At 38.7% G+C, this 234,481-nt stretch overlaps 1 protein-coding gene and 1 long non-coding RNA gene across 4 annotated transcripts; both read left to right on the forward strand.

The window, feature by feature from the left end:
- The first annotated feature begins 982 nt into the window (after positions 1-982).
- PRKCA (protein kinase C alpha) lies at positions 983-192,791 on the forward strand. 3 transcript variants are annotated; one of them, XM_087956096.1, is made up of 18 exons: positions 983-1,401; positions 13,819-13,850; positions 99,850-99,932; positions 128,939-129,050; positions 135,155-135,283; positions 155,409-155,565; positions 155,659-155,793; positions 156,358-156,454; positions 166,275-166,298; positions 170,683-170,826; positions 176,135-176,308; positions 177,595-177,686; positions 178,633-178,695; positions 179,759-179,897; positions 182,858-182,938; positions 184,276-184,383; positions 185,251-185,413; positions 186,101-186,196. In XM_087956096.1, exons 1-17 carry the CDS (start codon positions 1,229-1,231, stop codon positions 185,395-185,397), a joined length of 1,890 nt encoding a protein of 629 aa, XP_087812222.1. In that variant the 5' UTR covers positions 983-1,228; the 3' UTR covers positions 185,398-185,413; positions 186,101-186,196. The 3 variants fall into 3 exon arrangements, with proteins under 3 accessions (XP_087812222.1, XP_087812220.1, XP_026534569.1); XM_087956094.1 differs by lacking the exon at positions 185,251-185,413 and adding an exon at positions 189,446-192,791 and having other exon boundaries at positions 986-1,401; positions 186,101-186,241; XM_026678784.2 differs by lacking the exons at positions 166,275-166,298; positions 185,251-185,413 and adding an exon at positions 189,446-192,791 and having other exon boundaries at positions 987-1,401; positions 186,101-186,241.
- Positions 192,792-194,081: 1,290 nt separating this feature from the next.
- LOC148132227 (uncharacterized) lies at positions 194,082-198,174 on the forward strand. Its single transcript, XR_015747739.1, has 2 exons — positions 194,082-196,922; positions 197,064-198,174. It is a non-coding gene; the product is annotated as an uncharacterized LOC148132227 (long non-coding RNA).
- Positions 198,175-234,481: the final 36,307 nt, after the last annotated feature.

Genomic DNA, 234,481 nt, shown 5'->3' on the forward strand with positions numbered 1-234,481 from the left:
GAAGAGGAAGAACTCTGGAGTGAGCAACAGGTTCATGTAGAGCTGTTTACATTGGGGAGAGGTTGCATTGGGCAACCTGTTTGCTGTGGGTGTGAGAAAAAGCTTTCAAACTTTTGGGTGTTATTGGCACCGGGCGGCACAAGTGGGTTTACTACATTCTGGCTGCATGAGTAAGAAGGGCAGTCCGCAGGCTCCTGCTTGTGCTCTGGCTACAGGTGACTTCCTGGAAAGAAAAGCTTCTCAGGTCCACTGGTCTTTTGCAGCCGGGGTGACCTGCAAAGTGGCTGGCAACCACCTGAACCCCACAGGGCACAAGGGGTTGGACGAAGGAAGCCACCTCGGCCTCCTCCGAAACTGCCAGGAGCCCAATTTACTTGCAAACCACACCCAGCCCCGGGCCTCTCTCTATTTAATCCCCAACTCCCTCATCCCTCAGAAGCGCTGGGCACTGCTCATCCCATGAAGGGGGACCTCCCCTGAAGAGAGGGGTCGAGCCCCGGGGCTGAGCTTACTCCGGTTCCGCGCGGGTGACTTCCCCCGTGCGCGCATCTGAGCATTTCAAGGCCTCGGCGGTGCGTTTTGTGCGCATGTGGCAAAAGTATCTGTTGCGTGTGTCGGCCGCCCTCTTCTCACGCCCGTTGCGAACCTCCAGCGAGTCCGGGCTTTTGATTGACGGCGGCGGGGCGGGTCTCCCCGCGCATCGAATGCCACAGGTGATGTCCCCGGCCCTTCTGTAGGGCGGGGAGCATTGCAAACGCCTGTTGGGGGACACCCCCCTCCCGCGGGGGGCGTGGGTCTCCCGGCCGGCCTGCCCGTTGCCCTTAGAGACGGGCTTCCCCGGCTCGCGCTCTTCCTCCTTCCCGCGGCAGGGCGCCCAGGAGCGCGCCAGCAGGCGGGCGGGAGGTAGGGTGGGCGGACGGACGGGCGGGCAAGCGGGCGGAGCCGTCGGGTCTGGCCCGGGGCTGTGGGATCCTCCTCCCGCCTCCCTGCCGCGCGTGGCTCAGACGTCAGGAGGAGCCCAAAGCGGGCAGGAGGCAGCGCCCATCCACACAGCTGCCAGAAGTGTCGGACGCGGCAGCCGGACGGGGCAGAGCCGGTGGCTTGAAAGCTGCTTCCTGCTTTTAGGGCGAAGTCGAAGGCAAAGCAGGAAGGAGCGAGAGGCGGTGCGGAGGGCCGTGGGGGGGAAAGGGGAGGCTCTCTCGGGGACGGCGGGGGGGGCGCGCGCGCCATGGCCGACGTCTTCCAAGCCTCCGAACCCGGTTCGGGTCCCGACGTGGCTCGGCGGTTCGCCCGGAAAGGGGCCCTTCGGCAGAAAAACGTGCACGAAGTGAGGGACCATAAATTCATCGCGCGGTTCTTCAAGCAGCCCACCTTCTGCAGCCACTGCACCGACTTCATTTGGTAAGGAGAGCCGCCGATCCTATCTCCTCCGACCGCCTCTTCTCCCCCGGTTGCCCCCGGTGCAAGCAAGCCCCCTTCCCCTCCGCAGTGCCGGCGCCTCCCCTCAGTCTCTCCTTCCTCCCGCTTCATCTGGCTTCACCCCGCTAGCCTTCCCCCCCTGCGAAAGGCAGCCCGACTCTTCGCGCCGCCGCCCCCGAGCTGCCTCTGCTCCCCGTCTTTCCTCCTTGAACTCCTCCGCAGATTTCCCCGGGGGAGTAACTGTCTGGGTGCAGGAAGAGAGAGCCCGCGGTCGGTCCTTTCAACTAGGTGCGAAGGATTTCCACTGGGAGTTAACTCCTGGAAAGGCGAGAAAGAGAGCCCCGAGAGCCAGCCAGTGAGAGAGCGGCTGTTCCTCTCCGCTCTCTTCCTTTCCTGAGCTTGTCAGAACTTTGGCAGTTTTCCCCAATCTGGTACCTTCCAAGATGTATTGGACGCCAATGTAGGTTCCTTCTCTGGAAACGATGGGAGGCGATGCCTCGCACCGTCTGGAGGACAACAGTTTGAGGAAAGCACTTTCTGAGTAGGTGTGTGTGTTGCTGAGCGTGAGGGAATCTGCCAGCACACCATTGCTTGCATACCTGTGGGGATAGATATTCATCTTTACTTCCATTGAGAAAGCTTTTGGGCGCTCCTCCAGCTTGCCAGAAAGGCATCCTTGTTGCCTGGTCGCTCTGGAGAGATAATTAAGCAGTATTTCACCGTTCTCAAAGGCACTTCCTCCATTGAAATCTTCCTTCTGTGTCAACTCTGCCACTCCCACTGACCACAAGCTATTCCTGAACCACTTCTGCACTAGAGAAACATACACATTCAGGTCGATCCTTTGCACAAGCTTTATCAGTACGAATTGACTCCCCCCACTTGGCTGTAAAAGACATTTTTCCTCTTCCTTCTTTCTGAGAAAGGGACCTTTGTGTGATAACCCTTGAAAGAGAGCACCTTTCTAACATTGTTGCCAGTGTGTTTGGATAAATAGATAGACAGGATAGATAGATAGACAGACAGATAGGTTACATGATAGAGATTAAGTAGGTAGGTAAATAGACAGACAGAGAGACACAGACAGACATAACATACAAATGATAGAGATGAGAGATAAACAGACAGACATGATAGAGATGAGAGATGAATAGATAGACAAATGATAGAGATGAGAGATGGATAGACAGACAGGCAGACAAATGATAGAGATGAGAGATAAACAAACATGATAGAGATGAGAGATGGACAGACAAATAATAGAGATGAGAGATGGATAGACAGACAGACAGACAAATGATAGAGATGAGAGATAAACAGACAAATGATAGAGATGAGAGATGGATAGACAGACAGACAGACAAATGATAGAGATGAGAGATGGATGGATGCCAACTACAGTATATCCCAGGAAAGAAGCTGTTGTGTCTATATTCCCACTTGCTGCTTTGCTGACCCAGTAATGTGTATGACCTAGCACGTGCCCTCCAAAGGAGATGTGTGTATGTTGCGTTGACTTATTAGCCTTTAAATAAGTATTTCTCAATCTTGGCAACTTAAAAGTGCACACATCTTTTACTTGCCAAGGTTGGGAAACAAATGATTTGGGCCCCTCCCTTCTATGTAACACCTCCTTTCCTTAGAAGAAATGGGAAACCCGAAGCTCTTCATATATTGCTGAACCACACCCCTCTGCATCCCTTATCACTATATCATGGTTAGAATTGCTGGGAAGCCATTGTAGGAGAAGACCAGATGTGGAATACATACTTTTCTACATCTGGAAAATTGTAGGTTCCTCATCTTGCTTCTAACTCATGTACTGGCTGACATGCTAAAATGAAGAAACCGACATCTGCTCTCTACTCTTAAAAAAATCCGTTGCCCACGATTATCTTGTTCATCCATTGAGCTGAGTTTATTTCACAAGGGGTTGATAAGCATTATTCCCTTTATCTGCCTCTTCCTGGTATGGAATACTGATTGCTAACAACTGTTCAGCAGCGACTTCCTAAATTAATAAGAAAATTGTATTGAGTCCCTGACATCACATCAGAAACCGACACAAATTAATTTGTTCTTCCAACACAGGGATTATACTAATATGTCCAAAAGGTTCATCTAGGCTGAAAAAAAATAAAGGTAATAATACCATTATATATGTCTTCTATGAATAATAGCAGATATTCAAATTAAGGGCATCACTACATTCCAAAATACAGTGGGAACATGGAAACGAAAACCTTGCAAATCATTTCTTAAGTCTTTTTCCTGACAATTTCTTCCTTAGACCCAGATTTTTTTGGGGAAAACACTTCTGCCTGACGTAGCCTTTCTGGCCATGTTCACATGACATATTTCCTACTGATTAATCCACAGTTTACTTTATATATTGTGATGGACAGAACACTGCATCATGAGCTAACCATGGGCTACACATGAATGTGATTGCTTGTTTATGTAAAGGATAACTTATTTATACAAAACTTATCCAACTACTGTGTACTGGCTAGAGACGCTTCCGGCTGTAGTTTTGTAAAAGAGATTCTTTTTTCTCCCCAAATTCTGGAGCTCTTTCATGCTCTACTTGAATTCTGTATTGATTGTCTATCATTCATCTGCTTTATTACTGGCCTTTAGAGACGTTCCTTCCCCTTCTTCTTTCTGATCTATCTTGCTCTTTAATGAAAAGCTTTCAGTTCTCACTAGCTACAGTATTGACATAGCATGCTAACAGTTTACGCTCAAGTCTTCGTCATGGAACTTGCAAGGTAATGCTGGGACCACCAGACACTGTCCAACTAACCCTAGGATAGTTGTTACAACCTTAGGGGAGATCCACACATATGTTGCCTTGAATCCCCCTGAGAAAAAAATGGGATGTAAATAAATAAAAGCATATAGCTATAAACTAACTAAACACGACAAGTATGAATTTAAAGGGCGTGCAACATGACTTGCTATCTCATTTTCTTGTTCTAACAAGGCTCAGTCTAAAAGCAAGACCTATAATCATTTTTTTAAAGTAAAAAATAGCTGTAGTTATTTGTGAATTAGATCAGAACAGTAAACGTGTTGGGGGGAATGTTAAAATCTCTCCCACTTCCACCCCAGAAGTCACTTGAAAACAACAGGCCAAACCTGTCTTTTAATTGAAAGGGCAAAAATACAGTATCTGTATTTCCCTGGAAAACCAATTTGCAACACTCTGTGTGTTGATAACTTGTAAAAATGACATGGTGAAAAAAATTGATTCCCTTGCTCCTGTTTCAATTAAATTCCAAGTCCTTCAGCTCTGTTTTTAAACAAAGACAAAAATAGCAGATTTATCAGTTCACGCCTAGTTTGCATCTAATTTATCAGTTGTCATTTGGCTTTTACTCTTCGTCATGTTCATTTACAGAGTTCTTAACTAATTAATAGTTATTGGAGATCAGGTCTTCATATTCTAACAATGAAACCAAGGGTTAATTTCTTTTTAATGTCAGTATAAGTTAATAACTTAGCATTCTGTATTTAACAGTAGAACAGAATTAAGGTTTCTTAATTTTAATTCTGGTTTATTATCATTACACAAAATTGGTGGATACATAGGATAACAGTCACTTTGCTTTTTAGGCTAGGGAGAGCACTCAGATAAATCACATTTTTATTCATGATTTGTTGCTCTTAAAGAAGCCAGAATCTGGAAACTGTTCCGTCTTGCTTCTTTTGAGAACAGTAAGCCAGGAATCCTATTAAGATAGTTATGCTAAACAGGCTATATAGAAAGAGGTTTCCTGGTTTGTTTGGCTATGTATACCGAGCAGAGATGCCAAAGGTTTCCCATGCTCTAATAGCCATTGTAGGAGAAGACCTGTGCTAGTCTGGGTGGAAAGATATTTTATTAAAACTCATAAGCTTAAAAGATGCATAGTGTGTCTAGACAGATGTAGGAGTTAATTTTGAGTGATGGGGGGGAAGAAAGGAGAACGCGGCGTGGGGAGAAAGGAGAAGACAGAGTAGTTATGCAAACACAGATTATATATCAGACAGATTACAAGTATTTTACCAATTACAATATGTTAAAAATACATTGCGTGTCCTGTGCTGGCATGCCCTGGAAAATGAAAATGATCTGATTTTTATGCTGTCCTTGTTTTGAATCCTCATGTCAAAGTTGTGTCCATTAATTTTTTTTCTGCAAACTTTTCTCCCCATTTGACCTACATAGACTCCAGAGGGGCATTGCTGACAGATGATAGCATATTTCATATTAGAAGAAGAGCATGTGAAGGTGCCTCTGACCGTGTGTGTGTCTGTATGCATGTGGGGGCCTAGGATAGTGCTGTTGATGTAGGAGTTTTTATTTTATGCCGCCCGTCTTACTAATATAGCAACTCTGAGAAGTTTACAATGTAATAAAATGTAAAAAAAAAAAAAAGACACGGCAATTAAAAGTAAGAGGGTTTAATAGAACAGGTAAAAAGCAAGATAATGTTGGGGCTCTTCTCTATTCCATCAGCCACCCCCAATGTAAGAGATCCATGTCATATCTCCAAGTGAGGTGGCAGAGCCAAGTTTTCAGGGTCTTCTGAAAGACCAGGAGCATGGGGACAGATTTCGCCTCTAGTGGGAGAATATTCCAAAGGGTGGGAGACACAGTAGCAATAGCAATAGCATTTAGACTTATATGCTGCTTTACAGTGCTTCACAGACCTCTCTCAGCAGCTTACAGAGTCAGCCTATTGGCTCCCCAATACTGGGTCCTCATTTTACCAACCTTGGAAGGATGGAAGGCTGAGTCAACCTTGAGCCAGTGAATGCTTGGAGTGAACAGTGAGTTAGCCTGCAATACTGCATTCTAACCACTGCGCCACCACAGCTTCAGTAGAGAAGGCTCTGCTCTTGGAACCCACCCCCCAACTGAAGTTATTTGGTAGGTGGGATATATAAGTAGGCTGTTCTGCTGGAATGAGTGGGTGAGCTAGTCTCATTCGGGTGAAACAGCTCCTTAGATGCTGGGCCCCCACATGCTATTTTTTGATGCATTGTATGGCAAACCTCAATGTGAAGGGTGTGTGTGTGTGTGTGTGTTACCACTGCATTTTCTCGCTGTCTAGTTGTTTTCTCTCTCTCCCCCTTAAGTTGAGCTCACCTCAACTTCTGATAAGTACATGAATGCATGTAAAGTTTTTTGGCAACAGTTCAGAATAGTTTGCTATTGCTTTCCTACAGGGTGCCTTTTCACTCCTGAAATTCCCTGGGGGTTATGTCTATGTACATCCACATGTACACACTGCTTATTATGGAGAAAAAAATGTGTGGTATATTTAGGACCTTCATCAAATTCATTCTGAAGTGTATATAATGTCAAATGATTTGGCAATTGCCAAACAAGCAGGGTGGCCTTTTCTTCTCTTTATTAATAAAGTCAGTAAAGAACTACACTAGGTTTCTGTTACTGCACTCACTTTTGATGGAAGGAGGACTTAAAATACTTTCAGTATTTTTCATACGTATTCAGTATTGTACATGTGTATTGGGGGAGAAGGAATTCTTAAGGTTTATTATGGTCTTAAAGTACAAATGAGACAAAATTCTCCACATAGCAAACCTCAAGCCAGGTAATAAATTCCACTGGGAAGTCAGAAAATAATATTTCTTGATTAAATCCCAAGTTTTTATCATGTAAACTAGGTAAAGCTATGCGGTTAAACGTGTTTATATATATTGTTGTATTTTAGTTGATTAACCATGGAATGCATCCAGACTAAATTAGTTTAACTAATAGCCACCAAAAGCAGTGATGCACCTTGTACAGTACTCTATATGGTTTTATAGAGTGTGAAATTTAGTCCAGATTCAATCATGTAAGTGACCCAGCATACTTCTCCTTTATGCTCATCTTGCTAGCAAAACATGACTAAGTATTCATGTGTCGCAACAATTTACATTCAATTCATCTTGCTTTTACAGTACTTGCATGTGGTGGTTTGTTTATCTAAGGGCGGGTTCAATACACAAACATTGCAAGATGATTGAAAAGTAGAGTTTCCAGGATGTAGCCCTGTTTAAACTAACTTAAGGCATCTTACATTGAACACAGTGGTACTCTCTGAATGGTTTCTTTGAAGACATTTCAAATTTAGGAAATAGTAGTAGAAAACAGAGTGGTCCTTGTTTCATTGTGCATGAGCATCCAAAAAATAGCTGTGTTTGCATGCTTAATCGTGGTTTGTTTGTTTGTTTGTTTACTAGATTTATATTGCTACTTATTTTCACATGGTGACTCAAGGCAGCTTACAAGAATATTAAAAAATCATATAAAAACAATAAAACTAATGAAAGAGAGAATCATAGATAATAAAATACCCCCCCTGGCCCCCACCTTGACGACAACACATCACACAGGCCATTTAATGGGCTCCATCCCACGCTGGGTTCCCCAGGCCCGCTGGCAGAACCAGGTCTTCAGCGCCTTCCAGAAGAGTGGGGGTCCCAACAGGTGTATCTCCCTAGGGCAGGGATCTTCAAACTTTACAGATTTAAGACTTGTGGACTTCAACTCCCAGAATTCCTCCTCCAGTCATGTTAGCTCAGGAATTCTGGGAGTTGAAGTCCACAAGTCTGAAACTTGCCAAATTTGAAGAGCCTTGCCCTAGGGGATAGGACCTGCAACATTCCTTGCGGGTCCCATTCGCTCTGGCGGGTTGGGTAGATGTGACCGGCAAGAGACAGTTGTTCAGATAACCTGGTTTAACCATCGTTTATGGAATTACCCAAATTTTCTGATTTCACATAACATGTTGAATAGTAAATATAGGCAAGGTTTGCTAAGACATTAAGATAAAATATGATTCTCTAGGTTGTTGTTCCCTTCAAAACCAGGTACTTTGGTCTGAACGAATTGGAATATATATATATTTTAAAGATGATAAAAACAGGAGTAGATTGGATTTTCTCACATATATAGTATATTCAAGGAAACGAGTACTTTGTATCCTAGAGATTTGTAACTCTTGTCTAGTAGAATCAGAATACAAAATATCCTGGGCAGAGTGTCTGAACGTCCTGAATTAAGGTATAATCTGTCCCTTAGGGGAAAGCCTGCAAGCACCACGGAGAGTAACACCACTGGATACAACAGATTTGAAAGAGAGAAGAGGTTACGCTATTATTGGCTTTGTGTTTTTTCTCCTCTGTATACTTGTTGAAAATACCCTGTGTGGGCAGTGGGAAGAAACTAAAGAAAGAAAATAGGAAAAAGGGAAAATGTCCCTATTTTACATACATGGATTTAAAAAAAAGTCACAAAGGATAAAATATGACCAGTGATTTGAGACCACCTGGGAACAGAAGGGTTATGCAGAAGTTAAATTATCCATTGGCTGTATTTTCAAGTACAGAGGGATAATTAACGCATTTTAAAAGCTACAGTACTTTGAAATTCCTCTTGTACAACTTGTTAAATTTGTACTCCAGCTTTACTCCATAAGCTCAAAGTAGTACTTATATTAGCTCTGCCCTTCTTCTTAGAGCAAATGGGTTAAATGGGGAGACAGCGAAAGAGAATGAGAGACAGAAACAATATGCTGAGTTCAAAATTGGTGAGTTTCATGGTTGAAGCAGGTTACTTTAGCCCTTATTTCCCTCTCTTTGACTTGTGTTTCTGTGTTAGCAGTAAAGGAGTTATATGTATATTCTTCAAAGCTTTTTTTATAGTTTATAGGAGAAAAATATCTGCCCATTGAATTACAAGATCTTATCTCAGAAGACATTTAATTACAACCATTTATCAAAGATGCTAGCAATCATTATGTAAACAGTGTGTTAGAGTTAATCAGTAGTACAGGTCATCCTCAATTTACAACCATTCATTTAGTGACCATTTGAAATTACAACGGCACTGGAAAAAAACCTTATGACTGTTTTTTACATTAATTATTGCAGCATCCCCGTGGTCACATGATCAGAATTCAGATGCCTGACAACTAACTCATATTTATGATGGTTGCAGGGTCCCGGGCTCATGTGAACCCCTTTCGTGACCTTCTGACAAGCAAAGTTAACAGAGAAACCAGATTCACTTAACAACATGTTACTAACCTAACAACTGAAGTGATTCACTTAACTGTGGCAAGAAAGGTTGTAAAATGTTGGCAAATTTCATTTAACAACTGTCTCGCTTAGCAACAAAAATTTTGGGCTTAATTGTGGTTGTAAGTTGAGGATTACCTGTCTTTATCAAATATGTTGTTATTGAACTAAAAGAAGAGCATCTGTGATTTTAATAGGTTATGCTGGCTATTTTTTCCTGTGTAATTCTTACATGATGAGTATTTTTAAATTTATTTTTAGATAGGTATTCAATGAATATTTTTTTTATTTGTTTGAATTGTTTGTGCAATTTGTGCAAATATGCAGAATGCAGAAATGGTAATAAGCACAAATTATTATTTTTTTAATTTAAGTTTTCTGTCTTGAGGCAGCGGGTAGAAATCATGTTTTAGAACTTAAAACCTTAAGTTCGACCCTGTGGTAAGGGGCTAACAGCTGTTTTTAACAACATCATTTTGGATATTTTTGTAGCGTTATTGTTTGCGCCTTCAGAGCTTGCTAATGTTTGCAGAAGTAAGGACTTTTTTTTTTGAAGTGGCCCAAAAGAATATTGAAGTCAAACATTTATGTCCTGGTTACTGATAGGTAATAGACACTGTTAATCTATATTTAAACTCCTACAGTGTGCTCATAGAAATAAAGCAGACAAACAAGCCTCTTGCCCATATGAAATCTCCACCTTATTATGGAAACATAATTGTTTACCATTCTGTGGTCTCTGAAAAATTCTTCCTTGCAGCTGGATTTAACGAAGTTAAATATCTCAGTGGGATTGCATCTGTTTTACTTGGACATAGGATTGCTCTTCCACTGGGACCTTTTCTCTCTCCCATGACCCATGCGTTGTTAGTTGCTGTCAAGACAATGTCAACTCCTCGCGACCCAGTGAATGGTTGCCCTGAACTGTGCTCAGTTTTAGATGGCTGATCCTTGCTAGGATGGCACCAGGGGCTGCTGCTGTTGTACCAACCCTTCACCCTGCCAGTCGTTCTCTTTCGTATTTTCTTTCAACCCGACTAAGCATGAGATTTTTCTCTAATTATCTGTCTCTTTGCCTGAAGTGTCCATAGCTTGATGGCTGGTCTTGTCACTCGAGCTTTTGTGGAAAGTTTAGCTTTGATTTCCTCAATATTGACTGGTCTGTTTATCAGGCAATCCTTGATATCTGCAGTATATGGGTTCCCCCCCATCTTGTGCCTTTACTATCCAACTTGCCCATCCATATTATGTTCTTGAAAATATCGTGGTCCAAACAAATCAGATCTTGGTACATATGGAAATTTTTCTGTACTTAAAGAACTTTGGCCTTACATAACCATTTTTCCAACAGTATTTCATCATTTGGGTGCTTGTGGTTTCATTGCTTATCCAAGCCAATTGAAATTGTCAGCTATATATATTTCCCCTCAGTCAAAGATGAAATTACAGATATTACCAGTTGTTAGAATCTTGCTCCTCTTTCATTAAAGTGCAGGCCAATTTTGAGACTATAGTCCTTGATCTTGATAAGCAGATAGTTCAGCACATTTTCATGTACAGCCAATAATTTAGTATCATAAATACAATAACTTTCAGCATGCATAATCCTTATGTCTTTTATAAGCTATGAAATTCCATTTTTGAAGGTTGGGAAATCATTTAGCGCAATCTGTGAATGGGACTATTGCCCTTTTCCATCTGAATCAGTTGAAGTTGGTCATCACTTCTCACCTCTTTATTTTCATAAAAGTTTCAGTAGGGAAACCTGATTTTCAGGCCACAGATAGAAACGTGGAAGTCAAAGGTTAGCTCCAGAGAACTCTTAGACTGAAAAAATGAAAGTCAATGTTGGCTTAAAAAGACAGGAAAAACAGGCCCAAATGGGAAAATGGAATTGATATAGGGCAGTTTTTCTGTGTGCCACTATAGAGAAATTTTCCTGATAGTGAGAACAATTAATCAGGGGAAGGGCTTGCATTCAGAAGTTGTGGGTGCTTCATCACTGGAGGTCTTCAAGAAGAGATTGGACAGCCATTTGCCAGAATGGTATAGGTCAGGATCTCCTGTTCGAGCAGCGGGATGGACTAGAAAACCTCCAAGGTCCCTTCTAACTCTGTTATTCTATATTCTGTTGTAGATATCTTTGTTAACCAAATTTTGAGTGGAATGTGGAACTAAGAGAAAGTTTTACCGGTATTCCTAGAAGCCGCTCTTCTGACCATATACATATAGTATACCCTTATATTTCATATGGTCCAATGAGATGCAGGAACCCAGAATCTGATAGCCTGTGGTTATAAAAATGTTTAAATTTAATACATTTTCGTTTCAGATGATAAAGAGTTTCTCTACTAGAGAAGTAGGTTTGTGCATAAAGTGACTCTTAAGTAATTATGAAGCATACACCTCAGATATTTATAATGATCATTGAGCTATCAAGTAATATTATTTTTGAGACAGGTTAAGGACAACATTTATGTACTTCAGTTATTTTATGAGACTGCTCACTCATCAATGACTTCAGGTGTTTTACAGAATCATGAGAGTATATGTCATATGTCATGACATATGTCACCATATATCATGCACACACGTTTGCACATAATAAGAAATCAGAAGGTGTAGAGCAGCAATTATTGAACCCAAGTAACGTAAATGGTTACTTTTAATTAAACTTAAATATAGAATGCTGGGACCCATGATTCCTGTGAGAATGAAATTCATGGAAATTGTAGCTAGTTACCTCAGCATCTCCATGCCTTCCAACTACACTTCCCAGAAACCTATAGGTTGGGTGGCACAAGGGAAGATGGGAGGCCCATATCTTTGCCCTCTTTCCTGCCTCCCTCTGACCCTTGTTAGGTCTGACAGGTAAGGGGCTGCTTTGAAAATGAGGCTAAAATTTGAAATCTCTTAATGGCAGTGGGTGGCGAGAGAAGGATGAGGCAGTAGGTGGCAAAATAGGTCTATCTGGGGGGCACTAGGTCTAGCTGGTAGTGGGTGGGTGAATCCTCTTCCCCCCTGGGGGAGGGGGCTCTTGGGGACATATCAGGATGAGGAGCAGGGTATTATAATTTTCCTTATGATCCATGGCTCCCTTTGTTCCCCTTCTTCCTGGCAAAATGGCACGCAGTTTTGTGTGTCAGCCAAGAAGGAATGATTTCTGGTGCTCCGTGCAAGCTTCCCACAAACACAATCAGTGGGAAAGCTGGTAGGAAGTCATTCTGCTGCTCTTGTTTAGTAAGGAAATACATCTGAAATGATGACTTAATAGATGACTGGTGGCTTCTGTATGTGCGTGTACCTCAGATTATAATTCTCTTAGTAATATATGAAACGTCAATTTACAAAGGCAACTGCTGATCAAATGTGAGTGTCTACAAGAATGCTTTTTGTATTTTGGAATATGTAGTCAGTCTAGACCAGGGGTGTCCAACCTTGGCAACTTTAAGACTTGTGGACTTCAACTCCCAGCTTTGCTGGCTGAGGAATTCTGGGAGTTGAAGTCCACAAGTCTTAAAGTTGCCAAGGTTGGACACCCCTGGTCTAGTATGAAAAATAATGTCTTCCTGAGGAGAGGTGGACTAGACTATAGGAAAACTCCCAATAATTGAATATCTTGGCTTGTGGATCTCATATTCAGCTTTCATAGAAAAGCTGTCCACTGTCTTCCATATATATTGATCTACAGCCCCATAATTCTGAACAAGGAACAGATGCTAGGGGAATTGGAGGCTAATTTATCTAGAGAATGCCAGGTTATCAGGGTTTGAATTAGACACATTATCATTCAATAGCCAAATATGAGACTTTGGACTTCAGAAGCTGCAAAGATAGTTTAATCATTAATTATCATACCATCAAAAGGAATCATAATAGAGTGATATGAATCATTACATTGTCAAAATAATATTACTTTTTTTTTAAATCAAGAAGTGCCTTCCAAAGAAATTTGGATTTCATTTGAATAAACTGTAGCCCATTTTTTCTCGTGTGGCAGAATTTAGTAGAGAAAATGTTAAGCTACTGGTACATACAGTATCAAATAGAAGATAGCCTGCATTATTTCTCATATTAAGTGTACCACATCACAATATTTCCACATTACATTGATATATTACATCATTGTGCAATAGTCCACAAATTTTCTTCAAAACTGAATATAGGAATTTGGGGGGGGGAAACCTGTTTTTAGTTGAAAGTAAGAGATCTTAACAGCTTCATTTTGCTCTGACAATAAGTTTAAACATATTGTAGATCAGTATTAATTTAATATCAAAATATATTTCTAAGTCTTTTCTTTTTTTCTCCTCCTTACAGGGGGTTTGGAAAACAAGGATTTCAGTGCCAAGGTAAGATATAAATGATTTTATAATGGTTTCTATTTCTGTTTTAATAATTAAATCTAGTAATGTATGAACCTCAAGAAGGAATTAAGCGTGTTAAAAGGAGGATATTAAATTATCTAAAAGGATGTGTATTGTTTAATCATTTATCTCATGAATGGAATCATGCACAAAAGAGTTTCATTTCAGCAGAGTTTCCTAAAATTAAATGTCATGTAATCTGCATATAGAGAACTCTTTAATTTTTCATGAAAATAATCTTTGTGGTTTATTTTGGTAGAGAACATTTCTCTTGTCGGGAGCTGCTGTCTCTGTGTGGGTGTTTTGAAAAGTGGTTTCACTCTCTGTTGGGTTTCCTTTAATACTCCCTTCTACCTTTTCCCTCCATTATTAATTGGCCTTAGTTTTATATTCATCTGGACCTTTGGTCATTGACTTTAATTGGTTTATTTTGTGGCATGGTGTAAGAGAAGACAAACTATCTCAAAGCAGTGTTTGTTGCTTGCAGTGAAGTCTTTTAAGTCTTGGGACGGAGAAGAAATCCATTTCTGTAAACTGCATTAACAGTAATACGAATCATATTATGTACTCAACAAAGGTGAACCATATGCTTTGAATGTGAACAGAAGAACTGTGTTGCCATACATCAGACTATAAATTCATCTACCCCAGTATGATCTATGCCAGACCTCAGTAGCCCTCAAAGGACTTGGGCAGAAGACTTACTTCATTTTCTCTTCCCTGGAGATTTTATGGATCAAAACTAGAAATTTGAAATATGTGCCTTGGCCTCTTTCCTGATGCCTGTAATTTTATCATGGGTATCCTTTCCCTGAGATGGCTATGGAGCATTAATATGCTATTAATATCTCTAAGCTATATTCTTCCTGTTTACACTTTAATATTGTTATTGAGTGTTGATTGTATAAGTTAGTGTTTTACCATGGAAACCATTTGTATTAGCTAGATGAATGAAGCAGCATTTAGTCGGATAATTTCATCCTGTCAGAGAGCAAATGATGGTAGCAGCTGAAAATTGTGATACGTGATATCTACAAGTTTTTATTTTTATTTTTTGGAAAGCCTTTGCCCTGGGATTGTCTGATCCGATTATCGACTTGATAAATATTGTTGGCATGAACCTTTGCTGGGGTCATAACCACCATACCACAAAACCTATATTTAACGGTTTTGAAATTTGAACCAGGAGATTTGAACTCTGATTTTAAAGAGATACTGAAAAGGAAAAGAGCATTAAATTACAGTCTCTTACAGCTGATAGCTAGCAATATATTGTTGAATCTTGTCACACTAACAAAGGAGATGGTTTTCCTTGTATTAAACGTTCAGAAGTTAGAAAAATGTAGTGCCACTTTGTGAGAACTGGAATGTTCCCAGTTCAAATAGTTCCTTTGCAGCCTTAAATAACCTCCTGGTCATATTACCATATCTAAGAAGGAGATGCGAGTAGTCCTCAACTTAAAACATTCATTAAGTGACTGCTCAAAGTTACAGTGGCACTGAAAAAGTGATTTACTCTATTAGTCACGTATAAGTTTTTCACACTTATGACCATTGCAGCGTCTCCGTAGTCATGTAATCAAATTTCATTTAGTGACCATTTGAAGTTACAACAGTGCTGAAAAAAGTGACTTATGACCATTTTCTCACACTTACAACCTTTGCGGCACCCCCATGGTTAGGTGATCAAAATTCAGATGCTTGGCAACTGACTCATGTTTATGATGATTGCAGTGTCCTGAGCTCATGTGATTATCTTTTGTGACCATTCTAACAAGCAAAGCCAATAGGGAAGCCAGATTCACTTAACGATGTGTCGCTAACCTAACAACTGCAATGATTCACTTAACAACTGTGGCAAGAAAGGTTGTAAAATGGGGCAAAATTCATTTAACAATTGTCTTGCTTAGCAACAGAAATTTTGGGCTCAGTTGTGGTAGTAAGTTGAGGTCTACTATACATTCTCTTGTCCCAAAGGTGCTTTTTTTCAGGAGGCAACTGGACTTCTTTGTTCTTTCTTTTGAAGACGTTTCTCTTCTCATCCAAGAAGCTTCTTCAGCTCTGACTGGATAGTGGGGAATGGAAGGCTTTATATTCCTTGCAGACAGCTGGTCATTTGCATCCTTTTAGAGCAGGGCTGTCAAACTCACATCATCATATCATTGTCACATGATGTATCATGACTTTCCCCCCCCTTCGCTAAACTGGGTCTGGGTGTGGCCAGCACATGATGCATCCGGCCTGGGGTCGTGAGTTTGGCAGACCTGTTTTAGAGGGTTGGTGAAGCACTTGGAGGTTTATCTGTGTCCTCAGGGTCAACTGAAGCTTCTTGGATGAGAAGCAAAATGTCTTCAAAAGAAAAAACAAGGAAGTCCAGTTGCCACCTGAAAAAAGCACCTTTGGGACAACCATGATCTGGATGGCTGAGAATCTCTTCAGACTTTTATACATTCTCTTTGGAGCAGTTTGTCAGAATTGGTATGAATTCATTTCAAGTGCTATACCAGTGCTAGGTTTTACACCTTGTTCTGAGTACAGATATTCATGAACCATGGGAGAGTTAATGTTATACAATAGTTCAGCTGCTGAATTAGGAGCAGGAAGGTCCAAGTTTTGATCCACCTCTAACCATGGAGACTCACTGGTTCTCTCTGAGCTAGTTATACTTTCTCAGTTCAGTGTTGTTTCTGTGGTAAGAAAAAAAGGATATGTTCACATGTATGCAAGTATGGCTCTTGAGGACTTTGAATGAAACATGGGACATAAATTTAATAAACTAAATAAGTAAAATGATTTCCAAGAGGGAGATTCTTCCACACAAACTTTCTAATGAAAGCATGCAGTTGGGCAGGTCTATTAATTTCTTTATTGTCATGCCACTTCAGCCACTTTGAACATTTGGATTGTAAATAATACATTTGTAAACGTGGCCTTTAAACTCTGGAGGCATCTGATCTCAAACACAGGAAGCAACTCAATTGGAGTCTGTGCTTCAGGAAGTTATTGGTGAAATATAAGCAAACATCCAGCATGATCCAGTTACCATAGGGATTTATTGTCTTTATACTTGCTCCTTTTCCTGCTCCTAATAGTTCTGGATTAATTTATTTGAAAGAGGCTGGGATTTTTTTCTGAGAAAGCCAGATGTATTGGAGAATTTGCAGAAGTCTAAGGCCAATTTGATCAACAGCTGTGTTCAATCTGAGGCTGTATTCTGCTGAAAGGATTGACAACAACTGCTCTAATTTTGCATCATAGTGTTTAGATTTAGATTACTTTATTGTCAATGCACCTCGTACAACGAAATCAAACACCATCTTCAGTGCACATCATGACCATGACCATGAAAATAAACACAAACACACATCCTTCACCCTTCACACATTGAACCGACCGCCCACACCACACCACACCAACACTGCACTATACAGCAGAATTCAAAAGAGTTATTGCCCTGGGGTAGAAGCTGTTTTTCAGCCTATTTGTCCTTGTTTTTATTATTCTGTACAGTCTGCCAGATGGTAATAGTTCAAAAAAAAAAAAAAAAAGGATTCCCAGGATGAGATGGATCTTTGAGAATGTTTTGAACTTTCTTAAGGCAGCGGGAGCTATAAAGCTCTTCCAAAGAGGGGAGAGGGCAACCAATGATCTTCTGGGCAATGACGTTAACCCTCTGGAGTGCTTCCTATCTGCCACTGTGCAATTGGCAAACCATACAGAGGTGTCCCTTGTCTCAAGATTTTCTCCCCCCACCCCCAGCAACACAGTCCTCTTTCTGGAACAGTTTTTGACAATCTGGTGGGGTTTTTTTTGGATAGGTTGGGCTTTAAATCCCTTGATTCTCTTAGCAAGTTTTGGCATTAAAGATATCTGGAGGGCCATAAGTAGAAAAATGGTGCTAGAGGCTGTAGTACTAGCATTCTGTACTTGGATAACCAGTTAAGGTAAAACTTAATTTAATTATACAACTGCCAATTGACTAAATTGCTCTGGCAATTGGTTTGATATTCAACTGAAAGACAAACATACTGTCAATCATACACAAATGTGGAACTTTCAAATTTTCAACATATAACCTACTTTTCCATGGATTATTTTATTGATACCACTGGCAAATTTGGGAAGGTGGGCACGTGTAGTTTAAAATGTTGGTGCTTTGATTTATGCCATGCATTCTTTTATTATATATACTTAACTAATGTGCACTGGGGACGGGAATAGAGTCATTATAGGTGATTTGTGTATTTAGTTATAAGGAATGTTATGAATGTCTTCGCTTGGAATGTAAATTATAAGCAAAACTCTGCTAATGGGATATTTCCTTCGCAAGTAGGGAAGAGTGGCTTGTTTATGAATACTCTTCCTGTAGTGTTAGAAGATCTTCAGGAAAGGATTTTATGCTCTAACTGAGCCATGCTGTGAATGTAAGGAATCCATTTATTTATAAAACGGCAACAAGGATCCAGAATCTTAAGTGTAATTTTCCGCATAAATTGCCATTTCTTGCCATATTTCGGCAGCTCCAAGAGATTTCCAAGCAAAAGTAAATATTTTCAAATGAAAATCCTATTTATTGAAATCACACACCATTTAAAGGACATAAGTCAAAAGAAATTCATGAGGTGATTATGTGGCACTGACTGTTAATAGAGAGAAGGGGGAGGGGAAGATATGTGGCCTGAGAAACAGAGAAATTAAATTGAATGCATGGAAGATTGTCCATGAAAAAATCCAGCCATCATATCCTCCTCGGTCCAAATTTGCTTGTACTGTACCTGAAAAATTACTGGCTTTCATTACATGTAATGGTCACTGACAAGTTTTTTCCTTGTTGTCAAATTATCCAGAAGGTTTCCTTCTTGGAAACATACGTAGACTTGCAGCTGTAGAGAAGGCAGCATGAAATGGTAAGATAAGGTCAGTGTGAAGTGATATTACTTGAAATAGCAACAAGCAAGAGATAGTTGACTTACAAAACCAAGCATATCAAACATTTATCCGGCACTTGCAGTGTCCAAAGCATTTCAGTTATATCATTTCTGTACCCTTTACAGCAGTGAGGGAAGTTATCATTTGCTATCATAGAGATAGAGGGATGAGGACTGAAAGAGAAATTGTGTAAAATGTATTGAGCTATTAAAAAAATGTCCACAGTACTTGAAGACATTCCAGTCCACAGTACTGGAATGGACAAGCTAGCATTTTCTAAAACGTTTGGGACTACAGGCCCAGGCAGTGCATTGTAGGAATTGTAGTCTTAACACATTTGAAAGACATTGTGCATATTGCGGATTCCTATGGCAGAGCCTTGTAAATGTAAAAATGCTTTGGATAGAAGGGTAATCAATCAACTTTTCCTAGAGAAAACAGAATTTTGTTACTGTACTTTGCGATTTAGGATAGAGAAAAAATGATTTGAAGCTATTTTTAGAAATGGAATTGAAGTACAGTTTTCAAGTTCCCTAAAAATTCCGTAAACGTGAGAAATTTAGAAGTAGGTGTTAAATAATTCAGAGTTATTGAAGCTATGGATAATCCTAGCCCTCTCCTTGATCCATAGAGGAGTTTCAAGGAATGATCCATTCACCAATTCTTCTTTTCGTCATAGCTGTTGAATCTGTTCTTCCATCTTCAATCTGCCTCTGTTTCCCAGAAGTCCCAATAATATGCTCTGTTTATGAATGACTTTCCTCATAATGACTTGAGAAGTAAATATCTGCTTTGGTATTACAGAATATGGTCAAATCATTATTCCCAAGTTTTAAATGAAATTTAATCTTTAAAATAATCAGAATTATTTTAGAAAAAGAATTATAATTCTGAGAAAGGAGGACATGTGTATTTTCTCTGAATGAGTAGTTAAATAAAATATACCTAATGGAAATTTAAGTGATGAAAATTACATCTTTCCCAGGAGAGGTTTAAATCAAATCTGTGCGGTGGCTACATAATTTCCTTGCTTATTTTGAGATCTTTTGTCCAATGAGACCTCTGTTCTCTTTGGCTGATTAAGACAGAGTTGTTTTCCATCTGTTTGGAAAATGGAGATGGTAGAAGGGCTGAGGCTGTGTGAAGGGCAGTTGAGCAAGAAAGCAGCATATATTAGCCTGTCTGGATAGTGTCAGAATGGGATAGCTACCCTGGATACATGTTAAAGTAACGGGGAAATTGAAGTTGACCCTGTGTACTGAAGGACTACTACTGGGGCTGCAAAATGCTTCTTCCCCTTCTTCTTTTTCTTTCATATTTTATTTGTATGAACAGCCAGCCTTTAGATGTGATTGAGTTGCAATGCTATGAATTTCTCTGAAGCACTGTAGCAAAAAGGGCAAGGTTCTTGAAGTGATATCTTCATAAAAATCACTCTGGACATGTGAGTGGATGATTCTGAAGATTCGAAATATTGTCAGCTTGGAAGGACTCACGTAAGTATATAATCACTTTCCATCATGTCCTGGGCCTTTTCTTTACATTTCTAAATTTGAACATTGCAAGAATCAGTTTCACTTGATCACTGTCTTCTCCATTTCCGTCATTGCTTGCATTATCGCTGTGCATCAAAGGCCTGATTTAAAGGCAAGGTATATTTCAGCACACTGGAACTATGCTGCTGGGTTTGAAAATCTGTAAGTGAATGCAGTTGTTTTAATCTTTCTAAAAGAAGCTTAATTTTTTTTCTGTTGGAGAAGATTTAAATAATAGGAATGATTGTGCAGGTCTTGTAAATTGTAAATTGCAAATATTTTGAAGAGCTCAATCCTCATGTAGTCTCAAAGGCTGGAATCCAAAGGACCAGCTCTGGAATTATTATTATCTTTTTGTCTGCAACCAAGAATCCAATTTTGGAGAATGTAGGGGACTCCTCTGAGTAGAGGATGTTAGAAGATATAGTTAGGCCTTTAGATCAGGGGTCCCCAAACTTGGCAACTTTAGGACTTGTGGACTTCAACTCCCAGAATTCTCCAGCCAGCTATTCTGGGAGTTGAAGTCCACAAGTCTTAAAGTTGCCAAGTTTGGAGATCTCTGCTTTAGATCTTGGCCATAACTCTATTTTTTGCTTCTCACCACAATAAGACCATTTTAGTGGCTTCTTATTTTCAGTTTTGACTGGATATATTATATATCATTAAGCATTTCTGTTTTGCATTGCACGATATAACTTGGTAAAACCCTAGAAGCCTTTTATCCCATGTAAAACAGTGACATTTATGTCTGCTTGCTGTTAGGAATTTTGATATTCTGGAAGCTGTATTTTCTGAAGCAACCCTTTTGGCCTTGTACTACCTAGTTTAACCCACATCTTGACAGCTTGTTTTACAGATCAAACAGGAGAACAAAGTGATTGTGAGATTAATGACATGTATTTAAGTACAAATTATATGAAGCATGACAAAGAAATTACTGGGAATTAGTAAAATTAAATGTGTATTCACTCTTTTTCATTAAAAGAACATGAATACTTTGTGTGCTATAAAAATAAATTAATAATAAGCACGGTGCTTTGCTTCCTTTTACTGTATCTTTATATATATATAATTTCTCCTGGCTTCTTTTTGGAGGAGAGCAGTAGAATTCATTGGAGAATTGAGAAGCATTCATAGGATTAGCTTCTCTGCCTCCAACCTAACCAGGAGTATTCATATAATAATGGCTGGAGCACTGTTCAACTCCAATAATGTGAATTGCTATGATTTACAACAGTGGTTCCCAAACTTTTTCAGTCCACTGCCCCTTGGTGCTACAAACTCATCCTCAATGCCCCCCCCCCCACCCAGGGGCGGGATTCAAATTTCTGTGGGCATGGCCTAATTTGAGGGTGTGGCTTGCTGGTCACATGACTGGGTGAGTGTGGTTTGCTGGTCACATGACTGGTGGTGTGGCTTGCTGGTCATGTGACTGGGTGAGTGTGGTTTGGTGACTGGCAAACCAAATATAAGTGGTCCTCACTTAATGGTCGGTTGCTTAGCAAGTGTTCTAATTTATGACTGGTCTCCCCAGAACTACTTGACCTGTTTTTGGAGTTTTGACAGCCATGCACACACATATACACATACTCCCTTCCAACCCTGCTGGAGCTGGTCATTGGACTAGAATCAGCAAAGCATCTCTGATTAGATTCTAGTAGTGAATAAAATTTAATCAGAGATGATTTGCCAATTCTTGTTGATTTGTTTTATTTGTATTTCTTTATTTTATGTTGCTGAATTGCGTTGACATGTGTGTCCCTTCTTGTGCACAACCCAGAAGCTTTTGTGATTCTTTGCAGCAAAAATTACCGACCTCTGGCTTTGCTCTACTTTTCAAACGTGCTGGCACTGCCGCGTTCTAGGTACCAGCCCCGCAGGTCCACCCCATTGAGCCTGCTGCACTGGAGGGACCTGCCCAAGCAAGTCCGAGCGGAGCGGTGCACCAAATCAGTGGGGTGAGCCTGGGAGAGGGAAAGAGAGAGAGAGAAAAGAGAGAAGGAAGCAAAGAAAGAGAAAAGGGAAAGAAAGAAAAAGGGACAAAGAAGGGGGGGATGGAGGAGAGAGAGAGAGAGAGAGAGAGAGAGAGCGCTGATGCATCAGATTGAAATGAGGCCTAGTTTAGAGGCCCTTTTCTACATTGAAACATCTTTGCCAGCATATTTGCCAGCACATTGAAACATCTTTGGCTTCTATTAATTAAAGGTTTTGTGGACGAAACATGGCCAAGACTATCAGGAAGCTCTCACATTTTGTTGAGGCTTTAAACAGGATCCATTGGACCAGTTCTCCACCCTAAAAAATTACTTTTCCCCAATGTATTACAGTGCCAATTCTGAAGAAGGCAAAACCAAAACGTACTGGTAAATTACAAGGAGAACACACACACACACACACACACACACACACACACACACACTCCCTTCTAACCCTGCTGGAGCAGGTGATTGGACTAGAATAGATATCTCATTATCTTTCTCTTCCCTCCTTCCCTCCTTCTTTATTTCTTTTTCTTTCTGTCCCTTCCTTCCATCCCCCCTCTTTCTTTGTCCCTTTTACTTTCTTTCCCCTTTCTCTTTCTCTTCTTCCTTCTCTCTTTCTCTCTCTCTCTCTCTTTCCTCTCTCTTTCCCTCTCTCAGGCTCACCCCATTGACTTCGTGCACCGCTCCGTTCGGACTTGCTTGGGCAAGTGCCTCCGGTGCAAGGGGGTGGAATATGGCGGAGGGAGGATGTTTGAAAAGGAGAGCAAAGCCACTCTGGCTTCGCTCTTCTTTCCCAACACTGCGTTCAGGGCGCCGCCCCGCCACCCCGAACACGGCGGTGGGATGTTTGAAAAGACTTTACTCTCCTATTCCCAACGCTGCGTTCGGGGCGCTGTCCCGCTGCCCCGAACTCAGTGGCAGGATATTTGAAAAGGAGAGCAAAGCCACTCTGGCTTTGCTCTCCTTTCCCAACGCTGTGTTCGTGGGTGGAGCTCCTTGCACCAGAGCGTGCAAGTCAATGGGATGATCCTGCGGGGCCTTGCCTCGAACGCGGCGGCATTTTTTCTCACCCCTGAATTGTGCCCTGCCGCTCACCTCCAGTGCCCCCCTGCCGCCTCTTAGCACCCCCTGCTGGCCCCCTTGCCTCTCAGTGCCCCCTATGGCATCCTACCGCCCCCCAGGGGGTGGTACCGCCCACTTTGGGAACCACTGGTTTTCAATATATTAAAAATATTCTTGGATATATTGGAGTGGCTAAGAAGGCGGTTTATTTTTAAAAAAAAATAGTGCCAGGAAAACTGGAATAATTATCAAATACAAAGTGAAAGAGTATATTTGTTTGCTTTAGAGAGGGTTTACAGACATTCCCTTAAAGGCTTATCAGTATTTTTTCAAACTGAATAGAGGTTCATTCTGAGCTGGCCAGGTGATGCTTGTTCCAGTGTCTGGGGGCTGAAGAGGTCTGGACAGGGAAGAGCAGGCTTAACCTTAGCAAGATTAGGTATCTGCAGGTTTGTGGCCCTTCTGATCCCAGAACTGGCGGTTATCCACCATTGGCTTTAGGGCAGGGGTTGCATTTCCCAACTTATAACTTGTATGTAATTTGGAGTTCTCCTGAACTTATGGTTTTTGCTTTTGGAGCAAGTGGCAACTGGAGAGCCTTTGCACAACTCCAGCTTATGTGCCATTTGTAGTTTCTAGATTGGGAGGGCCTACTTCTGGTCATGCCTTAGTCACCTCCTCCTGGATGTTGCAATATGCTCTTCATGAAGCTGTCCTTGAAGACCATCCAGAATCTGTAATTGGTCTAGAATCCAATGGAGCCAGAGGTGGTATTCAGCAGGTTCTCATCAGTTCTGGAGAACTGGTAGCGGAAATTTTGAGTAGTTCAGAGAACTGGCAAATACCACCTCTGACTGGGCAGGGCTATTATCTGGCTGGCCATCTATTCTCTGCCTCCAAGTCCCAGCTGATCGGCTGGGTCTTCTTTTGTTGCCTTGTACAGGAGAACAGAGCAGGAAAGCAGGTTAGTGGGGTGGGGAGAGAATGGAGATTTTGCAGTATCCTTCCCCTTACCATGCCCACCAAGCCACAGAAACAGTAGTAAAAAAATTCGAATCCCACCATTGAATGGAGCCTGGAATAATTGGGCACACTTTTACCAATAATATAGTCAATTCGATTTCTACATACAGGTAGGCCTCAACTTCTAACAGTTCATTTAGTGGCCGTTCAAAATTACAACAGCACTGACTGTTTTTCACGCTTACGACCATTGCAGCATCCTCATGATCAAATTTCAGACTCTTGGTAACCAACTCATATTTATGATGAGTTCAGTGTCCTGGGATCATCTGATCCCATTTTTGCGACCTTCTGACAAGTCAATGGCGAAACCAAATTCACTTAACAACCATGTCACTAACTTAACAACTGCAGCCATTCACTTAACAACTCTGGCAAAAAAGGTCATAAAATGGGGCAAAAATCACTTAACAACTGTCTCACTTAGCAACATATGTTCTGGGCTCAATTGTGGCTGTAATCCTATGTGTATTCCTTCTGGTGATATCCATCTATAGAGGTTTTGGTTGCTTGAAGATGGTGTTAGCCATGAAGAAACCACTGGGTACGTTGGTCTCCCGCTCCTAAGCCATACACTCCAACTACATTTTCCTTTCATTTTTTTCAACTTCGGCATCCCTGACTCCAATCACAAGCAGCACCTTTTGCTCGCATTGTTCTCTCGATTTCAAATTAATCACAACCCTAAAACTCACCAATCTGCTCTTTTTCAGCATCAGTGGTTGGAGAACAAAAGTGAATGATCGTCATATTAAACGGCTGTCCATGAAGTTTAATGGTATCATTTGGTCGCTGATTGCATTGTAGCCAAGTACTGTCTTTGCTGTAACCTTCCTAACTATGACAGCAATGCTGGCCTTTCTTTGCTTTTCATGTCCTGAGTAATAAACAGTGTGATCTCCTGACTCAAATTGTACAGTCTCAATCTGATCCAATTTGCTGATGCTTAAAATGTCAATTTGCAGTTGTTTCATCTGCGATGAGCTGTGTTGATGCTTCTTACATTTCATGTTCCTATCGTCTTTACAGCTTCAGATTTTCTTTTCTTGTATGGCAACATTAGCAACTAGATATCCTGAAAGTTTTAATCTGGCCACTTTATATACACCATTTATATTCTGATAGGTCAGAGGTCTCCAAACTTGGCAACGTTAAGACTTGTGGACTTCAACTCCTAGAATTGTATTAATAAAGGGTTGAAACATTTTTTATGCCTGAGTGCTAAATAATGTTTTACAGACTGAAATAGTTTAGAGAATTTTTGTCTAACTCTGTTAATTAGTATTAGAAACTGCTTTTTTATGTTAGGGTTTCCCTAGCAGCAACCATTGGCTATATACTAAGGAAAAGTTAATTATGTTTGAATTGTAGACTCATGGACATTCCTTGAACAAACCCAGGGCTTTATCAGGTGAGTCCATGAGGCTAGCTTTTTAGTTGCACTGAGTGGCTTCAAAATTCATCATTACTATGTGTTTGGCTTTAATTTCTAGTCTGATGTCTACAGTAGTGGCATATTCATGCTCCTTTTCTGAAGAATCAAAGTGATTCAGTTTGCAGCAATGCCCAAACAGAGATGTAGAATTCAAGGAAGTTTTAAAGCAATGGGGGGGAGGGGGGGAATTGATGTTTTAAAGGGAAAGAATCAACTATTTATTTATTTAGTCGAAAGCTTACAATACAATAGAAATAAGAATAAACATAGGTTTAAATATAAGAAATAGGAAGAATAATTGGGGACAATAGGACAGGGACGGTAGGCACGATTTCTCTTTTATAAAGCAACAATGGTATTAAATTAGTAAAGGGTGTTAGTACAATTTGGCTTGTTGATAAAAGAATGTTTATAATACTGACAGGCATTGTTTTATAGTCAGTTAGGAAGACGTTGTTTTGACTCTTTAAAAATAGTTTAAATTATTGCTACAGGTGGAGCTGCGTATACTAAAGGATGTAGTAACTTTTCACCTTTGCCAGGTCAGGAAGAAAAGGCAGGTGCAAAAACAGTCATGAAAGAGGAACAAATAAGAAGTTAGGTATCTTGGACTTTGTCCTCCACTGTACCTGAATACACAGATTGTCTCTGGTTTGTTATGAGGTGAGCATACCTTTGCTGGGTATATACATTATTCACGGTTAAGTCCGGTGGTAGAGATACATCCAAATTGTCGAGATCATGTTTGAAACTGAATAGTGCCTAGTTAAAAGTGCCCTTTCATTGAAAGTGCCCTTTCATTGCTTTGTTCAAGAGGGAATGCAATGTTATTAATTTCCCCAACCAAATTATATTTGAGGGAAATTTAGATCCGGGTGATTATCACAAGAGCTCTCTGAGCTAATGTAACCACAGGTGCCTCCTTTTGCACACAAATATCTACCTGCCTTCTTAAACTCAGTGTTCTTTTGTTTAAATAGCAGCAGTAAATGGGATACTGCCATTCTGCAACCAAAGTGCCAGCATCAATTTATTTATTACACTTAGAAAATAAAATGGTGAATAGCAATAACTCATGACTTTATCTGGAAGTGTGCCATCAACTCAGGCAGAAAGAAGAGATAAGCTGACTTCTGGCTGATTCCGGATAAGAATAGTTTACTTTCTGGTTAGTTGGAATTTTGTAACTGGTCTTGGCCGCAATTTTTAGATGGTGATTATATTGCAAGAACATGGGGATGTGTTCCCAAGTGTTCAAATGAGCTTCCTGTGTTTCTTCCTGAACAATGAGGGATCTCTGAAGAGATCATAGCTAGCATCCCACAACACAAAAGGCAGAGGCCACATATTGTGCTAGTTTATGGTTTATTGACTGAGTTCATGAAATCCAACCCAACCCAACCCTATTGTAAGTTAGTACAGTGTTTGAACTTACTTTATTATATGGTATATGTCTGTGGAATTATTTTATTTCAGGATAGACAGTGCCCACTTTCCCAGAACAATACTCCCCCCCCCCCCCGCAATATCTGTATATGCTTCTCTGCAATTCTATTTAAAATGTCTTTGAAAATTGGTGTTGTCTCCAAGCCATGGATTTTATGATAGTTGGAATGTTTGTTCTTCTGGATGTGCATTGTTCTTTTCTTCTTTTGGTTCTGGCTGTTTCTAATGTCCTGCCCTGCCTATGGAGTTGGATGGCTTTCTAAATGTGATTAAATAAATGAATAAATGTGCCATGTATTTGATGGACATAGTCGTAACTTTAGAAATCAGCCCCATTGTAGCAGTTCAGTTTTTGTCTCTTTAAGTTTTTAAAATATCATTGAAATGTAGGTAGTCCTCATCTTATGACCACAATTGAGCCCCAAATTTCCATTGTTAGGCAAAACCGTTGAATGGTTTTTGCTCCATTTTGCAATCTTTCTTGCCATATTTGTTAAGTGAATTCCTCTAGTTGTTCAGTGAATCTGGCATTCCCCATAAACTTTGCTTGTAAGAAGGCTGCAAAAGGTGATCACATAATTCTGGGGCGCTACAGCAATCATAAATACATGCCAGTTGCCAGTGTTTAAATTTTGATCACGTAACCATGGGGATGCTGCAACAATTGTAAGTGTGAGAAACGGTCATAAGTCACTTTTTTCAGTGCTGTTGTAACTGTGAATTGTCACTAAACAAATGGTTGTAAGAAGGGAATTTAAGAGCCAGCCAGCAGTGAAGCTGATGCAATTGAAGATGAATCAGCATTGGTATTGCCCCTTTAAGACTGGGGATGGGTTCTACCCTTTTAAGAGTAGTTTATATAAAGGCAGCCATTAGAGGGAGTGTTCTCTCTCCTTGTATTCATTGCAGAGTTCTCCATCTAGAGTTAAGAAGAAAGATTGCTTGTCAGGTATTTTGCCTACCACGTATATTTCTGTATATGTCTTGTATATAAAGCACGGTTAAATGCCTAAGTCTCTGTGTGCTGGGTTTTGCTCCTGGGTTGTCTCATAATAGCAGTCATGCTGCAAATGCTCTGACACTGTATGATGTGGAGGAGCTAAATAAGCTGAATTTATTACTGCCTCCAAATCTAATTTCTCAAAATATCTGCAGCCCTTGTTTCTCTTGGAGCTACAATATCATTAAAGGATTTTTCCCTGATTGGCTTAGGAAAGACCTGTGTTTGTAGGAACCAAAGCTTTCTGTCCCACATAATATGCCACCTGGAGGAAACATATGCCAATCCTCAATTTCCTTTCCATTACAATTTAAAGGGATTGCAGTCAAACAAAAGAGTACTGATCTCATCTTTCTGTTCTGCCTTAATCTGTTTTAGTCTCCCTGCCTTCCTTCCCAGATTGCTAGGCTGCCTCGCTTATTAGAAATAGAAGGAACACGTACCAAAATGGAAACAGAAAAAGAACACTTATGGAATTAGACCTCACATGCCCCTTCCCTTTGAGCTGACATTGTACATATTAGCCGAAACCTATGAAATGTTGAAATCCACTGCGGTGAATGACTTGAAGGAACAGGAAATTATGAAATTTTAAAAAAATAGATGTTGCTCATATTTAATAGTTCAAGAATTCAGGTGAATTTAAATAGATAGTATAAGAAATGATTACAGCAAAATCGCTTTTGATTTCCAGAGACATGTAACTTGCTCTTAATATTAGGATCTAGTCATATTTTATCAGAATTTTGGAGTTTGAAGAATTTAACCTTCGTAATGAAGAAACTCTTAGACCAGGGGTAGGTAACTATTTCTCTGGACTTACTGTTGGAAAATCTTCATAATTTTGGGAGCACTAATAAGCTTAGTAACTACAGTTATGGTCTTTAGTTTCAAGGACATCAGATGCTTCTAGTCAATTTGCTGTGAAGAGTAGTACCATCTACTTCACTGTTTCTCCACTGTTTCTGGGAGAGATTCAGGGGTGGGCTGCTATGCGTTTACCCGGGCTCTGGAGAACCGATAGCTAACATTATGGCTGGTTCGGAGAACTGCCAAATCCCACCCCTGGCTGGCCCTGCTCAACCCACCCTGCCCCCCCTCCTCTCCCAGGTGTCTCCACACGGCCTGTTTTAGATGCAAGGTAAGTGCAGAGCCCGCATGGAGGCTCAGGGAGGGTGAAAAATGGGCCTCCCAGAAGTTCAGGAAAGCCTCTGGAGCCCGGGGAGGGTGAAAATGCCCCCCCCATTGTGGTGCAGGAGGTCGACTAGGCCATGCCCACCATGGCCACGCCCACCAGCAACTGGGCAAAAAAACCATTGCTGAAATTTTTGAAGCCCATCCCTGGAGAGATTCCTTCTGTGACCCTTAGAATGTCACTCACTGTGATGGTACCTTATATAAAGGCTTTTTGCTGCTTATGATGATGTCATGTCTCAGGTGGCAAGAGGGTCCTCGTCTTGTACAAGAGAGCTCCGTCCCTCTTCTTTGCTTGCTGCCATATTCCTTTGTCTCCAGTGGTTAAAAAGTTGTCCCATTTGTTCTGCAGTCCAGTGAAGAATCCATTTTGCTGATGATGATGTTTATTTTATTTATTTATTTATTTATTTATTTATTTATTTATTTATTTTGTCAAACAATTATTAGATAACAGGTATAAGTATAAACATGGTTATAAATACATGAAATGGATACGAATAAGAAAAACAAACAAACAATAAGACAGGGACGGTAGGCACGTTTTGGTGCGCTTATGCACATCCCCTACAGACCTCTTAGGAAAGGGGTGAGGTCAATAGTAGAGAGTCTAATGTTGAAGATTTTGAGGTTTGCGGAAGAAATCAAAGAGTCAGATAGAGTATTCCAGACATTGACCACTCTGTTGCTGAAGTCGTATTTCCTGCAATCAAGTTTGGTGTGGTTTATCTTTAGTTTGTATCTATTTTGTGCTCTTGTATTGTTTTGGTTGAAGCTGAAGTATTCATTGATAGGTAGGACATTGCAATATATAATTTTATGTACTATGCTTAGATCGAACCTAAGGCGGCATAGTTCTAGGTTGTCTAGGTCTAAAATTTCAAGTCTGGTGGCATAAGGTATTCTGCTATGAGTAGAGGAGTGGAGAACTCTTCTTGTGAAATATTTCTGGACTTTCTCAATTGTATTAATATCAAATCTGTAATGTGGGTTCCAGACTGATGAGCTATATTTAAGTATTGGTCTAGCAAATGTTTTACATGTTCTAGTTAGTAGAGTGATATTACCGGAGAAGAAGCTATGTAGGATTAGATTGACAACTCTTAACGCCTTTTTGGCTATGTAGTTACAGTGGGCTCTAGCACTTAGATCATTTGAGATGAGTTTATCAGGGGAAGCTAATGGCTGGATGTGTGAATATAGTGAATGTACAACAGGAGTGTCAAACTCAAGGCCTGGGGGCTGTATCCAGCCCATAGGGTGATTAAATATGGTCCACCGGGACATCCTCGAAACAGCAAAGGACCGGCCTGCAGTGCTTCTGCCAGTGAAAATGGAGCTCGGGAGGGTCCTCCCAAGCTCCGTTTTTGCTGGCAGAAAGTTGCAGGAGGCCATCGCAGCCGAAAACGGAGCTCGGGAGCCCATTTTTGCTGGCGGATCGCTCAGGCCACCACAGGCAGCCCTGACAGGAGTGACATTGAGCTGGCCACGTTCCCCCGCCCCCCAAGGTCAAACACAACCCTAATGCAGCCCTCAATGAAATCAAGTTTGACACCTCTGATCTATAACCTAACTATATGAGCATTTTGGCTCCTGAAGTGTCTGGCCATGTGGTAGTCTTGGCACCATTAGATGGCACCACAAATTATTCTTAGACTTACAAATGGAGAACCCCAAAGGCATCTTTGGCACCTGTGACGTTGCACCACATTGCATTAAGATGCCTGCTGCCTAAAAAGGTTGATGTTCCTTTGTTTGACGTCTGTTTGTTGCCTGATAAGCCTATGGCCCCCGAAAAACTTCAGCGGCACAAAACAGTTCACCAAATTGTACCTAAAATGTATTTTACGGGCAGTGGCACAATAGATCTTGATGTGGAAAGCGTAGTTTCAAATGTAACCACTAATTGGGTGAAGGAAACCTCAAATATTTTTCAGGGTCACGGTGAAGATAAGATTACAGTAATGGCATTGTTTTGCTTATGATAAGACAAGATACCCATGTGATAAAACTGTGTATTTACTTTGAAAAGGGAAGCTTGTGAGTAGCTGGAGAAACAAGAGGCAATTATGGGAGCATAACAGAAAGGATGATGCCCTACTTTGTTTTATATTAGCGAATTTAAGGTTGTTTGTATTCAACCAACATCTACCATGATTCTTAATGCAATTCTTCTTAAGAAATAACACTGCATAAGTGAATAATGCCAAGCATTATTGTAATATTGAAAGACACTATTTCAAAGAAATTTACTGCCCACTTTTTCAATAATTCCTTTCTGCTTTAGACTTTACTGCCAGAGGTGTGGTTTATACAAAGCTTGTAAGGCATACACATATTATATGAAGCCAACTTTATCATATCTTGATGACAAAAATTAAGAAAATCTTATAAAAGCTCTAATAAATATTAACACTCCTCATTGAATAAAATTTTAGGCATATCCTACTTTTCACCAAATATTTCCATCGGTGAAATATCAGTGTTTCATTATTGTTTCTAAATGTAGCCATTTCCTTGTCTAAAATTCACCCACATGCTAGTAGAAATAGAATTGTGTATTTTAACTTTAGTTCCTGAATCCACAGGCATTGCATTCATTACTTGAATTAAAAGGCGTTGCTGTTCATAAAAGCCCATTGCTATTAGGAATTGAGTGTTGTGATTAAAATGTAATGTGAGATTTGTAGAGAACCGAGCTTATTTTGACCAGGAAATTAACCAGCTCTGTTTGTGTGATGCTTGCTTTATAATGATAAGGAACAGTATCATATAAGCAGTAGAACCAGAAGTCCATACAGTACAGCTCAACAGACTCTCAGAGTTTGGTCCTCAGCAAATAAGACAAAAAATGGGGGGACATTTTTTGCATTTGTTGTATAATTTTAGTGGGATATTGTGGTAAAGTCATTGAACTAAAATGGACAGTCCATATTTTGGTCCATCCTCAGCCATGAAAATGTACGAATGATCTGGAGCCAATCACACCCACCCAGTCCAGCCTAGCTCAGTGAGTTATTGTCAGCATAAATTGAGAGAATAGGCCCTCTTCAGCTCATGGAGCAAAGAAAGGATATAAATCAAACAAGTAAAATAGGTTTATTAAGCTGTGTAATTACTTAAAGCATCCATTTCTCTCCTCAAAGAAAAAAAAGCTGGAAAAGTTCTTAGAGGCTTTATTCACTGCCTCAATCTTGCTAGCCACTGAAAATTATTCTGCGGTGTATCCAACTCACCTTGATATCAGATGGATCTTAACAAATGTGCATGTGAATTTCACCTCTTGTGGAGCAGTAATTAGGGACTACTGCTCCTGTTGTGCTTTTCCTCCAGCATTAGCATTTTTTTCCTTTGCAAAGAATAGAAAAGTTTATATGGATCTTCCAGACCATTTGGGGTTCAGTTTGTAGCCACTTATATTTTTACAGCTTTTAAAAGCAGTCAGATTCATGGAGGACCAGAGTATCGTTGGGTACAAGTCCTCGTGGCTTCATACTCTCTTCAGAGTCACAGGAGGCCTTTTTTTAGATGCCAGTGAATGCTACTTTGAGAACACCAGTAAAACCTCACAAACACAGAGAAAGGGAGCAGTAATACTGACTGAAAGATAAACATCAACCAGACATCAAAGTTATGAGTGGACATTAAAGCAAGGAACATCTGTGCCTCAATAAATAAGTCTTTCTAGCAGCCAGGAAATGGAATTTGTCTTATAAACAATCACAACTACCCACATCTATCCCAAAATAGGATAATTTTATTTGGTGACAAAGCCTTAACCAGTTCTTGTTGGAATGTTAAATAATCACTACACATGTGAAATTCTGTTTTTAAAAACAGCCTTTTTTTAGGTTTATATGTAGAACAAGCCCACAAGCAGATGTTTTGTTTGTCAGATGAAACGAAACTGATATTTTTATACTTCAGTTTGGAGTTTTCTACAGTTAGCCTTAAAAAGCTATTTGGTAAAACTATTTTGGGGAAGTAATCTGAATAATGTGATAGAGTAATGTGAAATAATTCAAAACAAGTTTTACCCATTCATCTCCTGTTGTGTGTTATGGTATGTTTGATGCTGTCTTCTGAGCAGCATTGTGGGATCATCCATGTTACAAATATCTCACCAAATTGACTGCATTCCCTTGGGAACAGTCAGATAAGGCTTCGAGGATTCAGGAGGAAGCCAGGCTGATGTTGCTTCCTGCAGAGAAAGGACGCTAAACTCAACCTCCTCTTAACACCTCCCTCCAATATAGCTGGAGATTTTTTCATTACACTACCATTCATAATCTGCTAGGAAGAGAGTTGGACGAGAGTTGGACGATAAAATCCTATGGTATCTCTGGACAACTGAATAACTGGATAGCTGGAACCCTCATTACGTATCTGATATTAGCACAATCGAGAAAGTCCAGAAATATTTCACAAGGAGAGTTCTCCACTCTTCTACTCGTTGTAGAATACCTTATGCCACCAGACTTCAACCATAACAACACAAGAGCACACAATAGATACAAACTCAAAGTAAACCGCACCAAACTTGATTGCAGGAAATACGACTTCAGCAACAGAGTGGTCAACGTCTGGAATACTCTACCCGACTCTGTAGTCTCTTCCCCAAACCCCAAAAACTTTAACCTTAGACTGTCTACTATTGACCTCACCCCCTTCCTAAGAGGTCTGTAGGGCGTGCATAAAGCGCACCAACGTGCCTACCGTCCCTGTCCTATTGTTTCTCTTATTCTTTTATTTTTCTTATATGTACCCATTTCATGTATTCACAACTATGTATACGCTTATACTTATTATCTTGTAAACAATTGGCAAATCAAATCAAATCAAATCAAATAAATAAATAAATAAATTAAATAGATGTTTCAATGGCTGAAGTCCTTCTTTTCAGCTGCGTTTCCCCCAGGAAAGAAAGAGGGAGGGGGCCATTTTGCCATTGATCAGTTTTGAATTTCTCCATCAAACACTCTCCTGTATCTTATATAAAGGAAGTTTGGTGGGAGTTTCTTGGTTTCTGGATTGAGGTGCTTGGCTCCTACTGACTAGCAGTAGACTGGATTTCTAATTATCCCAAATTTCAGCATGGCTAGAAAGTCCAGTGGAGAACTGATCTCATTGTGGATCAACTGTGGAATTTAAACTCTTTTTATACTCCACAAAAAAGTGTATATAGAAATAACTGTTACTTTCCTTAACACGCCTTTCTCCTCCTTAAATAGAATGGACTCCACTCTATATAACGTCATATTTAAAGTAGATAACATTTTAAGTTTTTCTGAATATTATAAGTATTCTTCCTTCTTGGAGCACTTCCATTTCTATCGTTAAAATTAACAATATGTAAATTAATAATGGAGAAAAGTGCTTCATTATGGGGGAGTTGCATCATTAATATAATTTCTAAATTAGAAAATATAATTCTTCAGCTTTCAAATAACTTTATTTCAGGCTTGCCTAAAGGCTAAGCAATCCTGCACACAATGTGCTTATATTATTACACTTTCTTCATTGCCTCAGGTAAGAATTGCACTCTTTTGAAATGCGACTGATTTTAAAGAGTATGAGTAAGACAAAGCTTTGCACTATATTGTATATAATTTGATAATCACAGGGGAAAAGTATTCTCATTCTCTTTAATGTAAGATGCTTACACATAATAATATTTGTTTCACTCTAACTCCAGTGCACATAAGACCAACTAGATCTACCATAATGTTTCAAAAAAAATGTTTTTTTGTCTAATAGTTAGAACTATTTAGAACATTCTGGCTGGATTTTTTGGACGGATGTGAATTTGTACACAAACATTACATGTTAAATACAATCCTTCTATTTGTGATAGACCTACTGCACTCTGCATAATTCATGGCTCTAATCGTCTAGCAAAGCTATTTGTTGGAACTGAGAACCAGATTAACAAATGTACAGCTGCTGATCTTAAGAAAAAACAAACACAACCCAGCAAGAAAACAGTGGAAACCTTGAAGGCTGAGAATCTTTTGCTTGCTGGAAACTTTTCACCATTGTTGTACGCAGAAAGGCAAACAGTGTTCACATTGCTTTGTTGATTATCTGACTATCCCCAAGTGTGATGTCAATGATAGAGGAGAAGGAAAGCAGCATATTTCAATCTTAGGGTTATTCACTCAGCCATCTGTTTCCAATAAATAACCAATACATCCTCACATTCCTAGCTTGATACAGTGTACCTAATTTATTATGAATGAAAGCTAATTGGTTAGTTAATGCAGGATACCAGCCAACAGTTTTATATGGCTACTGCCTTCAATTAAGTATTTGTTTCAGTAATTAAGATTTCAGGACTCCTGTTGAGTGAGAAATGTAATCTCATGTATTTTAAATAGAGTAGATACCCTGATCAATTTTTCATGTCTGTTGGTGTATTATGTAGATATAAGCTATAATATTTTATTAAATAGATATAAAGTTATAACAGGACTTTAGCTTTTGTTTCTTTCCCGTCTCTTTCTTCTTGAATTATAGTTTGTTTTCTATTTTTTCTTTATCCAGTTTTAAATGTAACTAGTAACTAGCAATTTATGATACAAATATTTCATGTGCTGTGAATCTTTCCATTGGTTTAAGATGCTCTGATGTTTATCTAATAAGTTCCTCTTTAAAGGTAAATCTGTAGAGAGTATATATGTATCCCACTTGAGTCAAGAGTAATATTTAATCACCTAAAAAGTCTTTATATTCTTTCATTCTCAGAGGTTCATCTTAAATGACTGTTGGTTTCAGGTGTGGTGGAAAATGTGCCAATCTGTATCTGTTTCAACTTCTTACAACATAATTTGAAAAATGGGCCATATCTCTGTAAATGTATATTCCCTTGCTTTTTGTCTGACTTAACAATCTGTCTTCAGCTGCTGCTGTATATTGCTCAGCATGAAGCCACATCTGTTTATCTTCTATGGTTGGGCAGATGCCAGTTAATAGAAAATAGTTTGCATTTGCCCTGTTATAGATCATATATAAACCACTATCATGATGTAGTGGCCAAACAATTGCTGTAATGATCATATTAAGAGCAATTGCGTTCTTTTCGCTGATGATGTAAAGCTGTTCAATACCACAGACAATACTGCTACCCTACAAAAAGATCTTGACTATGTATCAGAATGGTCAAACAAATGGCAACTTCAAATCTCAACAAATAAATGCTCTGTCTTACATATTGGCAAAAAAAATCAGAAAATAAAATACAAGCTGAATAGTCAAGATCTTGTTGATGACCCAAGCTCTGTAAAGGACCTTGGACTACTCACCTCTAATGATCTAAGTGCTAGAGCCCACTGCAACTACATAGCCAAAAAGGCATTAAGAGTTGTTAACCTAATCCTACGTAGCTTTTTCTCTGGTAATATCACACTACTAACCAGAGCATACAAAACATTTTCTAGACCAATACTCGAATACAGTTCATCAGTCTGGAACCCACATTACGTATCTGATATTAGCACAATTGAGAAAGTCCAGAAATATTTCACAAGAAGAGTTCTCCACTCCTCTACTCGTTGTAGAATACCTTATGCCACCAGACTTGAAATTCTAGAACTAGAAAACCTTGAATTACGCCGTCTTCGGTCTGACTTAAGCATGGTATATAAAATCATACATTGCAATGTCCTACCTGTCAATGAATACTTCAGCTTCAACCATAACAACACAAGAGCACACAATAGATACAAACTCAAAGTTAACCGCACCAAACTTGATTGCAGGAAATACGACTTCAGCAATAGAGTGGTCAATGTCTGGAATACTCTACCCGACTCTGTAGTTTCTTCCCCAAACCCCAAAAACTTTAACCTTAGACTGTCTACTATTGACCTCACCCCTTTCCTAAGAGGTCTGTAGGGGGCGTGCATAAGCGCACCATCGTGCCTACCGTCCCTGTCCTATTGTTTCTCTTATTCTTCTTTTATTTTTCTTATATGTACCCATTTCATGTATTCACAACTATGTATACACTTATACTTATTATCTTGTAAGCAATTGGCAAATCAAATAAATAAATAAATAAATAAATAAATAATAAACCAGTTTGACACCCCTGCTCTAATATCTCTGGAAACAACCATGTCAGAACTTTATGGAAAGTTAAAAAAAAAAACTTTTTACCCTTTTCCCCATGCCAAATTGAATTTAAGGGGAAACTCGACAGTAAAAGTTGGGGAAAACATGCTAATATGAAAAAAATTGGATGGAAACGAAGAGTTTGGATCAACTGATAGATGAAAGATCTAAGGGAGTACCTTTCATCCTGGGTGTCGGATTGTATTATTATAGTAATTTACATAAGATATATAATAGATTCAACGTTATGCTTAGAATGCAGGCTAGATTTTTTTTCTCTCATAAATTTAAATATTTAAATTTGTCTAATTTTTCCAATTACCAAAGCAAATTGAACTATAGAAAGTTATAGGATAATAATATATGTTTCTGCCAAGACAAAAAACAATGTTATTGGCTGTACTTAGCTGTAAAAGAAAGGATTTTCTTCATTTGGAAGACTGGCTCTGCCTCTTTTTCAACCTAGCATTTTCCAAGCATACTGAGTTACATCTGTCTCTCTTAATACAATCTCTAATGAAGTCAGGCAATATTTTTGAAGGATACTGTATTGGCTCTACACTTGTTTTCCTCAATCTTCAAAATTGGGAAAGGTATTTTTTTTAATGTTTCTTTAATTTTCCTTAACAGAATGCTTGGCATCTCCAGCACTGATTCATTTGTGATATTAACATGTCACATTTCAATGTAGTTTTAATTTGTATACATTATTAAAAATGATTTCTAATAAGTAAGCTGAGATTGGTCAACCGATACATGATATTGTAATTGACTGTGTCTAACTACAACAGGGATATTCTCGATTCCAGCCTATTATTTTGAATCTATTAAGTGTTTGAAATTTTAAGAACATATTCAAGGAACTTGCACACAATGGTTTTTAAGGTTGTTTTGTCTGTAACAAACATTTGTTAAGTGAATTTTGCCCCATTTTATGATGTTCCTTGCCACAGTTGTTAAGTGAACTGCTGCAGTTCATAAGTTAGTAACCCAGTTGTTAAGTGAATCTGGCTTCCCCATTGACTTTGCTTGTCAGAAGTTTATAAAAGATGATCACATGACCTTGGGACAAATAAGAACCAGTTGCCAAGCACCTGAATTTTGGCCATATGATCCATGGGCATGCTTCAAATGTTGTAACTATGAAAAATGTTCATAAGTCACATATTCCAGTGCTGTTGTAACTTTGAACAGTCACTAAATGAACTGTTGTAAGTCAAGGACTACCTGTAATTTGGTGAATGCCTGCCAAGTGAGATCTGTGCAAGGGCATTAGTACTCCTACTCCTGTGTTGCAGGCTTCAGATACAACAATAGCAACCTCTTATTTAGATATTATGAGAACTGGGTAAAACTCTTTGCTATATAAACATATCGCCAAGTTCTGTGGAAATTACATATAATTCTACAACTTTTTTTTTTTTTTAATGAAAGAAACAGGAAGGTTGTGAAAGTAAACATTAACGCAGTTGACAAATAATGAACTGATGACTTCTGATAGTACAATTTTATGTCTGGTTCGGCAGAATTACTTCTGTTCATAGGTAAATTTGCTGATCATTTGGGTAGTTTGATTTCCTGGAAGCAAAACTGCATGTGCCTTTAATAAACAGCTGATATTAATCACATTTTGGTTTCTCCTCCTCCTCTTGGTTTCTTCCATGTGTTTTTACTAGTATATATTGCAATAACTAATGTGTGGTAAAACCTATTCAATTATTAGCAAATGTCCTACTGCATATATGAGTATTTCAAAGCTTCCTCCCCTCCCCTCACAACCCCTCTCAGTGGTTTGGATAGTAGCTGGGAACTAGAAAAGATGGTATCAGAAATCATTTGCCCTGGCAAGGGCATCAAAGGCAGATACCACAACAAAATTTATGAGATACGGAGGCCCTCCTTTCCCCAAAGGATATTATTTATATTTAAATAAATGATTTAAGGTCTTTCCGTTATAGCAGGGATGTCAAACTTGATTTCATTGAGTGCCGCATCCAAGTTGTGTTTGACCTCGGGGGGCTGGAGTGGGTGTGGCCAGGGTGGGCATGGCCAGCTCGACGTCACTTGTTTCAGGGGTGCCTGTGGTGGCCCGAGTGCTCTGCCAGCAAAAATGGGTTCCTGAGCTCCGTTTTCAGCTGCCACGGCCTTTGACCTCCCGAGTTCATTTTAGCTGGCAGAAGCACCATAGGCCAGTCCTTCAATGTTTCCAGGGCAGCCCCACAAGCCAGATGTAAGTACCCCACAGGGTGGATCTGGCCCCTGGGCCTTGAGTTGGATACCCCTGCATTATAGCATTGAGGCTAAACAGGCCAACCAAACAATCCTTCCCTGTAGCAGCCGAAAAAGTTGTGGAGCATGTATAAAGATGAAAGCAAGCAGTGAGAGCCACAATCATGTCACTTATTCTTGCCTTATATTGCTGAGTGGCAATGGAGTTCTGCAAGGCAAGAATTGGGCAGCTGATGTTGGGAGCAATTGGAAATGGTGAATTTGCAGCCCAGTTCCCATACAGTGATTGAAGGTTTCCTTTAGACCTGTGATGGTGAACCTATGGCATGCATGCCAGAAGTGGCATGCAGAGCCACTTCTGCCGGCACGCGAGAGATCGCCCAGAAGAGCCCCACTGTGCATGCATGTGCACTGCCCGCCCAATAGCTGATTTTCCTACCGTACCAAGTTTCTAGACAATAGCTTTATTCATGTTGGCATGAGAATTCAAATTAAGTTTTCTTTAAGGGAAAAGTTTTCTGTACTTTGTTGTGTGAGAGCCAACCTGAAAAAATAGTGAGTTACAGTTTAGAGACAAAGAAATATATATAACTTTAGGCTGACTTTCTGTTCCACAAGTTATTCCATTATTGGTAATCTATAATATTCCCAATGCAAAACTTCACAAGATAAATATTTCACACAATAAAGGCTATGAAAGAAGAGACTTCAGTTCTCATCTGGGATCAGAATTGCCATTCTCTTAATTCAGTTCATTGTCCTTTGTTTGGCCAACGTGATGATTTTTACCATTTAAATTAGCTTTTTACAATCTGGTATTTTCAAGATGATGAGACTCTGAATCCTAAAATTCTGAGCTAGTGTGGTACTGTAGGCAGCCCTTTGACCAAAGCCAGCTTAAATGATATGATTTGTTAATCCAAATCATAATGGAGTACATTAAAAGCAATTAGGTTCTATTCTTGCATGGAAAAAGAAAACTCTATTAATTGTTACAAAGAAGATATTCAGTGAATGCTTGGCATGTTAAATAAATGGGATACACGGGATTTCCTCTTCAAATTTTGTATCTTTTTTGTACCTTGCCTCTCCACTGTTTTCAGATCTATTGTGTATTTTTTGTGTCTGCATGATGCATTTCAGTAATCTTATAATCTTATGATAAACTGCTTAGTCTGATAAAGAATACCATGCATCAGCAAAGCATACTATGATGGCACTAAAGTGAGTATTATTTTTTAACATCCTTTCAAAGGATCTACAATGGCATCTGTGTCGCTGTCATTACATTAACCTAATCAACTCCCTTTTGAAGGGGGGCCATGTCCTGGATTAACATTTTCAAAACCTTGCTATTATCAGTGATGCCACTGGGTCTGTGCATTTGAAAGGATTTTAATCATTTTACATCTCTTTATATTCAATAATGTTTCTCATTTATGTAATTGCTTTTTTGTTTTATCATATCTTTCTCTCCCTCCCTCCTTCAGAAAGAGAGTGGGAAAAGGGCTTGGATTTGGCTTTCATTTCTCACTTCTGTGTCTTGATGCTCAAATACTTTACCTTTTATTGGAAAAATTATATATGAAAAAGGGTTGGTCTTGCCTGCTAATTATGAAATTTTCATTACATTTTTTTTCTTATAAGAGAACCTAGTTCCTGGTTAAAAGTGGAGTCCATGAGAAAACATAGATTGGTGCTCTTTTAATTAACTTTATTTTTAATCAAGCCCTTTCTTATTAAAGAAATTGCCATTTAAAAAATATTATTTCTCTCATGCTTTAGGGCCAGGATGTTAGTGGAGCCCAGTTTGTGTTTCATCTTTTGTTAACCAAGAAGTTGAGTATTTTGCTTGGCATCTTTATTATTGTTGTTGATTTTGTTATTTTTATGGGGTTTTTTTGCCCAAAAGTTTTAGATTAAGATGGGTGGCCTAGTAAATTTGCAGAATAAATAAATATTTCTTTGTTAAACTTATTTTGGAGGTACATTGTTGATTTTACCCATGTTTTAAAAAGTTTTGCAATTTCATAACACAGGTAGTTCTCGACTTACAAACATTCATTTAGTGACCGTTCAAAGTTACAACAGCATTGGAAAAAAACCACATTTTTCACACTTATCATTTTTGTAACATCCCCATGCTGATCAAAATTCAGATGCTTGGCTACTAGATTATATTTATGATGGGCGCAGTATCCTAGGATCATGTGGTCACTTTTTTGCGGCCTTCTGATAAGCAGTCAATTGGGGAAGCCAGATTCACTAAACAACTGTCTTACTAACTTAATACTTTCAGTGATTCACTTACTGTGGGTAGAAAGGCTGTAAAATTGGACACCTTAGTCAGATATCTTAGGCAGATAGTTTGGCTTGATTCTGACAGAATATTCTGTTTCATAGCTGCCATTCTATCATTTCCTATGGATCCTTTATTACAATAAAGGATATTAGGCAACTGAGGGGTGATTCCTAAACAGAGGATCTGCATATATATAAAGACTTCATTTGCACCCAATGTTTCTTCCCTGTCCTTCTCAGTCTTCATATATAGAGGGAAAGTGCTCCTAGCTAGTCTCATTTGAACACAAATGAAAAGTCCCTCTCAAAACTCCCTGCTGTGTGTAGTAAGATCAGAAATGAAGGGGATGCGGCCAGCACAAGCCGTGTATTTATCTAGACTGGTTTTCCCTTTTATAAAGTTACACTGTCCTGCATTTTGCCAATAGTTATTTAACTCCTAGTTAAACATTAACGTCTTCAGAAGTCCCAGTTTACTCTAGAAGAGGATGTTAAAATGAATATGTGACTGAAGTACAAACCCCAACTATTTTAAACGTCCTTGACCCAGGACTCCTGAAGAAATTAATCATACAACAATTTGTGCAGGGATACTTTTAAAAAGGTTAGGCATTTTAATTTACCGCCATTATTTTTCCTCAGATCAGAGCTCTGCTGTGTAATACGATAGTAACATCCAGTGTTACAATTCTACTTATTCTCACTTTTTGCAGGTTTTGCAAGATTGCCATTTCAACATACTATAGAACAATAACGCATGGGTAACTCTAACTGAACTAGTTAAGGTAGAAAGCAAAGCAATACGTTAAATAAGGAACATTTGGGGTAGAGGCCTTGAATATATAAAAATAGCATCAGGAAGACTGTAGGTCAGGGGTGTCAAACTCAAGGACCTGACCCATGGCGTGCTTAGATCAGGCCCGCGGGGTTGACCTGGAAACAGCAAAGGACCAGCCCAAGGTGTCTTTGCCAGTGAAAACGGAGCTCGCCCCCCTCCCCCGTTTTTTCTGGCAGAGGGCTGCAGTAGGCAGTCATGGCCGAAAACCCTGGTAGAGGGCTATCAAACAAACTAAAAACAAAACAAAAGGATAAATGTTCTCCCATTTGCATTTGAATATGCAAGAAGGGACAGAAAAGGAGAAAGGGAAAGAGGAAAGACAAAGGGAAAGATGGGAAGAGAGCAAGGAAGGAAAAATAAGGAAAGAGGGGAAGGAAGAAGAAAGGAGAATGAAGAGGAAAGGAAAAAGAAGAGAAGGAAAGGAAGGAAGGAAGGAAGGAAGGAAGGAAGGAAGGAAGGAAGGAAGGAAGGAAGGAAGGAAGGAAGGAAATTATAATGAGAATGAGGGAGGGTGTCAAGGAAGTCCTGCCTTCTGCCTTAGCACTTGACCACCACAAGTGCCCCCAACACAAGTCCTGTGTCATGGCCATCATGGCCATGCCCATCCTCTGGCCATGCCCCACCCCCGCCCTCTGAGGTCAAATACAACCCTCATGCTGCCCTCAATGAAATCGAATTTGAGACTCCTGATGTAGGTGAAGCATTTGGAACATAGCAAACTCGGTCATGTCCTACATTTTTTGGCAGAGAACCTGCCATGTTTTCAGCAAGGAGTTCCAGAGTCCCCATAGATTTTACTGCTATGTTTGGATTCATTTTTCTTTTCATCTGTCTAAGCAATGCTTTGCCTGATACCAGTTGCAACAGCAGTGATACAATGAAACAAATTGCGGAATCATAGAGTACCACAGGAAAAAATACCTTGGAGATCAGCTAGTTCACTAGTACAATATCCCTGATGGATCACCATCCACCCAAGCATTTTGTTCCATTATTCAGCACTTACTATTAAAATAACTTTCTGAAGTTCAATGTTTTATGTGTTTAAATCTTCTCTTCCTCTGCCCATGCTCTGCTTGAAATCACCAAGCGTTAAGCCCTGTTAACTCCAGTGTTTATAAGCACGATGTCTTTTGCTTTTCGTTCTCCTAGTTTTCAAGCGTCCTCTGTCAAGCATCGTCTCAGCCTGGAAGTCTGGCTTCTTTCTCAGTTTTCTTCAGCCATCCGCTTTTCTCTTCTTCCAGTCATCAGCCTTCCTAGCCAGACCTTTGGGTCCCTTGTTCACTTTGTTTTACCAACTAATTAGTGATTGTTCTTGGACCTAACTATCACCAAAGCTCATTACCCTTTGACTGATCAGAATTGTGCTTCATTTTCTCTGTAATCCAAGACAGCGTCTCTCAGAAAACAGCCATTGTAAAACAAAACCTAAGTTCCAAAGGAAACATTTTCTTCAAATATTTTCACTACATTTTGGCTACATGTAGTGGGTTCCACAAGCTTAGACAGTTATGCAATATCCAGTTTGCACAAATTTCTGAAATGGAATAGGAAATAGTCTGTTCCTCCTCTCTTTCTCTGCTTTAAATTCAACTGTTTTTGCACCACAGCTGGTAGAAGATGCAACGCTTAGCCTTGAAAGAACTGAAGAAAAATATGATTCCTAGAATTGCAGCAGAGCTCCTTTCAAGCCCCGGTCAATATCAAAATTGGGAACCATATCCAATATAGCAATTACAACAAACCTGCACCAGTGTTAATTTTGCCTTTCTAAGTGGTTGAAAGTGGAGGTAGCAGAAGCATAACCATATTGGGCTGAACCGACTGCAAGAAATGGGCAAAAACTAGTCCATTTGTTAGGTTGATCAGTGCTCAAGCTTAAACAGATTGCTGAAGTTCATAAAGCTGATAACTTTAAGCAACAGCTCACATACTGTGCAGAGTAAATGTATTATCTATATCTGTATTAGGAACTAGCTAAATAGAATGAAAGGATTTTCCTCTGTGATGTAATAATGCTTTCTGTCTCCAAGAGGAAAACCCCAATTGTTTCTGATATGACTGGGTTTGCAAGTCACAGAAAAAAGATTTGATTAAGCACTTGGAACAATACACGGGACTACATTCTCAGTAACATATTCATATTTTGTAAGCAATGCATTTGTTGCTGGTCCTCTAAAGCAGGATCAGGGCCTCAAACTAAGAACAGCATGAGGTGATTCTTCCAAGCTGAGTTCTTCATTGCTTCACACCTGTAGGCAAAAATCTTCCCAGATTGAGGACACTATCTGCGTCTACAATACAGGTAGTCCTCAACTTATAACCACAATTGAGCCCAAAATGTATGTTGCAAAGTGAGGCATTTAAATGATTTGCCCCATTTTATGACTTTTCTTGCCATTGTTGTTAAGTGAATCACTGAAGCTGTTAAGTTAATAACAATGGTTGTTAAGTGAATCTGGCTACCCCATTGACTTTACTTATCAGAAGGTCGCAAAAGGTGATCACAGGATCACGGGACACTGAAATTGTCATAAATATGAACCAGTTGCCAAGTGTACGAATTTTGATCTTGTGACCATGGGGCTGCTGAAATAGTCATAAGTGTGAAAAAATGATCATGTCATTTTTTTCAGTGCCGTTGTAACTTTGAACAATTATTAAATGAACTGTTGTAAATTGAGGACTATTCTTATACTCTATAAGTATAAACTATCAAGGAGGTGCTGCCTTCACTCTGATTCTCTCACACATAACATCTGGACCGAGTTGCCTCTTGCTCCTCTGGAATGTAGCCCCTCCCTTTACCTCCTTAACTACACCCATCACAAGTAAGTTCCTTTCTTTCATTGTCTGATTCAACTATATGCCTATATAGTTCAAGAACTATATTTTTGAAACAATGAGAAAAAGGATATGAATTCAATAAGATAAACTGAAATAATGGATTTGGTTTGATCTGACCTCAGTTTTGTGAAATAATAAATTTTCTTATCAATATCACTTGGGCAACCTGATGGAATCTCTTTTTATTATTTCAGTATTGTAATTAAGTTACCTTACAGATCAGGTTGTTGGGTTATTGGTTTTTGTTTTTTTTGACACACTGACTAATTGTAGAACGATGTATATCTTAACCTCTATGCATGCCTTAAAATAATAAATCGGATCTGGGCCTAAAATAGGGATAATCTGGAAGATGTTTATGAGAAACACACATTGAAATGCATATTTATTTTCCTTTCCAACTATCCTCCCTTGTATTTCTTTCTATTTCATTTTGACTACTGTCTGACTCTACGGGTCACATAATATATGGCATAGAGGTCTTTTGTTTGTACTGATTACACTTCCATTATAACAGTGTTCTTAATGCTGCTTAAATTCATGCATTACAAAGGGCAAAATAAGAACAATCTGATTCTATTGGTCTTGCATTTGTAAATATAGGTGAATCATACATAATATAATATGTTGGTGAGACAAAGTAACTTATTTGAAATGCTTCTGCTAGAATAATGTGGGTTAAAATATTTTTTCCTCATAAAAAAGCCCAATGGTACATTTATTTTCTCAAAGTTTACACTACTTAAATATGGAGACACTCTAGGCATATTCTGTCAACACAGAACACAGAATCCTAGAGTTGGAAAGGACTTGGTTGGTCTTCTAGACCAACCACCTGCTCAGGGCAGGAACCTTATCCCAGTCAAGTGGGATAATCCCAGTCCAGTCTATTTTTGAAAACCTCCAGTGATGGAGCACCCACAGCTCTATGAGGCAAGATTTTCCATTAATTAATTGTTCTCGCTGTCAGAAAATTTGTCCTTCTAGGTTGGATCTCTCCTTAATAAACTTTGATCTATTACTTCTTGTCCCGCCCTCTGGTGCCTCAGAGAATAAATCAATCCTCTCTTCTGTGTGCAGTTAAAAAGTATGTAACAAATACCACTGATAGTAAAGCTTTCATAAAGACATTATTGAGGTATAAAAAGCAGTTATCAGAGACTATAAAACTTGCATGATAATATGTGTCTTTGATGTAGTAAAGGTTGCCAGAGAGATTGCCATTTGGAACTTGCAGCAAGCTTCTAATTAATAGTTTTTTAGTAACATGATTTGACCTCCTATATTGATCTGGAAAAAAAATATATGCTTAAAGTTAAATTTTGCACTTCATTTCTAAAAGTATCTTATTGTCTGGAGCTACACCTGAAAGTAAACAGGGGTAGCCATGGGGTAGCCATAGGGGTAGTATATGTTTTAGAGACTCCAGTTTCTACCCTCTGTAGTATTAAATATTAATATGTATTCTAAACTGAAAGATGTCAATGGTTCCACTTCTTTTATTTATCAAGAATTGCTGATAAAGTACTTGAAGTCACTTAAGTATAATATAGTTGGTTCTATGATTTCTATGCATTTTTTTCTATCTTTAATCAAATTTCCTTAGATATTTTGAAATCTCGAATTAATCTCGAATAAAGCAAAACAGGCACTGTAGTCAAGGAAATAATGGCTTCAGTGTGTTAAGCTTGTTTTTCCAGTGAATAGAGGCTAAAGAGGTCATAGCTTATTTATAGACATTGACTCCAATTTGTATCTTTTTGTTGCAGTGAGATTATTCACTGCACCAAAGATGATACCTACATTCTGATAGTGAAAAAAGCCTTACCAATTTTGTCATGTATCCGTACCAGACCAGAAATGTAGGGTTTTTTTCTACTAAAATTTGGATAATATATAAATGTCGCAAATATGAATGGATTATTTGCTTGTAGGGTTCTATCTTCAGTTGAGATTTTTTTTTTAAATTAGTGTTTACAATTTTGAAAAAAAATTCAAATCAGAATAGAGGATAGACGGGTCAGAGGTCTGACTTAGTCAAAGTGAATTTCAGTGGTACAAATACCGCAGCTAACAGGCATTTCAAATATCAATTGGTGCATATATTGAACTTTGCATTTCTGAACAAGTGCCAGGTGTACAAGGAAAACATGACTCTGGAATGCTTGCAAATGATTATAAATATGACCCTCCCAACAAGGAATTTGATCTAATTTGGTTAAGGCATCAGACTAGAAACTGAGAGATGGTGAGTTCTAGTTCCACCTTAGGCATGAAAACTGGCTGGGTGGCTTTAGACCAGTCATTCTCTCTCAGCCCAACCCACCTCATGGGTTGTTATTGTGAGGAAAATAGGAAGAGGAAGGAGTATTAGGTGTGTTCGCTGCCTTGAGTTATTTATATAAATGTGGGAAGTAAATAAATAAATAAATAATCACATAGCTGTAGGTGTGCGTGCATGCATGTACCATTTAGAACAACTAGGGGTGCTTTGTACATACATACATACATACATACATACATACATACATACATACATACACTCAGTTCAAGGTGTTGGTACTTAATGTTACAGCCCTGACAGCCAGCAGTTTAGTACTGCATTAACCAAAGGAACATGTTTTTTTTTCAGAGCGGCTTGCCTGTGTTTTAAATTAATAAGACTGGTCTTCAAGTAACATTGATATATTTTCAAAGAAGGACAATATTCTCTGTTTATTAAGTGTTTTGCTTGAGCAACATCCACCCCATAGGAGTGAGATTGCCACAATAGCTAGGATTGAAGAGTGATTAATCTGTCGGACTAGAACAGGAACACCTTTGGCTATGGAACCTCAGTAGGTGATTTTGGGATGGTCATCATCAATTCTCTCTCTCTCTCTCTCTCTTTCTCTCTCATCTATCTATATCCATCCATCCATTTCCTGCCCATCTCATGGTTCAAAGAAAAGCAAGGGAAGGGCATGACATAAACCTATAATACATTATATACACCTATATCTCTACAGGCAACCATAAAACATTTAAACATATTGCCTAAACTGCAACTTACCAAATTTACACTGTTTGCAGTCCTGCCAATTATAGCAGACTTTCAATTGCTAAAATAAGTTATATAATGAACAGGTTTCCAGTTGGTTTCTACATAAAATTTGGCCACTCTAAGAAATCTCACTCGGGGGATACTATATAACTATGTCTTCGCCACTCTAATTTTATTAACATATTCTTAATGAAATATTTAAATATCTCACTTCTCATGAGATGGGCAGCTATATAAATTTGATCAATCCATCAATGAAGTGCATGATGTAATTAAATTGTGCAGATATTCCTCTGATATAAATTTGATGGAGTAAATATAGATCTAAATGTTGCTGGCTGAGAGAATGTGATGAATACCTTCTCCACAAGGAAGAAATTTTTCTTAATTATCTAGAGCAGGAAATGAACACCATTAAAAAAGTACAAAGGAGGACAATGCCATCCATTGCTCATTTTGGGCTGTTGGTTGAAGTCCAGTTTAAGCAAAAAATTGGATTAAAAATGTTTTCTGGAATAGATCTCTTACATGCGTCAGGCTCTGCTTGTATTTCTCTGTTAAAAGGAGCAATGCAACATGTTCCACTGACTCAGTCTTTTTCCTCATGCTCATATGTGACTTTCAAGTATCTGCTCACTAAAAGTACCAGTCACATAACATTAAATCTGTCCAAAGTGAAAACTCTCCTCTGTCCTGTTTAGTAATGTGAAGCAAATAAATCAGTACTTAAAAATTGCTCTTAATATCAATAAATTATTGGCTAAAGCTAACTTTTTCGCCCATTGAACTTATCCCACTAATTCTGCAAAACACTTTCACAAATAGTAGGAGAGTGTCATTGGAAATAAGCAATTAGACAAGTATTGAATGAAAATACGTAAATCCAATATTATACATCCAGAGAAAATGATAAAGCAACATATTAAAGCCAGAAATATTTTTGTTAAGTATATTACCAGAAAACCATGACAAAGGGGTTGTATATTTAATATGGCGTGTTGACAGCAGGAAGAATTGTATTTGTATAATATTGGAAAAACATGAAAATTCCTACAGTTGAAAACATAATTTAAAAATATTAGACTGTGTGGAAACAGATTGGTTAACATTAAAGATAAAGGATAAAGAAGACACAGAATATTTTTAACATGGGATTTGTTTTACCAATGGTTAGACAATAAAGGTAGAAATTAGAAGTTGGAAGAATATATACAAGTAAATGTTGTTATTCTTATTGATGTTATGTATAAGTAAATTGACCCAGACAATACACTGTTTATTAAGCACTCATGTATGTTAAAGGAAAATGTACAAATAAAATTTATTTTAAAAAAGGAAATAAGCAATTTTTAAAGTCTTGTTCTAAATGCATATTGGCAGTAGGCACACATTTTTGCATGGTTTCATGGAAAGAATTTCAATTGAATAGTCTCTAATTGAAGAATTATAGCAGCCACTTTATCTTCCTGACTTCAAAATCTTTAAAGACCTGAGGACCAATTGAGTTGTGCCAGTCACCATCTGTCACAAAAGTTGATTTCTCCAACTTATGAAGAAAGCTGAGTAAACTGCTTTATTTCTTGAAATAAAAATGGACTGTAGGCCTCACAAATAAATAAATCTTAAAGACCAGGCTGAAATATGTTTTCTAGGCACTTCAATTTTTTATTGGAATCAATTTTATATTTATAAACTGTATAGCCCTGATTATATTGCTCTTGTTTATTTCCTTCCTTTCTATTCCATTACAATGAGAGCTATAAATTTTAATTTATTTATTTATACACACGTATTTATCTCTAGGGCTATAAAGCTAAGAAAATGTACAAATAAAGGTAGTTCTCTACTTACAACAGTTCATTTAGTGACTGCTCAAAGTTACAAGGGCACTGAGAAAAATAATTTATGACCATTTTTTCACACTTACAACCATTGTATCATCCCCATGGTCATGTAATCAACATTCGGACATTTGGCCTGACTCATATTTATGACAGTTGCAGTGTCCCAGGTTCATGTGATCACTTTTTGTAACCTTACAGATTAACAGAGTTGGAAGGGACCTTGCAGGTCATCTAGTCCAAGCAGGAGACCCTACACCATTTCTGACAGATGGCAGTCCAGTCTCTTCTTGAAAGCTTCCAGTGATGAAGCTCCCACAACTTTTGAAGGCAACTTCTGTTGCATTGGTTAATTGTTCTCACTGTCAGAAAATTTATCCTTATTTCCATGTTGAATCTCCTTCTTACAAGCAAGTCATTGGGGAAGCCAGATTCATTTAACAACCAGGTTACTAACTTCACACTGTGACAAGACAGGTCATAAAATGGGCCAAAACTCACTGAACAAATATCTCGCTTAGCAACATAAATTTTGGGCTCAATTGTCGTAAATTGAGGACTACCTGTACACACACACACACACTTTTATAAATATACAGTATTTTTAAAAGTTGTAACACAATCAACACATTCTGGGCTACGATGATGTGAATGTAATGCTATCTCATAAGTAACTTTTCAGATTTCAGATTTGTATCTCATGAACTCATAATATTTTTCAAGAGTTGAAAAGGATGGCATCAGGGTTTTGTCAATAGCCAAGAGATTCCAATCTTCTATGTTGTACACACTTAGTTATTTTAGCTGGTTGGCTCTGGGCATTTTACAATTGTTAAATGCATTTAAACGCAAAGAACAGTACAAAAATGGCACACGACACAAGGTTAACAATAGCATATTTTTCTTTTTATATTATGCATTCTTTTAAAATTGTAAACTTCCCTGAGTTTTGACAGCCTAAAAATATAATAAATAAATAGCCATAAATATATACCAAGGATAGTCAATCTGATTGCTTTGGAGTTCAATTCCCACGAGGTACAGATAGCATCACCAGTGCAAGGCATCACTGGAATTTCAGTCCAAAACACATGAAAATCACTGAATGGTCTGCTGTTAATGTGTAACCTATTGAGTTTGGGTTATGAAGCAGAATCTTAAAAGAAAGCAGATATGTTTGAAGGAACAAATCAGATGGTATGATTTGCTTTGGTTTTTCTTGGCATGAATTTAAAACCATATTTATTTAGGTATTTAGAATGCGTAAAGATCGTATGATTTGACAAGTGAGGTTGATATTGCAGCCTCTTTGTGTGTGTATTTTGAATGCTGTCTGATAATGGTAAGCAAGTAACAACAGAACAGTATTCTCCAATCTGATGAGTTGGAACTGTAGCATAGATTGTGTAGGTAGTTGAATTTTGGGGAAAGTTACAGTGTTTTATTTTTATGTTTAAGTGTTATGTTATGTGCATCAGGCACCACAGGGCTATACCAGCAATTACAGTGAATAGGATCATTATCTTATCAGACACCAACAAAAATCTTCCACAAGAGAGACAGTGCATCGAAGTTTTCCATAAAAAGCAAAATATAAGGGTAATAGTATTGGACAATCTTATTTCCTAGTTAAATCTGCAATTTTTAAAGCAATTCTTATAAGACATTTCGACTGAATTTGAGCAGAAGGCTAGGGATACCACATGATTTCCTTGGCAGTTTCTAGCAAGAATTCCCTCCTTCCCACACTCTTTGCTTTGATTCAATGCTTTGAGGTTGTTGTTTTTTTAAAGTAAAAACATTTTCTATTTCTTAAAGTGACATTTTGCTTTCATGTATCTTTGGAAGTTTTAATTCAGATTAACTCTTTTTTTTTTCTGATATAGGAATATAACTTTTAGTCACTTGCCTTCTTACATTTTATCTGTATTTTAATGTTATTGAGCCCTATACCAACCATGAAGGGACGTTTAGGCATAGCCTCAAATGGGAGAAGATATATTAAGTAGTCCTGAAATTACTGATTTATGCCATCCAAACATATTTTACATTTTTGGAAATTTCTAGGTTGCAACTTCAGACTAATACACGTGTGAATTACTGCCTCACTCCTGTAATCTTCAAGATCAGTAGACATGTAGCTCACCCAAATCTTTGGAACAGATTGGTTAGCTGGTGATGTATTGGGGAAGCCTGTTTGTTTGAGGCAGCCTGGGCCATTAGCATTGAATTAAAGGTGGGTGAAATAAACCTAGAAAGTGTGGCCCCCTCCTCCCCTCTTCCTTCCAGTTATGGGGCCAGAAATCATTGTGATGATCTTGCTTCTTAACATAAACCTTCAATGTAAGAATATGAAACAGTATGGTACACTGTTAAGCTTCAGTAGTAGACATACAGAGCATATTAAAAAAAAAGGTTTAATTGCAAATTACTAGTTTTGATATAAATGTTTTTACTAGAATTTAGCAGACATGGTAAATGTGTGTGTGAAAGAGAGGGAGGGAGGGAGAGAGAGGGTGGGGGAGCATGAGAGACAATCAACCAGACATCATGACAGCAGATAAGGACCTGAAGACAGTGGTCATAATAGATGTAGTGGTGCCAAACGATAGCAACTTCAGAGATACAGATCAGAGATACAGATAATCAGAGTTGGAAGGGACCTTGTAGGTCATCTAGTCCAACCCCCTGCCCAAGCGGGAGACCCTACACAATTTCTGGCAAACGGCAGTCCAATCTCTTCTTGAAAATCTCAACTGATGGCGCTCCCACAACTTCCGAGGGCAACTTCTGTTCCATTGGTTGATTGTTCTCACTGTCAGAAAGTTTCTCTTTATTTCCAGGTTAAATCTCTCCTTGTTCAGTTTCCATCCATTATTCCTTGTCTGGCCAACAGGCGCTTTAGAAAATAGCTTGACCCCTTCCTCTCTGTGGCAGCCCCTCAAATATTGGAAGACCGCTATCATGTCTCCCCTGGTCCTTCTCTTTACTAGCCAAGCCCAGTTCCTGTAACCGTTCTTCATATGTTTTAGTCTCCAGTCCCCCTAATCATCTTGGTTGCTCTTCTCTGCACTTTTTCAGAAAGGAATAAAGAAGTACCAGGGCCTGAAGGAGGAACTGGAAAAGATATGGAAAGTAAAGGCCAAAGTGGTCCCAGTGGTGGTAGAACCACTTGGGGTTGTGACACCCAAGCTGGAGAATAGTTCCAACAGATCCAAGAAACACCATCAGAACTCTGTCCAGAAGAGTGTAGAGTTAGGAACAGCTAAGAGACTCTACAGAACCCTCAAACTCTCAGGAGTCTGATAGAGGAACCCAGATCGAGGAAGACACATCCATCCATAAGCGTGAGAAGAGATTTTTTTTTAATTTCATGTGTGCCCAGTTTATAGGTGAACATGGCAAATCCAGGAACCAATGAAAATAATTAATGTTGGCTTCCAGGTAGGAGAGACAGGAATGTGTGCAAAAATGCAACGTGTTTTAGTAAGTTCCACACAGAAAATTGAGCTATAGCTGAGGCAGGCAATTCTGATTGGCCTAGACTTCCAAACTTCAGTATGCCAATAGGGTTATTGAAGAAAATTTATTGAGGGATTTAAGAGAACAAAAATACTAGGAGGCCAAAAAGATTAGTAAATGTTATGTACAAAATGGAACTCTGCTGGGTGAGATAGGATGCAGAATAGAATGGAACAGCAGGATAATATCACATATTATTTATTTATTACATAATACCATGCAGGAGAATAGTTCACTATATGAAGCACAGGCCATGAATCTTTAAATGTGCCACATGTCCTATCTATAACTGAAAATTGGCAATACGGGCAGAAAATATTAATCAAGATAAAAGGCCTGTCCTCTGACAGCTTAATAAAGCTTAATAAGACAACCTAAACAGGTTTTGTAGAGATTTGTGAAATAAATTAGACACATTTCTGAATAGACCAAGCTCAGCAGTTGATGGCTGTCTGCAGGTGAAGATGGCTTTCTAGGCATCCTTCCTTGTTCAGAGGAGCTGAAAAGAGAGAAGTGTTGAGTAGTCTCGCAGCAGCATAGGGACTAACCAGTTTGTAGTTCATGGCATTTTGTATTTTCAACCCACCTTCTGTCCACCTGGCGAAACTGACTAAATCTACACAATTTTATCTAAAGATAAACCTACAAATCTTCCCCCTCCCCACCAAAATCCTTCTGTTTTTCTCTCCATTGTGACATTGTGGCTTCTCTCTTGCAAAGATGTGCTGATCGTGATTGCTGATGGGACCAGAAAGATAATCTGTGTTAGCAAAACTTCGAAGGGCATTTTGTTGGCTCATTGAGCTAGGGCAGGGCTGACTGAAGAATTCTAGGAATTGAAGTCCACAAGTCTTTAAAGTTGCCAAGTTTGGAGACCTCTGAGCTAGGGGATTGTGGGAATTCAGAGCACTGTAATCTTTACTGTTTCAAATTATAGAATAAATTTTAATAGATCTGAGACCTCAGCTTATTGATGTCCTATTCTAGGGTTAAGTAACATGGTTTCATTCATTTCAAGTACCAATACTGAGAAAGTGTTTAAGATGATTAATAGTGCAATCCTGTGCATGACTTCACCCAAGCCAGTCTCCGGGCACTTAACTCAGATAAATAATTTTAAACTTCTTTTATTTCTACAAGTACTTCTCAATATACAGATTTCTATTGCTAGCATTTATAGAGCACCCCTAACTAGATATATACTTCCTCTGTTCCTTCAGAATACTAGATGTTGCCATCTGGTTTGTTTGTATAAGTGCAAAAAATAATTGGGCTCAGAATGAATGGGCACTTTGATTTATTTCTGCATAATGACAGTATAAATTGAAAATGAAAGTGACTTGTTTCTACATGCCCAATCCAATGCCAGCCAATATCTTGGAAACTGAATAAAATAAAATTTTAGGGGTTTCTTTCTCTACATATTTTTGAATATAGAATAATTTTCCACTGGCTTTCTAAAATTGGGAATATACAGTAACAATTGCTAATGGATCCTTTTTATTGCATAAAGTTACCTTTGATGGGATAGTTTAAAACAAATGTAACTTGCCAAATGAGATTTTTTTATTTTAAAAAATAAAATAAAAGCAGGGAGAAAATTGAATAATAGAATTACTAGATATGTTTAACTGATACAGTGGTAGGCATTTGGAGAGACTTTTGAAAGGTTGAAAATAAGCATTGAAGGATTATGAATTAATGTGAAATGTATGCACTGAGAGATATGATTGATATTATTAATTTTGCCTATACTAAAATGTATGATATATTGATGCCACACTATTAATGTATTGTTGTGCATATGCAGATTGAAATAATTTTTTTTTTGAAAAAGAAACAAATGTAACAACCAACCTTTTCATGCAGTAGTAATATTTTTAATGGGTTTTGTCAGGAATGACAAAATCATGTCAAGTATGATTGGAATATTAAGATAAGGCTTCCTCTTAAGCATTTAAATGTAATTTTGATTTCCTGAAACTCCTATTGAAGTATCTATAGCAGAATCTAAGGCTTGGACACCAATCTCAGGAGGATTTCTGAGCAATTAATGGTCTTCGTTTTCAGATTTGGACACTAGATCTTACTTTGATCTCTAATGATAAGGGTGACTTGAAAATAGCTTAAGTGGATTTCCTGCTTAATGGTATTAGCTACTGGCTTAGTTGAGCTTTAATGCCTTTCCTGGTTATGAGGCTACAATTAAAAGAGATTCTAAGTACAGTAATATGTACAGTGGAACTAAATGTTTGTTTACAATAAAAACTTGAAGTTCTGTAACTCCATTCTTATGAATAGTATTTTAGTAGGTATGTCTGCCTCACTCATCTTCGTTTAGTCCTTCAGTTAAAAAATGGAAAACGGATGCAAGTTTCCAAATGTCAGCTTCTAACAAAACATGGTTATTTTGTTGCTGGTAAAGAGCTCTTAGGCAACATAAATATGAACCATACTGTACTTGTAACTAATTTCACTTCCTGTTAGAAATAGAACTTCTGTTTAAATCCTTTGCATTTCAGCTCCTGCTTGGCAATTAAGAAGCAAGTATCCATAGAAATGAGCATCTGATCACAGGGACGAAGTCTAAAGTATGTTTTCACTAATGGAAAAAGTATTTAGATGATTATTCGAGTCCCAGTACATATAGTACTAGAACATTGAATAACCACTTATCTTTTCCCCTGACCATGGGAACATTAAAGGTACTTCAGAAGTCTCCTTTATTTTTACATTTCTATTTTTTAAAAGAAAACCTTCCCCAGCTTGATGACAGCTACTTGTGTTGACCAATTTATACAACTCTCTGAATATAGCATAGCATAGCTACCCAAATTATGGAAGCTGAAGTCTAATATGTGGAAGTCACCAACTTGATGAAGATGATTCTGTGATACCTGTGCTGCTTTGGGTCTTCATAACACAACTTTAATGAGTAAGTGAATGGGTAGGTAATGAGTATAAGCCTGTATGTTAACCATGTGGTGTAGGCCAGGGGTCCCCAACCACCGGGCCCCAGACCGGGACCGGTCCGTGGATCATTTTTTACCGGGCCGCAAAGAATGAAAGTAAAGTAGGGCCTACTTTGCTTGGGCGCCGCCATCTTGTTTTGATGGCACTTGAGAAAGTGCTTCCGGGTGAGCTTGTCGGTCGTTGGTTGTTGAAAAGCGGCGTTTGGGTGCTGAAGGAATCCTCGCGCCTTAGTTTCGTTGAAGGGGGGGCGGGTTCGAACGAAGAGCCGTCCTGATGGCGGTGGAGTCTCGCATTACTCAGGAGGAGATTAAGAAAGAGCCTGAAAAGCCCATCGACCGCAAGAAGGTACAAAGGAGGAGTTGAAGGTGGCGGGGAGAAGTGGGGGGCGGCTGGCTGGCCAGTCGTTCGGCTCACCTTGCCTTGGTCGTGCGTGCTGATGCCGGTACCGGTCCGTGGATCATTTTCAAGATTATTCATTCATTTTGTACCGGGCCGCAAAGAATGAATAATCGTGAAACTGGTCCCTGGTACAAAAAAGGTTGGGGACCACTGGTGTAGGCAATTCTAGCTCAAAGGTATTTATCAGACCAGAAGGAAGAAGAACTATACGAAAGGAACTGTGAATACCCCAGGATGGGATACAAAATAAACACAGTCACAGTCACAAAAACAGGTGAACCCCTTTTATTCCTTCACTTTGCTTCAAAGCTCCAAATATCCTTGACTGGAGACAAAAAAAACTCCCCCACAAGCAGTTACTACTAAAAATGCCCATAAATTATAAAGAGTAAAAACAACACAAACCACACTGAAGCAGTTAAGGAAACCAGGCAAGATAAGGGTTTGAAGATGTCCACAGATATCGGAACTCAGAGAGGAATGACAGACTAGAGATATTTCCACGCTTTGTTTCCAGCACTGGCCCATACACATGTCCGTCCTTATAACCAGTTCTCACAGCTGCAGCCCATGAAGAGGATCAAGGCCCTTTCCTCCCCTGTAGACCATGCCATTCATGTCTCTCCTTTATCCTCTCTTCCCTTCGTGCCCTAGGATGGAGAGGAGATGAGCCTGGGTCTTCCTCTGACTGCCCAGCCTCCTCCATAACCTCCGGAGCCACACTTCCACTCCCTGTCGGCTGTTCCTCCTCTCAGACTCCAACAGGGGCATGACAGCAATGGATTAACATGCCATGGTCTGTCTCTTGCTCCAAACTCATTGTATATGAAAGTGTCACCAGAACAATCCATTCAGAGGAACGTTCCAAATTGAGGCATGCATATATTTGAGAATAAGCCATGCCAAATAAATATGACATCTTTGTTAACTAAACCTTCATAGGACTTGGCTTTTCTGCGGTAGGAGACTCATCAGCAAGTTGGGAAACCTGCTCAAAGCAGTGTCCTGCTGTGTGGCCCCTTTTGTGCAAGCATTGTGACAGAGCATGCCTGTATGAAAGGGACTGAGTTTGAAGAGACAATGCTGTTTTCATTCTTTGGATGAGAGGAACAAGGTTGTGTGAAACACCCATTGGTGCATGAATGGCCTGAGTGAAACCTTGTCAGTTGAAGTATGTGTTATGTGTCATCTTTGTAGAAGCATGCCCCGATTTAAAAAAAAAAATACTGCTGGCTTTTCAACAGCCATTTTTTAAATCTTTGTCTCTTGGAATATTGCCTTGTCGCTCTTCTTTGTAACTTGGAAGCTGCTGAGGGACTGCAGTGCAATGCTGTGCTAGGAACATATTGCAAAGAGAGCTCAACCCAGCTGCTCCTTTTCTCAGGCATCTGGGTCCTTTATATCTGTATCTGTTGACATTTCGATTGAGACCATTCATTGCTGCCTTGACTATCTTTCACCCTTTATGCCCTTCCTGGTCTCAGGCTGTTTAGGAAACAGAACATGGGATGGGAAGCAGTCAAACTTTTTCTTTAAAGTGGTTTGCTGTAAGTTAGAACTATAAATATGACCCAAAGGCTAGGGACCATACATGACCCTGCGGCATCCATTTTGTGGCTTCCAGATTACCTCTTAATTTTGTTTTGCTTTGGGTTGGGTTGGGATTTGTATGTGTGCCTTTTTTTAAAGGATTTGGAGGATATTAAGGGGCAAAATTATTGCATTAAGTCTTATAAATGCTTAAGACGGCCATTTCACTCCTTAATATTCCCAAAGCATTTCCCAGAATAGGAATCCATCCATTTTTGGAGTGTAGCTTTCCGCATGCTTGGGGCTCTTGGAAGTTTTGGACCTCTGGTGTAAGTGATGGAAGCAGGGCTTGTTCCCTCAATCTGCAAGAGAGTGTTTTCTGGGCTAAGAGACACTGTAGCTCTACTGATGCTGCAGTATAATGGATAATCGCATTAGGCTCTTTGAATGCAGTTAATTACTTCTCTCTGTTAGTGACTCACCAAAAATTTAGAAAGGTCATGCAAAGGTTGGAGAGTATATTTTTAGGCCTTATTCTGCACTGTGTTTTAGGACAAAAATGCTGCTGCTACAGATACACCCCCCTCCTTCATACAGATGGAAATCCTGCCCTTGCCCTAAACCTTAATAAATCACGTTTATGTTGACATGTACTCCTCTGAAATTAATTGTATGCATTGTGAAAATTGAAGGCATAGGGCAGTGTGAATTTGTTAGCTTGTCTTGAAAGTCATATTTTGTTGCTTTGACAAATTTGCACTTCTTAATGTCTTTTGGGTAGGGGAATCTGGTTCCGGGTAATGCAAGCTGTCCTAATATAATCCTGAACTCTTTTTCATTTAGCTATCATTGTTCTTGCAGTTTCAGATATCACGATTTGACATTGAGGATGTGCTGTGAGTTGATTTCTCCCTGACATGTAGTTTGGTCAAACAACATGGTTGCTGGTAGACATCATGTTCATTTAGACTAACTTTTAACCCACGTGTTTAAGTGGTTCAACTACTAAACCAAATTTTGTGTGTGTGTGTGTGTGTGTGTGTGTGTGTGTGTGTGTGTGTTTAAATTTCTGGGAAGGATGCCTTTTAACCATCTGATTAAGGCATCTTGAAAAATAACTAGAATTAAAGTTCAAAGTGACATCAATAGCAAACCCAAATAAGTTGTATTCCTTTCCAACTGGAATCCTATAGAATAAATCAATTCTGTTTGGGAGAATATTAAGCAGGTACAGGAAACTGCTTTGGACACGGAATCCTTGCCCCTGATTTGAGAATTAGATCATTTCCCTGAACAGAAAAACCCGGTTTCATTTGATTATGTCCGGTCATGAGGTAGGGCTATTATAAAAAGTCCTGTATGTTCTCATTGGAAAAGTCATTGAAGTCAAAGAACTCAGGAGCCAGGATAAGTTCAAAAGCACTACGGGTTTATTTCATGCTACTGTATGCAAGAATCAGAACTACTAAGGGTCAAGGCAAATTGCCACCAGATTGGTCTTCAAGGGGGAATGGACTTAGGTCTCTTATGGGGGCGTGATGACTCCAAACTGATTCGTGTGTTTGACCCCTCCCCACAAGCTCAGCCTGGTTATCTCCTTCGGTCATAGGCAGCTACATTATGCTCTCCAAGTGTGTTGGCCAAAGTCTGTGCTATTGAGGAATATTGAGAGCTGCAGTTCCAACGAAGCTGGAAAGTTATAAGCTGGGGAAGTTTGCCATGAGGTGCAAGCCTAAATGTTAATCCCCCCACCAAAGACTATATTGGTATAATTGTTAAATTGTCTATATATGTTCCTGACTTAATTCTACAAAACTGTGTAAACTACATAAACTACTACCTGTTCATTAAGGCAATACTGAAGTCTCAGATCCTACAGGCTACATTATTTCATTTTCCCCCCCGTCCCTCCTGGTGATTCATCTGTCCCTCATCCTTTTAGCTTTTTTTGGTAAGGCCATCTAAATCAGCTTTTTACCAGGCACTGGGATAGAATGAAGATATCTGGAGCAGGTTGTGGAGCATCCCAAGCAGGGCTGTCTTAACAGCATTATGGGCCTGATGGGCACTTGCCAGTGGGCCCCATGAGCATAGGGGCCCCAAACTAATGTGTGTATGTTAACCCTTCAGTGCACCTTGTATCATATAAATACAGCAACATATTTGTTACAGTTTACTGCATTTTTAATTAATACTAAAATGCAAATAAATGTTTAATTTTATCGACCATTTACATTTTTATTCCTGGGAGTAGTTGTCATAGGGGCCCCAGTACAGTGCCTGGGGCCCACAAAGCTGTTAAGACGGCCCTGATCCCAAGAAGTTGAGTAACACACTGGGTTTTGATTTTATGATTCTGTGGTTATAGCTTAAGGGTTTTTGATTTTATAGCTTTGGATTTTATTGTTATTGTGCACTGCCCAGAGTTGTGCTTAACATTGGCAGCTATACAAATATTTTGAATGAATGAATGAATGCTGCACTTCTGATACAAATAAACTTTCACTGAGATAATATTAGAGATGTGATATTCAAACAGAGAATGAGAAGAGGGGACATTTAATCCAGTCAGGTTACATTGAACTGTCAGTCAGAGTACAAGATCTCTCTCCCGCTTGACTCCTCACCTATTCCATCAAAGGGTGTTGTGCACCTGTCACTTTATTGTTCCCTTGGCATATTTTCTCTGTGGGAAAGAAATAGGACAAGCGTAGAATTGTTACCAGTGAAAAAGCAGGTGGTCCGTTGTGGACGTCCCCCTCATAAAATCTTGTGTTTGATGCAGGATGATTGCATTGTAAAAACCTCATCTGCCACATAGATAGAATAGAGTAGAATTCTTTATTGGTGAAGAATTGTGATTTGACATATAAGGAATTTGTCTTTGGTGCATAAGCCCTCAGTGTACATAAAAATACATTCATCAAGTATTATAAGATACAACACTTAGTAATAGGATACTAAATAAGCAGTCAAAATCATACTAGGAAACTAGTTATTCTGGCGTGCAGTGCCCTATAGTGTCATTTTGAGGGCAGAAGTTGAAACAATTTATGTCCAGGATATGAGTGGTTTCACAGCCCTCTGTTTGACTCGTGAAGTAGATAGGTCCTCAGTGGAAGGCAGGGTGGTAGCAATTGTTTTTTTCTGCAGTTCTAATTATCCGTTGAAGTCTGTGTCTGTCTTGTTTGGTTGCAGAGCCAAACCAGACATTTATAGAGGTGCAGATGACAGACTCAATAATCTGGAAATTCCCTGAAAGTCTCTGCTAGGGAGATAATAGTCAGAATGATCCAAACATACCTGGAAAATTAAAGGAACTGCTAATAAACAAGTTCCCAGTGCTTAGCTTTCATATAAAAATAGATAAGCCTAGTTCATATTAAAACTTGGTCTTATTGTTAAGACAGTGTTGATTTTAGTTAAGTCAAGGCTTTAAACATTTAACATGCACCAGGGAAATATTTTTAAAGCAAGGAGATATGTGAAACGCATCCTTTCATGAGCTTTAGGATTAAGGGACTTAAGCAGCTTTTGGAAATGGTATCAAAGGGACATTACTCTGCCAGCAGGTATTAAAAGCAAAAAGGTCCTAGTAGATTTAGCAGATTTAAATTTGGATTCATTTCACTGATGACTTTTCTGCTAATGATTTTTAAACATGTAATCATTTGAAATTTTAGATGGCTTCCTGATTTCTTGAGATTAATATATATTTGACGATATGGAAACCCATGTGCCCATTCAATCAAAAATTAATCCATTGATGCCAGCCCAGAATTGTGAAGTGATTACAATGCATAAAATGAGATTTGAAACAAATGCTCTCACTGATGGCTTTAATTTAGCTGATTGAGGTCTTCTTTTTTTAAATGGAAATATAAAGGAAAAACAAGCTATGCGTTTACATATTTAATATGGATAGATGTAGCTAAATACTTCATTGACTGTCTATTTTAATTTATGAAGGTGAGGCACTTTTATATCCTTTTTAAAAAGGATGCTTAAACTGGCATTACATTTTTCAGTGTATATGTCATGCATTAAGCTAGTGCTTCAACTGTGCTTCTGAACATGAACTATAGCTTATTGAACAAATCATTAGTAAGACATTGACAGATGGGGAGCCTTTCTACTTATCATGTGCAATTGGACCTCTCATTCCTGGCTATGGGCTATGCTGCCTGTGGAAAACGCATGAGTTGTTTTGCATTAACTCTTTCCGTACATTCCCGCTTGAGCTGTAGTTAAAGATACTCTCTCATTTCAACCAAAAGATACAGCCGTTTCTAGTTATTCGTTATCCTAGGTTAGCAGCAAGCAATCCTATATGTGGTACAGAACAGCAAGCCCCACATTCCTTTTTGGGGCAAGTTAAGCTCAGAAAGATGCATTTGGTGGTCTTCCCAATTTTTGCCCTTAGCACTTGATGTTTGGAAACATACTCTAAACATGGAGGCTCTCGGCTTTTCCCAATCGGATGCCATCGAGATAGATACGAACCGCTATCTTCCAGAATGGATAGTCTATCTGCCTTTCCAGGTTATGCTTTACTGGTCAGATCTGGGATATTGCAGCTGTAAACCAACTGTAACAGTGTTTTCTTAGCAGATCAGTGAGTTGATGCCTTCAGATGCTACTGTTGGGGACAGAAATATGGTGAGACAACTGCTTTGGCAAAAGGCCTGTCCCTCTTCAGAATGCATTGCAGCCTCCTTAGCTATGCATCCCCAAGGCAGCCTTCAGCCTCAGCTTGCTAACTGATTTGGAGAGCTTTCTCCTTTTCACCATATCCTCTTAACTTTTTATGGCTTTATTACTGTTGCTTTGTGGACGATAGTTGTTTTTATCCTTCCTGATAACGTTTCTGCCTCTTTCTACGCGACCGTGGACATTTTAAATTTGTTTACATTCTATATGAACTATGAAGAGCCACTTTGATTGCAATGGAGTGGAAATGTGTTAATAAATAAATAAATAAATAAATAAATAAATAAATAAATAAATAAATAAATAAATACATACATACATACATACATACATACATACATACATACATAAATACATAAATACATAAATACATAAATAAATAAAGTATTGTACAGGTGGTCCAAAATTTCTGATTTTGACAGTAGTTAAGTCAGTTTTGCTCCATATTATTATTATTATTATTATTATTATTATTATTATTATTATTATTATTATTATTATTATTATTATTATTTTTAAAACTCTGTAGTGTGATTGTGATGTGGTGTTTGGAACACTGTGCTGGAGTAGCTTTCAAATTTCACTGTATTCAAATGCAGTGACAATAAAGGTATTCTATTATTCTATTCTATTCTATTAATGACCTTTCTTGCCATAGTTAAGTGAATCACTGCAGTTGTTAAGTTAGCAATGTGGTTGTTAAGTGAATCTGTCTTCCCCATTGACTTAGCTTGTGAAAAGGTTGCAAAAGGGGATCACATTGACTCGGGGACACTGTAACCATCATAAATATGAGCCAGTTGCCAGGCATCTGAATTTTGATCATGTGACCATGGGGATGCTGCAGCATTCGTAAATATGGAAAATGGTCGTAAGTCTCTTTTTTCAGTGCCATTGTAACTTGGAATGGTTACTAAACAAATGGTTGTAAGTTCAGGACTACCTGTACTGTAAATTGATGTTCACCAGCTTGTTGTTGCGTTCCTTTCTGTTAGAGTGAGTCTGTCAACTCTTCAGCTTGCTGCCAGTGCTGTCTTCTCAAGAAAGGGGATTGTTGATGGATCCTCCAGAATAAGAGGCTTAGGCTTGTTCCCTGGATCAGAGTTTAATTGTACTGTTGCAGTTTGTTCCATGTGTATCTTGGTAACATTGAAAGTTGCTGCACTGGTATTTTAAATTTTATTCTCGAAGGTAGAGAAGAAGAATAACCGTGGGAACACTGTTCCCTTCTCCAGGACGTTGTGTAAATTGTCTCTTGTGGAGGTTGTATTCTTTGTAATTAAGAGCATTCCATTTCAATTCCTGCAATCTTGAATAGAAATAAAGAATTGGCACCTCATGGTGTTCATCTAAAGCTATAATTCCTTTAAGAGGCCAAATAATTACTAAATGGTATATCAACCCTTAATGCCCATGCCTTTTTAAAGCAAAGCAGTAGCACTGATGATGTTTGGATAATGAAACATCTGCAAAAAAGCATCCAAGCTCAAAGAGCACCAAGGATTCCTCTTTCTGAAGTAGCTTCTTAGATGGACAGGTCCCTGTCCATTACTTAGAGCAGGGATATCAAATTTGCGTCATTACGGCATCATCATGTGACATATCGTGAACTTTTCCCTCCTTCATTAAACTGGGCGTGGGCATGGCCAGCATGTCATGCACCCGGCCCGTGGGCCACAAGTTTGACACCCCTGGCTTAGAGCAATGCCAATGGGATCACATCTTAATATCATACTGTTCAACATTTTAGTCTGGGCCAATCATGGTTATCATAATTATACCTTTCTGAAGGATGCGTGTAAGCAACCCATTTTCTAAACTCCTATGTATCAGCTTTTTTTCTTTGCAATTAAAGTTTATTTAACTGTTGCACACCTTTCTTCCCAAGCTTTTCATTTTAATGTTTCCAGTGTAAGAAGACTGCAGCCTTATTTTCTGCAAAGTATTCCTTGGCTTTCCTGGCCTTTAATTACTACTTTCAGTGAACTTTTGACATGGTGGTTCAATCTGTTTTGCTTTTGTGTAGTACAAATCCATTAGAGCAAGCATTTTGAGGTGTATTTTGCATACTGTTACTAGGGTAAATTCAGAAAGAGCATGTTAAAAATGAAGCAAAAGAAAGCAGAGTTTTATAATAGTGTAGGAATTGTTAGGAAACTCTCCTTAAAATTCTAGTTGTCCTTTTAGGATTTAAAGAAAACTCGACATATTCAGCCCAGTACAATGAGGTATCAGCAGCATTTGTGTGAAAAATCTAGAAGGTTTAAATCTTGCTTTAAAAAGCAGTTTTCCAACACTTATCATTTTACATTTTGATAAAATGTTAATTTGATAGACATGCTTTATATTTTTATTTGTCTTAATTCTGCATTGTCACTGCTACCAGTAGAAAATGAACAAGAAATATTGAATAAACAAAAATGTTTGATATGATTTTGTATAACACATAAAATAGCTAATTCCAGATAAAAAGGATGTTGCCAGAGTGGATTCACTTTGTTCTGAATGTTAAGTGCAGTGATTCCTCAGATTAGTGTTACATGACAAATAGACCTTGTAAATGACAGAAATTGCAAAGCAGTGGACATAAAATAAATGCACCAAGATAATTATTTTCCTAGAACATTTTTTCCATCTATCACTTTATTTGATAAAAAGTGGACACCTTAGTATTTTCTGTCTAATTTTGGATTTCTTAGAATTAGGTTGCATCCATTTCTCATGCCAGACTTAATTCTCTTTCCGAGTATGGATCTACTTCTGCCAAATTCCTTTGCTGTCAGATATGTATACCAGAGCCTGCCCAGCCTATCCTCCAAATGGCCATAATTCAGATCAGAATTTTCTTTCTCTAGAGTGATTACCTTTTTAAATTTTATTTTATTTATATTCCACCATGATTATTTTGTTTTACAAAACACACCAGGTGGTAAATATACTTAATACTCCTTCCTCCTCCTATTTTCTGTATGAAAACAACCCTGCTCTGAGGTGTGTTAGGCTGTGAGAGAGGGACTGGCCCAAAGTTGTTAGCCAGCTGGCTTTCATGCCTAAGGTGGGACTAGAACTGCTTTGTAACCTGATGCCTTAACCACTAAATCAAAGTGATTACTTCTCCCACTTTCCCTTCTTTGAATAGAACTTTTTAAAAAGTGTGTATGTATGTGTGTGTGTGTGTGTGTGTGTGTGTGTATATACAGGTAGTTCTCGACTTATGACCACAATTGAGCCCAGACTTTCTGTTAAATGAGACATTTGTTAAGTGAGTTTTGTCCCATTGTACAACCTTTCTTGCCCATAGTTGTTAATTGAATCACTGCAGTTGATCAGTTTGTAACATGGCTGTAAAGCAAATCTGGCTTCCCCATTGACTTTGCTCATCAGAAGTTCATAAAAATGGATCACATGACCTTGGGACACATCAACGGTCATAAATATGAACCAGTTGCCAAGCACCTGAATTTTGATCACATGATCATGGAGATGCTGCAACAGTCATAACTGTCAAAAATGGTCCCTAAATGAACCATTATAAGTCAAGGACAAACAAGAAGGAAGAAACAGGGGAAAAAATAGAAATAGGATCAGGTAAATAGCAAGCAGTTTAAAAGCATTGTGAAGTTATGTTTTTTTCTTTATTTATAAGTGATAAAGACATCTGAATGGTTTTGATCTCCCAAATCAGTATTAAAGTCTATACAGAATACAAATAACAATAATAGCATATAATACCATATATATTTTATATTTCATAATTTTGTAAAATTATAAAATTTTAAATTCCAATGAATTTCTGTTAAAATAATAAACACTGTGTGGTACTATAAATATAATTTATCATAATGCATGTTTCATGTAGTCTTTAAACTATGTGGAATATAATTTTTGGGAAGTCAGTAATGCTGGATACAATGGCTTCCATTTTAAAAAAAGTTAATTTTGGCAATTTCTTCTGATACCCAAAGGCGCTTTTTTCAAGAAGAAACTACTGGATTTTCTGGTTTTTCTTTGAAGACGTTTTGCTTCCCACCCAAGAGCCTCCTTCAGCTCACCCAAGAAGCTTCTTGAATGAGAAGTGAAACGTCTTCAAAGAAAAACGAGAAAGCACCTTTGGGAAAACCATGACCTGGATGACTGAGAATCATCATAGACATTTGTCCTGATACATTGCAGCAGTTTTTAACTGAAAAAGAGCAGCTTTCAATATAACATAAAGATATGTTACTGCAATAAATGGCAATATCATTGCCTGACTGTGTATTCTCTCCTATTTTGCAGTGGCAGATCAGGATGTCTAAATTTTTTGGCATAGGGATCTCCAAGTGATAGAATGAGAAATGTATTAAAACACATTTGGAGTTAAATATTAACTATATTTAATTTTAATTGCATGCTCAATGAAATTGATAGCTCCATTAACTACCTTTTAAAAAGTTTTCTCCCCCCCCCCAAATGGGAGCTTTTGGCCTGGGAAAAATATAAATTCTTAAATCAGGGGTATGTCTGTTTAGGTGTGACATCAATTGCTTATACTTTCTATGTCTGAGGTGCACTTATACACTTTCGATGTATGCAAAACTTCAATAATTTTTCCTGGACAGTGATTTAAAGCTTTGGTTCATCTGCTGTTTAAATCTTGCATCTGAGATCCAGAAAGGAGTCCTAGGTTCAATTATAGGTCTCTCATAGTTATTGCCAAAATTTTGTAGAGATCAGCAAGTAAGCTAGTGCCTTGCTGGATGGCTGGAAGTTTAAAGAATAATAGACAATAGCCCCTCAACTCCATGGCTCAGAAGCGTGAGAAAGTCTTCCCTGAGACACTTGTTTATATTTATACTCTCCAATTAAGCTATAGTTTAAACCCAAGCCTGCCCCATGATATTTACAAATGAAGCAATCTAATTTGTAGGAAAAAGCAGTTACTTTCTGAAAGATGTTTTTGCATGTGAAAGGAAGGGTGTTCTGCTCACTGTGTATGTAGTCCCATTTGATGGTTGCTTATTCACTGTTGATTTAACAGTATCCTTCCTCTTACAGAATTCTATACATGTCTGTAGGCATTTGGCTTTCCCAGTGTATATTGTTTTTGCCATTAATCAAATACCATATTCGCTTTTGTGCTTCTTGACGTCCCTATGCCAAGATTTAATGAAACCAATGTGCTTTGCTGTGTTTGAAAGTGTATAATAATTAATCTAGAAGGTATTTGAAGCACAGTTGTTGAATATCTAAATATAGAAATAATTTAAAAGAAGTAATCTTCCTGTATTTATTTTTCTCTAATAGTTTTCAGTGTGTCAAGTAATAAAAGACAGTCCATTGTTTGTGCAGTTTGTTTAATGTTTCCAGCATTGTACAAGTCATTCAGTGTATTTTAACCTTGGCTGTTTTTGTGAATTCATATTTCTCATTTTTTTTTCCATCTAAGCTCCAGGCAAGGGAGAAATAGCAGAAAAATTAGTTTTGCTTTAAGGTAAAGTATATTAAAATGTGTTCCTTAGAGAAGTAACTGAATGCACATGATAGTTTAATACTATATTGCTACTAACAAAATTATATTCTTAAACTTCCTTCTGGATATAGAAAACAACTTCCCATGGTAAAAATATGATTACAATGTTGTTTCTGTACAATACTATAAAATCTATTTTTCACTGTACACGCCAAATAGTAGAATTCCATCTTGGAAACCATCCTGGGCTAAGCCCTATTTCAGGAATCTTAAGTGGTAAAGAAAACCAGAAGTACTGTTTATTATCCTGGGCTAGTAATCTATTTTTTATCCCTGTATAGCATCTTATGCATTGCTATTATTTAGAATTTAAATGTTACCTGTCGGTCTATATTCCAGCATGTTAACTGAAATACTATTTTCAATGCAGTCTTTCCCAAATTGGTATTTTACAGATGTGCTGTGTTGGGCTGTAATCCCCAAATTTGCAGGTAGCAAACTTACCTGGAAAATGTCAAATAAGAGAAGGAAGTTTTAGATATCAATTTTTGAATTAATTTGTTCATTCAGTTTGTTTCAAGGTCCAACTAAAAGTGCAGGATATAAACCTGTAAATGTCTTAAATAATTATCTTAAGGGTTAATTTCTCTCTTACATGCTATACAATATTTTATACCTATTAATTACTAGGATACTTTAAACATGCTCCTTGGATATCCTAATTATAGAAGAGTTACAGGGGAGGACTATTAGTGTCAAAGGCTGTTTTTGGCAAAGAATGCAAAAGGATTTGCTTCCAGTCCAGTACAGATGTGAAGATCCTAGGCAAAAGGGGAAAAAATGAAATTAGTGCTTCTGGTCTGATGTAACTTGTATTTGATTCTGAATTTAATAAATACGATTTATGGGTTTTTTGTAGCATATAGGATAAAAATTGCTGTTTTATACTTTAATATCTAACTCTGCTTGTTATTTATGTTTCTATTATGGATTTTAAAAATCTCTTAGCTGTCTTTCATAGCCCTTTTTCAGACAAAAGAGAGGTGTAAATGATTCACGAGTGATCATGTTGGGAATTATAAATATGTCTGGAATTTAAGAATTACAATCTGGAGGTGTATGAAAGTCTACAGTGCATGTATTTGGAAGAATATGTGTGGGTTGAGATGAGTGGGAGATAGCTTTCGATTTTGGGATATGTGTGTAGGAGAGGGGAAAAATACCTATTATGAGTAGAGGTGATTCCTCAGATCATACTTCTACAGTAGCCTATAAGAAAAGAAATGCTTCCAGTAGTCAAAAAATAAAACTTTTTTCAGCCAACATAATGAGATGTAGAAATAAAGGCTTAACTGCCTAATAAAAAGTATTCCTTCTAGGTTAAAGATGCTATGACTTGGATTTTGGTGAAAAGATATAATAGTGTTCATTTAGAAAATATCTGCAGAGAAGTTGTATCTATATCTATATAGTTCTTGAATGTAAAATAGATTTCCACAGCCAAGGAATGCAAACAGTTTGTCAGAAATTCCGGTTAAATGCATTTAAGAAATGCATTTTTCTTTATGATTGGTCCCTACTTTAAGCAGCCTAAGGGCAGCAGCAGATGGACAATGGAGGCATAAATCAGAAATATGCATCTATTACATGCCACCCCTATGCCTACAAATAGATTATGGAGGGTGCTGTGTGATTGGCAGGATAGTAATTGAATTGGGCTACCAGTCAAGTCGATTTTTATATGAGAAAAATCAGAGATAGCAGAAGGAAAAAGGAGACAGGTACCCTAAGGCCTGAAACTACCCATAATAGTTTTAATGGGTCCTCTGGCTTCAAAGGCTTACTTTTGCATATATGTAGCATACTTGTAATTGTTATTATTATTGTTGTGGTTCATCACACAATCAGTCAGATGCTTAGACTGGAATTGGCATTTTTGTCCATCTATTAGTATCTGGGATAGGCAGATGTTGTTTGATTATGTTAAAAGTATCATCATAGGATGTAAGCTGTTCCAAGTAAAGCTGCCTTTTGCAGTTGATTTATGGTGATTTTGTCAATGCTGATTATTATGATTCATTACAAAGCCAGATGTTCAGATTGGATTTGGCATTTTTATCCACCCATAGAGTCCTTCCCAAGGACTTGATATTATTTTTTTTAAATGTTAGAATTTGACAGAATGGGCATTGAACGCCCTTTCTATCTATGCTGCGAGAGAGCCCAGGATGGGTTGACTCCTTCCTATGACATCATTTAGCTGAGTCTGTACTAAGATATAAAAGCCAGCCCCCGGGAGAGACCCCAGCTTTGGCGAAGATACTTGACAGACTGAAAGGTGTCTCTGAAAGCCCAAAATAAATACAGAAATATCTCTTACCCTCTCCGGATGAATCAAGGGAGGGGCTGGGCTCTCTCGCAGCATAGACAGAAAGAGCGTTCACGGTAACTTCTACCAACGCCCATTCTCCTCCATGCTGCATCGAGAGCCCAGGATGGGACATACCAAAGCTTGCATGTCCACGGGCAGGTCCTCGTCTGGCTCATCACACCAACTGTGGAACCACTCGTTGAAGCACCCGTCAGCCGAAGGCTGCAGTCGCCGAGGCAAAAGCATCCAGACGGTAGTATCTGATGAAAGGAGACGGGGATGTCTACATGGCCGCACAACAAATCTCCTCCAAGGATGCTTGGGTCGCCTAGGCAGCAGAAGTGGCCGCGCTTCTGGTAGAGTGCGCCATCAGACCTCGGGAACCGGAAGGGCCGCAGCTTTGTAGGCCTACTCAATGCAAGACCTGACCCACCTGCTAATAGTAGGAGAAGAGGCCTTGTGCCCCAAGTGAGAAGGGAAAAAGGAAACAAACATGGCTTCCGACTTCCTGAAGGAGGAAGTGCGCTTAATGTATATTCTAAGAGCCCTTCTTACGTCTTGCCGCTCTAAGTCATGGTGCGGGAGAGGACAGAAGTCAGGCAAAACAATGTCCTGGGACCTGTGAAACCAGGTGTTAACCTTTGGAATAAATGAGGGGTCCAGACGAAGAACAACCCTATCATCGTGAAAGGAACAAAGGTCCTGTCTGATGGAAAGAGCAGCGAGCTCGGAAACCCTCCTGGCAGAAGTGATGGCAACAAGGAACACTACCTTCAGAGTCAGGAAACGGAGAGACACTGTTCTAAGGGGTTTAAAGGGAGGCTTTGTAAGGGCATTAAGGACCAAATGAAGGTCCCAGGAAGGATACCTGTGAACCCCCGGAGGGTGCAGGTTGGAAGCCCCTTTCAAAAACCTCCTGACTGAAGGGTGATGGGATAAGGAAGGAAGCAAACCCCATGAAAGAACCGAGGAGAGGGCCGCAACCTGCCTGCGTAAGGTGTTGGGGGCCAAACCTTTCTCCAGCCCATGCTGAAGGAAGCTAAGAACTTCTGCCAACTGGGCTGAAGCAGGAGAAAGACCCTCCCTGAGGCACCATCGGGAAAAAGCCTTCCAGGTGGCATCATAGATGCACCTTGTAGAAGGTTTGCGAGATGCCAGGATAGTGAGGATGACCCTTTCTGGAAGATCAGCCTCCTCTAGCCGCTGCCGCTCAAGTGCCACACGGTCAGCTTGAACCACTGGGGCTCTGGGTGGAGCAGGGCCCCCTGGTGAAGGGAGATTAGATGGGCAGGGATCCTCCAAGGAGAAGCCACCAATAGGTTGACCAGGTCCGCAAACCAGGGCCTCCTTGGCCAATAGGGTGCCAGGAGGAGGAGCTCCGCACATTCCTCCAACATCTTCTGAATTACTGCCGGAATGATAGGAAGCGGGGGAAAGGTATAGAGGAGACCCTTGGGCCATCTGTACCGAAGATCATTGGTCCCCTCCGCTCCCTGGCAAGGAAACCTGGTGAAGAATCTGGTGACTTGGGCGTTTTGAGGAGTGGAGAAAAGATCCACCTCTGGTGTTCCGAATCTGAGGGAAAGATCCCTGAATAGAGATGGAGGAATGGACCATTCTGCCTGGTCGACTAGGCTCCTCCTCGGTCTGGGAGTTGTTGACCCCGGAGATGTGGTCCGCCGAGATCGATAACAGGTGTTTCTCTGCCCATAACCCCAACCGTAGAGCCTCTCTCATGAGGGCTTTGGACCTCGTCCCCCCTTGCCGGTTGACATGAGCCTTTGTGGCCATGTTGTCCGTGAGGACTAGAATATGAGAGCCGGTCACTGATTGCCTGAAATGCTTGAGAGCCAGAAAAATGGCTCTGAGCTCTAGCCAATTTATGGGAAGGGTCTGTTCGGATCTGTACCAAACGCCTTGAGCGATCTGGCCCTGCATATGGGAACCCCAACCCAGGAGGCTGGCATCGGTGGTTATCACTAGCCTGTCTGGGTCCCTGAACAGGAGTCCCCTCCAGATAGATGGGGAATGCCACCAATTGAGAGATCTCTGGATTTGTGGTGGGAGTGGCTGGTTCCTGCTCGTTGGTAGGGAAGCAGGAACCATTGGAGGGCTCGGGAGTGGAGCCAAGCCCACGGGACGATGCCAATACAGGAAACCATCTTCCCCAGAAGTTTGGACAGCAGCGACAGGGGGACAATTTGATGTTGCTGGATCTGGCTGATGATCTCTGCAAGGCTCTTTCCACGAGCTGGGGACAGGAAAACCTGGCAAGACATGGTATCGATGACTGCTCCCAAGTGTTGCAATTTGGTTGTGGGAGAGAGCTGGCTCTCTTTGGTGTTGATGGAAAATCCGTGGCTCTGGAGACATGACAGGGTAATTTGCAGATCCCGATGGGCCGCAAGGATGGAAGAGGAAAGAATCAAAATGTCGTCCAAGTAGCATTGGATCCTCACTGGAATAGAACACAGAGATGCCACCAATGCTGCCAGAACCTTTGTGAAGACCCTTGGAGCCGATGAGAGGTCGAAGGGAAGTGCTTGATACTGGTAATGGGTATTCTGATAACAGAAACAGAGAAACTGGAGATGATGAAGCCAAATTGGGATGTGGAGGTAAGCCTCAGTGAGATCAGTGGAAGAGAGGAGGTCGCCCTCCCGAACGTTCTCTAAAATAGAATACAGAGTCTGCATTTTAAATCGCCTGTATTTTACAAATTGGTTGAGAAATTTTAGATCAAGGATGGCTCGCCACCCCCCTGAGGCTTTGGGAACAATGAAAAGGTGAGAGTAAAGCCCACGTCCCCATTGAGACGGGGGGACAGGTTGAATAGCCCTGATTTCAAGAAGGTGTTGAATGGCCTGATTCATGAGGGCTTGCCTGGAAATGTCCTCAGACACAGGACAGAGCAAAAAATTTTGGGGGGTTGGGGTTAGGAAGTCCAATTGTAACCCTGACCTAATAGTGCTGAGCACCCAGGCGTCCATCGTTGACTCCTCCCATTTGGAGGCAAAGAAGGCTAGGCGGGTGGGTGGGGAGAACGAGGGATGGATGGGGAGAACGAGGGATTACTTAGAGCAACAGAAGGAATGACCCCCTCCCCCCTGAAAGGGCCATTTACCAGTAAAAGGTTGTTGCCTGCCAGATGTTTCCGCCCGTTGGTCTTGGCGTTGGGAGTATGGCCTGTGAGAGCGGGGGAAGTGAGATGAGGTCTCCACTCGGAAGGCAGGAGGATGATAAGGAGCAGGGCAATAGTCAGCTTTCTTCCCAGAGGAAGAGAGAATTTTACGTTTATCTCTGGTTTCGATGAGATAAGGTTCCAGAGCATCGCCAAAAAGCTTATCGCCTGCGAAAGGAACTGAAGCCAGCTTCCATTTTCGGCGTGACTCCACCTGCCAATTTCGGAGCCATAACAGTCTTCTTGCTGCTACAGAAGATGCCATGGCCTTGGATGCAAATTCGACGGAATTGAGAGTGGCATCCGCAGTGAATTCCACCGCTGCAATAATCTTATTAAGGTCTTGGTGAGACCGAAGGTCAGAAGCAGGAAATCTATTCTGGAGTTCTGAACAGCCCAAGCAGCAGCCTGGTGATTGCGCCTGAGGGTCTGTTCAGAACGTTTATCATCCAGTTTCAGGATATCTTCTGGCTCCGTGGGAGTGCCAGAAGATGAGAATGAGGCCAGAACCGGAATGTCAACAGAAGGCACTGCCAGGGTATTGTCCAGAGCTGCGCTGACATTGTAGAAACGCTTATCTAGAGAAGATGGGAGAGGACCTGCCAAAGGAGAAGCGCACTGTTACTTGACCATGTCCAGGAACAAAATGGGAGAAGGCAAAACCTCTGCATGCACTACAGGCTTGGAGAAGAGCGAATCCCCTTGGCTAGAGGGATTTCCTTGTGGCTCGGGAGCCACTTCATCTGGCGACAGCTTGGCAGTGACCAAGGCCTTGCTGAGTAATGGTCTGAAGAGAGTAGGTTTGAAGACCAATGCAGAGGATGTCTGTTCTGGGCGAGAATCCTCTTCCTCTGAAAGATTTTGGTCAAAAATCTCACCCTCTTCACACTCTGAATGAGAAGAGCAACTGTGTTCAGATGGCGAAGCCTCCTCATCAACCTCCTTCCATTCTGGTAGAGAAGAATGGACCCTGAGGTCCTGAGGCCTGTGTAAATCAGGATGATGAGGCAAGGAACTTATAGATTGAGAAGGGAGAAGAGCCTGAACCCTTTCCAGAGGTTGAAGAATTTGCTTGAAGCCTTCAGCCAATCCCTGCCTAATGGCTAATGAGACTACATCTTGGATATCCCTTGGTCTATGCTCAAAGGTAGAGGCAGAAGGCCGAAGGCCTGCTGCTGTGGGAGTGAAGGTGGCTTCAGGCCTAGATTGAGGAGAGGTTCGAGGCCTGGAGGGAGGGGGAGGAGCATAGGGCACAGAAGACTGTTGGAAATAAGGCCCAGATCTGCTTAAATCCTGAGGATCTGACTGTACAACAAGAGCCTCAGGAGACCAGGATGGAGGATGGAAAGGCTCATAGATAACCTCCTCCCCTGGGAGGGCTTGGTTGGGGTCCACGAGTATCACCTGAAACATGCTGTAGTTGCACTCCCTTCTGTTGAATAGTTCTGTTGAACTGCCTCTCTAAAGCTTCATGTCTGTGCTTCTCTGCCCTCAATTCAGCCTGAGTTGCCTTCTTAGGGGCTAGAGCCTTAGCTTTGATTTTAGCAGCCACCTCCCTCTGGACTGATTGGGTGCGTTGCCTATGTCTTTTTCTCCTGTTAGGCTTAAGAGACTGTTCCACTGGGGGGGAAAGCTCTGCCTGAGCCTTATCTTACTCCATTTGTAAAATAAAGGCTCTTGCGTTGGAAAGAAGCTGTTTAGAAATTTTTCTATTAAGCCCCTTAGGGTATAAATGGCTTACAAAATGGCCGCTCACCTCGTGGTGGAAGGCTTGATCCAAGATGGTCACTGACTACAGGAAAACAGGATCCAAGATTGAAGAATCGCTCCTTAGGCTATACAGAGCCCCGAGCGAAGTCAGCAAGAGAAAAACACAGCAACCAGCTATACGATCAGCTGGCTTGAGCTCTTATCAGTTTGCCGATCGTGTTTATGATCGCTCCAAACTGCAGGTGTGGGGGAGGTCTGCAGACGCTGCCCAGCTTGCCTGCACAGAGCTCTGTAACGCTGCTCCCAACGTTGCAGGAGAGAGAGCCCTGCTCTCCTGGAAGAGCAGCTGCCCAGATCCCTGGGAGCTGCTTGAAGAGAGGAAAAAAGTACTGAAGATCGCTGATGATTGCTGTCTAACAGAACGCTTTCAGAGACATAGCTACTGACTGAAAGGAGCTGAGTCAAAAGCTGGGGTCTCTCCCGGGGGCTGGCCTTTATATCTTAGTACAGACTCAGCTATGACATCATAGGAACGAGTCAACCCATCCTGGGCTCTCAATGCAGCACGGAGGAGAAGTGTTCTATTAAAGCAGTGCTTCTCAAGCTTGGCAACTTTAAAAAGTGTGGATTTCAATTCCCATAACTTGGTTCTTTATTATGATTATTTCACAAATTGAAAATATGTGTCTATATGAGATTTTTTTTAATATGCATTCTAGAAATAACATGTCAGTATTTATGTAAAGATAAATTAGCAAATCTCCCTACTATGATACTCTTAAAGAGCCACTGAGATAAATATTAATTAAATGTTTCGTTCATACTAGATTTGGTGGTTGGGGAAATGCTATAAGAAGAGGCTTGCTGATTGCTTTAACATAGTTCATAGTGGGCAAACAATAACTAGCCTTTTTTTTAATTGCCTAGTGATAACTATGGCAGTACATGGAAATTTACCATAAATAGGACACATTCTTTGATGTCTGACTCATTACTTTCAGCCTTTCTTATGAGAGTTGCACAGTGGATATTTTAGTCAACAAGATGTGAAGGATGTTTTCTGTGTAAAAGACTTTAAATTAACTGATGTAGGATTAACATTGTTTAAATTTTCCCCTCCTTTCATCCTAGTCCTAACATGTAAACAATTTTGAATTGGATGTTCTAATGATGCCTTGTTTATCTGAGAAAGAGCTACATCATTATAAATGTAAATGACATTCTCCATTTATAAAATTATTTCAGGTAGAGGATTAGTTTGATTCAATTGATCATAGCATAGTGGGGTAATAAGGAATAAAGCACTGTGTTAGTATTATGACATTCTTGTCCATTAGTACTGTTTATTCAAAGGCTCAGATGTCTATGTAAGAAATCATTTCTGTGCTGAAAATAGGAAGACAGTTTATTTAAATAATACTGAGCAAGTTTAAATCAAATACAGAGACATCCTCAGAATAGCTGCGAATCCATGATTTTAGCCTGCGCTTGGTAATAGATAACTTCTAGGATCTTTAATTGACAAATGATTAGGGTAGGAATGTTTTATTTATTTTATTTATATGATTTTTCAAATGCTTACAAGATAATAGGTATAAGTATAAACATGAGTAGGAATACAGGAAATAAGTATGAATAAATGGGGACAATAGGACAGGGATGGTAGGCACGATTGTGCACGCTCCTTACAGACCTCTTAGGAATGGGGTGAGGTCAATAGTGGATAGTTTAAGGTTAAAGGAGTGGGTATTAGAGGATATAACAACAGAGTCAGGTAGTGCATTCAGGCATTGACCACTCTGTTGCTGAAGTCGTACTTTCTGCAATCAAGTTTGGAGTGGTTTGGAGTTTGTATGTGTTGTGTTGCTCTTGTATTGTTGCAGTTGAAGCTGAAGTAGTCATTGACTGGTAGGACATTGTAGCAGATAATTGTGTGTACTATGCTTAAGTCCAACCATAGGTGGCGTAGTTCAAGGTTGTCCAAGCCCAAAATTTCAAGCCTGATGATATAGGGTATTCTGTTGCAAGCAGAGGAGTGTAGTACTCTTCTCGTGAAATACTTCTAGACTCGTTCAATTGTATTAATGTCCGATATACAGTGTGGATACCAGACAGATGAGCTGTAGTCAAGTATTGTTGTAGCAAAGGTTTTGTATGCCTTAGTTAGCAATTCAATATTACCAGAGGAGAAACTTCGTAAGATTAGATTTACAACTCTTAATGCCTTTTTGGCAATATTGTTACAGTGAGCTCTGGTGCTTAGGTCATTTGATATGCATACTTCAAGGTCCTTGACAGAGTGAGGGTCGTCAACGAGGTCATATCCGCCTAGCTTGTATTTGGTGTACTGATTTTTTTTACCAATGTGTAGGACAGAATATTTGTCTTCTATGTTTAAACTACTCAAACTCCATGGACTTCATTTGCAATGATAGCAACTAAATATGTGAAAAATACTTAGTTTAGAATTGTTTCAAATGAGAACATCATGAAACATCCTGTTTTGAGTTTTGTATATTTTAAAAAGATGTTTGGTGAGTAGAGAACCTCTGTTTTGACAGATATGCAACCATGCAAGTCCCTGACATAACACCTTCCTTCCTAATTTCCTCCCCCCCACCCATTCTCATGAAAAGGAATTTCAAAGAGGAAAAAAATGAATACTTCCACCTTGAATGCAATGAATGCTGGTAAAAGTTTTACACTAGAGTTTGTTGCTGTAGACCCAAACAATTCGCAAACAAATTAGGAAAGACAGTGTGTTCATTTTTGTTTCTGGTATTAAGATAACAGTATTATCTCTAAGTAAGCAAATTGTGCATGAGCTTCTAAATAACATCTTAGCATCTTGTTAATTGTGCATCACCAAAATATTTTCCAGTACTTCCTTTTAGGGCAATTACACATACCATCATCCTCTCCCCTAACCAGGTCTGTTTCTTTTCTGATTAGCTATGATTGCTGATATTGTTGTTTCTATTTTGTAGGAGAAAAAGAATTGTAAAATAAAATGCAGCTTATCTGCTGGTAATAAAAATTATGGCGGAAACACAACCCTAATATTTGGGGTTGTGTGAGAACTGACAATGCTTGGCCTCAATATAGCATTTCGTCTTCAAGGCTTTGTAAATTTTTACTAACCATTGATTTCCTGTAAGTAAAATATATACATGCCAAGAAGTGACATTTATGTTGAACTTAAATAATACTTGATAAGTAATAAAATGCCTTGTCATGTTGAGCATTTTATTCATAAGAGATGGCATCAGGATATAGTTACTAATTAATATTGAAAAGATTGATTCTCTGTAAGAATTTGCTTGCACAATCAATAAAAGGGAGAGCCTTTTCTGCTGACTTTCATTTTACTTGTACTGTCACAAATCACAATTATTGCAGTTTATTATTCTTCTCTTTCTGTTTTTTCTTGGCAAAAATTAACATTAGAACACTTTATTTTATATTACTTGAATTATATCAGAAATAATATTTATTTTCATGTTCCATCATTGGTTTTGCATGTCTATCTCCAAAATAATATTTGTTGAAGTTACGTTATAAATAAATAATGTTTTCAATGTGTTAATTTATGCTGTGTAATTCTACAGCAGTACATATATTTAATTTAATAATAGACATTACCAAACCCAGTATTTTTATTGGCATGTTTGGTTGATCAAATGGTAAATATTTTAGTCACTTATGGTAAAGATTTACTGTATCTACATTGGTATTAGGGAGATTACTTAACTGAGCCTCTCAAAAATAACTTACACAAGTCAAAATATATAACTTTCTTCACCATTATGAACTAACTCAGCAAGAAACATTAGTGTACATGATTCTTAATTTTTCATTGTGTCTCAGAATACAATACTAAACCAGCCAGTCATAGGTTTAAATATAGTTATAGCTCTATTTTATATAAATTATCATACAAAAACAGATAATCCCTTAGATCAGGGGTTCCCAAACTTGGCAACTTTAAGCTGGAGAATTCTGGGAGTTGAAATCCACAAGTCTTAAAGTTGCCAAGTTTGGAGACTTCTGCCTTAGATCATAATTCATGATATATCTTTAGATAGAACGTTGCACATTTTCATATTGCTTCTGTTTCAGCAAACTGTGTTTCCTATTCATTAGTGAACAATGTTGTAATCAAATACTAACAATAAGTAGGATAATAGAAAGATACATAACTCTAAGCTAAAGTGTGCAAATTTTTAAGAACAAGGAAACAGCATGGCAATACAGTAGTCCTCTATTCTTTATTGTACTTTTCATTGAGGAAAAAAAATCAAAGCAGTAACTGTAGTAAATAAAATGTGGACTAAAGAGAATGAAGAGAATGCAGTAAACACCTAGCAATCTGGAGCTCTATTAGATTCACTAGAGAGTTGCACTGTGTGGTTTCCATTGTGAATGACCTGCTGTTGCATTACTTTTCCTGTTTTCCCTCTTCACATTTCAGAAGATGATTTTGCAAGGTTTTGCTTTAAAAAAATCTGCAATCCCCATCCCCATGACATCCAACCTTAAAGAACTGTTGTTTGTTCTTGGCTTCTTCTCACACATAAAATAGATTTGCTCTGCTTAAGTGATGGTGGACTACATTCCTTTCATATCCAGGCAGAATAGTCCTTGGTTAAGACGAGAGCAGTTTTCTGAACTGAAATGACAGATTATTTAGCAGGCGAAGTTTCTGATCTTTCTTATGATATGCAAGAAGAATGGAGAAAAGAAGAAGGAACACATCAGTTTGCTGGGACTTATTTGCAAAATCATCAGAAGTGGAATGCACTTCTGATGCATTCCAGTTTATGTTTTTACTTATGTGAGGAGCCTTCCAATCCTCATTAGATCTGAACTGGGCTTCTGCTTCTTCTGACCAGAACTGAGAATTGGACTGAGAAGCCAATTTAGTGGCTGAGGAAAAAAGAATCTGCCTAGTAAACAAAATGGTGAATTATTCAAAATTTGGCAGTTTTATTTTAATTCTTACCTGCTGTTCTATAATAGAAGGTACTACCAGTGTAGTGCTCTCAAGTGTTGATGGTTTGACATATTGCCTTTCAGATATGATAGGTGTGGGTTGAACGAGCCAAACAAGACATTAAATATAAAGTGAATATTTTAAGTAGAGTCAGTATATTTCATGCGTTTCTGAACATGCAAACTTTCTCAGTAATTTAGCAGGCAAATTCCAGGTTGGACATCCTATAAGGAATAAAAAATAAACTCTTAGGGGTATAATGTATAAAATTGAGGAATGAATACACTGGGAATACTTTATCCAGTTCTAGGCATCCACCTCAAAATGGAAATCACAGAACTGGAAGAGATTCCGAAAACAGGACCTACAGCACCTCCTCTATAAAGATGCAGGTGAAGTATAACATTTGGGACTTAGTCTTGGGGGTGGGGCAAATGGAGTTGAGGGATAATTAAATACAAATAAAATAAACCAACATATGAAGAAAGTGGAAAGTGTGAAATTCTCCTTTTCTGAAAATGCCCAAACCTGTAAGTCATCCATGAATGATGGATGAAGGCAATCAGAAAATGAGAAAGTCCAGACAAGCAAGAAGGCTTTGCTTCATGTGATGAATTTCCCTGAGTATAACTGCAAGAACTAACCAAAGCGGAAAAATAAATCAGCTGAGAAACGGCAATTAGTATAAATAAAACTAGAATTCTTGAGTAAATAGTCTTTACTCAAACATTTGTATTTGAGATACTAATTGTCTCAGATGGAGGTGATGAGGGTTTAATATTAATGTCATTAATTAATTTTAGAATTAGAATTTTAGAAAATGTTAATCTTAATGTTAATGTTTAATAATAGTACATTTTTCTTTACATATGGACACTTTTTATGGATATGAGCCATGAGTGAACAGTACTTCTACAAAGACAGAACTCTCCATGTTGAGGGAGTATGTCCATTCTCCCTCAGCCAATTTATTTACTTCTGTGTGCTGGCAGTGCATAGGCACAATTTATTTACTCAGCTGACAGGCCATTTTAGAGCAACTCTTGTGGGTTCCCAAAAAGAAATCCCAACTCACCCTTTCCCCTACTATTTTTTTAAAAAAGAAACACACCATGTGGCATGACTGGGATTAGTATAGTGTATGGGTGTGAATGATGTCTCCATTTCCAACAGCCCTGCTAATTTACGTACCCTGAGCTTTGATTTGTTAGCTTTTTGTCTCTAGAGCACTTCACACATGGAACATCTTTTTTTTTTTCATAATGTTTCATTGAGGCTTATTATAACATAAAAGGGGAGGTGCAAGAAAAAGAAAAGGGGAAAAAAGCATTGACTTCCCACTCTTTCCAACAGAATAAAACACTAATGTCCCAGAATAACAGCCAGCCAGCCAGCCATTTTTTATTGGAAGCCGCCCTCATACACTGAACTTCTGATGCATTCCAGTTTATGTTTTTACTTATGTGAGGAGCCTTCCAAGATGTTATTTGAAATAATTACCTTCCCTTTTATATTTATTTTGAACTGAAATGTCAATATGGTATAATAACAATAAATAAAGTTCTGGTTCATCAAGCCTTGGGATTATCATTACTGAGCCGGGAAGAATGGAGAAAAAGAGATAAGGCTAGTAACTTAAATGGAGATGACTTTGTGTATGTATTCAAGTGGTAAAGATTATTGTCCCCTGTCAGTTTTAGCTTTTACTGATTTACTAATTAAGAATAAATTTTCCTATTGAAATGTTGTCATGCCTACTGCTGTAGGAGTAAAAGTATTCTCAGTTAGAAAACTGGAGGTGTTTGCCTGGAGAAAGGAAAAGTTCAGAAGCTAAAGATGAGACAAATTATTTAGGTCTGGAAACCTTTTGTTTTGGTTTTTTTTTAATGTTGTGGAGGAATGATTATACAAGATTTGCTGAAAAATGACAAAGTATGAATTTCAGTTTAGTGAATGCAACCATTTAATTAAACTAAGGATGTTGGGCTGGGAAGCAGGTGCCACAATGTGCACTGTACCCCTAGATGTCCCAACTTGATTTAAAATAAAAATACTAATAATTAATTGAAGGTATCAGAGCAAATATGGATCTTCGATGCTTCTGCCTGTTCCTCCTGGTTGGTGAAGCCTAATAATATGGGTATGTGTATGCCCTTCTCTGCAAGCAGAATGTTTAAGCACTGATGATGTTACCTAGTTTGGGTAATGAAACATCTGCAAAATTGTGATCATTTTATTTAAGGGATATTTTATCTCTTTTGTCATATAAATCAGGGGATCCCAACCCCCAGGTTGTGGACCACCATCAGTCCCTGGCGCACCAGAAACTGGGCCAAACAAATGAGTGAAACCCCATCCGTGCATGTGTGCAATGCAGGCAGCACACAAAACCACACCCCTTTCTCCTACGGCAAAACCTCTCTCCATGGAACTGGTCCCTGGCGCCTGAAAGGTTGGGGGCCGTTGATATAAAGTATTTTTTATTAAGTAAAATAACCCCATAATCCATTATAGAAATAGTACACTTGACACTGAAATTCTCAGCGGAAATAAGAGGATATGTAACTCATGCTTTGCAAGGAGAAAATGTAAATGATTGCCTCCCAGTAAATTCAGTGCTCCATTTCTTTGATAGATTCTTACATATATTTGTATTTTTGTTGGCTCAGGAAAATTATTTTATGGAAGATGTTTACTTAGAACAGACTGATAAATGAATGGTTTCTTAGAAGTTTTGGGGAGTAGTTTTAGTATCAGCCGAACAGGGTTGCTATTGTTATTATTGTTCAAATAGAAAGGATCTATTATCATGTGTGAAAACTCAGTAAAATGAAATTGGCCTGTTTGCGCAATACATTTACTTGAGGGGTACTGAAATTCAAGTAATTGACCCAGTCAGTTAACCCGCAGGAGTCTAAAAATGAACCAGATGCTTGGGGAGGGTTAAAATTACTCGATGAACTAACTTTTCTTGTGTAGTGTAAACTATTTACTGGAAGTAAATTTAGTTTATGATCTATAGAGGCCTTATGAAAATAGGAGTAGGAAGTGCCATCAGAGGCTCTTACATTATTTACTATATTTATCCAAACGGAAGATTGTTCCCCCGCTCCCAAAAATGTGAAGTGAGACAGAAATTCTGGAGTGCTGATCTTTATCAACTTAGGGGAGCAGATGAACCAAATACATATATGAATAATACATACAGATGAAATAAATACAGGAAAGTGGGACAGAAAAAAAAGTTGTTGATTACATGTAAAACAAAATACCTTTGTCACAAAACTCATTCATAGGCACTTGCACCTACAACCATTCTTACTCAGTTACCCAGACCACTCTCACAAATACAATCACACAAGTATACCTACCTTTCTTTCCCCGCTTGAAGCAAATGTTACAAAACAAAGGGGAAATTATGATGGAAGTTTGGATGGATGGATGGATGGGAGGGAGGGAGGGAAGGAAGGAAGGAAGGAAGTCTATGTAGGCATTTCAGAAAAGATTATAATTTCAACCCATCAAAGCAATAACTTATCTTTGACTATATCCAGTGGTGGTATGCTGCCAATTGGGCCTGGTTCTGCCAAGTAGCGGCGGTGAGAAGCGGAGACCGAACCAGTTCTCTCCACCGCTCTGCTGTTGGGCCTACCCACCCACCCTTTATCTTCTGCTTTTGAAGCGCAGCTGCTTCACGCAGCACAGAAGATTGAGTTGGAACGCCTCTGCGCCTGCGCAAAGTGTGTGTTTGGCACATGTGCACACATGCAAAGCGCGCCCACCAAGCCACACCCACTGAACCGGTGGTAAAAGTTTTTTAATCCCATCACTGACTACGTCCATGCTTTTCAACAGAAAGGTCTAGTGACCACTGTACTTCCCTCCTATTTTTTATTTCATTTCACTTGGTGGATATAATATGATCCTCCACCCAACTGATAAGAAGCTATTTGAGGCTGAAATAGCCAGTCTTGTTATTAGAGAAATATAGTAATTCATAATCCCAAGAAATGGATGTCCTTGAATATACTGATCCGATTTCTGAAAGTAATTTTGGGGGAAATAGTTTCTGATTTTATTGTTTGTAGATCTTAAATCTAAAAGTAAAATGGTTAACTTTTTGCCTTACTGTGAGAACAAAAATTAGATGATCATCTATAACAGCATGAAAATAAACTTCAAAGAAATGAGTTCATAAGGGGGAAACAATATTGGGTAACATGTAAGGAAGAAACAATTAGATGGGGATGGATGTAACGAAGGAAGGAAGGAAGGAAGGAAGGAAGGAAGGAAGGAGAATGTTATTTAAACAGAATGTTTAAAACCCAGGGCAATTCTCAAGTCACAGCTTCAAAGACAGACAAATTTCAGCAGAAATATTTATAATCACGTGCACCTCTATTTCATCTTGATATTCTATGCTTCTCTGTAAAAATGTAAAACCAACCCTAAATCTGTATTCCTATTTGGAGTTAAAAATCAAACAACAGTTCTGTTTGGGTGAATGAAGTTCATAATGGAGGAAAAGAGACCAGTTGTAAGTCCCATTCTTTCTTTAAATGCATTTTATATATTGTTATTGCATTAAATAAAAGTAACTTTGTGCCTTGTGGCTTATCAGTGCTGAGGCATAATTTATCTGTGTTTTTATGTTTGTTGTGCATACAGAGCTGTATGTGTTACTTTTGGCCTTACAGCAATAGTTCTGCAACCTTCCCATGCAATGTTTTGAGCATGAGAACTATTTAAGCCTGTGACCTTCTTGACTGTAGTTTGGCTTTTCAGATGTGCCAGCTGCTGCTGCTTCTGCTTATGGTGCTTAAGCAAGTTGCTGAGGAGACTCTATTCCCCTGAGAGACAGAAGTTTGCTGGATAATATGTGCGGTAGCTAAAAACCTTCAAATTTAGTTTTGGATTCTTTTGGATAGTTAAAAAAAATTATCAGCATAGTTTTAATACTTTTTTATTATTTTTCTATTTGTCTTTTCATAATCTCTAAGCCACCCATAATCGTATTATCAGGAAGAAGGCCAGCATAAAAATTTAATACATAAATAAATGCTTTTACTTGTCAAGCAAAAATGTATATTACAACCATTGCATTAAAGAGACTCCACTGTCCTTCCTTCACCAAGTAAAGAAAATCAAGAACTCATCAGATCGGTGCTAATAAAACTGCCATTCTTTTTTAGTCTTTCCACATTCTACAGCATCCAGAGCTGATGCATGAATCACAGAAAATGTATAGGCAGGTATTATTTTAACGTAAAAGACCTTGTAATAAAATGCTGGGTTATAAATGTATTCATCTCATATAATCTTGGAGAATGACTAACAAATAGACCCCTAATCTAGCAAAATATTATTATTCTGCTTTTCTTTTTTTATATTAAGCAGACAGAAATGTAACAGCTGCTCTGGGGAAAAGAGTACAGCCAATTCTGCCTGTAAATGAGATGTATTCCCTCTAATAATGTGGAGCTTCCTGACCTTCTGACATTCAGTTCCAGTTGAACCTGAGTTCTTGTGTGGCTATTTCCTTCTGCAAGGGAGCCAGACATTCACAACCATCTAAACTCCACCTGTGTTTTGGCGGGTGGGAGGAAGCAAACCTCCCATCAGATGCTTTTAGTTCTTTTCACTGAGCTGGGAATTTTTGACCAATTTTCAAAATGCACTTTGGTGGTCAGGATTAGTTTCCCACCTTCTTTTAACAAAGATGGGAAAAAGTTGAAAAAAAACCAAAGACTTGCAATATTGCCTTTGAAAGTGAGATTGGAAAAACATTTCTTTTATTGATACATGAACAATCTTTGAATAAAGGTAACAATTTTCATAGACTAATAATAGTATTAAAAGGGATTTGTCTAGGAACAGAAGAGAAATCATAGATATTCTGGCATGCTTGTACAGCTTCCTTTTTAAAATTAAATAATAGACAGGAATTGGGCATTTTTCTTTGGCTCTAATAAGAAATCAAGTTATATTTTCATACAAGTAATCCTCATTTAGTGACCACTTTAGTGATGATTAATGACTCAGTCATTAAATGAAATGGTTGCTAAGTGAACACATGACTGAGAAAGAAGCTACAAAGATTACTGGTTGCTATCATCTCATTCAGATAAAGTTCTATCATAGTGTCCTTGCTTGACCCATTTTCCCTCTCTTTTTTTGCCACCGGAAGGGCAGGGGTTTGCTTAAACATGCTGTCTCTTCCCCAGCTGCTTTTCACCACAGTGCAGGGATTCCCTAAAATGTGCCAACTGCAAGTTAACAAGCTCAAGTTTGTGACCTTAAATAGCTGATTAGAGCCCTCCCGGACTCCAGCAGTTGCCTGAAACTGACCAGATCTCAATCAGTTTCAAACAGAAGGCTTTCTTGCCCTTAAACACCAGCATTGGTCAAAAAAAATGATTTTTTTATTATTGTTTATTACCCTTTTATTTCTGTATTGTGCTATCTTAGACTTTTGCCAAAGAATCGTCAACCTATTCAATGCATTTCCTTTAGCTCATTTATTGCCAAATATGTCTTTTATGGAATTTCAATTCTATTTCTTCTCATAAATCAGGGAACCCTTTGAATCTTCAAGAATTCGGAGACAGAAAAGATGGGTAAAAATTCAAAGGAATAATAATAGCAATAGCACTGAGACTTATATAACACTTCACAGTGCTTTATAGCACTCTCTAAGCAGTTTACAGAGTTAGCATATTGCTCCCAACAGTCTGGGTCCTCATTTTACTGACCCCGGAAGGATGAAAGCCTGAGCCAACCTTGAGCCAGTCAGGATCGAACAGCCAAACTGCTGGCAGTTGGCAGTCAGCAGAATTAGCCTGCAATGCTACATTCTAACCACTGCGCCAACACAGTTCTTCTATAAGGAGCAGGATGAAAAAAAGACATGTTTAGTTAATTCAGTACCAGGTGTTTTAACTATTTAACCGTAAAAGCCAATTTAGGATCTTTGTCTAGGGACAATCCAATAGTAGGTTACATCCCTGAATGGGCTTTGAAGTACTTTGTATGGAAATGGAATTAGGTTACATTGCAGTTATTCCCTGTGTTCTCTGTAGCTCTGTTGCATTTTATATACATTTTATATTGTTGTCACTATAAGATCTAGTAGTTAATGTCAAAACAGTTTTCTTTCTGTCCCTCTTCCTGTTATTTGCTCTTACTTGGTATCTATTTAATCCTCTTCTGAGCCATCTATTGATTCCTTTCCTAATGTACACGTATGTATCAGGACAGAAATAATTCATATCTCTTCCTTTTATGGGTCATGCACAGGCCATATCAAGTAAAATGGTGTGAACTCTAAATAGATAAGGAATAGTTTTCATGTAAGTGACAGCGAATCACACTTTGCTGTCTCTCAGAGCATTTGTTGAATAACAGATGGAGATAGCTATCTTTGCTGCTTGCAAAAGTATCAGCATTTGAAACAATCAGGGCACACTAAATACTTTTCATTCAAGGCCAGCAATTCTAGTTGGTTAACTACAGTATCCCAAGGATTATTTCAGCAAGTGAAATAATTCCACCTCTTTGAATTGGTATGGTTTTTGCCTTCATTACACCATAACTAATGAAATAAGTAGGGAAAATAATATTACATTAGTTGAGAGTACAGTGAAAAGAAAACATAGGTGGGCAGTTCAGATGACTCAAGTTTTGGGAAGCTTTTAGATTGAAATTCGCAGGCTACTTGCTTCATTTCTTTTCTCCAAGTCCTTCACTCTTCTAGCTGCTAGTTCAAGAAGATGGTCAGGTTTACATTTATGAATTCTGTCTGCAGCCCAGATAACTCAGCCTAGATCCCATTAGCATCAGTAAGAACTGAAACAATTTTGTGAATTTAATACCTTTGTTCTTAATCAATCCTGTCTTGATTTGTTGCCCTGGTTTGCCATTGCCTTTTTTTGTGACTTCCCAGCAGAGTTACAACCTTTATATATTTTGTGACTCTGTCATTCAAAAGAACGAGTCTGGCCCAGCCCAATTTAGTTTCTGAGCCCAGACAAACATGGGCATGTGAAAATGCATGTCTTCGTAATTAGGACAGCAGCAGCTTAAAGGGGAAGGGAATAGGTTAGGAAGGCTAATGTAGATCCCTATTTGCCAGCAATTTACATTATAAAGTCCCTTATGAACATGAATGAATGCAGTTTGAGCTAGAGTAGTGTGTGTTGGATTGCTTGCTTCTGGTGTGCATAAAAAGAACACAAGGTCTGGAAACTGGTACAGTAAATACTTTGTGTTTACTAAATCTGTTGATTAAATAAAATGCTTTGATATTAAACAGATTGTGTTTTCAAATTAGAATAGTTCGAATAGTTATTTCTATGTGTAATTTCAAAATACTTGACAGTTTATTAGTTTTACAAACCCAAAGCTGTTTTCTTCCACCTGTGATCATTCTTTCCTCAAAGAAAATAGGTTTAAGTTTCATTTTAAGGTAATAAATTATTGTGAATCTCTAAAGTAGTAGTGGTCTGGCTACTTTTCCTAATTGATGCCATTGATCCTGGTTTAATTATATGTGGTTTGTTTATTTAAATTATGCATGTAGTCATCTTCTCACAGCAGTTATTCTGGGTGGCTCACAAGACATTTGAACCAAAATTAAAATACACCAAATGTAATCCTAAAATAATAGTAATAATAATAATAAAAGGAACAAGAAGATAACAAAATACAAAGGCCAGCAAATAGAAGTAGAATGACTATGGAAAAAGTAAATGTAGTACCAATAGTAATAGGTACCTTGGGTGCAATCACAAAACAACTGGAGCACCATTTGAACATTATCGGTATTGACAAACGCACCATCAGTCTATTGCAAAAGGCAGTTTTACAAGAACAGTTTACATCCTGCGACAATACCTCCAACACCATCAAGCATCCACAAATGCCTATCCCAAGTCCTTGGGAAGGACTTGATAGATGGACAAAAATGCCCAATCCAGTCTGAACATCTGGCTGACTATACGGTTAACCACATATACAATATATCTGGATCTAAAAGTAATCCAGTTTTGAGCAGCACAAACAGAGCTGGTTTAACCTGCTGGGCATCCAAGTGCCTGAGGAAATATTTGGGTCTTTAATGCTTTAGGAAAGCCCCAAACTGGGCCCATCCAGACCTGTGGGGGGTGCTGTCCCTAATGCAACCTTGTCTCTATAGAGATTCCTTAAGAAGGGAAGTGAATTTGACAGCATAGGAACTTTCATTGTTTTGGTGGGGAAGTGGGGACTTATTGTTTCCCACAGATTTTGTACCCCGAGTCTAAACTTGTTTACTTGGCATAGCATTAATTAATTCAGTGGACTTAATCCCAACATTGCAATCATACAATGCCGTTCTTAAACTGTTTTTTTCTACGCCTAGAAATTGTTTGCTTTTCTCATTTTGAATTAAGACTTTCTTGGCCAAAGAAAGTCTGAACTGTTTGTGTATATGTGTGTGCTTGCTTTTTAACTTTTTCTCCCCCTGCCACCTTCCCTCTACTTTTTGTTGTGTTTTCAAAAGCTGGCCAGCCTAAAGAACTATAAGCCCATTTTAGCAGCAAGAACCTCTCTTTGCATAGATATGGGCTGCTCTAGATCCCATCAATTGATCAGTGTCATCTAGTGGGGAACCAGGAAGCATACTTTTTATGACCCATATGGTAGATAGGGAAAAGCCTCCCTCACTTCACAAAAATGTGGATGGATTTGAAGTTCCAATTTTGAGGTCTGACAGCCATGTTCCCCTGTGGTCATGTGATTGTATTTTGGGGGCTTGGCAATTGTCCTACATTTACAGCCATTTGCAGCATCTCGCAGTCATATGGCCATGAATTATGACTCCCCCACCACCAGAACTGGCATTTACTCTGGTTTCTGGCAAAAAATACCCACTGCAGACAATGGATTCATTTATTGACTATGGCATTTGCTTAACTACCACTACAAAAAATGTCATAAAATTGGGTCAATTGGGAGCCTCGTCTTACAGCCATCAAGATATAGGTCAGAGATTCTGGGCTCCATTATAATCATAAACCAAAGACTATCTTTTTTTGGGGCGGGGGGATTAAAATTCCTCCCTCAATTCTTGAGCTACAGACATTGCTAGACAAAATGGGACAATTCACCGCTGCCACATTCTCATGCCCCCTTCACCCTCCAGCCACAGCCAATTCACAGCTGGCAGTTCAGACTCAGCTGGCCCTTTTCTGATGCTCCTCTACCATCAATGGACCCCCATCCCTTCACTTCCATTCCCCCATTATGGGTGATTCACAGAGGGATAATTATATTTGGGTGATTTGCCCCAAAGGACAAGCAGCCACGCCTCCCAGCAGCCAAACTGGGCTCAGAGGGTGGGTGTGTTTGTTTCATATTCTATCCCTTCTGTTTTAGAACTTTGGGGTATAAGTGGCATGCACTAGTGCAGTTGTATGAATATAATGAAGAGGCTAGCTCTGTTATGAAAATATGGAGAATTTGTTATCTTATCTCAGTCATACTCTTTTTAGTATAATACAGGATTATGGCCACAAAAAACCTGAAACTCTTCTTTAAAAAAAATCAGCTTAACTTACATAAACATGATGCACTGGTTTAAGCGGGACGTTTGCTAGCTAGACCTGTTCTTTCCACGTTAAATAAATGTTTGCTTCCTTGTTGGATTAAACTTCTTAGTTTTCATTAAGCATGAAAGATTAAATTTGTTGGCAGCTAAAACTGTACACAGATTTGGTATAGTTTGTATTTAATTATTTGAAATGTCCATAATACAAAATTTTATTTTTCCATTAATGAAATAAATATGATGTTTTCACTGTGATTATTATCCATCTCATAAGTATAAAAGTGAATCTTTAAATTTGATGTATGAGTTTTTTTCTTTTCTGTGTGAACAATGTATAATTTTATAATACGTTTCTGAAAAGAAGTAAGAATATATTTTGATAGTGAATGAGGTCTGGTTTTTTTTTTTTTTTAATTGATGGATCTTTTCAAAGTAAGACAACTGGAAATAATAGCAAGGATTGAAATCATTCAGGTGCTCGGTGTGCATTAAATTAAGAAATTATTGGGTAAAATATTATTCAATATACTTTGATCAATCAATCATTCTTTAGCAGTCCATGTTACATCTTTAATTTGCAGAATAACATGCTATTGCTTTGAAGATGTTCAATGTTCGGCTGGGAATGGCTTTTTATAAATCAGTTCAAAAGGTCTTTTCTTCCATCCTGATTTTCCTCTATAGGGATTATTGACAAAGACCTTCAAATTGTGTATGTAAGAAAGTTATGAATATAACAATAAATTCAAATCAGGAACTGTTGTTTTATTTTATTTTTCTGTTTAATCATGTTTAATTCTCAAAGACTGGATAAATCCCTGCACTTTTCTTGGCAAGGTTTTCAAAAACAATTTCCTATTGCCTCCTTCTTAGGGCTGAAAGAAAATGACTGGTCTAACGTCACCCATCTTGCTCTGTGCCCAACGCAGGTCTGGAACTCACAGTCTCCTGGTCTCTAACTGGATGCCTTAACCACTAGACCAAACTTGCTTTCAAGCAGTAATATAGACTTGCACAAATGATTTTCTACCAGGACAATTTGCCTCATAAGCTTGTATTGAGGATAAAATATATAACTAAATGCAACTCCACATTCAAGCAAAAGTTGGCTATTATGTGCACATTCTCAGCTATTCCAAAGAAGCTGTTTTTAAAATGTTAACAAGTTCATTATTATTTTGAGGCTAATCTGTGCATAGTTCTTAGTGATTGGCCTCAGCCTTCCATTACTTGATATTCTTCAGATGCATAAGGTTGCAAACGCTTGTCATTTCCAATGGCCGGTAATGATGATAGTTGGGTATTATGGCAGTTGTAGTTTAGTTTATTTGGACTCTACCAGAATGAGGAAATTCAGTTTAACTATTCTTAAGTTTCCTCTTAATTGAACAAAATTATAGCCAAATAATGGGGGCAAGAGGATGGTTACATAGTAGCTTTGAAGCATATTGATAATCAGGTTCTGATATTGATTGAAGAGTCTGTGTTGGGGGTGGGGCTTGTGTGGGTGGGTGTGCAGATAAGAGAGGCAGTTGGTCTAGTGCAGGGGTCCCCAAACTTGGCAACTTTGTGGACTTCAACTCCTAGAATTCTCCAGTCAGTATGCTGGCCAAGTTTGGAGACCTCTGGTCTAGTGGTTAAGGCACCAGACTAAAAACTAGATTTTGAGTTCTAGTCCCGGCATGAAAGGCAGCTGGGTGACCTTGAGTAAGACATTCTCTCTCAGCCCAACCCACCTCACAGGGTTGTTGTGGGAAAAAAGGGAAGGAGTTTTATGTATGTTTGCGATCTAGAGTTACTTATAAAGTAAAACAGGTGGAATTAAAAAATCTAATAATAAAATATGTACATTACTGACTACACATGCATTAAAGGCAAACATAAGATCCTATTCCCTAATTTTTAGATCTGTGCTGGGATCTTGGCTCACTAGAAAAAGCAGCTACACATCATGCCTTTATTAATTCAGATGCATCGAGGGTTTGCATCGAAATTAGAGAAGATTTCACCTATACCTTGTATGTACATTGTTTTCTGGATGAATAAGGATCCCGTGTTATCAGGGTCTAGGCTTATGTGGAAGCCATCTCTGTTTCATAATTGCAGACTTCACTATGAATGTGCAAGTAATTGTAGCAAGTGATGAGTTTTCAATGCATTAATGGGATGGAAGATTCTATTCTTTCCTTAGCTGGTGAAACCTCTCCCTATAATATTACCTCACACTTTTGATAAGTATGATGTAGGATTCAAGTAAATTTAAATCAATGACTATGACACAGAAAAAGACCATGATTCTATTAACTAGTATATAGGGTGTTAAATATTGGATTTAATACTTGAAATATTAAAAGCAGTGTGACCCTAGAACCAGTTGTCTACAGAACTGGTTGTCTTTGTATATGTAGTCAAGTTGAGTTGAGGCTGAGAACAATTTGTCAAAGATGTTTTACTGCAGGGTGACTATAATGATCACTTTAAACAATATTAGTTTTAGTTTGTTGCATATTGTGCTATTCTACCTAGAGGAATATGCTAAAATTATTTTTGTGGGTTTGATAACTTGGAGTGAAGAATAGTTTCATATTGGGCATTTCTACTGACCTGCTTTAGGAAATATTGTTCTCTTCTTTCAATAGTAGGTAGCTGAGATTGGATGATTTTGAAAAAGGTAATGCAGCCTTAAACTTAAGATGGGAGACCTCTAGGAAATGCCAGTACTTTTGGTTGAATTTATTTATTTATTTATTTATTTATTTATTTATTTATTTATTTATTTATTTATTTATTTATTTATTTATTTATTTATTTATTTATTTGATTTGCCAATTGTTTACAAGATAATAAGTATAAGTGTATACATAGTTGTGAATACATGAAATGGGTACATATAAGAAAAATAAAAGAAGAATAAGAGAAACAATAGGACAGGGACGGTAGGCACGTTGGTGCACTTATGCACGCCCCCTACAGACCTCTTAGGAAAGGGGTGAGGTCAATAGTAGACAGTCTAAGGTTAAAGTTTTTGGGGTTTGGGGAAGAAACTACAGAGTCGAGTAGAGTATTCCAGACATTGACCACTCTATTGCTGAAGTCGTATTTCCTGCAATCAAGTTTGGTGCAGTTAACTTTGAGTTTGTATCTATTGTGTGCTCTTGTGTTGTTATGGTTGAAGCTGAAGTATTCATTGACAGGTAGGACATTGCAATGTATGATTTTATATACCATACTTAAATCAGACCGAAGACGGCGTAATTCAAGGCTTTCTAGTTCTAGAATTTCAAGTCTGGTGGCATAAGGTATTCTACAACGAGTAGAGGAGTGGAGAACTCTTCTTGTGAAATATTTCTGGACTTTCTCAATTGTGCTAATATCAGATACGTAATGTGGGTTCCAGACTGATGAACTGTATTCGAGTATTGGTTTAGCAAATGTTTTGTATGCTCTGGTTAGTAGTGTGATATTACCAGAGAAAAAGCTACGTAGGATTAGGTTAACAACTCTTAATGCCTTTTTGGCTATGTAGTTGCAGTGGGCTCTAGCACTTAGATCATTAGAGGTGAGTATTCCAAGGTCCTTTACAGAGCTTGGGTCATCAACAAGATCTTGACTATTCAGCTTGTATTTTATTTTCTGATTTTTTTGCCAATATGTAAGACAGAGCATTTATTTGTTGAGATTTGAAGTTGCCATTTGTTTGACCATTCTGATACATAGTCAAGATCTTTTGTAGGGTAGCAGTATTGTCTGTGGTATTGAACAGCTTTACATCATCAGCGAAAAGAACGCAATTGCTCTTAATATGATCACAGAGGTCATTTATGTAGAGTATGAAGAGAGTTGGTCCTAGAACACTGCCTTGGGGGACACCACTATTGACAGGTACAGAATTTGATAGGACGCTCCCAATTTTGACCATTTGTTGTCTGTTTGCCAGGAATGCTTCTATCCAGTTATTCAGTTGTCCAGAGATACCATAGGATTTTATTTTTAGGAGTAGTTTGTCGTGTACCACTGAATCAAAGGCTTTACAGAAGTCTATGTAGATTGCGTCTATTGCTTTGCCCTGGTCGAGTTGTGTCGTCCATATGTTTTTGCAGTGTAAGAGTTGCAGATTACAGGATAGTTTTTTCTGAAACCAAATTGTTTATTGGAGAGTAGGTTGTTTGTCTCTAAGTGGAGGATGATGGATTGGTTAATAATTGATTCCATGACTTTACAGGTGACGCAGCATAAGGAGATTGGTCTGTAATTTTCAACTAGGCTTGGGTCTCCCTTTTTGAAGATGGGGATGACTGTGGCTTGTGACCATAGGTTAGGCAAGGAGCTGGTCCTGAAAGATTTTTCAAAGATTATGCTTAGAGGTTTGGCTATGGCAGTGGATAGCTTTTTTTAAGAAGTAGGCACATATTCCATCAGGTCCAATAGATAGAGATGGTTTTAGATTGCGTAGTGCTTTTTCAACATTGTCTTCTGTAAAATCGATATGTATTAGATCATTGTTGTTATCTGTGGTACGGCTAGGAAATACTGGGCATGATCCATTGCTGTTTACAAATACTGAGCTGAAGAATGTGTTAAAGATGTTGGCTTTAGTGGTGTCGTCGTTGCAGTCTTTACCATCAGGTCCTATCAAGGGTGGGATAGACCTTGAGTCTTTTAGTTTGTTGTTTACAAAATTGTAAAAAGCACGGGTGGAATTGGTGCTTAGAAGGTTTTCCAGGTGGCACTGAATAACAACAACCAAAACTACAGCAACAAGAAACAATCTCCACAAAGACACATCTATATGGTTAATAGAAGTTTCCCTGCCCTTTGCAAGTCAGAATTAATGGCTTAACCATTTTTTTAATAGCGTATATTTTGCTTAAGACATTTTTTTTAAAAACCCACCCTTATTATAAAGTTCATAGTTAATCTGGCCTCTTAAAAAGAAATATAAAAATATTTTGCCAATAAAGGAAATACAGAAAACCGGAGAGCATAGTTGCTGAAATTCTTTCCCAAACTGTTTGTTTACCAACCATCTTACCATAGAGTAACTATAGTCCAGAGGGCAGGAGCAACAGCAGAGAAATCTCTCTTCCTGGACCCCGCCAGCTGGAATAATTAGACTGACGGGATCGACAGCATGCTTCTTCTGCCACCACAAGTGGCATGGTCAAACCCAGTGGGTGAGAGGGTCCCTCAAGTAACCTAGATCCATGCCATGAAGGGCTTTAAAGGTGATCACCAACACCTTGAATTGCACCCAGAAGCAGACTGATAACCAATGCAGCTCATGGATCAGTGGTGTTACAGGGGCCACCCTTGGGTCCCCCCCAAATACCCACGCTGTCACACTCTGCACCAGCTGTAGCTTCCAAATGCTCTTCAAGGATAGCCCCATGTAGAGCGCATTACGGTAGTCCAGCCATGAGATGACTAGGGACTAAACGACTGAGCGCAGGGAATCCTGGTGCATCCAGGAAAGGCGGCAACTGGTTGTGCAAAGGCTCTCTTAGCCACAACAGCCACCTGTTCCTTGAACAGGAGTTTCCAATCCAGGAGAACCCCCAAGTCATAGACGGTGTCTTTCTGTGGCAGTGCCACCCCATCCAGAGTTAAATATGACAAAGTTCCCGTAGCCATTTGGTCCTACCAGGGTTCAGTTAAAGCCTGTTGTCCACTAGAGCCTCCAGGCACCGCGAAAGGGTGGCTATAGCATCACTTGGGTCCACCAGGAGTGGAAATATAGAGTTGGGTGTCATAATCAAGAAAATCATTAGACTTGGAGCGGGTGGGAAATCATTTTTCTCCTCACTGAATAATGCTTCATTCCACAATGAGTAGGAACAGAAACAAGATTCTTGTTATTCAGGAATCTCAAGAGTTTAAGGCTAGAATGTGAACTAGAGAGAACAATGCTATTGTTTTCATTTACAGTTGTTTATTTCTGGAATGACATTATTATGGAGAGAGTAAAAACCAAGCACATAAGCAAGCATTCTCATGGGATAAATAAAGTGGAGATAATTTACCAAACGATGAGAAAAATTAATAAAGAAAACAATGCATATAGTATACTCATCATGAAATGTTGATCTGTTCTGTCATCTTAGCTTTGCACTTACGATCAAAAACGTTGTCCTACAATAAACATTATCTCACTTTTTCAAGCAAAACAAAACGCCTCAGCCCATGCTTACATATACTGAAATAAAATAGAATATATTCATTTTATGCAACATCACGTCTAAGTGAAAAATATATAAATGGCAACTGCGAGAGATGTCCAAATTAGTCACCCAAGAGATTTCAGCCACACTTGGAATGATATTCCTTATTTTATATCTATATTATATATAGATATAGATAGATATTGATATTGATATATTAATTCCAATAGTAATGTTTAATTGTGTATTGACTTCAGTACACAGTGAATTGTGTACTTGAGTATAGAAATGATTCACAGGTAATCCTCAACTTACTACAATTTGTTTAGTAACCGTTCAAAGTTACAGTGGAACTGAAAAAAATGTCTTATGATCGTTTGTCACACTTAGGACCATTGCAACATTCTCATGGTTATGTGATCAAAATTCAGATGCTTGGCAACTGACTGATACTTATGACAGTTGTAGTGTACCGAGGTCAGTTCTTGTGACCTCCTGACAAGCAAAGTCAATAAGAAAGCCAGATCCACTTAACAACCATTTTACTAACTTATCAGTTGGAGTGATTTGATTAACAACGATGGCAAGAAAGGACGTAAAGTGGGGCAAAATTCACTTAGCAATTGTCTTGCTGAGAAAGAAAAAAAAATTAAGTTCAATTGTGGTGAAGGTCGAGGATTACCTTTATGCTATTAAATTAGTTCTTCAATGATGAGCCGGCCAGTAGCCTAGTTAAAATTCCAAAGGCAAAAAGTAGAAGGTGAATTCCAATGTGGCCTGCTTTTTCTCCTAAACACTTCCACCCACATCAGAGGAGTTTTGGGGGATGCTGTGGAAACAACACATGAGGAGAAGTCCATTCTGCCAGCTCTGTTCCAAGAGCATGAGGACGCATTTGGACTCCACTTAATCATATCACAATCATGTAAGATTGCTGATTAGTTGAGTAGCAAGTTTCATAATCCTTTCTGTTGAACCCCCTGAAGAAGCTTAGTAAGAACTATAGAATCCATGAGCGTTTGGTATATTATCCCCATATGGGATAAACAGGGGTGGGATTCTACCGGTTCTGCCCAGCTCTGTAGAACCGGTAGCTCTGAAGAGCAGCAGACATAGAACCGGTTCTATGTCTATGCTGTTTTGGCCCACCCGCCTGCCCGGGCTCTTACCTGACCTTTATTTCTAGCTTTTTCAACCTCAGCTGCTGTGCAAAGCACAGCTGCGGTTGAAAAAGCAGGAAAAAAGTGCTTTTTCAAACGCTGCTTCCCTGCACACAGCGCTGCTCAGCTGTCTAGGCAGCAAGCTGACGAAGATTTACACGCATGCGCAGCGTGCAGGGAAGCACATTGTAAATCACCGAACTGGTAGTTAACCCTGTCAGATCCCACCCCTGGGGATAATGAAATAGTGTCTTGTAAACTGTTACATGAATAGAAAAGTAGATGGTGAAGATTGGTCTATGATTTGAATGCTTGTCATAGAATTTCACAGGGCATTATTGTGTCACACTAATTTCCATGCAAGTAAACTGACTGTAGACTGGTTAACTTGGTTAAAGAAATTTATATTTCTTCTCTTTTTAGTTTGCTGTTTTGTGGTTCACAAGAGGTGCCATGAATTTGTTACTTTTTCTTGTCCTGGAGCTGACAAGGGACCTGACACTGATGTAAGTACATTGGATTTTTGTTATTTCATTCATTTTGCTGCATTAATTGTTTTGAAAAGTCCTTGGAACATTAGAATATCTTAATTTGTTCTTTTCTACATTGTGCCTTATAGATATGTTTTCTTTGGCACTGAATAACTCTGCAAATTAGGGACATCTATGGGCAAGTAATGATAGGAACAAACAGACAAACAAAAATAAGGATACAGAATGTGGAAAAGAGGATGCACAAAGGTTCTTCCTGGGATTTTCCTTGAAAGAGCTTCTAACAGATGTAGATCTCATCAGCAATAGCATGCTTTCTTTTAATAACAACTTTTCTTTCTATTTAATTACCTGTAGCAACTCTATCATGTATTTATGGTTCTGGAATGCCTGATATAGTGTATGGAGGCAATTTTGTCAAGTATAGGGAGTAAGTTACTCTATGACAGGGGTGTCAAACTCAAGGCCCATGGGCCGGAATTCCGCCCATGGGGTGCTTAGGTCTGGCCTATGGGGCCACCCTGGAAACACCGAAGGACCGCCCCACAGTGTCTCTGCCAGCGAAAATGGAGCTCTGTTTTCGCTGGCAGAGGGTTGCAGGAGGCCATCACAGTCGAAAACAGAGCTTGGGAGCCAGTTTTTGCTGGCACAGCACTTGGGCCACCACAGGAGCCCCCAGCACAAGTGACATTGAGCTAGCCATGCCCACTCTGGCCATACCCACACTGGCCTCTCAAGGTCAAACACAACTCTGATGTGGCCTTCAATGAAATTGAGTTTGGACACCCCTGCTCTATGACAATATGCTCTTTACTAAATGTATAAGAGCTACCGTATTTGCCGGCGTATAAGACGACCCGGCGTATAAGACGACCCACCACCACCACCGGAAACGCCCTCCAGAAATCCCCGGGGCTGCAGCGGCAGGGCAGAGTGCCAGGGGCCATGGGAAGAGCAGTAAGGCTGCAGCCTCGGGCGGAGCGAGGCGAGCGGGATGAAGCGGAAGCGACGCAGGGGATCCAGGAAGCCAGAGGCGCCTTCGCTGCGTCCAACAAGCCTCCGAAAGCCGGCAGTGGATATACCGGCGTATAAGACGACCCCCCCACTTGGAGGCATGTTTTTCGGGGCAAAAAAGTCGTCTTATACGCCGGCAAATACGGTAGTTAGTCACATCAAAGTTCTACTATAGCATGCTTTGGTTTGGCTTAGCATGAAACATGAAGTTATCATTATTTTGTGTAAATAATAATTTGCAGTTTAAAAAAAAAGACAATTTCACTCCCTAGAGATACATTAAGTGTCCAAACTCCATTATATCATAGCCTCTTCAAGCATAATTGTAAAATATTCTTAGTATGATTTCCCACTACAGTACTGTTTTTTTAATTGAAGCTTGTGATAATATAAAATACAAGTAGAAACTGCTAGTAAGGGAATAGGGGAGGGAAAAGTAATGGGAAGGGAATGCAAGATAAAGGGGAAAGGAAAAAAAGATTCACTTACAATTTTTTTCGTTGCAGTAAAATACAAAATATAGTTACAATTTCCACTTTTTGCATACACATTGAGTATATATTAACCATTTGTCTAGCAACAAACTAATCTAATCATCAAAATCTCAAATCAAAGTCCCCCCCCCCGTTTCAAGCATAAAGTACAGAAGCGATTTCCAATAGAAACAAGCTAGATACACCTTCTCTTTAATTAAAACAGTTAATTTTGCCATCTCTGCCAACTGCATAACTTTTTCCATCCTTTCTTCCATTATGGAAATCAATTGTAGCATTGTAAAATTAGAAACTCAGGCAGAGTGAAGTCCAAGTCCTATACTAGTGTGGACCCAAATATAACATAAAGAAGTGATATTGGTATTGGAGAAGGCTCCGATGGATAACTGCCTCCTCCTTGGATAACCAAGAAAGCAAATAAATACATCATACAACCAATCAATACTAAGTTCCCATTTGAGGCTCTTGTTGCATGCTTTATAGAGCTATGCGATCATTTACATTTAATAAATAAATAATAATAATAATTTGAACCTGATCATTTGATACCAACCTAATGATGCATAATCAGTGAACCAATGGATTGTATTAATTGGAAGTGGCTGTCCAGAATTTAATCAGAAATCTTGCTCACCTAGTGATACCACAAATTAAATATATAATATTTTGGAGACAGATCAGATGCTTTGATAGAGAATAATGTTTTTTTTATTTCAATGCATATATGAGTGACTTTCCTAAAACTAGAAATAGCAGTAAGCCATTCCCAGATAACAACCCAAATAGCAAAATGAAGTCCATTGGCTCCAGTGCCAAAGCACAGGTTCCATTTTTTAAAAAATAACTTTTCTAGCCACTCTATATAGTGAATTCTACAAGAGTACACCTTATGAACATAATATGAATTTTAGGTTACCTTAAATTTGATTTCTGTTGTTTTTCATCCCTGTTCAAACAATTAATGATAGATTATAGCATCATAAATAATTCCACTATGCCCAATGTTCTAAAGAAGCCACAATGTGCCTAGATTCAAAACCTGAGAAGATTCTATTTCTTTGAGAACTTCAAAATGTTTCAGTTTTTCAGATGTGTTCAAAGAAAATATAGAAACTTAGGTAGATACAGCCTAAGTCAGTGTTGGCAAACCTTTTCAGCACCAAATGCCAAAACTGGAGCATGCACGTGGGCAGGGGAGCACCAGAAACTGGAAGAGCGTGCGCTGGGGAGCTGCTCTTTGGTTTCCAGTACTCTTGCACACACGAAGACTAGCTGACGGAACCCAGAACAGCAACGGACGACAGCTGGCGTGCCCAGAGAGATGCCTCTGCAAGACACTTCTGGCACACGTGCCGTAAGTTTGCCATCACAGGCCTAAGTCTATCATTCTGAAGATAAGTCAGCCACAATAAACTATCAAGTTCATACAATGAGGCTTTTCTAGACTTTATTACTAGAATGTTAAATGCTGTGGACACTCAAGAATTCAGAAAGCAGCTTAGTGTCACATGGAGACTTCTGTTCATGGGGGAGTCAGAAATATTGTGCGTTTATGGATCTTCACTTATCTCTGAAGAGGCTTTCAGGATTTCAACACAATATTATAAATCTTTACTTTTCCGTCAATCCCAGGATCATTTCTTTTAAATCTCAAGTGAATTCAAATGGTATTTATGTTGACAGTATCACAATAAGTTGATCAAAAATTAAGCAGGTTTTGTTTTTCAGTTTTGAACATTGTTCTCCGTCTGGCAACTTTCTTACAGAAAACTCTTTCCAGAAGATACAGAAATATAATCTTAGAGAATTTTTTTAAAAAATTTGCAGAGCTATACTGGAAAAGCATAGGAAAAAAAATAGTTTTGTTAAAAGTTGCAATGCCATAGGGGAGGATAGACTTTTGTTTTTGCTTATTTATTTCTTTTTATTGCCATCTTTATTATTTTTACAAATAAGGTGGTAAGCATATCCAACATAGCTTCCTCCTTTTTTCCCCACAACCACCATACTTTGAAGTGAGCTGGGCTAAGAGAGAGTGAATGATTCAAAGTCACCCAGCTGGCTTTTATGGCTAAGGCTCACAATGTCCTGCTTATGCTTATATGCCTATGCTACAGGATACCTCCAATTCTCATCAACAGTTAATTAGTGCAGGTTTTCATTTCTGAATTGGGTCAACTGCTTGCTTCCCATGATAAGACAAGCTATTTTGTGCACAGTGTTCTCTTAGGAAATGATATTTATAACTAAATCACATTTAAAACTGATCTTTTCAATCCACTCCAAGATTCCTATTGAACAAGAAGGCTCTTTAATCCTTGAAAAATATTTGATTTAGTTATTTCTCGAGCAACTCCTGGCATGTTGGCTTATTAGTTAGTTAGTCTGTTTTTGTCAGATTTGTATGGCTGCCCATCTCATAAAAATTTACTCTGGGTGGCATACAACAATCCACATATATAAAACAATCAGTATGAAATATAAGAATTGGTATTAAAAGATAAATATTACAAAAACAAAATATACAAACTCTACGCAAAGAGAGAATAAGAATAGCCAACTCAGCAACAGAGCCATCTAGACATGTCTCAAGAGACTTCTGGAATATCAAAAGGGATAGGTTCCCCTCGCACATACGTGCTAGTCCTTTCTGGCTCTAGGGGCCGGTGCTCATCTCTGTTACAAAGCTGAAGAGCCAGCACTGTCCGAAGACATCTCCGTGGTCATGTGACCGGCATGACTAAACACTAAAGGTGCACGGAACGCTATTACCTTTCCACCAAAGTGGTCCCTATTTTTCTACTTGCATTTTTACATGCTTTCGAACTGCTAGTTTGGCAGAAGCTGGGACAAGTAATGGGAGCTCACTCTATTATGTGGTGCTCGGGATTAGAACCACCAAACTGCCGACCTTTCTGATCGACAAGCTCAGTGTTTTAACCACTGAGCCACCATGTCCCTTTATCAAAAGGGATGGAGATATCTAATTTCAGGGGGAAGAATGCTCCACTAGAGTCAGTGAAAGTATGTCTCTTGGAACCCATCTAAATGTAGATCCTTAGCTGACAGGACCTACAGCACACCATCTCTTCTTGCAGGAGATTTGAGGCTCTGCATATATTTTTGCAGGATTGTATTGTCTATTTATTGGTCAGCTTGCAGCCTATATTATTTTTTATAAAGTGTCCCTTTTGATAAGAAGTATATTCTCCAGGTTGGCTGAGCTTTCCTTTGCTCCTTGCATAATCTGATATAAAAAGATGGCTTGAACTATGAGCTATGTGGCTGATTAAAATTTATGCATTATTTATACATTAAACAAATGTAAATGGCCACACACATCACACCTAGATGACATCAAGAGTTTACAACATTTAAAAAGCCATAACTTAAAAACCTATAAGCACTCCATCCCATACCCCCTCACTCTCTATGGCAGGGACAACACAATCAAGATAAAAACTTGATCATTTCCATCTCCATTAGTAGTCCCTAACAGAGGTGGTATTCAGCAGGTTCTGGCCAGTTCTGGAGAACCGGTAGCGGAAATTTTGAATAGTTTGGACAACCAGCAAATACCGCTTTTGACTGGAGATTTTACAGTATCCTTCTGCCACGCCCACCAAGCCACACCCACAGAACTGGTAGTAAAAAAATTTGAATCCTACCACTGGTCCCTAAGCCTGCTGATAAAACCATACTTTTATGGCCTTTTGAAAAAGCAATAGGGTGGCAGCTGGCCATACCTCAGCAGGAGTGATATTCCATACAGAGGACGAACAACAAGATTAAAATTAAATTTAAAACATTAAATTTTTTTTAAAAATGGTAAATGCCAGTAGTTACTATATTGTAAGTGGCTTTTAATTGTTCTATGATTGTTCGATGCTCAGAGTTCCTTGTCTGAGAGGAACAGCTAGAGAAATTGACTTAATCAATAATAAATAAATAAACAGACGGTAAAAATTAATTCCATTATTTTAGAATTCTGTTGTACCTCTGTTTGCTTGAGATCACATGGTTTCGTTTCAAATAGCTATTTCATTTAAAAATGAGCTTTATTAGAACTTCAATTTTGATCCAATTCATGATATACTAGCTTCAGCATGACATTGTATCTATGCCTATTACCCTCTTAATATTTTTAAATTAGTATTTTATGCAAGATGTATATAATATTAAAGAAGATTTTGTTGCTATGGAAATTGGGGAAGAATGGTTCATTTTGATATATCTTCATACACTGTTAAATTACACTGTGGAGCTGAATATTTAAAATCTACTTCATGTGGCAAGAAACCTTGAAATTATCTTCAGATGAACTACTTTTCCAATACTTTGCAGCTATATCCTGAGCAGTGGTGGGATTCAAATTTTTTTACTACCAGTTCTGTGGGCGTGGCTTGGTGGGCGTGGCGGGGGAAGGATACTGTATAATCTCTAGTCAGAGGTGGTATTTGCTGGTTCTCCAAACTAAAAATTTCCACTACCGGTTCTCCAGAACTGGTCAGAACCTGCTGAATACCACCTCTGATCCTGAGGTTTTAGAACATTATTCCCTGAAGTTAAATGGCACAAATGGAATATCTTCTTTGCTAATACAATCTTCCTCAATCTGGTGTCCTCCAGACATCCTGAGGTGAAATTCTCAGGATTGTAATAGTTGGAGGGCATCAGAATGGAAAAATATTGTTTTGTGAATTTTGTGGCTATCGTGCATTTCTCAAAGCACTCTTTTTTTCAGCCTCTAAAAAGTCCCTCCCTCCCTTGGCCTAGACAATTTGAATTTATAGCTTTAAAATTACAAATGTATACTTTTCATTAAAATAAACAATTATATTTGTGATCAGTTATTTCAGGATAATTCCAGTATCAAAAAAAGCCAACCCCAGGTTCTTCAAACATGAGGTTGGTTACAGGTAGTCCTCATTCAGCAACTGTCTCTTTTAGTGACCATTTTAAATTATGACAGTGATAAAAAAAGGAACTTGGTGACCAATCCTCACATTTATGATTTATCAGGTTTGTAAAGCAAAGGAAAGCCGAAGCAAGATCATAAACATAGTTGTGGTTTCACTTAACAACCACTTTGCTTAACCAGGTTGCTGGTCCCAGTTGTGGTTGTTAAGCGAGGACTGCCTGTATTTCCTTAAACATTCACCACTGAAGCATATCAACCACTAGGTTTGTTTACGTGAGGTTTTTTGCTGTTGTATGCAAGTGTATGCAAATCCTTTGAGGAATATGAAATTACACATAAGATTCGCAGTTGCTGCTATTTAATAGCACCATTTGGGATATAAATTACAGCAAAAAGAGTAGGTAAACTGTCTGAAACACTAGATAACAATTCCTCTTAACCAATAAACTGCAAATGATTATTTCATACTTAACTCCTGAAATAGAAAAAGTAGTGACTGCACATTTGGCAAAATGCATTTCCTTCATTTTTATGCAACATTTTACTTGTCTCCTAATTTGAAAGTGGTTTCTATTGAATAAAACTCATTCCAAACAAAACTGGGCCAGTCATATTTACCCAAAATGTCATCTCTGAGATTTTCAATGTTGTCTCTAGCTTACCCAATAGGAAATTAGAATTTGAAGGAAGTATATGTTTCCCAGGGCAATTTGACACCCCCCTCACACACACACTTCCCAAAGAACCCCTGATCCTTAGCACCAATAATGTATATAATATTAAAGTTCAAAATCTTTGCTGATAATCAAACAATGTGGATTCTGTGCAGTGACCCACTTTATCTGTGCTCACAAGTTTTTCAATGCATTTTTCTTTATATTTCTCTTTCCTTAACATAAGGAGGTTGCATCGGTGTTACGTGTGAGAATTATATGTGAAAATTCCTATAGCATGAAGAAGCCTCATTTAAAACTGTTACTTGATACAGGGAGTCCTTCACTTAACAATTATTTGCTTAGTGACCAAAGTTACAACGGGCACTGAAAAAGTGACATATGACCAGTTTTCACATGATCATTGCACATCCCCATGGTCACATGATCAGTTTTCAGGTGCTTGGCAACCAGCAGATATTTATGATATGTGATCCCCATTTGTAACCTTCCCAGCCAGCTTCTGACAAGCAAAGTCAGTGGGGGTTCACAGCCTGATTTGTTTAAAGACTGCCTGATTCACTTAACAATTGCGGCGATTTGCTTAACAACTTTGGCAATAAATGCCATAAAATGGGGCAAAATCCACTTAACTGCTTTCTTAGCAATGAAAACTTTGGGCTCAATTGTCATAACGTGAGGATATTCTTTAAAATAAAAACAAACTTAATAATTTTTTTTTCAAGTTTCTTACTCATCTTTCCTATTCAAATCTTGAATGCTTCCCTATTCTGTTCAATACAGAAACAATTTAGTCTTCTTATATATGTGAGAAGCAGAAACATTTAAGGAGCAGTATGATTGTGTGGTAAATATAGGCAATAGTAATTTCAAATAAGACTCACAGCGTCTCTTTTAAGGTTTTTGATAAAATTCATTAGTGCCCTTATAATCTAAAATTGGGAGAGATTAATTGCTAATCAGAGCGTTGGAACTGTTATAACTGTAGCAATACACCTAATAGTGGTACCAAAAAAAAAGGGTAAAAATTCTGAAAGCAATCTGAACATCTGTTAGGAGAGGATGATGATTAGTTGTTCAGTTAGCTGATTATGGCCTTCTTCTTGATTGCACTTTGTATGTTGTGCCTGTCCTACACTTTTACAGAAAGTGGTGAAGTAACTGAAATTATTCTCCTGGGTTGGAATACCTGAAGTAAAATTATATGTATTTTTGAAAGTAGGGAATTCTTTTTGTAAGACTCATGCACTTCTATATACTTGATTAAACCTAATGAATTTTAAGGCACTGAAAATTGTTAGAACAAGCAAACGAACTTCCTGCCCTAGAATTTTTCTGTTAAATCAAGATTTTACATAGATCATGATTTCAAGCTAAATAATTTCTAAATGATTTTGCAACAGCATTTCTTTTACCCAGTTAGTTTTGTTTCATTATGTCATACACCAACTGAAATACACCATGTTGAAACCAGAAACTTATAATAAATGGCAAACATAGGAGGATTACATGAAGCTTTTTTTAAATTAGGTAGCTTTTCCTGTTGCGTGTCAGAACTATGTGATTCAAATAATGACAATTTAATTTCAACTCTTTTTTTCAGTAAACAGATGTAATTTGGGATAATCTGAGATTTAAATGGGATTGAGTGGTAAACTCTTGAACCAGTGCTTTTTAATTTTTTTAAATGTTTCATAATAATTAACTTCTGCAGAAGTTACAGTTGGACCTTCATCTGTCTCAGTTGCTTCTGCTTGACCTGCACAGTGTGATAGTAGATAGGTGATAGTAGATCGGTCAATTCATAGATTAAGTGAATTAATGGAAGAGCAATAGTACTGAATTGAACAGCTCTGTTTCTTGGATAAAAATGAGCACCCATATTATGATAGCAGACCCAAGTGCACTAGGAATTGCAGGTCTATCAGTGTTCACCAATCCAAGTAGTGCATTTCTCTTCCCCTTTATGTTTTTACTATATGGGAGAGAGAGAACCATGGGAATATGAAATATGTTGAATAGCAGGGTATGCATCCTTTGGGCCACAAACTCCATTTGTGCAATTGTATTTTTGCCATTGAATTGATAAGATCGCATCGCAGAAATTCAGTGGCAAAATTTGATGTAGGAGGGAATGGAAGAAATTTATTTCCCAGAGTGCCATCTTAGGAGAATTATGGAGGGCATATATCAGATTTGGGTATCCCAGAGATCTGGGTATCCCACCCTCCTTTTTTTTAAACTAGAACATCAAAAGCAAATTTACCAATAATGATTGAGAAGTTTTAACAAGGTGTCAGAAATTAATTTGTCACAAATTTCTCATAGGACTTTTGTTTTTAAGCTGAGAGGAAGCAGATGGAGGAAACAGTTACAGCTGAAAAACTTAAGAAAGAGTGAGAACTAGAATGGGAACTGGTCACTTGTCCCTTCTGATCTGTCCAAAATCAAATAAAGAAGGAAAGGGTGCCAAGGTCTTTAGTGTCAACATGAATCAAAATAAATAAACACCATGGCAAAATATAACTGTTTGGAGCTTGTTAGATGAAGGGGTGAAAGGATAAGCAACTGATGTCAGGAATTCCAGAGGAATCAGGTGGAATATATCCTCACAAGAATACTCTCTTGAGGAAATTTCAAGGGATCTGTGAGCTCAAGGCTCTTTGACTAAATTTGCTTTGCTAAGCCTTCCTCTGGTCACAATTGGGGTCATGTGATCAGCTTTTGCAATCTCCTGACAAGCAAAATCAATGGGGAAGCCAGATTCATTTAACAACCTAACTTAACAACCACAGTGATTCACTTACAACTGTGGCAAGAAAGGTTGTAAAATGGGGCAAAACTCACTTAATAATGGTCTTGTTTAGCAATGGAAATGTTGGGCTCAATTACAGTCGTACGTCAAGGACTACCTAAGAATTATTACTATTCATTTTTTTTTCTAGAATATGGATATATGTCAGTGTGCAGCCAGTGTTTTTCTACCATAAGATAAAATCCTAGTCAGGCATCTCTGAAGCACCACATAAACTTAGTGGAATGAATAAATAAACAATTCAACCATTAAATGGGATAACTTTTCAACTCAGTATTGACAATAAATTCTACTTTTATCAGACAACGTAGATTAGAAAAAGACAATAGCATTTTTAATTTAATGGTTGCACATGTGAGTTTAAAAAAAAATCAAAAGCCCTTTTAATGCTGAAAGTAGGGAAAGCTGCATCTTTTTTCTGCTCCCCATAAAGAGTACTATCTCTCTTCCCTGAATCTTTGTCTGTATCTACTGTAGTTACCAAGGAAACTGATCACTGACACAGTTTGTTGAACAGCATACAGCAGGCTCCCTGAACTCTTTCTGATCCTTAATATTTCTCATAGCTTTTCCTTGAAAGTCCCTTGTTCTCCTAAACAAACCTTCCAATCTTTTTGCTTAACCATTTCTATGCAAACACTACATCACATTGGCATATTTTATTTTGTATGATTTACTTTTTGCACAAAAAAGTACACATGATGCACACCCCAGGTAACATAAATAGCTTATCCTGGATAATATGCGAATAGTCTTAGTCAATCCCTAAATTTTTGTCTGCCGAGGAAGCTGGTGTGTACCATATGCTACTTTCCATCCATCACAAAAGTTGGTGTCCTTCAGTTGTGTTAAATTTTAGGTGAATATGACTATAAGGTCTTCTTATAATTACAAGTATGGTATATTGATCTGTAGCTATAAAGACAAATATATAGCATAACTATAAAATGGTTAGTAAACAGCTTTCAGACTTGAGGATGGTAGCAAATTAATCCTAATCTGCACTTTTTAAGTTGACATTCATCTTGCTTCTTCTACTGTGATCAGGTAGATTGAAATATTAATATTCACAATTTGATTCTCTATCCAAGAATATGGTTTCTAAAGGCAAAACTAGCTTTACATTCTTTATGCTGAGGGAAATGATATCCTGTATTAAAACAATGAAATGTACATAGCCATCAAAAGACAATTCACCAATTATTTTTACCATGGATTGTTTAAAAAATATCTATGTTATTGTAGATAGTTCAAGCAACTCCCTATAATTACACTTTCTGAGAAATCTTAGATGCCCGGCTTCAGGAAGGCTGAGGTAAAACTCCTGTTCATTGGAGAGTCACAAAGGAAGAGTGGCTTTTTAAACCTTTGGCTTTTGCTTTAGAAGCAATAAAATGTTTTATAGTCCCATACTTGTAGGATAAATGAACACGGACAGTTTTTCTAAATGAGTTGGTTACAAACATAGGGCAGCAGAATAGAAATGAATTGAATTTGCAATAGACAGAACGAAAGCTGATGATTGCCTAGGTTCAAAGAAGCCTGAACAGGGTTTTATCTCTGGGGAAATTATACAGAATTTGGAATTGACATGGTATCTCTATAAAGATAATTAAAGTGAGTCAGCTTTAGAAAGATTAAGCATCTAGAAAAGTTAGAAGTTTCACTGGGTGAATTTGGTGGTACTTTCCTTAGTGCATGCTTATTATGCATATGGCAGTTGAATCAAAGGGAAAGTTGTCATTTTGTTGACTGTAGGAGAAATCTTATGCATGGTGTGCTGAGTCCACATAAGAATGAAAAAGCAAAAGTAAGGGAGGGAGGAGGTAAGATTTATGGGACAGAAAGAAATTTGTTGTACTTATTCTTAGGCTATTTATTTTGGGAGGAATGATAAAGTTGCTTTTCCTTTCTACATTGATAAGGCTTTGCCTTTCTAGAAACAAATGGTAGATAAAATAAAATGGCAATTTCAAATACTATTTAATATATTAATAAATTATACACCCATATCTTTCAAATAGAGAACCAGTTTGATGTAGTGGTTAAGGCATCAGTCTAGAAAACAGGAGACTGTGAGTTCTAGTACTGCCTTGGACATGAAGCCAATTGGATGACCATAGGCCACTCACTTTCTCTCAGCCCTAGAAAGGAAGTAATGGCAAATGACTTCTGAAAACCCTTGCCAAGAAAACCGCAGAGACTTACCAAGTCAGTCTCTAAGATTCAGACATGATTGAACAGAAGAGAACAATTAATCTTTGAGATGACCATAATCTTTCTGTAATGTTTATTTATACATACATATCCCTATTGAGAAAAGTTCCTTTTTAATCTTAATTAAACACTTTCATGTAGCTAGTTCTTTCCCTTATTACCTCTTGCTGAAGGAGCAGCTGATTTTGATAGACTGAAATAAAATAGTGATGAAAGTCAAACTTAGAAGCCCAAACTGAGAACATTAATCATAGAAACCCAAAAGTAATTGAGAGACTTGTCTCTTAATCCCTTTCTATTCTCAAGAGATTTAGTAAAAGGCAGATTCTGTCTGCAAGGAGGTTTTATAGAAAGCCTTGAAAGGACTAAGCAGCGATAGGAGACTGATAAGACCCATCTGTTCTCCAAAATGTTATCTTGGGCTGTTTAAATTGGCAAAGAGATATATTGTTGGTTTTTCACTGATTCTGATTACAATGAGCTTTACTGTTTATCTGTGTGCCAATTGTATCATTAGGACTATTCCAACATAATTTTGTGTATTCTGTGGGTTAGTTTAAGGTGCTACTGGTTGGGAACTCCATATTTAAATACAATTACTACACTTTTGAAAGAGTATTCTTTCAATTGTTTGGAAAAAAAAAGACTAGAGGCAGCTGTGAAAACACTTCAAAGTCATTTGGGGATTTAGTTAAGAATGAAACTTGTATCACTGCCAAAAATAATCCTTCAGGTTAAAGGCAAATCAAGATAATATCTGTTTACTTTTTACTTATTTACTATTTATATTAAATATAATTTCCTGGACTCTAATAAACTTTGTGTATGTCTTAAAATCCCTGAGTTGTTTCCAAAGAAATTCTGTTTATTCATACTTAAATAGAAATATTTCATCTTGTGGCAACTTAAAGGCTATAACAATCTCATTGTGGTATAAGAACACCACACTAGATATATTATGTATTATTTTGAGATGGGAGCTGATGTATGTGCATTCATTGTTTTGGTTTGGATGAGTAAAGAAGTACCAACTAGAGACTTAACCTTCTTCCCAATGGGCATTTTGAACTGTAAGGTGAATTCATGATCACATGCAGCACCATAAGAACCACTGGTTTCTCTTTAATCCAAACTAACATAGTGCCAGCTCTCCCTCTCTCTATATATATATAAAAAAATCAAGATAGGGTTCTTTTTCTTTATTATATCCTCTTTCCCAAAATTCAAAATCTTTCTGAAACTTTCACCTCCCCCCAACCCCAACAGTTTGTCCATTCCTTCCCCATTTCCAAAGACTGGTTTTAATTCACTCATACACTGCTACCTTGAGGAATTATTACATATAAGAATAAGAATACAGTGTGTGGGTGTGTCTGTGTGCAGAATGTAGAGAATGGTTGGGCTATGTAATAATTACAGAATTCAAAATTAAGCCTACTACTATTAGAAAACACATGAAATGGGGAAAGGAGATTGAGCAGTTAGATAGGAGAAGTAAGAATTTACTTCTTGCTTTAGGAGCTTAGAGCAAAGTGGAAGGGCCTGTTTCCTCCTATTTACACAAAACATTTTTTCTGAGCCAGTTCTAGGAATGATAATCTCCTCCTCCTCCTCCTCCTCCTCCTCCTCCTCCTCCAACCTATATCCCATCTCTGTATGTTCTGAGGGTTCTCAATTGCCATATGGAGATAGTATAATCAGGGATATGGGGAGAAGTTAAGAATTGAAGAGCAAATTATATTAATATTACAGGCATAAATAAATAAGAGCCACAATCTATCTTCACAGATGACTTTCAACTGTGACTTTTCAAATCTTTCGAAATTTTCAGCTTTCACCTAACTTTGTCACTACATAGTAATTAAATTAAAGAGCATAACCCAGTCCTGCCACAGGAGAATGCATTTGAATTGCAACTGATATTATTTTCAAGCAAGGACGCTATTTATATTATCAGGCTATTTTTTTATGCTAGATTTGCAGTATTTCTGAAGAGCTAGGGGGAAAAAATCAACATGATGTTCCTAAAGGCTAGCAAGGCTGAACCTTTCAGAAACATCACTTTTTTTTGCTAGCATCTGGCTGTATCTTGCATCAGCTTGGCTGCTTGTCAGCAGCTGCACAAAAAGTCAAAGGTAAGTGGACCCAGACATTGTGAAAAAGGGAGAGGGCCCAAGCCTTCCAGGCATGGAGCAGCAGGGAGCAGAAGGCAGGAAGTAGGCTGAGGCCTTTGAGGCCTCAGCGGCTTTGCACGTGCTGTTGGGTCATTGGACAAGTGAGCTGGGGAAGGAAGTGATAGGCAAGCTGGTAGGAATTGTTGTACCTCTCCGCCACAGTTGTAAGGATGTATATGCTTCCAAGCACCTGAATTTTGATCACATGACCCCAGAGGTGCTGCAACAGTTGTGACTTCTGACAGGGGCTGTAATTCTCTTTGCTCAGTGCTGTTGTAATTTCAAACTGTTCTGAAAGAAACAGATACTGAGGCAGTAAGTTGTGGACTACCTGTACAATACCTAATCAAAATAGTTAAGCAACAAACTTAGATATATATAGATTTTTTACCGAATGTTTTAGTGAACTCCCAAGATAATACCTACATTGGGAATTGCATAGTTAGCATGTCATGTGCAGTTAGGTTTATCAATCTTCGGCTATTTCTGAATACCTGTGGTTTAATCTGACTGTGACATAAACCACTTAATAATAGTCTCAAATGTCAATTTTCTGTTTTCCCCTTTGTTCTGTTTCATATTTCTGACGCTTCCATTTTCAACAAAACAGGTTACTGATTCTAAGGTAGTCAAGAGGAAGCACGCAGAGAAGGAAAACAGATATAGAGGAAGTGTTTTCCTATGTAATGATTATCCCACTGCTGTTAACTACTTTGATTTCTGGTTTTTATTAAAGCATTCACAAAAATATGCTAACATTTTGCAGTTGAAGTTACTAACAGGAACTGGAGAAAGTTAGCGTCATCTTGATATCAAGCTGGTCTTTCTCAACATCCATCTTTATGACACTGCCACTTTGAGGATATTACTTCTCAACTTACTGTATGTCCATGAATTTCCAAAACTTTGCCATTCATTCGTTCGTTTGTTCATTTTGTGTGCCACCCATCTCGTCTAGAAGCATTCTTCTACGTTGTTCCTTTAAAACAGTGGTCCCCAACCTTTATGGTTTGGTGGCCAGGCTGGGGGGAGAGGGGAACCATCCCACTGTTTGCGCAAGTTGAGCTGCGCATATGCGCTGGCCCACTGCCAGCCGCTCACATGCCCAATTCCAAACAGACTATGGTCTGATAGTGGCCCTTGGCCCAGGGGTTGGGGATCCCTGCTTTAAATTTTTCTCATTGTTTTATACTGAGCAAATGTAGGGTTCTGTGGGAATCAGTGTTTCATGCATTATGCTTCTTCCATTATAGTTTAGGTAAGCCACCATTGGCTAAACTTGCACAATACTCTAAACCATAAACCATGATTTAGAAATCATAATTCACAATGGCTGGCTGAATTCATATAATATATTAAAACAAAACAAAGAACAGTCACAATACAGCATAGCACAATGTTACAGCCCTCCTTTGTAATATTCTTCAACATCTTCTGGCAGAGAAAGTTTTGGAAAAGTTTTTCTTTTGTATAATGACAGATGTAACCACATTAGAAGAAAAATGAGTTGTGGATATTTAAGAAAATTCATTGCAGAGTTCACTGAACTTTTAAAATATGTATTTCTTTCCACTTTTGTTTAAATGAATTCCTTTGAAAGATAAAAATTTATCTGTGTTCTAAAACTGAAGTGCTTTGTTATGTACTGACACTGGTATTTCTGCTGATGGATGATCTTGTGAAATTTCCTTTAACAAAATAATTATATGGCTATTTGCCTTAGCATAAAGAGGAAAAAGCTCTTTCTTGTTCATTTATTATTTTTCAGCTTAAAATAAATGTGTACACCTCACTTCCACCCCCAACGCAATGACATTCAGCTAGAAAAGAAGGTGCAGAGGTGCACAGTAGCATTGTTACAAACGTGGATGCTGTTTTTTCTGGATCTTTATAAAAATAGATTAGCCTCCAAATAAGCCTCATTTGTTCCACATAAAATATATAGTTTTACATTATTTGGTATAATGCAACCCTAACTAATCTGATTTAGAAAATAAGCAGAAACAGATCTGATTACTACTCAGATGGGGACTTCCTAGGAATGCCAGGACCGCAGGAGTTGACTTAAGAATGCTGCATAGATTTATTTTCTTGTTGCCTTTCTTTCTTGATTTTATCAAGAATTTCTCACAAATAATCAATTTAATTGGTAGTATTAAACTATTCAGCTAACAATAGTGGATTAATTCTCCCAACTACAAGCAATAGTGAAATGAACTTCTAATAATAATAATGTCTACGTTTCTAATCTAATTATCATTTCACTATTCCACTATGGTGCAAAGCTCTTAACACACTACTGTTTCCATTAGTAGAAGTATTTTACTAAATTGTACCCTGTAGGAGACAGATTGAAAGCTAGACTTACCCCCAGCAAGAAAGCCATTTATATCAATAATCAAGTACAGCCTAACTCTAATCAAGGTGTCTATTAAGCCACAAAAAGAGTGGGATTTAAATGACAAAGGTATAGGATAGCCCTCCTGTTTACAGAAAGCAAATAATTGTTTTAAGTGGCTTCACCTTAGCCAGAAATAACCATTGAATTTGGCCATGTCAACTACCTTGTGTAGAGTTCCTTTTTTCTAATGTAATTAAAAAAAATACAATTAAAAAGGTAAAAACTAATACAGACTAAGAAAAAGAAAAGAAAAAATAGAAAGTGCAGAGGATGAAAATAGAAAAGTAAGAATATAGCAATGAAAAGAAACATAAAGAAATAACTTCCCCTTTGATGTCTAGTATAAACTATTTCATACTTTTCTTACAATATAACAAATGATCTCTTCTCATAGCTCATCTCTTATCTATAAACAAAACCTCAGACCTCATCATTCAGTTCTGATCAGCATAAGTTCATTCAGGGTTACCAGAGATGATAACATATCTGTCAGAAGGCAGAAATCTGTGGCTGAAAATTATCACACCATTAGATCTAAACAATCCGAAAGAATGGAAACCAGGGTACAGAATTATTCACAGAGGATTGAATAGGATAGTTCTTGTGTCGTATCCCTGGGAAGTTTTACTTTCAAGAATTAACATAATATATTAAACTATATCAACTATATACTTAATGACAGAAAAGTTTTGCTTTATGAATGCAGCCATTCACTCTCCTTAATTTTTATTTATTTATTTTTAAAATAGTTTTATCATATGTATTAACAAGGTACAGATAAATAGCAGATGCTAGTTTCCTACTTTTGGTTTTTTAAATGTTGAAATTCCAAGTATGACACTTGGAAAGCATATTATATGAGGTTATGCCTACTTTCTAAACATTATGCATATGTACGATACTTCACAACTTCTCCACAAATATGTGCTTCTTTTCTTTTACATATTGAGCAAAAAGGCTATTATGGTTTCAGTATTTTATAATCTGTCCCATATTTTAATCCAGGAAATAGGGAACAATGTATTCATGTCATGGAATGTAAATCAGGATCCTTCTTTGTGCCTTGTATAGAGCCAACCCATAGAAGTCACAGAAGATCTGAAAAAAATGTTTAACTATTTTTAAATAGGTTTTCCTTAGGAGATAAAACAGAATAGCCTTTCTTAAACTTTCCACCTTCCTGATGTGATGAAGCTATTACTCCCAGGATCCCAGCAGGTGGTCCATTCTGGAAGTGATAGTCATAAGATTTGGTGGATTCCACATTGGAGAAACCAATAGTAAAGAGCTAGCCTTCTTATGCAAAGAACTATTTTTAGCTTAGAAGGACTAATGTGGTGTGACAGATTCATACATCTCACTGCCACAGTTGGACAGATTCATATATCCCATCAAGCCATAAGCCAGGGGGTTTGCACCTGAAGCCCCCTAACCATGAGATACCTACAAAAGTTTGGCCTCTGGTGTTTCCAATTGCAATTTTTTACTATGATAGAAACAACATTGTTTTAAAAATCTGTGGAGAGTGATGATACTATTTCAACTTACTTAAATATACATGCAAATGGCATGAAGTCATGTGAACTTTCATCCAGAAAAAGACCATAATATCTTTTTTGAAACAGCTTCCATCTATGCAAAGGCTAAATCTTGGACTGGAAAACATTGCTCCTCTCTAATGAAAGCAGTCTGTATCTCCCAATAGAGGAAGCCAACAAATTACGTTATGACTTTGAATGATGCATGAACCAAGTCAATATTACATGCTACTGAGGGCAGTGCCTGTTTTGAGTAGGGCTGAAGAAATGATCAAATAATGTCTCTTTGTTTTTCCAAATTCAACCTGCCTGGGCTTACTAAGAGCTTTAGCATATAACTGGTCCTGTTAACATTCTGGGTCTACAGAGATATTTTTAGTGAAACTCAATTTTGTGTGCTTAGTTGGTTAAGCTGGAGCAGGAGAGGATGGTGTAATTTTGGGATAGGAGGAAATTTCTTTGTATTTTTATGAGAAATTATGTATTAAGTCATGGTTTTAATTACATGTTTTTGTTGGTTTGTCACATTTATAACATTTCACTGGAAGGAATTGTGTTATTAATTGAATAATCAAATCAGCAGTGTAAGGGATGTGGTGCTATGTGTTCTTTTAAATCTAGGCTTCCATTTTTCAAGCTGCTGCCTTTATCAAGGGTTGCCAGGATGAATAACAGACAGTTATCTTCTGTAATAAGAGCCTAGTGATGCATATTTCTGCCATGCCTGTAAAGAAACCTGCACTCTTAGCATTCTGTGAATATTTCTGTGTTTTGACCATATACTTACTGCAAGTCATGGGCCATCTGGAGCGCTCTGTGTAGGCTGCTTTCATCAGCTGCCTCTTGCTTTAGAGCTCTTAATGTGCCCTTTCACTGACACCGGAAATTCAAAAGAGCATCTTGAAACAGCAAGGGCTATCGGATCAGAAATGTTACTGAGATGTGCTAGCATAGTTGCAAAACAAGAAGGCATTTTTAAATAACGTGGCTGGAATTTGTTTTCAGGGAGCTAAAGAAGTTGTTTGGGCCGAGACACCAGACAGGGTGTAAACCAGGCTTCCCCTCTTTAAATGATACGAGTCTGGGAATAACTCCCATCACCAATCCTTACGTTTGGTTTTTTATTTCTTCAGTTTACAAAACAGCCTGGAAAATATCTGACATGAAAACTCTGGCTGAATCCCACTGGATCTGAATACCATTAAATTCTTTGAGCTTGCAGCTTCTTTGAGAATACCTGAAATGTGATGGAAAGGCAGAGTTTCCTAACTTGGGTAATTTTGAGCTATATGGGTTTTGATCTCAGAAACTCAGCAATGGCTGTGCTAGTTAAGGAATTCTGGAAATTGTGATCCACAAGTCAGGAAAGATTGTGTTGGATAGATGGATGGATGGATGCAAAAATTCGGAAATAGGACTAAATGTGTGCAAAACCATGATAATCAATCTTTTCAGTAATAATGTGTCCTGGATATTTAAAACTAGACTATTATAATCTAGAACTTTCTGGGATGTTACTAGTTCTCAGAATTGTAGCCCAGACATAACTGAACAACAACAGATTGGGAAAAGCAATATTAAACATATGCTGAGAAAATGTGTTCTAAAATCATTGGCTCTGAGACCTAACTTGAACTCAGACACAATTTGTAATGGCCATTCATGAGACAACTGGCTATATTTCTGTATCATTTCTCTCTGAAAGCGGGGAAGATGGTTCATGCTCTTCTCATCATAATTAGAATCCATCAACCTTAATTTGAATTTCTGTTGTCTAGAGTGGACCATAGTAATTCAGCGGTCAAATTGATTTTCAGAGGAGTAAAAGATGAATAATTATCTTTCTATTTGAACATTGGGAATTCATTTGTAGAATAGATTCCTAGAAGATTAATTCTGGGAGGATAACCTAGCTGGGCTTTTTTGAAGGGCGGTGGAGATACAGCTGAAAAGGGAAAGGATTAAAGAATATGTGCCAGTCTAATTATCAGTTAACAGACTGAAAGTTTCCTAGATCAACCTGTTAGTAAGCACTTCCTTCCTTTTGTTTTAAAATAGTATTGGAAAATTATGTTCCCATATGAACTGAACATGTTCCTGCTGATTAGAAAAAATAGGCAGAAAGAACGCTGCAATAAATTTCTTCCTTTTATTTAATAAATAGGGTCAACAGAATGTTGTCTAATAATGCACCCTAATATCTGCAGAGCTAATGTTTAAAATGACTCAACACAATAAAGCGATATTTATGTTAGAGCTTCTAAGGTTAGAAAAAATAATTCTAACAGTTTTCTGTTATAAAAAAGAGAAGGATATAAGAGAGAGAGAATCTGTTTGGTCTGATGATTAAAGCATCAAGTTAGAAACCAGGAGGCTGTGAATTCTAGTTCCACCTAAAACTAGTGAAAACTAGCTGGATGATTTGGGGCTGATCACGTACCTCACAGGATTGTCGTTATGGGGAAAATATGAGGAGAAAAGGTATGTTTGCTGCAGAAAAGCAGTAATATAATAGTAATAAATGCTGCATTAAAAGTAAGCATTTAAAGGTTCTCATAGTAAAAACCTCTGCAAATTTAGAGAAGAGAGTGTTGAGCATGGCACCACCACAGAGAAGACCCAGCTGTGAGGCTTTGGGAGTAACTCTTGGAATACATACTTCAACCTCCCCTTATGAGTGATTGACAAAGGTATATAACCATGAAGGCAATCGTGCAGATATTCAAGTCCCAAGTTATTTAGGGCTTCGTAGGTCTTAACCAGAACCTCAAACATGGCTTGGTAACTGATAGCGAGTGTGCAAGGTGGGGGGTCCTTGGTGCTCTCTGAGCTTGCTTGTTTTCTTGTAGACGTTTCATTACCCAAACAAGGTAACATCATCAGTACTAGTAAGGAGTGCTGTTTGTTGTCAGTTTATATGCTGGTGGCTTGCCCTGTCTGTGTTGGTGGGGATGGTCTTAGAGATTCTTTGGTTGAGCTGTTTATTGTTGGTTCTTTGGCAGTTTCTTGATTGGGGTGCAGTTTACTTGACTGTTGCTTTAATGTTAACCTTGGAGTTAATCTATGCTGATTGCTGGTGAAGAGATAGTGGAGCGCCTGGTTACTATGGGTGGTTTTTCTGTAGATTGTGTTTCTAGTTTGCAATTGTGGTCTCTGCTAATCAGGATGTCCAGGAAGGGTAGCAAGTTTTTGTTCTGTTCTTCTCTGGTAAACCGGATTCCTTTAAAAAATGTTATTGATGGTTCTGTGGGTGTTCTCCAATTGGTCCTTCTTTAATTATGGTGAAGGTGGCATTTACATAGTTTTGGTTGTTTTTGTAGAAGTGTTATGGCTTCTAGATGTTGCATGACAACCTCTGCTATAAGCTCCGAAAGCAATGATCCCATAGGTGTCCCTTTAATTTGTGGTTAAAAACAACAACAACTTCAAGATTGTATTATGTTGCAGTGAAGGTTCTCGCAGGCCTCAAGTGAAGAAACAACAAGCGAATGAGTGTAAAGTCTCGATTTTTGGAAAGTTAAATCCCAGCTCTTCAACTGAAACGTTTCCATCTGTCATGGATGCAATGACAATTTGAAAATCAAAGAAATTAATGAAATATTAATAAAACTAGAGAGAGATACACACACACACACACAGAGAGAGAGAGAGATGGACACACAGAGAGAGGGGGGGGAGAGAGACATAGAGCGAGAGACACACACAGAGGGGGAGGGAGAGAGGAAGATAGGGAGAGGGAGAGAGAGATAGATACAGAGAGAGAGAGAAGGAGAGAGACGCACAGAGAGATACAGAGAGGAGAGAGAGGGAGAGAGAGATACAGAGAGAGGGGGGAGATACAGAGGGATGGGGAAAGTGAAAGACAGAGAGATACAGAGCGGGGGGAAGATAGGGAGGGGGGCAAGAGAGACGTAGAGAGTGGGGGAGAGAGATACAGAGAGAGTGGGGAGATGGCGGGGAGAGGGACATAGAGAGATACAGAGAGAGGGGGGAAGGGAGAGAGGGAAGGGTTTTGTGGTTCCTGGTTCTCTGCCCTAATGACCGCTGGGTAGGCATAGCTAGGAGATCATGTGACTAGGTGGGAGTGAGTGGCATTGAGTTGGCCACGCCCAGCCAGGTTTTGTGGCTCCTGGTGATTTTTTTTTCTGTGGGAAACTGGTCAAATGGCTCTTTGAGTGTTTAATGTTGCAGAGCCCTGGTCTAGTGGTTAAAACAATAGGCCAGAAACTAGGAGGCTGTGTATTCTAGTTCTGCCTGAAAGCTGGCTGGGTGATTTTGGGCCATTCACTCTCTCTCAGTCCAATCCACCTCAGGAAAAAAATAGGAGGAAAGAAAATTTATTGTTTGCCACCTTATTTATAAAAATAGTAAAAGCAGGATAAAAAAAACTTGCATTATCGAAAAAGCATTGCTCACTGAGTTTGTGGCAGATTAAACATTACTTGCAGGTATAAAATGTGTGTGAGAGCAGATATTGGACTTCTAAACCTTTTTTGAGTGGCTATTTTGCAAAGGAAAAACAATTCAGTATTAGGCAGTAATTCAATTTATAAAGCTCTTCAGGGGTGGGATTCAAATTTTTTAACAACTGGTTCTGTGGGTGTGGCTTAGTTGGTGAGTGTGGCTTGGTGGTCATGTGACTGGCTGGCCGTGGCCAACTCAACATCACTCACATTGAGGCACGCATCTCCTCGCCTGGCCTCTCGTGACTGTGGGGATGCTGCAACAGTCGTAAGTGTGAAAAACAGTCATAAGTCACTTTTCAATGGTCACTCCACACAAGCAAAGTACCAGCAAAGGAGGGGAAAAAAAACTCCAGAGAAGTTCCTGAGACAGAAAGTCTAGTCCTGCCAAGAATGTAATAAGGGTTAACAGAGATATAGTTTCTGTAAGCAACACCAGAATGTTTCCTTCCTGCCTTCCTTACAGGATTAGGCCAGTAATTTCTTCTAACAACTGGTTCTCTGAACTGCTTAGAATGTTAACAACCGGTTCTAGCAAATAGGTGCGAACTGGTAGAATCCCACCCCTGCAGCTCTTCAAATCAGCGTTAAGAGAAGTTTTTGCATTCAACATTGTTTGAAACTAAATGGTTTGTCTGAAATGGTATAGGGTTTCCTGCCTAAGCTGGGGGTTGAAGTAGAAGACCTCCAAAGTCCCTTCCAACTCTGTTATTCTATTCTATTCTATTCTATTCTGTTCTGTTCTGTTCTGTTCTGTTCTGTTCTGTTCTGTTCTGTTCTGTTCTGTTCTATTCCATTCTATTCCATTCCATTCCATTCCATTCTATTCTAAATAAAATACCATAATCATATAGTAATATGTTTGCATATCATATACTGTCTATTCATAAACATGCCAGTTATTGTTAAAGTGAAATCCGAAGATTTGCAATTAACTAAGCACTTTAAAGTTATTTTGTAAATGAATGACAGATTTCAGCATTGTATGAAGAAGTGGGGAATTCATGTTCTGCATTGTTTCTTAACCACGCAGATGGCTGAAACAAAATGAGACGTGCAAAAGGTCAAATAGCTTTTCTTAGTATAGAATTTTAGACACTTCAGTGCAAATATCTTAGCTTTTAAAGCAAAAAAAAAAAAATTAAGCTTGATCTCACTCAAGCTTAATCTAAGGATCAGTGCTCCTGGGAAGAATGGCTGATTTGATAAAAAATATGATATTGATCTTATCCAGAGATGTATATTGACTGTCCATTAGAAAGGACACTGTTGGCTAATAAGAGATTTTTTAAAAATCTGTATGTATAACTAGAAAGATAGTCCAAGGCGTAGCATTATAAAAAGGGCTGGTAATTAAAGAACTAGTATGAAGCAGAAGAAGGATGATTGGGGGAGAGGCTTAATAAACAGAGAAGTTAACATGGATCGATGACAAGGGAACTGGTCGCAGAGTGTCAGTGCAGGGGAGATGAGGTAACAAAGAAATTGCAGGGATAGTTTGAACGTAATGGGTCAAGTAGGGGCAGAATAGGAAATAAAAGAAATTTACAGTATAAAGAAGAAATGTTGCCCATATGCCTATAGAGTTTTGACGGTAAAGGGAGGAAAATGTAGTAACTGCAAGGAAAAGGGTATTTAAAGATGGCAGGACTATTTTTTTTTTTCAGCATGAGCAAACATTGCTCAAAGAGCAATTACCTCCTACAGCATTACAGTGAAGTAGGTTTTGAATTCAAAATGGAATGATGGGGTCTGCAGAGGGGACGATGGAAATCTATTGAGTTAAGTTCATGGGTATAAATGGAGATTCAGATGAGTTCTTCATGTCATCCCTGGCTTTCATAGCACTTATTGATCTTCAGTAATTAATTCCCTTCTAAAGTTGCTTATCTTGTACTGCCAACTTCTGGGTACATCGCAAAAGCCCTGGCTTACACACTGAATAGTGGCAACAGCATCCATTTGGACGGAATTATTTCCTACTTCCACGAAGACTCCACTGCACCCCAGTAGTAATTGTCACCATATAATGATAGAAAAAAATATTTTTCAAAGTCTTTAGAATAAGAGCCTTTAAATATTTTTTCTCTCTTGCCTTTTGTTTTTGTTTTCTCTCTCTCTCCCTCCCTCCCTCCCTCTCTGTCCCTCACTAACACACAATCACACCCAGATGCCACAACCTATGACTCAGAGGCCATATGCCACAGCATTGAATAGAGATCTTAATACGTGGTGTTGTGTATTGGAAATCCATATATATCCCCCTTTTATAGGGAGAATTGGCCTAATGTTTTTGATCATTAACTTCTTATTCTGCTAATTGTGTAAAAATTTGAAAGTTATTTTTAATGGCATCATCTCATGAAATGCTAAGTGGTCAGTTCAGTATCTGTGTATTACATACAGAGATGAGGCAAAATACTCTGTCTATTTAAATATCATATTCTAGTGTGTATACAATTTGAAAGTCTGGATTTTAGTATCCGTAATTCAGCCTGATTTTAATGTTTCACAAAAATTATAGTGTTTAAGATTTGTTATTTGTCTTCATGAATGTTGCCTTCATATAAATAATCTCTGCAGACATAATCTAAAACAGAATCTTGCAAATATCAAATGTATTTAATCTTATTGAAGAACAGTTATCTTAGGCATCGAAAACTTATTTCTAATACAGTATTCATTGCTACTGTTGTTTTGTAATTGGCAAGTGTTTTTTAAAATGTCTTCTACTGTATATTTACAAAATACATGTTACATTAAGTATAATGTAATTATCCCCATCTTCATCTATGGAATATGGCTTCTAAGGATAAACTTTCTATAGTTTCCCAGCATTTATCCTGGAAATTATTTAGGGCAAGATTATTATTGGCTATGTTACCATTTTTTCTTTCCAACCTTTTAAGCGGAGTGGCTCTTTCAGAATTTCCTAATTACACAAGTAACTTTTTCCCAGTAGCATCATTTGGCACCTTAGGACTAATCCCCAATCTTTTAGGCAATTCTGAAATAAATATCTGTGGACCGCTGCAGAAGTATCAACACTGACAATTTGAGGCAACACAGATCTAGGTTCCTTGGCTCACAGCAGTCCTTTTATTAAGAATTTGGGTAGTGAAAAAACTTTAGGCTCACTAGTTCTTTTATGTACGCCATAGGGAATTGTAGTAGGAGACATTAATTATTTTCTTTAGAAGGCAGTTTAATCCAGGCATCAAAATGAAATGAGTAAACTTTTCAACACCTCAGTGCTGTTAGTGAAGAGGCTTTTTAGCATTACTTTATGTTACTTAACCAGTCTTACCAACATGTTCATATGCTGAGGCCAATTTGTAAAAAAAAAGTTACTGGTAGAAATGCATTGCCACATATCTCTGGTTATTTCCCAGTAATGTTTCAAAATCATAGTTTCTAAATAGCTATTTGTAATTCATCTGTCTGCAACGTGACCACAATGCAGAAGACAGTCAGTTACTGGTTGCAATTACAGCTGTAGAAGCATACTTTTTCCAGTTTTCCAGCTGTAGAACCATACTGAGGACAAGGGAGTCTACTTAGAATATGTAACACTGTATTATTCTATACTTTCAGATTCAAATACACATTGATGTGGCAGCTAAATAGTGAGGTTTGGACTCTGCTACCAGATGCTTATTGCCATACCTTAAGAGTCGCCATGGGCGAATAGGCGGCAATATAAATAAAATAAAATAAATATCTTATACATGCATTCAGAAGTGCATCTCCCTCTACAGAGATGCTGCTAGGCAATTTTCAAGGATCGAAGGGGATTGTAGATTGCAGAAGCCGAATGATTCCTGTATGACGAATCAGTTAATTGTAGAAGTTAATACATCATTTGTCAGAAGGCTAAGATGATAATGTTAGTAAATCATGAGAAGCTTGTGTAGAGTTGGGGAATAATAGCCTATTGTCAAAACAAGTGGAAAGACAAGGAATTCATGAGCCTTTTTGAGAAGAAATGCTGATTCCCCCCCACCCCACCCCCGCCCAAAGAATGCAATTGACTTTGGAATTGGAGAAATAGATGAAGTGCTGAAAAAGGCATTTTTGTCAGAAATGTAAATAATTGTATAGCAATGGCTTTCTAGCTTGTGTAATTCTTCCTTTTCCCCCCCAATTCCTGCTTCCAAAAGAAGTTGAAAGAAGATAGATATGAGGGGCGGGGGGGGACAGACAGACAGACAGGATTACAAATGTTAATTAAGCATCAGTAACCTTTAAAAAAAATTTTATGGTGCCATACTTGTCACTTCTGAGAGTTTTCAGTGAGCTCTCAGCTTGAAACTATACATCATAGTCATTGAAATCTTGTTGGGAAATATAAGTAGTCTGGAATAGATTTTATTGATCTTAACAGTTGTTTGTGATAGGCCTAAATCCAACAGATAGTTCCATTTAAAATGTTTTGTTCATATTATTGAATTACTAATATCTTATCATTGAGAGCCACTTTGTATAATGTTTGGGTGAATGTGCATCACATTTTTTAAAGTCACACAATAAAAAATAATGAAAGCTTTGCCTCTGAAGTACAGCTGAGCTAGCTGAACTGGCGGATCTAACATTAATTTTTTATTAGATATTTTTATATGTCATTCTGCCTCCCCCTAGAGGGATGTTTTATATTCTTCTCCATTGTGGATATTTTTTATCTTTCAGAAATTTTTCATAAAATAATTTTGTGTGAATGATACATACCAGAATCTATCCATAGAGTATCTATTGAACACTTGAATTTCTCTGTTGAATTGTTGGCAGGAGCTTAAAAAATGTACTTTATTCATTAAACTACTTCAGATTTTCTGGTTCTTTTGCTACTGTAGTTATTAAAAAAATAACTCTTAGAACCTTATTGAGCAATGGATGTGTGCATACTTCAATAGACCAAAAAGATAACTTTGTACCTAACAAAAGTTCCAAATTTGATGCAGAAAATTATTTTTGTACAGATATGAGATTATCTTTTTAATATTGTATCTTATTAATTACAGACATACATAATATTGGAACATACTCTTTTTGATGTTGCTGTTCCTGCATTTATAAAAAGCTGGCAATATTTTTTAATATTTGTGACTTGCATTAACTCTTTGATTTTTTTAATATCTAAAAATATACTTCCATGTAAATATTTGTAAAGGAATTTCCTTCTTGACCCAGAGAAAATGGATAATTTCTTTCCCAAACTTCATAAAAAGGAAGAAGAGGCATTATTATAGGAACATTGGAAGCTGCCTTAAAGTAGGGCACAGTATTTATCTTTCTCACATAGTCTTAAAGTAGAAAAGGGTCTTTTTTTCATTGTGTGTAACTTCGTGTTATTGGAAATGCCAATCATTAAACCTACAGTCTAAACCAAGCACCTACCATCTCTTCTCTGTAAAATGCCTAGGTGTTAAATCTGAGGGCTCTCAGTAGTTACTCCCAATTTTTGCCATCTTCAGCAGCTGCCTAAATTCTTGAGAACTCCTACAATTTGGAAATCCCCTTGTAGGGGTGACAAGCTTTTGCTTCCTTGCTTTCAACGTTAAGGCATTATGGAGCAATATATGGTTTTGTGGCTTGGGAGTATTTTTCTGGGATAAAGCCTGATCCTGAGCAAAAGGCTAGAAGGTGCAATTACAGTATTTTCTGATTTAAAACATAGAGCTTTGGCAACTGTCGCTTTCTTTCAGAATTGTTCAAAAAACAGACCATCATCTTTGAAAGCACTGCTTGAAGGAACGAGAATTCCTTGGGAGTAGTTTTAAGTGAAGTTGTTGATAAGAATGTGGTATAAGTTTTCCATACTATTTCAGCCAGTTCAAGTTTCTTAGTATGCAAAGTATGCAACCACAACTTTGGTTGTATTTCAACTAGAATATCACAGTGTTCCAAAAAATAATTTTCTAAGGTTCAAGTGATCTTTGCAGGAAGCACACTGAAGTATATATACTGTACATTAGTATAATAGAAAGGAGTAGATAATAGCATCTTCATAATTAGGTATAGAATGTTTTCTGATTTTTTGTTTTTAGTTTTATTATAATAATACACACAAATGAACAAATGAACCTAATTTTGTTATATTATAGGGTTTGATATATTTATTTAAGTAACACACAGTTATTGTTAATGGAGATATACAACATGTATTCTGCAAGGAGTTGTATGTGGATTTGTAATTCAGAAACTTTCATTTAAAAAATGAAAGTTCTTCTTTAAAAAAATATTTGACAATATTAATGTCTTTAATTTCATCGATTAACAGATAACATGACACTGACATTTCTCTTCTTTTTAGGATCCCAGAAGCAAGCATAAATTCAAAATCCACACGTATGGGAGCCCAACATTTTGTGACCATTGTGGTTCATTACTTTATGGACTACTGCACCAAGGGATGAAATGTGACAGTAAGATATTTATTTCATGTAGTGTTAAGAGATTTTTTTATTTAAAAAATCAATGAAGCCATTAGAGCTGTGCCTAACTACTTTCCAGTAAAATTTATTGTAGTTCCTGTTAATTACAAATGCAGCAGTCCATTTGAAATGAATATTTCAGCACATCTAGCAAAAGACTGTAAATGAGGAGAGCTTTTTCTCATGTTGATTTTTCAGTAGCCATATATTAATGGAAACTTACTGGAAGAAAGAAGCATTATATTCAATCAGCAGTTGACCTGCAATATTATAATAAAAGCCCAAGCATTAAAAAAATTAAGGGCAGTTTGTGGCTTCATAATAAATGCTTCATAGTGCTTGTTCACTATTCTTTTGGGGTTTTTGGTTGATTCACCCTTGTAAATTGCCACCACTAGAACCCACTTTGTTCTGGGGAATTGACTTTCCCATAAATAAAGCATTAGGGCCATTTCCAAAAACTGTGTGATATTTTGGCTATTTCCATATGATTTCCACTGGAGCAACCCAGTGGAACTGGCAACAAAAGCTGCGCACCCAAGTATCATACAATAATAGACCCATGAGTGAGTTCTTTTGCTATGTCATTCCCAGAAGGGAATTAGCTGAAGTATGGAAAACTAGAAGAATGTAGATGAGCATTAATACCCAATGCTGTGAAAGCCAGGACTCTCACACCGGGGCGTCTGAGCTTACTGATCCCATTACAATTTTATCAAAAGGCTCTTTTTTAAAAAAAAAAAAAGTCAAAATTAATTTATGCTGCTTCAAGTAGAAGGAGAGAATTTGAAACAATAGAGTGGGGACAGTGCCTCACAAACAATTTCACAGCAGAACCTAAGGCAGTTTGTCAAATTCTAAGTATAAGGTAACCTGCTACTAGGACCGCAACGGTAGCTGCAACAAAGAGATGAATAAAAACAGCTGTTGTCAGAAAGTACACAAACTGCTGTTTCTCCTCATGTGGTTTGAATAGAACTCCTCTTCAATAGCTGTAAAAATAGCAAGCTGTCACCTATGACTAATTAAATGGCTTGGAAGCTATTTTGGGGGTTCCTTAGAAACCTGCTCCTGTGGAGTCCTTGGTGCTCTCTGAGCTTGGTTGTTTGCTTGCAGATATTTCATTACCCAGCTAGTGCAAGCAAATATAGGCTTTGCTTTCTGTTTGTATACAGTAACCTGCCCTGCCAGTGTCGATGTGGGTGTGGTTTTCTCCCTGACGGTTCCTTGATTGGGTATTGTTAATATTCCATCACTTCCACACTGCAGTCCACTCCACACTACAATTCCCCACTACATTGCAAATATACACTGCTCAGAAAATAAAGGGAACCCAAAAATAAGACATCCTAGATCTGAATGAATGAAATATTCTTATTAAATACTTGGTTCATTACGTAGTTGAATGTGCTGACAACAAAATCACACAAAAAATATCAATGGAAATCAAATTTAGTAAACCATGGAGGTCTGGATTTGGAAAAAAAAAGTGGAAAAAAACACTACAGGTGATCCAACTTTGATGTAATGTCCTTAAAACAAGTCAAAATGAGGCTCAGTAGTGTGTGTGGCCTCCACGTGCCTGTATGACCTCCCTACAATGCCTGGGCATGCTCCTGATGAGGTGGCAGATGGTCTCCTGATGGATCTCCTCCCACACCTGGACTAAAGCATCCCCCAACTCCTGGACGGTCTGTGGTGCAACGTGGCGTTGGTGGATGGAATGAGACATGATGTCCCAGATGCGCTCAATTGGATTCAGGTCTGGGGAACGGGCGGGCCAGTCCATAGCTTCAATGCCTTCGTCTTGCAGGAACTGCTGACAGACTCCAGCCACATGAGGTCTAGCATTGTCGTGCATTAGGAGGAACCCAGGGCCAACCGCACCAGCATATGGTCTCACAAGGGGTCTGAGGATCTCATCTCGGTACCTAATGGCAGTCAGGCTACCTCTGGCGAGCACATGGAGGGCTGTGCGGCCCCCTAAAGAAATGCCACCCCACACCATTACTGACCCACTGCCAAACCGGTCATGCTGGAGGATGTTGCAGGCAGCAGAACATTCTCCACGGCGTCTCCAGACCCTGTCATGTCTGTCACATGTGCTCAGTGTGAACCTGCTTTCATCTGTGAAGAGCACAGGGCGCCAGTGGCGAATTTGCCAATCTTGATGTTCTCTGGCAAATGCCAAACGTCCTGCACAGTGTTGGGCTGTAAGCACAACCCCCACCTGTGGACGTCGGGCCCTCATACCACCCTCATGGAGTCTGTTTCTGACCGTTTGAGCAGCCACATGCACATTTGTGGCCCGCTGGAGGTCATTTTGCAGGGCTCTGGCAGTGCTCCTCCTTGCACAAAGGTGGAGGTAGCGGTCCTGATGCTGGTTTGTTGCCCTCCTACGGCCTCCTCCATGTTTCCTGATGTACTGGCCTGTCTCCTGGTAGCGCCTCCATGCTCTGGACACTACACTGACAGACACAGCAAACCTTCTTGCCACAGCTCGCATTGATGTGCCATCCTGGATGAGCTGCACTACCTGAGCCACTTGTGTGGGTTGTAGACTCCGTCTCATGCTACCACTAGAGTGAAAGCACCGCCAGCATTCAAAAGTGACCAAACCGTCAGCCAGAAAGCATAGGAACTGAGAAGTGGTCTGTGGTCACCACCTGCAGAACCACTCCTTTATTGGGGATGTCTTGCTAACTGCCTATGCTTTCCACCTGTTGTCTATTCCATTTGCACAACAGCATGTGAAATTGATTGTCAATCAGTGTTGCTACCTAAGTGGACAGTTTGATTTCACAGAAGTGTGATTGACTTGGAGTTACATTGTGTTGTTTAAGTGTTCCCTTTATTTTTTTGAGCAGTGTATTATCAATTCTCTACTATAGTACTTCCAGAAAATCAAAGACCTAAAAATAGAAGAATCCATCGCAGCAGTACTACACAACTCAGTTGACCTAGCTAAAATACCTAGAATCATGGATCCATCAACCTCTGCCTCACTACCAACATGCAGTTTGATTGACAGATATATGAACAAATCAGAAGAACATCCATAGGATCACCACTCTTAGGACTTATAGAAGAGATTGTAATGCAGCAGTATGTGGAAACACACAGCACTCCCACACAAACAGCCAAAAATATGGATCTGATATGCAAATGACACTTTTGTCATAATAAAAAAGAAACACAAGAAACAATCAACAACATCTTCCAAGGAATAAAATTCAACAGAGAAGAAGAAAGCAACATGATGCTTTTCTTTCTGGATATCTTCATCAACAGAGGAAACAACTGCAAGATATTAGAAACACAAGTTGAAAAACAACCCACACTAAACAAGTCTCTCAACAAGAGGAGCTGTGTAAAAGAACAGTATTCAAATGAGCACAAACTGCAGCAACCCAGAAAAAGGAAATGGATCACCTATGCAACATCTTCCAATAAAATGGATACCCATGTAACTATCAAAAAGTGTCCGACTGTTCAACCCACAACAACACTACCCAAACAAGATATAAAAAGGATAACACTGACCATACACACAAAAAAAATCTCAGAAAAAACCAACAGAATATTACAACCACATGACATCACTGGAGCATACAAACCAATTAAAGCCATCAAAAACATCTTAAGTAAACCAAAAGACCCAGTAGCCTAAGAAGAAGAAAACATAGTCATTTACAACATAGAGTGTAAAGAAGATAGGACAAAAAGGTAGAAGTTTAGCAGAATGCATCTATGGACACCAACTAGCAGTCAAAAGGCATGTTGAAAACTCCATCTCACAACAGATGGACAGACCGAGCCACTGTTTCAACTGGGAAATTATGAGCATGCTAAACCAAGTCAAATCCATAAACGCTAGGGAATTCCTGGAAACTTGGCATAAATCAGCCATAAATAGATGCATAGAAATAAACCATATTTACACACCATTCAAAAGAGATAACAAAAAGTTACAATGAAACAGAAAAGAATAGAAGTGCCCAATATCCAGATAAGCAAGGATTAACAGCAGGCAAACAATCAAGCAGAAAACAATACCCCAATCAAGAAACTACCAAAGAGAAAACTACACTCCCACCAGTGGTGGGATTCAATTTTTTTTACTACCGGTTCTGTGGGCGTGGCTTGGTGGGCGTGGCAGGGTAAGGATACTGTAAAATCTCCAGTCAGAGGTGGTATTTGCCGGTTCCCCAAACTACTCAAAATTTCCACTACTGGTTCTCCAGAACCGGTCAGAACCTTCTGAATACCACCTCTGACTCCCACCAATTCTGGCAGGGCAAGGAATTGTATATAAACAGGGAGTAAAAACCATGCTCTAGCACTGATGTTATTTAGTTAGATAATGAAACATCTGCAAGCAAACAACCAAGCTCAGACAGCACCAAAAACTCTACAGTTCAACCTGGAGTTACATATAATCTCTTCTGTTCAAACTCAAAACTAGTAGTAAGAAATTGTTTGAATCATTTAAGGTAGAAAAGAAATGAAAATATTTTAATTTATTTCATCCAGCAAAGCTACCTCTTTCTATCTGGATTTTTTTAAAAACAATACAATATGATGCTACAGTTCAGGCTACCTTTCTTCTTGAATGTTTGCATGCTGTGGAGAACCCTATATTAAAAGGGATTAACGCCCATTGTTGCTTGGTCTACAGTTTGCGGCAGGATTGAGGTGTTTTTTTTTAGTTTGCTTAGTATTGCATCTACATTCTGTCTTCCCTCTTAAGAACAAAAGGTACATCCATGGTAGCCCTCCCTTATTCTGTCACCAGAGCATCAAGCCTAAGAAACTGGTTGAGCTAAGAGTGAATGGGTTGAAAGTCAGTGAGCTTCATTGCTGAGAGGGGAGTAGAACTTGGATTTCTGTGGTTGAAGCCCAGCATTTTAATCACTGTGTTACACTGACTTTCACTTGTTCAACTCCCCACATTCCCATGGCTCAGTGATTGGCTTTGAAAAATCAGGCGTTCTTAAGCTTCATTTCTTATGAAAGAAAGACAAAGAACTCTTTCAGTTTTTCTGCCTTTCAACATATGTTGCTGTTTTCCACTCTTAGATATGAGAATCTTGCATAACTAGGTTTACCTCTAGAATTAAAACTGTGTCTATAATTTCTGAAGGGATTCTAATGTCAAGGTATAAAGATACATTTTTCCATAATATGGAAGAACTAAAAATTAGGTGTCTCAATTCTTACAACATTTTGATTCAGCTGTTTTATTGTCAAATAAAGCATATGTCAAGACTTTGATTAAAAATAGTTATGGTCATTTATTTCCCCAATCAGATTTTTAAAAAATCAATCCAGAAAACATTTTCGTGTTTCCTAGGAAATAGCTAAAACATATAATTCTTTTGCTGATATAGAGCAGCTTTCCTGATGAGGCATAATCTAGATTTTATTACTGGAACAACTATGTATGCATTAATGGATGCTCAAAAACAAAAGCATTGAAATAGTCATCGATAGTTGTACAATGTGTTTTAAAAAACTGGAATTTAATGATTGGCCAGTGGTCAATTCCGAAAAAGAGATCTTATCTTATTGAGTATGTTTTTATTTTCATTTTGCTTTCTATAAAATGTTTCCCCACATTTTCCTCCTTATTTTCAACTAAATGCCACCCATATAGTTTTTTAATGTCTAAACTGGCATCACTAACATTTGTCTCAAAACATTTGGTATGTCGGGGAATCATTGACTCTGGCCAAATTTGTTGCTGTATGATTTGTGTAAAAGCAGTTTGCAAGACTGCAGCAGAAATGGCTGTAATTTAACTCAAAATCATTTTCCTCAAGATTTGTTTTTGTCTTATTTTGTTCTGACCTGTGACGGAGAAGATACTTGCTTTCATTCATGAGAAGATACTGCAAACACACTTCTTACCTTATGTACTGAATGTGGAAAGAATTTTATTTTTTTTGAGCGGACTATAAATTGACAGGTTTTCCTTAATAGCCCAAAGGAAAGATCAATGCCTTCCCAGGCAATGTGAAACTGGTAGTGCCAATTAGTTATGTCTGTCCTTTTCACTCCTTAGGATGTTAAATTATTTATTTTCTGGCTTTCAGCTTGTGATATGAATGTTCACAAACAATGTGTAATAAATGTTCCAAGTCTTTGTGGAATGGATCACACAGAAAAAAGAGGGAGGATTTATTTGAAAGTTGAAGTGACTGGTGACAAGCTGGAAGTCACAGGTAAGGAAAGCTTCTTAGATGTAATGTATCTCGCTTAAGGATGCTTTTATTCATTTACAGTATATTGAATAGCTTTAAGGCAATAAGCATTAAAAATGCCTTATGTAGTATATTCAGTAAAACTTTAGCTCCTGGCTGGAACAAAGGATTATGAATTCCTTTGAACTGAAGGATGTAACAGGCTTCTTACTATCCATATAAGAACGCATCCAGCATCCATGGCTGGGAAGTGAGGATGGAAAATGACATATTCTGCTTTGGGGCTTCCATCAAGGAACAGAATGTCCTTTTAGCCTAATTCAGCATGGTGTTTCTTGGTAATGCAATCATACTAAGGAAAAAAATCTCTTGAAATAATAATTGATTACAAACTGAATAGAAGTCAGCTGTGTGATGTAGCTGCAAAATAGGCAAATGCCTGTGGAGGTGGTTAGATTAGGAGAAGATCCCACTTCCATCTTGTTTACACACTGATTCCTTTTTGTCTAGTTCCTGGTCAATTTTAATGTTTTAATTCTTAATGTTTAATGCTTTTGATGTTCTTATTCTTTTTTTTATCACACTTTGATATTGTTATAAGCTGCCCAAAGTCATTTGACAGTGAGATGGGCGGCATATCAATTAAAGAAATAAGTAAATAAACATATTCAGAGAATGGCATTGTGGATGATCAGGCAACGAGCCTAAATCTTAAGAGGCAAATGTGAAGGAAGTTGGTATTTTAGCTTTGGGGTGTGTGATAACTTACTTCAAGTGTCAAATATCATAGAAAGATACATCAAAATCACTCTTTTATTTTTTCAGGGTGCAGAAAATAAACACTGTATTTAGGTTGTGTTAAAATTGAAGGCTAGGACTTCCGGTGGCAAGGCAAGGACGAACAGAGGTGCAGAAGCCCATCTGTGGTTTCAGTTAATCTCTTTTTGCGGTTGGCGCGAGGGTGCATGAGTCCCGGACAGATTCGTGCCAGCGTGGGGGAGACTCGGGTTGCAGTGTGGGGAAGGCAACCCCCCTGCAGCGAAGAGGAGCCCTCCAGAGCCCAACGAGCAAGAAACAGCCTCCTATCAATGGTGGCTCCGAAGTCTGGACTGCCACTGATGTAAAGAAGTGAGTGAGTGACAGTTTGTGAGATCATTGGGGAAGAGTGTGGCAGAGAAAATTAGCGAGGAGGATTGGAATGCCATAGACTTTTATAAGGCTGTTACAAGTGTCTGTCGGGAGCCCTAAAAGAAAGCGGCCAAAAAGCGGATGCAAGGAAAATGAAAGTGAAAGGGCTTGGCAGACAGAAGAGAGAGAGAGGACAATAACGAGTAAAAAGGGAAGTTTGGGAGACTAGCGGCTGGAAGGTGCCTGGAAGTTGTGGAGGATTTGGACTATCTCATTTGATTTTTATTCTGAAAGACTTTATTAAAGTGGAGAATGGAAGAAGATTGGAGCTGACGGAACAGAGACAGTGTGGCGCCACAGGTGATATTTAGAAACCCTGAAGCCATCGTAACAATATAACTGATATAAACCACTTAACAGCCCTTTAGGGAGCATACTGATCTAATGGAGGAGGTGGTTCCATCTGAAGAAAATCAGGAAAATTGAACTTAGGAACGCTAAGACAAAAAGTAAAAGTGGAAGCTTCCGAATGTGTGGAGATACCATGTAATTGCAGTCACTACTCAGCATTTTTTACCTCCCCACTTCCGGTGCGTTTGGAGTGAAAGCTCTCAAACTTAGAGACGGAAAGCTAAAAACTTACTTCAAAATTCCTTTCCCCCCCTTTTTTACTCCCTTTTTTCTGTATACATTTGCTCAATTTTTTCCCCTTCTTTTTCCCTCATCATCTGGCGCTACGATGAACTATCTCTCCTACTCATCTACGTCAGGAGAGAGAAGAAAGTAGGACACATCTTCAGGCACAAGGAGAGACCGGAGCCATTACAAGACAAAGAGTGAAACAGAATTAATTAAATGGAAGAAGAAAAGAAACTACTATCAATTAATATAAATGGTTTAAACTCGAAGATAAAAAGGAAAAGGATAATAGCTAAACTAATCAAACAAAATGCTGATATAATATGCCTACAAGAAACTCATATAAAGAAAACAGATGAAAAATACCTAGAATGTCCGAAATTACGGAAGCTATTTACTGCACCAGCAGACATGGGGGAAAAGAAAGGGATTGCAGTATATGTTAAAGAGGATTTGAAAGCAGATTTAATATGGTCGGATTCTGAGGGAAGAACTCTGGTTTTGCAGATCTGGATTAATGCCATCCCAATTCTCTTAGTGGTAATCTACCTGAACGGAGATCAAAAAGAGTTTTTAAGCATCTTTATGGAAAAATAGTAGGATTGGAAAAAGAAATATTTGTATCATCGGAGACTTTAATTCTATTGCTGATTATCAAAAACATCACAGTAATGGGGGGAAGAACAAAGGGGAGAAAAGAGCTTCCCAAGATATGTATGGAAATGATGAAGGAGTTAAATTTGATTGATATATGGAGAAGATCACATCCCGAGAAAAAACAATTTACATTCTATTCAAATCCTCATCAAATATGGACACGAATTGATATGGCATGGATGAATGGGGAAATAGCAAATAAGATAAAAGGGATTGAAATTTTACCTAATGAATGGGCAGATCACAATCCAATTCAGATAATATGGAAGGCTAGGGAAAAACCCAAGAAAAGATGGACGTTAAATACTCAGTTAATAAGAGAAAAAGAATACACCAACAAACTCAAGGAGGAATTAAATTATTTCTTAAAGGAAAATGATAATGGAGCAACTACGAAACAAAACATTTGGGATACAATGAAGGCACTAATAAGAGGTATGACAATCTCTTATAACGCCAAGAGGAATAAGGAAAAATATGCCCAGCAAAACAAATTACAACAAAAAATTAAGGAATTAGAAACTCAATTACAGAGTACCCCAAAGGATTCAAAATTGCAAAATCAGATAATAATAACTCAACATAAACTGAATTTAATTGAACAAGAGAGAATGATTATAAATTTGAATACAACTAGACAAACTTATTTTGAGCATGCTAATAAGCCAGGGAGATGGCTATCATATAGACTAAAAAAAGGAAAGAAAAGAGATTGATTTACCAGCTAATAGATGGAAAGGGGGATATACAACAGGAGATAGAACAGAAAAAAGAAATTGCCCATAAGTATTTTGAAGAGTTATATAAAAAGGAAGAAGTTAACGAAGATAGAATAAGAAACTATTTAGATGAAGTAGAGGATAAAGCAATTGGGGAAGAAATGGAAAAATTATTAAACAAAAACATTACTTGGTTTGAATTGAAATCAGCAATAGAGAACCAGAAAAACAATAAATCCCCGGGACTAGATGGGATTCCAGGGGAGCTGTACAAGGCAATAGCAGAACAAATAGGACCTCTTATGGTGGAAGTTTTTAATGACATCTTATTGGCAGCCAGGATGCCGGACTCATGGAGGGGGGCACTGATTTCGCTGATCCTGAAGGAGGATTCGGATCCCCGATATATACCTAATTATAGGCTGATTTCACTGTTAAATACTGATTACAAAATATTCACTTCTATTATAGCAAGTAGACTAAAAAGAATGTTAAATGAGCTTATATATGAAGATCAAAATGGATTTCTCCCGACCAGACAAATCAGGAAGAACTTAAGAATAGTACTAGATGTCTTAGAATTTTATGAAGCCCACCCCGAAAAACAAATTGCACTTATGTTTTTAGATGCAGAGAAGGCCTTTGATAATTTAAATTGGCAATTTTTAATCCAAAAAATTTATAATATGAATTTAGGCACCAAATTTGTAAATATTATAACAACCATTTTTGATACACAACAGGCTAATATTATAATAAACGGGGAATATACCCGCCCAATAAAAATAGAAAAAGGAGTCAGACAGGACTGCCCACTCTCACCCCTGCTCTTCATATTATCATTAGAAGCATTACTAATGCTAATTAGACAGAACCCAGACATAAAAGGATTAAAGGTTAAGAAAGAAGAATATAAGTTGCAAGCGTTTGCGGATGATATGATTTTTTTCATTGAGGAACCAATAGAAAGAGGACAAAAATTGATGAATGAATTAGAACAATTTGGAGCAGTAGCAGGACTTAAAATTAATAGGAAGAAAACAAAATTAATGACTAAAAATTTAACAGAAAAACAGAAAATAGAACTAGAAGAAGTTATGGGAATACAAGTGATAAAGAAAGTTAAATACTTAGGAATATGGTTGACAGCACATTGTAAGACACTTAAGGAAAATAATTATGATAAATTGATACAACAGGTAAAGAAGGATTTTGAAACATGGGGCAAGCTGCAACTTTCATTATTAGGCAGGATTGCTGCTATTAAAATGAATATTCTTCCAAAATTCCTATATATATTTCAGACAATCCCAATCAAAGTACAAAAAATTTTTTTTTGAAGAACTTAATAAAATAACTGTAAAATTTATCTGGCAAGGGAAAAAACCTAGAATAAAATTAAAGGCAATGCAGGATATGAAGAGCAAGGGAGGGCTAGCACTTCCAAATTGGGAGTTGTATTATAGTGCAGCCTCTTTAGTATGGTTGAAGGAATGGGTGAATTTAACCAATAAGAGAATATTATTCTTAGAAGGCCATGACTTGCAAAGGGGGTGGTATGCTTTTTTACGGGATGTAGGGAAAACTAGCCAGAAATATTTTCACAGACACCTAATCAGAGACTCATTATTGACTAATTGGAAGAAAATATGGAAAAAACACTATTTAAAAATACCAATTTGGATTTCAACAATGGAGACAATGATTCGCCCAAATAATCTGGATATCACTAAAATGATTAAATATAAGGATCTATTGGATACACAAGGAAATTTGAAATCGCGGCAAGAACTTCAAGAGCGGGGACTAAAAATTGATCAGTGGGCATATCTTCAAATTCAAAGTAGATATAAACAGGACAAGAAAGAATTTGGAATTAACAATAAACTCCAGCAATTAGATAAAATTTTATTAGGATCAGGCAAAAAAAATATAACAAAATTTTATAATTATTTATTAGAAGTAGAATTAGTAGAAGAAATTGTAAAAGGGAACATGATAGCCTGGAGTAGGAATATAGGACGTAGCATCACCATAACAGAATGGGAAAAGGTCTGGGGTAGAAATAATAAAATTACAAAATCGGTAGCATACAAAGAAAACGCCTATAAAATGTTTTATAGATGGCACCTTCCTCCTTCGAGATTAGCGAAGATGCACCCCAATATGAGTCCAAATTGCTGGAAATGCAAAAAAAAAAAAAAAAAAGAGGGAACTTTTTTCCATATGTGGTAGTCCTGTACAGAAGCTCAAAAATATTGGCAGAAAATTGGAAATTGGCTGGAAGAAATGACAAGAGAACAGATCGAATTCAAACCAGAGTCCTTTCTGTTAGGGATCTTTGATAAACAAATATTTTTAAAAAGTGAAATATATAATAATACACATTTTGACAGCGGCCAGATTGGCTTTTGCACAATGTTGGAAGCAGCCTCATGTTCCATCAGGGAGATGATCATTCAAAAAATTTCAAGTTGTGCAGAAATGGACAAATTAACTTTGGCATTAAAAAATAAAGACACTTCAATATACCGTGATTTGCCGGGCGTATAAGACGACTTTTTGCCCTGAAAAAGATGCCTCCAATTGGGGGGGTCGTCTTATATGCCGGGTCGTCTTATACGCCGGCAAATAGTAATTGGGAAGCACTGCGGCTGCCGCGGCTGAGGCACTTTTGCGCACCGTGGAAAGCGAATCCCGTGAAGCCGAAAGGAGCAGCCAGCCTTCTCCCAGCTCCCAAGGAAGCGAGGCTCGCACCGCCCGAGCTCCGCTGAGGTATCCGGCTGGGGCTGTCAGGAGTTGTTACCGCTGGCGCTGCTCGCGCGGCTGCAGTCCCGTTGCCTCGGGAAGGGAAAGGCAAAACCAGGAGCCGCTGCTGCCATTGCAAGCGCCGCCGCGGCTCTTCCTTTTTGCCTTTCCTTCCCGAGGCAACGCTGGACTGGAGCTGCATGCGACTGCGCCAGCGGTAACAACTCCTGACAGCCCCAGCCGGATACCTCAGTGGAACCCGGGCGGTGCGAGCCTCGCTTCACTTGGGAGCTGGGAGAAGGCTGGCTGCTCCTTTCGGCTTCACGGATCGCTTCCACTGTAGACAAAAGTGCCTCAAAAAAAAAAAGTGCAAAAGTGGAAGGCATGCGGAAGAGGGGGCGAGTATATAACAAACTATATTTTGAGTGGAAATGTTGGGGGGTCGTCTTATACGCCGGGTCGTCTTATACGCCGGCATATACGGTACTACAACAGCTGGAACTGCTGGTACAAATGGATAGACCAAAGATAGACTTCACACTAAAAGGCAAAAGAGGATAGGATAAATCCATAGTAGTGATACACAGATATATATAAGGATTAGGTGTGTGTATATGGCATAAAATAAGGATAAAAAAGAGGTCTTACAAACTGTTGAAGATGAGAATGTTTTTAATTGTTTTCTGTTTTTTTCTTTCTATTTTCTTCTCCCATTCTTCTTTTTCTCTCTTTCATTTATGTATGTGTTGTTGGTTTGTTTTAATTGTAAAATCAATAAAATTTATTTTTAAAAAAATTGAAGGCTAGGAAATAGCTTCCCAACAGTAACATGAGTTTTGACTGTGGAATTAATTTACCAGAAAAGCTGATGGGCCATCCTTTATTGAATGTATTCACTGGAAGTAGACCTCCATCTGTTAGGAATGCTTTTGCTTGGATGACTATACTGAGCGAAGAATGTTATGATTCTACCTTTATCAGAAACTACAAAAATAGAAAATGAAACAAGAAAGCTAGATGTTTTATTTTCTTTGTTATTTTTAAATACTTTTTAAATAGATACAGTTGAATCATGACAAAATGCAGACAGCTCAATCCTACTGCTTAAGGTAGCTTGGTTTCCTTTCAACTTCAGTGATCCCTCTGAAGTAGCAGCCCATGAAAATGAAAGCTAAGCTTTCTGCAGATTTTTTTTTTCAAATTAGGAAAGGCAAAGTAATTTTAAGTCTATTTTTATTCGTAGGCTAGTGGCAATATAATTGACACTAAATTTAGTAGGCCACTATCTGTAATATTTCTAGCATTTTCTGTGACAAGGTTATTATGCTGATGGCAAACGTTTTCGCAAGAATGAAAACAGAAACCTCTTCCTTTTAGTGTGTGTATGATACAGTTGGCTGATTTAATTCATGTCCAACGTAGTAGTTCTTGGTGTGACAATGAAATGTCAATCTGTAGTCCTTCTCTTCATTTGTCTGCTGCTTCCTGCATCCTAGGAAAACTTTGTGTTGTACTGTTCCCTAATATAAGACTTATATAATCTGTTTCTTCATTCAATCAGTCTTCATGAGTGTTACAGGTAGTCCTCAATTTACAAACAAAACTGAGCCCAAAATTTCTGTTGCTGAATGAGCTCATTTGCTAAGTAAGTTTTGCCCCGTTTTATGATCTTTCTTGCCACAGCTGTGAAGTGAAACATTGCAGGTGTTAAGTTAGTAATGCAGTTGTTAAGTGAATCTGGCTTCCCCATGGACTTTGCTTGTCAGAAGGTTGCAAAAGATGATCATATGACCCCGAGTCACTGCAACAACCATAAGTAAGAGTCAGTTGCCAAGTGTCTGAATTTTGAACGTACGACTATGCTGCAGCGGTCGTAAGTGTGGAAAACAGCCATAAGTTACTTCTTTCAGTGTTGTTGTATTTTCAAATGGTCACTAAATGAACAGTTGTAAGACAAACACTACCTGTATTTCTTTTGGGGTTAAATTTTAAGCTTAAGGTTTTTTTACTGTGGGCTGATTCATATTGATCATTTGTTAAACTTAGAAGCACAGCTTCTGTTACTAATCATTGGTACCAATTCTTTCGTCTTGGCCAGAAGAAGTGTGTAGTATGGAGGATTCCGAGCCACATCATGCGCACCATATCACGATAGCGCACCCAACAATCAGAACCCCAGATAATGTAAGGCAGGTTGTTTCTCAACCTTGTCAGCTTGAAGATATGTGGACTTCAATTCCCAGAATTCCTCAGCCAGCAAAGGGAGTTCAAACACTGATATAAGACACAAAAGATTCTGGTAGGGAAATCTACCTTAATGAAACTAGCTGGGCCTGATATTTCAAGAGAACTACCAATGGTGGATGCTGTTTTCTCTATTCTCATAGCCCTGGATAGCTGAGGGAGAGGAAAATTATGGGGGAGCTCTCCTCACAACTTGAGGCGGAAGGAAGCATGATATTCTTAGCCTGGCAAGATGTAGGAGTGTCAGTATTCTGAATCATCTTCCGGAAAGTGGTATTGAGTTACCTCTAATTTTTGCTGATCTTAGGGCTTAATTTAGTGTTACCCAGGGCAGAATTCTGTAGGAGTCTGAATCAGACTTCCAATTGCTCTTAAAATGCATTGTGCTAAATAAATAAACAAAGTAGGCCTTACTTTGTCAGATGCCCTGGAGGTAGAAAAGGCAGTTAAGCACATACAAAACTGACAGTGTCACATAAGCCTTGAAGCACTGACAGAATTACTATCCACCTCCATCCTGCTGCTAGTACAATACTTTATCTTTTCCCTATTGTATGCTTCTCCTCCTCCTCCTCCTGTCTCCTAATTAACTCTTTTGATTTGTCATGCTAAAAGAGAGGACATAGCCTGCTTTTATAGCCTTATAGCAAATTGGAAGAAAGGGAAGTAGTGTTTTGTTTTAGTTTGTTTGGTGGTTTGGGAGGGGGGTTAGTTGGTGGGCAGTTGCCTGTTAGCAGAACTATGTCCTCCCTTTTTTCCCTTCCTTGATTCCTGTCTGGAAGAGCAGCTTTTCTTGAAAGGCGCCTGATCTTTTTTTGTTTGCTTTTGCCTGTCATGCACAATTCTTGTACGGACATTCTGGAGAAAACAATGCCTTTTGTTTCTCACATGGCTGGTTTGGTCATTTGGGGCAATTACACAGATGGAGATTTTCTACTTCTTATAAAACAGTAGACTCTGAGACCCAATAAATAAAGCTAAATGAAGGGGGAAGAGCAGAATAACAGGGCTGGAAAGAACCTTGGAGGTCTTCCAGCCCAACCCCCTGCTGAGGCAGGAAACCCTATACCATTTCAGACTAATGATTGTCCAATCTCTTATTAAAAACCTCCAGTGATGAAGCAGCCACAACTTCTGAAGGCAAAACCGTCCCACTGATTTAATTGTTTTCATTGTCAGGAAATTTCTCCTTAGTTCTAGGCTGGATCTCTCCTTGATAGGTTTTCGCCCGTTACACCTTGTCCTTCCCTCAGGTGTTTTAGAGAAAAGGCTGACACCCCTCTACTGTGTGACAATCCCTCAAATATTGGAAGATTGCTATCATGTCACACACACACACACAGTTCTTCTCTTTGTTAGACTAGACATACCCAGTTCCTGCAACCATTCATTATCTGTTTTAGCTTCCAGCTCTCTAATCATCATTGTTGCTCTTCTTTGCACTCTTTCTAGAGCAGAGTTCCCCAACGATTCCAGCTTTGTGGACTGGCGGGGTGGGTGGGGAGGGGATGGTTCCGCACAAGCGGCCAGAAAGCACGATGCATGCACGGAGCTCCATATGTGTGAATAGCATGCACATCCGCCTGCTGCTGATACAAATGGAGCACACACACATGCATTCGCCCGCTGCTCACATTTCTACGGCCCTATTGCAATTCTCTTATGGCCCACTAGTGAGCTATGGCCCACAGGTTGGGGACCCCTGTTCTAGAATCTCAGCATATTTTTGTATCCTGGTGGTCAGAACTGACAGAGTATTTCAAGTGTGGTCTTACCAAAACAGCATAAAGTAATACTAACACTTCACATGATCTTGCTACCATCCCTCTGTTGATGCAGTCTAGGACTGCACTGGATTTTTGGGCAACTGCAGCACATTGCTGGCTCATACTTAAATGGTTGTCCACTAGGACTCCTAAATCCCTAGATCACAGTGATTGCTGTTGAGCCAGGTACGATCTATTCTATACCTATGCATTTGGTTTTTCTTGCCTAAGTATAAAACTTTACTTTTCTTGCCACTGAAATGCATTTTGTTGGTAAGGGGACAGTTTTCAGGTCTGTCAAGATCCTTCTGGATGTTGAGCCTATCTTCTAAAGTGTTGGGTATTCCTTCCAACTGCCAGTTTAATGTTGTCTGCAAATTTGATGAGTTCTCCTAGACCAGGGCTGTCAAACTCACAGCCCATGGGCCAGATGCGTCATGTGCTGGCTCTGCCCCCATCCAGTTTAGCGAAGGGGGAAAAAGTCCCGATACATCATGTGATGCCACCATGACAACTCAAGTTTGACACCCCTGTTCTAGACCCTCATTTAAATTGTTTATGAAGATGTTGAAAAATACTGGGGCTAAGACAGAACATTGGGGTATCCCTGAATGCTTCTTCCATGTAGATGTAGTTCCACTGAGGACTACATGTTGAATAAAGTTTGACAGCCAGTTACATATCCATCTGGTGGTGGTGCTGTCTATTCCACATTTTTCTATGTCTTACTCATTGGTGGGATTCAATTTTTTTTTACTACCAGTTCTGTGGGGGTGGCTTGGTGGGCGTGGCAGGGGAAGGATGCTCTAAAATCTCCAGTCAGAGGTGATATTTGCCGGTTCTCCAAAATTACTCAAAATTTCCACTACCGGTTCTCCAGAACTGGTCAGAACCTGCTGAATACCATTTCTGGTCTTACTGAACTCCAAGTATACAATGTCCACAACATTGGTCCACTAATTTAGCCGCTTTGTCAAAGAATGCAATAAGATTTGTTTGGCATGATCTGTTTTTGACAAACCCATGTTGGCTTCTAGTAATAGCCTTGCTTGTTGAAGGGAAGTGTTTTACATAGTGCTACTGAACTATGAAATTCATTGTCAGCATATGATAAAACAATAGCTATTAGCTTGGGTGTTTTTGACAATTCTTATTTGTGTTTGTCAATGGCACTAATCAGGATAGTTATATGCTACTTGGAGGAACAATAATAGGAGGAAGCAATTACCTTCACATCTTGCTTGTGGTGCTTCCTACACAGATAGTCCTAGTACATAAAACAAAGTCTGGCATTTATAACTTAGATTGAAAATTCAATATAATTTCCCCCCTGATAAATGGTGTGTCTGTAGCCAAAATAACTCCAATTATTAAAACAATAATTCACATTTCATTATATAAATTCACCAAGCGGATATCACAATTCATGATTAATCTCACAGAATATATTTGTATTTAATCATTAAAAATATGATATTTTAGCCAAAAAGTTAAAAAAATAATAATCTGTGTATAAGATACACTGGTAAAACTGAGAGAATTTTGTTATCTCTTCAAATGTCATTTGGATTTGAAAAAAAGATCTTTTCAAATGGCCAGGAATATCTTTCTATGCTTAGAGGACTAATATTACTGCAAACTAAAAAGCAAGAAATAATATCATTTTTAAAAAGTAGAATAAAACTTATTTTAATTTATAGCATGTATTGGACAATGCATTCTTGCCAGTCTTATTCTCTTCAGGGCAAATCATTTTGGCCTGGGCTTTACAGGAAGTTCTTAGTTAATTATGATAATTAGGACATCTGGAACTTCAAGGGCCAGTTGTAAGTTCCACATGTTGTAAAATTGAATGGTTGTTAAATGAGAACTGATTGTACGATGTTCCCAACGGTAGACCTGATTGCTGCTGAGGTACGCCAATCATTGAGAATACATGTATGTCCATTTATGCATCCTTGTAAGCACATATGTACTACAGTGCAAACACAAGTCTTCAGAACTAGAGATGGACAGCAGAAAGCTCTCCAAATGATGGACTGCAACTTGTTATGTCTTTTAGAAAGAAGGATTCTCTTGAGGATATTACTTTCTCTCTCTCTCTCTCTCTCTCTCACACACACACACACACACACACACACACACACCACTGGATTAATGTTTTAAGGCATGTCACCTATTTCACTGTTTTTACCTTCATGTATGCTCTCGTTCTTCTTTTTTCCCATAACGGAGAGAATACATGGACATTTTCAGAAGGTGAGCATTATGATAAAAATTTTGTTCTATGCCTTTAGGCTTCCCCAGAAAATGGCATCTTATGAAATTGTGAAAGAATTTATGAATTTAAACTTTGGAGCAAGACAAAAAACCATTAGCTGATATATTCTTTCTTCAGGTAGGGTCTACAAGAAGTCAATCACCATGGGGAAAATTATCCATATTTTACTGGTAGTGCATTCTACAAAGTATATTGAGGGAATATGGACATTTTTCATGTGCATTTGATTTCTGAAACAGTAATAAACGTCTGTGGTTGGAATAGGTAGAACTGAAAAATATTTTCCCATTTTTTAAAGATTTTTTTTTATCCCTATATTGTTTCTTATGAATAACTCAGGGTAGAAAACATACCTTCCTCCTCCTATTTCCCCCCACAACAATAACCCTGTAAGGTGAACTGGGTTGAGGGAGAGGGACTGGCCCAAAGTCACCCAGCTGGCTTCCATGCCTAAGGCAAAACTAGAACTCCTGGTTTCTAGTCTGTTCCTTAATCACTACACCAAAGCATTTTCTTTTTCTGTTTCAAATATAGTACAATAAAGTTACAGCAATGTCATTACATTAGGTATTAAACTTATTTTCAGAGAAATTAATCACTATACCTTGCAGTATAGAGCATGGGTGAAATAGAAACTTCTTAATGCTCTGTAGTTATTACAGAATTACGCCTCAGGAGTCAAAACCTGGGAATATAATGAAGTGCTATTGCTCCTGAGATATACATTAAAATAACCGCAGTGAACTGAGAATCATAATGTATTACAGAGCCTCAAGGTATAGAAAGGCATCCTGCACGATGAAACTTAATGCTACAGGAAAATTATAATCTTCCTAATTTATTTTGGTGATGATCAGGTAACTGTGTGGCAAGTAAAATGAGAAAATGCAATGCTTCCTTAACCTTGCATCCTTAGACACCTCAATGGAATAGTTTTGGATTTCTTGTTTTCTGTATGAAGAAAGTACTTTCTCTTAAAAGTGTCTTCTCCTCAGTGCAGGTTTAACAACTGGGGAGGCTGATTTCTGCTCTGTGTTACATGAATTGCATTAGAGACTGGAGTCAGTCCCAGCCCATCCTAATGCAGATGTGGTTACTACAGATATTTCCCATATGATATATGCACAAAAGAAGCTTAGAACAACACATGGAAAGGAGTGGAGGGGGCCTTGGGCTTTGAAAAACAATGAAACCACAATAGGCACAGTGTTCTTCTCCAGGTGGCTGGCAATTTCCAACTTTTCATCTGTTACAGCTGGCCCCAGCCAATGGCAAAAGATGGTGGGAGTTTTGACCCAAAACTTCTGAAGGATATCAGCTTGCATGCACATGTAATAAACGTAGTATTTACACTTGGTTGATGATTTGATTTCTTGGCTATCCTATTCCAATTAGAAAAGACTACCATTTCTGAGGCATGTAGCATTACAATATATTTGGAACAAAACAGGTGGAAATTATCAGCCAGCAATTTTCCCAAACTAATTTGCAGTTGACTCAGACTGCTTCCAAAAAAAGGTACTGATTACAGCTTTGCTTTCAAAATTTCTGTTTTACTTGATGCCTGAATGTTAATGTCCAATCTTTGATTTTGAATGGAAAAAGCAGCCGCTTCCAACCTCTCTTGACCTGTCTCATTCAAGACAGGTTGCTATCAAAGAGGCAGACTACAGAAATGGTAGTCCTTTCTAATTGGTATTCTTTCCAATCACTATCACCAAAAAGGGGAAATAATAAACCTTGATCAGCTAAATAGAAAGGCGATATCAGAGTGCTAATTATGTAGACGAAAGTACAAATAGAACAGATCTTATAAAACAAAGGCGAGAAAAGCAAAGATTTTTCCTTCAACAGCCTGTGTTTTAGCCTGAAGTTTTCTACAATGTGTTTGGAGGTTCTTTCTTTCTTTCTTTCTTTCTTTTCTTTCTTTCTTTCTTTCTTTCTTTCTTTCTTTCTTTCTTTCTTTCTTTCTTTCTTTCTTTCTTTCTTTCTCTTCTCTCTCTCTTCTTTCTTTCTCTCTCTCTCTCTCTCTCTCTCTCTCTCTCTCTCTCTTTCTCTTTCTCTTTCTCTTTCTCTTTCTCTTTTTCTCTCTTTCTTGATATTCAGTGCCATGAGAAATAAAATAGAAATACTTCTTGACTCTAGACACAATTAGCCAGAAGTTTATCTTCTCTTGTCCACACTAAGAATCAGTTTAAGAGAATCAGACTTGCCTGCACAACATGACCTGCTTTGAGGGATAGAAGCAGGGGTGGGCTTCAAAAATTTTAGCAATGGATTCTCTGCCTGGTTGCTGGCTGGGTGTGCCCATGGTGGGAGTGGCCTGGTCAGCCTCCTGCACCAAGGCGGGGGTGGTGGTATTTTTGCCCTCTCTGGGCTCTGGAGGCTCTCTGGAAGCTAGAAACGGGCCCATTTCCGGTCTTCCCAAACTTCCGGGAGGCCAGTTTTTCACCCTCCCCAAGCCTCTGCATGCGCCCTGCATCCAAAACTGTGTGGGGACTCCTGGGAGGGGAGGGGAGGGTGGGGCAAGGCCAGCCAGGAGTGGGATTTGGGGTCCTCCGAACTGTGCAGAATCTTAGCTAGAGGATCTCCGAAACCCCTGCGAATCCCCAGCTGCCCACCCCTGGGTAGAAGTCTTGGACATAGACTTTTGAAATAGACCATTTGAAATGAGCGTGTAAGATTAATCCTTCCCATATGGTCTATGTCTTCTTCAATCCTTCCCTCTATCTATTCTCCTGGATCCTTCCCCAGTTAATAGTGCAGGTGGGCCTGCCATGCTTTATTAACTCAATGTTTTTGTGGGAGCTTTTTAGTAGTAGTCCTCCTTTTAATATTGATCTGTTTGTGTTTCAACTGTGAACATAACTGCCATAAGTATTTATGACCTTATAGAACCCTTCTGATTTCTCCCCCTGCCCCCCACCAAAATGAGATTTTGACATGTACAACATATTGGCTTCTGAACCTGCCACCATTCCTCATTCTAACTATCAAATCTGTGGTTGGTGTCACCATTTCGAAGGTTTAAAAATCTATTTTTAATTGTTGGCCAAAACTTATTTGAGTTAGATCTGTGCTTAAACAAACGAATGCTACTGTCTTAATTGAAAAATTAATGGCTTTTCCCTCTGAGTTTAAGTGCTTTTCTTCACTATTATTTTTGTCCTCTAATTTCCTCTTTCTTTAGCCTTGGTTCTCCTCCTTTTTCAGTAGAATATGATTTTGCCCACAATTTGTAATATTGACCACATTCAAACACCAGGCTAAATGGTATTAGGGCTTAACCATGAATAAGCAGCAGAGTGACACAATGTCCAAATGGATCAAATCATGCAAACCATGGAGTTTAGTTTATTTCATGAAGAACTAATCAAGGAAGATGTGGGGGGGGGGAACCCTGTTGGAACAGCCAGCAGGCTCTGCAAGACACGTTTAGTACTAAATTGTGGCATTGTTTCTTTCATAAACCCCATGAATGGAGTCATTGATGAAGCTTAGCCAAGCACTGACAAAGGTTCCAATACTAAACAATAGTTATTATTTTTAGAATATGCATAGATAGAGTGGCAAAAATGCCATAATGTTTTTAATATAATCTTTAAAAATGGCTTGTGGTTAGAACGCTGAGACAAAAGATCATTGAGAAGTCAATAGCTCCGCACTTCAAAACTCAAGAGCGAGATGTGTGATGGAATGAGCTCCCGTCAATTTGTCCCAGGTCCTGCCAACCTAGTAGTTTGAAAGCGTGCAAATGCAAGTAGATGAATAGGTACCACTTCAGTGGGAAAATATCAGGGACATGAAATGAGCCCCCTCAGGTATCTCCTGGACAAAGGGGATGTCACCGGCTAATCCTTTCAACCCAGAAGCACCTTTGTAGGTACATCCAACACAAAACACAGTAGTAATATAATTTGGAGCTACAAAGCAAGTATAAATGACTTTGAATAGTTGGCTATTCAATGTATCCTAAATGAGATTAGGCACTTATCTTTTTTTATCCCCTCAACATATTGAAGAGCCTAACATATAAAATTATTGAAGTGTTGAGCATGCAGTGCTTGTTGTTATATTTGAAATAGTTGCTCTTGGGTATATGATTTATTGGTAAGAAGATGTATTGGTGTTATATATCATTTTTGTTTAACACTTTTTCTAGTTCAGCACTCTAACCATGCCCAAGTAGTCATAAAATATATCAGTATGTTTTTGTAAAATTCAAATGTATTTTAATGAGAATAATACAGTTCAGTTAAATTATGTCTACTCTTTTATGATTGGATTGCAGACAGAACAGAAAACTAGTTACATTGGTCGACATCAATCCTACATGCATGCATTCTGCCCTAATCTTTAATTAACAGTTCTATTAAAATAACATAAGGGGGGGGGGGGTTGAGAGTGAGAAGGCAATGATCTTCTACATGTCATGAACTTAAAATTATTTATGGAAGGACCGTAAGTTGTGGTAAGCCATAAATCACTGAGCTATAATTCCCATCATATTCCAGCCATCACATTTAACAATTAAATATTGAAGTTATGGATGGATGATAGATGATAGATGGATAGAGATAGATAGATAGATAGATAGATAGATAGATAGATAGATAGATAGATAGATAGATAGATAGATAGATAGATATGGGTATATGGATGCATATATGGATACATATTTAACACTATTCATCCCCAGCTGAAAAATTAAATATGTTATTCTAGTTACCCTATCATTCAAATAAATAACCCATTTTCTACTTATTTTTTCACTTTTTTAAGCATTTGGATTTTGCAAAGAAGTAATTTTATTGTACCTAAATGCTTGTTTTCTTCACCCTGTGTTACAAGGTAGAGATTTTTTGTTGCCAGATTTAATATTAAAGAAACTAAAATGATTCAACTGACCTTTTACTGAACAATTATGCACATTTCACTGGGTGTTTTGGTGACATGGCCAGAGATTCTGAGCCTTCTGCTCTTCGTTGTTCATTATTTCTGATAGACAAAAGCAGTACTGTGTTGCTGCAACTCCCACCACAGTCATTCCTTTATTTCCAGAAAGGAAAATGGGTCATGTTCTCAGAAGCTGTCTGGAAAAATGTTCCGACTTGCAATTTATAGCTAAGTTGTTTCTGCATTGGTAGCCAAATTTAAAGTTTACAGAATGCTGGGCTTTGTTTATCTAGCAAGTTTGCCTAAGTTCTTTTTTTTTATTTATCTTTAGATCTGAAAGAAAGTTAAGAGGTATGAGCTAAAAAAAAATCCCTACCTGCATCACATATTTTATCTCTCTCTCCTGCTTTTCTTTATTGATTTTGTGAATAAATAAAGGGTTTTGTAATTTGTTTATTCAATTTATATGCCACGCATCTCATGGTTCAAGGCGACTCTGAGCAGCTTACAATGTAATAAAACATACAGATACAACAATTGTAAGAACAGATTGAAATTACAAAAAATTAAAAGAAACTAAAACCTAAAACTAAAAACCATGGGGAGTGGTGGTATCTTCTCTTGTTTCTGCACCCTCTCCAACCAACAGCTTCTCCTTCAGGGCCCCATGTCAACTGGCACAGCCTGGTGTTAAGGCTTTTCCAGAAGGCCAAAAGAGAGGAGACGAATCTCATCTCCTGCCGCAAGATGTCCCAAAGGTTGGAGGCCATGTCAGAAAAGGCTCTTCTGGACCTCACCAGGCAAATTCCTTGGCTGATGGGTTCTGCAGTAGGCCCCTTCTACCAGCATGAGTGAGGCAGGACAATCCCATTGGGGAAAGATGGTTTCTCAGATATTCAATTCAATTAATAGAAAGATGGTAGAGGACAACTTCATTGGAAGAGGAAAGGTTTGCTGATGCTACTTCCGTCTATAGAATTTGCTCCCGAGTTTTAGGCTCCCGAGTGGAATAACTCCAAATTGTGGAGACTGCAGGAGAAAACAAAATGTTCCTCCTGTCAGACCTGCCCAAATCAGAGCCCTTAGGAAAGAAAGACCCTCGACTCCATTTGGTTGAAGCGATAGGTTCTTTTATTAAAGGTTGCTGGCTGCAGTAAAGTCAGGTTAGAATTAACCTGTGCAAAAGGTTACAAACTTTTCCCCTTCGTCCCGGCTCTCCCTCTTTGACCAATCTGTCTTCAGCCAATGGATGTTTTGAGAACCTGTCGGGAAGTTGGGAACAATCCACATTCCATTCTCAAGTTTCATGACCTTGAAGACTGACACAGGCTGGTTTCTTGCATCCCTAGTATCTGTCAAGCTGTCATCTCCCCTCCCTTTTTCCTACCTATGGCCCATATATGTTTATTTCCCACTTCCTGCCCTCGCCTGAAGCTGATGGCAGGATGCCAGTGGGGCACAAAGCTGAAGATGGCAGAGCTGACATCTCCCTTACTTCCGGAAAAGCTTTGACTAGATCAGATACACTTCTGCCACAGGAAAAAGTTGCATGTGTGAAGAGTACTTTAAAAAAAAACCTCTCTTTTTTTTAATTTGAAAAAAAAAAGAGTGTTATCTTCAGCAAATAAAACTTCCCCAAACAATCTCTGTGCCTGAAAAAAGCAAGTTTATTCTCTGTTTTGGTTGGACCTGAAAGATTATTCAAATCAAGACAAAATTCAGAGAACCATCTGGTTCCTGTGCTTCCCAGACGAGCTTGGAGGTGTGTTTTGAGTTTCATTGGGCACGAATCGTCAGTCATTACTGCTTCAAGAAAAATAAAAGGGTCATGTTAAAATTTATAGAGGTTAAAGGATTTTGACAATTCTAATTCTACAGCAAGGATGGGTAGATAACCCACATATTTTACCTTCCCAGAATCCCAAGATCAGGCAGTCAGCTTTTTCTGGCAAAATGGTCAAATTTCAATAAGATTTTCGTTTGTTTATTTGTTTGTTTAGCATATTCCCTACTTTTTTTCAGCTTAATTAGAATGCTGATAAGCCATCAGTAGGATTCTGTTCTCTTTTGAGCAATGTAAGCTGAATGTTCTGTACCAAAAACAGATGGATCAACTCAGGAATACAAAGCCAGGCATAATGTTGACTACTTCAACGGCAAAATTAGAATCCTTATTTATATTGATCTAGTACAAGTAGTCCTCGACTTAAGGACCACCACTGAACCCAAAATTTCTGTGGCTAAGCGAGACATTTGTTAAGTGAGTTTAGCCTCATTTTACGATCTTTATTTCCACAGTTGTTAAAGCGAATCACTGCAGTTAAGTGAAACAGTTAAGCAAATCTGGCTTCCCCCATGGACTTTGCTTGTCAGAAGCCAGTTGGGAAGCTTACAAATGGTGATGATATGACCATAGGACAGTGCAATTGTCATAAATACATGCTGATTGCCAACCACCCAAATTTTTATCACATTTTATTGCATGTTCCAACTGTCATAAATGTGAATAAGTCATTTTTTTCAGTTTCCATTGTACCTTCAAATGGTCATTAAACAAAAGGTTGCAAGCCAAGAACTGATATCTTGGTATGTTCATTGTTTAACAGCTGAGCCATATATCAATGGAAGCTTTTGAACTTTGTTATTATTAGCATCAATAGCTCTCTGAAAAGATTTCCACTACGTTATTTGGACCACAAGGTGTTATGGGAACAGGAAATGCGAAGTCCTAGTGTTTCTCTTTTTCTTCTCTTTACTTTTTCTCAAATGAATGATATATCTCTCATAACACCTTGCCGCATGTTTTTAACATTTAATGTGGGAGTATGGCTCAATGTTGTGTTGAATGTATTGCAGTAGAGATCTTTATTTATTTCCTAACTTTATTATTTTTACCAAAAAAAAAATTGAGGCTGGGAACATACCTAATACTCCTTCCTCCTCTTATTTTCCTTGCAATAACAACCCCATGAAGTGGGTTGAGTGGAGATAGACTGGTCCAAGGTCACCCAGCTGGCTTATTTTTATAATCTTTATAACTTGTTGACAGTTATTTTGTATGTTTGCAGTGCGGGATGCAAGAAATCTAATCCCTATGGATCCAAATGGACTCTCAGACCCATATGTTAAACTGAAACTTATTCCAGATCCTAAGAACGAAAGTAAAAAGAAAACAAAAACCATCCGCTCGACGCTCAATCCACACTGGAATGAGTCCTTCGCATTGTAAGTGACAGGCGGATACTTTGCTTAATCATATTTCAATCACATTTTGTTGCACAAATGCCTAAATGCTGTAAATTGCTTTTCTGTTCGTAGTAAATTAAAGCCCACAGACAAAGACAGAAGGTTATCAGTGGAAGTCTGGGACTGGGATCGAACCACTAGGAACGATTTCATGGGATCCCTCTCTTTTGGAGTGTCAGAACTGAAGAAGTCGCCAGCTTGTGGATGGTAAGACCCCTTTGTAACAATGGACTGTTTCATTGATCCATCGTTAACGTGTTAACCATACATTCTATTCAATTGTTGAAATGCTTTCCCACTGTGTCAGTTAGATAGTTGCAAAATGTGTAATTATTAGCTTGGAAAGCAGAAAAGTTGCTGAGTTTTAAAATAATACTTCAGTCAGTAACTTGCTTTGATGTAGAAACGGCATCTTTTTTCTTTTCTTCAGTTGGTTCCCCAAAGGGAAGAATCCAAGGCAATAGTACAACCCCTGGTTTTTCTGGAAGGCATGATGAAGCAGCCTTCAAATCAGCTGCCTACTTAGCATCCTCTATGCTAATTTCTTACTGCAGGCAAATGCTGCACCCTTTAAGATTATTTACCATCATTTATGAAGGAGAGCCTGTTTGGCCTCAGTAAATTTAGAATACTAGGACTGTACAGCACAGCTTCCCATTTCTGGTCTTTTCTTCTAGATAAAAAAAATGACCTGCATTCAAATAGTAAGAACAAAAATGCATAAAACAATCCTTTTTATATATCTCAAATTATTTTCCTCATATTGTTCAGGTATAAATTACTTAACCAGGAAGAAGGCGAGTATTATAATGTGCCAATACCAGAAGCTGATGACGATGGAAATACAGAACTGAGGCAGAAGTTTGAGGTGAGAACATATTATTGCAGTCAATATAAGGTCATAGGAGTGTATAGAGTAGAGAAATATATAGGAGCCTGTTTAGGAGTCCGTTCTCGCATCTCAGAAGTTTTTCCTGTAGAAATACTAAAAATAAACATTTCAACACCTCTGGTCCCATTGGGTTAATACTATTCTTTTCTTGCCAGCAATTTGCCATGATTATATTACATTCAGTATGTTGATAACTCCCATTTAATACCAACATAAATTTCAGTATATGTCATATTCACTGGATTTTTAAAAATATTATTGCATGGCTAAATTACAGTTAAGTAGAAAGTATGCATTCAGATTTGCAAAAAGATGTGACATGTAAAGGTTTGTGTCACTTTCTGCTCATTTATTAATTCATTTGCCCAGGAGAGCCTAAATATTCCTTTCAACTGCAGTCTCTGGAACCCAGTTGAGTGTATCGTGAACATTATTTTTCAATCAATTGGACAACTTTGACTTTAGTTTACTTTGGGGTATGTGTACAAAACAAGTAAATACCTGGTCACTACACTTGTTTGTGATTTAAATTAATGCCCTTACTAATGTTTAATTAATCTGATCTACTATACCAATTTTAAACTCATGGCATTCTCATTCTAGCATTGTGTATTTGTGTTTCACACCTCAGAGTTGCCGAGTTGTGGGAGACATTTCACTGCACATTTGTACCTGGAATGGAAGCATGTAAACAAAGAGGTGTAAAACTCAAATTTTTCTCTGCAGCCCCCAACCTGCTCTGTCTGTTTGCCAATACAATCAGCGTTGCCAAATGCGCCAATGGAGATAGTCCTCTTCTTATGACCACCATTGGGATCAGAATTTCTCTTGTTAATTAATCAAGGTGGCTGTTAAGCGAGTTGCACTTGATTTTATGACCTTCTACCATGGTTGCTAAATAGATCGAGGCAGTTGTTAAGGGAATCGCATGGCCTGTAAGCAGATCCTGCTCCCTCCCATTAACTTTGCTTGTCTGAAGCCAACTGGGAAGGCTGCAAATTGTGATCACATGACCCATGGGATGCTGCAACTGTCATAAACATAAGCCAGTTGCCATGCCCCTGAATTGTGATCATGCGGCAATGGTTGTAAATACTTTTTTCAGTGACATTGTAATTTTGAACAGTCACTAAATGAATAGTTGTAGGTTGAGGACTACCCCCATTACCTTCTCGGTTTCACAGAAGGTTCTGCAAAGGTCACAGGAAATGCACAGAGTTTCTCTCTGTAAGCAACCTCCTTGGAGCAACAGGCCCTGGGGCAGCACTGGTCCCTTCCAAACTCTTTCTACATTCTGATTGCTGGCTCCTATCTCAAACCGGGTATGTCTGGTAAAGCAGGGGTCCCCAACCACCAGGCCCTGGACCGGTACCGGTCCTTGGAACATTTTCTACCGAGCTGCCGGTTTGCTGGGCGCCGCCATCTTGCTTTGATGAGAAAGTGCTTCCGGTGAGCTTTTCCGGTTGGAAAGCGGCGTTTGGGTCCTGAAGGAATCCTTGTGCCTTAGTTTCATCGAAGGGGGGGGGTGTGGCTTCGAACAAAACTAAGGCGCGAGGATTCTTTCAGCACCCAAGGCAAGGCGAGCCGAGCGGCCGTCCCGAAGCCCATCGACAAAGGTACAAAGGAAGAGTTGAAGGTGGCGGGGAGAAGCGGGGGACAGCTGGCTGGCCGGTCGCTCGGCTCGCCTTGCCATGCGTGCTGATGCCGGTACCGGGCCGTGGATCATTTTGTGATGCCGGTACTGGGTCGTGGCACAAAAAAGGTTGGGGGCCACTGTGGTAAAGCACCAATGTTTCAAGTGAGAAACCAGAAGCCAACAGAGAAACCTAAAACTGCATAGAAAAGCAAATTTGGGGGTTCCTGAACATGTTGAACCTTTTTTTTTAAAATAACACTTAGCTTCTTGTTCAAATACAATTAATTTGTTTTAGAGTAGTTTATACATGACAATTTTTAGTGCAGATCTCACCAGGGAAAAATATATCCTAGCAGGTCAACTAACTCAAGCACAATACTTGAAGAGAAATCGATGCAACTCATAGTTATGAGCTGCAGTTTGAATTAAAAAATAAACATTGCTATTAAATAATAACGCTGAAAACAATTTTTCCTAAATTACAAAAATAATCTATGTCAAGTTGGAAAAAAATATGCAAATTGCACAGTAGAGTCTCCTGACCTCCTAATATTGAATGAATATGTGCTTAATGACTGCTTATTTTAAAGTTTAAACACACGATTACTTGGGGAATATTGTCAACCTTAGAAGAATATAACACTGATTGACAAATTTGAAGCTGGTGCTGATCATTTAGGGGGACAAGTGTGACTATTTTTTAAACATGATTCCTGTCTGGATATGACAGAGGGGGCGAAATCCCTTTAGGCATATTTCAAATGTAGACAAATGCAGTGTGATTTACCAAAACATAAAGGCAAAAAGAAAACATGGAAGGTAAATATCCCAAAGGTGCTTTTTCAAGAGGCAACTGGACTTCCTAGTTTTTCTTTGAAGAAGTTTTGCTTCTCATTCTTGGATGAGAAGCGTAACATCTTCAAAGAAAAACCAGAAATGAGAAGTGAAAGGTCTTCAAAGAAAAACCAGAAAGTCCAGTTGCCTCTTGAAAAAGCACCTTTGGGACAACCATGACCTGGATGACTGAGAAGCTCCATAGACAGAAAAGGTAAATGTTAATAACAAGACACATAAGCAGAACTTCCAAGTTCACATGACCTATAGTTAAAGAAAGCTACTTTTATGTAGAAAATCTTGCATATTTTATTGGTTTATGCTTGATTTTCATGCTGCCTTTTGGCTTGTAGTGGACAATCATGGCAGTTTTTTCAAAGGGTACTTAATAAATTGCTTTTGTGTTAAGGAATAAACCAAGAAATGCAAGAAGATGGAACCACTAGCAGATTTGTCTAGAGACAGATTATTCTCTATATTGTTTTTTAAATTATTATTTCCCCACTGTGTAGCATCGTGAACTTGCTGGAAGCTCACCGTTCCTTGGCAATTATGAAAGATAAAAGAATTTGATTTGTAACCTGCAATTTTAAGGAATAGCATCTGGAATAGAAGCTGGAATAGTATGTTTGGTCCCACTCCTCTGGGCAGGGGGGTAACCAAACCAAAGTTCACTGCAAGTACTATTTTGTTCTTTTGGTTTTTCCCCTCCTTCTTTTAGCCAATTGATACATCAGGCTCACTTTCCTCTTTTGATTATATTATTTCTGGAATCTGGACTCAGAGGGTACAGCCTCCTGCCCCCTACTTCCCTTTCTGAGAGAGGCCAGGATGCACCTTCCTTGACCTGAAAATCATCCTAATACTTTAAATGAATTTTATAATATCTATAGAGTTTATACCAGTTATGTGAGACAGCACAGATTCCCTTGAGAGGTCCATATTAGATTTGCCAGAAGGAAAGTCAGAGATATTATTTACAAGATTTCTAGAGAAGAGACAATAAAATATGAAGATAAAGAAATAATAGTACTGAAACAAATACCAAGAAGAGTCTGGGAACAGAGGAAGGATTATCGATTCCTCACTAATTATTTAAATAAAAAAAATATTTCCTTTAGATGGATTACCCCGGAAGGTATTCTGACATCCTGGAATGAAAAAAGAGTGAAAATTAATAACCTAATACTTTCATCTATATAATGAACATGGACTGGTATACAGGTAGTCCTCAATGTATGACCACAATTGGGAGAAGAATTTCCATTGCTACGCAAAGCAGTTGTTATCGTCATTTGTTTGCCCTTAAGAAAAGCAAACCATGTGAACACACTGCTATGTTAGATATAAAATAATAGTTCCCCCAATATTTTCTAACTTGCAGGGATGAACCTGTGAGCAAATAGCGCAGATATAAAACTTGGACAAATATACTTTTCCTGCTTATAAAGTGCGTTTCTGTAAAATGGTAAAACTGTTGTTCAGCTCATACAATTTTTCTCCCATTTGGACCTTGCAAGTCCAACTTCAGACAGGAGTGCTAATTGGCTGCTCCTTTCGGGAATTTGTTGGAAAATACAGCTCTGCTTTGCCATTCACTGAAGCACTGAGTGGTTCCTAAATTACAATCTTGAATAAAATAAATGCAGTTTTCAGAACAGGGTAATGTCATGGCATAATAAGTGTTATGAGAGGGATGAGCAAACATCTGTGCCAGAGGACATAAAATGTTAGCTAATGAAAGTAAGCATGATCACTTAGCTGGGTAGCTCTGTGCTACAGTGGTTGTGAGAAATACAAATGAGTGTATCTGCAGGCACATAGCACAATGCTATCCAACTGCACAGAAAACTGATAATTGTTTCTAAGGACATTTTCATTGTATAATACTATACTGCAATTATCCTGCAATTCCTCTTTTTACCATTTTATTTCTGTCTTCCGTCTAAAGATCTGCAAATTACTCTCGCACATACTGTAAGGTTCATTAAACTTATTGGAAATAAAGCAGTTTTTTCTCCCTTCTTCCCTCATTGCTATTTAGAGAAGAAGGAAGGTCAGTTTGGTGCCTATAATTCCCCCTCCTCTTAACTTTTAGATGAAGCCGTTGGGAGAGGACATCCATCAGTTTAAAATAAAGTAACATCAGTATCAATACACTATTGATATCCAACTTTACACTGCTATCCCAAACTAGGCTGGAGATGATGTTAATGTCATCTGGAGATTATTAAGACAGAAAGGCTTTCATTCTTTAAGTTTTTCACTTTGGATTGTTTGAGGATCTCAGAAAGTCCATCCGAACATAATATTCTTCCTCTTCCTCTCAGCGCACTTTTCCTTCATGTATTTGTCTAATGATTTAATCCGTTGTTCATTCTCTCACTATATATAACCAAACTATCCCTTATCTTTTGTACATATACCCTTCTCTATTTAATATACATTCCTCCATCACAAATGAATTTTTGATTCCCTCACTTGTGCTACCACATACACTTTTTCAGGAACCCATTCCCACTTTATTCAACTTGCTTTTAGTTTTCTCCAGACACATCCAGCACTCCCTTTCAGATAACAAAGTAGGGAAAAGCAAGGTCTTATTCAGTTATTATTTCTTTCAGTAAACGTTTTCATACTCCTACAAGCCCCGTGCTACCTACAATCTTTCTCCTAGCATTTTCCCATCATAACATTTCTTTTTCCAGTTTCATCTTTAACATCTTTAAGCATTCTACTAAATGTTCAGTTTCATCCACTATCTCTATGTTTTTCCATTTGTGTAAAACTTGAAATCGTTTTCTCCATTCATTGTCAAAAGCAACTGTGTTGATCATTGGTATATAAATTTTAGTTGCATATTTTACAGCAGCATGTTAGCCATTCAGCATACTTTGCAAGTCAAATTCACAGCCAAAATACAGTATAACTTGTTCATTATGTCTCCAACCAAATGTCACTAAAATATTTTTTATATATTTATGTAAATATACAAAAAGGGATGTTGATTTCAGCCTTATAAAGTGTGTGTGTGGAGAATACCTGGACTGCTCCCCGAAGTTTTCTTGGCAACCTTTTAAAGAAATAACTTAAATAGCAGTACTTTCAACTGAATTGGAAATGTTCTTGTTGGCCAAAGAAAATCTTCATAGTTATAAATTTGTTACTAGCAGTGGCTCTACTAAAAGATAAGTCCAAAATAAGCTATTTCATGACCTGCTCAGAGCAATCTTGGATCATAAACTGCAGGAAAGCTGGATCAAATGTTACTTTCAGTAGCATTGGGTGAGGGGTAATCCCATTTCAAAGCCTGCGCAGCTTAATTTCTTCGTTATCTTTTTTTTAAAGAGAGGTTTTTTTCCTACTGTTCTTAACAGAGACACGCTAGGACATGTTCGTTTTCTCTGACATTAATAAAATGTAATTTAATAGGTACCTAATTCTTTTTTCCTGCGAAGTGCAGTACACCTATTTTTAAAGTAACCTATTACTTTGTTTATAGCCAGTGGATTTCTTCAGAGTAATTTTTGCAATTATTGTAATGGATATCATTGAAATCTGCTGGTTTCTATTGCTAGTAGAATTTTTTACTTTTTGCAGAGATCCTTATTTTTTCACAATCGTAATTTTTCCACAATTGGAGAGTAAATTTTAATTATAAAGGTGAATGCTCACTATGTTTCTGTTACTCTCAGCTGACAAGGACTAGTGTTCTTTTGATAGCACATTTCCCTTTTTAAACCACATGAGGGCAGTAGCACATTACTATAACACAGCAAATACCATTGGTAACTATTCCTTTAAGAAATAAATCAATAAATGATGCATAATATCTAATCACAGTAAATTATTCATAAAAATGAACAGATTCATCTTTTAGTTAATGGTAAGTATTTTATCTAGAACATCTGGCCCTAACATTTAAGTAATTATGATATACCAATATGTAGCTTGTAAATTTATATCTTGCAAATAAACTCATATAGCTCCATATACGCTCCAGCCATAATCTTCTCTTTCCATTCTTTCATAAAGCAAACAAGTATTCTGGGATCAGTAATTTATTATGATTGGAGATTTCATTAATTAAACATGTATCTCTCCTCCAATTTAATCTTCACACAGGTTAAATACAAAGTCTTCTTTGAGCTTTTGAATTCCTATGGAAATATAGAACAATGGGAACTTTTCCATTTTTCCACTCTTGGTTATTTCACTCAAAAACTGTTCATCTCGCTCATTTGTCATAACATTCCTGCTGTTGGTCAGTGTCATCTAACCATTTAACTGTTACCTCGTGATATCCCCCTTTTTATTCCTCAAAGGAGTCGCGATTCAGAGACTTGTTCTGTTCCAAAATTGTCCTCTAGCTTGTCTCACACACCCATCAGGACTGAAGACATCTTGCCAGCTTAGCAAAAAACATTCAGTATGGGTAATATGTAGAATTTCAGGCAGGCTTACATCAGGCAGATATAAGCCAAGGCTGTCAAACTCGTGGCCTGTGGGCCAGATGCATCACACACTGGCCACGCTCAGTTTAGTGAAGGGGAAAAAGTCGTGATACATCATGTGACAATGCCATGACGACGCAAGTTTGACACCCCTGATGTAAGCACTTAGGAGAAGAACAACAAGAAGCAGAAATAAAGAAAAAAAAAATAAAGAAATAAAGTTGAAGTGAGGTATTTCAATCTTTCTTAACTCTCTTCACATTTACTTCATTCACCATATATCTTTTCATTCTACTCCTTTGTTGGGGTACTCAACTGAATCTGGAAATCCTCAACAAATATATTCCCAAATATTTATCAGTTGTGCCATCATGTATAATTTTTATCAAGGGTAATAACACCGATATTAAATGTTTACACAATGCCAGCTTCAATTTTCTTGTAAATTTGTAGAGAAAGGGAATTGAGACAAAGATCAAAGCAAAGTGCGTGTTGGGTTCAGTCAGCTTGTACATCAACACCAGAATTGAACTGATAATTTCATTTGGCTTAAAGTATTAAAAATCTGATTACTTGCCTGTTTTAAAACGTCTTTGCCCTCAGGAATTGCAATGTAAATGATTCTGCTAAAATTAAAAGCAGGCTCTTTTTTTTTCCAGCTCATGCAAAGAAATTTCTGCTGTTAGGCATTGCTTTGTACTTCTTTGCTCCCATGCTGATTATATCTATTTTTTCCCCTTAAGAACAAAGTAATTACAAAGAACTGTTGCTTCTATGGATTTAGGTTGTCAAATTTGCTTGACTCACTTAAGAGAATTTTCTGAAATCAACTGCAGAAAAAAAACTGTTTATCCTTCTGGCCACTAGATGTTGCTGAAGTGAATGAAAACAGTACAGTAAATGTGTTCTTCAGAAAATACAGGTTCAGTGTGTAAAAAGCATTAACCAGATTCTAGCTTTCTACAGACCCGGCAGTATAATCAAGCTAGTGAGCTCCATAGAGATGTAAAATATGTTGCTATGACAACCAGCCTATGGCGCTTTCTAAGATCAGATAGTCGTCTTACTGCTACTAGCAATTTGTTGTAATGACTCACAATCTTAATTTTTTATATAGGTCTCATAGTCCCTCTTGCTTTCTTGTACAATGTCCTTCTTCCACCCTCCTCCTCCTTTGTAACAATTGTTTGATGTGATGTCCCATTGGCGGGTTATGGTTATCACTCTTGGGAAATCCCATTAAACTGTAGCTTCAAATTATTGAAGACAAAATAGCAATCATTGTTTGAACTGAACTGAGAAGAGAGTGTATGTGTGTGTGTATAGGTGTATGCATGTCTATAGTCTCTCTCTCTCTCTCTCCCTCGCGTGCGTGCACACACACATCTATCTATCTATCTATCTATCTATCTATCTATCTATCTATCTATCTATCTATCTATCTATCTATCTTTCTATCATATGTATCTGCCTGGCTGCCTAAATTAATATATAAGCAGTATTGCATTGAGTAATGCAGATTGGTTCTCCAAGATCAGTAATTTACTTGAATGCGAGAGGTAATGTTTGCTTCCTGATAAAATGAATAAGAGATATAAGAAGTGGGGCTGTATGCAGCTCGTCCTTTTTTTCAGCTTTCCGAAGACTCCTTAAATGTAACTTGGACCCATAGTTTCAGCCTCACTGTTGGTATTTTTAAGGGATTTCAGGAAGCAAAATTTCACCCAGAATTGGACCCCCCCCCTTTTTTTTTTAAATCTTAGCCCCACTTTGCAGCTTGGTCTTTAATATGCCATGCAAAGTCTGGTATAGTCCTTGATAGTCCAGCCATAAACTATGAGCCTTTGGCTGGATTGGGAAGTTCGCACAACTTGTTTCCCTACCCAGTTAAGCATATTGTATTGTCAGACAACATCAGGCCAGATGCCATTTGGCCTCAGTGATAATGTTTATATAATTAGGAACTGGGGTTAGGTTATAATCCAACATATGGGGATCTATGAGATAGAATAATCTTGCTTTTTATTGTCATGTGAAGAACTTTCTTCCAAGCATAACCTGATTTTGATAGGAAGAAAGTACACTTAAGTAGGAGAGATAATAACTACAGTCTAGAAACTGCTAGGTAAACAAATTGGTAGGTCGGATGACATGGAATGAAGTTCCCCTCTTGTTAAACATTTTTAACAAATATAAATTTTCCAGAGTAGCTGGGAGTTGGGCAGCATAGAAGTTTAGATGATGATGATTGTGATTGTCAATATCCAATCAGGAAAGAGGGCAATTTCCTGCCTTAAAATGCTTTCCCACAAAAATTAAGTTTACTTATAGAAACAACTTGAACAACAGATTTTGACGATCAGTATACTTCATTTGTTAATTTTACCTATTTATGATGCGGTGGAATTTGTGGTTATACATAGTATGTGTGTAGCATTAAGATCATAATTTCCCTTCAGTTTCAAGTTAAGGGATACGTGAAAGAGATTTACACAGGTTTCCAAGTTGAGAAACAACCATGATGAAATGGGCTTCTCTATTTATAGAGCCATGGTGGTGCAGTGGTTACAATGCCGTATTTCAGACGTACTCTGTCAACTGCCAGGGGTTCGATCCTCTCCAGCTCAAGGTTGACTCAGCTTTCCATTCTTCTCAGGCTAGTAAAATCAGGACACAGATTGTTGCGGGCAAGAGGCTGACTCTGTAAACTGCTTAGAGAGGGTTGTAAAAACACTGTGAAGTAGTATACAAGTCCAAGTGCTATTGCTATAATAGGTAGAAGTGAGTTTGAGTTTTTTTCTACCACTATAGTCTTTTTGTTTATAACTTAGAGTTAAAAAATGTATAAAGCGTGTCTTGCCTGTGGTTACAGGGTAAAAGAAAGGTCCAAGATAAGGTGCGTCCAAACCAAAGAAAGTAAGATTACATGCATGTCTTGCTTTTTTTTCCTTCCCTCATTAGAACTAATTGTTTTAAAAAAACCTAGGTTTGAGTTTGCAGTAAAAGGTTTTGTGTGGGTTTTTTTTTGTTTGAATGTACTAAGAATATTAATTCCTATAGTAAATCATGCAAAATGGGCCCTAATCATATTACAGGAGAAATGCATGTAGCTGTCTCTAGGACAGTTTGATACTTGATGCTTGTACTAACATAGAAACCAATGCTAACAAAATCAAGCTCTGGTATCTGATGAAAGTTCATCAACAAAACATGTGGCCTAAAAAGGGTCACAGGTGAACTTAAGCCCTTTCCATATTTTACAGAAGACTACAGGGGAAATAGCGCTAATAGAGGTCCTACTCAGCTCACACTTTGGCTGTGAGAATTGGCACAAGGGTTTTATATGATGCGTTGGTCTACAAGTGTATACGGAATCTGCTATTTTTTTTAAAAAAATACCTATATAAGAAACCAAAGAGCAGAGGCATCTTTTGTTAAACATACTTTTGACTGTATTAAACATATATTTTTAATTTTTTAATAATTGTTTTTATGTACTTATTGTTTTATTAATTGAAGCACACTGCCCGGAGTCACTTTTTGAGAGCTTGGCAGCCATATAAATTTGAGATTATGCACATGCCAGTCTCATTAATGTCTAAAATTTCTCCTCTCACTAAGACAATGCAAGTGTCCTGCATGGGCTCAAAACCTGTCTAGCATGTGTTGCACACTGCACTGTGAAATTTGGCTTGTAATAGAGTGAGACAAAGTATTGTGATTCCATGTTTGAAAGGTCCCTGTGTTCTTCACAACCAATACTATGAGAGAAATATTTTTAAAAGAGATATTTTTTAATGAAGATCTATGTTAGAATGTTTTATCTATTACTATATTGGTGTTAACTGGTCTGTTTCATAGCCTGCTCTCTTCTTCAACTGCTCTCTTCTTCAACTTGCCGTGAAAGATTAGAAATTAAACTTTTTTTCCTGTGTTGTTTGGTCACAATTAAAAGTGTTTAAACTGGGCATTTTTCCTCGGAATTGGATTCTGTTGCTGCCTATTAAAACTCTTCTTTTTCCACTTCCTGTTTCTCTTCTACCTTTACCCATGTCTTCACTAAATATGCAGCATGTTAATTCTTTTGAAATGAAATCATTTTTTTCAGAACTCATTCCTTTCCTTCCTGTTAGGGAAAATGTCTTCCTGACAATGTGAGCCATCTGTCCATGTTAGAAACCATGACTGAAGGACATATGACTTCTAGGATGCAATATTTTAGATTCCTGCAGTTGTAGAATAAGGAGCAGTTTATTTACGCCCATTGTCTGAAATAAGTGCTTTTGAAACCAAGGGTGGGGGAGGGGTGTAGCAGATGGAGGGAATCACCCAACAAATAAGCATAATATAATTACCAAGTGTTGCATGGTGTTTTGTGGAGATAGTGTAAAATTGTTCTAGGAAATTAGTTTTTGACTTTCAAATGGTATTTTAATTAAAACTATAAATCTTTTAAGACTGATAAAATATGCACTACATACTACGATACAATAATTAACAATATTTTGTTTCTTAAAAATGAGAACGTGTTAATTGTATTTTGTGTATTGAGTAATATTTCATATCCCTACAGTTGCCTTCAATATGTCAATTATTCATTGTATTATGAAGTTCTGGGCTCGTTTCTTAACAACAAAGAATCGCTGATTATGTGGCTTAGGTTGAGATGTGTATCTTGGACAATAATATTCAACTATCCCAAAATGGAAACTAAAATTGGCTAATACTTCTATTTAATCTCAAGAAATGTGGGAGATTATTCCTCAATAGTAGTGGGTCACCAACTGTGGGAACTGGACAGGTTCTGTATTATCATTTTGAAATCACAGAAGAAAAATTACAAATTATGTAGCATCACTGTCAACATCCAGCTTGAGTATCTAACTCTTCCAATAGTAATTCTTTTCTGGACTTTGGATATTTACAGTGTACTTTTCAAAATGTTTCTTGATAATCTAATGCTTGTATATTTGGGGAAATAGAAGATATCAGAGAGCAACAGGGATTTATTTGACATAATATATCTTGATGCTTTCCATACTCTTAAGAACTGTTGTTTTAATCCCTAAAGGACCTTTAAATTTTCTTCTTTATTTTGTTTTTTTATCAATACTAATTTCTGAACAACATGATTTTTAAAGATTCATTCACTTGTTGCTGAATACTTGTAAGAACCTCCTAGATCAAGAATTGGAATTACTAAGGATATGTAAATAATTCAATTTGCTTTGCTTTTCCATTCTCGTGATGCGGAGGAGCATCTCAAAGCAACTATGTTAGGTCAGATTTCAAGCAACTTGATTGCTTTATAGCTTTCAGGAATGAGTCCAGGTGGGGGCCTTTGCTCTTGAACGATACTCTTGTTGAGCAAATTGCATAGCTATTGTCTGAATATGTTTAAAATGTACTCTTTCTAATTTTGACTTCAGCAAGGGCGTTGTTATTTTCCATACTAATACTGAAAATAGAAGGGCCACTCCCCCTTCTATCCCTTGGATATAGGTCACAGGTTCTTTTACTTTCCATGTTAGTGGGCTACAACATTCCAGAGAGCCAACATCAGGCATCTAGGCAACATACTCAAGTACTCAAAGGCTAGTACACATTGTTTACTTGTATCACTTTTCCCACTTTTCCTGTTCCTCTATTACTTCTCGTTGTGAGCCCTACTTCTGAAGAACAGTAATGCTTCTATCTACCTTATGCTGCTCAGGCTGTTTTAGTGTCCAAAATAAACACAACAGCTTTCTCTCTCACAGCAACACTACCACATCCAGCCGTCTCTCTGCTCATGTGTCTTAGCCACCTACTGCTGGGCTGGTTTGGGGCAGGTATTAAAGGGACAGGTCACCAGCGGCTCAGGTGCTGGCCATTTTGCTGGCAGCTATATCTTCTCACAATATAGAATATAATGGGGGTGAACACATTATATGAATACTTAACATAACTTTTATGATTTGGGGAGCTTGTTGCTCCAACTAAATTATCAAAATTTCCAGTGTCTTTTCTTTAATCAAATGATTGTTTAATACTGGTACATCACTTAAGACATGCTAAGACATCCCACATGCCCACCCCATGGTACACCCTGAAGTATGTTCTGGTGGGCTTCATGAGTTTTGATTGCTTACCGTGGGATGGTTGTGTGGGAGGCTTTAAGGAAATTTTACCATGAAAACATCACAAATGTTTCTCAGCTCCTGATATCCTACATTCTTCGGCTGCTGCTGCTGCTGCTGCTGCTGCTTCTTTTTTTGAGAACTTTTTTAAGGAGTGACAGTTTTCTGCATTTATATTATAGCATCTACACAATAGTATTGAAATGATTGTATAGCATGTACTTATGTCTGACAGGAAAGGAAGGGGGGGAGAGGGGGAAAGGAGGGGAGGGAGAGAGGAAGAAAGATATATGAATCATTCTATAAATTGATTTTTTTTTAGTCATTTTTTTAAAAAATCCCACGCAGATAAAAAATAGTGAAATAAAATCGAAGAAGTTTGCAATTGGATTTTAAGGTAGAAATTTTCTTGGAGGTGAACTTTGCAGACGTTCATGAATGGACACACCATGAACTGAAAAACATTTTATATAAAGCTTTGCTGTTTTAGTTATTCCAATGTATGCTTCTGCAAGCCACAAAAACCTTACCAAAAAGCTTGGAGTACAATGTTTTTACACTGAAATCCGCATTTGATGAGATATAAATTATGATGCTTGATAATTGGCAATGATTTATTCAATATGCTATCTATTCAGTTAAAGTTTTAAAAAATCATCACAAAACTGGTAAAAACGATGCTTGTAAGAAGTGTGAATTTCAACTAAATAATTAAAACGTTTAGTATGTTATTATTACATTCAAGCTGCCATCCTACTCTCAAAATCAAATATTTTATACTGAATGGGACTCTTACATCTGAACAGGTGGCAATACCTAGGATAAAGCCTGCATTTTATTTTGAACACTGCCCATGATTGAAAGGGGAAAAAAGGCAATTGAATTTTGAAATTTTAGCATGAAAGTAATGACTTACATTACTTGGACTTTGCTTTGTTAACCCACCCACCCCAACAAGAGGTTGCTTCTACTTCTGTACTGCTTTATATCATTTTAACTATATCCATAATTGAAATATTTGAATGGGCAGTTGAATTTGTGTTTGTTCTCTATTTACTATGAAGTATCTTCTGAAAGCACAAACCTTCAAACTTATCTTGATCTTTCATCATTTCTAAAACCAAACTGTAGGTCTGACAGCCATTTTCTTTGTTTGTTTAGAAAGCCAGGCTTGGCCCATCGGCTAATAAAGTTATATCTCCAGTTGAAGACCGGACTTATAACTTACCATCCAATAATCTTGATCAAGTTAAACTAACAGACTTCAACTTTATAATGGTGCTTGGAAAAGGGAGCTTTGGGAAGGTAAGACATATTGATAATTTGCAAGGTTCTTTATAAACAATACCATTTCTAAAATACATACACAAATAACAAGAATAAAATATGGAAGGGACATAATGCTTCTGGGTCTTCCAAAAAAAAAAGCGCGGGGGGGACGGACGACGATGACTAAACTGGCATCCAAATCCAGACAATCTATTCCTCCAAACACTCCCAAAGTAATGGTGCATATGCTCCTTGCACAGACAGTAATGCAGAATAAGCTCAATCTAAAGTTAGGAATAATGAATAATTCCTGAATCTATAATTTCTGGTTTGAAACTGAAGATCAAAAACATATTTATAATTTAAATGCAGTGACATATTTATAATTTAAATGCAGTGACATATTTGTATGTTTAAAACAAACTTCGAAAGTTTGGAATATAGACTTGGCAGAAATACCTTAAGCAGGAGTTTTTTTTTCAGGCGTAAAGAATCTCCCCAGACTTCCAGGGCGTCAAGATTTCCTTGGGGGGGCAGAATGCTAGCTTCTTATAGAACAGGGGTGTCAAACTGCTGGCCTGCAGGGTGAGTGCATCACGCACCTCCTACTCCAGCTCTGCGAAGGGGAGTTTGGGAAGGGAAGGCAAGTTTGATATTTGTGTTATCGAGGATTGTTCAGAACTTCATATGGAACCAGATGCAGTTTTAATCAAGTGATGATAGCTTAAATCATATGGTACTTTAGGTACCAAAACAAAGTCTATCCATGCTTGGGTAGATACAAAGGGTATTTCAGACACAGATTAGTATATGCAATCTACTGACAGTCACAGAGTGGCTTATAGTAATGATCCAACTTCTGCATGATCAGAATAAAGCCATCTTTTACTTTAAAAGAAGCCCAACCTCCAGGCAGTTTGATCTGGAGTCAGTTGGTATCTTGATTCCAAATTGTCCAACATGAAAACAAACTAAGTGTCAGGTTTTGTGAATGAGGGTACAATATCATGCTGTCTTGCTTTTAGAGAGACTAAGGTAACAAGAAAGTAAGGGAGAGCACTCTTTAGAATCAAAGGCCAAGGTGTCATGAATTATGTAAATAAAAATTGGAAAAGCAGATCACCCCTAGTAAACAATTTATAGAAATGTCAATATACCAGGAAGAAATAAAAGATTCTGAACTTAGATGGGGAAAACAGAATGCACAGGTTCAAATAGGTGACCCCTGATTTAGCACTAGCGAGAAGGATGTGGATGCCCTGCTAGACCACAGAGTAAACATAAACCAGCAGTGTGCTGCAGCTGCCAAAAGAATAAATGCGATTTTTGGGTTTGCATCAACAGAGGTATAGTGTCAAGATCACAGGAATTATAATAACGCTCTGTGCTGCAGTGGCCAGACCATACGTGTAATATTGTGTCCACTTTTAATTGCCATAATGTAAGAAAGATGCTGAGAAACTGGGAAAAGTGCTGAGAGGAATAACAAAGACAGCGAGAGGCTTGGAATCTAAATGCAATGAAGAACAGTTCAAAGATGTGGATATATTTAACCTTAAAAAATAGACCAAGGGAGACATGATAGCAGTCTTCCGATACTTGAAGGACTGTAACAAAGAAGGTTTGGACATTGTTTTCATGGGCTCCGAGGATGGTAAAAAACCTGAGAGTGAGGCGTATACAGAGAGAGATCCAGATTTAAACGCAGGATGTTTTGCCAAGTGTCAGGGTAATGATTAGGAGCCCTGGCAATGGATTCTTTTAGATCCCAGATAAGCCCCCCCAGTAAATAAAGGGGTTTTAAACATCATCATCATTATTATTATTATTATTATTATTATTATTATTATTATTATTATTATTATTATTATTATTATTATTATTATTATTATTATTATTATTCAATCAGATTGAGAAGCATCACATAAAAAGCCTAGTACCAAGCAAGATAATACCCACACCTCTCACAAGCTGCCAGAATAACAAACAATAACTCTAAGGTTTTTATTAAAACCTGGCACCAGTGACTTCATGGCCTGCTATGATCAGGAGATTGTAAGACCTGACCTTGACCAATTGGCCCATGATCCTGGGATGGGAATCGAGAGTCTGAGGCTTTCACAACAAGAAAGGCTTTGAAGCTATACGAAGATCCCTCCCCTGTCTCCTGTATTCAGCAAGCAAGAGTGGAAAAAAAAAAAAAAAGCAGTCCAGCTCAGAATGCCCATGGAGAAGATTCTCAATCGTTCAAGTCATGGTTGTCCCAAAGGCGCTTTTTCCAAAAGGCAACTAGACTTTCTTGGGTTTTGTGTTCTTTGAAAATGTTTCACTTTTCATCCAAGAAGCTTCTTCAGTTCCACAGCCAAGAAGCTCTTTGGATGAGCAGCAAAACGTTTTCAGAGAAAAAAACACCAAGAAATTCCAGTTGCCTTTTCGGGGAAAAAACAAAAACTTTGGGATGACCAGCTCAGAATGAGCTCTAAACTTCTAGACTTTTTCTTAATGTGAAGGAGAAATGAAAATGTCACTAGCTCTGCAAAATAACCACGGTCTTCCTGTATTGCCATCAGAGAGGAGGGACATCCTGATAGTGAGAGTTGTTAAGCAGTGAACCGCTTGCTTCCTGAAGTCATGGGTGAACCTGGACTGAAGGTTTTCAGACAAAGATTGGACAGCTATTGTCTTGAATGGTCTAAAATTGCATTAGAAGACCTCCAAAGTATCTTCCAACCCAATGATTCAATGATTTCATTTTAAATGTGAAAGGGAGAAATGTTAAGAGACTCGGCTGATTTGTTAATAATTCCTTTAGCTGCTCTGTTAACAAAGCTGCCGTCCAATATTTGCCTACGTGCCTACAATCCTACATTTGCTTACATGAGGAATTAGTTTCACTAAATTCAGTGGGATTTAATTCTGAGGAGACATATATAAAATTTAGTGTAAACATAATAAAGATTTAGTGTAAGCATAATAAAACTTTCTATTCAGGATCATGCTTTCTGTACAGTTTGAGAGTCAGGTAAATACTGCTTTGAAAACATTATTCGATTTGGAGAATATATTGTACGTATAGTATTTGCTCAAGAATCTACTGTATAAGCAGCTGACAACTAGACTACTAGCCTTCCAAGAATATTTTTGCCCTATCTTTAAGCAACCTTAAGTTTTAATTGTTAAAATTAGAATATGCAAATTAGCAAAATATAGACTAACTGTTAGTGAGGTGTCATATTTTGTGTTTTGATGGAGGTGCAAAGAAATGAGTTGTGAAACTTGTTTCCACAAAAGGAGCTATTTTGCGCGTCTTAATTATAACCCATTTAATAATATGTTAACTTTATAGCAAGAAACATACAAGAGAGATGATTGACTCTTTTATTTATCCATTTATTTAATCAATGTATATAGTCACCCAATCATGTGCACTTCAGGGCAGGAAGATAAAAACTAAACAATAGCAATCATTGATCCTGACCTGAGGGGAGGAAGCTGGGTCTTAGAAGACAGATACAGCTGAGGCTATTCAAATCTCAGGGAAAGTTTTCTTCTAGAGCAGGGGTCTCCAACCTTGACAACTTTAAGACTTGTGGACTTCAACTCCCAGAGTTCCTCAGCCAGCTTTGCTGGCTGAGGAACTCTGGGAGTTGAAGTCCACAAGTCTTAAAGTTGCCAAGGTTGGAGACCCCTGTTCTAGAGGACAGATGCAGCATCAGAAAAGACACATCTCCTTAGTCCCACCAGAAGGTGCTATTTAAGATATGGAGCCCAGACCTTAGACAGCCAAGCATTGACATCTATAACTGAGTAGGATCAGCACATTGATTATACCTGTCCTCATACTGATAAGTGACCTCATCCAGCAGTCTCAGGTACAGGAGCTGGAACAGAACCAATCCCTGAGATACATCCCCTCACAGTAGAGACTTAGGGCCAGACTTCTCTTTTCAATCAACATTGACTTAAATTGACCCTGGAATAAAGAGCAGAACTATTGTAACATCATGTCACCCATCCCCACCCCTTGAGCTTTTCTAAAAGGATACCACACATCCCTTATTCTGAACCAGTTGCAGGTCATAAAAAATGCAACCGATGCCACCTTAGTCTACATTCTGTTCTACTAGATTGAAGGGGTCCATACAATCCACTTTCTCCAGAGTTCTCTGAAGCTTCAGGGTAACCACCTTCTCCAGAAAAAGAAAGTTGGAGACAGATAAAAAAAATTATCCAACGCTGTATGGTCTAGCAATGACTCCTTGACTGAAGGCAGACCTACCTCTCTCTCTCACACACACTACTGGTTGGACCCACCTGCAGATCATTTCCTAGGAGGCTTTGACTAGCTAGAATTCAGGTGAGCTGCTCTTAATTTTCTCAGGGCCAACAGGCACAGATTCTTTCCAAATAACCTTGATGGATCCATATCTCACTTAGCTGAATCTGAACAGCTATAAACCAGCCCAGAATGAATCCAAGAAACGTTTTCTGCAGATGCCTCAAATAGTCTTCATAGCAATCCTTCAAAGGTATTCTAACCAATCCTTTCCTAGGAGAGTCAAAGACACAATAAGAGTGGAGAAATAGTTGCATTTTGCTGCTTTTATTGTCACTGTGTAATCCTTATCAGATGCTTTTAGACCAATGTTCCATCAGCATTGTTCTTCATCTCCAGTGACATACTAAGAATTTCTTGTGCTATTTCATCTCCCAAAAATTTCTCTAAAAACTAGGATCCACATCAGGGGTGGGATTCTACCAGTTCTGTCCACCTCTGTAGAACTAGTTGCTCTGAAGAACAGCAGACACAGAGCATACATAGAACTGGTTCTATGTCTGCTGCTGTTGTGGCCCGCCCGCCCGCCCGGGCTCTTACCTGACCTTTATTTCCTGCTTTTTCAACCGCAGCTGCTTTGCGCGACACAGCTGTGGTTGGAAAAGCAGGAAAAAAAGGGCTTTTCCAACCACTGCACACTTGCACGCAGTGCTGCTCAGCTATCCAGGCAGCTCAGCAGGTCGTAAGTTGCACTCGCACAACTCGCACACGACTCAGAGCAACAGAACCGGTAGTTATACCAGTCGGATCCCATTCCTGATCCACATGCAGGAAGAGATCAATTTTAGGGCCTTATTTATTTATGAACTTCTGGAATAGTTAGTCTGGAATGTAGTTTTTATGTAAGAAATGGAAGAGATACATTGAAAAACAAAATTCCTTAGACTGCAAGTTAATGAATGTATGTAGGGAACTGAATTACTAGAAACGTTTTTCCATATTTCTGAATGGAAATTGCTAGTGGTCTGTAATGAGCAAAATCTTCACCTTCACTTTATATTTGCTCAGGTAATGCTGTCAGAACGAAAGGGAACAGAAGAATTGTATGCAGTCAAAATATTGAAAAAAGACGTGGTGATTCAAGATGATGATGTAGAGTGTACCATGGTTGAAAAGCGAGTTCTGGCTTTGATGGACAAACCTCCTTTCTTAACACAGCTTCACTCTTGCTTCCAGACAGTGGTATGTGTTCATATGTCTTCCTTGTGCTGTGATTTCTCATACACTCTGACATCACAGAGTTTTTGAACTGTGTGAGTGAAAATGGGGTAGGTTGGGGTAGGGTGATTAATATGCAATCGTTCTGTCGGCTGATCTATTTATGTATCAGCAGAAAGAAATGGAAAACCATCGGTTGGTTAGGGATAATTTCTTTTAAATATCTGCTAGTAGATGATGGATGGATGGACGAGATTGACATTCCTTGCATTTTATTTGTTTTATTTTATTTGTCATGGAATTGTGCAGCAGCTGTTCAGATGAATTCAGAGACACCAACACAAATTTGTAGTCTTTTATATATAAAAATATATTTAACATTCAAATTTGCAGCAGTCTTTGTCATCATCCAGAAAGAAACAACACAAGATAGTCAGGAACATCATGAAGTAAATTAAACAATATACAGAGCTCACAGAAGCAAAAAAGGAGGGGAAATAGGGGAAATTCCCCCTTTATACTTACAGCAACCAATCACAGTGTAGATTGCCTCATGCATAAGTCAGCACTCTCTAACTAATCAGCTACAACTGTGTGTTCTGGCCTATTGTACACTTTACTGCTCCAGCTTCTAAATTCAATATCCTAACATTATTTTATTTTATTATTTTATTTTGCTATGTACAAAGAAATGCAAGGGAGTCTGCCTTGGGGGATGGAGAATGGGAAGGAAGAGCTGCACAGCTAAACACCTGCTCTCATCCTGATAAAAGTCATTCTTGAAAGCTACTGCATTTCTTTATAATGAAAAGAAAATAGCAGCTTAACAGATGGAACAAAAAGAGTGCATATGACTTGTATTCATGACATTTAAGTTGACCATAGGTTCTTTAAATGAGGATGCTGGAATCGCATCCTAGAAAGCAAAATTCTTCCAATGTCAGTGGTTTCCTTTGTTAACCAATACAATATATCTAAAGAAAGAAGTGGGACATTCAGAATTAAGCAATTTGACTTATTCATATTTTAAAACCTGGGGTGGGGGAATCCACCTCATCTTACTGATATAGTTAATAATAACAATTATTGCTACAAAACAAAAGAAGATCAAATATTCATCTGAAGACAGAACATAACTTTAAAGTTGATCTAATTAGACCAATAAACAATTGCTTTTAATATCTGATAATTCGTGTGACTGTGTTTTAATTGTGCAGATGCACTTAATACTCTTTCCCCAATTTTCTGTATTGACCATTCCTGACCAGTCTGCTGCCTGACCTATTTGTTGGTTTCATATTGTCTGTTAGGATCGCCTGTACTTTGTCATGGAGTATGTGAATGGTGGCGACCTCATGTATCATATTCAGCAAGTAGGAAAATTTAAGGAGCCCCAAGCAGTGTGAGTGCATTTTCTGTTGATTTTATATTGAATTTGTCATAAAATATTCTGCTTTAGGAAGATGTATCTTTCCATTCCCCACCTTACTCGTATTTTCTAAATTTTTGTGTAATTGTCACTGCTTCATAGGAAAGCTAGCTTCCAAAACTCATCAATATTGCACAGGCTTAAAACTACTCAGAAGAATTAAATTCTTAATTAGCACAGTCTCTATTAATTTCATACAATTAATCAAGTAAACTTTTTGAAAGGAGCTGCATTTCTTATATTATTATATTATGTATGAATCATAGAGCAAATAACTTGTAGTGTGAATCACAAGCATTTTAGAAACAGCTGATTGTGGCACTATACACTCTACAATTCAGATTATCTAAAAGCAAACTAATGTAATATATCACAATTCTTACCTTGTCATGGAGGGGGAGGAATCCTCATTTGTCCAAATTCCTTGTGTCTAATCACACTTGGCCAAGTAAAGTATTCTATTCTATTCTCTTGTAAATAACAGGACTTTGATTCATAGCATTAATGGAGTCTTCTGTGACTTGCAGCCATTGTGTTAATCTTGTCCCATAATCCTATGTAAGCACCCTTGCAAAAGTGAGATGACTCTGGAGGTATGCATGTTTTTCTCCACATACTGCAATGTGAACATTTATATCAGGGGCCTGATCTCTTGGGGAAGAGATTCTGTTTGCAACCAAGAATCCAGGGCAATCCGGATTTTATAATAATGCAAGGCTGAAGATCCAATAGTAGCCATCAGCCTCCAAATTTTATAGTGTGTCAGAATCTACCAGTGGGAACTTAATGGAGAGGATAAGACCAGTCCACACAAGCGTGCTCTGAAGGAACATTTCTGAATGGATGGTTGTAAATTATTCAAATCTTGCATATGCAGGTGAAGTTCTTTTGATTAGCAAGAGTCGTTTTTTCTTTTCAGATTCTATGCAGCAGAAATCTCAGTGGGTCTTTTTTTTCTCCATAAGAAAGGAATTGTTTATCGGTAAGTAGTAACAACACAAGTTGTCACAGGTTGTAAAAAAGAAATGTTTGTAGGCAAAAATGGGGGAAGAAAGCACTGGGAACACATATTTCCCAAATAATAGAACACATTATACATGCATGCATGCATGCATATATTCAGAGTTGCTTATTCAACTTGGTACACTAGCAGAAGTCTTCAGTGCTGTAAGATTTGCAAAACATATAAAAGGCTTTTTGTATAAGCATTATAAGACAAAGAAATGTACCCACATCAGTCTATTGCTCTTAATAGATCTTCTAAAACCATCTGGAATATACAGCAGTCAAGTCAGATTTGAATTGTATTCTATACATTTAAATAAAATATTGTCACAAGAGATGCAGAAGTGAATTACCCCAAAGCAGCAGCCTTTCAGATAAAATGAACAGTAGCAAAATGAAGGCGATTTATCTTCATGGACTAGTATGCTTGACCAGGAGGCAAATTTTATACACATTTGGACCCCAAAGCCTGTCCATTTAATCCCAAATCTGACTTTACTGAACGAAGTTGGTCTGAACAGGACTTACCCAATATATCTCAATAAGAAGAGAGAGTGGTATGTGTTTAACACATACAATAGAAGAGAATATATGTTCCGGTAGCACAGGGTTGAACTGTGGAGTCCTTGGTGCTCTCTGAGCTTGGCTGTTTTCGTGCAGACATTTCATTACCCAACTAGGTAACATCATTACTGTGAGTGTGAGGTTTGCTCCCTATTTGTATATAGTACAATACAGGGGTATTTAAGAGACACTGTTTGATCTGTATAGTTACATAAGCAACACAGTGGCTACATGCTCCATTGTGCCCCCCCAATCATTTCCCTTGGCACTTACAAATAAGTTGTCTGTAACCCTTCTCAGTAGATGAGCAGGTTTGCCTAGGAAAACATGGTCTTTGTGCTATCCTAGTTTTAAGTTACATGTAACTTAAAACTAGGATAGCACAATACAATAACTTGTATTTCTTGCAATGAGACTACCGCCAGCATTTCCGACAGCTGATATTTAACTTTCTTAATTGTTGTGATTTTTCATAGAGATCTGAAATTAGATAATGTAATGTTAGACTCTGAAGGACATATTAAGATTGCAGACTTTGGCATGTGCAAAGAGAATATGAGCGATGGAGTGTCAACAAGAACCTTCTGTGGGACTCCAGATTATATTGCACCAGAGGTATTTGTTGTTTGAGATATTATGTACCATACCCATAATTCTTCCAGAAGATAATGTACTTTTGAACGATCAATCAGTGCTAGATTTTCTAACATGATTGTTTGCCGTTAACAGAACTTGAAAGGTGATAAACGTTGATAAACTTACTCAGGTTTCCTGCTGCTCTCCAGTTAGTAAGGAAAAATGTTGGGGAACTGGATGAAATGACTATCACTGTCAACTCTGAATTGAACCTGGCTGAAGCCATCTTTTGCTGCTTCACAGCAAAACGTCACATACTCTTGAGGGAGGAAGGGGGGAAGTAAATAAATGTCTCGGAGACATAACAAAAGAGCTCTCCCATGGGAACCAAGGTTATCCCAACGGGTGTCAGTTGAAGGAGGAAAAGAATGACCAAGGAGCCCACCAATTGCTTTGATTGGACAAGGTGACCTGTGACACTTTGGGAAGGAAAATTTACTCTTTTAATTATGCTTATAATCATGGGAAACTTTTAGAGTTGCTTTTCACTAAGCCATGCAGATATGATGTATCCAATAAACATGTTCTTGGAGGAATCTTCCTGCCTCAAAGTTATGATTTCTTTGGATGCTTTACTCGGAACCTTGACACTCACTCTATCGCTATCTTTTAAGCTCATTCTTACATAACTCTTTCTGGGCATGGGTGGGGGATAAAGTTGGTGGCACTTTATGAGGAAATCTGTATTGTGAGATTTCAAGTTCAAGCCTCTGGCTTACAAACTTAAGTGTGACATAAGGATGCATTAAAATATGAAAGGCTACAGTTTGTGACCATAGATAGAAGAGAATAGCCATAACTTAGAATTGAACTGTGAGGTCCTTGGTGCTCTGTGGGCTTGATTGTTTTCTTGCAGACATTTCATTGTCCATCTAGATAACATCATCTCTGAATAGAGAGCAAAGTCCACTCCCTTCTAGCACTGATGATGTTATCTAGTTGGCTAATGAAATGCCTACAAGAAAACAACCAAGCTCAGAGAGCACCAAGGCCCCCACAGTGACTAAGATCCCAGGGTAAAATCTGACCTCATCTCATTGTATCTTGAATTAGTGTTAGCCAGGACTGGTTCGTTTTTTAAAAGGAAGTAAATTCATATCATGATTAATTTTAAATGCATCATTATATTGCTATCATATTTCCAGTGTTGTGAAGCCCTCCACCCCCCCAAAATTGAAAATCCTTCTTCCATCTTAGCTTTCCATTCCGTTTCTCTTTATAGCTAGAAAGAGAATAAATCACTTTGCCAGTTGCTCATGTTTTGAAATAAAGTTCTTGCAATTAGTGTCTTGAATAGCACCTATTGTTCACTTTTATGAATTAGCTATTTTGCAATTGTGTATATTTCAAATTAAAATATAAATGAAAATTCTCTTAAAACGTGCAAATGATAGTATTTTTAAAGCCTTTTTGGAGTCTCAGGAAAGAGAGTAGCTTAATATTAATATTAACTTGTGACATTCTGCCATTCTGGATTTTTACTTCTTCTTTCATAACTAACATTTCAATAATACTTTTGATAAAAGTATTTTGATTTCCTGATTATACCTATAAATTTCCACTGAAACTTTGTACCTCAAACGAGTGTTTTATCAAAACCACATCCTGGAAAAACCCCTAGCCTACTCCTTATACAGTACAGGTAGTCTTTGATGTACAACCACAATTGAGCCCGACATCTCCATTGCTAAGCTTAACAACAGGTAACAGAGTTTGTAATAAAGGTTGCTAAAGGCAGGATAAAAATCTAATAAATAAATAATTCCTTTGGTGGGGGAATCACTAATCAGTCAGAAAATAGGCTTAAGAAAATACTTGGTTTCAAACTTGAATTTATTACTATGAGATCCAGAACTCTCTAAATGCACCCATGTGGTGTTAATCAAAGGATGTCTTTAACTAATATATGTGTAGTAGCACAAATGATAACTATCATTATAATTCCAGCAAATGTGCTTTTCATTGTAGCTTTCCATAAGGCCTAATCATCCAATTTAAACTATGGTTCAGTACTGCTGACAGAAAAAAAAGTGCTGCTTCTTCTTTAGTGGGAGCTGAATATACTTTTAGTGTTGATATGTCTCAAGGGTCAATGGGGGGTGGGGACGGGAACACATCACTAAGATTTGTTGCTGTGTAAGCTCTATAGACAGTAGGCAGAATCGGATGTCCTCTTGGTTCTATATATTAGTTCAGAATCCACTGAATTGCCCAGGTTCATCCAGGAAGGCTAACCCAGGGATCCACCCCACAATTGGATTACTCCCCATTGCACCTGAGTGATTGACAGCAGGGCCATTATTTTAGGCTTTCATTTCTTTTCCCATTACCCATTTTTCCCTCTTTCCGAAGCAGATGAAAAATCAAATCCATAGTGGTGATGTAACGGACTTTAGAATATTATTATGGACGGCAACATGCTCATCCATTTTGCCTGTTTATCTCTTCTTCAAGATAAAGTAGAATAGTTATAGAGACAGATTATCTAGAGAGACGTCATTATAGAGACTTTCTAGGATATTGTCTCTACTATGGTATAATATATGTATATATGGTATAGTATATATACTATGGTATATGGTATGGTTAAGTAATTTCTGTCCCCGGTCAGCTCTTCAGATAACATAACTGACTGCAGAAATAGAGTCATGCCAAAGCATCCAGGGCTATTGGGGCAAATTTAGCCCCTTCAAGCTTAATTGGCTAGGCCAGTTCAGGGGACCTGTTTCCATTAAAACAATTAAGCTTAAATACCACCACTTGAGATACAATACTTTATAATATAAAAATATCCATGATTTCTGTATGAACCATTTTTTTAAAAGGGTTACTGTACTTTAATGCCACTGAGCTATTAGTGCAATTGATGTTTGTTGTATCTTTTTCAAAAACAGATATTTTCAAGGTATGTTACTAAATCTTTTTACTGGAATTCACAGATTATTGCCTATCAACCATATGGAAAGTCAGTGGATTGGTGGGCCTATGGAGTACTTTTATATGAGATGCTGGCTGGTCAGGTAAGAATGGCTAGGTCCATTTCATGAGGTAAGCCTTAAACAATTAAATGAGTTAGGAATGAAAGACAAAATAAGACACAGTAAAAAATAAAGGTTATTAGCTACATTTCAAGTTAACAGATCAACTGCATATCCTCTGGAAATTAAAAGTGCAAGATTTCATGATACAATGGCTATGTCCATGCATCATCTAAATAATATTTTCTCTTAAAATATGATGTTGAACAATCTTGAAGGTCCGGGGTCTCCAAACTTGACAATTTTAAGACTTGTGGATTTTTACTGGCTGGGAGGTGAAATCCACAAGTCTTAAAGTTGCCAAGTTTGGAGATCCCTGTTGTAGATGAATCAGATAAATGAAGTTTAATTTGTTGACCAATTCCTGATTTGTTTTCCTTCTTTTTAGCTACTTTTTGTCTTGCAACTCTTCAGATTGAGGATCGTGCAGGACAAAAGCCAGAAATCCAACCATATTACTTTATTTAAATGTTGTTCTCAATCCACATGCTGGCAACAAATCATATTTTCAGATACTGTCAAATATTGAAGTATGATTTATTCACATAACCCGTACATTAGCACATCACATATTAATTAAAAATAAACAAGCCATATTTGTTGCAAACTGTCTTATCAGTAGAAGAATCAATGATAGGCTTCATTTGTGGAGGTTGGTACATGAAGCTGCAAAGAAGGCCCTCTATTTAAAATTTTTAAAGATAATAGAAGAAATGGACTTTGAGGAAGCTTAAAATAAGGTTAGGATCATACAGAAAAATACAATATTCCAATTAATTGGAAACCCTTTAGAGCTTGATCATAGTCTGCTCTTTGAATTATACCCCAAAACAGACAATGTTTCAATTTCTTTCCCTTCATATAGTTACTGTATAGTCAACAGCTCCTTTTAAAAACTTGAACAGCTTCTTTAGATTGAGATTGAGAGGGTCGGAACACAGCACTGTGGTGACATTGGATTCCAAAATTCCAGGTAACTTCATCCAGGGATCGTAGATGCTAAGCAGCAGGGAGACCATGATTTTCCAACAGTCAGCATCAGATATGAGGCTAGCCCACTTGGTGGGACCGCCAACTAAAGTTCTGAAGGAGCATAAAACATTGTCTCTTCTATTCCCACCCCACAAAAAAAGAAAAAGCTCTGTCCTACAACTCAACAGGATGTTATCCATCCTTCCGCCAAACTCCTAGCTTCTCCAGTTAGCTTGATCAAAAGTAGGTAGTCTGAGACAGCAGGAACTAACAATCTGCTTTTGAATAAATGTTCAGGGTAAGTGTTCATTTTTGAATGTCCTGCCAACCTTGCTTTCTTTGAACAGCCTCCATTTGATGGCGAGGATGAAGATGAACTCTTTCAGTCAATAATGGAACATAATGTTTCCTATCCCAAAGCAATGTCCAAAGAAGCTGTGTCCATCTGCAAAGGGGTAAGGTTTGTTCATTCCATTGATCACTGCAGTCAAATGACCGTATCAAATCAAAACATGGCATTGACGTAATAGAACAAAATAGATACACTGTATTAAGTTGCTAAAAGGGTATCCAGTTAATGCATTTGTCATCTCTGCAATTAATCCTAATCCATTAGATGGCTTTAGTTATGAAGTTGTTAGTTTATTTATAACCTGAAAGAAATAAGATAATTTGAAAATGGTCCCAAACAGCTGCCCTCAATTAGAAGCTCTAAATACTGATCCAGAGATGGGGAAGATGGTTATCTGTCTCTATTTAAGGCAACATATATGCATTTCATTTCTGAATACAGTATTCAGTGAAATAAACCATATTTTACTATGGAATCCAGGAGCTCGAATTGTGTTCTTTCACTGGCTCTGGGCCAGACCCATTATTAAGTTTTTTTCCCCCCCTAAGTGGAACTCTTTTTATTCTTGGCCAACCATTTTAGGGATTTAACGCCAACTTGAGCATCGATATCCAAGATCTTCTGCTTGTAAGGTGCACCGATCTGAGATGTTATTGTATTTATTTTGAAACATAAAAATTTACAGGTGCGATATTAAGCATTTATTAGTTACTATCTGGGTAAAGTAAAATTTAATATTTCATTAAGCACTGTTGTAATAGAATTGGGCTAATATATCTGGAATTTTTTTAATATTTGTCACTTGGGTTCACTTTTATACAATCAAAATAGTTAATAAAATGTATTCCTCCCTAAGAATCATTTTTTAAATTTAAAAAACATTTTCAGTTCTCACTAAGTGCTGGTGAACCAAACTTCTGATAAGTACTGATAATGAAAATAGACCTTTTGTCTGTTTCTTGTTGTGTAGTTCACACCAGATGATTTCCTTAACATAAACGGATATTGCTTCTGCTTGAGAACATGGATAATCGCCATAACTCAGAAAACATGCAATTTCCCCCCAAAAAAGCTATGTGTGGAAAGGGTTGTTCATCTTATACAGTCTTATTGGTGATAATTTAGTCCCAACTGTATGTAAAACTTTTAAACTTTAAATGGCACACATGTTTTTCATGATTTGCTCTGTAGATAGCTATCTTTCTTTCTTTCTTTTTGTTGCTACAATAGTTGAAGCTTATGCTTTTAGAATAATATACTGTCCAAAAATTTAAAAATACAGTTTCTAAACCATTTTTGTGGCAGTTGGTTTTTTTGAAATATAGATTTTTTTAAAAAAAAAAAAAAGTGCTAGCTTTTTAATTCTTGATAGAAGAGGAACATTGTTTTTGTATCTAAGAAGGGTATCTATTTTTGTGTAACAGTGGGAAGAAAAAGGTCTATAAATATACATCTTAGTAAGTACTTTTTCCAGCTACCATTGTCTAATCAAATGAACATTTTAAAGTGATAGTAGTGAGTATTACTTTAGTAATTCTGGGTTCAAAAATGTACCTGTTCTTTCTTCAGATCTCTCTCTCTCTCTTTACTTGTTGACATTAAAGAAAATAGAATTTCTAGCAAAGTGACAAAATCTGCCTTTAATCTGTATTTGGACAAAACAGCAACCAATTTGGAGTGTAGGAATATAGTATGAATTACAAACATTTAGGATTAACAGCAGCAAGTATTAAGGAAAAACAAGATGACTTTATTGACTGTGTGCTGCTCCTCTCATTCCGAATAAAACTAATTGTATCCTTTATGTGTTTGATTTCCAGTTAATGACTAAACACCCTGCCAAACGTCTCGGCTGTGGGCCCGAAGGAGAGAGAGACATTAGGGAACATGCCTTCTTTAGGAGAATTGACTGGGAAAGACTGGAGAACAGAGACATCCAGCCTCCATTCAAACCAAAAGTGGTAAATGAGATGGACAGTAATGTTTCTTTCAACATTTGGTGTCTATGGTCTCATAACAAAATACAAGTTTTATTTTATTTAGATATTTAATAGTCTTTTCAAGTGAAAGGTTCTTAAGCAGATGCCAGTGCTGTATACACTCAAAACAAGTGTAATAAAATTAAGGCAGACCCAAATAAATAGTTGCAGAAGATATAACAGTACACTGTCAGATAACGAAAGGCAGAATTTAAAAGGTACTTAGGAGAATTGAAACGGCACCAGCTGAAAGGAGTCGGCAGTCTGAAGAGAGAGATTCAGACCCAGAGCGCCACCAGAAGGAAGGCCTACTCTCTCACGTTGCAGTCTTCTCACCTGCAACCTTGAGAAGGATCCCAAAAGCAGCTCTGAATGCACAGTAGAGGTTTATGCAATAAGCTCAAGCAGAAGAAGCAAATGTAATCTTTTCAAATCCCACGAGAGATCGTTGTAGTATGACCTAGGCAGAAATGATGCATTAATGGGTTGAATGGAACTTTTATATATGTATGCACGGACTTGAAGTGTTCTGGTGAAAGACGTATCACGTGGGATAGCACTGCAACGTATCTCACCCAGCCATTTTTTTTCCAGTGTACAAGCTAGATAGATTCAACTTTCTTGCTTTCACATTAATCAAAATAAAAGGGCTTTGTGAACCATGAATCTGCAGAGATTGGAGAATGACCTATAACACTGACTGTTTGGAATTACGTGGAACTTTTGCTTTGATGGCATGATTCTATTCATCTTTATCAGTCAGAAAGCTGTGGTAAAATCAGAGGACAATGGGTATGTAAAAGTCTATCAGAAAAACAGAATAACGGAGTTGGAAGGGACCTTGGAGGTCCTCTAGTACAACCTGCTGCTGAATCAGGAGACCCGGGGGTGGGTTTCTACCAGTTCTGTCCACCTCTGTAGAACCGGTAGCTCTGAAGAGCAGCAGACATAGAACCGGTTCTATGTCTGCTGATGTTTTTGCCCACCCACCCACCCGGGCTCTTACCTGATCTTTATTTCCTGATTTTTCAACTTCAGCTGCCGAACGAGGCACAGCTGCAGTTAGAAAAGCAAGAAAAGAGGGCTGTTTCAAAGGCTGCTTCTCTGCAGGCAGCTGCTGATGACGATTTACAGGTGCAGCTCTCAGCCTGCAGGGAAGCTCGTAAATTCCGAACTGGTAGTTAACCCTGTCGTATCCCACCCCTGAGGAGACCCTATATCATTTCAGACAAATGGTCTTCTTAAAAACCTCCAGTGTTGGGGCACCCACAATTTCTGAGACAAATCATTCCACTGATTAATTGTTCTCAGTGTCAGGAAATTTCTTCTTAATTCTAAGTTGGTTTTCTCTTTGATTAGTTTCCATCCATTGCTTCTTGTTCTGTCTTCAGGTGCTTTGGAAAATACCCCACCGCTGCTTCCTTGTGGCAGCCTCTTAGATATTTGAACACTGCTATTCCATGCTATCCCATGGGATTAGTTCTTAACTGTACATTGGCCCCTTTCTAGAGCTAAGATTGTTCATTAATAAAGTCTTATTCTTTTAAGCATAGAGTGGGAATGTATTCCATAACAGTTACTGGAATTTATGGGTACCTTCTAATCCCTTTGCATGCAGTCATCCTTTTTTTATCCTTTTTTTATTTCCTAATGTGAAATTAGCTTGAAGTCATTATCCTAAAAGACCTGTTTTAATTGATTAACAGATGGCTGGGAGTGTATCAGGAAACTGCATAGTTCAGAAAGTGTGGTTTGAGTGATGTTTCCCACTTTCTCAAAAATCTGTCAGTTTAAATGACAGCTCTTGGGTTCAATTTTTCCTTTCCCAGTAGTTATTCCTTTTCTGTTGAAATATATATGATTGAACATGTAAAAAAAAATCCCACATGGACATAAAGCACCAGTAGTCATATATTTCTAAGATTAAGTAGTTCTTGTACTTTTAAAGAGTTTGATCAAATTATTTTTCATACAATCACTAGGTGCTTGAAGCTATTTTTTCTACTTTAGTGTGGGCAATAGAGAAGATCTTAAATTACATTTTGTACCAAGATGGGCTTTTAAAAATGTTGGTAGGAGATGTAATGCCATTTTTAAAAAATGGAACAGAATAAACTGGGGATATGAAAGAAGTAATCTGTAAAGCATTTATTTTTAGTACGTGGGCTGGAATTCAACCATTATTCCCATCATGTTAAAACCCTTTTTGATTGCTATGAAGTAGTTTGCCCTTTGAAAACACAACAAAAAATCCATAGTATATATTATTCGAACCATTTTTCAGTTTATTGCTGCAACCAGAAATTAAGAGAGTGCATTTGGCAGAAAAATAAACGTGTTCATGACAGAACTCCCTGGAAGACAGCTGTGAACAGCAGCAGTTACCATTTCATGTATATTTCCCCACCAAGATGGAATATTGTCCTCTGAATGTCAGGGTTCCTGTTTGAATGTTAGAATATTATAGCAAGAATGACCTGGGGGAGAGCACATTCAGTATGTAAATCTACCAGCACAGTTCAGTAACTCAAAACAGAAAGTCTGTGAAATTCATTTTTAAAGGATTTTAAAATTATGGCATTGCATGTTTTTAATACAGTGAGACTTTATTTTATTTAAAGGATAACTCATCTTGAAGTATTTCTGTTGAAGTTATTTTCCTATGGAAAGAACCTAACCAACCAGAATGGAGACATTTCTACCACCGATTTCATTTCATCTCATTTAGTTTAATATACCACCACCCCAATTTGTATAATTTCCCATGGTTCACCCAGCTGAAATGTTTCTGACTGGTAAGAGTATTCCCAAATAATTGGAATGCTGAAATTCAACAATATAAATATTTTGTGCACACTTAACTAGGTCCTAGATCGACATTCAAATGAAGATATGTAATGTGCAAATAAAAATATTGCATATGAGCTCTAAATATGTTCACAATTTTTGAACCAGGCAGCCTAGTCAGCACAAGAATTCTTACTTTTCATATTCCCGGTCACCAGATTTAGTTTTTATCCACCTGAAAAGTCAGTTGTGACTTTTAGTATCAAGAATATTATTATAGCCCGAAAAATGTGCTTCCCCTCTAGGATCCTCAGAGCAGGTTAAGAGTTTTTAAGTAATATAGCATCTGTTTACTTAAGCTTGCTTTCCAATTTGTAATATATATTTTTTTAATTGCAGTGTGGCAAGGGTGCCGAAAACTTTGACAAATTCTTCACCAGAGGACAACCAGTATTAACGCCACCTGATCAGCTGGTCATTTCTAACATAGACCAAGCAGATTTTGAAGGGTTCTCTTATGTCAACCCGCAGTTTGTACATCCCATGTTGCAGTGTGAAGTATGAAAACCATAGACTCGGGAAAGCCCTCCTCCCCACTGGGAAATTGCCCTTAGCCCTGGAGTTTTTAGACCTTTGCCTTGTTGATTCCATTCAGGTCTGGGAATTGTAGGGGTAACGAGGAAGGGAAGATGCCAAGGAACTTGTGGACGTAGAAAATCACCCAGTGTATTTATTTAGGAATCACTGATGCTTATAGATTACTGCTAGCCTTTGTCCTTTTTATAACTTTGACTATTTTTCTCTATCTCCTGTACCTCTGAAAACTTCTTCTTAAACAGTTAATAATGAATCTGAGACTATCATATGGGATTGAGGAAAAAAGAGATGAAAATGTAAGTTGACTGAAGAATAAGGGGCAGGGGGGGCAGGGAGGGGAGAATGGAATAAAGGGAAATCCAGAAAATTTTATTCAATGTTACAGTTGGCCAGATCTATGATAAAAACAAAGATATGAACAAAGAAGGCCCATAAAGCTTTTAAAATTACTTGATCAAGATAGAGGTTTCGTATAAGTTTTCAATATAAAGTTTTCAATATAAAATAAAAATTATGTGCATAGGATGAATACTAACGAGAGCCTGTGATAAAGTAGCTCCAAGGTAAAATTGCATAATACTGATATATGTATTATTTTTAATCTCCATGAGATTATATTATGATCCAGGGTGCCAGTTTGCTATTTACATCACTAGTCAAGTTTATTGTAAAGCCAGTTTTAATATTTTATCCTAAATATTTCTTAACTGGGCTCTGAATCTATACATCCCTAACTCTTTGATTTATACTTATTTATTTAGTAAACTGCATGAATAGAATATAAAAAGTGTACAGTAAATTAATAGAGATGTAGAATTCAGAGTCAAGCCTGAAATGATTCTAAAAATAATTAAGGAATGTTTCTAAAAATAATTTCAGCTTTTAACAGATTGGGTTTAGAATACTTGGAACCACAGAAATCAAAGCGAAAACTTTAACACAGAATAAGTTTTCTTCAACTGTTGTTGGAAGCTATTAAATACATTTTTGAATAAGCATCATGCAATGAATTTTGCATGTTTAATGAACAACATTTAAGTGAATCTATATTACAAGTAATTGTATCACCTGTGATACACATAATACATATTTTAATAAGACACAGCTGTGCTATATGAGGGAAAGTTCTTTGGGACGAACTTTTTAACTACAGCTTAATGTTCTATTACAGTTTGGTTTTGATTGGGGTTCTTAAACTTCTGCACCTTGTTGATAATTTAAGAAAGTCTGTGCTCTTCTTTGCTTATTTTTATGTAGTTCTACCGCTAAATTATCCTAAACCGCAGTGAGATTTTGAGCACAGCAAACACAATGAACACGCATGTGCAAAGTTTACCCACTCCCAGCTAGTAGGAGGAGCTGCTGGTGCATGCTGAGCCAATTCCACTCATTTATTGCTGAAGAACTTGCAACATGTCCCTAAATCAATTATTTGATCTCAAAGACGTTTAAAAAGCAGTTATGATGATTATACAAGAACTTGAGCAGGAAATTTGGAGAACAACTATATACCTGTGCTTTTTTTTTTTAATATGAGGCTTTCTTTCAAGAGGATGCTGGGCATTTACTGCATATCTATTACTTTGAAGCAGGAAAACAATATATTAGAGCTATAATCAGATATTTCATAGAATTTTACTCCCTTGCTTTTAAATTAGTTCATTTCCTCCCCTCCCCTCGGCATTTTACTTGAATTTAACCCATTTTAAAGATCACTAAATAGTGGGTCTGTGATTCTTTTGCATGTAAATGGAGTAGGTTTTTTTCTTGTAATGTTTTCTCTTTTAATTTCTGTACATTTAGCTGCCAAAATATGTGCATGTAAGTCCCTGGACAGTCCATCTGCTTATCAGTTTTGCCACAGAAAAATGCATTCCTGAAATGAAAGATTTCCACAAAATTCAGTAGAAAATGTTCCCCAATTGTATTTGAAGATTATTTTTTTCATACCAGCTTAGAATGTGTGAAAATCCTCTCTGGAAAACTCTGGCTTTCCTGCACATATTCATTTTCTCCAAGGATTTGGGCAAGAGTCATTTTATACTTGCTTTTTTGCCTTTCTTTTGCGAATCTTTAGGATATAAAAAACATGCACAGGAAGGTACATGTGAACAGAGCATACATAGAAACATACTTTTCAGTGTCTTCAGAATGTATTAGGAAGGTTATTTTTTGAATACAGGCTGTCAGAAGATGTGCAATCATGACAATATAAGCCAGGTCCTCACACGTGACAGCATGTATTTTCCTCTACATCTGTGTGCCAAATCTGTTGGAGTGATCCTAAACATAAACCCCAAATAAACCCTATATAAGCTGTGAAACAAGTGTGCTATGTGGGAAAATTAAGGATGCTAGTTTCAGATGCCATGTTGCAAACAGGCTATGTATGAGCACTCTGTGAGATAGGCAGCCATACAAATTCAGTAAATAATTAATAAATCAATAACAAGCGCACTGCTATCTTGCCAAACATGTAATGAGTTTTTTGCATGTGATAGTTAACAGTTTTTGTAAGCTTTGTGCTGCACCTTGTAAAAAATATTCCTATCGTTGCCATACTTCTTATTCCAATTCCTATATCTAGTGTTTCATATGGACAGACAAAGAAATGAATAGGCCTGCAAAAATGCACTGTATCTCTTGTTCAGCTGAGAATCAAACTAAGCAGCCATGCCCTTGGTGAAAACCACAGTACTAACAAATATCTTAAAGCAGGAGATATGCATGTTGTTAAGTGGATGTAATATTAGAAATTGTTGCAGCCTGTCAGAGCTCTGCAGACTTAGCTGTTCTTTAATAGTATAAATATATTTAAATATAACAAATATTAATATTTATACTTACAATAGCCAATATACAGAAAGCCATCATTAAACATAAAAAAATTGAACATATTAGATAAAACTTAATTGACATCTCTTTCTCTTTGCCTATTTTTTGTGACATTGCCAGTTTTATAAAAAGTTATGCACATTTTCCTTTTTTAAGAGTATAATTTCATTAGGCTAGGGCACAGAACAACCACCAGTCCATAAACTGGGCATTTAAAGTTTTATTTTATTCAAAAACACTTTAAGTTATTGGAGATATGCATCCGTCATGATAATAGTATCCGGGGGAACATAATGAAAAATTACCATGAATACCCTAAGTAGAAAACTTTTTTTCAAGAAACTAAAGATTTTGTTTATAGAATAACCTAGTTTGTTTCAAACTCTTTCAGTAGATTGCTTTGTACGTAAAGCAATAACACTGCTATTAATAAGTGCCAACATTCTGCATAACATTTCCACAGTGAAAAAAACAAAATGGCAAGTTTCTCTTGTGCAAAATCTGATGATTGAGCAATTTTATTCAAGTCTGGGATATTTGAGTAACTTTATCAAAAAGGGATACCATGATATATGATGCAAACTCTCAAAATCTGGAGTTTAGATTTGCACCCACCGAATAATTTGTTGCAAAAATGTAAATTATGTAGATTTGGAACGTATTACATGGAAAATAATTTCAATTAAATCCAATTTAATTTTGTCCCAACTTATTGGTTATTTTTTTCCCCTATTCCTATCAATTTGGATAGCATAACTTCCCCACTACAAAGGCCTCAAAAGGTTGCAAAGAAAGAAAAGGCCATGGCTGAAGAGGGTCCTGATTTGCATTTTGAAATGCTGGGATATCATCTCCCTTGTTTCCAGTTAGAGAATTGTTTTGCAAGTGAAAGGAAATAGTGTCACTCTTGGACCCTAGAAGACAAGAAGCTCCTAAAGCTGGCAATAGTAGACTAAGTAGACCAGACAACACACCATGTGTTTTTATCCAAGTATTAGATAATGACAAATTAAATTTTATTTATTAAATTTAAATAAACAAATGTGAGAAGTTGCTCAAGAAGGCACTTGTGTCAGAATAAACAGAATAGCAGAGTTGGAAGGAACCTGGAAGCCTTTTAGCCCCACCCACTGCTCAATCAGGAGACCTTACACCATTTCAGACAAATACTTGTCCAACCTCTTCTTAAGGTGATCATAGGGACTTAAATGTGTAGCACTTACCACAGACAGTAATAATGATATATGCTATGACATTTACGCTATGAAATTTTATTTTGGTCCCCTGATCAGTGTTTCTTAGATGTTCATTGGTGTTATAAATGATTCAACAGCCTTCCCCACTCTGCTGCCCTCAGTCTAACTGGGATGCTATCTTATCACATCTTGGGGGAGTTGAAGTGGGAAAAATAGCTCTACAAATGGAGTTGTCTTCTTTTTAATTACCTCAGTTGACAATTCATAGCTGATGGCAAGAGCCAAGACAAGAAGCAAACAAATAAATGCAACAAAGACACACACACACACAGTATAAAAATGCAACACAGCAGTAACACAGATCATCCCTATCCTTTGGGACAATCCTTGTTGCCTCGTGCTAATAGCCATTGATTCTAACCTTTGGCACTTTATCCGTCAGCTAAGATGTTGACAGGGCAGTCAATTGAGTCATCTATGGGAGATGAAAGATCACAGTCAAGGTGATAGGCAAAAAAACAGAGGGTTTTGATCGTAGTCAGGCTGCCTTCTGGACCTTTTAAATTTATTTTTTAACCGCTCTGCAGATGCTTTTTTCCTCCATATAGGTACAATCAACTGCTGACTTGCAGTAATTACAGTATGCTGGTAGGCCTGACTGCTTGTTCATTACGTGGGCATGTTCCCAAGAATTGAAAAATCCCCCTCGTGTCTTCCTTGTAAAATGGGAGATATTACAGGTAGTCTTTGATTTAAGACGTACAAAAGCACTAAAAAAGTGGTTTACAATAAGTCCCTGTGCTTACGACTGTTGCAGCATTCCAACATATCAAAATCCAGGCACTTGGCAACCGGCATGTATTTATTATGGTTGCAGCATCCTGGGGTCATGTGTGGTTGCCATTTGTGACTTCCCAGACCCTTCCCAGTCAACTGGAGGAAAAGCCAGATTTGCTTAATGGCCATATTAACTGCAGTGATTCACTTAACAACCACGGCAAAAAAAGATTGTAAAGTCAGGCAGGACGCACTAACTGCCTTGCTTAGCAATAGAAATTATAATCCCAAATCCCAATACCTGCATATTCAGCTTTGCCAAAACAAGGTTTTGAAAATTAATTGCAAGCAGTCTATTAAGATAAGAAATTGGCTGAAACGCCTTTTCAAATAAAATGCCAAAAGATGAGATGAATGAGCTTAAACTCAGAGGCTTGGAAGGGAAATACTCCAAATATTAGTGCAGAGGCAGAATTATCTTTTACTCAGGTAGAGAAATAGTGAGTGGTAGCTCAATTCAATAGCTTCTTGGGCTTCCAAATGTAGCTAGGAGCAGTTGTGGCCCTCTGCTGGGAGATAAGGAAATAAATCTGGGGCTATCCTAAAAATAGGCCCTCTCAGCAAACACAACAGACCAAAGAGCCATGCCCTGAGATAGTCCTGTTTCCAATAAAATGACTCTATTGGAAATACATGTTGGGAACTGTAAATAGGCACATAAGAAACCACTTTTCCCTGATTCACATTTGAAGGCATTCTCAGGATCCAAGTGGCAGCACCATAAAGGAGGTGCCAGATTCACTTCAGGATTAAAAACTTAAATAACAGTGGAAAGACATTGATCACTTCTAAAAGCAACCAGCAGTTTCGAACCCCAAAGTTTCTAGAAAGCATAACTTATTGAGAAAAATAATGACCTATATGCTGAGTTTCTTACCTTTATGATGATTTGACCTTTCACTACATATTTGATCCCTAAGGAATTGTTCTAAAATTTGAAAAATGGACCATTTACAATCATTTAATAATTCAGTTAGCTCATTCAGTCCAGGTCTATAACAAGAGGATGATTGTGCTTAAAACACAAACGTTCCCCTTTCCAAATCCTGGCAAATGTGTATCAAGCTTATTTAATACATTTTTGAATCAAGTATAATTTGAGAAAAGATTAGAAAATTTTCCTTCTCTATTCCCTGGACCTTGGGAAGACTTCAGTAAAACAGGTCTGCATTGCCATATCAGAGATGAAGGATGGATACAGGATCTTAACAAGATGAAGCAGTCTTTGGTCATTAAACAAATACTTCAGTTTTAGCCAGAATGCATTTTTAAAAAATACACTCAACAGGTCCATGAATTCTGCACACATTTTAAGGCCCCTTGTTTCTGTAAGATAGGAGAGATTATCTTTGTTTAGATAATTTATTTAGATAAATACTCATATTTATTTGCTTTGGGTGAGGTCTGCTGAACAAACTGCAATTATTTTTTTGTCATTGGCCAGTCCCACATTATTCTAAAGCAGGGGTCTCCAACCTTGGTAACTTTAAGACTTGTGGAATTCAATTCCCAGAATTCTGGGAATTGAAGTCCACAAGTCTTAAAGTTGCCAAGGTTGGAGACCCCTGCTTTAAAGCCTTGTATTCTTTCTTAAAAGACATAGGATGTGGAAGTGATAAAATTTCTTTAGCAGAATGGTAAACCCAGAGCAGATGTTGCTTAAGATTTATTTATTTTTAATGAAAATGAATTAACCCAACAATACTCCATTACCACGGAGTACCTTCACACAAGCACATTGCACAAATCCCATATATTCTCATTCTTGCTGTTTTCCTATTGCTTTCATTCATGAAGAAGAGCCCAGCACATTCAAGCTCAAAGATTTGTCTGACTTTGGCCCCAGAAAAGAGCATTGGTCCTTAGCAATTAGTATTAAATAAGAAAATAAATAAAGAGGTATTAAGGTCAAATTGGGCTATCGTGATTAGTAATCATTAAGAGCCTCGCTCTCTGTAAATTTTTCTAATCTCCTTGTCAAAACAATCAGTGTTGGGTGTTGCTGCATCTTCTGCCACATTCCATACTTGTATTTGTGTTGTGGGATGACTTTTCTTTTTGTCCTCCATCTCCATCAGTGATGGCTGCTGATAATATGCTCTAATATTTTGAGGGAGGAAAAAACAACCACGCCTCCCTAATCACCTGCTTCAGCTCCTGTGTAATTGTAGACACCTCTTTCATCTCCCACTACCAAAACAGTTTGGTTGTTTGGGCTTCTATATCCTGCTAAATTTGTAGGAATAGTTACATCATTATTAACTCACTGTTTTAGGATCTGAATGCCGGATTGCTGGCATTAAGACACTTTATCATTGGTGCCATAGAGTTTGTCCTTACAAGGCAATAGTCATGGCAAGTGTCTCCTCCTTCTTAGCCCTCTTAAGTTAAACCTGCTCTAGTTAATTTAGGCCAGGGTGTCAACCTTGGCAACTTTAAGACTTGTGGACTTCAACTCCCAGAATTCCTCAGCCAGCTTTGCTGGCTGAGGAATTCTGGGAGTTGAAGTCCACAAGTCTTAAAGTTGCCAAGGTTGGACACCCCTGATTTAGGCCTATGCATTTGCTTTTTAAACCCGTCCGACTTGGGTTTTGTCTAAGTATCTGGTTCAGGATGGGTTTGCTAGAGCAGGGCTTTACAATTCCTAGAATTTAGCTCCTGAATTAAATCTCTCAAAAGCAACCTGTAGGGACTCTAATCCCTTTGCTTTGTTTTCAGTTATTAACTAATTAATTAAAGAGTAGCATTTCTCCTCACCCAAGTGCTTAAGTTCTGTGTGTATTTAACTTCCATTTTGCTGCTTTGTCAGTGGGCTTTCTAGAAACTAAAATAGATCAACCACATAGCAGATAGGTTTTCCCTGTTTGGCTTAACAGTACGTGGAATTAAAGCAATCTTTACTTGACTTAACAGCTAAGACTGTATACAGTATCATCAATTTAGAAAGCATCTTTTCACAGAACAAAGTATTGGTTCGACTTCAGAATAATCTTGTATGCAAAATGAAACCAATGGAATATCTTATAAGAATACACTTTTGAAGGTTGCCCAAAGTAATACTTTGATATAATTAGGGCATCACCCCATCTCCCCCTCTGCCCCTCTTTCCTGCCCCCTGTTTACTCCAGAGGGATCTGTCCAATGAAGAAATATGTAGGAGCACAACTCAAGTGCTTAACAGAACATATTTGGCATGGGCTGCTTGTGAGTCTAAGCTTATATTGCATGAGTCAAATGTATTCATATCCATTTAAGAGTCCTGAACCAAGCTTTATACATTATTTTAGAGATAAAATATTTTATTTTCAATATAGAAATTGGGAGGGTGAAGGTGGGAAAGAATTAAATTATATTGAGTATTAAATAGTTATGACAGCTGTCATTGCATCTGTAAAATGTGTTAAATTTGCAAAAATTATATTGCGATTGTTTTCAACCCCCCTTAAAAACACCCCCACAATTGTTTATTTGCAATGTAAGAAGCAAATTCAAAATTACAATATCTGAAATATTTAAAATTGACAGTGATTTAAAGCCGCTCGTTGTTTTATCACTTTATCAGTAAATAGTTATGTCAGTGAAGCTTGGCATTTATACCACCTTAGAATGCCTGCCATTAAAAGGTCTCTTGTGATATGAAAATATTTACAGGTAGTCCTCAACTTACAACAGTTCATGTAGTGATTGTTCAAAGTTACAGTGCCACTGGGGAAAAAAAGTGAGTTATGACCCTTTTCCACACATGAGCGTTGCAGCATCCGCATGGTCAGGTGATCAAAATTTGGATGTTTGGCAACTGGCATGTATTTATGAAGGTTGCAGCATCCTGGGGCTGTGTGTGATCACCTTTTGTGATCTCCCAACAAGCAAAGTCAATGAGAAAGCCAAATACACTTAACAACGGTGTTGCTAATTGAACAACTTCAATGATTCATTGAACAACTGTGGCAAGAAAGGGCATAAAAGGGGGCAAAATTCACTTTGCAACTATTTTGCTTAGCCACAGAAATGTTGGAGTCAATTGTGGTTGTAAGTCGAGGATTATCTTTAGTGGAGACAATATAGGTGTTTTTATAGCTATATTACCAGTGTGGGATCTAGGAATAATGGACTCCCTTTTCCCAACTCTGCCAATGATTCCCGTTGTGGCCTTGGGCAAGGTATGAAACTTTCTGCCTCAATTTCCTCATTTGTAAAATGGGGATAATAATATTACCCTCCCAGTCTACTGTGAGGAGTATTTAGTTATTATTCTTGCTGCACTTCTAAGGTTAAAAAAAAAACAAGTATTAAATTTTTTAATAGAGAATCCAACAATTTACATATTTTGCTGAAAATGCTGTGCTATTTGTACTTTTTTATACAACTTTTAATAGTACTGGTGAGGAAAAAAAATGCATAACCCAATATGTGTGTCATACATGATCTGGCATATTTTAGCTCTTGCCAAGCAAAGTTTTGTGCAGATGTTGCAAGATGCAGCTTTTGCTAAAGTATGAAAGCAGTTTTTTTTCTATTAAAGGGGTTCAAACTTTGCATAAGCAGAAGCATAATGGAGTGTTCTACTATATTGTCCGGATCAAGAAATTGGACACCATATATTTTAAGGCAAGATTTCATGAAACACAGAAGGTGGGAGGACTTTTGTAGGCAACTATTCCCATCAACAGTAATTCAATCACTTTATTTCAAACCATAAGCAAACCGCACATTTATATCATTATAAAAATTAGTGTGACAAGGCAAAAAGCTGGAGAACTCAGTTTTGCTCAGAGGTAATTGGGTGTCTTCTGTCAAAGATTGATTTGATTATTCCCAACAACTGGTGTAAAGAGTGTCATATTGTGTATTGAGGGACAACCTGAATCCATTTCGATTTGATGTCCAAATTTTTACAAAAATCACAGGGAATTTCTTCTATGCAAACCTCATGGCAATCTCTTTGAAGGAGATTTTGGGGTAAAGTAGGCAAATAACATATGTACATTCACCCGTTTTTAACAAGACACCCCTTCTCCCCTGAGTGTGCCTCATGCCTTCCGCTGCTATCCATCTTTCTATCTTAGGGAGTGGTTAAGCCTTTTACAGAGAGCCAGTTTGGTATAGTACTTATGGCATTGAGCTAGAAACCGGGAAACTGCGAGTTCTAATCCCGGACAGTCCACAAGACTTTGGGCCAGTCACTTTTTCTCAGTCCTCAGAAGGAGTCAATGGCAAATCACTTCTGAAAACCTTACCAAGAAAAGTGCAGGGACTTGTCCAGGCACTCTGAGAACTGGACACAATTGAACAAAAAAAAGTACAGACACCTCCAACTCTGTCTGAAAATCTATAGATGCACCCGCATCCCTCCCCCCTTCTCCAGATCCCATGTGGATTGGAATCAAAATGTTAATTTTAACCAATTCATGATTATCTCATTTAAGATAGACAGTTTGCTTATACTTAATTATTATGTAGAATTCAGGCCTAGACTTTGTTTCGACTGTAATCAATGCCCCAAACAACAAACTTCAGAGCTTTTATTTCTTTTCATTGTTTAGAAGGTGTACACAATCCAATTTAATAAAAATAAAATGTAATTTTTGTCAATGTAAAGCCTGAGATCCATATGGAAGGAGTATCATATAGCTTCAATACTATGAATTTTTTGCATGAAAGAATGAGAACTATCACATCATATTTTCGGTGTCCTTGTTCTCTCTTTGGACAAAAGTCAAAACCAATCAAATTTTACATTTTATATATGATACTATTTTAAGGCTTAATATTTCTATTTGGAAGACAGAAAAATGTTTTCTAACTATTTAATAATCGCATGGTACTGTAAAGTAAATGGAAAGGCCATTCATTTGCTGGGAGAAGATGTTTTTAAAAATGGACGAGACTAATGTACAAATTGTTGCACTTTTTCCTTAAACTTAACAATTAAACTTTGTTTGCATGATTTTTTTTTTGTTAAATAGTAATGATAGTTTGAAAGCAAGTTGAGTATGAATAAAGATACTGACAATTATTTTTGTGGAAGTCTTTCTTACTTCAAAGGTTTTAGCAGGTTGCTGAATTAATCAGTGAGGATTTTTCAATTTTAATTAAATGGTTTTTCACTGGCTAAATAAGTCTTTCTGCATAATTGTTCATTATATAAGAACAATCCATTCCTTACCTGGATCTGCTGTAGTGGGAATGCAAACGCATTTCTGCTTAGAGGTAACTTCACATTCAATAATCTGCCTGTGCCATATTTATTTAAAAGGGGGTTAGAGGTGCTTGGCAATTCCATATGTGTAATGTAAATATACATCCATCTGCCCCTTATTCTTTGAAGAAATATATGTTTTTATTGTATGGTGGCAATCCATCTAGGATCACCAGGAGCACCTGAAAATGCACGGACTAATACCAAACGGACTAATACCATGTCAAAATAGAGCAAAGCACAATGAAGTCAAAACCATTTACAACTATTCATGTTTTACATGTTGCCATTATAAGTGGGCAATTCCGGATTCATAATTATTTACCTTTTGATATTTTCTTAGCCCTCATACAAATAATACTGTAGTTAATGTGTGGAAGGAACCAGCTGGACTATAGCCTAGGTTCTAAGCACTGTTACATGGAATGAAAATTAATTTGATTGATGTTTTGCTATATATCTGTAAAATGTAAATGCATTTTACATTTAGGAGCTTTGTACTCTCACAGCTGACAGCTAAAATTTACTCAGCTGTGTTTATGTAAACCATCATACTAACCAAGAATTCTACTATCAACATTACATTTTTTTAGTTCTGCAACTGAGTAAATGGGTGTTGGTTCTTACCTGATACGCCTCTTCTCGTGGAACTGCGTAGAGCATCCAGAGAGTGGGAGGTGCTCTAGTCTTCACTCTTACAGGCTGAGCTATAATTGAAGGAACGCTCCTCCTCCTCCACGTGACTCCTCCATGCGTTCCCCCAGTTTTACGAAGACGAGAGGACAGCAACGATCCTCTAAACTCAACTAATATACAACTCAACTACAACACTAAACATCATTGGCCGAAACAGGATTCCCCACCAGACGGACTAATTAGGGTGGGGCTGGATGCTCTACGCAGTTCCACGAGAAGAGGCGTATCAGGTAAGAACCAACGCCCATTCTCCGTAGAACTGCTCCGAGCATCCAGAGAGTGGGACATACCAAAGCCTGTTTGTCCTACGGGTGGGACTCCGTCTGGTTCAGAATCTCCTCTGGCGCTCTCGCCACTTGCTGAAGGACTCGCCTGCCAAAAGATGCCTCAGCCGAGGCGTAAGCATCGATTTTATAATGACGGATAAAGGGAGACGGAGATGCCCAGGTGACCGCCCGACAGATGTCGTGAATTGAAGCCTGGGTAGCCCAGGCTATCGAGGTAGCTGCACTCCTGATAGAGTGAGCGGTTATCCCACTAGAGACCGGCAGAGCTTGAGCTAGATAGGCCTTGTATATGGTAGCCCTAATCCAGCGGCCAACAGTAGACGGGGATACCTTGCAACCCAGCGTCTGTGGCTGAAAGGACAGGAACAGAGACTCGGACTTCCTGATAGACTGCGTCCGATAGATGTATATGCGAAGAGTCCTTCGAACATCGAGAGTGTGCCACTGCCTTTCCCTTTCTCGAGAAGGCTTGGGACAAAAATTAGGCAGAACCAATTCCTGTGCCCTGTGAAAAGCCGAGTTGATTTAAGGCATAAAAGCGGGGTCTGGTCTCAGAACCACCCGATCAGTGTGGAAAACACATAAGTCCTTTGCACGGATAGAGCTGCTATTTCAGATATCCTTCTTGCCGATGTTATTGCCACAAGGAACACCACTTTGAATGTGAGAAACTGAAGTGGCACCTCCCTGAGAGGCTCGAAGGGAGGTTTAGTTAATGCCATGAGAACCTTATTAAGATCCCAGGTAGGGTATCTGTGAATCACCGGGGGGTGCAGATTGGAAGCCCCTCTAAGGAAAGCCCCTATGCGCGGGTGGTGGGAAAGTGAGCCAGAAGAGCTGTCAGCAACCACCGTTGACAGGGCTGCGACCTGTCTTCTCAGGGTGTAGGGGGAGAGGCCCCTGTCTAACCCGTCTTGTAGGAAGACCAGGATTGTGCAATTGAAGGAGAGAGCGGATCAACGGACGGCTTATGGCACCACCTGCAAAAAAAGGATCCAGGTTGCGTTATAAATGCGGGTAGACAAAGGCCGCCTTGCCGCCAGGATGGCATTGATGACCTGGACCGAGAGGCCCTCATCTTTTAGCCTTTCCCGCTCAACCTCCAGACGGCTAACTGAAGCCACTGAGGATTTGTACTGAAGAGGTCCCTGGGCTAGCGGGCTCCTGCCCGATGGGATCCTCCAGGGAGGACCCACTGAAAGGTTACGAGGGTCTGCAAAAACCATGGTCTCCTGGGCCGGTGCAGGGTAACCAGGAGGAGTTCCGCCCTCCCGTGGATCAGCTTTAGGATCACTTTGGGGATTAGCGGTAGTGGGGAAATTGCGTAAGAGAGCTCGGTGGGCCAGGACCAACGTAAAGCGTTGTGATTCTCTGCCCCTTGGGGAGTACCTGGAGAAGAATCCCGGTACCTGGGCATTGAGCCGGGACACGAATAGGTCCCTAGGGAGTGGCCTAATATCGCTGAGGCCTCCTCTGCATTATTAATTTTAGCAGGGAGGAAGGGAGGCGCCATCCTGCCTAGTCTAAGGTGGCCCTGCTCAACCCGTCTGGCCGAATGTTGAGACCCCCGAAATGCGATCTGCTCTGACGGGCAACCGGTTGGTCCCCGCCCAGCAACAGAGATGCTCGGCCTCCCTCGTGAGACGGATGTCATGTCTGCCCCCCTTGTTGGTTTATATGTGCCTTGGTCGTAATGTTGTCTGCCAGGACCAGTACAAGGCGCCCGCATACTTAAGGAAAGTGCGTAGAGCCGGGTATACTGTGTGAAACCTCCGCCAGTTTATACTGCACCTTTGCTCGGATGCTGACCCGGTGCCGTGAGCTGGGATTGAGTGGATATGGGCCCCCCATCTGGGTAGGCTGGCGCATGTCGTGAGGGTAACCCCTGGGGGCTCCTGAAGAGATGCCCCTGTTGATCACGGGTCTGGTCCGCCAAGGCAGCGATGTGAAAACCCTTGAGGGAACCTTTGCCACGGCTCTCGAATTGCTCCTTCCGGAGCGGTGATAAGGTAGCAGGAACCACTGTATAGATCTGGAATGGAGCCGGGCCCAGGAAAAAAACGAATAAGCATGAGACCAAATTGCACAGTAATCTAGAGAAGACCAGTAATGGCGTCCTTCTTGTTCGCCTAATGTTCCTGACCAATTTCTGAATACTGAGAAATCCTTCAGGGGATGGGGAAACCGTCCCTTCAACTGAGTCAATCACGGTTGCTAAGTGAGCTATTCAAGTGGGAGGGGTAGATGACTCTACTCCCATTGTACAAGCAGATCATGGGCCTGAAGAATCGAGAGGATGGATCTAGCGTCCCCTTCGGCGTCGCATTTGTTAAGAGAAAGCATGAGGATATCATCCAGATAATAGAGACTGTGAATGGGGGAGTCTCTGAGGTGAACTGATGGGATCGCCAGAACCCTGGTAAGGATCCTCGAGGTCGAGGCTAGACCAAGGGGAAGGGCCACGTGTTGAAAAGGTTGACCAGTGTAGCCAGGTCTCAGAAATTTAAAGAATGAGGGATAAGTGGGGATGTGGAAGTACGCTTCTGAGAGGGCAAAGAAAGGTGAGCTAGTCTCCCCTCCTAGTGCCCTGCCTAAGGGACCGAAGTGTAAGCATCTTGAACCATGATGGACCACCTTAAACCTCTTCAATCTAGGGAGGGCCTCCAGTCTCCGGAGTGTTTAGGAAGTAGGAAAAAGTGGGAATAGAAACCCCATTCCTCGGAACAAGGATGGTACGAGCTGTATGGCTTCGATCTTGGTGAGGTGTTAATAGTGGTTCCCATGAGAACACGCTTGGTGCGGCCTCTGGGGAGAGGGGAAACCCTGAAATGCTCCGGAGAGGGGGACTGAAAACTCAAGGGAGAGGCCAAATCTAACATTGTCCCTAACTCAAATATCAGAAGCGGGTGATCCCCATTGGTCGGCAAACTATGTGAAGTGACCCCAATGGGGTAGGTGGCTGGAAGCCTTATCTAGGGCGCTGGGACGATCTACTTCCTGCGCCCCGGAATGGTCTCCCGTAGCTGACTCCCCTCCTGTTTCTGACACCCGTGTCGCTCCGGTCCTGAAAGGCCGGCCGAAAGAGCGGGGTTCTCTGAAATCTGGGGAAGAAGGGAGCCTAATAGGGGAAAAAGGCCGGGTCCCCTTAGAAAGAGTTGGGACACTCTGGACTCCTGTCTGAGACAGGTCAATGGGAGAGATTTCTTTTATTTAGACTCTCCATGAACAAGGTTCCGGAACCGGACTAATACTTTGCCTCCCAAGATGGGACCAGAAGCCAATTCAGCTGTAGTCTTAATGTCCGCCTGCCAGTGTTTAAGCCAAAGCGGCCGCCGGGCTGTAATGTGACAGGAAATAGCCCAGGAGGAAATTTTAGCGGAGCGGAAGGCGGCGTAGGCCGCAAATTCCGCTGCGGCCGTAGCGTGGAAAAGCCCTGGTGCGCCCTGGTGTTAGAGTGGGGGATATACAGCTTCAACTGACGAAGCCATCTAATAGAGGATCGAGAGAGAAGGATACAGCCGTGGCTGATCAAACGGCTCAAGCATCGGATTGATGCGCCCGACATAACGTCGTCTGGGCCCGCTTGTCCTCTGGCCCTAGGGCTTCCAGAGCGCCAGTTGGAGTAGAGGACGATGCTAGACTTACTATGGAGCCATCCACCTCTGGGGTGTGTGGCAAGGAAGAGAGATCCGCATCGAGAATAAAAGATCTCTGACTGACTGGAGGGAGCGAAGTGGGGGGGGCTGAAGAGGCCAACTGTTTTGCTGCTAAGCCGGAGAAAATGAGTGGAGTAGGAATGACCTCGGTCTCCACGACCGGCTGAAAATAGGATCCTCTGGAACTCCAGAGGCTGCTGGGGAGGCATTAGAGGGTAACTGGGACATCAAGCCCGAAATATCGTTCGTCTTGATTAGCAAGGATTGGAAACAAATGGGGTTCAAACAAGCCCATGAATGCGGGCTGGTCAGAGGTTCAGAATAGTGTAAGGACCCCTTATCTGATCCTTCCATTTCCCTGAAGGGCACGAGGCCCATTTCCACTTCCTCCACCCCTTCTGGAAAGGGAATATCCCCTTTGGGGAAATACCTGACCATGGTGAAGTTCCGGTTTGGGGAGGTATCTGCCAGAGACTGATTCAGCATCAGGAACCGTCGCTTGAGGACCTGGTCTGGTCATCTGTTGGATACCCTCCGCGATCCCTCGGCGGATGGCCAGCTGCCTCCATTCTCTAATGCTGTCTGGAATAAGGACCGCAGATGGTTCCTCTGGTCACAAGCCAGCAGCGATCGTGAATGTAGTCTCAGTGCCCGGGAGACCTGGAGGCCCCGAACAAGTGAACTGCGCCTGAGAGGAGAAAGTTGTTCTGGCAGAGGTGTGGGTTATGTGGAAGCAGAGGGAAAATTAGGAACTGGGGTTACAGATTGAGAGCCCTTTGAACGTTTAAAGAATTCCTTCCCCAAGCCTTGGTTTTCTTTGAGAAGCCTTGGATGAGTCCTTGGCCCTTTTGCGCAAATGGTGCGTCTCTGACTTAGCCTTCAAGGAAGGACCTCTGGGATTGACTTCTGCCATGATAAAATACCAGGTACAGAGCAATATTAAATAAAGAGGTGGTTGGCACGCCTAGGTGTACGGCCTATAATGTGGGCCGGATATCCTATCGTTGGGCCGCATCCCCCTTTTGGTAAAAATATTTTTTGGTTGTATCGTAATATATATGTTCAATTTAAATTTATTTTATTTATTTTATTTTATTTTATTTTATTTTATTTTATTTTATTTTATTTTTATATTTTTATTTTATTTATTATTATTATTATTATTATTATTATTATTATTATTATTATTATTATTATTATTATTATTATTATTATTATTATTATTATTATTATTATTATTATTAACATAAGAGGTGAGGCCAAAAAGGGCCTAACTAAACTGCAGAAAATGCCAATAGAAGGAAAAATATATTACTATTTATTTCACTTGAGAGTACATAAAAAGGTTTTTTATATCCAAGAGCCAATAGACCGAATGAACGCTGAGGCCAGATAACCACTTGTTTTATATTTTTCTAACAAAAAAAGGCAGAAAATTTGGTTAAAAAAAAAAAAGGTAAAAATAGGTAAAAATAAGCCTCCTGAGGCAGCCTCCCAAGCAACATGGGAAGTAGGTGCCTCTCCTTCGCCTCTGAGCAGGCTGCGGAAACAAACCAACAGAGAAATCAACGGGCAACAGGGCACAGAGCCACAATACCCCTTCAGAAAAGAAACCTCCAAACAGGCCTGCCGGTCCTGTCATAAGCCTCCCAAATCATCGCAGCAAACTCTACAGCTAAACAAAATGGCGGCCGGCCATGAGGCACGCCCAAAATGGCCACCGGGACCAGCGCGAGGCTCAAAGAAGGAAAGCCCCTCAACAACAATAAAAACTGCCGAAATGCAGGCAGAACGAGGGGCCTGAAGAGAAGAGAGCTCGCCCTCTCTCTACTGCGTTCGTGGGGGGAAGGCACAACAAAACGCTATAAAGCGTACAATACAAGCAGCTGCTGAGGCAGCACAGCTTAAAAAGCGGCAGGCACCAGAGTGGGGGAGTGGGGGGAGCGAAAGGCTCTAAAACCCCCGTATCTCCCCCCTGAGGGGCAAAAATTCGCTCCTTTCACCAATTTAAGACAACCCAAATGCGCAGGGACCAAGGAGGAAACACAAGGAAAGATCAAACCTGAGATTTAATGCAAAGAAACCTGGATCGGCCAAGGAGAAAACTGCTAGAGCTGCCTGTTTCTGCGAGGCTGAGCTAAAACTGGGGGAACGCATGGAGGAGTCACGTGGAGGAGGAGGAGCGTTCCTTCAATTATAGCTCAGCCTGTAAGAGTGAAGACTAGAGCACCTCCCACTCTCTGGATGCTCGGAGCTGGAGAAGAAGGCAAATGAAAAAAAGAAACGGTGTCAGACTTGTTTGGCATTACCTGAAATGGAAAACAATCTATGGCAGGGATCCCAAAACTCTTCAGCTCATCAACCTCTTCATGAAGTTTTAGATAGTTCACTGACCCTCAAACATTTCTCATACGAAAATAATTTAATGAATACTATTTTAACTAATAATACTATGAACTGTCAACAGTGTACAGGATTGCCTCCCATCAAACCTTGATCCATACCAGTTTGCCTATCGGAATAACAGATCCACAGAGGAGGCTATTGCCATGGCTCTCCACGTTGCACTGAAACATCTGGAGCATAGTGGGAGCTATGTAAGGATGCTTTTCATTGATTACAGCTCAGCTTTTAATACCATCATTCCAGATATATTGATTAAGAAGTTGCTAGAAAAGGGCCTCTCCTCTCACATCTGCTGTTGGATAAAGGACTTTCTTACTAACAGACTCCAAACTGTTAGGATTGACAGCTATTTTTCCTCCACTCTTGCTCTCAGCACTGGCTCTCCACAGGGTTGTGTGCTGAGCCCCCTTTTGTATTCCCTCTACACCTACGACTGCACTCCTTCTTGTCCCACTAACACTATAATAAAATTTGCAGATGACACCACGTTGGTGGGACTCATATCAGGAGAAGACGAGATGGCCTGTAGGTCAGAGGTTCTCAGACTGGTCTTGTGGTGCAAGAGTCATAACCTCACCCTGAACATCAAAAAGACCAAAGAATTGATTATAGACTTCAGAAGATGCAAAGCAGAGCCTCTCCCACTATATATCAATGGAGTCTGTGTGGAAAGAGTTCATAGTTTTAAATTTCTAGGAACTTATATTTCTGACAACCTTACTTGGTCAGTCCACACTATGGCCACTGCAAAGAAGGCCCAACAGTGCCTGCACTTTCTGAGGCTGCTGGAAAAGAGTGGTCTGGGTGAGAAGTTGCTGGTTACTTTTTACCATTCTACCATCAAGAGCATTTTGGCATACTGTGTAATGGTGTGGTATGCTGGATGCTCTGTAGTGGATAAGAAGATGCTCCAGACAGTTACAAACACAGCACAAAAAATCATCACTTGCTCTCTTTCTTCTTTGGAAGAGATTACGAAGACCGGACTCCTCTCTGGAGCACTAAAAATCTCCACAGACCATTCTCATCCTAGACATTCATATTTTGAACTGTTACCATCAGGGAGGCGTTATAGGTGTCTTAAAATGAGGACTAATAGTCTGAGAAACAGTTTCTTTTCCAAGGCAATAATTGTCTTGAATCAAACAATGCATATGTGATTTAGCCCTATGTATATAGTGGCATTTTTAAACTAACTTACTATATGTTTTAGATAGGTTTTAGACTAGGTTTTTAATTATTATTTTAATTATTTTAATTTTTAAATACTCTGTAGTGTGATTGTGATGTGGTGTTTGGGACACTGCTAGAGTAGCTTTCAAATTTCATTGTATTTGTAGAATGCAATGACAATAAAGGTATTCTATTATAGTCTATTCTATTCAGTAGTGTCCCCCAAGGCAGTGTTTTAGGACCAACTCTCTTCATACTCTACATAAATGACCTCTGTGATCATATTAAGAGCAACTGCATTCTCTTCGCTGATGATGTAAAGCTATTCAGCACCACAGACAATAAATGCTCTGTCTTACATATTGGCAAAAAAATAATAATCAGAAAATAAAATACAAGCTGAATAGTCAAAACCTTGTTGATGATCCAAACTCTGTCAAGGACCTTGGAGTACTCATCTCTAATGATCTAAGTGCTAGAGGCCACTGTAACTACATAGCCAAAAAGGCATTAAGAGTTGTTAACCTAATCCTACGTAGCTTTTCTCTGGTAATAACACACTACTAACTAGAGCATACAAAACATTTGCTAGACCAATACAGTGGAGAAGCCGTTGGGGAAGGACTGGACAAAAGATCCTGAGAGAGCTTCTTCCTCCAATAGTATTTTGGCTGAGGAGCAGGTCAAGCTGACCCCACTAGTAAATTCCAGCATCTTCCCCTTTTTCTTTCACTCTCCTTATCAAGCCCCAAAATGGAGGAGGGAAATGGAGAGCTAGAGGGAATAGATTGACACCAATATGGTGTTGTATGTTTCTCTTATACTTGTTTTAAATACTGTCCCTGTACATAGTAAAAAGCATAAAAGCCTCCACTGTTGTGTTTTTCAAAAGTTGTCATTCAAAAAGAGCCCTCTCACATTGCGATATGCATATACACAAACAAAATTAATGACATAAATTGTACAGAATTTAAGCAACCAAGCACATGCCTGATTTGATTTAACTTACCCATTTGCACAAGAGGAAGTTAGCTTTCTTACAGGACACTCTGCTTGTCATCATTTCCCACATTTTTTTTAAGTCTTAGAAATCACGCCTTATTGCCAACCTTGTTCTAGGAAAGGCCATATGTTTTGCTAGAGTTTGCAGCTTTTGTGCACTAACACATGCACATTCTAGCAGCTGTTTCATGAAGTGATAAAAATACAAAGAACATACTGCTTGGAGGTGTTCTCAGCCCAATTCCCTGGCTTCTCACGACCAGCAAAAATAACTCCGTGCTGTGAAAATGCTAGGTCTTCAATATTATAAATTAATCAGGGCACAGGGCTGGACTTCATTTCTGATGAGCAAGGAAGAGGCTCGCTGACAGCCTGTGGGCTTAATAGGGCTGAAGCTGGCCCTCCTTGTTCAATTTTAGAGACTTTTTTTCCCCAGAAAGGGCTGGCAGAGAAGAATGAGCAGAGCAAATGAACAGCACAAAAGCAGGGCTGTGAGGGAAATGAGGAAGACCTGTATGTGTGTGGGTGAGAGAGAATGTGTGTCAAGGAAAGAGACTGAAAAGAGGGAGGGGAGGGGAGCTGAGGAGAAGAGAGGAGAGGAGAGTTTGGGGTCAAGGTGCTGATCTAGAAACCAGGAGAGTGTGAGTTCTAGTCCTACCATAGGCACACACATACACACACACAGACACACAGACAGACAGACAGACAGACAGACACACACACACACATGCACAAACACACACAAAACCTGACTGGGTGACTTTGGACCAGTCATTTTCTCTCAGTCCAACACACCTCACAGGGTTGTTGTTGTGAGGAAAGTAGGAGGCGGCAGGAGTATTAGGCATGTTCGTCGCCTTGAGTTATTTATAAAAATAATAAAGGTGGGATAAATTGTTTTTAAAAAAAGAATTGTGCACCTGAATGAGAAGGAGGAGGATGGGTGTTTAGGGGTTAAAAGGAGGCTGTGTGCGTGCGCATGAGAGAAGAGCAGATGGCTACAAGTGAAAGAGTGTTTGTGAGAAAGAAAGGGGTGCCTGTGGAGAAGGAAGAGGCAGAAAGAGAAGGATGAATTTGTGGGTGTGTTTGTGTGGTTAAAAAAAGAAGTTCTGTTCAAAGGGATACCTTTTAGGAGAAAAGAAGCAGTCTTCTCTATTTCTGACTTGCAATAACTGATTTGATGGTTTGATTTCATGTAATGTAATTTAATTTACATTACATTACTAATTTACTTTACTACAATAAAATTGTGGCCTGAATCTGCCAAGGAAAACAGGTGAAAGAGTGGCTGAATTCCTTTTCCAAAAAGAGAATTTCCTGCTTGCTCCATGCGTTAAATGCAGAAGGTCAGAGAAGCTGCGCTGACATCTCCCTTATAAAGAACCAGGCAGCAGAAAAGACCTCCCAGAGGAACATGGCAAGTTTGACCTAGACAAACAAATCTGGTCACGTTGCCAATTTCAAAAGCCGATACAAAAATTTATGCCACCATATAAAAACTGAATGCACCAATTATCACATTAAACAAGAGGAAAACCTTCTATGCACCAATTCCACCCGCGCCTTTTACAATTTTGTAAACAACAAACTAAAAGACTCAAGGTCCATCCCACCCCTGATAGGACCTAATGGTAAAGACTGCAACGACGACACCATTAAAGCCAACATCTTTAACACATTCTTTGGCTCAGTATTTGTAAACAGCAATGGATCATGCCCAGTATTTCCTAGCTGAACCACAGATAACTACAATGATCTAATATATATCGATTTTACAGAAGACAATGTTGAAAAAGCACTACACAATCTAAAACCATCTCTATCTATTGGACCGGATGGAATATGTGCCTACTTCTTAAAAAAGCTATCCACTGCCATAGCCAAACCCCTAAGCATAATCTTTGAAAAATCTTTCAGGACCAGCTCCTTGCCTAACCTATGGTCACAAGCCACGGTCATCCCCATCTTCAAAAAGGGAGACCCCAGCCTAGTTGAAAATTAAAGACCAATCTCCTTATGCTGCATTACCTGTAAAGTCATGGAATCAATTATTAACCAATCCATTATCCTCCACTTAGAGACAAACAACCTACTCTCCAATAAACAATTTGGTTTCAGGAAAAAACTCCTGTAATCTGCAACTCTTACACTGCAAAAACATATGGACGACACAACTCGATCAGGGCAAAGCAATAGACGCAATCTACATAGACTTCTGTAAAGCCTTTGATTCAGTGGTACACGACAAACTACTCCTAAAAATAAAATCTTATGGTATCTCTGGACAACTGCATAACTGGATAGAAGCATTCCTGTCAAACAGACAACAAATGGTCAAAATTGGGAGCATCCTATCAAATTCTGTACCTGTCAATAGTGGTGTCCCCCAAGGCAGTGTTCCAGGACCAACTCTCTTCATACTCTACATAAATGACTTCTGTGATCATATTAAGAGCAACTGCGTTCTTTTCGCTGATGATGTAAAGCTGTTCAATACCACAGACAATACTGCTACCCTTCAAAAAGATCTTGACTATGTATCAGAATGGTCAAACAAATGGCAACTTCAAATCTCAACAAACAAATGCTCTGTCCTACATATTGGCAAAAATAATCAGAAAATAAAATACAAGCTGAATAGTCAAGATCTTGTTGATGATCCAAGCTTTGTAAAGGACCTTGGAATACTCATCTCTAATGATCTAAGTGCTAGAGCCCACTGTAACTACATAGCCAAAAAGGCATTAAGAGTTGTTAACCTAATCCTACGTAGCTTTTTCTCTGGTAATATCACACTACTAACTAGAGCATACAAAATATTTGCTAGACCAATACTCGAATACAGCTCATCAGTCTGGAACCCACATTACGTATCTGATATTAGCACACTTGAGAACGTCCAGAAATATTTCACAAGAAGAGTTCTCCACTCCTCTACTCATTATAGAATACCTTATGCCACCAGTCTTGAAATTCTAGAACTAGAAAACCTTGAATTACGCCGTCTTCGGTCTGATCTAAGTATGGTATATAAAATCATACATTGCAATGTCCTACCTGTCAATGAATACTTCAGCTTCAACCATAACAACACAAGAGCAAACAATAGATACAAACTCAAGGTTAATTGCACCAAACTTGATTGCAGGAAATACGACTTCAGCAACAGAGTGGTCAATGTCTGAATACTCTTCCTGACTCTGTGGATTTTTTCCCCCCAAACCCCAAAAACTTTAACCTTAGACTGTCTACTATTGATCTCACCCCTTTCCTAAGCGGTCTGTAGGGGGGCGTGCATAAACACACCAACATGCCTACCGTCCCTGTCCTGTTGTTTCTTTTATATATTTTTTCTTATATGTATCCATGTATTCATAACTATGTTTTTACTTATACCTATTATCTTGTCAGCAATTGACAAATCAAAATAAATAAAAAATAAAATAAAAAATAAATAAAAATCTGAGTCATTTTAAAGCAACGTTCTTCAAACCTGGAATGTAGGCAATTATTCTCCAAATAAAGTTATATTTCTTTGACTTGATTCAATGTGTTGAAGTAGCAACTTGCACACATCAAAGAAGTAATCATCAACCTAGCACCAAGGACTAAAATTTTGTATCACCTCAAATTATCAATGTGAGGAGAATCAATTCATAGTCAGCAGTCACTTGCTGAGTGTGAAGGAAGTAATATTGCAATCCCTTTTTTTTACCTTTTATTTGTTTTTATTGCTATCGTCATTGCCTTCACCCACCACCTCAGCCTCTATGAAGAGTGATAGGATTTATTTCCCATAGTAAGGAGTGGATGGAGCTCCCGTAATTCCTAAAGCTCTCTAATTCCCTGGGGCAACTCCATGACTTGCTATGGAATCTCACCATCTATTGCAAGAATCACTGAGTCCTGTATAAAGGCAGTTCTTGACTCACAACCACAATTGAACCAAAAATTTCTGTTGCTAAGCAAGACAGCTGCTCAGTTAATTTTGCCCCATTTTATGACCTTTCTTACCACAGTTGTAAGGGAATCACTGCAGCTGTTATAATAACATGGTAACATGGTTCTTAAGTGAATCTGGCTTCCTGTTCTGACCAAGGCTTCCGAGACTGTAATTATGTATGTAATTATTTTAAAAATAAGTCTGGTTTTATTTCAACACTGGGAATTATCTTCATTCCCAGCTGGTAATGAACCTCAAACAGTCCCTCAAGATAAGCACCCACCTTGCTTCCCTGTGAAGTGCTGCCAATAACAGAAGTGCCAAATAAATTAGGGAAAAAAACCTGAAGTACAAAGAGCTTCAAGAATGAATCTGAACCGAATGAATGACTTTGCTTCCTGCAAAGGTTTCCTCACCTTTGCCTGTCCTTTATATCTTATCGGAGGGGCAATCACCTCCCAGCTTTACTCTCGAGTCGCCCCTTTTGTTTCAGCTGCTCTTGCCTTCTAGCAGCTCTGCGCACACGTGCACTGGGAACAGGCTCCCCTGGGTCCTCTGCCTTGCTGCTGACAGACTCCAGATGCTCCAGAGGCAGCACCCCACAGGCAGCATCGGACACAGGACCCTTGTTTGAATCCTCTCCTGACTCCTGGACTGGTCCCCGTTCTTCCCCACTGTCCGATTCTGCTGCCATCTGCACAGGCTGCCGGCGATCCACCACACTTCCCCATTGACTTTGCTAGTCAAAAGGTTGCAAATGGGGATCACATGACCCCAGAAAAGTGCCACCATCATAACAACATGCCAGTTGCCAAACTGGCAGTTGATCACTTGACTGCAATGGTCGTAAATGGGAAAAACAGTCATAAGTCACTTTTTTCAGGGCTGTGGTCACTAAACAAATGGCTGTAAGTCAAGGATTACGTGTAATTTTGCCTTCTTCTGGAATGCTCCTAAGTTTCCAAGCTAGAGGAACATCTGTCCTTCCTGGAGATTTCCTAGCCAAGTCTTCCCTAGGGCAGTTTAGTTTCCAAGCCCTAAGAAAATCAGTCAGGGACTGTCATCCACCAACAACATAAGCTCGAATTTGGGAGTCATGGCCAACTACACAAACGTCAGTGCAAGATCTTCGCCATTTTAATTTCATCCCATGGCTGAAAGAAAAAAAGAATGAATGGCAGTAGGCCTGATTTCCCCCTTTTCTCTTTCCTGCTTACTTAAGACTGGTACCCCACACCTGACCAGCCGGTTACCTCTGTTTTCTATTGATGAATCTGAGATCTGGCCCATTAAAAAAAAACAAAAAACTCCAGCCAATTGGTTTTGAAATGTTGCCTTCTAAAATAGGTGCATTTATTTTACAAGAAATATATCATGGCTCTCATTTTCCTTTCCTTCCTGTTTCCTCTTTCTTCTAGCAACTGCTCCTTCAACGCTTTTGTTCATCGTAGATGAAGAACTCTTTCTTCTCATTCCACTTCTCCTATTATTTGTCTGTTGATCTGATTTCTTCTCCTGCTGTTCCCCTAAAGCTGCCACAGCAAGTCTCCCTCGCTTTCATGCTCCTCCCACGCTTCTCTTTCTGTTTTCCACATTAAACTGGCAAGGAGGCCATATTCTTGGCCTTATCCCAAGGAATGTGGGATCAAAGCCAAGTTGTTTGGGGCGCTCCATTCTGGAGGTAGCTACGGTAGTAGATTAGGCAAGATCCCATCTCCATCCGGCTTTTGTCTCCTTTGCCATTAGTATTTTAATTGCAATGCTTCATGTTTTGATATTTCAAGCTTTTTAATTGAGTTGCTTGATACTCAGATGGGCAGCATATGAATGTGATAAGTACATGAATAAATAAAACCCCAACCCTCTTGTAAGACCATGACCCCATGACCATTTGAAAGGTTTGGTTTTTCTCATGTAGAAACCCCTGTTTGGGATTTTAAATGTACCAGTTTTATGAAAAGTGGCTTCCCTGTTGAGAGAGAGAGGGAGGGAGGAGGGAGAGAGAGAGAGAGAGAGAGAGAGAGGGAGAGAGGGAGACTGAATTCTCCAAACAAGCTTTTCTGGATCTAGTCCGACCCATAATCCATGGGATACATGAGGCTCTGGACAACTAGTAATACAGCCTCACAAGATAATCAAAAATATTTTAAAAAGGAAGTTTGGTATTTAGAAACATTAACTATTTTATATATTTTATATGCAGCCCAAGAAAATTTATCTTCACTCAATGTGGCCCAGGCGAGGCAAAAGGCTGGACAACCAAAGTATATGGAAAGGGGGAAATTCACTGCTACTGGGCTCAGTAGTTTCTGCTGCATAAAGTCATTCAGATTTGTGTGTCTGTGCAAAGTTCTCTCTGTATGCTGGATCTCCCTGGATGGATGGGTGGGGTGTTCCCTTAGCACCCCCTGCTGGCTGGAAGATTTTGCAGTAGGCTTGACTAGGGAGAGGTGGACGTTTACTTCCAAACCCAGGTGCAGCTTCTGTGAAGCTGCAGAGGTGAGCTTCCGTCAAGAATAGTCTATCTCTGTCAACATAAAAGTTACTCTTGATTCCGGTGAGATCTAGTTATCTAAAATTAGGCTGTTTTTGAAAGGGATGAGGCACCAACCTTTAATTAAGAATTGTGTTGCTTTTGTTATAAGCGTGAAATATATGGGAGTACAAACTTCCGGTCCCATGTCAGCCTTTGTTAAGTTTGTGACTCAGACACAAACAATTGCCTGATTGCAAACGAAATACAGGCCTGTCTTGATCAGGCATTAAACAGAGGATGAGAGCAATTTTAGGTGTAAAGTAACAGCTTTTATGGGATGCTCAAAGTCCCCTTTCTCATCGATCCATGCCCTTGTTTCTCAGCCAGAGCAAGCTGCTGAATCCACTTCATCCTTCTGCCTGACCTTTTAATAAAGTGAACCTTTATTCATGCCTGAGCTGCAAATTTCAGATGGGCACCACTAAGGGGCAGTAGAGAGGTACAAAAATAGCTTAACTCTCTGCTGCCATCTAGCGATTTTTGCAGCCCCAGGTAGAGTAGGCCCTGTTAGCTAATCAGTGCTAAGCGGTTGATGGAACTGAGAGCTGCTCCTATTTTACCGAGAGCTGCCAAAGGCAATAGCAGCTGTTATTTCTCCAGGAGGAGGAGGAGATTAATATTGTAAAGATGTGTGGGGTAGTTCAGCTATGCTCTGCTCCCTTAAAAAGAAGCAAGCCCAGGGTTTTAGCTCTTTTTTTTCAATTATTAAACCGATTGGGTGTTCAGGATCTAAATTCCAACTTTCTCTGGGAAAGACCCAGTATATAGTAACTTTATGTTGGAAACAAGTACTGGTTGTTTCTTCTTCCTGTTCCCTCCTTTGGGGAGGGAGCACTGCAGCCCAGATACATCTATGAGTGTCATGTCCTAACATATGATTTTTATATACTGTTGTTACTCTCTAGCCCCATTTAGTGGCCAGAGAGACAAATGCCAATTATATTGTTTGAAGCTGATCCAACCACTTTACCCATCAGCCCGCACTCTCAAGACAAGTGCACCCTGGGAAGCCAGACTCCATTTCCTTTAGCATTTGGAGAAGGCAGAAGCACAAAGAAGAATCCACCTTAATCTGTGGCCCATAGTCATCAAAGGACAAACCCACATCCCACACACAGAGCATCTGGTGAGATTTAGATTGCATTGTTATGTTCAGCAGTAACCCAATACTGCCTATCTTGTATTTGGTTCTCATTGTATGTATCTTTATTTTCCCCAGTTTCACCATATCCTGTTCTTTCAATAAAACATCCAGATCTACCCACACGGTCTGTTTTGTTGGAGGACAGGTAGGTTTAGCTGCATGTCGAGCTGCACACAGACTAATGTGTAGTGAGGACAGAATAATGACCGCATAAACAATGAGTTTTCTGTATTCATATTTGTATTTTTAAGCATGCTTTTTAATATATACATTGAAGAAAGCCACCTGAGTCCTGATTTCAATCCCATTTGTGTTTATGATTTGATTCTCATCCAATCCCTGATTGCTGAACTGCTTAAGGATTGCCTTTTCAATTTATAATTTAACAGATTTAACACAATTTTTGTAGGAAAAAACAACAGGAATAATAATCACTCTGCCTGAGAAGGTGTTTTTGCAGCTCAGAGACACACTTTTCAGAGTCTCCTTCTTTAGAATTAAATATGGCTTCTAGATTCTCTGGGGGAAATATGAATGAAAAGGTCTCACATTGCCATATTTTAGCAAGTAAACTCAATGTAGTCTGGGTTCATAGAAGACACTAAATAATAATGATAATATTATGAGCCTTATATAGGTAGTTTTTGACTCACCACTACAGTAGGGATGAGAACTTACGTTATTAAGCTAGGCAGTTGATAAGTGAGTCATGCCCAATTTTATAAAACTTTTGCCGCAGTTGTTCTGAATCACTACAGATGTTAAGTGAGTCACACAGTTGTTAAATGAATCTAGCTTCCCCCATTGACTTTGCTTGTTGGAAACCAGCTGAGAAGGTTGCAAATGGATATAAATCTAATAAATACATTATCTCTAACTCACCACAGAAATGGATAATTTTTCTACTCACACGAATAAAATCCAGCAATCTCAAACAAGACTCAACATGTCGCTGATGTGTTTTTCTTCTTTGGTTCTCACTTTCTGGCCCTGAGCAGGGGACAAAACTAACACCAGAAAAGTATTGGAAGGCGCGGTCCTGTTTTTAGCTGGAAACTCTTGCCCTGCTTTGGATGTGTGCTGGCAAAAAGCTGATTTTCAGAAGCACAGTCTCCCTGAGTTTTTCTTGGAAAAATAAGAGGAGAAATGGCTGCCTTAATCGGCTGAAAGTTGAAGGCACCCTATTGCTGCATTCAGATCTTAACCATTTCCCAAAAATGGACTGAGCGTTTTGATTATGCCTTCTCTTCCTGGGAAATAATTCCATTACTGATCGGCAGCCCTTGAAGCCTCAGCAAATGGTTTTCAGGGTACACTCCCTGACTACGAAACAGTTGCCTATCCTTGTTTTAAGGGTCAGGACAGACCAAGGTGAAAAGGCTCAAACTAGAATCTTTGTTTCCTTAAGGGGCTGCCCCAAAAGTCATAGTGACAAAAGCTACATTCTGCAGAATTTGAAATTTCTTTCACTTGAATTGGCTCTGCAGGGTTATTAAAATCCTACTTTATTGTTTAAAACTGGGCTGAAGGTTTAAGCTTGAGAGCTTCCTTTTAACCGAGGGGCAAATATTTCGCCTATCCTTGGAGATGGCTTGAGGCAGCTGCAGAAGAGCAGTGAGGCGAGGACCTACAGAACTACACAACTCATTAGGAGCCCTGTTTTTGCTTGCTTCAGTTCTCTCCTTCAGAGACAGATCATACAGCCCTGTTGATGAAGAAGGACAACAGCCGTGACCATCTCCTGTGCTATATGTCAAGCATGGCATGGCTCAAGAAGACAGCAGTCTGTCTTCTGCTGCAGCCGGAAGTGAAGGTGGGCTTGTGAATTACTGCTGTTGAGCAGCAGAAATCAATATTTGGGATCAGCTTCCAGGAGCCCTTTGGAGCAAGCAGGTTTGCATTCCCATCTTGCAATACATGGGAAACATGGCTCAATGCATCTCTCCCTGACTCCATTACCACAGTAAGAGACTATCATGTTTACTGATCAGATCATGAAATCGGTAGAGGAGGTGGTGTTGCTATCTTCTATAAAAAGTCCCTACATCTAAAGAACATCCAAGTTACCCAAGAGCTTGCTATTCCTGAGACTGTCCTTAAATATCACATTTCGGTTCTTACTATGTTACAGAGCCCCTGATTATGACATCAAACATGCAAACAAGCTAAATACACTACTAACATGGGCAGCATCCTGCCCACATGCCTTTATCTTTCTTGGTTATTTCAATCTACCTCATATTAACTGGACCCTTAACGAATGAACAACTGAACCCACACATGCAACCTTCTACAATGCAGTAACAAATCTGGGACTAGAACAACTAGTAACCAACAACACTAGACTTAACAACTGCCTCGATCTCATCTTCTGCAATAGTTTGAATTCAATTTATGGAATACAAATTAAAGAACCCTTTTCCAACAGTGACCACAACATGATTGACTTTTGTCTCAACATATGCCCACACAAAAATCATCACAATGACAGAATCCCCAATTATAACTTCAAAAAAGGCAACTATGATCTTATAAACAACAATCTCTCATCCCTTGATTGGCAATTTCTATTCTTTGGATGCAATACTGTAGAAGACCATTACAACATATTTTTACCTGAAGTCAAAAGAGTCATCAAACTATATGTACCATTAACAACTCCCAAAACCAGAAAAAACAAATTACCCAAAACAATAAGAAAGCTTCAATCCAAAAAGAAATCACTTTGGCGGAAAAAACAAATCTGGTCATGTTGCCAACTTCAAAAGCCGATACAAAAATGTATGCCACCAGATAAAAACTGAATGCACCAATTATCATATTAAACAAGAAAAAAACCTTCTACGTACCAATTCCACCCACGCTTTCTACAATTTTGTAAACAATAAACTAAAAGACTCAAGGTCCATCCCACCCCTGAAAGGACCTAATGGTAAAGACTGCAACGATGACATTATTAAAGCCAACCTCTTTAACACATTCTTTGGCTCAGTATTTGTAAACAGCAATGGATCATGCCCAGTATTTCCTAGTCAAACCACAGACAACTACAATGATCTAATACATATCGATTTTACAGAAGACAATGTTGAAAAAGCACTACGCAATCTAAAACCATCTCTATCTATTGGACCGGACAGAATATGTGCCTACTTCTTAAAAAACCTACCCACTGCCATAGCCGAACCTCTAAGCATAATCTTTGAAAAATCTTTCAGGACCAGCTCCTTGCCAAAACTATAGTCAAAAGCCACGGTCATCCCAATCTTCAAAAAGGGAGACCCCAGCCTAGTTGAAAATTACAGACCAATCTCTTTATGCTGTGTCACCTGTAAAGTCATGGAAGCAATTATTAACCAATCCATCATCCTCCACTTAGAAACAAACAACCTACTCTCTAATAAACAATTCGGTTTTAGGAAAAAACTATCATGTAATCTGCAACTCTTACACTGCAAAAACATATGGACTACAACAACTCGATTAGGGCAAAGCAATAGATGCAATCTACATAGACTTCTGTAAAGCCTTTGATTCAGTGGTACACGACAAACTACTACTAAAACTAAAATCTTATGGTATCTCTGGACACCTGCATAACTGGATAGAAGCATTCCTGTCAAACAGACAACAAATGGTCAAAATTGGGAGCATCCTATCAAATTCTGTACCTGTCAACAGTGGTGTCCCCCAAGGCAGTGTTCTAGGACCAACTCTCTTCATACTCTATATAAATGACCTCTGTGATCATATTAAGAGCAACTGCGTTCTCTTCGCTGATGATGTAAAACTATTCAACACCACAGACAATACTGCTACCCTTCAAAAAGACCTTGACTATGTATCAGAATGGTCAAACAAATGGCAACTTCAAATCTCAACAAATAAATGCTCTGTCCTACATATTGGCAAAAATAATCAGAAAATAAAATATAGGCTGAATAGTCAAGACCTTGTTGATGATCCAAACTCTGTCAAGGACCTTGGAGTACTCATCTCAAATTACCTAAGTGCTAGAGCCCACTGTAACTACATAGCCAAAAAGGCGTTAAGAGTTGTTAACCTAATCTTACGTAGCTTTTTCTCTGGTAATATTACACTAATAACTAGAGCATACAAAACATTTGCTAGACCAATACTCGAATACAGCTCATCAGTCTGACATATCTGATATTACATATCTGATATTAACACAGTTGAGAAAGTCCAGAAATATTTCACAAGAAGAGTTCTCCACTCCTCTACTTGTTGCAGAATACCTTATGCCACCAGACTTGAAATTCTAGACCTAGAAAACCTAGAACTACGCCGCCTTCGATCTGATCTAAGTATAGTATATAAAATCATACATTGCAATGTCCTACCTGTGAATGAATACTTCAGCTTCAACCATAACAACACAAGAGCAAACAATAGATACAAACTCAAGGTTAATTGCACCAAACTTGACTGCAGGAAATATGACTTCAGCAACAGAGTGGTCAATGTCTGAATATTCTTCCTGACTCTGTGTTTTTTTTTCCCCCCAAACCCCAAAAACTTTAACCTTAGACTGTCTACTATTGACCTCACCCCTTTCCTAAGCGGTCTGTAGGGGGCGTGCATAAGCACACCAACATGCCTACCTTCCCTGTCCTATTGTTTCTTTTATATATTTTTTCTTATATGTATCCATGTATTCATAACTATGTTTTTACTTATACCTATTATCTTGTCAGCAATTGACAAATAAAAATCAAATAAAAAATAAAAATACAAGGAAGAGGGAAGCATTCCCAGGCTGAAGCTTAGGAAGCTAGATAAGTGAGGTAGCCCTTCTTAACACCCCCAAAATTCAAAAGGTATCTTTCCATCCAGCTCACAGGAAATCTCTGGGTTAGGGTTTCATCAATGTCTTTTCACAGAGTTGGAGTGTTCGCAGAGTAGCATCCATCTCCCTGTGTACTTTGACTTTTGTTCTACACTACCTACCTTGTCTCGGCATATTGCATTGAAGATACCTTCTCCCAGTGAATACTTTAACCTGTTTGGCTTCTTCCCCTGCTACACATGCATTACTTCATCGCAGGACTTGGGGTGGGGAGGAATTGTAGAAGAATGAAAAATGCTCCTTTTTCTTGTTAATTTGCTCAGGAGTGCCTGGACAAGTGCAGAGTCTGGCAGGGACCAAGAAATTTAGGGGATTTTTGGGGAAGCATCGATGGCAAGAAAAAAAATGTTAAGCAGGAAGGCTTGGCTTTCACTCCTGGACAAAAAAAATCCCCCATGCCAATTAATGAGTTCAAATACTTAATAACCCCAGAATATTTAAAAAATCAATCAATCAATTTTTATTATAGCCACAGAGCAGCAAATAAAGGCATCAAAACAACAATAACAACAACATAAAAATAAAATCCAGAATTAATATATTGTGGTTGGTAGTGGATTGACAGTGGGCAGTTAAAGTTTGTCTAATTTTACATACAGCATAGCAGAATTTGGCTACATTCAGAGAAACTACTTTATACTTATCTATAAACAGTAGTTGCTCGTAAAAAAGATCAGTATTTTTAAAAAAAATACTCTAAAAAGTATTTTTAAAAAGCTACATTAAAAAACGATTCCTCACTTCCTGGACATAAACTGTTTCGATTCCTCCCCTTGGGATGCCATTACAGAGTATTGCATGCCAAAATAATTAGACTCAGAGACAGTTTTTTTCCCTCATGCCTTCCCTCTATTGAATACTTAATTTGCACAGTTCTGTCTTGTGTCTAAGTACACTACCCATGTAGCATGGCTATATTAATTTTAACCTTCTCTAATTTTAATTTTAACCACTATCTTCTCTATTGGTATCATTATTACAATAATTATCCTTTGTTATTATGATTATTATTACTTTTGTTGTTTTGCGTATACACTGAATGCTAACACACCAGAGACAAATTCCTTGTGTCCAATCACACTTGGCCAATAAAGTATTCTGTTGCATTCCGTTCCGTTCCATTCCATTCTATTCTATTCTTTTCTTTCCTGCATATTTTATTAGGTGAAGTGTTATAAATTGAGTCCTTATATAAGATTCAGTTAAGCAGAACGTAAGCTATAGTCTCAATGGCCCCCTGTCCATTGAAACAACAGGTAAAAGCATTAAAGGGAATCCGAAAGCACTGGAACTTGGGTGAGAAACAGAACAAGACTCAGCAGTTAGGAAAATGAATGGGAATCGCTAAGGAAACAATGAGATTCCAGAATGCAGTGCAACTATATTGTGATGGGATTCCCTTGGGTGCAATGTGTCTCCTTTTGAGGCCGCTTCTAATTAGACCAACTGTGAGGTGCTTGGCCTCAGAGCTCAGGATGCTAAGCCATGCTATGCCAAATGTTTATGTAGTATTTCTTTGACCTATTTATACGATGCATTCCTTTTCTACATTGGCTTGCACAAAACAAATAAAGCAGCAAGAGACTCCCACATTTAAAGCAGTAGTTGCTACTTTTTTTAAAAAAATGCATAAAACAATAGTTTTAAAAATAGCCAGGGTGTTTTATCTTCGGCCGATCCGAATGTATTTTTGACTCACTGAGTTGAGCAGTTTTGCAGTGGTTTTGCGGCACTGAGTCTCAATAATATATGCACAACTATCTGTTGGACACTGGCCAGCGTGGGTGGCTTCATTTTTCCCTCCTGTACTCTACATCCAAGAGGCAAACTCAAATCACATTTTGTTAGCACGCCCCAAATGTCTGTGTTGTTCTGAATTTTGCAGATCATTTCTAACAATAAATTTCACAGTGGAGTACCACAACAGGATTGTCCCAGTTCAGAAATTCAAGCCTCGTGCATTCCTGATTATGCACAGATCTCTACTGGGAAATTTCACACTTAGTACCCAACATCATACACATCCCAGGCATAGATGATTAAGCCATCAAAAAGAAGACAGTCCTGACCAGTATGTTCCCTCTTTTCACCCTAACATGAGCTCCTGAGAAGGACAACCTGGAATTGATTCCTAGGACTTGTAATGCATGACATTTACATCACAATTCTGAACTGTCATTGAATTGCTAAAGTATTTATGTTTCTGCACTTATGTGACAGATTCCATTTTGTGACATATAATACAAATGATGAGTTTCTCTAATTTGCTGTTTTGTGCTCTCCCTAAGTCAGAGGTCTCCAAACATGGCAACTTTAGAGGTGTGGACTTCAATTCCCAAAATTCCCCAACTTTAAGGCATGTGGACTTCAACTCCCAGAATTCCCAGCTGGCTGAGGAATTCTGGGAGTTGAAGTCCACATGTCTTAAAATTGCTAAGTTTGGAGATCCATATTCTAAGTGAAACAAAGCTTACTTAGCCGTCTTTCCTCTCTATCCTGTTCTAGAAAATTAGATTATGAGTATACATGACATTTTTTCAGAATTCTGAACGGTCATTGGATAAGCTAAATGATTCTCACGATTCTTTCCCAAGGCCCTAGAATTATACAAAGTACTGGAAGAGGCTGGTGTAATACACATTATAACTCCTACATCCTCCTTCATGTTTTGTCACTGGAGAAGTTCTGTTTGTATACAGTATATGGGAGAAACCTTAAGGGAACAATTTTAAGAAACACAAAATAGCTCAGCGTTCAATAAGAAAAGTATGCCAGTGCTCTCTCATGCAAAGTAGGACCACTGTCACCCTCTCCCTTCACCTTTCTTCCCCTTCTGATATCCTGCACGAATCTTGCATCTAATTCCGATGATTGCCAGATAGCCTTGGATAGGTTATGGGGAGCTGGATAGCAATACACATCTAGAATACAGCTATCCTGTACAATGACATTTGTGTAGGCTAGATTCCCTCTCTGTGCAGAATATGCAGAGTTTAGCTCCACCAGTTCTACCCAACAGATAACAGCATTGGCTTTGTTCCTAGTAGTATTCAAGGCTATTGAGTAAAAATATGGTGATGACATACTGTATAAGTTATGTTTTTAATTTATTTAGGCAGATCCCTAGATAGCTGGTGGGTTTTGACAAGCACATCATGAATAATGAAGCAAAGACTTGTTTAATTCAAAAGACCCAGCATAAGTGTTGGATCCAACTACAAGGAAACTGCTCATGTTTTGCATAATTCTGATGGAGTTGCCTTGTTTTGTTTTTGCTCTGGGAAATTTCTGCTCTGTTGACTGAAAGTTATCGAACTGTACTTATCTTCTGCACAGTCTCTCCATCACTAATTCATAAATAAAGACTCTTGCCTACATCCTGCCTACTGTTTCTAAGGCTGCTGAATTCTCCACCTTTCTGGAACACCTTCCAAAGTTAAAAGGGGGGGGGGATTTCATTTTTAGAATAATTGCAAAAGAGTCCACTCAGAATGCACATTTATGGGAAGATAATATTTATTGAAGCTAAATTCAGGTGACAAGTGAACGACCATCCTGCGTAATTCAACACAGCAAGTGCTAATTCTACTCTTTCTCTTTTTACTAGTGGTTTATATTTCAGCTGGTGAATTCCATGTTGGTAATGATTAAAGATCATAGGAGATCTTTATCTCCTATCTCCTCATAGGAGAAGAAAGGCAGCAAGTACAGATAGCACACTAAAGTGTAACTGCCTGGAGAAAACATTAAGTCGAAGAAACCTCATTGCTTAAGTAAATGAGCTAGCTGGCTGAAAAGGGGAAAAAAAGTGGCAACCATGGACCTGAGGTAGTCTTCTGCAACTAGGTGGTTTAGCTCAGTGGTGAGATTCAAAAAAATTTTCACTACCAGTTCTGTGGGCGTGGCTTGGTGGGTGTGGCAGGGGAAGGATACTGTAAAGTCTCCAGTCAGAGGTGGTATTTGCTGGTTCTCCAAACTACTCAAAGTTTCTGCTACCGGTTCTCCAGAACTGGTCAGAACCTGCTGAATATCTCTGGTTTAGATGACCCATTCTATAACTCTAAACTTGGCCTGTGCCATGTTGGCATATATGAATGGGGTCAGATTAGGAGAGGCTGATAAAAAGTACTAGCCCATCAAAGAGGAAAATACTAAAAATGAGTAAAAATTTAGAGGCTGGAGGTAAAACTAATACATTTGCCCAACTTGCTAAGCCTGCTTAGTTTGACCTTGTTTAATTTCTTCTTAGCCTACCATGGAAATTCATTGGGTTAATTTATGTTCAGTGTATTATGCTACCATTAAAAAATGTTTTAATTATCATTTGAAGTTTTTTTTTTACTCAATGTATTTGGAGGATCTTCCAGATCAAAGAAACATTCAGCTTTATCTCTCAGTTTTTCTGCCTTGAAACCACTGAACCTAAATTATCTCATTAAAGTGAAGAGCTTCAGAAGAATGTCCACTCTAGATGGTAAGTTCCATGCCTTGGAGCAGAGATCTTTTCACACACACACACAGAGAGAGAGAGAGAGAGACAGAGACAGAGACAGAGACAGAAACACACAGAGAGAGAGACAGAGAGAACAACAAATATATAAACTGTGTCATGAGAATAAGCCCCAAGCCAAATAGAGCAAGCAGAATTATGATCTCAAGCATTCTGTGAAATAAACTTATTTTTATCAGTTAGCAAATGATAAATCCCTTTCTGCACTGATGAGAAAGACATTTCCTCAAATGTAAATCTGGATTTTATTTTTGCTGATAATAGCAAATATTTTTGCTAGTCCTTCTCTTACTGGATATTTCATCTTATTTATGATAAGTGGCAATCACTGGACCTTATTATTTCAGATCTCACCCTCATGTTCTCCTAACCGTGGCATGAACCATTTTAAGGTGCCATATTATCATGACGTTGAGTTTTTCACTCTCCACCCTGCAGCCAGGGCAGCTTAAAACTGTTTCAGTTTTCAAGTGGGGATTTCCTTTTTCTCCCAATGTGGGCTTGGTCTAGGATACTTCACTGATGATCTTTGGTGGTATAGTTATTGAATGAAATCAGCTTGGTACATACTGGTCACTTCACTGCTAGCCTAATCCCTGTGCTGTGGCTCCAGAACATGTTTCCAGGAGCGTTCTTAGGGGGACTCCCATTCTTTCAAAATAGGCAGGATTTGCTCTTTTCACACTAGGGTCTGCCCAGTTTTACGATCTGGACCAGCCTGAATAGTAAATGACTAATAGTAAAGGCAAAGGGTGGTGGGACAGGAGAAAGAGAGATGTCTCTTTCTTTTTGCCACTTCAGGGTGTGCTCCTGAGCCTTGTCTTTGATAATATTAAGTATCAAATATTAATATTTATTATTATTTACCAGCCTCCAGTTGCCAGAGAATCAGAGAGAAAGATGGCACTTTACCCACCAGGTCTCCAACCCCAGGACTGGAGGGTGGGCAGATAAAGAGCCAAGTGGAGAGAGGACTATCCCATGAATCATGAATTTGGGTGGGGAGATCATAGGTGAATGAAAAGAATCTTTCTTGGGCAGCCCCCTCCCAAAGGCCCTGTCAAAACTCACCTCCTCCCCTAACCAGATGCCCAGCCCACTTTAGGGAAGTGATGGGTGGTGGGTGTTTTTTTCCCATTGGGAGGTAATGCTAGGCAGGAAGAGAAATTAAGCTAGAGGAATCCACCAATCTTTCTCCTCAACCTGTCCTACATTAAACCTGTAAGGACAACATCATTTCCCAGCCCCTTTACTAAGTCAGAATTAGTCAGAAGATAATTTTCTGCAGGTTTATGGATGAGCCCGTGGCTCAAGGTAAAATAAAATAAATTAACTATACGTCTTTAATAGCAGGAAGAATAATAATATTTAGCAACCTTCACAGCTTGGGTTCAGCGACAGCTACGGAAGGAACATCCAAGACTTTGCAATAGGTTGCATCTCATATGCATTTTAAACATTTATGAGTCATGTGAAGATAGCCATACAATTCATCTTCTAAAGTTAAAATAAGGTGTTCTGGATGATTGTATAGTCCTCATGGATCATCTAGGACGGCAATCAATGGTAGTGAATGTGGGAATACCCACTATTGGGGGGAGAGACCTGGTAATTTGGTGCTCCTGTCTTCTTCTGGCCCGTTTGTTTCATTCCTGGGCCCAAGAGGCTATGCTGTTGCTAATCTTGACTTCAGATTTATGTTTGTCAATGCCAGCCTCATCTTAAATGAAATAGGAGGCATCCATGAGATTATGGTAGATGAGTGGCAAAGCTGGCATGCATTATTGAGACCCAGATGAAGGAGAGTGGGACCATAGATTCTCAGATATCTATTCATCTGGATTTCTGGTCCTGCCCCAATCTCACCATCAGAGAAAGAGAGAAGGGATGGCAAAGATCTCAGTATAACAGAATAACAAAATAATAGAGTTGAGCATTGGAAGTCTTCTAGTCTAACCTCAAGCAGATCTTACACCAATTCAAACAAATGATAGTCCCATCTCTTCTGAAAAACCTTTGGTATTGGAGCATCCACAACTTTTGGGGGCAAGTTGTTAACACTGATTAATTGTTCTGTCAGGAAATTTCTCCTTAGTTCGAGGTTGCTTCTCTCCTTGATTAGTTTCCATCCATTGCTCCAACCTCCAAACACTTTGGATAATAGCTTGACATCTTCTTCTTTGTGGCAGCCCCTGAGATATTGGAACCCTTCTACCATGTCACCTCTAGTCCTTCTCTTCATCAGACTTGACATACCCAACTTCTGCAACCATTCTTCATATGTTTTAGCCTCCAGTCCCCTAATCATTAAGCTGTACTATATATTCCATATGCTTGCTTGAAGCCTGGAGATTTGATAGTTTATGTGGCAACATTGCCAAGCACTTTTAGGGTTACTGAAATTAGAAAAAAAAAATAACTCAAAAATAATGAATAAACACACCATCCTCCCACATATGAACAATTGAAAAACACGACTTGCGGATCAAGTGTGTGAAGGCAATTTTCATAGGGGATTATTAGGACAAGCAGAGGGGGAAAATTGAACTTATAAAATCAGTTTTAGACTAAAAAAATTACTGACCTCTCCCTCTTTTCATCCTCTCCTTTGTCCACATAAATTGCCTCCACCCTTTGAATCAACCCAATTTGTCAGATGTTCCATTTTTATACACCTGCAGGGACCGAAATGATTTGATTTTGATACAGATGTTGATTTTTGCCTCAGTCTTACTGTTTTGCTTGTTTTTTTTTCTTGAAGGTTTTTAGCTTCCATGACATTTCTTTATTATTTTGGAATTGTTTGTGCCAGGCTTCAAAATCAAATTTACAACATCTATTTTTCCCCCTACTACCTTCCTCTTCTCCATTGTCTTGTTGCAGGAAATCATCCTTAAGTGGGCAGTTTATTTCAGTCACAGCACTCTGAATCTTAAGATTGATTTTATTTGTCATCCTGTTTTAACAAGGAAGCAACATTTCAGTCAATCAGTCCTGTATGAGACTACTCCTTCTCACTCTTATGTTTGTGAAGAAGTTAATCTTTGACATTTAATTATTCTTGGGGATTTGCAATGCTTCATGTAGCCTGACTGACATCAAACTACACTATTTGATTCTTTAGATAACCAATGAAAAAAACAAAGACAGATCTTTATATATTTTTTTAATCTGCTTGATTTGCAATAAAACAGAGTTTCTAGTTGCTGTATAGCACTTTCTGCAAGCCCCATTTTTCTTAGACACCAATATGACAGTATGCTTATTTGATTCGTATCAAATCTGTATGCCTGTAACTATATCTTCTAGAGCCACGGCAGCTTATAACAGCATACTCAAATACAATATCAAGTAACACAATAAATCAAAAGAATACAATGCAGACCAGCACAATAACACTATAGCTAATAAGTGACATAAGAGAAAAGACAGTAGTCATTCCCTGATGCCCCTTTAAGAGAGTTTAATCTTTTAACATTTCTGGAAGACTATCATAGAGAGGCTGATCCAAATTCTAAAGAGAGGTTGTTCTTGAATGTAGGCACCACAGTGGCGAAGCATAGCATTCTACTTCTCTGCTCTCTCACTCATAAAAGTAAGGCAGCTTCTCTAAGAGTCAGATTTTTATAGTTGTCTAAAAATATGTTAAGGGGAATTTCATCTGGATACTTGGGGGTAAGCTGTTCCACAGGAAGGGGGCCATCACCGGGAAGGCCTTCAGCAAGCCCCCTCTCCCTATCACTAGCTAGTAGCTAGTTAGTAGGTACTAGCTAATTAATAACTTTGGCTGAAATACTGGTGATAGCTAGTGGTACCCATAAAAACATTTGATTGGAGGAGACACCCAGTGGTTTATGAGTTGAAACCACAAAGAGAGAGGTTGCTTGCTGATGATATATTTAATCCATTGCAAAGAATTCCAGGCAGCAGCCGAGGGAAGGCCGTGATTGCCACTGCATCTCTAGACAAGTTGTACTGAAAGAGTCCAGAGGTAAGGAATAGGATGGCCACGTGTTCTATTTTTAGAGGACAGTCCTCAATGGAAAGGACTGCCAGAGGACAGGCATCCATTTGAAGAAATCCACTCCATATCCAATTAAGATTAATGAATCATGAAAGGGGAGAGTGGAACTCTTGAAGAGGCTAATCAACAGGTAGTAGAGAAAGAGGTCCCAGCATCAAGATGTAGCAATAGCATTTAGACTTACATATTGCTTTACAGCCCCCTCTAAGCGGTTTACAGTGTCAGCACATTGCCCCCAACAATCTGGGTCCACATTTTACCGATTTAGGAAGGATGGAAGGCTGAGTCAACTTTGAGCTGGTGGGAATCAAACTCTGGCAGTTGGCAGAATTAGCCTGCAATACTGCATTCTAACCACTGTACCCTAAAAAAATGGCTTAAGAGCCACTTTCTCCTGATTCCCTTTCCATAGTAAGATGGGAGCAGGCTTTTAGTCCTGTGGCAAGATATAGGCAATTTCACCACGGGGCTGCCAGCTGCAACTTCTCTGCCTGAATTTTCCCATCAATTAATTTCTCACCGCTACACAAAATAGCTGAATTAATAGATGACACCCATTCTGGAAAAAGTCCTAAATTATTAAGGTGCAGGATCTTGCTCTTATGTATTGTGTTTGAGCTATCACCAGGCCATGAACATTACAGCTAGTCCTTGACTTACAACCATTCATTTAGTGACCATTCAAAGTCATAATGGCACTGAAAAAAGTAATTTATGAGTTTTTCACACAACTGTTGCAGCATTCCCACGGTCACATGATCAAAATTCGAATTCTTGGCAACTGGCATATATTTATGGCGGTTGTATTGCCCTGAGGTCGTGTGATCACTTTTTGTGACCTTCTAACAAGCAAACTCAATGGGGAAGCCAGATTCACTTAACAAACATGTTACTAACTTAACTGCAGTGATTCACTTAAAAACTGTGCAGGAAGGGTTTTAAAATGGGGCAAAATTCACTTAACTGTCTCACCTCACAACAAAAATTTTGGCCTGAATTGTGATCGTAAGTTGAGGACTACCTGTATATGCAAAGTAGACTTAAAATTGCAAAAATGCAATCAGGTTAAATCCTTAGCAGGTCCAAAGGAACTGCTTGCAATTTGGATGTCTAGAGCCACATCTGTTGGACAAGGCTTCACTTATTAAACAGGTCAGTTTTTTTAGCAACATGTTTCCTTACTTCGCCAAATCTACCCAACATGCCTGCTTAGAGAGGGAAGGTACTTCGCAGCTAAGCAAATTTTCATTTTGTGAGCTGCCATTCAAAAAGAATATTTCTAAAAGAAAATAGTAGGTCAGGTGCAGAACTAATTTTATTTTTTTGGTGCATTATAACCCTGAGATGCCACTTTGGGGCAACCTGCTTTGCAGGAAATCTAACATGAACAATTACCTTAATAAGACCCACTGCCGTTAATAGGGAATATGAAGATTAATTAGAAGCTTCTCTGTAGTGTTTCAAGCGTTTTTGAAGGGGGGGGGGGGCTCTTTTGAGAAAAAGCAAAGTGTATTAGAGCTTTTTTTGTAAGGCACTGCCAAGTCAACTAACTTGATGGAATATACAACTGTGAGAAAAGAAATAATAAACAATAACATATGAGGTCAGAGGGATTAAATGGGTTTTAGCAAAGGACCTTTTCTGTCCAGGCTCAGAACTAAAATTGGGTTTGATTGTTTTCGGGAAAAGAAGACCCAAACACATTTTGGGGAGAAGAAAGAATCTCCCCCCCCCACCCCCAATGCAGAACTTTTCCTAGAAGCCCCCTAACCCTAACTTCCTCTTCATTGACTTCAGCCTTGCTCCTCTTCCTCTCCCTCCCTCTTCTAGGCCAGGGGAGTCAGACTGCTGGCCAGCAGCTCTCAAGAGTTGGAGGAAACTGAGGTGACCAGCAACTTTCCTCAGCATACATTGATTCCAGGTACGTGGCCACCTTTGCCCCTTGCTTGGATCGATCCTTCCTTCCTTCCTTCCTCCCTTCCCTTATTTATCTTCTCCCTCCCTCCCTCATTTATCTCTTTCCTTCCCTCTCTTACTTATCTCCTCCCTCCCTCATTTCTTTCCTTCCTTCTCCTTCCTTTCTTCCTCCCTCCCTCTTTCACTTTTATCTATTTCCTTCATCTCCTTCCTCCTTCTCATTTATTTCCTCCCTCCATTTATCTCCACCTTTCCTTTCTCCCTTCTTTCCTTCCTTCCTCTTATCTCCTCCCTCCCTCATTTATCCCCTTCCTTCCTTCCCCCCTCATTTTTTTTATTTTTTTTATTTATTTATTTTTGTCAATTGCTTACAAGATAATAGGTATAAGTGAAAACATAGTTATGAATACATCAATACATATAAGAAAAATAAAAAATATATAAAAGAAACAATAGGACAGGGACGGTAGGCACGTTGGTGCGCTTATACACAGGCCTCTTATCCTTCCTCTTATCTCCTTTCCCTCTCATTTATCTCCTTCCTCTTATCTCCTTCCTTCTTTCCTTCTCTTATCTTCTTTCCCCCTCATTGATCTCCTTCCTCTTATCTCCTTCCTTCCTTCCTTCTCTTATCTCCTTTCCCCCTCATTTATCTCCTTCCTCTTATCTCCTTCCTTCCTTATCTCCTTCCTTCCTTCCTTCCTTCCTTCTCTTACCTCCTTCCCCTCATTTATCTCCTTCCTTCCTGCCTCTTATCTCCTTCCTTCCTCATTTATCTTCCCTCCTTCCTCTCATCTCTTTTCTTCCTCATTTATCTCCTTCCTTCCTCTTATCTCCTTCCCCTCTCATTTATCTCCTTCCTCTTATCTCATTCCTTCCTTCCTTCTCTTACCTCCTTTCCCCCTCATTTATCTCCTTCCTTCCTTCCTAATTTATCTTCCTTCCTTCCTCTCATCTCCTTTCTTCCTCATTTATCCCCTTCCTTCCTTCCTTCTCTTATCTCCTTCCCCTCTCATTGATCTCCTTCCTTCCTCTTATCTCCTTCCCCTCTCATTTATCTCCTTCCTCTTATCTCCTTCCTTTCTTCTCTTACCTCCTTTCCCCCTCATTTATCTCCTTCCTTCCTTCCTCTTATCCCCTTCCTTCCTCATTCATCTTCCTTCCTTCCTCTCATCTCCTTTCTTCATTTATCCCTTCCTTCCTTCCTTCCTTCCTTCCTTCCTTCCTTCTCTTATCTCCTTTCCCCCTCATTGATCTCCTTCCTCTTATCTCCTTCCTTCCTCTTATCTCCTTCCCCTCTCATTTATCTCCTTCCTCTTATCTCCTTCCTTCCTTCTCTTACCTCCTTTCCCCCTCATTTATCTCCTTCCTTCCTTCCTCTTATCCCCTTCCTTCCTCATTCATCTTCCTTCCTTCCTCTCATCTCCTTTCTTCCTCATTTATCTCCTTCCTTCCTTCCTTCCTCTTATCTCCTTCCCCTCTCATTTATCTCCTTCCTCTTATCTCATTCCTTCCTTCCTCTTACCTCCTTTCCCCTCATTTATCTCCTTCCTTCCTTCCTCTTATCCCCTTCCTTCCTCATTCATCTTCCTTCCTTCCTCTCATCT

This window comes from Notechis scutatus, chromosome 2 (assembly GCF_049901735.1).
Source record: "Notechis scutatus isolate UNSWTSFEM ecotype Mainland chromosome 2, rNotScu1.2, whole genome shotgun sequence".
NCBI lineage: Eukaryota > Metazoa > Chordata > Lepidosauria > Squamata > Elapidae > Notechis > Notechis scutatus.

What these genes read in the sequence shown, in the direction of transcription:
- PRKCA (XM_087956094.1), top strand. Translation starts at nt 1,229, where the DNA reads ATGGCCGACGTCTTCCAAGCCTCCGAACCCGGTTCGGGTCCCGACGTG. An exon ending in ACAAGGATTTCAGTGCCAAG is followed by an intron (nt 13,851 to 99,849) that starts GTAAGATATAAA and finishes TTCTCTTTTTAG; the next exon opens with TTTGCTGTTTTGTGGTTCAC. An exon ending in AAGAAAGGAATTGTTTATCG is followed by an intron (nt 178,696 to 179,758) that starts GTAAGTAGTAAC and finishes GATTTTTCATAG; the next exon opens with AGATCTGAAATTAGATAATG.